General features: G+C 45.4%; 1 pseudogene; it reads left to right on the top strand.

The window, feature by feature from the left end:
- Nucleotides 1-76084: 76084 nt before the first annotated feature.
- Nucleotides 76085-224636, top strand: LOC141147321 (protein mono-ADP-ribosyltransferase PARP14-like; annotated as a pseudogene).
- Nucleotides 224637-247759: the final 23123 nt, after the last annotated feature.

Raw genomic sequence — 247759 nt, forward strand, 5'->3', positions numbered from 1 at the left:
CGGCGTTCATTGAGAGAGAGACAGACAGTGACATTTGATTTAAGTTAGAGTAGGCAGGCGAGTCAGTTAGCTGCACTTACTGTGTATTGTGTATATATATATATACACACACCCACTGTATTCTGTTTAGCTAGATCCGTTCCTGTTATTCTCTTCCTACTACTGACAGGCAGGTGTTTTTACAGCTACCTAAAGAAAATTGCTGGTGTTCTTCTGATCCTATTAGTCCTATTAGCTACAATATTTACAGTCAGTGTAGTGCGTCCTTTGCACAGTGTGCACCTAAAGCTACCTGAAGAAAATTAGTGGTGTTCTCATACTAATAATACTACAGGCAGACAGTTGATTCTGCTAGCTGCAGTATCAGTATATATATATATACAGTATATACACATCCCAGTTTTGTACAGCTACATCTCACTACAGGCCATTAGTATGTCTGGAAGGCCAACATGGAGAGGCAGACAGTCACAAGCCAATAAAAGAGGGCAAGCAGGATCTCTGTCTAGAGGCAACAGTGCTGGTCATGGAGACGGTGCATCCTCATCAGCACGTGGCCGTGGGACACGCTTGGCCTTTTTTTCGGCAGCTGGCCGTGTTGAGCCGCAACATGCGGAAGACTTGGTCGAGTGGATGACCAAGCAGTCCTCATCCTCCTCATCCTCTCTCACCCAGGCTCAGGGTACTTTGTCTGGCAAAGCAGCTGCCAACGCGGCCTCTTCCCTCGGCTCAATGTCATCAGTGACTCCTTCCCTAACCCCACCATGTCCTCCTGAGGAGTCCCCCGAACTGTTTGACCACAGTGTTGGGTACATGCTCCAGGAGGATGCCCAGCATTTTCAAGGCTCCGATGATGGTACCCAGCTAGAGGAAGGCAGTAACCTGAGCCCAGAGAGAGGGGGTGCCCAAGAAGGACAGCAATGTGGCAGTCATGTTCCCCCTGCTGCAGCATACTGCCAGGTTTGCTCCAGTGATGAGGAGGGAGGGGATGATGAGGTCACTGACTCCACATGGGTGCCTGATAGGAGAGAGGAGGAGGAGGAGGAGGCACATCACCAACGAGGCAGGATGCCCTCCAGGGGCCAGCTTAGGGGCAGCACACCGACTGCATCACACCGCAGAGCTCCGCATGTGCAGGGCGCTGCTGTCTCTGCGCGTTATTCCAAAAGTTCTTTGGTGTGGGCCTTTTTTAAGACGAGTGCATCAGATCGCACTGCTGCTATTTGCAACATATGTCTCAAGCATATCTCTCGTGTCCAAAACATCTCCCGCTTGGGCACCACATGCTTGACCAGACATATGTTGACCTGCCATGCAGTTTGTTGGCAAGCGTACCTAAAAGACCCACACCAAAGAACAAAGAGGACCTCTCCTTGCTTCTCATCAGCTGGGATCTCCAACCCCACTATACCTTCAGTCCTTTCTGAGACCTGCACTGAGAGGAATGAAGGTGTAGAATTAGGTGTGTCACAGCCAAGTACTTGTGGGCAATCTGCTATCGGTACACCGACGTCAGATTGTACCAGGCAAATTTCCCTGCCCCAGCTGCTGCACCACCGAAAGAAGTTTGCTCCCAGCCATCCACATGCCCAGCGGTTGAATGCTAGCTTGGCTAAATTGCTAGCACTTCAACTGCTGCCTTTTCAGTTTGTAGACTCTGCCCCCTTCCGTGAGTTTGTGGAATGTGCGGTTCCCCAGTGGCAGGTTCCCAAACACCACTTTTTCTCATGGAAGGTGATTCCGGCTCTCTACCGGCATGTGGAAGGCAATGTCTTGGCTTCGCTGGACAGGGCGGTCAGAGGTAGGGTGCATATTACCGCTGACTCATGGTCCAGCAGGCATGCACAGGGACGTTACCTATCTTTCACCGCGCATTGGGTGACTCTGCTGGCAGCTGGGAAGGATGCAGGACAAGGTGCAGTAGTGTTGGAGGTTGTTCTGCCACCACGCCTCCAAAATACTACTAGTGGTGATTCTCCCACACCTCTCTCACCCCCTCCTCTTCTTCTTCCTTCATGGCCTCTTCCTGTGCTGATTTGACTTCGGAACGAGCGGTGCTCCGTAGGCGTTCAGGGGGCTACGCAAGCACGCAGGCCAAAAGATGCCATGCGATGCTTGAGCTGGTGTGCTTGGGGGACAGGAGCCACACTGGGGCAGAGATTCTGTCAGCTCTGCAGGGGCAGGTTCAGAGGTGGTTGGCGCCACGCCAGCTTAAGGCAGGAATGGTGGTTTGCGACAATGGCACCAACCTCCTCTCTGCCCTCCGACAGGGACAACTGACCCATGTGCCCTGTTTGGTTCACATCCTTAACATGATGGTGCAGCGGTTCTTGGGCAGGTACCGGGCTTACAGGATGTCCTGAGGCAGGCCAGGAAAGTCTGTGTGCATTTCCGCAGGTCATATAATGCCAGTGCTCGGCTGACGGACCTCCGAAAGGAATTTAACCTGCCCAAGAACCGCCTAATCTGTGACATGCCCACCAGGTGGAACTCAATGTTGGCCATGCTGCAGCGGCTGCACATGCAGCAGAGGGCCATCAATGAGTACCTGTGCGACTATGGCACCAGGACAGGGTCAGGGGAGCTTGTTTTTTTTCCCCACGCCAGTGGTCCCCCTTGTCCACCTGTTGGAGCACACGCTGCGTGGAATAATGGACAGGGAACTTCAGGCAGAACAGAGGCAGGAAGAGGAGGACTTCCTTAGCTCTCAAGGCCCCCTTTATCCAGACAGTGTTCCTGTGTGCCTGCCGATCACACAGGAAGAGGACGAAGAGGAGGAGGAGGAGGAGGAAGAGGAGGATTGTGTCAGTATGGAGGTGGAGCCTGGCACTCAGCATCAGCAGCAATCTTTAAAGGATCATTTACAGTCCCAAGAAACCCATGTACTTGTATGTGGCTGGGAGGATGTGGCTGCGGATCATGTCGTTCTTAGTGACCCAGAGGACTCCGGACCGAATGCCTCAGCAAACCTACGCTGCATGGCCTCCCTGATCCTGCAAAGCCTGCGTAAGGATCCTCGTATTTGTGGTATCAAGGAAAGGGATCAATACTGGCTGGCAATCCTCCTTGATCCACGTTACAAGGGTAAGGTTGCGGACCTTATCTTGCCGTCGCAGAGGGAGCAGAGGATGAAACATCTTCGGGAGGCCTTGCAGAAAGGTCTGTGCAAAGTGTTCCCATAGACTGGGAGGTTACAAACTCCTGTTCCTGGACAACGTGTTGCTGAGGCTTCGGTCAGTCAAAGAAGGAACGTTGGAGAAGGTGGCCGTCTGACTGATGTGTTCAGACAATTTTTTTTTTTTGAAACAATAGATTTTTATTGAATTTCACTTTGTACATTACAGAGCATTCAATATAGACATTTCTAAGATTATACAAGGTGACTATGCATATACAACACTTACTACATAAGTAACCAAAAATATACATCATGTATTCAAGCTACCAATTGGAATGTATGCTTGACCTCTGTAAGAGGTACAGCCTGTCACCCCCTTTGGGTTCACACTGTGACCAGGCTTATTGCTGGGTACCCGCATAGTAGCTTGCCATGGATCCTATGAAGGATCCATGGGAAGATAAGCTGTGAGCAGTAAGTGCTATCCATTCAGGGTTATAAAACACAAACAAAGGTATATAGTTGTCATAAATGCAGAGTTATCCCCACACACCCAACACTCCCCCATTAGTTGCTCATTGGTAAGTATCCAACCTATGCAGGTTGAAAGATGCTGTTAGCATACCGCCACACCAGAGACATTCATCAGTAAAGGGATTTCATGAATGTGAGGAGGCGTATTTAGAGAATTTCCAAATTTCCCACTGTTTATGGAAATTTGGGGATCCTCCTTTAGTGTAGGCAAGAGCTCTTTCCATTGTATATTGGGCGTTTACTCTAGAGATAACTTCTTCTATTTTAGGGGGTGCTAGTGAAAGCCATTCTTTTGCTATTGAAATACGGGCCGCAAATAGGATATGGATTACTACTTTCCTCATTAGGGGGGATAGGCTTCAATGCCCAGGCTCAGCAGCGTTAGTGCTGGTTCAATTTTGAGATGGGTATTGGTAACATTGTAGATGAGGGATTGGACCTTCTCCCAGAACGGTTGGATGAATTTACAGCTCCAAAATATGTGGAGAAGATTGCCTGTGGATAAGCATTCTCTCCAGCAAAGTGCTGATATGGAGGGTTTCATCTTGTTCAGTCGGGAGGGTGTGAGGTACCACCTATGTAGTAATTTTTGCACATTATCCCAGTGGTCTATGCAAGAGGAAGATTTGCTATTGTATTTTATAGCCTTGTGCCATTGGTGCAGAGGATATTCCCTTTGTAGGTCCCGCTCCCACTTATGCATATTAGGTAATTTAGCCTGCAGATAGGTAGGGGAGGCGAATGTGTAAAACAAGGAGATGCCTTTGCGAGTAGGCGGGGATTTATTGAGCAGGAATTCCCATAGGATCTGCGGGATTATGATCGGACGGGTCGGGTGAATAGTGGTTTAGTAGGAACAGTTTGTATCTATCAAGTTCATTCGTTGTATCCAGGTCACTAGAGTAGAAGTGTACTCCCTGTTTCTTCCAGCTGTGGGCTGAAAAGTTCGGTATTAGGTACTCATATGCTGCTAGCGGTATTCTTAATGTGAGGGTTGGAATGTCAGTGAACTTAGAATTCACTAGAGAGGACCACGCATTAACAGTAGCTTGTATGGCTGGGTATGTGGGAACATTGGTTTTGTGATGAAGGCTAGCGGCTATAGCTAGTGCTGGTAGATCGTGACCAGGGGTCACTGTACTTTCAATATCTGCCCATCTATTGTCCGTTTGACATGAGAACCAGTAGCACATCTGGTCCAGTAGCGCTGCTTTATAGTATAGTTGAGCATTGGGGAGGCCAACTCCACCTAGATGTTTAGGTTTATAAAGCTGTGCTAGTGTGATCCTCGTTTTTTTTTCCACCCCATATGAATTTTGTAAGTAGTTTATCTATGTGTATAAAGAATTGCTGGGGGACAGGGATGGGTACGGTCCTGAAAACATAGAGAAGTTTGGGCATTTGATATGCAGCTATCCTCCCCAACCACATGAGTGGGAGTTTACTTATTTGATTTAGTTCCGCTTCCACTTTAAGCAAGAGTGGAGGGAAATTGCAAGAGTAGATGTTGGTGGAGGAGGAGGACAGCCGCACACCCAAATATGTAATTGAAGGCGGGTCCCAGTTGCAGGGAAAAATTTCCTTTAGTCTGGGCTTTGTTTTTTCAGGCATGTTGATGGTTAATGCAAAGCATTTGTTAGTGTTGACCTTGTAGTAGGAAACATTTCCAAACTTATGTAAGAGGGAGTTAATAGCAGGTAAGGATGCAAGTGGATTAGTTAATGTTAAAATAATGTCATCAGCGAAGAGCCCTATTTTATGGGATTCATGACCGGTGTCGATGCCCTCTATCGCAGCATCGCCTCTTACATATTCTGCTAGTGGCTCGATAATCAAGGAGAAGATTATCGGCGAGAGTGGGCATCCCTGCCGGGTACCATTAGATAACCTAAAGGGGTCTGAGAGCAACGTGGAAGTATAGACTTGTGCTGTGGGGTTCGTATATAAAGACATGATGGATCAGGCCCGAGATGCCAAACTTGTGCAAGGTCCTAAAAAGGTAACCCCAGTGGACCCTGTCGAAGGCCTTTTCCGCATCTGAGGCCAGAAATATGCTAGGTACCTTTTTGGTTTCAGCCATTCTCAGGAGATTCAACATACGTCTGGTTCCATCCGGCGCCTGCCTGCTTTTGACAAAACCGACCTGATCCAATCCTATAAGGGAAGGGGTGATGTCTTTTAATCTATTCGCTAGGATTTTAGCATTGATTTTGAGGTCCGAATTCAAGAGGGATATGGGCCTAAAGTTTTGGGGGTTTGATGTGTCCTTGCCATTTTTCGGTATTGTGACTATAACAGCTTGTAGCATCTCTCTAGGGAAGGTGCCTGATGTGGCCGCTATATTGAAAACTTTAACTAGTGCAGGGGTGAGAGTCTGGGTGAGTGCCTTGTAGTACTCGGCGGAAAACCCGTCCGCACCTGGCGATTTATGCATGGGTAGAGATGCGATTACTGTTTCTACTTCTTGCTGGGTAATAGGGGAGTTTAGTTTTTGGAGAGATGCTTTGTCCACCGAAGGTAGGCAAATTCCGTTAAGGAACTCGTCTATCTCTGCGTTTGTGGGCTGGTGCATTGCAGGGTCATTGTTTAGATTATACAGGGATTCGTAGTACTCTTTAAATACATTAGCTATGTTCTTGGGGTTGTGAAATACAGTGTTGTTGAGGCGATGCTTAATGTGAGCGATGTTCGAGCGTGCTTGTTTTTTCTTGAGTTGGGCGGTTATTCTGGGAGTAGTAAGTAAGTTTTCGTTTTTTAAAGTACGTTTCGTAATCTGCTCTTAGTTCCTGTCTCAGTTCCTCCCGGCAGGTTGTAAGCCGGGAGAGGACCACGTTGGTTTTGGTAATGGGATTTTTGTGTTTCAGCTCTAGGTCTGCTATAGTGTCATGGAGTTGTGACATACGTTTCATTTTTTTTTTTTTCTTTCTCTAGAAGCAATCTGAATGAGGACACCTCCAGCAAAGGCCTTATGAGCATACCATATCGTAATTGGGGAGCATTCCTCATTATCGTTAAAGTTAAAATACTCGGTCACTTTTTCTGCTATTTCATCCCTAATTTTGGGTTGCGATAGAAGAAATGTATTATTGCGCCACAGCGTTTTTTGAGTGGTCTTGCTGCCATCCACAACCTCAATTGTCACAGGAGCGTGATCCGACCAGGTGATGTTATGGATGTCAGCGGTCTGGACCTTCTGCAGCGTGTACATATCCGTAAGAAAAAAATCTATTCTAGAATAGCTGTTATGGACTGCAGAGAAGTGCGTATAATCTCTTTCGGTGGACCTAAGGCAGCGCCAGGGATCAAAAAGCCGTTCCTCATGACAGAGGGCTCCCAAAGAGGGCCTCTGCCTAAGAGCCACTGAAGAAGTGTCCCACTCCGCATTCATAACCATATTAAAATCGCCACAGATAATTAAACTACCTTTCTGCATTTTTTTCGCCATTGTGAATACTTTACGGATACATTTTAGAGTTCTCACATTAGGTGCATACAGATTTACCAGGGTATAGGTGACATGATCCATTTCAGCTACTAGGATGATGAAGCAACCGCGGGGGTCAGCATGTACCTGCAAGAGAGAAAAGGTTAACCTGTCCCTGACAGCTATTAGGACTCCATTCTTCTTATGCCGCGTACACACAATCGGACTTCCTGGCATACTTGGTCCGGCACACTTTCTGACGGACTTTGTCCGCCAGGCGCGCCGGACTTTAAAACGGACGGACTTGCCCACACACGACCGGACTTTCCGGCGGTCTAAGTCCGCCCGTCTTTCCGACGGACTTTCGCCGGAGTTACAGCGGACTTTCAGAATGAACGGACTTGCCCACACACGGACAAGTCCGTTCATTTTGAACGTGACTCAGGTGCGATGGGACTAGAAAAGGAAGTCAATCTTGCCGCTTTTATCGGCGAGATTGACACCTTGCGAGCCCCGTCGCGGGGCATACCAGGCCCTTAAGTCTGGTATGGATTTTAAAGGAAAGCCCCTACGCCGAAAAACCGGCGTGGGGTCCCCCCTAAAATCCATACCAGACCCCGATCCGAGCACGCAGCCTGGCCGGACAGGAAAGGGGGTGGGGACGAGCGAGCGCCCCCCCCCTCCTGAACCGTACCAGGCCGCATGCCCTCAACATGGGGGGTGGGTGCTTTGGGGGAGGGGGGGCGCCCTGCGGGCCCCCCCCACCCGAAAGCACCTTGTCCCCATGTTGATGAGGACAAGGGCCTCTTCCTGATAACCCTGGCCGTTGGTTGTCGGGGTCTGCGGGCGGGGGGCTTATCGGAATCCGGGAGCCCCCTATAAGAGGGCCCCCAGATCCCGGCCCCCCACCCTATGTGAATGAGTATGGGGTACATGGTACCCCTACCCATTCACCTAGGGAAAAAGTGTCAATAATAAAACACACTACACAGGTATTTAAAATAACTTATTAAACCGCTCCGGGGGGGATCTTCCTCCGGCTTCGGGGGTCTTCTTCCGGCTTCGGGGGTCCCTCCTTCTCCTCTTCTCCCGGCGTCCAGTTGGTTCTTCTCCGCTCTCTCCGGCCTCTTCTCCCGGTGTTCCAGTTCTTCGGCCGGCCCCTCCGCTGTCTTCAGGTAGCTCTCTTGCTAGCGGAGGTCCAGACTTCTTGGCTTCTTGTCTTCTCTTCTCTTCTTCAGATGTTGACAAGACGCTCTCTCCGGCTGGACTGCTCCCTGAGGGCTCCGTTGTGACTTATATAGGCGGAGACCCCACCCCCATATGATGTCACAGTCCCTGGGCATGCTGGGACTGTGACGTTTTAGGGGGCATGGTCAACATCACCCAGTGACCACGCCCCCTAAAATGTAACAGTCCCAGCATGCCCAGCACTAGCTCGCTATGTGCCAATGTGAATTCTTCCATTTTTTTCTTCACATATGTCACTCTAGTAGATACTGCTGCCACTTCACGTTTGGTAGTATGCATAAACGCTGCCATATCGCGCTGGAGGGCCCCTCTTAGTGTTTGTAACATCTCCTTCATGGTGGTGTCTAATATGGGCTGCCCTGAGGTGGGGAAGGCATCTAGCTTCTGTGTGTAAGCAGAGGATTCCTCCATATCTTCCCCCTCCATCCCTGAGCTATCCCGGGTCCCATCCTCTTCCCCAATCCTCCTTTTTTGCTTTGCAGGGCTACTAAATGGGGAAGATGGCAGCGGATGGTCACTGGCATTTGACTCACCCGAGGATGGCACTGGATGGCTGTGTGGCTGTGCTGTGGAGGCTGTTGAGCGGCTCTCCACGCCGGCACCATCTTGGAAATCCCAGGCCGTGCTGAGGGGATAGAAATCTGTCAGTTTTCTCGGTCCTTCTCTCTCCTTACATTTGGACATCGCTGCCGCTGTGTGCCCCACGTCCTAAGGAGTCGGTCGATGCGCCTTTGGGGTGTTGTAATGCGCTGTGAGTCACTTAATGTCGCCCGTTGTAGCAGAGCTTAGGTGTCACACAACCATCAGCTATGGCTGCTGGCTCCGCCCCCTCTGCGTTCAGACAATTTTTTAGTCCGCATCCCCAAGGTATGATCGGTTCAAGCAACCATCGCCAGCGTCTGTTTTACATGGTGCAAGAATACCTAGGGGCAAGATCAGACTTGGACACCTTTCCCACCGAAAATCCTCTGGGTTACTGGGTCTTGAGGATGGATCACTGGCCAGAGCTTGCACAGTATGCAATTGAGCTACTGGCCTGTCCTGCATCCAGCGTTCTTTCGGAACGCACATTCAGTGCTGCTGGAGGCGTGGTAACCGATCACAGGGTGCATCTGTCCACTGACTCGGTCGATCGACTGACCTTCATAAAAATGAATCAGTCTTGGATCACCACCAGCTACCAAGCACCTGATGCTGATGTAACTGAATAATTTTTATTTAAATGTCAGATCCCTTCAAAGACTGCTGATGCTGAGTGACTAACCCTGAGTAATTATCCTCTTCCTCCTCAATGATCATGCTGATAGCTTGTAAGAATATTTTTGGTTCTGGGCACCGCCACCAGTGGCTAAGGCCAAATTTTTTAGCCCCTGTGTAACAGGGGAGTGTAATTACAATTTTTGATGTAATACTTTGCAGCAGGGCTCATTCCTGCGTTCCAACTAGAGTATCTGTGAGGGGTTGCAGTGTTGTGGCACCAGCACCAGTGCCTAAGGCCTAATTTTTCTGCCCCTGTTCAACAGGGGCATGTAATTACAATTCTTGATCTAATATTTCACAGCAGGGCCCTGTGAGGGCTTTCAGTGTTGTGGCCACAACAACACCTAAGGCCCAAATTTCTGCTGAGTATATAGGGCAGGCCCCTACTTTCAAACATCCAACTTACAAACAACTCCTACTTGCAAACGGAGGGAGACAACAGGAAGTGAGATGAAATCTACCCCTAGGAAGGGAAATTCTCTCCTGTAAGAGCTAATATGGGAAAAACGTTTCTCCTTTCCACTGATGCTTTATCACCAATCCTTGTTTCACTAAAAACCCCAAATTGTCAAAAAACATTTGTCATTGGGACAAAAAGTGAGGTGAAATCTTCTGAAGAGGAGCACAGACAGCAAAACAAATGTCACAGGGGTGATAACCCTTCCCTGTGTTTTCCAAAAAGATTAAAAAAGATTTTTTGGCTGGAGCTACACTTTAAAAATGTACCAGTTCAAAATTACAAACAGATTCTACTTAACAACAAACTTACAGTCCCTGTCTTGCTTGCACCGCCTGTATACTGCTGTTCAGAGTATATAGGGCCTGGGGGCCCCACGCCTTTCCTTTTTTTTTAATTTGAGTGCGGGGTTCCCCTTAATATCCATACAAGACCCAAAGGGCCTGGTAATGGACTGGGGGGTACCCATGCTGTTTGTCTCACTGGATTTTTTTTTTGTTTTTTTATTTTAAAGAATTTTACATAGTTACATAGTTACATAGTAGGTGTCTCTTCTCCAGAGAGAATAAGTTCAGAGCTCACAACCTTTCCTCATAACTAAGATCCTCCAGACCCTTTAGCTTTGTTGCCCTTCTTTGTACTCGCTCCATTTCCAGTACATCCTTCCTGAGGACTGGTGCCCAGAACTGGACTGCATACTCCAGGTGCGGCTGGACCAGAGTCTTGTAGAGCGGGAGAATTATCGTTTTATCTCTGGAGTTGATCCCTTTTTAATGCCAATATTTTGTTTGCTTTGTTAGCAGCAGCTTGGCATTGCCGAGCCTATCATCTACTAGGACCCCCAGGTCCTTTTCCATCCTAGATTCCCCCAGAGGTTCTCCCCCCAGTCTATAGATTGCATTCATATTTTTGCCACCCAAATGCATTATTTTACATTTTTCTACATTGAACCTCATTTGCCATGTAGTCGCCCCTCCCCCATTCATTTGTTCAGGTCTTTTTGCAAGGTTTCCACATCCTGTGGAGAAGTTATTGCCCTGCTTAGCTTAGTATCGTCCACAAATACAGAGATTGAACTGTTTATCCCATCCCCCAGGTCGTTTATAAACAAATTAAATAGGATTGGTCCCAGCACAGAACCCTGGGGAACCCCACTACCCACCCCTGACCATTCCGAGTTCTCCCCATTTATCACCACCCTCTGAACTCGCCCTTGTAGCCAGTTTTCAATCCATGTACTCACCCTATGGTCCATGCCAACGGACCTTATCTTGTACAGTAAACGTTTATGGGGAACTGTGTCAAATGCTTTTGCAAAATCCAGATACACCACGTCTACGGGCCTTCCTTTATCTAGATGGCAACTCACCTCCTCATAGAAGGTTAATAGATTTGGCTAGATTTGGTTTGGCAAGAACGATTCTTCATGAATCCATGCTGATTACTGCTAATGATATCGTTCTTATTACTAAAATCTTGTATATAGTCCCTTATCATCCCCCCAAGATTTTACATACTATTGATGTTAGGCTAACTGGTCTGTAATTCCCAGGGATGTATTTTGGGCCCTTTTTAAATATTGGTGCTACATTGGCTTTTCTCCAATCAGCTGGTACCATTCCAGTCAATAGACTGTCTGTAAAAATTAGGAACAACGGTCTGGCAATCACTTGACTGAGTTCCCTAAGTACCCTCGGGTGCAAGCCATCTGGTCCTGGTGATTAATTAATGTTAAGTTTCTCAAGTCTAATTTTAATTCCGTCCTCTGTTAACCATGGAGGTGCTTCCTGTGTTGTGTCATGAGGATAAACACTGCAGTTTTGGTTACTGAAGCCCCCCAATTCACTCATGAAGACTGAGGAGAAGAATAAATGCAATACCTTCGCCATCTCCCCATCCTTTGTAACCAGATGTCCTTCCTCATTCTTTATGGGGCCAATATGGTCTGTCCTCCTTTTTTTACTGTTTACATACTTAAAGAATTTCTTGGGATTTTTTTTTGCTCTCCTCCGCTATGTGTCTTTCATGTTCTATCTTAGCCATCCTAATTGCACCCTTACATTTCTTATTGCATTCTTTATAAAGTCTGAATGCTGAGGATGATCCCTCAACCTTGTATTTTTTGAAGGCCTTCTCCTTTGCTTTTATATGCATTTTTACATTGGAGTGAAGATATCCAGGATTTTTGTTCGCTCTTTTAAATTTATTACCCAATGGGATACATTGGCTAATGCCCTTATTTAATATGCTCTTAAAGCAAACCCATCTCTCCTCCGTATTCTTTGTTCCTAATATTTTATCCCAATTTATGCCTTTTAGCAAGGTTTGTAGTTTAGGGAAGTTGGCTCTTTTGAAATTCAGTGTCTTTGTGTTCCCTTCATGTTTCCTATTTGTGTGATTTATACTGAAAAAAACAAGAAAAAATACTGCGCTACCACTAAATCGATAAACCCCCCAAAAAGCAGCAGTTAAACAGTGAGATGTGCACCAAAATGACAAAAGAAAAATAGATAACCGCGCTAAAATATATATGAATAAGATATGTGAAATATTCTTATATCGATGTCCCAAAAACCTCTGTTAGAAAATTCATGTATATATGTGAAACATTGCGATAATCAGAAAAATATATATAAGTCCATACATATAACTGTGAAACAAAAGGCGATGTCCATATGTGGTAGATGGAAATCTTTATATATGATAATTGACCAGAATCAGTCCCAGAGAGAGAAGCCCATGAATGGACACAACCAGACTTGGTGTTAAAGATAAAAGAGACACCACACTCAGTGATCCACCACCACACAAATATTGCGCTTACCACAAGGCAAGCAAAAACCAGCCTATGTTCCGTCCTGGAATGGGAAAATCCTGCAGGTGTGACTTGACTGCATACAGCGTGGCTAAGAGGATGTAGCAAGGACCCCAAACTCTCGTCTCACAGGCATGTGAATGAAAAGAAACTGACCATAGTGTAATATTGGCAGGACAGTTTAATAAAAAAAAGGTAGAAAACTTACATAAGTAGATTAAAAACAGCAAATAGCCGGCCGGCATAGCGAGCACCCGTCCACACTTGGATGGCGATGACGTCAGAGCGTCAACCTCCCGACGTACGTTTCACCACAAATGGCGTCGTCTGGGGAACGGGCGATGCTCTGAGTCATTGCCTTAAATAGAGTACAGATAACCAAGCCTCCTTCTGAGATCTCAGCAGTGGAAGGGAAAATAGCCACTCAAATCGTGGCTCATATTAGAGGGGGAAAAAGAATCAGAACTGAATCTTATACTTAAAACAAATTGCTTAGTATGAAAATGCAAATATGTTGGCCAAACAAATGAAAAAATGTATAGAAAAGTGTCCAATCAAGAAGTCCTTCCTCTGACAAAAGGTCAGGCTGGCTCAATATTCCTTGAAATGAATGAGCAAAAGGATTGTGAGATTCGACACACTGCCATCTTGTGGTGATAAAAGAGATGGCTATAAAAATACAAAAAAACGAGTGAATGAAATTCCTTCTGGACACATATTAACCAAGAGGCTAAGGCGTCTCATTGTATATATTATTGTTGAGAGCCTATACTCCACAAAGTAATAATAAAAACACATTTTATTGAAAATAAAAATAAAATAAAATAAAATTAGTGTGCATATCTTTGTTTAAAAAAGGCACAAAAAATATTAAATACTTTAGGAAATATTGTATTATATTATATTGTAAAAAATATCATTGAAATCAATATAATATATTTTAAGCAAATCGAGAAAAATATCGAGAAAAATATTTTTTAGAAAAAAAATTTTCTTTTTGTAAAGAAAAAAAAATTTTTTTTGTATAATATAAAAAAAAAATTTAGAAAATTTTATTGGGAAGAAAAAGGGGAATTAAAATCTTCCATTAACACTGAGATGTCACATCAAGTTAACATTAGAACCAATTTTAAGCATTATCGATGAAAGCATTCAGGTCTACTTCTACGCTCAACCCGAATGGTGTGTAACATTTAATTCTAAAAATCCATGCCATTTCTAGACGGGAAATCCCTCGCACCAAAGATCCACCTCTCCAGGGGCGTGTATATTTATCAATACCTAGGAAGACAGTTTTATCCGGATTTTTATTGTGAACTTCCAAATAATGTCTGGACACTGGGTGTTTGGGGAAACCATTGAGGATATTGGTCACATGCTCATTTAATCTAACTCTGAGGGGGCGTTTAGTCCTGCCCACATACTGAAGCCCACAAGGGCATTGGAGCAGGTAAACAACCCCCTCAGTAGAGGACGTGATAAAGGGTCTAATGGCAAACTCTTCCTGAGTGCTAGAAGACCTAAAGTTCAAAGTTCTCCTGTGTGTACAGCCATTTAGTGAACATACCCTGCAACTCCTGCATTGGTAAAATCCAAAGAGATCATTGAAAAAACTACTTTTGATGATAGGAGGGTCGATAATGTTATTGGCAATGGTGCCCCTTAAAGAGGGTACACCTCTATAAACCACTTGGGGTTTAGCAGGGAGGAAAGTGTTAAGGGTGGCATCATTGGTAAGGATATTCCAGTGTCTATTAATCATATTTCTTACTGATCTATGCTGAATAGAATAGGTCGTAATGAACGGAATGGAAGGCGTCCTACTATTGTTAGGTGGTTTATCTGTGAGCAGATCCTTCCTGTCCATAGCTAACACTTCCTTCAAAGTATTGGCAAGAGGTGTATATGAATATCCTTTCTCCAAGAATCGTTTTGTCAATATGTCTGCCTGTGAAAGGAACTCGCCAGTATCTGAGCAATTTCACCTCAGGCGCACATACTGACTTTTGGGCACCGACCTAATCCAGGATTTGTGATGGCAACTGCTGGTAGGAATATATGAATTGCGGTCGGTGCCCTTGAAGTGAGTAGCTGTAGTGAACTGGCCACCCTCTATTCTGATGGCCAGATCTAAAAAGCTAATCTCTTGTTGACTGGCCTCATAGTTGAGAAAAATACCCCTCATGTTGACATTCAACTCCTCAAGGAATGAGTCTAGATCAGCCCTCTCACCATCCCACAGGAGGAGGATGTCGTCTATATACCTAGCCCACAAGACTATCTGAGGTCTATGTTGGGCATAGACGACATCCTCCTTCCAAAGGGCCATGAAGAGGTTCGCCAAACTGGGGGCATACTTAGCCCCCATGGCGTCCCCTCTATCCTGTTTGTAAAATTGTCCTCCAAACCAAAAGTAACTGCGGTAGGGAGCAAAATGGAGCAATTCAAGAATGAAGGAGATTTGTTCATCAAGGAGGTTAGAGTCGCGCCTCAAAAAATATTCAACTGCGTGGAGACCGAGACTGTGTGGTATGACAGTATAAAGAGACGTGACGTCACCTGTCACCATCCACAGTCCTGGTCTGGGTGTAATTTCAGTCAGTAAATGAATCACATGCCGTGAATCCTTAATATAAGAAGGTACCTTCACAACTATGGGTTGCAGGAAAAAATCTATATACCTGCCCACCCGGGACGTAACGGAATCTATACCGCTCACAATCGGACGTCCCGGGGGGCAGGTAGGGTGCTTATGGATTTTTGGAAGATAATATATCACTGGTGTCCTTGGCGCCCTAGGTATGAGATAAGACTTCTCCTTTTTATTAAGGACACCTAGTTCGAAACCTCTCTGAACAAGAACTTCTAATTCTTTCTTATACTTAATTTTAGGGTCAGAGGGAAGAAGGGTATATGTATCCGTATCACCTAATATCCTATGCATTTCTGCCAGGTAGTCTTTTTTGTCTAAAATTATAATGCCACCCCCTTTGTCGGCAGGCCTGATGACTAGATCTTTATTTTCACATAAAGAATCCAGACCTGCCACAAAGTCTCTATCTATTTTCGCCTTATTGATAGGCATTTTATCTAGGTCACTACTATATCCTTCTTTTTCCCCCTCTAATATGAGCCACGATTTGAGTGGCTATTTTCCCTTCCACTGCTGAGATCTCAGAACGAGGCTTGGTTATCTGTACTCTATTTAAGGCGATGACTCAGAGCGTCGCCCGTTCACCAGACGACGCCATTTGTGGTGAAACGTACGTCGGGAGGTTGACGCTCTGACGTCATCGCCATCCTAGTGTGGACGGGTGCTCGCTATGCCGGCCGGCTATTTGCTGTTTTTAATCTACTTATGTAAGTTTTCTACCTTTTTTTATTAAACTGTCCTGCCAGTATTACACTATGGTCAGTTTCTTTTCATTCACATGCCTGTGAGACGAGAGTTTGGGGTCCTTGCTACATCCTCTTAGCCACGCTGTATGCAGTCAAGTCACACCTGCAGGATTTTCCCATTCCAGGACGGAACATAGGCTGGTTTTTGCTTGCCTTGTGGTAAGCGCAATATTTGTGTGGTGGTGGATCACTGAGTGTGGTGTCTCTTTCATCTTTAACACCAAGTCTGGTTGTGTCCATTCATGGGCTTCTCCCTCTGGGACTGATTCTGGTCAATTATCATATATAAAGATTTCCATCTACCACATATAGACATCACCTTTTGATTCACAGTTATATGTATGGACTTATATATATTTTTCTGATTATCGCAATGTTTCACATATATAAATGAATTTTCTAACAGAGGTTTTTGGGACATCGATATAAGAATATTTCACATATCTTGTTCATATATATTTTAGCAAGGTTATCTCTTTTTCTTTTTGATTTATACTGAAACTAATTGACCTGTGATCGCTGTTACCTAAATTGCCCCGTATTTTCACATTCGTGATCAGGTCTGTATTGTTGGTAATCAGTAGATCCAGTAATGTTTTATTTCTAGTTGGTGCGTCTACCATCTGACCCATAAAATTGTCCTGCAAGACATTAAGGAACTGGCGAGCCTTAAATGAATGCGCGGTTCCCTCCGCCCAGTCCATGTCTGGATAATTAAAATCCCCCATTATGATAACACTTCCCATCCTTGCTGCTAATCCAATTTGCGATAGGAAATCCGTCTCCACTTCCTCCCTCAGGTTAGGGGGCCTATAGCATACTCCCAGTATTATTTTCCCCTTAGCTTCATCCCTTTGGAGCTCTACCCATAAGGATTCCACCTCCTCTCTAGCTCCCTCAGGGATGTCATCTCTCACATTCACTTGTACATTATTCTTGATATATAGGCATACCCCTCCCCCTTTTTTACCCTCTCTATCCTTGCGGTATAGGGTATACCCTTGAATGTTTGCCAGCCAATCATGAGAGCTGTTGAACCAGGTCTCTGAAATTCCCACAAAATCCAAATCCTCCTCGTACAACAGTATCTCTAGTTCACCCATCTTGTCTGCCATGCTCCTGGCATTGGTGAACATGCCACATAGTTTAGACCGGTCGCATATTGTCCTCGTATTGGGTGTTTCGAGATCGCAACTAGGACTTGCTACTATACTTACCTTGGGTTTATGTGCTTTGGTTAACCTACCACTAATGCCCCCATTACTACCCTCTGGAATATCTTCCACGCTGGCTATCTCTGCCTCTGGACCCTCCCCCCATTGCCTAGTTTAAAAACCCCTCTAACTTTTTGGCCATCTTCATTCCCAGCAGATCTGCACCCTCCTCATTTAGGTGCAGTCCGTCCCTTCTATAGTACCGGTTACCGACTGAGAAGTCGGCCCAGTCCTCCAGGAAGCCAAACCCCTCCTTACTACACAAGGTCTTCAGCCACTTGTTTACTTCCCTAATCTCCCTCTGCCTTTCTGGTGTGGCTCGATGTACCGGTAGTATTCCTGAGAACACTACCTTGGAGGTCCTTTTCCTCAATTTAGCTCCTAAGTCCTTAAAATCATTCTTTAGGACACTCCATCTGCCTCTGACTTTGTCATTGGTGCCAATGTACACCATGACAGCCGGGTCTTCCCCAGCCCCTCCCAGTAATCTGTCCACAAGATCCGTGATGTGCCGAACCCGAGCGCCCGGTAGACAACATACTGTTCAGCGCTTCAGGTCTTGGTTACAGATTGCCCTCTCTGTCCTTCTAAGAATTGAGTCCCCTACCACCAGAATCTGTCTTTCCTTTCCCTTTGCTGCCCCCCCACTCTCACTGGAGGAGTTCTTCCCCCGGCAGCTAGGAGAGTCCCTCATCTCCAGCAGTGCTGGTCCCTGACTGGTTTCACCAATGTCACTCAATGGAGCGTACTTATTTGGATGCTCCAGTCCTGAATCGGCCTCCCTGGCACTTCCCCCTCTACCCCTCCTGACTGTCACCCATCTACACTTTGCTAGTGCCAGCACCTCTTTGTCTCCACCCGTCTCTGTGCTGGCCCCTGCCGGTGTCTTGCCGAGAAAGTTCCCTCGACGGATAAGTTCCCCCCTGTACTGAGCAGGCGCAGAGCCTGCACAGTACGAACTACTAGCAGCCGCCGGAGATAGCCGAACGACAAAATCTACAATCAGCTGTACACGGCACCTGCGCCCTAGGTCCAGGTTCCTTCCCCACCATCCAAGTGGACCTAGAGGGGGAATCTAAAAATGCCGAGCGCAGCGAGGCCATGCCCGAAGTGTGGCGAGCGAAGCGAGCCCGCAAGGGGCCCTCTTACAGGCGCCACATACAGCTGATTTTCCCCTATTTATCTTAGGCTATTGCCGCCGGATCCTACTGCGCAGGCGCAGCGCCTGCGCAGTAGAGGGGGGTCCTTATCCGCCGAGCGGAACTTTCTCGGCAGAACACCGGCACCTGCCGTGTACGTTCCTGGCTCACCTTTAGTATGGAGGGACTTCTCAGTGCTGACAGTTGCTTCCCCAGATTCAGAACCTGGGCTTCAGGGAAACAATGTGCTTACATTTTGCACAGCAGTATTCGCCCTCGATCGGATGATCAAGGAACGCATACATGCCGCAAGATGTACAAAGAGTCGCCTCTCCACACCCGCCGGGCATTGTACCTATTAAATTTAGTGAGGATTTGGGGATTTTACCCTGTCCAAATTACCTAACAGCTAGCTTCCTGGCACTAATACTCAAGACAATACACAGGTACACGACAATACACAGGTACACAATACACAAGTACTAACGATCCACACACACTACTCAGACAACACTCAGATACTCACACTACACAGGTACTATGACCCCTGTTATAACCTCCTGTTTTAAACTCTGGTTTTTAACTCACCACTTACACAGAGTTCCACAGCCTCAGACTGAGCACGCTCAGAATGAATCCTACACACAGTTATATAGGCACCTGTGAGCAATTAACCACCCCCTTAATTGATAGCCTGAAGGAACCAGAGGAAAAAAAAAAGCTATTTACTAATTTATTAAATGAATTAAAGTATTGTAACAAATGTTAACAAATTTGACACCATGAATGTCTGGGTGATTTCTAATGGCAATTGCCAAAGTCTCTATACCTATGGCAAAAAGGAGGGGGGATAGTGGACAACCTTGCCTTGTTCCTTTGGTATCGGGGAAGGGATCTGAGAGGTGTCCTTGGATTCTGATCTGGGCCTTGGGCTGGGAATAAAGGGCTGCAAGAAAATTGATGAAGTGTGAGCCAAAACCCCATCTCTCTAATGTGCTAAATAAATACGGCCATGTGACAGTGTCAAAGGCCTTTTGGAGATTGATGGATAAAAGATAGCCTTCTTGTGCTGGATTGCCATCCCAGTTTGATTTTAACAGGGAAATGATGTCCACCACCCTCCTTATCTGGTCCGGGCCCTGTCTCCCTGGTATGAAACCTACTTGGTCTTTATGTACATAGGACCCTATGAAGGATATACAAAATAAGGTGCAGCGCTCAAATAAAACAAAAAACTCAAAATAATCAAAAAATTCTTCACAAACACGTATAGAACAGTCCTGTTGTAATAATAATCGAATGTCCAAAGATAAAGTGAATCTCCTTCACACGTGACAGCATGCCAAAAAATAGTGAATAATGAATGGTGCCCAACACCGGTGAACGAAATGGCCTCTCACCTATTATACAGGTTAAAAAAGCGTTCCCAGAAGGGGTCAATCAGCAGGAGCTCCAAATTCAGATGCTAATCCATCAGGAATCATACTGAGGATATCATTCTCAAGGGCTCTCGGGTGAAGGCTGTAGGCGGGGATGGCTCACACATAGCATATATAATGCAAAGAAGAAGGAACAAGAATAGTGCTCTCTGTATACTCCAATTTATTAATAAAAGTAATTAAAAACAGACTTACAAAGGTGGCACTTCACAAGTGCAAGATGTACACAGCATAAAGTTCCGTATCGAGACGGAATGGAGCATGCGCGGTAGCAGCGGGTGACGTCACGTCGTTACGTTTCTGGACGCGTTGCGTCCCAGTGGGCGGGGACTTCTTCAGCAGATGACGTGACGACGAGACTACGTGGGCACCCGCGCTATAAGGAGGTGAGTTGCTATGGCGACAATAAACGCTTCACAACAGAGGGAATACCGGAAGTGTCCCCTGGTATTACAAACGGGGAAAACGGAAATCACTCCGTACAAGCTAACCGCTATGATTCACCTTTAAAAGTCATTAACAATGAAAATAAAATAAAACGAGGCAATCAAATGAATACCCGATAAAGTATTTTAAATAAAAAATATATGAAAGCCACAATAAAAATATTCAAATTAACCATTTACAAAATGATAATACCTAATTGAAAAAATGTCAGAACGAAAAATTCCGTCAGACCGCTGTTACCGACTGCTCCAAAATAATTAACATACAGAATATAAAATATATAAAAATTTATAAAATTTATCGATCAGAGATAAAACAATTTGTATCGAACTCTATATTTAACCCTTCGGGGCACATTACTCTTGTCTCATATATCCAATAGGATTCTCTTTTACTTAATTGTCTTATGAAATTGCCCCCTCGCCAATGTCTATTGACCCTCTCAATGCCCCAAAACTTCAGACCCCTCGGATTCTGTTCATGAAAGGCCTTGAAATGTCTAGACACGTTATGGGTCTTGAGGCCTTTTTTGATGTTGTTGACATGTTCAGCCAGTCTAACGTGTAAAGGTCTTGAGGTTCTGCCCACATACTGGAGTCCACAACTGCACTCCAGCATGTAGACAACTCCAACCGTATCGCATGTGATCAATTGTTTGATCTCATACTCTCGGTTGGTAGCCGAGGCCAGGAATTTTTTTCTCTTTTTGATATTCCCTTTAGCATGTTTGCAAGGTACACACCGACCGCAGGCATAGAAACCCCCTAAAAAGGAAAAAAGCCTGTCAGATGTGGGTATGGGCGGATTTAAAACTCCAGGGGCCAACCGGTCCCTTAGAGTGGGGGCTTTTTTGTAAATAAATTGAGGCCTGTCAGGAAGTACAGGGCCCAAAATTCTATCCTGCTTTAGTATTGCCCAGTTTTTTTGAATTATTCTCTCGAACTTACGGTATTGGACATTATAATCCAACACCATTTTAAAATTGTGTTGATCATTGGTGGGAACCTTCCCGGACCCAGCAATAAGTTCTTTCCTATCCAATGACATAACTCTGGAGACCTCTTTATCAAGGATGGATCTATTGTAACCCTTTTGTTCAAACCTAGACGTGAGGACTTGGGATTGATTTACAAAGTCATTCAGAGTGGTACAATTACGGCGCAACCTAATGTATTGTCCCCTGGGGATGTTGCACAGCCAAGAGCTGTGATGACAACTCCCCAGGGGAATATACGAATTGCGATCTGTTGGTTTAAAAATAATTAGTAAGAATGAACTGGTCATGCTTAATACTAATGGACAAATCTAGAAATACAACTTTTTCTGAACTAATGGTCCATGTTAGAGAAATATTCTTAGTGTTATTATTGAGTGATTCAATAAAATCATTCAATCTTGATCTATCACCATTCCAAACCAGGATAAGATCGTCTATGAATCTTCTATAACACACTAACTCAGGGGGGCGACGGAGGAACACTGCCTCATTTTCCCAGTGGGACATGAAAATATTAGCCACACTGGGAGCGAAGCGAGCTCCCATCGCTACACCCCTGGTTTGTAGATAGAATTCTCTATTGTACCAAAAGTAGTTCCTTGTGAGACAAAAATCTAAACAGCTTAAAAGGAACTCCTGATGCCCACCCGATAGGGAAGATCTAGTCAGAGCCCATTCCACCGAAGCCATAGCATCCTGATGGCCAATGATGGTGTACAGGGAACTCACATCCGCTGTAACTAAGAAGGTGGATGAGGAGCACTTCAAGGTGTCTAGAATTTGAATGATGTGTTTTGTGTCCTTCAAAAATGCCGGAGTTTGCATGACTAAAGGTTGTAAAAAGAAATCAATGTACTGTCCTAATCGCGCAGAGACAGAGTCGATCCCATTGACAATGGGTCTCCCTGGAGGTCTAACAGCATCTTTGTGTATTTTTGGTAAAAAATAAATAACAGGTGTTCTGCAGAATAAAGGATCTAAATACAAAGCTTCCTTTTTATTAAGGATCTTACGGTCCTTACCATCTTCAATAATATTATGCAATTCATCCTTAAAAAAGAGCATAGGATCCCTATTCAAAACTTGATAAGTATCCTGATCAGATAACAAACGACTCATTTCATTCTGATAATATTCTTTACTGAGAATGACTAACCCACCACCCTTATCCGCAGGGCGAATAACAATGTCTTTGCGGTCCGTCAGAGATTTTATACCCCGCTTAATAGACAGAGGGTCAGACACTCTTTTCACCTGTAATTTATCTAGGTCGTTGGAAACCATATTTTTAAAAACTTCCAAATGTTTGTTATCGGAAATCTGGGGATTGAAAGTAGACCTATTTCGAAGAGACGAATAATTCTGTGCCACTGGTTTAGATCCCTGAGAAGGGTGCGATAGAAAATATCTTTTCATGTTAAGAGTTCTTACAAATTTTTGAATGTTAACATAAGTATTAAACTTATTAAGATTTTTTATAGGAGCGAATTTAAGACCTCTGTCCAGAACCCTGATTTCATCTTCGTTCAAAACAACATGACTGAGGTTGTAAATTCCTTTACCTGTTACGGTCTGGGCTTTTTGTACTCGCTTCCCCCCTCTCCTTCCTCTCTTTGTTTTCGCTTTCGGGGGGGACCGGGGTTTGGAGGTGTGTATGGAACACGCTGTCTCCAATAATCCCCTTGAGCTGCCTGGTATTGCGGAGGGGGGTTCCTCTGTTCCCCCCTTTGATCTAAAAAATCATTACGGTCATATGGTGTATGTTCAGCGAGTGGAGCATATCTATTCTGTATAGGAATAGATCTATCATGAAATTGATAGGAATTCCCCCTGTCCCAATCATCTCTCCTATCATTATGAGAAGAATACCCATCCCTATGAGGAGGAGGGTGATATTGATAGGTACCTCTAGAGTGGTTCATGTCTCGGGTATGGGCTTGGGGACCTCCTCCCCTCCCTTTACCTCTCATGTTTTTCCCTCTTTTATTATTAAATTTCCTGAACCTATTCTCAATGGGAGGGGCTTGAGATTCATTCGGGCGGGGAGAATCGTATTCATATATAGGATTAACACGAGGAGTATTCAAATGTGTGGCTCCAGTATTGGATTGACCAATCTGAGTAGGTTGAACAGTGTCCTCTACTGTGGGGGTATTTTGCCATTTAAAAATAACTCCACCATTGAAATCATCAAAATCCCTAATAAATTTTTTCTTCTTTTTGTTCTGAGATTCAAGATCCCATTTCATGAGTTTATTTTTAAGCTCTCCTGACAATCGTATAAATTCTTCACTATCCTTCAAAGGTTCAATATTCCGGGTGATTTCATTGATTTGTGAGTCAAGAGCCGTCATTCTCTTTCTCTTGCGTATCAAAAGAAATTCAAGCAACTCAAAGCCTCTTTTAACAAAAAAATCACTCCATTCTGACATAGACTGTATATCTGTAAGACCATCGTTGGGGGGTAAATCCCACCTTAGACGTCTCGGAATAAGTCTAGCTGTCAAATATTGTTCAAATGATGCAATATCCCACCATGCTTTAATTTTTTTCTCATAAATATGACCTAATTTTCTAAATGTGTGAGGCAGGTCATTATGGGATTCAAGCGTAGGGTTCTTAGAGAATACTTCATTTACCTTGATTTCCCTTTTATCAAAATAACTAAAAACTTCCATACTGCAGCTAGATTAATGATAGTTGTAATCACAGAAAAAGAAGGTAGAATAAATCAGCGCATATATGCATAAAATTAAAAAGCAGCTGAACACCAGGGTCAACACACTCAAATCCCTTAGGTGAAATATACAAAATAAGGTGCAGCGCTCAAATAAAACAAAAAACTCAAAATAATCAAAAAATTCTTCACAAACACGTATAGAACAGTCCTGTTGTAATAATAATCGAATGTCCAAAGATAAAGTGAATCTCCTTCACACGTGACAGCATGCCAAAAAATAGTGAATAATGAATGGTGCCCAACACCGGTGAACGAAATGGCCTCTCACCTATTATACAGGTTAAAAAAGCGTTCCCAGAAGGGGTCAATCAGCAGGAGCTCCAAATTCAGATGCTAATCCATCAGGAATCATACTGAGGATATCATTCTCAAGGGCTCTCGGGTGAAGGCTGTAGGCGGGGATGGCTCACACATAGCATATATAATGCAAAGAAGAAGGAACAAGAATAGTGCTCTCTGTATACTCCAATTTATTAATAAAAGTAATTAAAAACAGACTTACAAAGGTGGCACTTCACAAGTGCAAGATGTACACAGCATAAAGTTCCGTATCGAGACGGAATGGAGCATGCGCGGTAGCAGCGGGTGACGTCACGTCGTTACGTTTCTGGACGCGTTGCGTCCCAGTGGGCGGGGACTTCTTCAGCAGATGACGTGACGACGAGACTACGTGGGCACCCGCGCTATAAGGAGGTGAGTTGCTATGGCGACAATAAACGCTTCACAACAGAGGGAATACCGGAAGTGTCCCCTGGTATTACAAACGGGGAAAACGGAAATCACTCCGTACAAGCTAACCGCTATGATTCACCTTTAAAAGTCATTAACAATGAAAATAAAATAAAACGAGGCAATCAAATGAATACCCGATAAAGTATTTTAAATAAAAAATATATGAAAGCCACAATAAAAATATTCAAATTAACCATTTACAAAATGATAATACCTAATTGAAAAAATGTCAGAACGAAAAATTCCGTCAGACCGCTGTTACCGACTGCTCCAAAATAATTAACATACAGAATATAAAATATATAAAAATTTATAAAATTTATCGATCAGAGATAAAACAATTTGTATCGAACTCTATATTTAACCCTTCGGGGCACATTACTCTTGTCTCATATATCCAATAGGATTCTCTTTTACTTAATTGTCTTATGAAATTGCCCCCTCGCCAATGTCTATTGACCCTCTCAATGCCCCAAAACTTCAGACCCCTCGGATTCTGTTCATGAAAGGCCTTGAAATGTCTAGACACGTTATGGGTCTTGAGGCCTTTTTTGATGTTGTTGACATGTTCAGCCAGTCTAACGTGTAAAGGTCTTGAGGTTCTGCCCACATACTGGAGTCCACAACTGCACTCCAGCATGTAGACAACTCCAACCGTATCGCATGTGATCAATTGTTTGATCTCATACTCTCGGTTGGTAGCTGAGGCCAGGAATTTTTTTCTCTTTTTGATATTCCCTTTAGCATGTTTGCAAGGTACACACCGACCGCAGGCATAGAAACCCCCTAAAAAGGAAAAAAGCCTGTCAGATGTGGGTATGGGCGGATTTAAAACTCCAGGGGCCAACCGGTCCCTTAGAGTGGGGGCTTTTTTGTAAATAAATTGAGGCCTGTCAGGAAGTACAGGGCCCAAAATTCTATCCTGCTTTAGTATTGCCCAGTTTTTTTGAATTATTCTCTCGAACTTACGGTATTGGACATTATAATCCAACACCATTTTAAAATTGTGTTGATCATTGGTGGGAACCTTCCCGGACCCAGCAATAAGTTCTTTCCTATCCAATGACATAACTCTGGAGACCTCTTTATCAAGGATGGATCTATTGTAACCCTTTTGTTCAAACCTAGACGTGAGGACTTGGGATTGATTTACAAAGTCATTCAGAGTGGTACAATTACGGCGCAACCTAATGTATTGTCCCCTGGGGATGTTGCACAGCCAAGAGCTGTGATGACAACTCCCCAGGGGAATATACGAATTGCGATCTGTTGGTTTAAAATAATTAGTCCCCCAGGGGACAATACATTAGGTTGCGCCGTAATTGTACCACTCTGAATGACTTTGTAAATCAATCCCAAGTCCTCACGTCTAGGTTTGAACAAAAGGGTTACAATAGATCCATCCTTGATAAAGAGGTCTCCAGAGTTATGTCATTGGATAGGAAAGAACTTATTGCTGGGCCCGGGAAGGTTCCCACCAATGATCAACACAATTTTAAAATGGTGTTGGATTATAATGTCCAATACCGTAAGTTCGAGAGAATAATTCAAAAAAACTGGGCAATACTAAAGCAGGATAGAATTTTGGGCCCTGTACTTCCTGACAGGCCTCAATTTATTTACAAAAAAGCCCCCACTCTAAGGGACCGGTTGGCCCCTGGAGTTTTAAATCCGCCCATACCCACATCTGACAGGCTTTTTTCCTTTTTAGGGGGTTTCTATGCCTGCGGTCGGTGTGTACCTTGCAAACATGCTAAAGGGAATATCAAAAAGAGAAAAAAATTCCTGGCCTCAGCTACCAACCGAGAGTATGAGATCAAACAATTGATCACATGCGATACGGTTGGAGTTGTCTACATGCTGGAGTGCAGTTGTGGACTCCAGTATGTGGGCAGAACCTCAAGACCTTTACACGTTAGACTGGCTGAACATGTCAACAACATCAAAAAAGGCCTCAAGACCCATAACGTGTCTAGACATTTCAAGGCCTTTCATGAACAGAATCCGAGGGGTCTGAAGTTTTGGGGCATTGAGAGGGTCAATAGACATTGGCGAGGGGGCAATTTCATAAGACAATTAAGTAAAAGAGAATCCTATTGGATATATGAGACAAGAGTAATGTGCCCCGAAGGGTTAAATATAGAGTTCGATACAAATTGTTTTATCTCTGATCGATAAATTTTATAAATTTTTATATATTTTATATTCTGTATGTTAATTATTTTGGAGCAGTCGGTAACAGCGGTCTGACGGAATTTTTCGTTCTGACATTTTTTCAATTAGGTATTATCATTTTGTAAATGGTTAATTTGAATATTTTTATTGTGGCTTTCATATATTTTTTATTTAAAATACTTTATCGGGTATTCATTTGATTGCCTCGTTTTATTTTATTTTCATTGTTAATGACTTTTAAAGGTGAATCATAGCGGTTAGCTTGTACGGAGTGATTTCCGTTTTCCCCGTTTGTAATACCAGGGGACACTTCCGGTATTCCCTCTGTTGTGAAGCGTTTATTGTCGCCATAGCAACTCACCTCCTTATAGCGCGGGTGCCCACGTAGTCTCGTCGTCACGTCATCTGCTGAAGAAGTCCCCGCCCACTGGGACGCAACGCGTCCAGAAACGTAACGACGTGACGTCACCCGCTGCTACCGCGCATGCTCCATTCCGTCTCGATACGGAACTTTATGCTGTGTACATCTTGCACTTGTGAAGTGCCACCTTTGTAAGTCTGTTTTTAATTACTTTTATTAATAAATTGGAGTATACAGAGAGCACTATTCTTGTTCCTTCTTCTTTGCATTATATATGCTATGTGTGAGCCATCCCCGCCTACAGCCTTCACCCGAGAGCCCTTGAGAATGATATCCTCAGTATGATTCCTGATGGATTAGCATCTGAATTTGGAGCTCCTGCTGATTGACCCCTTCTGGGAACGCTTTTTTAACCTGTATAATAGGTGAGAGGCCATTTCGTTCACCGGTGTTGGGCACCATTCATTATTCACTATTTTTTGGCATGCTGTCACGTGTGAAGGAGATTCACTTTATCTTTGGACATTCGATTATTATTACAACAGGACTGTTCTATACGTGTTTGTGAAGAATTTTTTGATTATTTTGAGTTTTTTGTTTTATTTGAGCGCTGCACCTTATTTTGTATATTTCACCTAAGGGATTTGAGTGTGTTGACCCTGGTGTTCAGCTGCTTTTTAATTTTATGCATATATGCGCTGATTTATTCTACCTTCTTTTTCTGTGATTACAACTATCATTAATCTAGCTGCAGTATGGAAGTTTTTAGTTATTTTGATAAAAGGGAAATCAAGGTAAATGAAGTATTCTCTAAGAACCCTACGCTTGAATCCCATAATGACCTGCCTCACACATTTAGAAAATTAGGTCATATTTATGAGAAAAAAATTAAAGCATGGTGGGATATTGCATCATTTGAACAATATTTGACAGCTAGACTTATTCCGAGACGTCTAAGGTGGGATTTACCCCCCAACGATGGTCTTACAGATATACAGTCTATGTCAGAATGGAGTGATTTTTTTGTTAAAAGAGGCTTTGAGTTGCTTGAATTTCTTTTGATACGCAAGAGAAAGAGAATGACGGCTCTTGACTCACAAATCAATGAAATCACCCGGAATATTGAACCTTTGAAGGATAGTGAAGAATTTATACGATTGTCAGGAGAGCTTAAAAATAAACTCATGAAATGGGATCTTGAATCTCAGAACAAAAAGAAGAAAAAATTTATTAGGGATTTTGATGATTTCAATGGTGGAGTTATTTTTAAATGGCAAAATACCCCCACAGTAGAGGACACTGTTCAACCTACTCAGATTGGTCAATCCAATACTGGAGCCACACATTTGAATACTCCTCGTGTTAATCCTATATATGAATACGATTCTCCCCGCCCGAATGAATCTCAAGCCCCTCCCATTGAGAATAGGTTCAGGAAATTTAATAATAAAAGAGGGAAAAACATGAGAGGTAAAGGGAGGGGAGGAGGTCCCCAAGCCCATACCCGAGACATGAACCACTCTAGAGGTACCTATCAATATCACCCTCCTCCTCATAGGGATGGGTATTCTTCTCATAATGATAGGAGAGATGATTGGGACAGGGGGAATTCCTATCAATTTCATGATAGATCTATTCCTATACAGAATAGATATGCTCCACTCGCTGAACATACACCATATGACCGTAATGATTTTTTAGATCAAAGGGGGGAACAGAGGAACCCCCCTCCGCAATACCAGGCAGCTCAAGGGGATTATTGGAGACAGCGTGTTCCATACACACCTCCAAACCCCGGTCCCCCCCGAAAGCGAAAACAAAGAGAGGAAGGAGAGGGGGGAAGCGAGTACAAAAAGCCCAGACCGTAACAGGTAAAGGAATTTACAACCTCAGTCATGTTGTTTTGAACGAAGATGAAATCAGGGTTCTGGACAGAGGTCTTAAATTCGCTCCTATAAAAAATCTTAATAAGTTTAATACTTATGTTAACATTCAAAAAAATTTGTAAGAACTCTTAACATGAAAAGATATTTTCTATCGCACCCTTCTCAGGGATCTAAACCAGTGGCACAGAATTATTCGTCTCTTCGAAATAGGTCTACTTTCAATCCCCAGATTTCCGATAACAAACATTTGGAAGTTTTTAAAAATATGGTTTCCAACGACCTAGATAAATTACAGGTGAAAAGAGTGTCTGACCCTCTGTCTATTAAGCGGGGTATAAAATCTCTGACGGACCGCAAAGACATTGTTATTCGCCCTGCGGATAAGGGTGGTGGGTTAGTCATTCTCAGTAAAGAATATTATCAGAATGAAATGAGTCGTTTGTTATCTGATCAGGATACTTATCAAGTTTTGAATAGGGATCCTATGCTCTTTTTTAAGGATGAATTGCATAATATTATTGAAGATGGTAAGGACCGTAAGATCCTTAATAAAAAGGAAGCTTTGTATTTAGATCCTTTATTCTGCAGAACACCTGTTATTTATTTTTTACCAAAAATACACAAAGATGCTGTTAGACCTCCAGGGAGACCCATTGTCAATGGGATCGACTCTGTCTCTGCGCGATTAGGACAGTACATTGATTTCTTTTTACAACCTTTAGTCATGCAAACTCCGGCATTTTTGAAGGACACAAAACACATCATTCAAATTCTAGACACCTTGAAGTGCTCCTCATCCACCTTCTTAGTTACAGCGGATGTGAGTTCCCTGTACACCATCATTGGCCATCAGGATGCTATGGCTTCGGTGGAATGGGCTCTGACTAGATCTTCCCTATCGGGTGGGCATCAGGAGTTCCTTTTAAGCTGTTTAGATTTTTGTCTCACAAGGAACTACTTTTGGTACAATAGAGAATTCTATCTACAAACCAGGGGTGTAGCGATGGGAGCTCGCTTCGCTCCCAGTGTGGCTAATATTTTCATGTCCCACTGGGAAAATGAGGCAGTGTTCCTCCGTCGCCCCCCTGAGTTAGTGTGTTATAGAAGATTCATAGACGATCTTATCCTGGTTTGGAATGGTGATAGATCAAGATTGAATGATTTTATTGAATCACTCAATAATAACACTAAGAATATTTCTCTAACATGGACCATTAGTTCAGAAAAAGTTGTATTTCTAGATTTGTCCATTAGTATTAAGCATGACCAGTTCATTCTTACTAATTATTTTAAACCAACAGATCGCAATTCGTATATTCCCCTGGGGAGTTGTCATCACAGCTCTTGGCTGTGCAACATCCCCAGGGGACAATACATTAGGTTGCGCCGTAATTGTACCACTCTGAATGACTTTGTAAATCAATCCCAAGTCCTCACGTCTAGGTTTGAACAAAAGGGTTACAATAGATCCATCCTTGATAAAGAGGTCTCCAGAGTTATGTCATTGGATAGGAAAGAACTTATTGCTGGGTCCGGGAAGGTTCCCACCAATGATCAACACAATTTTAAAATGGTGTTGGATTATAATGTCCAATACCGTAAGTTCGAGAGAATAATTCAAAAAAACTGGGCAATACTAAAGCAGGATAGAATTTTGGGCCCTGTACTTCCTGACAGGCCTCAATTTATTTACAAAAAAGCCCCCACTCTAAGGGACCGGTTGGCCCCTGGAGTTTTAAATCCGCCCATACCCACATCTGACAGGCTTTTTTCCTTTTTAGGGGGTTTCTATGCCTGCGGTCGGTGTGTACCTTGCAAACATGCTAAAGGGAATATCAAAAAGAGAAAAAAATTCCTGGCCTCAGCTACCAACCGAGAGTATGAGATCAAACAATTGATCACATGCGATACGGTTGGAGTTGTCTACATGCTGGAGTGCAGTTGTGGACTCCAGTATGTGGGCAGAACCTCAAGACCTTTACACGTTAGACTGGCTGAACATGTCAACAACATCAAAAAAGGCCTCAAGACCCATAACGTGTCTAGACATTTCAAGGCCTTTCATGAACAGAATCCGAGGGGTCTGAAGTTTTGGGGCATTGAGAGGGTCAATAGACATTGGCGAGGGGGCAATTTCATAAGACAATTAAGTAAAAGAGAATCCTATTGGATATATGAGACAAGAGTAATGTGCCCCGAAGGGTTAAATATAGAGTTCGATACAAATTGTTTTATCTCTGATCGATAAATTTTATAAATTTTTATATATTTTATATTCTGTATGTTAATTATTTTGGAGCAGTCGGTAACAGCGGTCTGACGGAATTTTTCGTTCTGACATTTTTTCAATTAGGTATTATCATTTTGTAAATGGTTAATTTGAATATTTTTATTGTGGCTTTCATATATTTTTTATTTAAAATACTTTATCGGGTATTCATTTGATTGCCTCGTTTTATTTTATTTTCATTGTTAATGACTTTTAAAGGTGAATCATAGCGGTTAGCTTGTACGGAGTGATTTCCGTTTTCCCCGTTTGTAATACCAGGGGACACTTCCGGTATTCCCTCTGTTGTGAAGCGTTTATTGTCGCCATAGCAACTCACCTCCTTATAGCGCGGGTGCCCACGTAGTCTCGTCGTCACGTCATCTGCTGAAGAAGTCCCCGCCCACTGGGACGCAACGCGTCCAGAAACGTAACGACGTGACGTCACCCGCTGCTACCGCGCATGCTCCATTCCGTCTCGATACGGAACTTTATGCTGTGTACATCTTGCACTTGTGAAGTGCCACCTTTGTAAGTCTGTTTTTAATTACTTTTATTAATAAATTGGAGTATACAGAGAGCACTATTCTTGTTCCTTCTTCTTTGCATTATATATGCTATGTGTGAGCCATCCCCGCCTACAGCCTTCACCCGAGAGCCCTTGAGAATGATATCCTCAGTATGATTCCTGATGGATTAGCATCTGAATTTGGAGCTCCTGCTGATTGACCCCTTCTGGGAACGCTTTTTTAACCTGTATAATAGGTGAGAGGCCATTTCGTTCACCGGTGTTGGGCACCATTCATTATTCACTATTTTTTGGCATGCTGTCACGTGTGAAGGAGATTCACTTTATCTTTGGACATTCGATTATTATTACAACAGGACTGTTCTATACGTGTTTGTGAAGAATTTTTTGATTATTTTGAGTTTTTTGTTTTATTTGAGCGCTGCACCTTATTTTGTATATTTCACCTAAGGGATTTGAGTGTGTTGACCCTGGTGTTCAGCTGCTTTTTAATTTTATGCATATATGCGCTGATTTATTCTACCTTCTTTTTCTGTGACCCTATGAAGGAACCTAGTCTATTGGAAAGAATTTTTGGTCATAATTTTTAAGTCATTGTTGATTAAAGATATGGGTCTATAATTGCTTACTTGGCTCTGGTCCTTGCCCGGTTTGGGGATGACCGAGATGTATGCTAAATTTGTTGCTGCGTCTAAAAGGAGAGTCCTTGTTGAGGGAATTAAAGAACCGGACCAGATAAGGAGACAACACCTCGCCAAAGGTCTTATAGTACTGTGTCGTGACCGGGGCCGAACCTCTTTTAATGTCTTTTATGACCTCTTTGACTTCATCTTCGGAAATAGGGGCTGCCATTAAGGAGCGATGTGAGTCAGAGATTTTGGGGAGGGGGACGCTATCAAGGAAAGAATTGAGTGTGTGCGTACTGCTGGGATTAGGGCTTGAGTATAGTTTTGAGTAGAACGAGTGGAATGCTTCCAGTATAAGTTTGGGGTTTTGAGTAAGGGAACCAGACATTGATTTAATTTTGGGCAGGGCTTGAATTCTATGTTTAGGTGAGAGCTTCGATGCGAGATGGGGACCAAATTTGTCAGAGTGAAGAATCTACCACTCACCCATCTTAGATGTTTTTCTGCACTTGAGGTGTGGGCCGTGTTTAGTTCAATCCTAGTAGCGTCTAATTGAGCCAGAGAGGAGGGTGAGGGGTGTTTTTTGTGTGACTTACATATGGATTGGAAGTTCTTTTGTAGGTTTTTAAGATCGATTTGTTTTTTACGTTTTAAGCGTGAAGCTAATTGTATAAGATTACCCCTTACCACTGCCTTATGGGCTCCCCATAATGAGCTTGGTGAGATATCTGGTGTATCGTTAATGCGGAAATATTCCTTTCGATCATAGTGCAGTGTACCGGGTTAATTAGGAGTGCTTCGTTAAGGCGCCACTGTGGGGGGCTCGCTTGGTTTAGGAAGCCAATAATTTTAAGTGAAACTAAGGAGTGGTCCGACCAGGGGACTTTGCTTATGGAAGCCTGAGATGCTAGTTGAATGTCTGAAGTATGTAGGAACGATGATGATCTATGCGAGCATAAGTTCTATGGGGAGCCGAGAAGTGAGTATAGTCTCTAGCATTGGGATGTAATTCCCTCCACGTGTCTATCATACCTAGTGAGTGTAAGAGCCGAGCAATACGGAGGCTCTGCTTGGGGGGTCGTCTGAGCTGGGAATTGCCTCGTGCCGATTGGTCAAGTATGTGATCAAAAGCAACATTTGAGTCACCTCCCATGATCACCTTGCCTTCCAGGTGAGGGGAAAGAAAAGCTAGCATGGAAGAGAAAAAAGAAGGCCTGGCCTTTATTTGGGGCATAATACAAAATGATGGAGAATAGTGTCCCATTTATATGTCCTTTTACTAGTATGTACCTTCCTTCACTGTCCTTGACAGTTTGGGAAAGATTAAAGGGGGTGCGTTTGGATATGAGGACGGCTACTCCTCTTTTTTTATCATCCGCGTTGGCTAGGAAGAAGGTGGGGTAATTACGGTGCATGAAGGATGGATTAAAGCTCTTCGGGAAGTGGGTCTCCTGGATAAGGATGACGTCAAGCCCCTTAGAGTGGTAGTTATGAAAGGCCTTACGCCTTTTAACTGGAGAATTTAGGCCTTGTGTGTTGTGGGATGCTATTTTGAGGGATGTCTGTGTGGGAGGTTCGTCAGCCTTAGACATGAGGGGGAGAAGATGCATGTGTAACACTGTTTCTTACCCGGACCAGGTGAATAGATCCATCTGGTTGGGGATTTCGAGTCAAGCCTTGGGACCAAGTATACCAGTAACGACCAGCTCTCCTTGAAGGCACCTGGGGGGGGGGGGGGAGAAAGAGAAGAGCAGAGGAAGTGAAGACAGACCAGGAAGAGAAAAGAGAAAAGAAGAGAATAAAAGAGACTGAGTCCAGCATAAGAAATATCCTGGACGCTAACATGAAAGTTCTTACGAGATGGTATTTGGTTCCTTCCAAACTGGCACAGATGTTTCCTTCCTCGTCTCCTTTATGTTTTAGAAACTGCCAAGCCCAGGGCTCCATGATACACATTTGGTGGGAATGCCCGAAAATCAGGGATTCTGGAACAGGATATTTTATCTGATCAGAAAAATTACGGACACTCCCATTTCTAAATCTCCCCAGATAGCTTTATTAAATGGACATATTCCCAAAATCCCCAAAACAACTGCTAAACTTATTTTTTTCATCCTGACTGGCGCCAAGCTCTCCATAGCAAAGGCTTGGAAACAACCAGGAGTCTCTCTGGCGGCTGCCAAGAGAAAGATCTTGTGGATCATGTCCCAGGAAAAATTAGTTAGTGTCTTAGCAGACTCAAATAAAGCATTTTTGGCTGTCTGGGAACCCTGGGCAAGGCATGTAGGCATCTCCCTCATATCGGGAGTTGAAGCATGATATGTTTCTATTGTTATATTGCAGTCTGTCAACCCACCCCACCCCCCATTCTTTCTCCCCCTCTGTCTTCTTTTCCACCATTATTTCTCTCTTTCCTCTTATTCCCAGGAAGTTGTTAATTACTTTTACAGAAAGCATTTGGTTCTAAACGGTTTACTCCAGTTTTCTATGCACTTGATTACGATTAGCTGGTTCCTCGACTTATCTCTCGTGGGTCGACCTCCCAGCCGGAACCTTCAGGATATTTTTATGGCACCCCTGGCTCCTCAGGCCTCTGGCCTTAGAGGACTGAGGAAGGCTTCCTCACGCAGTCTGGGTCCTTTATTCTCCCGGAAGGCGCGATGGGCCTTAACAGGTTAGTTACACACCTAATGTTTAACTACAACTGCTCTACGGTGTTCGACACAGTATGTTCCCGATAGGGGTGTCGAGCCCACCTGCAGCACTAGGTGTCTCCTTATTATGTCTGAAGGCTCTTCTCTCTGTGTATTTAAATAAGCCTAGTTATTTGGTCAACCTCTCTGTTATTGTTCAATATTTGAGTATTGTCTCAGAGGTGGGCTGCGCCCCATCAGCAATTTTGTGCTATGAAGTGTAATGTACAGCTCTTCAATAAAAATTCTTTAAAATCGAAAAAAAAAAAAGAAATATCCTGGACTCTTTGATTGCAGGACTGGGCGGCCAGAACCTGCTCCGAAACTCTATAATTTGTGGGGTTCGGTAAAAGGGCAGCCCTAAAAAGGATTGCAGTCCTGGTGTCACCAAGGGATTAAAACTCCTCTAGGTCGCAGCAGGTGGAGTGGCAATCGGCCCCGCTCCGGCCGCAGGGCACCCTGAAAAACAAATTTGGGGGAGAGCCCCATGAAGAAATTAACTAAAGTTATGCACATGGAAACAACATCTGATATAAGTGAAAATATATCTCATAAGCTGAGATAAAAACTTCAAACTAAAGTAAAACCAAACCAATAAGGGGAAAGACCAGCATTTTGATTAACTGTGCGGCCATATGATGAGGGAGAATGAGAAGGGGAGAGGGTAAGGAGGGGTAGGGAGAGGGTCAAGGGGGTAGGGGAAAGGGAGCTGGAAAGAAGGAAGGTGGGGTAGGGTATTGCATTTATGCATTTGGGATTGTCCCGAACCATATTGTCCTCATTGATCATAAAGATGAAATTCTGCGGAATGATGGGAGACGTAGAGGAATGTTCCATGTGGTAAAGCAACAGAGGTGAGTAGGGATGGTAATACAGGACATGGCTGCGGGAAGTTGGGGAGGGCAGATCCAGTGAGTCTCCAAAGAGACCAGGTGTGTGTAGGAGAAGCTTCTACACCAACAAGGATTCCGGTTAAGACGGAAAGGATGAGAACAGGACCCTAGGGGTCAGTCGGTCCAAGTGATCATCTTGGGGGCATGGAGTCACGCTACCTCTTTGGCTGCTGTTTCACCCACAAAGGGATAAAGGGGCTGTTTGGTGGAGGCTTCTTGGAGGAGTTCGATCGGTTCTCTGTTTGGTGAGTTCCTGAGAAATGAGCCCGAGTTGGAGAAGCATGTGTTCGCCAGATTGGAAATTTGAGAAACTATACAATTTTTCTCTGTATTGGAATTGCAGGCGGAAGGGGAAGGCCCATTTATATTTTATCATCTCCTTTTCTGAATCGCGGTTGGGGAGATGTCAGCAAAAATTTGGATTTTGTTGCCAAGAAAAGTAATATTGTCCCTGTAGCGAGATCTTTTCATTATTTCTTCTTTTACCCCATAAAAGTGTGGCTTAACCACTATATCTTGGGGGAGACCATCTTGGCGGGGGGTTGAAGCACTCTGTGGGCCCTGTCCAATTCTAGCTTGTGATCCAGGATATCTGGGAAGATGTCCTTGATTAAAGATTTAATGATGTCAGAAATATCAATGTTAGATTCGGGTATTCCTCTGACGCGGAAATTATATTGTCTGCTCCTGTTCTCTAAATCGTCTATTTTGGAAAGAGCAGTTTCAAGTTGTTCTTGCAAAGACTGGATGCATGTCGTGTTCTGGTTAGTGCGTGCTGCAGATTCATCCACAGCCTGTTCAATAGCATCCATTCTGACCCCCAGGCTCTGAAGGTCTGCTTTTATTGAAGAAGTAATTTGCATTGCATTTTGTGCTAGTCCAGCAGCCAGCTTGTCAAAGAAGCTGCTTAGTAGCTGAGCCATTTCTGGGGGGTAATTGTGCGGTATGTGGGAGGCCTGTGGGGAATCAGCCAGGCTGATAGCAGAATTAATCAGGGGAGAGTATGGGTTACCATTCTGCATTCTACCCAGAGTGATTCTGTGGAAGCTGGGGATGCCATAAAGCCCTGGGCACCCTGGATGTTACTCACAGTTACAGAGGCAGGCATGGCGAGGGACAGAGGATTCGCTGAGCCATGCTGGATCTCAGTGTCCCTGCATGGAGAAGCTGCGGACGCCATCTTGGGAGGCTCAAGGGTAGCCAGGCTAAAATCCAATTGCCGGTTAATGCCCCTTTTCGGATGGGCTTCTGACATTCAGGCGAGTGCCCGGGACTAACAGGATAATGGAGCCGGTCTTTCCGAAGGGATCCGCTTGAAGAGGCTGGTATACGGTGCGCTGGAGGATCGGAGCGGTGCGGAGCTCCCCGCTAGCGTAGTGATCCGGAAGTCCCGCATATGCGCACTTGTCTCACTGATTTTCATCCATATTGCCGGGATCCGACATTACATTAAAGCCGCAAGCAGTTTTAAGTGACCTTTATTCCTTTAAAAATGTAATTTTGTGCAGGGACTGTTCTAAGCACGGGAAACCGGCGCCACTTTACAGGCATACTATAGACACACCCCAGGTACGATATTTAAAGGAAAAAACTGCCGTTTTTAAAACTTTTTTTTTGCATTGATCCATGTCCCCTGGGGCAGGACCCGGGTCCCCAAACCTTTTTAGGACAATACCATGCAAATTAGCCTTTAAAATTAGCACTTTTGATTTCAAACGTTCAAATCTCAGTTCGCGCGACTTTTTGGTCCGTTCGCAGGTTCTGGTGCGAACTGAACCGGGGGGTGTTCAGGCTCATCCCTACTCCTGAGACAAGCCACAAATGTTGACATGCCAGACTGTATAAAATGGAATGATGAAATGTGTAATGCTTTTGTGTACCTTAAAACTGCAATGGTTACTGTTCCTGGACAGAACTGATTGCGCTAACAAGAGCTTTTGAGCTTTTTGCAGGACGGGTTGTGAACATATACACTGATTCCAAATATGCATTCGGTGCTGCACATGATTTAGGAGTTATCTGGCAAAGGAGGGGCAAAGGAGGGGTTACATAGCAGCCGATGGTAAATCCATCTCACATTCTACTTTGGTTACAGGTCTTTTGGAGGCAATACAACTTCCAAAATCAATAGCCATCTTGCATTGCAGAGCATACACAGGACAGCAGGATGACATTGCTTGGGGAAATGCACTGGCAGATACAATAGCTAAGGAAGTAGCTAACAGGCAGGTAGCCACAATACAGATGCCCTCCCTGCCTCCGGAGATGTCCCTTCTAGACCAAACCTTATCTGACCTCCAGGTACATGCCAACCATCAAGACATTAAACAATGGAACATATCAGGAGTGCAGAAGAGCCCTGAATCAGGATTCATCTGCCATGAGGGGAAGTCAAGCATACCTGTAGCTAGCGCACCTTCTATCTCACAATATCATGGGGGTGGGACACAGAGGCTGGAAGATGACGTGAATTACTAGATAAAGATTTTTCCATTCCAGGACTTCCTTCATTAGTGAAATCATTTGTTGCAAGATGCATTATATGCTTTAGGAATAATCCAAAGAATCCACACAAGGTGAAACATGAGCACCTCATTTACCCGTCCACACCGTTCACTCATCTTCAAATTGATTTTACACACATACCCAAACTAGGCAAGAGACAGGAATATTTACTTGTGATAGTAGACATGTTCTCAGGATGGCCGGAAGTGTTCATTACCACAAGGGAAGATGCACAGACAGTGGTCAGAATCCTTGCACAGGAGAGGATGCCCTCTGCAAATTAGGTCAGACAATGGTCCTGCCTTCATAGCCAAAGTGTGTCAAGATTTAGTGAAAACACTGAAGATTGACTGGAAGTTTCACATCCCATATCACCCACAGAGTTCAGGCATAGCAGAAAGAATGAATAGGACTCTTAAAGATAATATCAGGAAGGGCACGGGGGGAACTTTCAACGGATGGAAAAAGGTACAGCCTGCACTCCTTGCAGAGGTAAGAATGACTCTCTGAGGAGCCACAAGTTTCTATCATTTGAAGTCTTGATGGGTAGGCCTTTCCCCACCCCATGGGCCAGACAGGCCCTAATGTTAGAAAGAGGGGATCTTGATCTCATACAGGAAGAGTATGTTAGGAAATTGATTGAAACCTTGGACAGAGCTCGCACCTCTCCTTTTTCTTCACAGGAACCAACTCACCTGTTCCAGGTGGGAGACATCATGGTGGTCCAATCCTTGAATCGTATCAAGAAGCAAGAGTACCATTTTGGACCCCCAACTACAGTGATCATGGATTGGATCCATGCCAGTCATGTGAAGAATAGGGATGAGCTTCGTGTTCGAGTCGAACCCATGTTCGACTCGAACATCGGCTGTTCGATCGTTCGCCGAATTGCGAACGTTATGGGCCGTTCGCGCTAAATTCGTGTGGCGCGTCACGGCCCATAATTCACTGCGGCATCGCAGTGCATTGCTGGCTGATGATTGGCCAAGCATGCACTATGACCCGCATGCTTGGCCAATCACAGCGCTGTCAGTAGAGAGAGCTGTAATTGGCCAAAGCCAGGGTGGCTTTGGCCAATTATGGCTCAGGGGATTTAGTACACACCCCACACTATATAAGGCCGCCTGCACGGCGGCCCTGTGTAGTGTGTGTTCCGGTGTGCTGAGAGATAGAGAGAGAGAGAGACAGTGTCATTTGATTTGAGTTAGATAGATTAGGCAGAACAGTCAGTCAGTTAGCTGCACTTACAGTGTATTGTGTATATATATGCATCCCAGGTGTTGCATATATATATATACACTGTATTCAGTTTAGCTAGATCTGTTCCTGTTATCTTCTATCTAGACTATTTACATTTAATGCAGTGCGTCCTGCTCACAGTGTTCAGCTAGATCCGTTCCTGTTAAATTCCTACTGACCGGCAGGCTTGTCTGGTTACAGTATATAAAGCTACCTGAAGAAAATTACAGGTGTTCTATTTGATCCTATTAGTACCACGGTCAGGCAGCTAGACTATTTACATTTAGTACAGTGCGTCCTGCTCACAGTGTTCAGCTAGATCCGTTCCTGTTATCTTCCTACTGACAGGCAGGCTTGTCTGGTTACAGTATATAAAGCTACCTGAAGAAAATTACAGGTGTTCTATTTGATCCTATTAGTACCACGGTCAGGCAGCTAGACTATTTACATTTAGTACAGTGCGTCCTGCTCACAGTGTACAGCTAGATCCGTTCCTGTTATCTTCCTACTGACAGGCAGGCTTGTCTGGTTACAGTATATAAAGCTACCTGAAGAAAATTACAGGTGTTCTATTTGATCCTATTAGTACCACGGTCAGGCAGCTAGACTATTTACATTTAGTACAGTGCGTCCTGCTCACAGTGTACAGCTAGATCCGTTCCTGTTATCTTCCTACTGACAGGCAGGCTTGTCTGGTTACAGTATATAAAGCTACCTGAAGAAAATTACAGGTGTTCTATTTGATCCTATTAGTACCACGGTCAGGCAGCTAGACTATTTACATTTAGTACAGTGCGTCCTGCTCACAGTGTACAGCTAGATCCGTTCCTGTTATCTTCCTAATGACAGGCAGGCTTGTCTGGTTACAGTATATAAAGCTACCTGAAGAAAATTACAGGTGTTCTATTTGATCCTATTAGTACCACGGTCAGGCAGCTAGACTATTTACATTTAGTACAGTGCGTCCTGCTCACAGTGTTCAGCTAGATCCGTTCCTCTTATCTTCCTACTGACAGGCAGGCTTGTCTGGTTACAGTATATAAAGCTACTTGAAGAAAATTACAGGTGTTCTATCCCAGCTTAGTGCAGCTACAGGCCATTAGTATGTCTGGAAGGCCAAGAAGGAGAGGCAGACAGTCACAAGCCAATAAGAGAGGGCAAGCAGGCTCTGTGTCTAGTGCTGGTCGTGGAGACGGTGCATCCTCATCAGCACGTGGCCATGGGACACGCTTGGCCTTTTTTTCGGCAGCTGGCCATGTTGAGCCGCAACATGCGGAAGACTTGGTCGAGTGGATGACCAAGCCGTCCTCATCCTCCTCATCCTCTCTCACCCATGCCCAGGGTGCTTTGTCTGGCAAAGCAGCGGCCTCTTCCCTCAGCTCAATGTCATCAGTGACTCCTTCCCTAGCTCCACCATGTCCTCATGAGGATTCCCTCGAACTGTTTGACCACAGTGTTGGGTACATGCTCCAGGAGGATGCCCAGCGTTTGGAAGGCTCTGATGACGATACTGAGCTCGATGAAGGCAGTAACATGAGCGCGGACAGAGGGGGTGCCCAAGAAGGACAGCAATCTGGCAGTCATGCTCCCCCTGCTGCAGCATACTGCCAGGTTTGCTCCAGTGATGAGGAGGGAGGGGATGATGAGGTCACTGACTCAACGTGGGTGCCTGATAGGAGAGAGGAGGAGGAGGAGGAGGAGGAGGAGGAGGAGGAGGAGGAGGCGGCAGCACATCACCAACGAGGCAGGATGCCCTCCAGGGGCCAGCCTAAGGGCAGCACATTGACTGCATCACACCCCAAAGCTCCACATGTGCAGGGCGCTGCAGTCTCTGCGCGTTATTCAAAAAGTTCTTTGGTGTGGGCCTTTTTTGAGACGAGTGCATCAGATCGCACCGCTGCTATTTGCAACATATGTCTCAAGCGTATCTCGCGTGGCCAAAATATCTCCCGCTTGGGTACCACATGCTTGACCAGACATATGTTGACCTGCCATGCAGTTCGTTGGCAAGCGTATCTAAAAGACCCACACCAAAGAACAAAGAGGATCTCTCCTTGCTCCTCATCAGCTGAGATTTCCAACCCCACTAGACCTTCAGTCCTCTCTGAGACCTGCAGTGAGAGGAATGAAGGTGTAGAATTAGGTGTGTCACAGCCAAGTACTTGTGGGCAATCTGCTTTTGGTACACCGACGTCAGATTGTACCAGGCAAATTTCCCTGCCCCAGCTGCTGCACCGCCGAAAGAAGTTTGCTCCCAGCCATCCACATGCCCAGCGGTTGAATGCTAGCTTGGCAAAATTGCTAGCACTTCAACTGCTGCCTTTTCAGTTGGTAGACTCTGCCCCCTTCCGTGAGTTTGTGGAATGTGCGGTTCCTCAGTGGCAGGTACCCAAACGCCACTTTTTCTCACGGAAGGCGATTCCGGCTCTCTACCGGCATGTGGAAGGCAATGTCCATGCCTCGCTGGACAGGGCGGTCAGCGGTAAGGTGCATATTACCGCTGACTCATGGTCCAGCAGGCATGGACAGGGACGTTACCTAAGTTTCACGGCGCATTGGGTGACTCTGCTGGCAGCTGGGAAGGATGCAGGACAAGGTGCAGTAGTGTTGGAGGTTGTTCCGCCACCACGCCTCCAAAATGCTGATTGTGACACACCTCTCTCCTCCACCCCCTCCTCTTCTTCTTCCTCCATGGCCTCTTCCTCGGAACCAGCGGTGCTCCGTAGGCGTTCAAGGGGCTACGCAAGTACGCAGGCCAAAAGATGCCATGCGGTGCTTGAGCTGGTGTGCTTGGGGGACAGGAGCCACACTGGGGCAGAGGTTCTGTCAGCTCTGCAGGGGCAGGTTCAGAGGTGGTTGACGCCACGCCAACTTAAGGCAGGAATGGTGGTTTGCGACAATGGCACCAACCTCCTCTCTGCCCTCCGACAGGGACAAATGACCCATGTGCCCTGTTTGGCTCACGTCCTTAACTTGGTGGTGCAGCGGTTCTTGGGCAGGTACCCGGGCTTACAGGATGTCCTGAGGCAGGCCAGGAAAGTCTGTGTGCATTTCCGCCGGTCATATAATGCCAGTGCTCGGCTGACGGACCTCCAAAAGGAGTTTAACCTGCCCAAGAACCGCCTAATCTGTGACATGCCCACCAGGTGGAACTCAACGTTGGCCATGCTGCAGCGGCTGCACACGCAGCAGAGGGCCATAAATGAGTACCTGTGCGACTATGGCACCAGGACAGGGTCAGGGGAGCTTGGTTTTTTTTCCCCACGCCAGTGGGCCATGATCAGGGATGCATGCACTGTCCTGTCACCATTCGAGGAGGCCACGAGGATGGTGAGCAGTGACAGTGCATGCATCAGTGACACTGTCCCCCTTGTCCACCTGTTGGAGCACACGCTGCGTGGAATAATGGACAGGGCACTTGAGGCAGAACAGAGGCAGGAAGAGGAGGACTTCCTTAGCTCTCAAGGCCCCCTTTATCCAGACAGTGTTCCTGCGTGCCCGCCGATCACACAGGAAGAGGACGAGGAGGAAGAGGAGGAGGAGGAAGATTGTGTCAGTATGGAGGTGGAGCCTGGCACTCAGCATCAGCAGCAGTCTTTAAGGGATCAGTCCCAAGAAACACATGGACTTGTACGTGGCTGGGAGGAGGTGGCTGCGGACCATGTCGTTCTTAGTGACCCAGAGGACTCCGGACCGAATGCCTCAGCAAACCTACGCTGCATGGCCTCCCTGATCCTGCAAAGCCTGCGTAAGGATCCTCGTATTCGTGGTATCAAGGAGAAGGACCAATACTGGCTGGCAACCCTCCTTGATCCACGTTACAAGGGTAAGGTTGCGGACCTTATCTTGCCATCGCAGAGGGAGCAGAGGATGAAACATCTTCGGGAGGCCTTGCAGAAAGGTCTGTGCAACGCGTTCCCAGAGACTGGGAGGTTACAAACTCCTGTTTCTGGACAACGTGTTGCTGAGGCTTCGGTCAGTCAAAGAAGGAGCGGTGGAGAAGGTGGCCGTCTGACCGATGCGTTCAGACAATTTTTTGGTCCGCAGCCCCAAGGTATGATCGGTTCCAGCAACCATCGCCAGCGTCTGTTTTACATGGTGCAGGAATACCTAGGGGCAAGATCAGACTTGGACACCTTTCCCACCGAAAATCCTCTGGGTTACTGGGTCTTGAGGATGGATCACTGGCCAGAGCTTGCACAGTATGCAATTGAGCTACTGGCCTGTCCTGCATCCAGCGTTCTTTCGGAACGCACATTCAGTGCTGCTGGAGGCGTGGTAACCGATCACAGGGTGCGTCTGTCCACCGACTCGGTCGATCGGCTGACCTTCATAAAAATGAATGAGTCTTGGATCACCACCAGCTACCAAGCACCTGATGCTGATGTAACCGAATAATTTTTTTTGAAATCTCAGATCCCTTCAAAGACTGCCTATGCTGATGCTGAGTGACTATCCCTGAGTAATTATCCTCTTCCTCCTCAATCATCACGCTGATAGCTTGTTGCAGTGTTGTGGCACCAGCACCAGTGCCTAAGGCCCAATTTTTCTGCCCCTGTCTAACAGGGGCGTGTAATTACAATTTTTGATGCAATACTTTGCAGCAGGGCTCGTTCCTGCGTTCCAACTAGAGTGTCTGTGAGGGGTTGCAGTGTTGTGGCACCAGCACCAGTGCCTAAGGCCCAATTTTTCTGCCCCTGTCTAACAGGGGCGTGTAATTACAATTTTTGAAGCAATAATTTGCAGCAGGGCTCGTTCCTGCGTTCCAACTAGAGTGTCTGTGAGGGGTTGCAGTGTTGTGGCACCAGCACCAGTGCCTAAGGCCCAATTTTTCTGCCCCTGTCTAACAGGGGCGTGTAATTACAATTTTTGAAGCAATAATTTGCAGCAGGGCTCGTTCCTGCGTTCCAACTAGAGTGTCTGTGAGGGGTTGCAGTGTTGTGGCACCAGCACCAGTGCCTAAGGCCTAATTTTTCAGCTCCTGTTCAACAGGGGCATGTAATTACAATTCTTGATCTAATATTTCACAGCAGGGCCCTGTGAGGGCTTACAGTGTTGTGGCCACAGCAACACCTAAGGCCCAAATTTCTGCTGAGTATATAGGGCAGGACCCTACTTTCAAACATCTAACTTACAAACGACTCCTACTTGCAAACGGAAGGAGACAACAGGAAGTGAGATGAAATCTACCCCTAGGAAGGGAAATTCTCTCCTGTAAGAGTTAATATGGGAAAACAAGTTCTCCTTTCCACTGATGCTTTCCAATCCTTGTTCCACAAAAAAACCCAAATTTTCAAAAAACATTTTTCATTGGGACAAAAAAGTGAGGTGAAATCTTCTGAAGAGGAGGAAAGACAGCAAAACAAATGTCACAGGGGTGATAACCCTTCCCTATGTTTTCCAAAAAGCTTAGAAAAGATTTTTTGGCTGGAGCTAAACACGTTAAAAATGTTCAAAATTACAAACAGATTCTACTTAACAACAAACCTACAGTCCCTGTCTTGTTTGCACCGCCTGTATACTGCTGTTCAGAGTATATAGGGCCTGGTGGCCCCACACCTTTCCTTATTTTAATTTGGGTGCGGGGTTCCCCTTAATATCCATACAAGACCCAAAGGGACTGGTAATGGACTGGGGGGTACCCATGCCGTTTGTCTCACTGATTTTCATCCATATTGCCATGACCCGACATGACATTAAACCCGCAAGCAGTTTTAAATGAGATTTTTTCCTTTAAAAATGACATTTGGTGCAGGGACTGTTCTAAACATGGGAAACACGCGTCACTTTACAGGCATACTATAGACACCCCCCAGGTACGATATTTAAAGGAATATTTCACTTTTTTTTTTTTACTTTAAGCATCATTAAAATCACTGCTCCCGAAAAAACGGCCGTTTTTAAAAGTTTTTTTTGCATTGATACATGTCCCCTGGGGTAGGACCCGGGTCCCCAAACCCTTTTTAGGACAATACCATGCAAATTAGCCTTTAAAATGAGCACTTTTGATTTCGAACGTTCGAGTCCCATAGACGTCAATGGGGTTCTAACGTTCGTGCGAACTTTCGGTCCGTTCGCGGGTTCTGGTGCGAACCGAACCGGGGGGTGTTCGGCTCATCCCTAGTGAAGAAGGTAAACCAAACACCTAAGAAGCAAGACAAAGTACAGAGAGACGAAGCAGGTGATATAAGTCCTTAAATAGTGAGTGAAGCAGGTGATAGTGTCTCTGAAAAAGATGACCTTGCTTATTTCACCACATATTTCTGGGAAGGTCTTGGGTCTCCTACTCATACTGACTTTGATGGTGTTCCAACCAACATGGATCATAATTTACTGTATTTATCATCCTGAAGATCTGGGGGCCCTTAAGGTCATATGTGGCCCACCCAATAACACCACTAATAACACACTTGCTAGACATAGAAGGGATGTTTTTTCAGAGTCTGAGGGAACTAAAATGGATAGCCTCACAGAAAACATGTTGTTACTTAAATTTAAATATATCTATGCTCAGAAATCAGGACATGACAAATGTTGGATATGTAGTAAACTGCATCCTACTACTGCCCGTATTCCCCCTATGGCTGTACCCCTGAATATTATCCCTTTTCTAAACGGAACACCCCCCCATTACTCTCACCAGAGTGCAGATGACACTAGGGAACAGACCTGTCACCTTCCAAGAAATTGGGAAGGAGTCATTTCCCTGCTTGGTGTTTGTTTTAGATTGGGTAGCTCATCAAAAGGTGGGGAAGCATGCAGTCACAACTTCTCTATGTCCTCAGATCATTCCATAGTTTTTGACACCTCAGATTGTGCCCTAAATCACACCATATATACCCTCATAAGTACCTCTGAACCCCATACTGAGATTGCAAAACTACTCTCACAGCTTGCCCTTGCAGGATTCTCTGAAGGCACCCAACAAGTCCTTAGCAGACAGCCACTAGTCTTGCGCAACAGCACCTACATTTGTTGCAGAAAGACATGTCATCCATGGATTCCTCCTAGTGATCCCCAGGCATGATGTTACTTAGCCTCATTAGTCCCGATAATGGGAATTCTTTGAGACAATGAGGGAAATCACTTGCTCAAGGCTGGTGTTAATGCTAGATACCCCCTCGAACACCATTATGCCAGGTCATTATTTCTGGAAAAGGATATGGCCTGGGCATGGTTCAGGAACCGGATAGGGTATTGACATGATGAAAAGGCTAAATAATTACTCTGGTATTTTGGATGAGATACTAGATAACAATTCTGCTGACATTACCAACCTTAACTTAGAAACTATGGCAATGAGAAAGCAGCTAGAGCTCCATGACTTGGCCATCGAAAGCATGAAGGCAGCCCTTACAGGGTTATGCGAGGTAACAAAGGATTATGGGTGTTGCACCTGGATACACAATACCAGTATAGAGGTGCCTGATTATTTTGACAGAATTGCTCAGCACAGGAAAGAGGTTGACAAATTACAGGTTGAAGCAAGGGACCTTACTAAGACTTGGAACCCCCTGGGTAATGTGGGAGGGTTTGGTTTCGGTGGAGTTTTTTCCTGGATCAAGGATATTGCTATGTTTGTTTTGCTGATTTTGCTTATGGCATTACTTCTGTATGCCTGCTTTAGGTTTGTTATATGCATGATTTCCCGAGGTACTCGACCTCCCGACCCAGCTGCTGCTAATAAGATGTACCTCAACTCTTATTATGGTCACCAAGATGAGTATGTCACAATGAGAAGAAGTAAGTCACCTTCATGACTTAAAGAGGGGATTGTAGTAATATGACCAAACCAATGTGACTCCATCTTGCCCAGAGAGGGTCATATAGCTTTAATTCAGTCTCAGACTTTATATTCTAGCTTATTCTGTATTTCCAACTTGTAACTGCATTTTGCAAGCACACACAAGAAAATATGCTTGCCCAAGCATTCATACTCTATATATAATTGTGGTCTAGTCTGGCTTTCCTTGTTCTTTTAGGCCATGGGACAGGATGCATGACTTAGTCATGGCCAGATGGCTTATTCACCTTTTGTAACCTTATGTTGACTATGTTTTTAGGGGTTATAAACCTGTATAACCATATATTGCTGAATTGTTTAACTATACATGATATCATTAATATTCCTTTACTAACTACTCCCCCTCCCCTATTGTGATTGGTAAGCTGAACCAAATATAAGCTGTATACACACCGAATAAAGTAGGCATTTTCTTTGAACTTACTGCTTGTATCTCGTGTTCATTTGAAAGTGTCTCACGGTCTTCGGTGGTCTCCAATATTAACCTTTGGGTGGTCTGTCACATACCTGAAGTACCTTTAAAACCCCTTCAAATAATACATATATAGTCACAGTACATACGCAACTTGCTGTTCTTCCAACAAGTTCTTCAGCAGGAACAAGACATCCATCTGGAACTGGTCAGGGTGTTAGGAATAGGGCGGCCTAGTCAAAAAAAAAAAAAAAGAAGAGTACAACAGAGGTGACAATCTTCTCCTTGCTGTCCATGTTTGTTACCTGTGAGCTGAACCATTCACATCAGTCCCTTCACAGGTAGTACTGAGGGTTGGACAGTCTCTTCAGGTTGCCATCAGCTTCTCTGAGAGCGACAGAGTGGTTTTTGGTGGGCTATCCAGCTTTAGCAACCACCACCCTGTCTTTGTAGGTGGCTCTTCCCAGCCGCCATTCCTGCTGAATGTCCTGAAACCGGCTTGGTCACTATGCGGTCCATGTCATGTCATCCTCCACTCTCCCCAGGAGTCTTCGATGATGTCCATGATGTTGGGAGGGACATAGGGGTTGTCCATACCCCACTGCAGAGCTGTTCTCTGCTATACCTCGCACTGGAACCTTGAAAACCTTGGCAGTTCCCGAGGCTCTCTTTTCCCAGGGAGAACGCAGGCTTTAGGTGACCTCACTACCCACTGCCTGTAAAGAGCTGCTCTGGTCTGGGTGGTGGAGGGTCTGTTGTGGATTTTCCAACTCACACAGACAGGAGCCTGCACAGATCCTTCGGTCTCTTCAAATGAACCTGACACATCCATCACCTCAGACAGCACTTACACATTTTTCCAGGACTCTCCTTACTCCCACTCCTCCTCTGAGCTGCTAAACTGCCATTCCCCTCTGGCTCACCTAAGGAGGAGTCGCACCCCCTCCTGCACTGGTTCCTTGCAGGTAGGGTCAACAGAATGCATGGGCACAGCCGGCATTTCAGGGACAGCGTCTGGCTCCTGCTGGTCAGTACTTACAAGTGACCTGGCTGCAGGCCGAGGCAGACTTCCAGCTCTTTTCCCCAATGTTACTTGTCTTTGCAGGGGATTCACCAGCTTAAAGTGGTGTTCCGGCTGAAATTATACTTTTTAAATAAAAATACCCCTATAATACACAAGCTTAATATATTCTAGTAAAGTTAGTCTGTAAACTAAGGTCTGTTTTGTTAGTTTATGGCAGTAGTTTGTTATTTTATAAACTTACAGCAGGCCGTGGCCATCTTAAGTGTGGGCATCTGAAGCCAGACTGTATTTCTTCCTGGATCTCAACCTTGCAGATCTCGCACATGCTCAGTGCAGCACAAGCAGTGTAATGGGTTTCAGGTCAGGTTTCCATAGCAACGGCAGTGTCAGAGGAAGTTGCCGCCCCTTCCCAGAAGGCATTGCAAACAGGAAATGATGCGATGGGCCGCGGCCAGGGAGGAGGACGTGAAAAATGAATACAGCAAATATACTGTAGGTGCTGAGAATTTTTTTTTGTAAATATCCAATTCGTTTACAGTGCACAGTTTAGTGAGGGATGCTGAAGAGTTGTAAAAGTGGGTGGAACTCCACTTTAAGACTCAACCTCACCTTTAGCAGATAGTTCAAGGCCGGCTCTGGCCTTTCGGGCCTTCCACTGCTGTTCTGTGCATAGACCGGACCGCAGATCCATGCTGTAGTTGAGTGGCTCCTGCTAACTGTGTTAGCCTGGTGAGTGGCTAGGGTGACCACATTTCCAAACTGCCATTCAGGGACACCCCCCCAGCATGCAATGGTCATAGCATCACAAGGGGGCGGTGCCACCTTGTGATGTCGCCGGGTGGTCCTGCTACTTACCTATGTAGCACCCTGGTGTTTAGGCAGAGTTGCTCCTAAATTTACATGCCAGGTATAGCTGCCTTGGCTAATTGTTGAGAATCAATTGATTTCACTATGTCTGTAAATGCTGCACTTCTCTCTTTTGCCGCTAAGTGGCCGGGTACTTGGTGGCATTAGATATGAGAAGGGCAATGCAAGGTCAGATTCTGGTGAAGAATCGGGAAACTTCATCGGTATCAAGTCAGGGACCCAGCCAGCAAAAGTGACACTTGCCGAGCAGCCTTGTGTGTCAAGCCAGAGACCGAGCAGGCCAGCGGGGGTGACGCTTGAGGAAGATACCACCGTGAAGATTGGAGGAGCTCAAGGGATTCAGTGGCAGTGAATCATCTAGTCTAGTGAGTAGGGATGGGCCGAACAACCCCTCCCGGTTCAGTTCGCATCCAGAACCAGTGAACGGACCGAAAGTTCACACGAACATTCAAACACCATTAAAGTCAATGGGACTCGAACGTGAGAAATGAAAAAGTGCAAATTTTAAAGGCTAATATGCAAGTTATTGTCCTAAAAAGGGTTTGGGGACCCGGGTCCTGCCCCAGGGGACATTTATCAATGGAAAAGAAAGTTTTAAAAACAGACGTTTTTTCGGGAGCAGTGATTTTAATGATGCTTAAAGTGAAAAAATAAAAGTGAAATATTCCTTTAAATATCGTACCTGGGGGGTGTCTATAGTATGCCTGTAAAGTGGCGCGTGCTTCCCGTGCTTAGAACAGTCCCTGCACAAAATGTCATTTTTAAAGGAAAAAAAGTCATTTAAAACTGCTTGAGGCTTTAATGTCATGTCGGGTCCTGGCAATATGGATGAAAATCAGTGAGACAAACGGCATGGGTACCCCCCAGTCCATTACCAGGCCCTTTGGGTCTTGTATGGATATTAAGGGGAACCCCGCACCTAAATTAAAATAAGGAAAGGTGTGGAGCCACCAGGCCCTATATACTCTGAACAGCAGTATACAGGCGGTGCAAACAAGACAGGGACTGTAGGTTTGTTGTTAAGTAGAGTCTGATTGTAATTTGGAACAGATACATTTTGTAAGTGTAGCTCCAGCCAAAAAATATATTTTAAAGCTTTTTGGAAAACATAGGGAACATTTGTTTTGCTGTCTATGCACCTGTTGAGAAGATTTCATGTCACTTTCTGTCCCAATGACAATTGGTTTTTGAAAATTTTGGGTTTTTAAGGGAAACAAGGATTGGTGATAAATCAGTGGAGGAGACACCTTTTTCCCATATTAACTCTTACAGGATACAATTTCCCTTCCTATGGGTAGATTTCCTCTCACATCCTGTTGTCTCCCTCCGTTTGTAAGTAGGAGTCGTTTGTAAGTCGGATTTTTAAAAATAGGCGACCGCCTTTATATACTATACGGTTTTCCCTATACACTCTGCGGAAAATTGGGCCTTAGGTGTTGGTGGTACCAGAACACTGTAAGCCCTCACAGTTCTCTTGCTGGGTGCTGGAATGGGCCCTGCTGTGAAATATTATATCAAGAATTGTAATTACATGCCCCTGTTGAACAAGGGCAGAAATATTGGGCCTTTGGTGGTGTGGTGGTGGTGCCACAACACTGTAAGCCTTTACAGTTACTCTTGGTGGGCGCAGGAATGGGCCCTGCTGTGAAATAGTAGATCAAAAATTGTAATTACTTGCCCCTGTTAAACAGGGGCAGAAAAATTGGGCCTTAGGCAGTGGTGGTGGTGCCACAAAACTGCAACCCCTCACAGATACTCTTGTTGAGCGCAGGAACGAGCCCTGCTGCAAATATTACAGCAAAAATTGTAATTACACGCCCCTGTTAAACAGGCAGAAAAATTGGGCCTTATCCACTGGTGGTGGTGCCCAGAACCAAAAATGTTCTTAGAAGCTATCAACATGAACATTGAGGAGGAATAGGATAGTCACTCAGCATAACAGGATAGTCACTCAGCATCAGCATAGGCAGTCTTTAAGGGATCTCACATTCATAAAAAAATTAGTCGGTTACATCAGCATCAGGTGCTTGGTAGCTGGTGATCCAAGACTGATTGATTCATTTTTACGAAGGTGAGCCGATCAACCGAGTCGGTGGACAGGCGCACTCTGTGATTGGTTACAAAGCCTCCAGCGGCACTGAATGTGCGCTCCAAAAGAACGCTGGATGCAGGACAGGCCAGTAGCTCAATTGCATACTGTGCAAGCTCTGGCCAGTGATCCATCCTCAAGACCCAGTAACCCAGTGGATTTTCGGTTGGAATGTTCTCCAAGTCTGATCTTGCTCCTAGGTATTCCTGCATCAAGTACAACAGATGGTGGCGATGGTTGCTGGAACTGATCAGACCTTGGGGCTGCGTAATAAAAAATTGTCTGAACGCATCGGTCAGACGGCCACCCTCTCCACTGCTCCTTCTGTGACTGACCGAAGCCTCAGCAACACGTTGTCCAGGAGGACCAGGAAATTGTAACCTCCCAGGTTCTGGAAACGCATTGCACAAACCTTTCTGCAAGGCCTCCCGAAGATGTTTCCTGCTCCCTCTGAGATGGTTGGATAAGTTCCGCCACCTTACCCTTGTAACGTGGATCAAGAAGGGTTGCCAGCCAGTACTGATCCCTCTCCTTGATACCACAAATCCGAGGGTCCTTTCACAGAGTTTGCAGGATTAGGGAGGCCATGCAGTGTAGGTTTGCTGAGGTATTCGGTCCAGAGTCCTCTGGGTCACTAAGGATGACCTGATCCGCAGCCACCTCCTGCCAGCCACGTACAAGTTCATGGGTTTCTAGGGCCTGAAAACGATCCCTTGAAGACTGCTGCTGATGCTGAGTGCCAGGCTCCACCTCCATGCTGACACAATCCTCCTCCTTCTCCTCCTCCTCTTCCTGTGTGATAGACGGGCCTGCAGGAATGCTGTCTGGATAAAGGGGGCCTTGAGAGGGAAGTCCTCCTCTTCCTTCCTCTGTTCTGCCTCAAGTGCCCTGTCCATTATTCCACACAGCGTGTTCTCCAACAGGTAGACAAGAGGGACAGTATCACTGATGCATGCACTGTCACTGCTCACCATCCTCGTGGCCTCCTCAAATGGTGACAGGACAGTGCATGCATCCTTGATCATGAGCCACTGCCGTAGCGAAAAAAAGCCAAGCTCCCCAGACCCTGTCCTGGTGACATACTCGCACAGGTAGTCATTGATGGCCCTCTGCTGCATGTGCAGCCGCTGCAGTATTGCCAACGTTGAGTTCCACCTGGTGGGCATGTCACAGGTGAGGCGGTTCTTGAGCAGCATTCTATTTGGAGGTCAGCCAGCCGAGCACTGGCATTATATGACCAGCAAAAATGCCCAGACTTTTCTGGCCTGCCTCAGGAGATCCTGTAAGCCCGGGTACCTGCACAAGAACCACTGCGCCACCAAATTAAGAATGTGAGCCAAAAAGGGAACATGGGTGAAGTGTCCCTGACGGAGGGCAGAGAGGAGGTTGGTGCCATTGGCGCAAACCACCATTCCTGGCTGAAGCTGGCGTGGCGTCAACCACCTCTGAGCCTGTCCCTGCAGAGCTGACAGAATCTCTGCCCCAGTGTGGCTCCTGTCCCCTAAGCACACCAGCTCAAGCACCGCATGGCATCTTTTGGCCTGCATACTTGCGTAGACCCTAGAATGCCTATAGAGCACCGCTGGTTCAGAGGACAAATCTGCACAGGAAGAGGCCATAGAGAAAGAAGAAGAGGAGGGGGTGGAGGAGAGAGGTGTGGCAGAATCACCACTATCAGCATTTTGGAGGCGTGGTGGCGGAACAACCTCCAACACTACTGCACCTTGTCCTGCATCCTTCCCAGCTGCCAGCAGGGGTTACCCAGTGCGCCGTGAAAGAAAGGTAATGTCCCTGTCCATGCCTGCTAGACAGCTGTAATATGCACCTTACCGCTGACTACCCTGTCCAACAAGGCCAAGACATTGCCTTCCACATTTTGGTAGAGAGCCGGAATGGCCTTCTGAGAAAAAAAATTGGCTTTTGGGAACCTGCCACCAAGGTACCGCACATTCCACAAATTCTCGAAAGGGGGCAGAGTCTACCAGCTGAAAAGGCAGCAGTTGAAGTGCTAGCAATTTAGCCAAACTAGCATTCAGCCGCAGAACATGTGGATGGTGAAGTAGAATAGTAAAGTATCGAACCAGGCAGAACTTCAGCAATGCAGGTTTATTAACAGCTGATAACATACAGGTTTATGTTCAAAGTATTACAAGATACAGATCTAATTTATACAGTTTCTTACAATGCAAGCATATTAGATATAAATATTCTTATCCTCTAACCAAATTTAAACAATTGTGAATTGTTCTCACCTTGAACCAGAATGAGTCTTTTCTGCCAATTCTTGGGAACCTCTCACCTGATAGGGACCAGCCGATCTGCCTGTGGTCTGGTCCCCTCACAGAGTTCTGGGTTCCAGCTCGACCAAGTTCTTGAGGGAAATTCACCTGAGACCACATTCTGGAACAAGTTAAGAAGTCTTCTCTGACTCGTACGAGGAGACAAGTTATGGACACATACTTGCCCATTGGTTCTGACCTCTATGACCCGTGCAATAGGGCAGCATACACAGAGTTCAGCCTTATGAGCTCCTATCTGACTTGTCCGAGGGGACAAGTTAGGACAGATACTTGCCCATTGGTTCTGACCTCTATGACCCGTGCAATAGGGCAGCATACACAGAGTTCAGCCTTATGAGCTCCTATCTGACTTGTCTGTCTAACAATTGCAGAGCTTGCATTTATATACTCTTTTACAAGTCTTATCTCAACTATCTGTCTTACATATGATTGGTCACTAAGATCTACGTCAAAGTAACCAACCATAAATCTGACACCTGTTCTACAACCAGATAAACTTAATTATTCCCAAAATTCCTATATGTTCATTAAAGTGATTTATAACTGTTTTTGTCCAATTAAAAACACCTGTATAGAGACAGTCTGGCACCCAGCTGTGTTATCAAACTCTCTTTATCTTGATAAGCTTTAACTAGCTTCAAGGATGACAGATTTATGACATTTGGGAAAATGAACTTTCAATAACCCCACCAGTGTTATATGTCTCACTATATGTATGTATTTTAACAGTTTTAATGAGGGCACAAGCAGACCTTTGTTTGACCTTGTCAAACTTAATTTAATGTACTGTACATAACTTTAATTATTTCTAAACCACCTGTTTTCATATCTTTATCTGTCTGATTTATATGCATTTCAGACTTGAGACAATTCTATATTACTTGAATCTATTTTAATGAACTTTCACCCAGTAAACTATCTTAATACATTTTCGAGAACACCTGTGTACAAGTACTTGTCATAAAGCAGAGGTCATTTAAAGTTCAACACTTATAAATGAAGACTTTCTAAATCTATGGAAAACACAGTATACATTATTAAAGATTAATAATTGTTGCTTTACTTATTGAATAATAATATTGATAAAACCACTACTATATAATAATATGAATAATAATAATAATAATAATAATAATAATAAATAAAATATATGCAAATCAATATATATGAAATACATTGGCTAATATGAGATTCCACAACAATGGCTGGGACCAAATTTCTTTCGCTGGTCTAGCAACTGGGGTAGGGAAATTTGCCTGCTACAATCAGATGTTGGTGTACCACTAGCAGATTGCCCGCAAGTGCTTGGGACACCTAATTCTACACCTTCATTTCCTCTTAGTGCAGGTCTCTGAGAGGACTGAAGGTATAGTGGGGTTGGAGATCCCAGCTGATGAGGAGCAAGGAGAGGTCCGCCTTGTTCTTTGGTGTGGGTCTTTTAAGTACTGTTGCCAACGGACTGCATGGGAGCTCGACATATGTCTGGTCAAGCATGTGGTGCCCAAGCGGCTGCTGTTTTGGCCACACTTGATACGCTTCAGACATATGTTGCAAACAGCAATGGTGCGATCTGCTGCACACGTCTCAAAAAAAGGCCCACACCAAAGAACTTTTGGAAAAACTTGTGGAGTCAGCAGCGCCCTGCGCATGCGGAGCTCTGCGGTGTGATGCAGTCGGTTGCTTACCCTTAAGCTGGCCCTTGGAGGGCATCTTACCTCGTTGGAGATGTGCCTCCTCCTCTCTTCTATCTGGCACCCACGTAGAGTCAGTGACCTCATCACCCCCTCCCTCCTCGCCACTGGAGCAAACCTGGCAGTATGCTGCAGCTGAGGGAACATGACTGCCAGTTTCTTGTCCTTCTTGGGCACCCCCTCTCTCTGGGCTCATGTTACTGCCTTCATCCTCAACTTGGGTACCATCATCAGAGCCTTCAAAACGCTGCACATCCTCCAGCAGAATGTACTCTACACTGTGGTCGAACAGTTCGGGGACTCCTCAGGGCATGATGGTGGGGCTAGGGAAGAAGTGACTGACATTGAGCCGATGGAAGAGGCCGCTTTGGCAGCTGCATTGGCAGACAAAGTACCCTGAGCCTGGGTGACAGAGGATGAGGAGGATGGGGGCGGCTTGGTCATCCACTCTACCAACTCTTTTGCATATTGTGGCTCAACACGGCCAGCTGCCGAAAAAAAGGACAAGCGTGCCCCATGGCCACATGCTGAGGATGCACTGTGTCCACGACCAGCACTGTTGGCTGTAGACACAAAGCTTGCTTGCCCTCTTTTACAGGCCTGTGAGCATCTGCCTCTCCTTGGTGGCCTTCCAGGCATACTGTACAATTAGATTAGCAAAACAACGCCTGAAGATTACTAAAAAGAGTACACCAGGAATGGCCTACAGTCAGGTGTAGGCTTGGCTAGACTATATATACAAAAGCCTGTATGTATGTATATATATATATATATATATATATATATATATATATATATATATATATATTGAACTGCAGCTCAATGAGTCACCTGCCTGATAGTGTCTGAACACGTACTCCAGGAATGGCCTACTGTCAGGTATAGGCTTGGCTGGACTACAATGCAGTGAATATATTTTATGAATTGCACCTCACTGAGTCATCTGCCTGAAAGTGTCTTTGAACACGTACTCCAGGAATGGCCTACTGTCAGGTATAGGCTTGGCTATTCTTTTGAAACTTAAATTAGTTGCAGCTGCAGTTTTGACTCAACTTATTATTGCCTAAATTTAATGGTTTCTGTGCCAGATTGGCTGGACTGTGCAGATTTCCATCTAACCATGGGTGGTGCTGTCGTCATTGGTGGATTGGTAAATACAGTCTGGTCAGACACATTGACTACTCGTTGCTCAGAGGCTTTTCGGTGGGAGTGGTTCACACACCGGACATTTATGGGTAGGGTTATTTAAGGCACAGACGCCATCTTTCAGGGGCTTTTTGCTATTGGTTGGTCCGCGCTTCCTGACCCCCCAGGCTTGGGGGGTGGGTCGGCGCTCCCCACCTCATGGCCCTCCTGGCCTGGGAGACTACGAATCCTTAAAGTTCTTCCTTGAGCTTGGCAGATCTAAGGCCTAGCTACTAAAGGAAGGATCAGGGTCTTAGTGGCCTATAGGTCGGCATGATGGTCTCTTTGCTGTCAGGCCTGCGGGAAGAAGCAAGGGACTGCAGTGACCAGGGGAGGACTCTTCAGGAGAGGACCGAGCATAAGGCTGGTATCTTGAGAAGAGCCTGGGAACTCAGTCGGAGACGCATCTTGGATTAGTACCATAGTCAGTTCTTTTAAAACTGTACAGTCTGTGGCAGAGACCGTTTAGATCATCCACAATTTGTTCACCTAGAATCGTAAGGTCTGTGGCAGAGACCGTCCTCGAGCATCGCATCGGCTGCTAGGTCAGTGAGAGGGGCCTATCCGGTGATTGCTGAATCCAGCTTTGGAAGAGTTATTCGCTGGATGTAGATATTATCTTCGACCGCAACGTCCAAGGTACCTGAATCCCTTTTTCCCCCCTCTGTCTTTCTATTGCGTGTGATGTTACTGAATAAAACTTGGAAAGAGAAAAAAAGGACTAAGTGTTGGAGCCAGTGTTTCAATTGAACGAGTGATGAATACCCCCAGGATGGACACTGGAAGCAAGGTAACTGTAGGCCCGAAGAAAAAAATAATTAGCAACAGCTTTGGGGTTGATTTGGAGTTGAAGAGATTAAAGTAATAATCTGATACTAGTGACACACAATAGTGTGTGTGTGTCTCATATATATATATATATATATATATATATATATATATATATATATATACATATACATATACATATATACACACTGCAGCTAACTGACTATATATATAACTGACTATATATATATATATATACACATATACATACACACACACACAGCCGGGATGTGTATATATATACTAAATACACTGCAGCTAACTGTATCGCCTGCCTGCCTGAAGTATTTTAGCAACAGTACACCAGGAACGGTCTGCACTGAGATCTAGCTAAACTGGATCAACTGCCTGCCTGAAGTATATTAGAAACAGTACAGCATGAACGGTCTGCAGTGAGATGAAGCTAAACTGTATACAGTGTATGTATATATATATATATATATATATATATATATATATATATACACACATACATACACACACAGAGCCGGGATGTGTATATATAATATATATATATATAATACACTGCAGCGCCTGCCTGCCTGAATTTTGGCAACAGTACACCAGGAACGTTCTGCAGTGAGATCTAGCTAACTGAATAAACTGCCTGCTCAAAGTAAATGAAATGACACACTCTCTCTATCTCTCTATAACACCAGCAACACACTACACAGAGCCGACGTGCAGGTGGCCTTATATAGTGTGGGGGGTGTACTTAACCCCCTGAGCCATAATTGGCCAAAGGCACCCTACCTTTGGCCAATTATGACTCTGTTTGCTTACGGCGCTATGATTGGCCAAAGCATGCGGGTCATAGTGCATGCTTGGCCAATCATCAGCCAGCAAACCACTGTGATGACAGAAGTGAAGTGCATTATGGGCCGTGATGCGCTGCTCGAAATTTGGCACGAACGGCCCATAATGTTCAATCTTCGGCGAACGATCGAACAGGCGATGTTCGAGTCGAACTCATGTTCGACTTGAACAGTCAGCCCATCCCTACTAGTGAGAGAGACCGGGAGCTCAGTGTGCTGAAGAACTACAAGAAGTGATTGTAGTGGAAGTGAAGGAACTGTTACACTTTGTGTTAGGAACGGTTAAAGACTGTTGCCATAGGAGACAGCCTTCCTACACGTGCAGATGTGACGTCTTGCTGGATGCCTTTCCCTGCATGACTGTTCTCCTGTACAAGTCTCGGAGTCTGCCAATGAATCTTGCAACTACCTAAGGGTGTCCTGGCCCTAACCCTCTCTCCCAAAGTTCTGTTAAGAGAAATAAAATCTCTTTTGCATTCAAGAAGTGTCTGGTGCCCAATCTACCTTGCGTTACACCAACTATGCCATGCAACCCACCATATACAGAAGGATGTCAGCTATCTCTTGCCCTGGAGGTTCTCATTAGACCGAAGGAGGCCTGGGACTTTGCTACACCTATTTAGGAAATGTCACCTCGGCTTACAATACAGTCGGTGTGTGGCCACGCTTGAGAGCGGAGCTGGGTTTTTTTTTTTTCTTGGGTCAGTTGGAGATTGTGGGCATACTACAGGAGACGGTCAGAGGCTGCTGACATACTACAGGAGACGGTTAGAGGCTGCTGACATAGTACAGGAGATGATCAGACACTGCAGACATAGTACAGGAGATGATCAGACACTGCAGACATAGTACAGGAGATGATCAGAGACTGCAGATATAGTACAGGAGATGATCAGAGACTGCAGACATAGTACAGGAGAAGATCAGAGACTGCAGACATAGTACAGGAGATGATCAGAGACTTCAGACATAGTACAGGAGATGATCAGAGACTTCAGACATAGTACAGGAGATGGTCAGACACTGCAGATGTGATGGGAGTCATTTTGGGCGGGGGGCTTGTGGAACCCAGCTTACCTTAGAGAGCACTGGAAAATTTCTTGTCCAGCTCCCTCAGACCCTCCTATGTCTAAGTCATCCTGTGTCTATTAGGGGCACATGGTGACCGAGAACCCCAGTCAGGTCTGCCTAACCCGACTCACCATACAACCACACCGGACTCACAGCGCTTTATAATATAGATGGGGGACAGCACAAATTACAGTACCGTTCAATACAGAGGGGACAGGAGGGCCCGACTCGTAGAGCTTACATTCTAAAAGGGAGGGGGAGGTGGTACAAAAGGTAATAGATGCGGGGAATGATTTGATGGGGGTGGCTCGGGGACAGTTGTTAGGTGGGCGTGGGATAGGCTTCCCTGAATAAGTGAGTTTTCAGGTTTCTCCTAAAGGTGGGCAGGTTAGGGGCTGATCAGATATACCGGGGCAGGGAGTTCCAGAGGATGGGAGAGGCTCTGGAGAAGTCCTGAAGGTGAGCATGAGAGGGCATAACAAGGGAGCTAGAGAGCAGGAGGTCCTGGGAGGAGCGGAGGGGACGATTAGGGCAATATCTGCAGATGAGGTTGGTGATGTAGATGGGGGTGATGTTGTGGATGGCCTTGTATGTTGTGGTTAGTATTTTGAATTTAATACGGTGGGGGTGGGGAAGCCAGTGAAGGGATTGGCAGAGAGGGGCGGCAGTCACGGATCGATTAGTGAGGTGTATTAGTCTAGCAGCAGCATTCATAATAGACTGAAGGGGGGAGAAGCCTGCATAAGGGTCGGCCATTAAGGAGAGAATTGCAGTAGTCAAGGCAGGAAATAATCAAGGAGTGAATAAGTTGCTTTGTGGTGTCATTAGTCAGGAAGGGTCAAATTCTGGAGATGTTGCGGAGGTTAAGGCGGCAGGATTTAGCCAATGATTGGATGTGGGGGCTGAAGGAGAGGCCAGAGTCAAGGATTACACCCAGCACCCTGGCATGTGTGGAGGGACTAATGGTTGTGCTGTTGATCTTAATGGTAAAGTCATGGGGGGGGGGGGACCGGGAAGGGTGAAATATAACAAGCTCAGTTTTAGAAAGATTGAGTTTGAGAAAGTAGTCTGACATCCATACCGATATGTCATTCAGTAAGTTTGAGATCCGTGAGGAGATCGAGGGGGTGAGTTGAGGAGTGGAGAGATAGATCTGTGTGTCATCGGTGTAGAGGTGGTATTGGAAGCCATGGGAAGTCATCAACTGGCCCAGGGAAGAGGTATAGAGCAAGAATAGGAGGGGCCTAAGGACGGAGCCTTGGGGTACCCCAACAGAGAGAGGAAGAGGAGCGGAGGAGATGGTGTAAGTGACACTGAAATAGGTAGGAGGAGAACCAGGATAAAGCAGAATCACAGAGGCCAAGGGAGTGGAGTTTGCTGAGGATGAGCAGGTGGTCAACTGTGTCGAAAGCAGCAGAGAGGTCTAAGAGTATGAGTATGGAGTAATGGCCATTGGTTTTAGCAGTTAGTAGGTCATTGGGGAGTTTTAGTAGGGCAGTTTCAGTGGAATGTTGTGGAGGGAAGCCAGACTGTAGGGGGTCGAGAAGGTTGTTGTCTGTGAGGTAGCGACTCTTTCGGTCATGGACAAGGCATTCGATGAGCTTGGAGGCAAATGGGAGCAGGGAGATGGATCTTAAGTTATTCAAACAGGTGGGGTCTAGTGAGGGTTTTTTTAAGTATGGGGGTAATCAGTGCGTGTTTAAGCGGGTAAGGAAAGGTGCCAGAGGAGAGGGAGAGGTTAAAGATGTGGGTTTAGGATAGAGTGGGAAGGTGATCGCATTAATTGTGAGGGGACAGAGTCCAGGGGACAGGTGGTGAGGTGGGCCATGGAGAGGAGTTTATCAACGTCATCGGTGGTAACTGGGCAGAAGAAGGAGAGTATTAAGTGTGGTGTTGGACCTGATGTGTTGGGTAGGGGAGGAAATTGAATGCTGGATATCTCCTTGCGAATTGTGTCGATTTTGCTTTTAAAATGTTTGGCAATCTGTTGAGCGGTAAGCAAGTTGGTGGGTGGGGACAGTGGGGGGTGAAGTAGGTAATTAAGGGTAGAAAAAGAGTTGACGAGGTTTGGATGGGAGGGTTTTGATTAGAGTGTTTTAATAGGTTTGTTTAGCAGTGCGGAGGTAGGCGCTGTATTTGAGAAGGGCAGATTTGTAGAGGGTAAAGTCTTGCAGGGACTTAAATTTACGCCATGCTCGTTCAAGACAGGGTTGTGGCAGATGGGGCCTGGTTCTGCGTGTAGAAAGAGGAGCAAGTACATCTAGGGAGGATGACAGCGTGTTTTTGTAGATGGAAGTGGTTAGGCCTGGGCAGGACAGGGGTGCGATTTTGTCGTAAAGGCCATCAGTAGCAGAATGAAGAAGCAAAGGTTTCTGCGGGTAGTGGTTTGTAGGTTGGCAGCATGGGAGGTAGGAGACAAGGAGAGTGTGAAACGGATAAGGTTGTGATCAGAGAGAGGAAAAGGGGTGTTAGAGAGGGTGCAGCGAGTGCAGCTATGGGAGGTCAAGAGTATTGGCGTTGGAGTGAGTGGTGGTTTGTGTCCATTGTGTTAGGTTAAAAGAGGAGGTTAGGTTGAGCAGTTGAGAAGTGGTTGCAGTATTAACATTGATTGGAATGTTAAAGTCACCTAGGATGATGGCAGATACTTCAGAGGAGAGAAAGTAGGCTAGCCATGCAGAGAAGTCATCCAGAAAGCGTGACACTGGTCCAGGAGGCCGATAAATGACTGCGACCCTCAGACAAGCTGGAGAGAAAAGACGAATGCAGTGCACTTCAAAAGAGCAGGGGGAAAGAGAGGGAGGTGTGGGAATAACCTGGAAGGTGCATTGTGGGGAGAGGAGAAGTCCGACGCCACCTCCTTTTCCTCCACTGGGTCTGGTGGAGTAAGTCCAGAGGAGGCCACTGTGGGACAGGGCAGCTGGAGAGGTAGTGTCGAATTTCTGGAGCCAGGTTTCTGTAATGGCAAATAGATTAAGGGATTTGGAGAGGAAAAGGTCATTGACAGAAGATAGTTTGTTGAAGACTGAGCAGGTATTCCAGAGGGCACATGAAAGAGGGGGCTGACTTGTGGAATCAGGGGAATTGGGATGAGAAGGTGGGAATTACAACTACTGTTGGAGGAGGTAGACAGACAATTTTGGGGGTGGGAATTGGGTGTGTGTAAACTAGGCGATTGGGGGGGGGCGAGGGTCCAGAGGTAGAGATAGTCAGCGCGGAACATATTCCAGAGGGTAGTATTGGGGGCATTAGTGGTAGGTTGACCAAAGCACATAAACATAAACCCAAGGTAAGTATAGTAGCAAGTCCTAGTTGCAATCTTGGAACACCCAATAAAGGATAATATGCAACCGGTCTAAACTATGTGGCATGTTCACCAATGCCAGGAGCATGGCGGACAAGATAGGTGAACTAGAGATACTGTTGAACGAGGAGGATTTGGATTTTGTGGGAATTTCAGAGACCTGATTCAACAGCTCTCGTGATTGGCTGGCAAACATTCAAGGATAGAGAGGGTAAAAAGGGGGAGGGGTATGCCTATATATCTAGAATAATGTACAAGTGAATGTGAGAGATGACATCACTAAGGGAGCTAGAGAGGAGGTGGAATCCTTATGGGTAGAGCTCCAAAGGGATGAAGCTAAGGGGAAAATAATACTGGGAGTATGCTATAGGCCCCCTAACCTGAGGGAGGAAGTGGAGACAGATCTCCTATCACAAATTGGATTAGCAGCAAGGATGGGAAGTGTTATCATAATGGGGGATTTCAACTATCTAGACATAGACTGGGTGGAGGGAGCCACGCATTCATCTAAGGCTTGCTAGTTCTTAAATGTCTTGCAGGACAATTTTATGGGTCAGATGGTAGATGCACCAACTAGAAATAAAGCGTTACTGGATCATACAGACCTGATCACGGATGTGGAAATACGGGGCAATTTAGGTAACAGCGATCACAGGTCAATTGGCTTCAGTATAAATCACACAAATAGGAAACATATAGGGAATGCAAAGACACTGAATTTCAAAAGAGCCAACTTCCCTAAACTACAAACCTTGTTAGAAGGCATAAATTGGGATAAAATCTTAGGAACAAAGAATACGGAGGAGAGATGGGTTTGCTTTAAGAGCATATTAAATAAGGGCATTAGCCAATGCATCCCATTGGGTAATAAATTCAACCACTTCAATACCAGGCACTTATGCACCTTCCCGCCCAGAGCAATTTTCAGCTTTTAGCGCTCTCACAATTTGAATGACAATTACTCAGTCATGCTACACTGTATCCAAACAAAATTTTTATAATTTTCTTCTCACAAATAGAGCTTTCTTTTGGTGGTATTTAATCACCACTGGGTTTTATATTTTTTGCGATATAAGCAAAAAAAAACTGCGAAAATTTTGATAAAACAACACTTTTTAGTTTCTATTGTAAAATTTTGCAAATAAGTCATTTTTCTTCATAAATTTGTGCCAAAATGTATACTGCTACATATCTTTGGTAAAAATAACCCAAATTAAATTAATTCTTGGGAAAATTAAGATTTTTTTTACACAAACTGGTCAGATTAACAGGTTATTTCTCTTACACAGCATATGCATAATTGCAACTACACCCCAAAATACATTCTGCTACTCCTCCCGAGTACGGCGATACCACATGTGTGAGACTTTTACACAGCCTGACCACATACAGAGGCCCAACATTGAAGTAGCACCTTCAGGCATTCTACGAGGATAAATGACACATCTCATTTCTTAACTACTTATTTCACTTTTGAAGGCCCTGGAGCACCAGGACAATGGAATTGTCCACAAAATGACCCCATTTTGAAAAGCAAACACCCCAACGTATAATCTATGAGGCATGATCAGTCTTTTGAATGGTTAATTTTTTTCCAGAAGTTTGTGGGAAAAAAAATGAATATGCATTTTTTTTTTTTTTTTACACAAAGTTGTCCCTTTATAAGATATTTCTAACACATAGCATGTACATAACAAAAATGACACCCCAACATACATTCTGCTACTCCTCCTGAGTATGGCAATACCACATGTTTGAGACTTTTACACAGCCTGGCCACATACAAAGGCTCAACATCCAAGTAGCACCTCCAGGCATTCTAGCAGCGTTAATTACACATAATTTTCTGACTACCGATCACATTTTTGAAGGCCCTTCATATTTCTAACACATAGCAGGTACATACCAAATAACAAAAGATTGCCTGTGGTTTGAGAAGTGCAGTGGTCCACAGAGGAGAGCATCGGTCCAGGCAGCAGGCAGGGATGAGGTCAGCGACAGCAAAAGCAATCATCCAGGTAGGAATACTGTCCATAGTTCATACAGGCAGAGATACTGTCAGCACAGCCAAAGCACAGGTCCAGGTAGCAGGCAGAGGTGTCCCGGCAGAAATACTGTCCAAAGTCAGTAGAGGCAGCAGGCAGATATATGGTCAATAAGTAGAGCATGAATGGGAATCCCGCCTGTTCAAAATAGTAGCACTCACCGAATGGATTTCGGGAGGTGTGATCAAAAAAATTAAGCTACATCAACACAGAAAAAAAAAAAAAAAACAAATAAAAAATTGCTAGCCAGATGATAGTTATCCTTGGTATTCCAATGTACATCTGTAAATATAATATTGGCTCCCGCTCTCCTCACATTGAAAACAAACTGGGCAAGACACTGTGCAATAATCTCAGAGTATTACAAGGTATGAAACAATGTTCATAGATACATAGAAACATAATGGAACAATCCTCACAGATACATTTAATGTAACCACAAGCAGAATTCCTGCAGCCTGCAGGTAATTTCCAGTTTGTAAAGTTAGATATACACCTTATAGTGTCGGTTACTTACGGATCTGTTGATTTATATAGAGATTGCTCAGAAAGATTGGGATTGATCTGTATGTGTGTATCCAGTTGGTTGGAAGTTCAAACAAGCTGTTTCTCTTCCATTAGTTGTTTCCTTATTTTCCTTTCTGTTAGCACAGTGTATTCCAATCGAGGGAGGGCTTTTCTAGTTCTCCTGCGGGAGTTTTTGTATAGCCAGTATGTACAATGTCCTGTCTCCAATCCTCTTTTCCCAAGTCCTTTAGGGAATGATAGGGAGTCATTCAGGGGGTATTTGTAAAGGATTCATCCAGGTAGAAATTTTTCTTCAGGCTTATGCATCGTGGTTGCAGTCAATAAGGTCCTTAACATCAAAGGGGTTGAGCTACGGTAGGGAGAGAAACAGGGGTGCTCATCCCAGTGTAAAGTTTACATGTTTCGTTCCTGAGGAGCCGGAACTTCATCAGAACTTAGGGAGTAGACTAGGGAGTAAACCACAAAACACTCCTAATTGTCTAACATGAGTACCAGGTGTTATTAACCCATTTATTACTTCACCCCTAGTGTGGAATTACTATAAAGTATCAAGCTTAAAAACATAGTGATGTGTTGCCCTGCACAAAAAACAATATATGTCACCAATAGGGATGGGCCGAACACCCCCCGGTTCGGTTCACAGCAGAACATGCGAGCAGGCAAAAAATTTGCTCGAACATGCGAACACCGTTAAAGTCTATGGGGCACGAACATGAATAATCAAAAGTGCTAATTTTAAAGGTTAATATGCAAGTTATATGTCCTAATATTGTCCTAAAAAGTGTTTGGGGACCTGGGTCCTGCCCCAGGGGACATGTATCAATGCAAAAAAAAGTTTTAAAAAGGGCCGTTTTTCTGGGAGCAGTGATTTTAATAATGTTTAATGTGAAATAATAAAAGTGAAATATTCCTTTAAATTTCGTACCTGGGGGGTGTCTATAGTATGCCTGTAAAGTGGCGCATGTTTCCCGTGTTTAGAACAGTCTGAGAGCAAAATGACATTTCTAAAGAAAAAAAAAGTCATTTAAAAGTGCTAGCGCTAGTGCTGGCTTTTAATGAATTGTCGGGTCTCTGCAATACACATAAAAGTTAATTGATAAAAACGGCCTGGGATTCCCCCACAGTGCATTACCAGGCCCTTTGGGTCTGGTATGAATATTAAGGGGAATCCCAAACCAAAATTTAAAAAAAAAATGCGTGGGGCCCCCCCAATTCCATACCAGGCCCTTTAGGTCCGGTATGGATATTACCAAAAATGGCATGGGGGGTCCCCCTCAAAATCCATACCAGACCCTTCAGGGGGTCAGGGCCTGGTAGGGAATTTGGGGGGACCCCACGCATTTTTTTTTTTTTAATTTTGGTTCGGGGGTTCCCCTTAATATGAATACCAGACCCAAAGAGCCTGGTAATGCACTGTGGGGGAATCCAAGGCCATTTTTATCAATGAACTTTTATGTGTGGTGTCGGGACCGACAATTCATTAATAGCCGGCACTAGTGCTAGTACTTTTAAATGACTTTTTTTTCCTTTAGAAATGTAATTTTGCTCTCGGACTGTTATAAACACGGGAAACATGCGCCACTTTACAGGCATACTATAGACACCCCCCAGGTACGAAATTTTAAAGGAATATTTCACTTTTATTGTTTCACTTTAAGCATCGTTAAAATCACTGCTCCCAAAAAAACGTCAGTTTTTAAAACTTTTTTTTGGGTTTGATACATGTCCCCTGGGGCAGGACCCGGGTCCCCAAACACTAACTTTCATATTAACCTTTAAAATTAGCACTTTTGATTTTATCCCATAGACTTTTAAAGGGTGTTCCACAGCTTTTGAATTTGCCACGAACACCCCAAATTGTTCGCTATTCGGCGAACAGGTGAACAGCCAATGTTTGAGTCGAACAGACAGCTCATCGCTAGTCACCAAATGACAATCTTTATCTGCATCTAGAATACTGTGTGGGAGTATTAGTCTAATGTAGGATATTTTATTTTAGCTATGTTATCCTATAGGGGTTTCATGCTGTATTGTCTTCTCCTATGTGCTCAATGCTAATGGGATCCTTGGTTATAAGCCAGCATCAATCCCTAATCACTATTATTATTACTATTATTATTATACAGGATTTATATAGCGCCGACAGTTTACGCAGTGCTTTACAATATAAAAGGGAGACAATACAGTTACAATACAATAAAATACAAGAGGATTAAGAGGGCCCTGCTCAGAAGAGCTTACAATCTAATAGGGTGGGGCAAGTGGTACAAAAAGTTGTAACTGTGGGGAATGAGCTGATGTAAGTGGTAGAAGATTAGTTGGAGGTGTCATAGGCTTTCCTGAAGAAATGAGTTTTCAGGGATCGCCTGAAGGTAACAAGAGTAGGGGATAGCTGGACCAGTGGAGGTAGCGAGTTCCAGAGGATGGGAGAAGCTCTGGAGAAATCCTGGAGATGAGCATGAGAGGAGGAGACGAGAGAGCTTGAGAGTAGGAGGTCTTGAGAAGAGCAGAGAGGACTATTTGGGTGATATTTGGAGACATTATTGGTGATGTAGCTCGGGGCAGAGTTGTGAATGGCTTTGGATATTGTGGTTAGTATTTTGAATTTAATTCGCTGGGTGATTGGGAGCCAGTGTAAGGATTGGAGGAGAGGGTTGGCAGACACTGAATGGGGACCAGTGTAGGGATTGGAGGGGAGGGTAGGCAGACACTGAATGGAGACCAGTGTAGGGAATGGAGACCAGTGTAGGGATTGGAGGAGAGAGTTGGCAGACACTGAATGGAGACCAGTGTAGGGATTGGAGGAGAGGGTTGGCAGACACTGAATGGAGACCAGTGTATGGTTTGGAGGAGAGGGTTGGCAGACACTGAATGGAGACCAGTGTACGGTTTGGAGGAGAGGGTTGGCAGACACTGAATGGAGACCAGTGTAGGGATTGGAGGAGAGGGTTGGCAGACACTGAATGGAGACCAGTGTATGGTTTGGAGGAGAGGGTTGGCAGACACTGAATGGAGACCAGTGTACGGTTTGGAGGAGAGGGTTGGCAGACACTGAATGGAGACCAGTGTACGGTTTGGAGGAGAGGGTTGGCAGACACTGAATGGAGACCAGTGTAGGGATTGGAGGAGAGGGTTGGCAGACACTGAATGGAGACCAGTGTATGGTTTGGAGGAGAGGGTTGGCAGACACTGAATGGAGACCAGTGTACGGTTTGGAGGAGAGGGTTGGCAGACACTGAATGGAGACCAGTGTACGGTTTGGAGGAGAGGGTTGGCAGACACTGAATGGAGACCAGTGTACGGTTTGGAGGAGAGGGTTGGCAGACACTGAATGGAGACCAGTGTAGGGATTGGAGGAGAGGGTTGGCGGACACTGAATGGAGACCAGTGTAGGGATTGGAGGAGAGGGTTGGCGGACACTAAATGGAGACCAGTGTAGGGATTGGAGGAGAGGGTTGGCAGACACTGAATGGAGACCAGTGTAGGGATTGGAGGAGAGGGTTGGCAGACACTGAATGGAAACCAGTGTACAGTTTGGAGGAGAGGGTTGGCAGACACTAAATGGAGACCAGTGTAGGGATTGGAGGAGAGGGTTGGCAGACAATGAATGGAGACCAGTGTACGGTTTGGAGGAGAGGGTTGGCAGACGCTGAGCGGTTGGTAAGGTGGATAAGTCTGGCAGCAGCATTCATGATAGACTGAAGAGGGGAGGAGCCTATGGAGAGGTAAGCCAATGAGAACGGAGGCGAGAGATAACGAGGGAGTGAATGAGGAGCTTGGTGGTTTCATTTGTTTAAAAGGGGGTGAATTTTAGAGATGTTATGGAGGTGAATTCTACAAACTTTTGACAACGATTGGATTTGAGGCTGAAATGACAAGTCAGAGTCTAGGATTACACCGAGTACCCTGACGTGAGGGGAGGGACTGATAGTTGCATTGTTGATTTTGATGGAAAAGTCATGGAGGGGGGGAATATTAATAGCTCAGTTTTAGAGAGATTTAGTTTAAGGAAGTGGTGTGACATCCATGCTGATATGTCAGTTAGTAAGTTCTCCACACAATCCCAAGTAGACCTCTGCAATCGTCAGTTCATGCATGGGCTGTTTAAATTCTAATTGAAGCCCCAAATCCCCGATAGGATCGCCTGCACCCAAGCGATTCCGCAGACCCATTGCATAATATCTCATTGACATTCTACCCGACGTGCTTAACATCCAAATTAGCATGTCAAGCAAATCGGGTACAGATCATACACACTCAGATTACATCCGAGTCTACTGAAACATGTGCAGATCTGTTCAAAGTAGGCGGAACTGTTTCAAATACTGAGTTATCAGGTTTATCAGTTCCATCTAGTACAGGCCGCTCCCAGATTATATCTGAGTCCACCATTATATGTCCTGATCTGTTCAAAATAGATGGCAGATGCCTTTATCATTGGACTCAGCTATTAGAAGGAGACCAAGCAATGTTTATGCAAAGTCCAATGGCCAATGATAATAAGTAGTCAATCCAATATACACACCATCAACAGTTCCCCATTGTAGTCCTAGGTAGGGGATTTATATGTATTTCATTAGATGCTTGTATGCAGATAACCTGAGTCCACAAACTAATATGTACGCCAACATAATATATAAAAAGAATGTAAAAAATATATATAAAAAATATATGTAAAAAATAAATGTAGAAAAATGGGTATCTACATAGGAAGTAGATATATATATATATACAGTTATAGTATCTATAGAAAACATTGCAGGGACATGTCGCTGTTTAACCCCCTAGGGGCCATAGAGTTCAGGAGAAAAATCCATTTTGCCTCTTTCTGCAGTAAAGTCCTATCTCTGTCCCCTCTTCTATTAGACAACTCCAACTTATGGATAATCATGCGTTGCATTTTATTAATGCTTAAAGTGAAATAATAAAAGTGAAATGTTCCTTTAAATTTCGTACCTGGGGGGTGTCTATAGTATGCCTGTAAAGTAGCGCATGTTTCCCGTGCTTAGAAAAGTCCGAGAGCAAAATGACATTTCTAAAGGAAAAAAAAGTAATTTAAAAGTGCTAGTGCCGGCTATTAATGAATTGTCGGTCCCGACAATACACATAAAAGTCATTGAAAAATAAAAAATGCGTGGGGGTCCCCCAAAATTCCATTACCAGGCCCTTCAGGTCTGGTATGGATTTTAAGGGGAACTCCGCGCAAAAATTTAAAAAAAAAATGGCGTGGGGTTCCCTCAAAAATCCACATCAGACCCTTGTCCGAGCACGCAACCTGGCAGGCCGCAGGAAAAGAGGGGGGGGGGACAAGAGAGCGCCCCCCCTGAACCGTACCAGGCCACATCTTGTCCCCATGTTGATGGGGAGATGGGCCTCTTCCCCACAACTCTTGCCCGGTGGTTGTGGGGGTCTGTGGGTGGGGGGCTTATCGGAATCTGGAAGCCCCCTTTAAAAAGGGGACTCCCAGATCCCGCCCCCCCCCATGTGAAATGGTAATGGGGTGCATTGTACTCCTACCATTTCACCCAAAAAATTGACAAAAAAAAAAAACACACACAGCTTGGCACAAGTCCTTTAATAAAAAAAAAAAATTCCAGCGATGTAATCCTTCTACAATCCACGAACGATACAGCCTCCTCCAAAGGAGGGGCCTGGCAGAATGACGCATGACTCGGATGACAGTTCTTAAATAACCGAGGGCGGGGCCACCCATGACGTTGAGGGGTGACCCCGCCCCCTCTGGCGCAAGGGGAAATGCCGGAGTTACCCAGTGACATGTACGAGTGACCCCGCCTCCTCTGACGCGTCACGAGAAACCCCTGTTGCGTCAGAGGGGGCGGAGTCACCCATACATGTCACTTGGTAACCCCGCCATTTCCCCTTGCGTCAGAGGGGGGTGGGGTCACCTGTACATGTCACTGGGTAACCACGGCATTTCCCCTTGCGTCAGAGGGGGGGCAGGTATTCCCCTTGCGTCAGAGGGGGCAGGGTCACCCGTATATGTCACTGGGTAACCCGGGCATTTCCCCTTGCGTCAGAGGGGGGCGGGGTCACCCGTCCACATCACGGATGGCCCCGCCCTTGATCATTTAAGCACTGTCACCTGAGACACGCATCATTCTGCCGGGCGCCTCCTATGGAGGAGGCTGTATTGTTCGTGGATCGTAGGATTACATCACTGGAATTTTTTTTGTTATTAAAGGACTTGTGCCAAGCTGTGTGTGTGTGTATTTTTCACCTTTTTTGTCACTTTTTTGGGTGAAATGGTAGGAGTACAATGTACCCCATTACCATTTCACACGGGGGGGGCGGGATCTGGGAGTCCCCTTTGTTAAAGGGGGCTTCCAGATTCCGATAAGCCCCCCGCCAGCAGACCCCCACAACCACCAGGCAAGGGTTGTGGGGATGAGGCCCTTCTCCCCATCAACATGGGGACAAGATGCTTTGGGGGGGGCTACCTCCCAATGTTGAGGGCATGTGGCCTGGTACGGTTCAGGAGGGGGGCGCTCTCTCATCCCCCCTCTTCTCCTGCGGCCTTCCAGGTTGCGTGCTCGGATAAGGGTCTGGTGTGGACTTTTGGGGGAACCCCACGCCATTTTTTTTTTAAATTTTGGCGCAGAGTTCCCCTTAATATCCATACCAGACCTGAAGGGCCTGGTGATGCAATTTTGTGGGACCCCCACGCATTTTTTTTTTCAATGACTTTCAATGACTTTTATGTGTATTGTCGGGACCGACAATTCATTAATAGCCGGGACTAGCGCTAGCACATTTAAATGACTTTTTTTTCCTTTAGAAATGTCATTTTGCTCTCGGACTGTTCTAAACACAGGAAACATGCGCTACTTTACAGGCATACTATAGACATCCCCCAGGTACGAAATTTAAAGGAATATTTCACTTTTATTGTTTCACATTAAGCATTATTAAAATCACTGCTCCCGAAAAAACAGCCCTTTTTAAAACTTCTTTTTTGCATTGATCCATGTCCCCTGGGGCAGGACCCAGGTCCCCAAACACTTTTTATGACAATAACTTGCATATAAGCCCTTAAAATTAGCACTTTTGATTTTTCACGTTCGTGTCCCATAGACTTTAACGGTGTTCAAACAAATGTTTTGCTTGTTCGCATGTTCTGGATGCGAACCGAACCGGGGGGGTGTTCGGGTCATCCCTAGTAGTCACCAAGCCTATTTTGTCCATACTTTTTTTATTTTGTTTTTCTACATCTGGTTCTAAGCCCATGATTGTTTGCCTTCGTTTCTTCCAAGCCTTTGTCTTTGCTTGTCTAATTACTGAATTGGGGTATCCTCTTTGTTTAAATGTCTGACTTAGATCTCTGCTCTCTTTATGAAAATCCTTTGCTTTTGAACAATTTCTGCAAATCCTTAAAAATTGACCCATGGGGATCCCTCTGATTGTGGGTTTTCTAAAGGCGTTAGTCACAAGTGTTGTTTTTTCTTTGTGAATCATCAATTCCAAAAATTAAATTTTGTCTTTATCCACCTTATATATAAGAAAAATGTTTCTAGTGTTGTTATTGAGTTCATGTATAAACAACTCAAATTGAGCTGTAGTACCTCTCCACACCACCAGGACGTCGTCAATAAAGCGCACCCAAAGTGCCACATGTTCCTGGAAAGCTGGGTGATTATACACCTCCTCTTTCCCACCACCCCAAATGCAGGCAGGCGTAGGAGGGGGCACACGAGGCCCCCATAGCTACACCCCGTTTTTGGCGGTAGTATTTATTATCAAAGATGAAAAAGTTATTGTCGAGTACTAGTTCAAGCACTTCCATTAAGAACTCATTGTGGCGACCCGCAAGAGGGTGTCTGACATCCAACCAATGGGATACCGCTTGTATCCCCACTTTATGGGGGATGGATGAATAAAGTGATTCCACATCTATTCCTGCCAACAGTGAATTCTCAGATGTATCTGCAAATCATTTAATTTTCGCAGAATGTCAGCAGAATCTTGTATATAGGAAGGCAAATCCTTGTTAAGAGGTTTAATTCTTTGATCAATATATTTACCAATTCTCTCTAGGGGACCCCCCATCCCTGATATGATTGGTCTGCCTGGGTTTTTTTTTTTTAATTTTTATGGACTTTTGGTGTGATGTAAAATGTTGGTATGTTAAAATTAACAATCTTAAGAAATACAAATTCTTTTTGAGTAAGTAATCCTACTTCCTGGGCTCTAGCTAGGTGATAATTTCCTTGACTAAGTTAGGGAAAGGATTGTTGGGCCATCGTTCATGGCAGCTAAATGAATGAATGATTTGTATAGCGCTACAAATGCGAACTGAATCACCTCAAGGCGCTTGATCTGTGCTGTTAGTCCTGTTTCTTAGAAGAGATGGGTCTTGAGTTTTTTCTGAAGGCCCGATGATTTTCTTCCATGTGGATGTTGGCGGGTAGAGCGTTCCATAACCGTGGTCCTTAGACTGCGAATCTTCGTTCTCCCTTTGATTTGTAGCGGGACTTGGGAATGTGGAGGAGGTTTTGGTTCGTTGATCGTAGACTGCGCTTAGGTGTGTAGTGTTTTATTTTCTCGCATAGGAATTGTGGAGCGTTTCGTTGAGTGCATTTGTGGGTGAGGCAGAGGGTCTTGAATGTGATCCGATCCTTTATGGCTAGCCAATGTAGGGTCCTCAGGGATGGGGAGAAGGATTCCCAGGGTTTTTTTCCTGTTACCAGTCTTGCTGCAGTGTTTTGGATGACTTTTAGGCGTGCAATCTGATATTTAGGTAGTCCTATGTAGAGGGAGTTTGCGTAGTCGAGCCGGAAATTGATGATTGTAACAACTACTACTGCTTTGTCTTCTTCTGGAATGAAGGGGATGAGTCTAAGTAGTAGGCGAAGGAGATGGTGAGATCCACTGACTACAAATCCTATTTGTGCATCCATCGTCATTTCTGAGTCAAAGATGACTCCGAGACTTTTGGCTTTGGTGCTTGGGGCGATGGTCTGTCCAAAGATGGTGAGTGGTGTCCAAGGGTTCTTAGTTTTGTATTACGGTTTGCCTTTTCCATCTAGGATGGAAAAGGACCTGGGGGTCCTAGTAGATGATAGGCTCAGCAATGGCATGCAATGCCAAGCTGCTGCTAACAAAGCAAACATAATATTGGCATTAAAAAGGGGATCAACTCCAGAGATAAAACGATAATTCTCCCGCTCTACAAGACTCTGGTCCGGCCGCACCTGGAGTATGCTGTCCAGTTCTGGGCACCAGTCCCCAGGAAGGATGTACTGGAAATGGAGCGAGTACAAAGAAGGGCAACAAAGCTAATAAAGGGTCTGGAGGATATTAGTTATGAGGAAAGGTTGTGAGCACTGAACTTATTCTCTCTGGAGAAGAGACGCTTGAGAGGGGATATGATTTCAATATACAAATACCATACTGGTGACCCCACAATAGGGAGAAAACTTTTTCGCAGAAGGGAGTTTAACAAGACTTGTGACCACTGATTAAAATTAGAATAAAAGAGGTTTAACCTTAAACTACGTAGAGGGTTCTTTACTGTAAGAGCGGCAAGGATGTGGAATTCCCTTCCACAGGCGGTGGTCTCAGCGGGGAGCATTGATAGCTTCAAGAAACTATTAGATAAGCACCTGAATGACCACAACATACAGGGATATACAATGTAATACTGACACATAATCACACACATAGGTTGGACTTGATGGACTTGTGTCTTTTTTCAACCTCACTTACTATGTAACTATGACATTAGGAGTAGTAGGAGGGTGAGGGTGGTAAGGCGGGAGTGGGATTTATAGGAGGGCAGTGGAGTGGAAGTGATGATACTGTGTGGGCTTAGAATGAGCAGGAGGTGATAAGGACTTTTCCCAGAGAAATGTCAGTGAGAGGCATAAATGAAATAGAAACTCTGTAGCTCCGAGCCATTCTCTGCTCCACACCCAGAACACATAACATACTCCTCACTATATAAACCTTCACCTGGCCAGACCTCCTTCACTGCAAGAGGGATGGCGGACCCCCAGTATCCGTACCCCGTCTCCCTCCAGTGGGATGACGGCCCAGAGAGACTGAAGAAACTAAGAAATAAACTTCTGCTGTATTTCCAGAAGAGGAGCGAATCTAATGGAGGAGATTGTGAGATCCGAGACACCGACTGCAGCCGGGGATACATCCTCATACACTTCAAGGAGGAGAGAGGTAGGTACTGGGGAGGGAAGATAGGGGGTTCTTGTATACTATAAATAAGAGGACTGGGATGGAATCCTCATATACTAGAAGGAGGAGGGGGGTAAGTACTGAGGACTGGAGGAGATCCTCATACACTACAAGGAGGGGGGAGGTAAGTACTGAGGACTGGAGGGGATCCTCTTACACTACAAGGAGGAGGGAGGTAAGTACTGAGGACTGGAGGGGATCCTCTTACACTACAAGGAGGAGGGAGGTAAGTACTGAGGACTGGAGGGGGATCCTCATACACTACAAGGAGGAGGGAGGTAAGTACTGAGGACTGGAGGGAGATCCTCATACACTACAAGGAGGTGGGAGGTAAGTACTGAGGACTGGAGGAGATCCTCATACACTACAAGGAGGAGGGAGGTAAGTACTGAGGACTGGAGGGAGATCCTCATACACTACAAGGAGGAGGGAGGTAAGTACTGAGGACTGGAGGGAGATCCTCATACACTACAAGGAGGAGGGAGGTAAGTACTGAGGACTGGAGGGGATCCTCATACACTACAAGGAGGAGGGAGGTAAGTACTGAGGACTGGAGGGGATCCTCATACACTACAAGGAGGAGGGAGGTAAGTACTGAGGACTGGAGGGAGATCCTCCTACACTACAAGGAGGAGGGAGGTAAGTACTGAGGACTGGAGGGGGATCCTCATACACTACAAGGAGGAGGGAGGTAAGTACTGAGGACTGGAGGGGATCCTCATACACTACAAGGAGGAGGGAGGTAAGTACTGAGGACTGGAGGGAGATCCTCATACACTACAAGGAGGAGGGAGGTAAGTACTGAGGACTGGAGGAGATCCTCATACACTACAAGGAGGAGGGAGGTAAGTACTGAGGACTGGAGGGGATCCTCATACACTACAAGGAGGAGGGAGGTAAGTACTGAGGACTGGAGGGGATCCTCATACACTACAAGGAGGAGGGAGGTAAGTACTGAGGACTGGAGGAGATCCTCATACACTACAAGGAGGAGGGAGGTAAGTACTGAGGACTGGAGGGGATCCTCATACACTACAAGGAGGAGGGAGGTAAGTACTGAGGACTGGAGGGGATCCTCATACACTACAAGGAGGAGGGAGGTAAGTACTGAGGACTGGAGGGGATCCTCATACACTACAAGGAGGAGGGAGGTAAGTACTGAGGACTGGAGGAGATCCTCATACACTACAAGGAGGGGGGAGGTAAGTACTGAGGACTGGAGGAGATCCTCATACACTACAAGGAGGAGGGAGGTAAGTACTGAGGACTGGAGGGGATCCACATACTAGACATGTGCGCCGTCAATAAATTTGTTTAGTTTCGTATTAGCCGTTAGTTCGTATTTCGTAATTTGTGTCCGAAATTCAATTTTGATTCGTACGAAATACGAATTTTCGTTAGGTTTGTTAACTTTTCATAACAATTACGAACATTCGTTATGATGCATTTAAAGGCAAAAAATATACCTTTCTCAATATGGCAGTCGATGCCGATGGTAGTTTTGTTTTTATATGAAATTCCGTTGAAGAATTTTGGAACCGAAATACAAATTTTTGTTAGATTCGTTCACTTTTCGTTCCAAATTTAGTTACTGCGGAAACATGTGACGGTTGGTTGACCACTGAGGCCTGCATTACAGGGCAGGCCCGATCATGTGACTTCCCTTTGTGGGTTAGTTAGTGTAGTGGAGCAGATCACACGATTATTTGTCTGTGCATCTGAGCGAATATCTTTGCAATTCTTTGTTTTTCGTTGTTTATTTTAGTGTATATCTGTTGTAGTGTGCGAGTGTATCATCTGTTAGTGTTTAGTTTCTGGTTTTATTCGTTTTTTTGGGTTGGTTTTGACAGATATTTTTTTTTTTTATTTCAATTTTTTTTATTGTTTCATTTAGTTAATATTTTGTTATTTTCTGTTGTTTAATTTATTTTTTGTACATCTGGCGATTTTGGTGCGATCAAAATCATATTTTTTTTTTTGTCTACATTTTTCTAACTTTTAAAGGAAAAATGAGCAGCAAACAAGGCCAAAAAAGCAGTAAGAGTGCTGCTGGGAGAGGGAGAGCTACGGTATGAGCAGCAGGTGGGATGTTCTGTCTCTGTGCCCTCTGAGCTCAGCTCACCTCCCATAAAGCTGAGGCGAACGGGAGTGAAGACTGCTGGTGGTAAAGAGCCTGGCAAACAGCAGACATTTGCACATTGCCAGATGTTTCAGGATTTACCTCCTAGAACCAGCAGCACAGTTCATAGCAAAAGTGGCACTACCACCTCTGCCACTGCTGCTGGTAGCATGGTGCCCATTGGTACCTTTTATGGAAGATAAAGGGGTTCCCAGTGCACATACATTTAAGCAGCCAAATCTGAAGATCCTGGCCAAGCAGCAGGAAACATGTCAGGAGGCCGAGGCTCATGATGATGTCACCACCACCATTGCTGCCATCATCACCATCAGCACTACAGGGAGCTTGGCAGTGATCAGCAAGGAGACAGAGTTTACTGCTTCTAATGATCACTGTTCCCTTGGCAACATGGAAGAGGTGGAAATAGGCTTTCCTGACATTGTTGTTGACAAATTTGATTTCCAGCCCTCTACCCATCTTGGCACCACCGACAGCCCAGAAAGTATCTCCCCTCAGTCCCCACTACTTTTTTCTCCTGAAAAGTCCCCTACCCAAGTGCTTTCTAAGCCTCCAGTATCAGAATGTGACTTTCTCCTGGAGCTGTACCCCTCCTGTGCTCATTATGAGGGGCTCCCACCATCCCTGTGCTGTGCTCATTATGAGGGGCTCCCTCCATCCCTGTGCTGTGCTCATTATGAGGGGCCCCCACCATCCCTGTGCTGTGCTCATTATGAGGGGCCCCCACCATCCCTGTGCTGTGCTCATTATGAGGGGCTCCCCCCATCCCTGTGCTCAATATGAGGGGCTCCCACCATCCCTGTGCTCATTATGAGGGGCTCCCACCATCCCTGTGCTGTGCTCATTATGAGGGGCTCCCACCATCCCTGTGCTGTGCTCATTATGAGGGGCTCCCACCATCCCTGTGCTGTGCTCATTATGAGGGGCTCCCACCATCCCTGTGCTGTGCTCATTATGAGCGGCTCCCACCATCCCTGTGCTCATTATGAGGGGCTCCCCCCATCCCTGTGCTGTACTCATTATGAGGGGCCCCCACCTTCCCTGTGCTGTGCTCATTATGAGGGGCTCCCGCCATCCCTGTGCTCATTATGAGGGGCTCCCACCATCCCTGTGCTGTACTCATTATGAGCGGCTCCCACCATCCCTGTGCTCATTATGAGGGGCTCCCACCATCCCTGTGCTGTGCTCATTATGAGCGGCTCCCACCATCCCTGTGCTCATTATGAGGGGCTCCCCCCATCCCTGTGCTGTACTCATTATGAGGGGCCCCCACCTTCCCTGTGCTGTGCTCATTATGAGGGGCCCCCACCATCCCTGTGCTCATTATGAGGGGGCTCCCCCCATCCCTGTGCTGTACTCATTATGAGGGGCCCCCACCTTCCCTGTGCTGTGCTCATTATGAGGGGCTCCCGCCATCCCTGTGCTCATTATGAGGGGCCCCCACCATCCCTGTGCTCATTATGAGGGGGCTCCCCCCATCCCTGTGCTGTACTCATTATGAGGGGCCCCCACCTTCCCTGTGCTGTGCTCATTATGAGGGGCCCCCACCTTCCCTGTGCTGTGCTCATTATGAGGGGCTCCCGCCATCCCTGTGTTCATTATGAGGGGCTCCCCCCATCCCTGTGCTCATTATGAGGGGCCCCCACCATCCCTGTGCTGTGATGACTTCCTGGGTTTTTAACCTTCTTATAACGAATAATTGTAATTATTATGACAATAATAAAACGATATTAACAAACATTCTTATTTTGTCCGATTCTGAATCTCCCATCGACTACCAGGACCTCTCCCACTCCCATATTAAAAAGGTCATTTTCCCAACCCCCACTCAGCAGCAAAAGAAAACCTCTGATTGGTCAACAAAACACCAGTCACGTTTCCGTTGTAACGGAATTTTGATCCGAAATTCATCAACGAAATTTCGTATAAAATTCAGAAACATAGCAATTCGTATTTCGGATCCTCCCGAATAAACGAATGTTCGATTTGTACAAAACTAATCGCACATTCCTACCTCATACACTACAAGGAGGAGGAAAGTAAGTACTGAGGACTGGAGGGGGATTCTCATACACTACAAGGAGGAGGGAGGTAAGTACTGAGGACTGGAGGGGGATCCTCATACACTACAAGGAGGAGGGAGGTAAGTACTGAGGACTGGAGGGGGATCCTCATACACTACAAGGAGGAGGGAGGTAAGTACTGAGGACTGGAGGGAGATCCTCATACACTACAAGGAGGAGGGAGGTAAGTACTGAGGACTGGAGGGAGATCCTCATACACTACAAGGAGGAGGGGAGGTAAGTACTGAGGACTGGAGGGAGATCCTCATACACTACAAGGAGGAGGGAGGTAAGTACTGAGGACTGGAGGGGATCCTCATACACTACAAGGAGGAGGGAGGTAAGTACTGAGGACTGGAGGGTGATCCTCATACACTACAAGGAGGAGGGAGGTAAGTACTGAGGACTGGAGGGAGATCCTCATACACTACAAGGAGGAGGGAGGTAAGTACTGAGGACTGGAGGGGATCCTCATACACTACAAGGAGGAGGGAGGTAAGTACTGAGGACTGGAGGGTGATCCTCATACACTACAAGGAGGAGGGAGGTAAGTACTGAGGACTGGAGGGAGATCCTCATACACTACAAGGAGGAGGGAGGTAAGTACTGAGGACTGGAGGGGATCCTCATACACTACAAGGAGGAGGGAGGTAAGTACTGAGGACTGGAGGGGATCCTCATACACTACAAGGAGGAGGGAGGTAAGTACTGAGGACTGGAGGGGATCCTCATACACTACAAGGAGGAGGGAGGTAAGTACTGAGGACTGGAGGAGATCCTCATACACTACAAGGAGGAGGGAGGTAAGTACTGAGGACTGGAGGGAGATCCTCATACACTACAAGGAGGAGGGAGGTAAGTACTGAGGACTGGAGGAGATCCTCATACACTACAAGGAGGAGGGAGGTAAGTACTGAGGACTGGAGGGGATCCTCATACACTACAAGGAGGAGGGAGGTAAGTACTGAGGACTGGAGGTGATCCTCATACACTACAAGGAGGAGGGAGGTAAGTACTGAGGACTGGAGGGAGATCCTCATACACTACAAGGAGGAGGGAGGTAAGTACTGAGGACTGGAGGGAGATCCTCATACACTACAAGGAGGAGGGAGGTAAGTACTGAGGACTGGAGGGGGATCCTCATACACTACAAGGAGGAGGGAGGTAAGTACTGAGGACTGGAGGGAGATCCTCATACACTACAAGGAGGAGGGAGGTAAGTACTGAGGACTGGAGGAGATCCTCATACACTACAAGGAGGAGGGAGGTAAGTACTGAGGACTGGAGGGGATCCTCATACACTACAAGGAGGAGGGAGGTAAGTACTGAGGACTGGAGGGAGATCCTCATACACTACAAGGAGGAGGGAGGTAAGTAGTATCTGATATTTCTGGTATGTGTGTTGCCTATTCCTGTACAGATGATGGTGGTTGTTGTATCGGAGGTGTCAGGTGAAGATGTGGGTGTCACTTCTTGTCCTCCGTGGGAAGAATGGAAAGTTATAAATGTACTTTGTGACTCATTCTAGATATGAGTTTCAGTAAATCTCGGCTGATATTAGAGGAGATATCTAGTGAGAGGAATGTGAAGAGTCCATTGCTGAGCCCCCTCAGGGAATGCCGGTTGCCTGGTAGGGATGAGGTGGACATTCCTGCGTTGGGTTCAAAATGTTCTGGTGCCGAATCCAAAGCCAATGATATTAATGGGAGTCAAATGTTAAAAATCAGTTCTGTCCATTTTCTAGACTATTTTGCACGGGATTGTCAAACAAAAGTCATGGGTGCGGTAACGCTGAGCACCGCCCTGGGGGGACGTGTACCGAAACAAAACAGAAAAATAAGAAGAGAAATACTCAGCAATTTAAATAATGCTTAAGGTAAAATGTATAAATTGTAAAATTCCATTAACCCCTTAGGCCTCATGTACACTGCTGCTGCTAAACAGGCGTTTATTAGCAATTGGGCGTTTCTCTCCTCTGTTATCTTATCAGTCCATGTACACAGGATCCCCGATCTCTCCTCTATGTTATCTTATCAGTACATGTACACAGGATCCCCGATCTCTCCTCTATGTTATCTTATCAGTACATGTACACAGGATCCCCGATCTCTCCTCTATGTTATCTTATCAGTACATGTACACAGGATCCCCGATCTCTCCTCTATGTTATCTTATCAGTACATGTACACAGGATCCCCGATCTCTCCTCTATGTTATCTTATCAGTACATGTACACAGGATCCCCGATCTCTCCTCTATGTTATCTTATCAGTACATGTACACAGGATCCCCGATCTCTCCTCTGTTATCTTATCAGTACATGTACACAGGATCCCCGATCTCTCCTCTATGTTATCAGTACATGTACACAGGATCCCCGATCTCTCCTCTATGTTATCAGTACATGTACACAGGACCCCCGATCTCTCCTCTATGTTATCAGTACATGTACACAGGATCCCCGATCTCTCCTCTGTGTTATCTTATCAGTACATGTACACAGGATCCCCGATCTCTCCTCTATGTTATCTTATCAGTACATGTACACAGGATCCCCGATCTCTCCTCTATGTTATCTTATCAGTACATGTACACAGGATCCCCGATCTCTCCTCTATGTTATCTTATCAGTACATGTACACAGGATCCCCGATCTCTCCTCTGTTATCTTATCAGTACATGTACACAGGATCCCCGATCTCTCCTCTATGTTATCTTATCAGTACATGTACACAGGATCCCTGATCTCTCCTCTATGTTATCTTATCAGTACATGTACACAGGATCCCCGATCTCTCCTCTGTTATCTTATCAGTACATGTACACAGGATCCCCGATCTCTCCTCTATGTTATCTTATCAGTACATGTACACAGGATCCCCGATCTCTCCTCTGTTATCTTATCAGTACATGTACACAGGATCCCCGATCTCTCCTCTATGTTATCTTATCAGTACATGTACACAGGATCCCCGATCTCTCCTCTGTTATCTTATCAGTACATGTACACAGGATCCCCGATCTCTCTTCAGTTATCTTATCAGTACATGTACACAGGATCCCCGATCTCTCCTCTGTGTTATCTTATCAGTACATGTACACAGGATCCCCGATCTCTCCTCTGTGTTATCTTATCAGTACATGTACACAGGATCCCCGATCTCTCCTCTATGTTATCTTATCAGTGCATGTACTCAGGATCCCCGATCTCTCCTCTATGTTATTTTATCAGTACATGTACACAGGATCCCCGATCTCTCCTCTATGTTATCTTATCAGTGCATGTACTCAGGATCCCCGATCTCTCCTCTGTTATCTTATCAGTACATGTACACAGGATCTCCGATCTCTCCTCTATGTTATCTTATCAGTACATGTACACAGGATCCCCGATCTCTCCTCTATGTTATCTTATCAGTACATGTACACAGGATCCCCGATCTCTCCTCTATGTTATCTTATCAGTACATGTACACAGGATCCCCGATCTCTCCTCTGTTATCTTATCAGTACATGTACACAGGATCCCCAATCTCTCCTCTATGTTATCTTATCAGTACATGTACACAGGATCCCCGATCTCTCCTCTGTTATCTTATCAGTACATGTACACAGGATCCCCGATCTCTCCTGTTATCTTATCAGTACATGTACACAGGATCCCCGATCTCTCTTCAGTTATCTTATCAGTACATGTACACAGGATCCCCGATCTCTCCTCTATGTTATCAGTACATGTACACAGGATCCCCGATCTCTCCTCTATGTTATCTTATCAGTACATGTACACAGGATCCCCGATCTCTCCTCTGTTATCTTATCAGTACATGTACACAGGATCCCCGATCTCTCCTCTATGTTATCTTATCAGTACATGTACACAGGATCCCCGATCTCTCCTCTGTGTTATCTTATCAGTACATGTACACAGGATCTCCGATCTCTCCTCTATGTTATCTTATCAGTACATGTACACAGGATCCCCGATCTCTCCTCTGTTATCTTATCAGTACATGTACACAGGATCCCCGATCTCTCCTCTGTTATCTTATCAGTACATGTACACAGGATCCCCGATCTCTCCTCTGTTATCTTATCACTACATGTACACAGGATCCCCGATCTCTCCTCTGTGTTATCTTATCAGTACATGTACACGTACACAGTATCCCCGATCTCTCCTCTATGTTATCTTATCAGTACATGTACACGGGATCCCCGATCACTCCTCTATGTTATCTTATCAGTACATGTACACGGGATCCCCGATCACTCCTCTATGTTATCTTATCAGTACATGTACACGGGATCCCCGATCTCTCCTCTATGTTATCTTATCAGTACATGTACACAGGATCCCCGATCTCTCCTCTATGTTATCTTGTCAGTACATGTACACAGGATCCCCGATCTCTCCTCTATGTTATCAGTACATGTACACAGGATCCCCGATCTCTCCTCTATGTTATCAGTACATGTACACAGGATCCCCGATCTCTCCTCTGTTATCTTATCAGTACATGTACACAGGATCCCCGATCTCTCCTCTATGTTATCTTATCAGTACATGAACACAGGATCCCCGATCTCTCCTCTATGTTATCTTATCAGTACATGTACACAGGATCCCCGATCTCTCCTCTATGTTATCTTATCAGTACATGTACACAGGATCCCCGATCTCTTCTCTATGTTATCTTGTCAGTACATGTACACAGGATCCCCGATCTCTCCTCTATGTTATCTTATCAGTACATGTACACAGGATCCCCGATCTCTCCTCTGTTATCTTATCAGTACATGTACACAGGATCCCCGATCTCTCCTCTGTTATCTTATCAGTACATGTACACAGGATCCCCGATCTCTCCTCTATGTTATCTTATCAGTACATGTACACAGGACCCCCGATCTCTCCTCTATGTTATCAGTACATGTACACAGGATCCCCGATCTCTCCTCTATGTTATCAGTACATGTACACAGGATCCCCTATCTCTCCTCTATATTATCAGTACATGTACACAGGATCCCCGATCTCTCCTCTATGTTATCTTATCAGTACATGTACACAGGATCCCCGATCTCTCCTCTATGTTATCTTATCAGTACATGTACACAGGATCCCCGATCTCTCCTCTATTATCTTATCAGTACATGTACACAGGATCCCCGATCTCTCCTCTATGTTATCTTATCAGTACATGTACACAGGATCCCCGATATCTCCTCTATGTTATCTTATCAGTACATGTACACAGGATCCCCGATCTCCCCTCTATGTTATCTTATCAGTACATGTACACAGGATCCCCGATCTCTCCTCTATGTTATCTTATCAGTACATGTACACAGAATCCCCGATCTCTCCTCTGTTATCTTATCAGTACATGTACACAGGATCCCCGATCTCTCCTCTGTGTTATCTTATCAGTACATGTACACAGGATCCCCAATCTCTCCTCTATGTTATCTTATCAGTACATGTACACAGGATCCCCGATCTCTCCTCTATTATCTTATCAGTACATGTACACAGGATCCCCGATCTCTCCTCTATGTTATCTTATCAGTACATGTACACAGGATCCCCGATCTCTCCTCTATATTATCAGTACATGTACACAGGATCCCCGATCTCTCCTCTATGTTATCTTATCAGTACATGTACACGGGATCCCCGATCTCTCCTCTATGTTATCTTATCAGTATATGTACACAGGATCCCCGATCTCTCCTCTGTTATCTTATCAGTACATGTACACAGGATCCCCGATCACTCCTCTATGTTATCTTATCAGTACATGTACACGGGATCCCCGATCTCTCCTCTATGTTATCTTATCAGTACATGTACACAGGATCCCCGATCTCTTCTCTATGTTATCTTGTCAGTACATGTACACAGGATCCCCGATCTCTCCTCTGTTATCTTATCAGTACATGTACACAGGATCCCCGATCTCTCCTCTATGTTATCTTATCAGTACATGTACACAGGATCCCCGATCTCTTCTCTATGTTATCTTGTCAGTACATGTACACAGGATCCCCGATCTCTCCTCTATGTTATCTTATCAGTACATGTACACAGGATCCCCGATCTCTCCTCTGTTATCTTATCAGTACATGTACACAGGATCCCCGATCTCTCCTCTGTTATCTTATCAGTACATGTACACAGGATCCCCGATCTCTCCTCTATGTTATCTTATCAGTACATGTACACAGGATCTCCGATCTCTCCTCTATGTTATCTTATCAGTACATGTACACAGGACCCCCGATCTCTCCTCTATGTTATCAGTACATGTACACAGGATCCCCGATCTCTCCTCTATGTTATCAGTACATGTACACAGGATCCCCGATCTCTCCTCTATGTTATCAGTACATGTACACAGGATCCCCGATCTCTCCTCTATATTATCAGTACATGTACACAGGATCCCCGATCTCTCCTCTATGTTATCTTATCAGTACATGTACACAGGATCCCCGATCTCTCCTCTATGTTATCTTATCAGTACATGTACACAGGATCCCCGATCTCTCCTCTGTTATCTTATCAGTACATGTACACAGGATCCCCGATCTCTCCTCTATGTTATCTTATCAGTACATGTACACAGGATCCCCGATCTCTCCTCTATGTTATCTTATCAGTACATGTACACAGGATCCCCGATCTCTCCTCTGTTATCTTATCAGTACATGTACACAGGATCCCCGATCTCTCCTCTATGTTATCTTATCAGTACATGTACACAGGATCCCCGATCTCTCCTCTGTTATCTTATCAGTACATGTACACAGGATCCCCGATCTCTCCTCTGTTATCTTATCAGTACATGTACACAGGATCCCCGATCTCTCCTCTATGTTATCTTATCAGTACATGTACACAGGATCTCCGATCTCTCCTCTATGTTATCTTATCAGTACATGTACACAGGATCCCCGATCTCTCTTCAGTTATCTTATCAGTACATGTACACAGGACCCCCGATCTCTCCTCTATGTTATCAGTACATGTACACAGGATCCCCGATCTCTCCTCTATGTTATCAGTACATGTACACAGGATCCCCGATCTCTCCTCTATGTTATCAGTACATGTACACAGGATCCCCGATCTCTCCTCTATATTATCAGTACATGTACACAGGATCCCCGATCTCTCCTCTATGTTATCTTATCAGTACATGTACACAGGATCCCCGATCTCTCCTCTATGTTATCTTATCAGTACATGTACACAGGATCCCCGATCTCTCCTCTATTATCTTATCAGTACATGTACACAGGATCCCCGATCTCTCCTCTATGTTATCTTATCAGTACATGTACACAGGATCCCCGATATCTCCTCTATGTTATCTTATCAGTACATGTACACAGGATCCCCGATCTCTCCTCTATGTTATCTTATCAGTACATGTGCACAGGATCCCCGATCTCTCCTCTATTATCTTATCAGTACATGTACACAGGATCCCTGATCTCTCCTGTTATCTTATCAGTACATGTACACAGGATCCCCGATCTCTCCTCTATGTTATCTTATCAGTACATGTACACAGGATCCCCGATATCTCCTCTATGTTATCTTATCAGTACATGTACACAGGATCCCCGATCTCTCCTCTGTTATCTTATCAGTACATGTACACAGGATCCCCGATCTCCCCTCTATGTTATCTTATCAGTACATGTACACAGGATCCCCGATCTCTCCTCTATGTTATCTTATCAGTACATGTACACAGGATCCCCGATCTCTCCTCTGTGTTATCTTATCAGTACATGTACACAGGATCCCCAATCTCTCCTCTATGTTATCTTATCAGTACATGTACACAGGATCCCCGATCTCTCCTCTATTATCTTATCAGTACATGTACACAGGATCCCCGATCTCTCCTCTATGTTATCTTATCAGTACATGTACACAGGTTTCCCGATCTCTCCTCTATATTATCAGTACATGTACACAGGATCCCCAATCTCTCCTCTATGTTATCTTATCAGTACATGTACACAGGATCCCCGATCTCTCCTCTATTATCTTATCAGTACATGTACACAGGATCCCCGATCTCTCCTCTATGTTATCTTATCAGTACATGTACACAGGTTTCCCGATCTCTCCTCTGTATTATCAGTACATGTACACAGGATCCCCGATCTCTCCTCTATGTTATCTTATCAGTACATGTACACAGGATCCCCGATCTCTCCTCTATGTTATCTTATCAGTACATGTACACAGGATCCCCGATCTCTCCTCTGTTATCTTATCAGTACATGTACACAGGATCCCCGATCTCTCCTCTATGTTATCTTATCAGTACATGTACACAGGATCCCCGATCTCTCCTCTGTGTTATCTTATCAGTACATGTACACAGGATCCCCGATCTCTCCTTTAAGTTATCAGTACATGTACACAGGATTCCTGATCTCTATATCAGTACATGTACACGGGGTCATTTATAGTCCTTTATAGACAGTTGAGTTTAGAAGCATTTTTGGAAAGCAAAAAAAAAAAAAAAGCGTTCAAGACGGATGTTCAGAGGCATTTGAAACACCAAACGCCTGTAACAGCTTGTAAATGCGATAACTCACGTTTAGCTGTGTTTTGTATGGAGATACATTTTTGACTGTTTTTTTTTTTTGGCAAATCTTTTTATTAGGTTTCTTAACAAACAAAACAAAACATCATACACATTGAGCCAAGAATATGAATACAAACAGTTTCAGAACCCAATACAGCAATGATTAATCTATGGAAGAAGGGAGAGGAAAGAGAAAAAAAAAAGAAGGAGAAAAAAGGGCAAACATGAATTCCTTCTCTCCCCAATGGCTCCAAACCTATATTCATATAGAAGTGCAAATATTATGGATAATGGCCCCCATGGGCATTCGATGCTGTAAACGGTTTATCCAGCCACTACTGAATGTATGACGTCAGAGTTCAGATAATGCGAGGAATCCAGGTTCTGAGCTGTCAGATTGCTTCTTTTATATAGTAAATATCATAGGCATACCACAAGTTAAAGTATAACTAGAGGTAAAACCTTTTTTTTTTGTGTTGGATAGAGTGGAGAGGGATTAGACCCCCTGTCAGTTTTTATTGCTGTCTGTGCCCCCATTAGGGAGATTCCCCCTCTCTATTTGTCCATTATCATTGAAAGTGGAAGTAAGAGAAAATCCCTAATGTTGGGTTGTCCCCAGAAAAGTAATAGAGAAATCTTCCAATGAGGACACTGGTTCTGGTGACCTGGGGGTCCCTAAGGAATTTCCTTAATTTGCAGTAATTTCCTCTCACTGTTTTGCTACAGGACAGGAAGTGAAGGGATATTTCTGCAGTGGGGCACAGATGGTGAAAAAAAAAAAAAAAAATCAGACAGGGGTTATGACCCTACCTTGCTCCATCCAAAGTGAAAAAGGTTTTGCCTATAGTTTTACTTTAGGTCAGGTCTGCCAGCAGATTTCAACTGTCACTCCGGTTTCCTGACCGGTAGTCTTGTTATCCCAGTATCAGGTGGAGGGACAGTTGAGATCCTGCAGCCAGATTAGGGAACCACAATAGATTATTGCAAACAGCCTAACTATGAACCACCAAACAGCTCACGGTTAGTAGATTCCAAAGACAGGAACCAGGTGGGAGAAAGGACAATCCTAAATGATCCAAGTAGCGGACCAAGGCAGAAGTACACAGGGGTCAACCAGAAGGCATCATCGGGAACAGGCAGGGTCGGCAACAAGATCAGCGTAAATCCAAAGGGTATTCCAAGAGGCAGAATCGGGCACAAGCAACACATTAACATGCTCAAACAGGTACCTATACTGGGGCACAGACAGGAAGGGGAAGTAATGATTTATAATGTCACTGATCAGGTGACTACCAACAGCTGGTCCCAGGGTGGAGCCAACATCCAAACTCAGGTAGCAGAACATAACAAGGATTCTACCGTAAAGCAAGTTCCCTGGTGGTTCAGGCAATAGGAAACCGTCCACAGAACACCAGGTCACAAGATCAAATCCCAGACATGGTGTGACAGTACCCCCTCCCCACACAAAGTTGCCCCCCCAGGCTGGGTGCCTATCGTGGAACAACTTGACCAGCCGTGGGGCATAAACATCACAAGCAGGCACCCAAGTCCTCTCTGCAATGGAGTAGTCCTTCCAGTCCACTAGATACTGTAATTGTCTATCCCTACGATGGGAATCCAGAAGTTTGCTAACTTCTTGGTCTTGATTGTCATCCACAGAGACCGGAGAAGGACATCTAGAGGGTAGAGAGAACCTATTCTTGACAAAGGGCTTAAGCAAAGATGCATAAAATGTATTGGGAATTCGAAGGTGAGGGGGCAAGCATAGTTTATAAGCCACTGGGTTGACCTGACAAAGAATGCAAAAAGGTCCTATAAATCTAGGACCTAACTTGGGTCGAAGGTTGTCGCAGTTATATGTTCTTGGTGGACAACCATACCAGCTGATTGAGACGGTAGCAGGGTGCAGGTTTTCTGCGATAATCTGCATACCCCTTGTATCTGTGTACAGACTGAAGCAGAACCTTTCTTATGTTTCTCCAGTGCATAGTTAATCTTGATACTTATGTTGGCTGCATCAGGTACCTGTACCAAGGAAGACTGGAAGGAGAGAACTCTGGTTTTATACCCAAAGGCAGCTTGGAAGGGTAAACATCTTAGAGAAGCGTGCCATTGCGAATTGTGCGCTAATTCCACTAGAAGTAACTTCTCACTCCAATTGTCATGTTTGGGGGTGGTATCGCGAAGACAGGGAATTCTTGATCCCCAGATGCTTGCAAACAGCCCTCCAGAACGAGGATATGAATTGAGGGCCTCTGTCGCTAACAATATCGACAGGAGTGCCATGTAAACAGATGACATTTTCAATAAAGGATTGAGCTAAGCTAGGAGCAGACGGTAGTGTGGGCACAGAAATGAAGTGGGCTAATTTAGAAAATCAGTCTACTACAACCCAAATGACGGTATTCCCACTGGAGGTGGGTAAGTGCACAATAAAATCCATGCTAATATGAGTCCAGGGAGCATGAGGAACAGGTAACGGTTGTAGTAGACCTTGTGGAACAGATCGATGCATCTTGATGGCCGCACAAATGGAACAAGCTCTAACAAAGGCTATCAAATCTCTCTTTAGGGAGAGTGAGGAGCTGGCAATTAGCGGACAGCTGAGCGGCCAGCTCAGAGAAGGAAGGGCTGAGCCCAGCCCTGACAATCATGTGACACTCATAATTCCTTCTACGAGTATTGGAAGCTGTCTACAATTCGTCCCCTGCTTTGATTCTGATGAGATTGTAGGCAGAACGCAGGTCCAGTTTGGAAAAGATCTTAGATCCTTGAACATGGTCAAACAGCTCAGTAATTAAAGGGAGAGGGTACTGATTTTTTACAGTAATTCACTTAAGAGCACTGTAGGCAACGCAGTGCCTAAGTTCTTCATCTTTCTTCTCCACAAAAAAAGAACCCTGCCCCCACGGGAGAGGTGGAAGGGTGAATGAAACCCTTCCTTAGACTGTCTTCGATGAACTCTTCCAGCGCCTTAGTCTCCACGAGGCTGAGAGGATAAGTTCTCCCCTTGGGTAAGGGAGCCCCTGGTAGCAAATCTATAGAGCAGTCATAAGGGCGGTGGTGAGGGAGAACCTCTGCTTCCTTTTCAAAAAACACATCAGGAAAATCAGCATAGGCCTCAGGTAATTCAGTGGCAGTAGTCAGCATATGAATGGACACATCACCACGTACTACCTTTTGGAGACAGTTGACATGGCAAGATGTGCTCCAGGCAGAAATTTGACCAGAGGACCAATCAATAGATGGGTTGTTTTTACGTAAACAAGGAAAACCGAGAATTACAGAGTACTTAGGAGACGGAATGATGTCAAACGATAACACTTCAAGATGCAGAGCACCCAACAGGATGGAAAGAGACTTGGATTCGAGAGTGATAAGTCCATCACCAAGAGGGTCTCCGCCAAGAGTAGTTACAAAGAGCGGTGGATCTTTAGAAACAGTCAGAATTTGAAGACTCTTAACCAGTGCTGCATCGAGAAATACCCCACCAGCATTGGAATCAATAAAGGCAACTGTGGAACAGCACTTATCATTCCAAGACAAGGATATAGGGACTACTAGTCTCTCTTGAGGAGTATTCAAAACAGCACGGCTCCTCTATCACTGATTAAGCCTGGAAGTTTTCCGGCCGCACTGGACAAGAACGTAGGAGGTGACCCAGCTTTCCACAATATAGACAGAGGCCTAGGGTCCTGCGTTTGGTACATTCATTGTCAGACAAACGCACTGCACCTACATCCATGGGTTCTCCCTCAACCCCGACAGTAGAAGGGACAGAAGGGGCTAGTAATTTCCGAGGGGGAGATTTAGCATCAAATCTGTGAGGAATAAATTGTCTCTGGTGCTCTCTCTAACTAGCGTTCAGAGAAGCGAGTGTCCACCAGGATACACAAATTGATGAAATCCTGCAGGGCCACTGGGATCTAATGGTAGGTTAATTCGTCCTTTATGCGTTCCGCAAGACCTCTGCAAAAGGCGGCCTTAAGGGCGCAATTATCCCAGGTAGTCTCTGCTGCAAGCGTGTGGAATTTAAAGGCATAAGATGCTACCGTGCGTTCACCCTGATGTAAATTGAGAATATAGGACTCAGCTGCAGCTACTCTGCCAGGAACGTCAAATATTTCCTCAAAGGTTTTCATAAACGTGGGGTAGTCGGTAAGTATAGGGGAATATTTCTCAAGAAGAGGCGACACCCTGGACAAAGCTCTGCTCTTTAGCAAGGAAATAATAAATGTCACGTTGGCTTGAGCAGAGGCAAACACAGAAGGTTGATTTCTAAAATGCAACCAGAAATGGTTGATAAATCCCCTGCAATCCAAGGGGTTCCATCATACTTATCAGGGAGAGGTATCTTAGGAGCAGGAGAACCCTAGGGGTTAGACACGACAACAGGTTCCCCAGCCCCGGACTTATGGTTATTTGATGTAACAGGACTAGCACTACGTGCAGTAGACAAAGAGGATAACATAGTCGTGATAGCTAATCTAATTTCTCCTCCAATGACTGTGCACGATTGGCCTGCTCACCCAACAGCTGTCCCTGAGGAGAGACTGCCTGCACCAGCTCGCTGAGGTCCATCTGGCCCTAGTATAATGTCAGGTCTGCCAGGAGATTTCAGCCGTCACTCCGGTTTCCTGACCGGTAGTTTTGTTATCCCAGTATCAGGTGGAGGGACAGTTGAGATCCTGCAGTCAGATTAGCGAACCACAATAGACGGTGCAAACAGCCTAACTAGGAACCACCAGCAAACAACTCACGGTTAGTAGAGGCCAAAGACAGGAATCAGGTGGGAGAAAGGCCAATCCTAAACAATCCAAGTAGCAGACCAAGGCAGAAGTACACAGGGGTCAACCAGAAGGTGGCGTCGGGAACTTTTTAGCTTGAATGGAAGACAGCGCTGGACTGGTGCCGCTCAAGTCTGCCTAGCGGCAAGTTACTGTGTGGCAGGGAATTGCTTCCAATGGGTTGTGTCCCAATTGTAGGTTGTATGTGAAAGACTCTGTTGGGGTCTAGGGCTACTACCTTTCTGATGATGACAATAGAGGCATTACCGCAGTGAACATTTTGGGTCATTGGAGAGGAGCGCCTGTTATCCAAAAAGAGGAAGCTCTCACTTGCTGAATTTTATAGATATTTATTAGAGATAAAAGTAAACTAGTAGGGCCAACATGTTTCAGGGGAATAGCCTTCCGCCTTCCTCAGGGCTGTATTTCTTGGAGAGTGGTTACATTTTGAGATATATTCGATCAGCAGCTGATCAACTGGCTGTCTCTGCTTCACAAGGCTGGCTACTGCAGAGCTGCTGATCAAATATAACCCTCTAAATGTTTAACCACTCTCCAAGAAATACAGCCCTGAAGAAGGGGGAGGCAATTCCCCTGAAACGCGTTGGCTCTGCTAGTTTACTTTTATCTTCAATAAATAACTATAAAATTCATCAAGTGAGACCTTCCACTTTTTGGACATCGGGCGCTCCTCTTCAATCACCCAAAGTGTTACCAGCTGAGCCTGACCCATTCAGGTGAACAGGACCATACCGTAACTGCCCTCCAACTGTGTGTAGCACTACCCCCGGAGGAGCGGCTGGTTGTCCTCTGTTCTTTCAAAGACCTCAGCACCACTGACACCTTGGGTATGCACTTCAATAGATAAACAATGTAAAATTTTGGTTAGTACATTAGTGTCACCCTGAAATGAGACTCAAGGCCAGTGGTGGCCCATCCATTAGGGGCGCAGGGGTGCCTCCGCCCTATCCATGCATCCTGCCCCTAATCTACATTCCGGGCCGCCGGACGCATGGATTCCAATGGGGATTTTTTTTTCTTTTCTTTTAGAAGCACATGATTAGATCCTGAGGCTCTAATAGGCTTTAAAAAAGAGTGGGCTCAGGGCACAGAGAACTGCACCCTGAGCCCACCCAGTTGTGTGACAATAGCAAAATAATATTCACTATTGTCTTCCTGCTTCTCTTCCCGGCCATTCAGGAAGTGGGTCAACCCAATTGGCCGAGAGGAGGAGTATGAGAGGGTGAGAGCGATAACACCAAATTTAACACACCTGCTCCCGATTCACACCTGAGACCTTGTAACACTAACGAGTCACATGACACCAGGGAGGGAAAATGGCTAATTGGGCCCAATTTGGACATTTTCACTTAGGGGTGTACTGACCTTTGTTGCCAGCGGTTTAGACATTAATGGCTGTGTGTTGAGTTATTTTGAGGGGACAGCAAATTTACACTGTTATACAAGCTGTACACTCACTACTTTACATTGTAGACAAGTGTCATTTCTTCAGTGTTGTCACATGAAAAGATAGAAGAAAAGATTTACACAAATGCGACTGAGGGGTGTACTCTCTTTCGTGAGATACTGTGTATATAAAGAAAAAAATGACATTTAAATTGACTCGGAATTCCAAGCAACTGCTGGCAAAGTGGCAATACAAAAAAAAAAAGGCGTAGGGGTCCCCCCCCCCAGTCCATATCAGGCCCTTAGGTTTGGTATGGATTTTAAGGGGAACCCCAACGGCAAAATAAAAAAAAAAACGATGTGGGGTCCTCCCCAAAATCCATACCAGACCCTTATCTGAGCAAGTAGCCTGGTCGGGAAAGGGGGAGACAAGCGAGCGCCCCCCCCCCCCCGAACCATACCAGGCCGCATGCCCTCAACATGGGGGGGTACTTTGGGGCGAGCACCTTGTCCCCATGAGGACAGGGGCCTCTTTCCGACAACCCTGGGCAGTGGTTGTCGGGGTCTGGTTGTCGAGGGTCTGCAGTCTTATTGTAATCTGGAAGCTCACTTTAACAAGCGGGCCCCCAGATCCTGCCCCACCATGTGAATGAGTAGGGGGTACCCCTACTCATTTACCCCAAAAAAGAAAAAAGCCGTTTTTTGACAATTCCTTCATTAAAAAAAGTAAATACATTTTAACAAACAATGTCGCCCGATGTAGTTCCATTGTCAATCACGACACCCGCCGCACCCAGAAAAAGAAGAATAAAAAACGTTCCACCCACGAGGGAGGTTGACCGTCGAATTCCTGCTCCTCCATCTGACGGTTCAGTAAGGGGCGGGGCAACCCAATGACGTAACCTCGTGGCCCCGCCTCCATGTGATGTCACTGACCAGTGCATGCTGGCTCGGTGACGTCACAAGGGCCCGGGCCACCTGGTGACATCACTGGATGGCCCCACCCCTTACCTATTTAAGAACTGTCACCTGGGCGCAGCATTTCTTTTCTTTTTTTTTAGGTCTGGTGGTGCAGCAGGCGGTGTGATTGAAAATTAATTTACATCAGGAGACATTTCTTTTTTATTTTTTTTAATAAAGGAGTTGTCAAAAACTGGCTCTTGTCTTAATTTATTCTTGACATTTTGGTGGCCTGGTATGGTTCAGGAGGGGGGCACTCACTTGCCCCCCCCCCTTCATGGCCTGCCAGGCTGCATGCTCGGATAAGGGTCTGGTATGGATTTTGAGGGGCCTCAAGCCGTTATTTTTTTTACATTTTGGTATGGGGTTCCTTGGATTTTAGGGGGGACCCCACACCATTTAAAAAAAAAATAAATTTTGGTCCTCCGCCCCAATCCATATCCGTCCTTTTTCTGTGTTGAATGGACATTTTGTTAATATTTATATTATAATATTTTTTTTACTGTCGCTATTTTGTGCGGATGTATCTGTGAGAGCGCCATCAGCCTTTTTTGTGCATAGAAAACCCTCATCATGGTTCTCCTTGTCTTCCAGCTCGGGATCGAGTCCTCCAGAAAGGACGCCATCTGCTGAAACTTCCCAATGGGGAAGAAATACCTCTGAATGTCTCACTGCCGGATACTGAGAGACCGGACACAGCGGGGGATACACCAGGAACGGCCACTGTAAGTAAAACCACCAGAGATGATCTCCACATCGGGGTTATTGAATTTTATGTCTAATTATCATAAAACACATTTTCAATGAATCTGCAATTATCTCAAGTGGCCCCTGTGCACGGGGCCACAGTCACCCCATTCCAACATTTGCTACAAGTAAACCCATGTGTGTCTGCAGAAACCATCACCTCCTGCTCTTGAGAAGGGGGGATGGGGTGATTAATCAGATAGATAAATCTGTCCAATCAGTATTGATCCCCTGTGATTAGCGGCACTGGAAGCCCCCCTCTCCATTAAAGAGGAACCCTGGAAAATATTAACTCAGAATATATTTGGTTGTAAATGTGATGTATAACTTATATGTCTGCTGATTGATTTTGTGGGAAAGAAGACAGCTATAACAAACACCTCCAATGGGGTATAACAGACCAAAAGGAGCAAATAAAACATCATTTTTAGGGTTTGCATACACTTTAAATCAGTGGTGGTCAATTAATGATGTATGGGGGGCTTTAAATGTGGCCCCTGACATCTCCAAGGGGCCACCACACATAGTATTCAATATATCAATGTTACAGAGGACTACAGAAGGTCAGACTCTTTGGGGCCCTTCTGCCCCTCTGGGTCTGACCACAAACATTCCTCAAGGCCCGCCCACTGGCTGTCCCACCAAATCCACCCACTGGCCATCCCACCAAGTCCTTCAGTGCACCCACTTTTATTTGAATACTCATACAACCGAATATATCCTCCATTCCATATCCTCTTCCTCCTCCACTCCCATATTCTCCATCCCATGTGCTCCTCCTTCTCCATCCTATGCGCTCCTCTTCCAGTCCCATCTCCCCCACCCCATGTCCTCTTTCCTCTCCAGTCCCATCTCCCCATCCTATGCCCTCTTCCTTCTCCAGACCACATCCTCCACCTTCTGCAGTCCCATCTTTGCCATCCCAGGTCCTCCTCCTCCAGTTCCATCTCCTCCATTCCATGTCCTCCTCCTCCTCCAGTTCCATCTCCTCCATCCCATGTACTCCTCCTCAAGTTCCATCTCCTCCATCCCATGTCCTCTTCCTTCTGCAATCCCACCTTTGCCATCCCTTGTCCTCCATCCCATGTCCTTCTCCAATATCCCATGTCCTCCTCCTCCTCCATTACATGTCCTCCTTATCCAACCCATGTCCTCCTTCCCCTCCATCCCATATCCTCCTCCATCCCACGTCATCCTTCTCCAGTCTCATCTCCACTCTATGTCAGTCCTCTCTCGCAGTGTCCTCCCTCTGTAGTCCTTCTATCCCTTCTGCACCCTCAGTACAGCCCACATCCAGTCCAGTGTAATCCCTGCAGTATGTAGAGGAGAGGAGTGTGGAGGGTATGACAGTGGCAGAATGGGTAAGGATTTATTTTAACAAATCCTCTAACAGAAACTTTGGCAGCTTTTCATCCAAGGAGACTTTGCTCAAAAAAACTCAGCTCACCTCCTCCCTGTAGTGTGAGCAGCAGCCAGCAGTAACTGGTAATCAGAGGAAGTGGGGGCCAGAGTTGAGTCAGAGATCTTACAGTGCAGGAAACGGAGGGGGGGGGGGGAGAGCAGCTTTGGAGATTCTAAAATATATACAAACGCAGTGTATGTATTTAGAAGCAATAGCATTGCTGCTGTCCCCACAGTGGCAAATATACCCCCCCGCCTTCCACTTACCCTGGGCCCTCGGTCTGCCCCTGGTCAGAATGGAGGAGGAGCCTAGGCTCCATCAGCTAGGTGTGCTGTTGTGTAAGCAGCCGGCAGCTGTCACAGAGTGCTTCATTGTGGCGCCGGTCCTCAGAGGACATGCGGGGAAGGTGCCTAGAGAAGCGATCCCCGTCCGGTGCCCTACGGACACCTGGGCCCCCTACGTGGTGTATGGGCTGTGTATAGACCCCTAGAGATTACTGAGATTACAGTCCATTTACAAATCAATTCTTCCACTACTGACTACTGGGGTCTGAGGGGTCTGAAAGTTGGGAATCAGAGCTTTTGGCTGGGTTCACACCTAAGACAGATTCGTCGCACAGCAGGGGTCCGGTGCGTCCTGGTTCACTGTTTCAGGTCCAATTTCAGCCCAAATTGTGGGCTATAAATACGGACCTGAAATGGACCAAAAAAGGCACACGTTTTTCCTGCAAAAGGCACCGGACCTGCTGCGGAGATATGCGAACCGGCACCATAGAGAACCGGCATCCAATTTGCATAGGTGTGAGCCCGGCCTTAAAGTGGACTCTCCAAATGAAAAATTTGCTTTCTTGCTAACCCCCTGCCCTTCAACACAAATACTGTAGCTTTGCAAAGCCATTTGTAAACATACCAACCCCCCCCCCCAAATACTTACCCTGGCCCCGCCCTCTGATGTCTCCTGGAGGGACATGTGAGATGGCTGTGCTGTTTGGAAGCGCAGGAGCTTTAAATCCAGCAGGAATGGGCTCCTACAATAGGTTGGAGTGCATTCTCACAGGGCTCTGAGCTTATAGATATGCCGGGGGGTGCGATGAAGTCCCCCGTATCTCCAGAATGTGTCAGAGACCGGAGCCAAGGTAAGTTTTCTGTTTGGAGGGGAATGGTTTGTTTACAGATGACTTTCTAAAGCAATTTTGTTGGAGAAAGGGGCAGAGATTTTCTATGGTCCTCTTTAAATTATAGACTTAGTTTACTAATCTATCATACGTGTTATTTGCAGTAATTGAGGAAAATGAGAGGGTGAGGACGCAGTCGCAGTTGCTGCTACTGACGACTCCTGTCCTGACCCCCCCCAGTAATTGGAAAAAAGTGGGACTATTCCGGTACTCAAATATAGGTGTATCGTAGTTGGTATAAGGATGAGTTAAAAAATCTTATAAAATATAAATTTTAATCAAAACAGAATAAAATTACAGTTACAATCACAATTGCAATTATAAACAACATCACTCTATATCATCATAAAAGGGAAATACCACACAAGACAAAACAGGTGGATTCCGCAACATTTGGATGAAAGGTGTATGTGAAGCTTTAAGTCTCGACCGGTTTCGCGGTTAAACACCGCTTCCTCAGGAGAAGCATATCTAGAACATGACATGACATAGTTTTAACATATACAAGCAAATACAAAAAGTCATTGCAGCTGCATTATTTATAAAAATAATCAATTACATCGTACAAGTGGAGAAAAAATAAGGACAAGCTCACCCACTCAGGCGGTTTCCGTAAGTATGCAGGACCCAATAAAAGTCCCCCCGCGGCGGACACAGGGGAAGACAGACAGCCTCTAGTAGATAAGAGTATAATTAAACAAACTATAAACATCTAGGTGTCGGTGGAATCCTAGAGGGGTGTGCCAAAGCCATAAGATTACAAAGAACCTTCAGTGATGGTATAGAAGGATAAGGCCAAAATCCAAAGAGATGAGGGGAGGGGGGAAAGGGAAAGAAGGAAGGGGAAGGGGGGAGGGGGGGTTTAGGGCAAGAGAAGGGGGGGGGAGGAGGGGGGGACAGGAAATGAAAGGACATAACAGACCACCACCAAAAAAGGGGGGTACTAGGGGCTCGAAGTGATTATTAAAAGCGAAGGCTACACACTGGAGGTGACGGGCACTAACACTCACCAGCTATACATTGGATATTGTAAGACGCATGAGCTAGATTGGTTGCAGAAGTTCCACTTATAAACAACGTAAATAGGGGAGGTCATATAAGGCCATCAAAGGTACTGCTTCAGACACCCGAATTAGCAGGCTAGTGAGCATGTCACATTAAAGCCGATCCAACTAGGAATAGAATTGTAAGTGTCTAAATAAACTGCCAATATATATAGGGAAAAGATAATAATTGGAATTTAGGACAGAAAGTATTGCACAAACAAATCTAATGGCCAGCACAACTGCTGGGATATATGTAAAAAATAAAAAGTAAAGGACAGGCAGTAGACATAATAATGATAAAGCCCAACCAAGGCTACAAGGGAAAAAAGACACAGGGCAGTATCAATTTCAACCTAATGTTGAAGATAGACCAGTGTACTAGGTAAATATAATAGTAACATGGGGAAAATGAGCAAAGGTTAGGGTGTATAGAGAGCAGTATACAATAAACCAAGATGTGGCAGTCAATAGGAGGAGAATAATAAACTGACCTGTTAGGGAACGATACCGGGCACAGCTCTGCGTCAGGAGGCTGTCAGGCTCGAATAGCGGCCGGAGTGGCCGCCATTTGAGCTCCCCAACCCGAAAGTCAGGGCACGCTCACGTGAGCGGCCTCTGACGTCACTGGGTCAGTTTGCCCGCACAGCGCAGGTGCACCTTGTTGTGCTCCTGCGCATGCGCGCGCTCCAGTCAAAGGGAATCGCGTTCCCAGACGAGGAGACACAAGCAGCCAGAGAAGGGCTTCCAGGGCAAACATGTGTCCGCCGCTGGGGAAAGAACATGAATCCTGCAAGCCACTGAACAACACCTGAGGAGGGGGGAGGGGAAGGGGAAGGGGGGGAGATAAGGAAAGGCGAAAGGGACAGGGGGAAGAAGGGGGGGGGGCGAAGGGAGTGGGAGAGGAGAGATTGTCCTTGTACAGCAATTGATTAAACATAAGTGATAACAACAATTTACAAAAATAAAGCAAAATAAATGTATTGTACAATAATAATGATGATTACAATGTCACCCAGGACTGAATAATGTCCCAACAGCATCAGGGGTGGTCACAGATCAAAATTGAAATATTGAGATATACACAACATGGAGCCATCCCAAGTAAAGGTTGGGGGGGGGGAGAAAAAGGGGGGGGAGGGGGAAGGAAGGGGGGAGGGAGGGGGGGAAAAAGGGGGGGGAGGGGGAAGGTAGGAGGAAGGGGTGGGGTGGGAAGGTAAGGAAAAGGGAGGGGGGGGAAGGGATGGGGGAGGGGGAGAAGGGACCCAAACAGTTCACAAAAATGCCTTATATGATACTGCCTCATTGAGGCCGGGTGGGAGGGTGGCGTTGAGTCGCTCGATCCACAGGGACTCCTTCTGAAGAACCGAGCGATCCCAATCGCCACTCCTGGGGCTGGGCTGGACCACCTCAAGGACCAAAAATTTGACAACCATATTGTCAAATCTGTGGTACAGACCGATGTGACGGCCAATGGTAGTTAATTTCCCATTTTCCGAATCATAAAGATGGTCACCAATTCTTTGTCTAAATTCTCGGATCGTTTTTCCTACATAAAATGCTTTGCATCTACAGATCATTAAGTAGATCACCCCTTTGGTGGCACAATTAGCAAAGGTGCGAGGGACCAAGGTCTCCCCGTTGGGTAGGACACAGTGTCTACACTCATGGACCCAAGGGCACCGGGGACAATCCCCGCATTGAAAGGTGCCGTTTGGTCCAGTTCTCAGGGGTTTTTTGGAAATGTAATGACTGGAGGTCAGTTTATCCCGCAAGGACCGGGCCCGGCGGAAAACCACTTCTGGGGTGGGTCGTACATATTTGGCCAACGTATGATGCTCAGCCAAAAGGTGCCAGTTTTTGGTTAAAATGTTACGAAGCAGATTATGGTGTGTGGAGTAAGTCGTAACAAACCTCACAGTGTCCTTGGGAGGGGAAGGTTCCTTATGCTTAAAGAGGAGAGAAGTCCGAGAACGTGACGCTGCTTTGTTATAAGCTTTACGAAGATTGGTGGGGGAGTAGCCACGCAACAGTAGACGTTCACGCAGTGCCCTAGCCTGAAATCTAAAGTCAGTATCTCGTTATTATTTGCAGTAACTATTTTCTATTCTTGGTTCTCATTGGTTGTCTCGGCTTGAAATATTTGTTGTGGAAATGAATTATTATTTATAATTATTAGTCATAATGAAACTAAACAGAAATTCTAGAAATGACTCATAGCGGTTTATCTTCTATTCTCAGGGTTCACAGGCCGCCCGTGCCGAGGACAAAGGTAAGAAATCATTTATTGGATGTTCAGAGAAATATTTGTCCTATAGATCATAATGGTGGGAGTGGGGGAGGGGAGAGAGGATAAGGTGTCTGAGGCCGGTCTGCCATCTTCCCCTGACTGCCAGGGTGCTTTCATTGGGGAGGAGTTGCTGATTTTGCCATACTTCATTTTGCAACAAATTTACAGATTTCACATTTGCAAAGAATTCCTGCAAAGCAAAATTAGTTACAGTGTCAAGTCAAAAAAAGGTTTTTCAAAGTTGGATGGAGCCGGGGGAAGGGTTAGAACCCCGGTCTGATTTTAACTACAATCTAGGGTTCATTGAGAAGATTTCTCCTCATTCCCCCTCTCCATCGTCCCTAGTTTCCATGTTGTTAGGGAGATATAACCCCTCCAACGAGTTCTCTGCATTTGCCTTATGATGGAGATATATTACCTCCAGTGTGTTCAAGGTCAGTCCTGGGATGGAGATATATTACCTCCAGTGTGTTCAAGGTCAGTCCCGGGATGGAGATATATTACCTCCAGTGTGTTCAGGATCAGTCCTGGGATGGAGATATATTACCTCCAGTGTGTTCAGGGTCAGTCCTGGGATGGAGATATATTACCTCCAGTGTGTTCAGGATCAGTCCTGGGATGGAGATATATTCCCTCCAGTGTATTCAGGGTCAGTCCTGGGATGGAGATATATTCCCTCCAGTGTGTTCAGGGTCAGTCCTGGGATGGAGATATATTACCTCCAGTGTGTTCAGGGTCAGTCCCAGGATGGAGATATATTACCTCCAGTGTGTTCAGGATCAGTCCTGGGATGGAGATATATTCCCTCCAGTGTGTTCAGGGTCAGTCCTGGGATGGAGATATATTACCTCCAGTGTGTTCAGGGTCAGTCCCGGGATGGAGATATATTACCTCCAGTGTGTTCAGGGTCAGTCCCGGGATGGAGATATATTCCATCAAACAAATTTTGGATCTGTCTCAGAATCTTCCAACAATTGGATGTGCCTGAGCATCTCCGGCTCTATCCTCCCAGAAGGCCTCTATGTATATATATCATGCTTTTCTTTTCAGTTGGTCCTCCACAATTAGAAGGAACAATGGCTCAACTCTGAGATCACCAACTCTCATCCTGTCCTGGTGAATGAACTCAGCAACTCAAAAAAAGTAACACAATCTCTCCCGATAGCTCTTGGAATGTTCTTTAAGTAATTTTGTTCATCCTGATGTAGATTAAAATAATCACTCTAAAAAATTTTTCCCCGGGATTATATTTTGCTGTGTTACAGCCGCACCAGATGATGAAGTCTCCCCTTCCTCTCTGGTTCTCATTGAGAATGTCAAGGACAGTGACGCTCCTGAGACGTTAAACCTCCTGGTGAAGAATATAAGTGAGAAGGATGAGGACACGGACTTCTATGTGGAGATAATTCCAGAGATCGAATCTGCTGTTGTCACCTTCACATGTGATATCGGTGAGTTCAGTCTTTGTGATTTGTTTTTGGTTTAGATACTGAGCTTGGAGTTAGGTTCTAATATGGGCCTACAAGCTCCATCATTTACTACTAGCTAATGACCCTTCGTAACAGCATGTTGTTTGTAATATGTCCAAACGAGGAACAGTAAGAGAGCGGTGCTTGTGGGTAGGTGCAGCATGGTGCAGAGGCAGTAATGACACAAAGTCCAATTTTGGGAATCCCCAAAAGTGTATTGAAGAGAATGCTCACCTTACAGACAGCCCAGTGGGAGAATGCCACATCAGGAGTCACTCACAGTTCTATGCAGTATGGAGATTCAGTGGGTAAAGATAGACCGACAACATCTATCTCAGAGGGCAGAATGTAACCTGGCCGCTCTGGTCCCAATGGGGAGACTTCCAATGAAGGATGGCCTGTCCCTAGCCTGTCCCTACCTGTCTGGAGCCCCTCCCTGCTGCTAATTACTTTCCCTAACAGACAGGTGCTCTTTCCCTTCTCTAACCACTTTGCAATTGCACACCAAAACCTGGGGGCAGGGACTTATAAAGACTCTGCTGACACAAGAGGGCAGCCAGAGGTGACCTGAATGCAGTGTAACCAACCAGAATGCTGACTCAAGGGAACAGGAAACCATAGAGAAACCAGGTTTCCCCGGACTTCCTCTCCAACTGCAGTACCACTCTGGTCAATTGCCACCTACATTGGAAAAAACAGACTGCACCTGCCTACATGCTGGGATCAGGGAACACACTGGCTCCATGTTCACCAAGTTCACTCATAAGCCATTCAGCATGCAGGCTGTGTGTTCCCTTAGTCAGTAAGGTTTTTACACAGTTGTACTTATGCCATTAAATTGTGAAAAATGTCCTGTTATTGTTCTCCAGATATTCAGAGATTCATCAGAATGTTCTCCAGTAACCTCAGAGTGGCTCACAACAAGCTGACAGCGAAGCCCCTGGAAGAATCCCGAAGTGTCAGGGTGGAGAATATACCGGATAACACATCTGAGATGCATTTGGCAGCTTTCTTTGAGAACCCAAAACAGGGAGGAGGAAGAGTAGAAGAAATGATGATGATACCGGAGGAAAGATCTGCACTGATCACTTTTCGGGACACAGCTGGTGCGTTCATAGAGTGGGTAGAGAGCAGACCTTCATACGTTGGAAGTGCTTGTTGGTTGGTGCCTCTTAAAAACACCTTTAAATTGTTTGGCATTTTCCCAAGTGGAACATCAAAGCGGGATAGATCCAATTTTGGTCAACATCAGAGTGTTCAAACAATGCTCCAGTTTGAGCATTAGCAGCCCAATCCTGGGATTGATGGCAATGTCAATCTGTTTATTAGTCAAATCATCTATTATGTAATATTCATTGTTGACCAACAGATTCCAAAAAACGTTTTGTTTTTTTTACTTCAGAAACTCACTACTGCTGAAATGTATGTAGCACTACCCCCGTAGGGGTTGCAGATGACAGAGTTCCCCATTGCTGCACAACCAGGCACACAACAACTTCTGCTTTCATCCAGACACAGTGAACAGTCCTTGAGTTTGTTTTGTGTTGTTATTAGGGGGTAATAACTTGGATGGGAATATTGGGATGCCCATCTCAACAGTAACAAAACCAGGGACAACTTGCTCCCTGTTTACAGCTTTGATTGATCATTCTCTTTTCTCTTGTACAACTCCAATCGATTCCTCCTCATTGGTCTGCACAGCTTTGATGGATCCCTCTTTAGTAGCTAACAGTCTCTGTTAGAACAGCCCCTTCCAGGCCAGGAACTCTCAGACCCTTAGAAAGTAAAACAATATGATTTCTGGTAGATCAGCAACAACCACTTCCAGGCTAGAAACTCTCAGACCCTTAGAAAGTAGCACAATGTGTTGTGAACTGCATCCTGGAGTAACTCCAGCTCCCATGTAGACACTATTCCCAGCTATACCACCGCAGGAAATGCTAGCCCACCTGGCTGCTTTTCCACCAACCCACCTGGCTGCTTCTCCTTACCTGTCTACCTGACTGACCCTCTGGAGATCTCCCAGGGCAAGGTAGGGAAGATATAAGCACACTGCTACCTGCCAGGGAGACCCGCTACATGTGGAGGCCTCTCCACTTGTAGGTTCCTGCGCAATGCTGTAGTACCCACACTGTCCTCTCCTTGCTCCTGCTGCCTCTCAGGAAAGCTTCCTTCCAACTTCACCTGTGGTGGGATCCTACCAGACCAGCCACCCGAGCCCCAGCCTGAGGTAGAGTCCCTCCCTGGCAGGGGTCCCTTGAGGGCCACTGACAGTTTCCTCAGCACTGCATCTCCATCTTCCACCCAACTCCCTTGCTGGCATGGCTAAACCATATTTAAGTGTTGTCTTAGTCCCCTGTCGGACCCTGGGGATTGGCCAAGGTCCCTTAAAAGAGAAGCATGGGTTTTGCTTTTTTGCCCATTTATACTTACCTAGTTGGATGCTGCCTCTGTTCCCCGCTGCCTCTGCACTGAGAACCAAGCCATTGAGAACTGCCGATGGCGCGGTTCTCACAGATCCCCGAGAGGAGAGCTGCTGCATGTCATTCAGCAGCTCTCCTCTCTGTTCCTCCTCGCTCATTAGAGCGCTGAGATGTCAGCAGGAAGCGGCCGTCTCTGCCTCTCAGCGGCTCACTGAGAGGCTGAGACAGCCATCAGTCCGGGCACATGGCAGATCCAGACTTTATTGTCAGGATGACACCATTCCCGGACTGATTCCAGTGGTGTCAGCACAGAGCTGATTTCAGACCACTCTGCTAAAAACAGGTCACAGGAGTGCAAAACGAATTGCACTCCTGTGACCCTTAGGAGAAGCCCAACCAAACAAGCTCAGGCTGGACTTCTTCTTTAAACATGCAGGACATGCCCCCTAGCTTTCGCCCTCCAGCTTCCAGAATGTTCCCAAACTTTCTATAATTGGGGGGAGGCACCAGAGAGCTGCCTGTATGAGTCACCCAGACCTGAACTCTGATAACCCTGACTCAGATTAAGACTCACAGGGTTTAAGCAAGAGTCGAAATATGTTTTACCTACTCTGACACTAATAGCACACTATAGGGTGCTACATGTATTTATTGATGGAAGATATAGTCAAATAATTTTTATTTTTTATTATGAAACATGCATACAAGATATAGTCAGCAGCTCTTTATGGAGTACATAAGTCACCAAAATAGTAACTGCTGAAATAAAATGTTAAACATTGTGGAAACAATTGGGGAAGTAGGATTTTCTCTGTACTGTCATGAGACACTACAAAAAGGGATTTAAAAATCATCAGTATTCTATTATATAAAATCATTAGGAAAACCATGTACACATATAAAAACAACATATATAAACATACAAAATATAGGCTTGTTTACTAAGCTTGTTTTTATAAACCTCTAAATGGTCACTACACCCCCAAGGTAAGAATCCCTTCACCTGGGAAATCAATCCAAGAGAGATGGACAAGCGCAGGCCATAGACCTCCACATGTTTCATGGTCACCCGCTTCTTCAGAAGAAATATAGAGGGAGCAAAAAGACTGTAGGAAAATATAAAAGAACATCATAATATCAAAAATGAACACAAAACATTGTTTCTTAAAATATAGCTGGTATATCAAAAACATGATGCAGAGACTGCTTACTAGGGATGAGCCGAACACCCCCCGGTTCGGTTCGCACCAGAACTTGCGAACAAACCAAAACTTCGCACGAACATTAGAACCCCATTAAAGTCTATGGGACTCGAACGTTCAAAATCAAAAGTGCTCATTTTAAAGGCTAATTTGCATGGTATTGTCCTAAAAAGGGTTTGGGGACCTGGTTCCTGCCCCAGTTGACATGTATCAATGCAAAAAAAAGTTTTAAAAATGGCCGTTTTTTCGGGAGTAGTGATTTTAATAATGCTTAAAGTGAAACAATAAAAGTATAATATTCCTTTAAATTTCGTACCTGGGGGGTGTCTATAGTATGCCTGTAAAGGGGCGCATGTTTCCCGTGTTTAGAACAGTCTGACAGCAAAATGACATTTCAAAGGAAAACAAGTCATTTAAAACTACTCGCGGCTATTAATGAATTGCTGGTCCGACAATACACATAAAAGTTCACTGATAAAAACTGCATGGGAACCCCAAACCAAAATTTAAAAAAAAACTGGCGTGGGGGTCCCCCTAAATTCCATACCAGGCCCTTCAGGTCTGGTATGGATATTAAGGGGAACCCCGCGCTAAAATTAAAAAAAAAAATGATGTAGGGGTCCACCTCAAAATTCATACCAGACCCTTCAGGTCTGGTATGGATTTTAAGGGGAACCCGGCACCAAAATTAAAAAATAAATTGGCGTGGGGTCCCCCCAAAAATCCATACCAGACCCTTATCCGAGCATGCAACCTGGCAGGCCACAGGAAAAGAGGGGGGGACGAGAGAGCACCCCCCCTCCTGAACTGTACCAGGCCACATGCCCTCAACATTGGGAGGGTGCTTTGGGGTAGCCCCCAAAACACCTTGTCCCCATGTTGATGAGGAGAAGGGCCTCATCTCCATAACCCTTGCCCGGTGGTTGTAGGGGTCTGCCCCCCCCTGTGTGAAATGGTAAGGGGGTACAAAAGTACCCCTACCATTTCACAAGAAAACTGTCAAAAATGTTAAAAATGACAAGAGACAGTTTTTGACAATTCCTTTATTTAAAGTCTTCTTTTTTCCATCTTCTTTCTTCTATCTTCCTTCGGTTTCTTCCTCCATCTTCTTCTTCCTCCGATCCTCTGCTTCTTTCTCCGGTGTTCTCGTCTGGCATCTCCCTCTGCGGCATCTTCTTCTCTTTATCTTCTCTTCATCTTTTTCTCTTCATCTTCTTGTCTTCATCTTCTTTTCGGGCAGCTCCGCATCCATGATGGCATGGAGGGAGGCTCCCACTGTGTGACGCTTCTCCTCTTCTGACTGTTCTTATTTAACGGCATTCCCCGTGACGTCAGAGGGGAATATATATAAGAACAGTCAGAAGACGAGAAGCGTCACACAGCAGGAGCCTCCCTCCATGCCATCATGGATGCGGAGCGGCCCGAAAAGAAGATGAAGAGAAGAAGATGAAGACAAGAAGATGAAGAGAAAATGATGAAGAGAGAAGCGTCACACAGCGGGAGCCTTCCATCCAATCATGGATGCGGAGCAGCCCGAGAAGAAGATGAAGAGAAGAAGATGAAGAGAAGAAGATGAAGAGAAGAAGATGAAGAGAAGAAGATGCCGCTGAGGGAGATGCCGGACGAGAACACTGGAGAAAGAAGAAGAGGATCGGAGGAAGAAGAAGATGGAGGAAGAAACTGAAGGAAGATAGAAGAAAGAAGATAGAAGATGGAAAAAAACTGTCTCTTGTCATTTTTAACATATTTGACAGTTTTTTTGTGAAATGGTAGGGGTAAGTACCCCCTTACCATTTCACATGGGGGGGGGGGCGTGATCTGGGGGTTCCCTTGTTAAAGGGGGCTTCCAGATTCCGATAAGACCCCCTGCCCGCAGAACCCCACAACCACCGGCCAAGGGTTGTGGGGATGAGGCCCTTGTTCTCATCAACATGGGGACAAGGTGTTTTGGGGGGCTACCCCAAAGCAAGGTGTTTTGGGGGGCTACCCCAAAGCACCCTCCCAATGTTGAGGGCATGTGGCCTGGTACAGTTCAGGAGGGGGGGTGCTCTCTTGCCCCCCCTCTTTTCCTGCGGCCTGCCAGGTTGCGTGCTCAGGGTCTGGTATGGATTTTTGGGGGACCCCACGCCAATATTTTTATAAATTTTGGTGCGGGTTTCCCCTTAATATTCATACCAGACCTGAAGGGCCTGGTATGGAATTTAGGGGGACCCCCACTCCAGTTTTTTTTTAATTTTGGTTCAGGGTTCCCCTGTGGGGAATTCCCACGCCGTTTTTATCAATGAACTTTTATGTATATTGATGGACCGGCAATTCATTAATAGCCGCAAGTAGTTTTAGATTGTTCTGTCAGACTGTTCTAAACACTGGAAACATGCGCCCCTTTACAGGCATACTATAGACACCCCCCAGGTACGAAATTTAAAGGAATATTACACTTTTATTGTTTGACTTTAAGCATTATTAAAATCACTGCTCCCCAAAAAACGGCCGTTTTTAAAACTTTTCTTTGTATTGATACATGTCCCCTGGGGCAGGACCCGGGTCCCCAAACACTTTTTATGACAATACCATGCATATAAACCTTTAAAATTATCACTTTTGATTTCTCCCATAGACTTTTAAAGGGTGTTCCGCGGCTTTCGAATTTGCCACGAACACCCCAAATTGTTCGCTGTTCGGCGAACTAAAAACAGCCGATGTTCGAGTCAAACATGAGTTCGACTCGAACTCGAAGCTCATCCCTACTGCTTCCCCCTGGATCAAGCATAGATCAACGAAAACCATCATGTAGGCATCAAAAGGTATAGATCCCTGGGTGAGCAGGGGAGCACAGAAAAGGTGGCCACTGAAGCTTCTGTGTATGTATAAACGTATAAAGAATAATTTAATGTTGATAAATTATCATGTGGTGACACCCATAAAATACATACCACAATGGTTCTAGTATAAAAACAATACTAGTTAAATAGGCGGAGGGAAAGAGGGAGTATGGTGAACCTTCATATAGTTGGAATGGTAGGTTCCATATTCAGGAAAAAAAAAGTTCCAGTTCAGGCCTTCTGTAAGTTGATGAGTTAACAATGCATCTAGAATAGCCAAATATAGACCATCTAACCAATTGTATGCATACACGACAGTAAAAAATGTCTTTCATCAACACATGACACTCTATCCACAATAAATTATTCTTTATACATTACCGTTTGATGCCTACATGATGGTTGTCGTAGATCTATGCTTGATCTAGGGGTAAACAGTCTATGCATCACGTGAATACAATGTTTTGTGTTCATTTTTGATGTTATGTTGTTCTTTTATATTTTCCTACAGTCTTTTTGCTGCCTCTATATTTCGCCTGAAATAGAGGTCTATTGTCTACACTTGCCCATCCCTCTTGGATTGATTTCCCAGGTGAAGGGATTCCTACCCTGGGGGTGTAGTGACCATTTTAGAGGTTTATTAAAACAAGCTTAGTAAACAAGCCTATATTTTGTACATAGGCGTGCGCACAGGGTGTGCCGGGTGTGCCCAGGCACACCCTAATCACCCCATGCGCATTAGTGTTATCGCTCTGTGTAGCAGCAGGAACATCGGAAAGATCTCCCTCTTACTGGCTCTGCCATAAGAGAAGTGTCTATGATCTTCTCTTTCACTGTGCCGGCAGGGAGATCAATGTGTCGGGGGCATATATATGTAGGCACATACACATGCATGTGTGTTTGAGCTTAAGGGTGCACACCCTAATGCAATAAGCTGCGCACACCTATGATTTTGTATGTTTATAAATGTTGCTTTATACATTGCTTTACTAATGATTTTTGGCCAAAAACATCAAAGAACTAAATAAAGCATCACTGTGAACCAACTGTTTGTTTCTTTCTCTTCCAGATGTTAAAAGAGTTTTGAAGAAGGATCATGTGTTTTTCAACAAAATTATATCCGTATACCCTTACTACCCGTTGTTAAGTATAGCACTGTATGGGAAGGACGGACCTTGTATAGAAATACCAAAGCCTATAGAGTTTAATATCAGTCCATACATATTACAGCATATCTGTAATAATGAAGGACTAAAGAACAACATAGATGTGAAGATGAAGAATAAACACTGTGAGATCAAATGGCCAGATAAAGACTGCCAGGATCCTGTTCTTCAACTCATCTTCTCTCCCACATTGTCCACCAATCTCAGGTCTGTGGTACAGATTGTACTGAAATGGAAGGAAGAGGTTTATAATGAATTCTCACTTCTCATAGAAAAGTTCAAAGTAATAGAATATAAAATGGATGAGTCGGTCTGGGAAGCTATTAGAGAACATGTTGGCAGCTCCACCTATGATGGAGTACTTATCAAACCTGACTTTAGTTTAGAGAAAGTTTTCTTGACTGGAATGTCTGAGGATGTTACAAAGATTAACCCGACATTCAGACAACTGGTAGAGGAAACCTCCAAACAGGTAGAAAGAAAGAAACAAACCAAGACTGAGACCTTACCCATGTCTCCAGCCATCTATCAGATTATATGTAACAGCGGCCTGAAGAAGAAAATCCTGGACCAGGTTCCAGAGCTGAGGATCGACTATGATGTGCCAACAAAGAATGTCCATCTATCGGGACTGAGAGATGAAGTGCTCACCGCCAAATATGAGATAGTCATAATCACACAACAAATGAAAAACAAATCCATCCAGATGAATCCACACCTCATCAAGTTCCTGATAGCCACCGATAATGAGGAGATGTCCTCTCTGCTCTTTTTACATCACAACATTAACGTAATGCTGGAAATTGATGATGGTGATGTTAAACTGATGGCTCATTCAAAGGAAGACTTTGCTGCAGCAGAAAACCAAATTAAGGAAATACTGCTTCACAGAAAACTTTTAGTTGAAGACAAAAGTCTTCTGAAATCTCCTGAGTGGAGAAGTCTCCACTCACATCTGCTTCAGGTGTTTAATGCAGAGAAAATCACAGTCCTGATAGAGGAATCTTCTTCTGAAATGGTAGACAATTTAGTCATCGCCGGCCTGACTTCAAATGTTCTAAAGTGTTACCAACAAATCAGCGAATTTCTGGAGAAGAACACTACTATAGAGACAAGAATTCCAGTTCAACCTTCAGCAAAGATGACATTTATTTGGGAGGCAGGAAAGGAGATTTTGGAAAAAATAAAGAAAAATGTAAATGTAACAAAGAAACAGAACAGCATCTGTCTGTCGGGACCACGGGTGAAGGTTCAAGAGGCAGCAAATGTCATTAGGGACATTCTGTACTCACTTCATAGTGATACTCTGCGTATTGAAAAACCGGGAGCCAAAAAATTTTGTAAGATCCATGAACCAGTTCATGCTGCAGCCGCAAGGACAAATTACCATTGTGTGATACGCTTAGAGGAGGCTGGTATAGAAGATAATCTATTTCATAACCCCAGATTCCAAGTAACTCTTCCACAAGGAATGACCCTCTCTGTATATAAGGATGACCTGTGCCGTCACAATGTAGATGTCATTGTTAATGCAGCCAATGAAGATCTGAAACATGGTGGCGGTTTGGCAAAAGCTATTCTGGATGCAGCAGGACGTAAACTCCAAGATGACTGCGATCAGATTATCAGGAATAATGGTAGATTGTCTACTGGAGATTCAGTAATTACTGACGCAAGGAATTTGCCGTGCAAACAAATCATACATACAGTGGGTCCCCGATGGCAATCAAATTCACCCTCCAGATGAAAACAGCTTCTACGGAAGGCAATTACTACTAGTTTACAGCTGGCCTCTGAGAAGAGTCACAGTTCAATAGCAATTCCTGCTGTCAGTTCTGGTATTTTTGGTTTTCCCCTAAAATTATGTGTTGAAAACATAGTGGAAGCCATTCGGGACTACGTAGAGACGCCGGGACAACAGAGCACTTTACAGAGAATCCATCTTGTAGATGTGAATGATGAAACTGTCAACATTTTCTCTGAGGTTACAAAGGAAAAATTTGGTAACCAAACAAGCACTGTGCCATCTACAGCAATGGCACCCAATCCGGTCACAAGAGCAGCACAGAGCCCACCAGCGCCAGTGAACAGAGGTGATGACAACACTGTGATGACCAAGGAAGGACTGAAGATCAAGCTGCTTCAGAAGAACATTGAGGACTGCTTGGTATGTAGATTCTTCAGCATTTTCCTGCTAAAGTGCGACTCTACTGTGTGACATTTATAATTCAAATAGAGGTAGGAAGGGTTAGAACCTCTGTTGAGTCTTTCTTCCTGTCCAAGTTTGATGGTAGAAAGTTTGGGGAAATCTGCCCAACACGGATACAGATGGCAATAAAACATAAAAGAGGATCTCACTTCTGTCAAATCTGTTTACATGCTGTGTCTGCTTTTGGAGATTGTTTTCTCCAAACTGGATATCAAGGAGATCTCCACAGCTGGACCCAGACAGCAGAGGAAACCTGACAGGAAAGTTACCATTTCACTACCTTAGGGTAAAAAATAAACTGCTTCTATTACAAGCTGTATATTACCCTTTCTCAACCAGGATTCAGTGGATCCCTAGGGTTCTTCTGAAGGTCACCGGGGGTTCTTTGAATGATAAGCAATTACTGCCTCTCAGATAAGTAATCACTGACACCAATGATCTTTTTAACCATCTGTAAGGGGGGATTCTTCCCAATGGGCACCAATGTAAGGATCATATGTAGATATAGAAATTATTAGCTGGAGTTCCCTGAAACCTCACCCTTTTTTCAAAAGTTCCTCTATAGCAAAAAGTTGAAAAGGACTAATTTGTATATTATGAATGTGTACATTCATGCCCTTATAAGGAAACATAACAGTAGAAGGATTATAATAATCACAAATCCATAATAATAATTTTGCTTCTCTTTCTTTCCAGTTCTGGAATAATTACTTGGTAATGCTTATCTTCTCTTTCCATGGCAGACGGATGTCATTGTGAACAGTGTAGGAGCCGATCTGGATCTGAATAAGGGTGCCATATCCAAAGCCTTGCTGAATCGGGCAGGCTCTAATATGCAGCAACTCCTGAACAATGCAAGTCTTGGCACTCAGAGGGCAATAGGATCCGTGTTCAGTACTGACGGCTGCAATCTCAACTGTCAAGAGGTTTTCCATGTTGTGACACCTCAATGGGACAACCAACGTGGAACATCGGAAATGGTACCTTCAGGCCTGTAGAGTGTGGTGGGAAATTCATTGAGGCTGTGAAGCAATAAAGCTTGTTCACTTTTAAAAGGACATTTTCACTTAGCTTAGTGAAGGTGGTAAAAATGTTCTTTGCAAAGAATGCCCAATCACATAGTTACATAGTTAGGTTGAAAAAAGACACAAGTCTATCCAGTTCAACCATAAAAATAAATAAATAAATAAAATAAAAAATATCATACCACCCCATATACCCAATCCTATACCCACAGTTGATCCAAAGGAAGGCGAAAAAAACCTCAGAAAACCATGATCCAATTTGCTACAGCAAGAAAAAATTTCTTCCTGATCCCAGAGAGGCAATCGGATTTTCCCTGGATCAACTTTACCTATAAATGTCAGTACCCAGTTATATTCTGTACATTTAGGAAAGAATCCAGGCCTTTCTTATAGTAATCTACTGAGCTGGCCAGAACCACCTCTGGAGGGAGTCTATTCCACATTTTCACAGGTCTTACTGTGAAGAAACCTTTCCATATTTGGAAATGAAATCATTTTTCCTCTAGACATAAAGAGTGCCCCCGTGTCCTCAGTGTTGACCGTAAAGTGAATAGCTCAACACAAAGACACTGAATTTCAAAAGAGCCAACTTCCCTAAACTACAAACCTTGCTAAAAGGCATAAATTGGGATAAAATATTAGGAACAAAGAATACGGAGGAGAGATGGGTTTGCTTTAAGAGCATATTAAATAAGGGCATTAGCCAATGTATCCTATTGGGTAATAAATTTAAAAGAGCAAACAAAAGTCCTGGATGGCTTAACTCCAATGTAAAAATGCATATAAAAGCAAAGGAGAAGGCCTTCAAAAAATACAAGGTTGAGCGATCATCCTCAGCATTCAGACTTTATAAAGAATGCAACAGGAAATGTAATGGTGCAATTAGGACGGCTAAGATAGAACATGAAAGACACATAGCGGAGGAGAGCAAAAAAAATCCCAAGAAATTCTTTAAGTATGTAAACAGTAAAAAAGGGAGGACAGACCATATTGGCCCCATAAAGAATGAGGAAGGACATCTGGTTACAAAGGATGGGGAGATGGCGAAGGTACTGAATTTATTCTTCTCCTCAGTCTTCACGAGTGAATCGGGGGGCTTCAGTAACCAAAACTGCAGTGTTTATCCTCATGACACATCACAGGAAGCACCTCCATGGTTAACAGAGGACAGAATTAAAATTAGACCTGAGAAACTTAACATTAATAAATCACCGGGACCAGATGGCTTGCATCCGAGGGTACTTAGGGAACTCAGTCAAGTGATTGCCAGACCGTTGTTCCTAATTTTTAGAGATAGTCTACTGACTGGAATGGTACCAGCTGATTGGAGAAAGCCAATGTAGCACCAATATTTAAAAAGGGCCCAAAATACATCCCTGGGAATTACAGACCAGTTAGCCTAACATCAATAGTATGTAAACTCTTGGAGGGGATGATAAGGGACTAAATACAAGATTTTAGTAATAAGAACGGTATCATTAGCAGTAATCAGCATGCATTCATGAAGAATCGTTCTTGCCAAACCAATTTATTAACCTTCTATGAGGAGGTGAGTTGCCATCTAGATAAAGGAAGGCCCGTAGACGTGGTGTATCTGGATTTTGCAAAACCATTTGACACAGTTCCCCATAAACGTTTACTGTACAAAATAAGGTCCGTTGGCATGGACCATAGGGTGAGTACATGGATTGAAAACTGGCTACAAGGGCGAGTTCAGAGGGTGGTGATAAATGGGGAGTACTCAGAATGGTCAGGGGTGGGTAGTGGGGTTCCCCAGGGTTCTGTGCTGGGACCAATCCTATTTAATTTGTTCATAAATGACCTGGAGGATGGGATAAACAGTTCCATCTCTGTATTTGCAGATGATACTAAGCTAAGCAGGGCAATAACTTCTCCGCAGGACGTGGAAACCTTGCAAAAAGACCTGAACAAATTAATGGGGTGGGTGACTACATGACAAATGAGGTTCAATGTAGAAAAATGTAAAATAATGCATTTGGGTGGCAAAAATATGAATGCAATCTATGCACTGGGGGGAGAACCTCTGGGGGAATCTAGGATGGAAAAGGACCCGGGAGTCCTAGTAGATGATAGGCTCAGCAATGATATGCAATGCCAAGCTGCTGCTAATAAAGCAAACAGGGGCGTGGCCAAGATGGCGCTGTGAGAGGACGCTTTTCAGAGAGCTCCGCCGGGATCCGAGGCTGTTTTCCTGCTTTTAGGCAGATCAAGCGCTGTGTTACCAGCAGAAACTACCTATATGCGCCGCCGATCGGCTCGGGCGTCCAGCGGCAGGGGTAAGAAGATAAAACTCCCCCCAGAGGCAGAGATACCAGTGGCGGCCTATGCAGACCGCGTGGGGGCCGGGAGAGGGGCGCACATAAACATGGCGACTCAGACTGAGCAGCCAGGACAATCCACCTCGTCCCAGCCTGGTCTGGCAGATGTGCTGGCAGCTATAGCTACCTGCCAAGCCTCTCTCACAGCCCTTACAAGCAAGGTAGATGCAGTTCAGTCTGATGTAGGGCTGATCAGACAAGACATGGATAAAATCCGTTCCAGATTACACTCTGCTGAGCAACGCCTGGGCCATGTGGAGGACACTGCGGAGACTCATGGCGCGGACATCCGTGCCTTTCATACCAAAATCAAGGCATTAGAGTACAAATCTGAAGATGCGGAAAATCGCAATAGGAGGAACAACCTCCGTGTAGTGGGATTGGTGGAGGGAGCTGAGGGTCACCGACCTACAGAATTTATTGAAGAATTGTTCCGCAGCCTCCTTCCCGCGGCCCAATTTTCACCATTTTATGTGGTTGAACGGGCTCACCGAGTCCCTCCTAAACCAGGCCCCCCTGGAGCGCCACCGCGCACTTTCATTTTGAAATTCCTTAACTTCAGGGATAGAGATGAGGTGCTCCGGGCTGCCAGAGTAAAGGGGGAACTGCAATACCAGAATAATAAGTTACTCATTTTCCCTGACTACTCGGTTGAGACTCAGAAGCTTAGACGCTCTTTCGATCAAGTCAAGGCAGCCATGCAACTTAAGGGCATTCGTTACAGCATCCTTTTTCCTGCACGCCTCCGGGTACAAGACGGGGAGACTACAAGATGTTTTACCTCTCCCAGAGATGCCTCCCAGTGGTTGGAATCGCTCCCTCCGAATCGCTGACAGATGCCTGCTGTGATACACCAGATTCCTTTCTAACATGCTGTGAAAGGCTTCCTCACCAGCTTACAAGTGAGTTTATGTTGCACCTGTTGTGCCTTTGGAATGCTCTTTGAGGAGAAGTTTCAAGTGCTGTACCCCTGGTAAATCCAGGAGACATAGGAACTGTGACTGCCAATAGTTATAGCACAGTGCGTTTTTTTTTCCTACCCTTACCTGATGCCATCATAATGACAGAGGACTTGCCGGAACGATCGTGGAAGTGGTGCTTCTGTCCCAGGAAGTGATTTAGGGGACATATTTCTTCTTTTATTTTTTCTTTCAAATGTCCTCTCTCCCAGCCACAGTTGATGCAGTGTGAATGAGTGTCCTTTGGCGGACTCCTGTGGCAGCCCGCAGTACTGCACAATTACGTTGCCTCCTATATGTGCTCAATCTGACATGCATATCAGCAACTGTATTGCCCTTTTATATTAGTAACTCTTGGGAAAACATGATGTACATGCTGCATTATGGGGCGGCAAGTGCCTCCGATGGCCAGAAAACTCTTCATTAAGAAGAGGAAGTTGTAGTAACCCTTTTTATGGATTTTAGTTGCTTTTTCATTTTTTCCTTACTTTTTTACAAAAATTTTTTTTGCTCATACTTGGGAAACTGATGGTAACAGCCTAATATTATCTTGGTAACATTGGGGAGGTAACCCCTCTCCTCTTTTCTGTTTGCTTATGGTGGCGGAGACTCTCACCACTCTGAGTGGACGTTTCATCTCCACGAGTGACTACACCCACTGGTCCACGCTCCCTTTCATTGGGTGTTAATGTTTGGGGAACAAAGCATTCCTTGGTTGGGATGGGGGATGCGGGGTGGGGGAATGTTTTTGGAGTTTCTTTTTGTTTTCTTTTTGTTTTCCTTCTATGTGCTTTGGGGTATCAATACAGGGAAAGTTTCTAGACAATGGAGTATGCATGACAGTGTATGTAATCGAGTGTGCAGATGCTGATCCCTCGGGTTGGGTGATCCGTGTGCCCTCATCGATTTTCCCACCCAATGGCTGAACTTAAAGTAATCTCATGGAATGTGCGAGGTCTTAATACTGCAGTGAAAAGATCCCTAGTGTTCAAGTTCCTGCAAAAGCATCAACCGCAGATCTGTATCCTCCAGGAGACACAGGAGACACATCTGCAGGGTAACAAAACTATTTGCCTTAACATTACCACTCCACGTTTTCCACGTATGCCCGTGGGGTCAGCGTCTTGGTGCACAAGACATTGCCATTTAGGCTTCTGGAGGTCAAAACAGACAGGGAGGGTAGATTTGTTATTCTATATGCCAACATATATGACAATAATGTCGTATTGGTTGGTTTGTATATCCCCCCTCCGGCCAATGGTAGTATTCTTCATGAAATCATGCAAACTGTGGTACAATATGATACAGCTTTTGTTTATTTACTGGGAGATTTTAACATGGCCCCCTCGGTAGAACATGATAGGTTGCACCAGTCGGCTCGTGACACTCCGGATCTCAGACAGTGGGCTGATGTTTATGCCCTCACTGATGTCTGGAGACACATCTACCCGACGTCAAAGGTATTTACTTGCCATTCTGCTTCTCACAAAACTTTATCTAGAATTGATTTGATATATGCCTCATGCTCTGCCTTACAATTTGTACAAGACATTTCTGTGCTTCCCAGGGGAATATCTGACCACACGCCCCTCTGCCTGACGTTGACTTTGACTGCCCCCCCGGGCCCCCGACTATGGAGACTATCCAGACTCTGGGCTAATGACGAGCGATTACAGGAGCCCCTCACGGCTGCCATTTGCAACTTTTGGACAGATAATGTGGATTCTGCCACACCAACAGTGATGTGGGACACCTTTAAGGCTTGGGCTAGGGGGGAGTTCGTGACCAGCATTGCTCGCCTTAAACGTGAATCCGCTCACGCATTGGAGGAACTTGAGAGCCGGGCGGTTGATTTGGAGGCTGACTTTGTCGCTGACCCGGGAGATGACCGATATAGGGAGTGGAAACAGGCTTTATGTAGACTCTCCACAGCTAGGATGGCACAAACGGATAAGGCGCTACTCTTCTCGGCCCAAAGAGTATTTGAACATGGGGGGAAAAATGGGAAACTCCTTGCATGGTTGGCTAAGGGTAATATCCCAGCTACCCCCATTGGCTCCATTAGGGACAGCTCCGGCCAGTTAATCACATCTCCCCAAAATATTAATACTCGTTTTCGAGAATACTTCCGAGAAGTCTACTCCTCCAGGACTGAGGCGTCTGACTCAGACCTGGCTAGGTTTCTGTATTTATTATCCATCCCTAACTTAACGGCGGAAGCCAGGGAAGAATTAGAGAAAGATATCTCGCTAGAGGAGATTCAGGTCGCTATGGGACATCTCAAAGGGGGGAAGGCTCCCGGGGTGGATGGCCTACCGTCTGAAGTCTATTCCAATTTCAGTGAAATTCTAGCCCCTAAGTTAACCTCGCTATTATCTAAATTTATGGCCCTAGAATCTTTACCAGAGTCCATGAACGAGGCAGTAATTGTGTTGATTCCCAAACCGGGTAAGGATCCGCTTGAGTGTGACTCATACAGGCCGATATCGCTACTTAATGTAGACGCCAAGATCTTTGCGAAAGTCCTGGCTATTCGCTTATCCCATGTTATAGAAGATCTGATCGGTATAGATCAGACCGGATTTATGCCCGGCAAGGGAACCGATATCAATCTAATCTTACCATTCCAAATGACAATCCAGGGACTAGAGTCATAGCCTCCCTTGGCGCCGAAAAGGCGTTTGACTCTGTGGAATGGAACTATCTGTGGCATGTATTGCAGAGATTTGGGTTTGGCCCTAAGTTCATACATGGCATTCGTTTGTTGTACCAGGCCCCCAAGGCTAGGGTCCGTACAAATAATTGGGTCTCGGAGCCCTTTGATTTATTCTGCGGCACGAGACAGGGTTGCCCGCTCTCCCCCAGCCTGTTCGCCCTGGCATTGGAGCCACTGGCAATTTCAGTCAGGAGTGCTCCGGATGTCCTGGGCCTGCGGGTGGGTCTGTTGGAAGGGCGGCTGTCTCTGTACGCGGATGACGCGCTGCTATATCTGAATGATGCGGGCCCGTCTCTTCTCGCGGCCTTGAGAATCTTTGACAACTTTGGGGGGTTATCTGGTATAAGGATCAACTGGACCAAATCAGTACTGTTCCCTCTGAATGATGTGGCTGCCTCTGGGCCACCATCCTCCCCACTACAGTGGGTGAAGGAGTTCAAATATTTAGGGGTAGTAATCACAAAAAACCCATCAGACTTTATAATTAAAAATTTGAACCCTATCTTGAGTACGCTGCGTGCGAAGTGCTTGGCCTGGGCTGACTTGCCATTAAATCTATTGGGGCGCATCAACCTCCTTAAGATGATGATGCTACCTAAATTTAACTATGTTTTTAGAAATTCCCCGGTATGGGTCCCTGTTTCGTTTTTTAAGGAGGTTGATGGTCTGGTGGGAACCTTTATTTGGGGGGGTGGGAACCCCAGATTGGCGCGATCTACCCTGTGGCTGCCTGCTTGTTTTGGAGGACTGGCCCTCCCCAACTTTCAGGTTTATTATTGGGCGGCTATGTTGGTGTCGGCCTACTGGTGGTTTCAGGGATCTAAAAGGAATGCTGCAGTCTGCCTTGAGGCAAATTATCTGGGCTCCCTTACTGATCTACGTAACTTTCCCTATCGAGGACCGGGTGCGTATACGCGAGTTCCTGAACCCACTCGGGCAACGTGGAGGGTGTGGGTGGCTGCAAGACGCAGATTCCTCTCACCGGGCCAATTATCGCCAGCGAACCCATTATGGGGAAACCCAGCACTTAACCACTTCCGGACTGTGCCTGACCCACAGCTTTGGGCTAGGTTTGGCATCACAACTATAGAACAAATTATGCCCAGAGGAGAGTTACTCTCTATTACGGAAATAATGACTAAATTCCAATTGCCCAGAGGGATGAGGTTTAGATGTCTTCAACTTAGGCATGCGGCACGGGCTCAGTTTCCTCAGGCACCTTTGCTCCAGGCAGATCCCATTGAAGAACTCTTGGCGTCTGGCGATGTCTCTAAGCCCCTATCCACCTTGTATGTTGTACTTCTAGGTAAGGACTCTCCTAAAATAGCAAAATTATGGGACAGCTGGCATACCGACATTCCATCATTAGACAGAGAGGATTGGGACGAATGTCTAGATAATGGTCCTAAACTGGTAATTGCATCTAAAGATAAATTAATCCAGGTCAAATTTATACATAGGATTTACTACACCCCACAGAGACTCCATTGCATATTCCCTGACAAAGACCCTATGTGCAACAAATGTAAGTGTCAAATTGGAACCTTTTTCCACATATTCTGGGAATGCCCATTGATAGCAACATATTGGTGCGCGATATTCGCAGAGATAAATTCCAGGCTGCAAGTATCCATACCAATTACTCCAGAGTTGGCCCTTCTTGGGATTCATGACAACGAACAGAGAGCCTATCATCTAAAATTGCTTATTTCCTTTTTACTTTATTATGCCAAGAAGGAGATATTGAGGAAGTGGATAGACTCTTCTCCCCCGACCGTGTCGGCCTGGGAGGCACAGATCGAGGCAGCTATACCCATGTATAGAATCACATATATCAATCGAGGTTGTCCATGGAAATTTGAGAAAGTGTGGACTCCTTGGCTCTCATCCTAGGGAGCTACAGTGGATTTGTCTCTTGTTTGGGGGGGAGGCAGGGGAAGTCCCAGGACACGTGAGATACCTTTTTGTAATCGTATTGCCTACAATTTCAATATATACTGATGTATCACCTCTTGCACATGTATGACCCTGATATGTGATTGCTCATGCTTATCTGTCATGTAGTGTTCTGTATTATGACAAGAGGAATTCTGTAATTTTCTTCCTTATGATACAATAAAGCACATCTGTTTGTTAAAAAAAAAAATAAAGCAAACAGAATATTGGCATTAAAAGGGGGATCAACTCCAGAGATAAAACGATAATTCTCCCACTCTACAAGACTCTGGTCCGGCCGCACCTGGAGTATGCTGTCCAGTTCTGGGCACCAGTCCTCAGGAAGGATGTACTGGAAATGGAGCGACTACAAAGAAGGGCAACAAAGCTAATAAAGGGTCTGGAGGATCTTAGTTATGAGGAAAGGTTGCGAGCTCTGAACTTATTCTCTCTGGAGAAGAGACGCTTGAGAGGGGATATGATTTCAATTTACAAATACCGGACTGGTGACCCCACAATAGGGTTAAAACTTTTTCGCAGAAGGGAGTTTAACAAGACTCGCGGCCACTCATTAAAATTAGAAGAAAAGAGGTTTAACCTTAAACTATGTAGAGGGTTCTTTACTGTAAGAGCGGCAGAGATGTGGAATTCCCTTCCACAGGCGGTGGTCTCAGCGGGGAGCATTGATAGCTTCAAGAAACTATTAGATAATCACCTGAATGACCACAACATACAGGGATATACAATGCAATACTGAGACATAATCACACACATAGGTTGGACTTTATGGACTTGTGTCTTTTTTCAACCTCACCTACTATGTAACTATGTACTATAAGTTCTATGTAACTATGTACTATAAGTTCACTATATGGACCTCTTATATATTTATACATGTTGATCATATCCCCCTTAATCTCCTCTTCTCAAGAGTGAATAAATTCAGTTCCTCTAATCTTTCCTCATAGCTGAGCTCCTCCATGCCTCTTATCAGTTTGGTTGCCCTTCTCTGCACTTTCTCCAGTTCCCCCGATATCCGTTTTGAGAACTGGAGCCCAAAACTGAACCGCATATTCCAGATGAGGTCTTACTAATGATTTGTACAGATGATGTCGCTCTCTCTGGAGTCCATACCTCTCTTATACAAGAAAGGACTTTGCTCACTTTGGAAACTGCAGCTTGGCATTGCATGTTATTATTGAGCTTATGATCTACCAAAACCCCCAGATCCTTCCATTATTCCACTGCATAACTTTGTGTCATCTGCAAAGACTGAAATTTTACTTTTAATCCCAGACTCAATATCATTTATAAAGATATTAAAAAGTAAGGGTCCCAGCACTGAACTTTGGGGTACACCACTGATAACCTTAGACCATTCAGAGGAAGAATCATTAACCACAACTCTCTGAATTCTGTCTTTTAGCCAGTTTTCTATCCATTTACAAACTGATCTTTCCAGGCCTGTAGACTTTACCTTACACATGAGCCGTGTGTGGGGAACTGTGTCAAACGCTTTTGCAAAATCCAAGTATACCACGTCCACAGCCACCCCTCTGTCCAAGGTTTTACTTACCTCTTCATAAAAAGAAATCAGGTTTGTCTGACAACTTCTGTCTTTTATGAATCCATGCTGTCTGTTGCTTAAAATATTTTTTTCCAGCAAGAACTCGTCTGTTATCTTTTATTAAACTCTCCAGTATCTTCCCAACTATAGAAGTTAAACTAACAGATCTATAGTTACTCGGTAAAGACTTTGCTCCCTTTTTAAATATGGGCACCACATTGGCCCTACACAAATCCAGTGGTACTATTCCCGTCATTAATGAGTCCCTAAAAATTAGATAGAATGTCTTTGAAATGACAGAACTCAATTCTTTTAGGTTCCGTGGGTGGATGTCATCAGGTCCAGGTGCTTTATCCACCTTTATTCTGTCTAAATATTTCAGGACCTGATTAATTGTGAGCCATTGTGGACTATTTGGGGCTGTGTCACTACCACCCCATTATGGACATGAGCTCCCCCATGCTCCTTTATATACACAGAGCTGAAGAAAGTATTGAATACGTTTGCCTTCTTTTTGTTCCCAGTCAACCATTTTAGGTTATATTGTAAAGGGCTTACATGCTCGACCTGACCTTTTTACTATTAATATATTTGAAGAATTTTTTGGGGTTTTTCCTACTATCTTTTGCAATCTGTCGTTCGTTTTGAGTTTTTGCCTCCTTGATTTCCTTTTTACGTATTTTGTTATATTCTTTGTAACATTTAAACGACACTAGTGTTCCTTCATTTTTATATTTTTTAAAAGCTCTTTTCTTATTGTTTATAGCTTTTTTAACTTTGGCCGTGAGACTTTTAAACTTATTGCCCATGGGAATATACTTTGCAGTGAGTTCACAAACAGTCACTTTGAAGAATTCCCATTTCTGTTCTGTGTCCATTGATACCAATCTTCCCTCCCAGTCTAAGTCCTGGAGAGCAGCCCTCATCCTTGGAAAATTTGCTCTCTTGAAGTTAAGTGTTTTTATCTTTCCTGTATGTGTATTTTGCTTACAGCTAACATCAAATGAAATCATGTTATGGTCACTGCTACCAAGATGTTCCTTTATCTGAACATTAGTAATAAGCTATGCTGTAATAGGTTTATAAATTTTTGCCCTTTAACTGTCTCAGCAGTGCCATTACTCCAGTCAATTTCTGGGTAGTTAAAATCCCCCATTATTATCACCTTCACAGCCCTTGCAGCCCTTTCCATCTGTGCAATGAGCTGAGTGTCTACCTCCTCATTAACATTGGGTGGTCTATAACAAACTCTAATGATTAACTATTAACTATACGCAGTTCCACCCAAAATGCTTCAGACTCATCACACTCTCCATCAACCAGGTCCTCTTTCACACTCTCTTTGAGTTCACTTCTCACATAGAGACAGAACCCGCCACCTTTCCTTTTTAGCCTGTCTCTCCGGAAGAGTGCATAGCCAGGAATATTAATAGCCCAGTCATGTGAGGAATGAAGCCAAGTTTCAGCAATACTAATTACATCATAGCTCTCCTCGTGCACCAGAGCTTCCAACTCACCTGCAAAGAAAATTTTAAAAAATTGATTTTTGCTGAAACATGATTGGATGATTGAAGTCAACACAACTTCACTTCATTCTGCTAAGGGAAAATGTCCTTGGAAAATGAAAATTAATTATATTGAAGGAATTGTTTTTTTCATGTGAATCTTTAAGAGTAAGTCAAGCCACACTCCAGAGGGTCTAGCCCTTTCTTACTACAGTATATCCAGAAAATAGATGGCTGGAGTTCCTCTTTGCAGTGGCGTAGCGTGGGTTGTCAGCGCCCGGGGCGGGACAAGTAATTTGCTCCCCCCTGACTCGCGAACTTACCTATTTTCAGCTAGCTCCAGTCTGGTTACATGATCCCCTGTGTGAGCCAGCGAGGGGAGAGGAGAGCGTGCTTGACAATGACTGGTAAAGCCTGGAGTGGTGACATCATGCATAGGTTCCTATGTCCCATCTGATGTTGGCGCTCCCTCCTCTCTCCTGCATACACCACTGGCTCACACAGGGAATAACATGACCAGACAGCCTGAAAATAGGTGTTTACATCTTCTACAGAGGTTAGCCATCATAGGCATTAGGAAGGGGGATTTTATAATATTTCAGTTAATGGAAGCTACATATGTCATATTCACACTATAATACTTGTTGCAGCACTGTGCAGTTGGGATCAATACCCAGTAGGGTTTTGTATTTAACCTTTTTGAAAATGTTCTATATATATTTTGGTATATCTATATATAAACCAATATATATATATAGAGAGAGAGAGAGAGAGAGAGAAAAAATTCAAAAAGGTTAAAAAAAAAACCCTAATGGGTATTGATCCCAACTGCACAGTGCTGCAACAAGTATTATAGTGTGAATATGACATATGTAGCTTCCATTAACTGAAATATTATAAAGTAACCCTACTGTTAGTGAGTCCCAATCACCAGTGCTGACAGAAACCTCAACCTCATTGTGCAAATAAAGCAATTAAATAAAGTACAGAAAATTTCATAAAACAATTCATCAAATACAATAATTCTAAGATAGTCCTGCTGGGTAGTGAATCCAAATCACCAGTGCTGCAAGAACACACAACTGTGCAAATATATAAATAAACAAACCAATTCCATATAACAATCAATAAAAAGCATCCAAAAAACATGGCTATGAATTACCATTTTATTGATAATTATATAAAATGAGGTTGTTTATTTATATATTTGCACAGTTGTGTGTTTTTGCAACACTGGTGATTTGGATTCACTGAGAGAGACATTGGGTTTAGAGAGACAGTGTAGCTGAGGGAAAGGGGGGAGGCTGAGAGATGACGAGAGAGACTGCTAGCCCTAGCTTCCATGCCAGTGTCTCCTTTCATCCTTCCAGCGGCTCCCTGGCAGCATGCCCGTCCTCTGGGTCCCCGGTCAGCCTGTTGCCCGGGGAGGAAGTTAGTGCTATCCATGAGAGAAATCCCCCTGCTGCTCGCCCGCACCGCAAGAACGGCCACTGTTGCTGGACAACGCGGACTTGTCATACGTTTCACAGGAGCTTTTATCCTTGTGCTAGACGGTCCACACTCGTGACAGCGCCCCTCTAAATTTTGCGCCCGGGGCGGTGGCACCCCCCGCACCCCCCACGCTACGCCACTGCCTCTTTGTATTTTAAGAAGTACATTTTCAGTACTTCCCATAGAGTCAAATAAACACAAACTTGGGCCTTTTTGTGTTGAGATGTCTTGCAGAATTGGGGTCCTTTGTTTGAACCCCAACCTGGACACTATTTACATGAAGTTTCGCCTTGTGCTTGTGTGAGTTTCCTCCGGGTGCTCCGGTTTCCTTCCTCACTCCAAAGACATGCTGGTAGATCAGTTGCCTCACCTGAGTATAATCAAGATGGTTCCTTCACTTCCTAAACCCTTTTTAGTCCCCAGGGAGAAAAGCACTTTAGAATTACAAATTAAATATGTATTTTTTTATCTTGCCCAGAGTTACACTTCAATCTCGGACTCTCTGTTTCAGATTCTTTGCACAATTATTAAAAAATGTTTGGCGCTGGCAGAGCAGAACCAGCAGACGTCAATATCTTTTCCAGCTATTGGAACCGGCAATCTTGGCTTTCCAAAGGATTTGGTTGCCTTAGTGATGTTCAATGAGATTTTCCAGTTTAGCTGCAAAAACAAAATACAGAGTCTTCAAGAAGTTCATTTGGTCCTTCACCCCAGTGACATGGACACCATCAAGGTAATGGAGATCTCATGTTTATAGTGATAATCTTAGTCTAGAGGTTGTATATTACCACATGGCCATTGGGGTGGTGAGGTGTCCAGTTTCTTGTCCCCAGCTGGCACACCACCATCAATAGGTGCTTGGAGACAGAGATGGTGCTGTGTAGGAAAGAATTCCATGTCAATAATAATAAAGGAGTAAGGAATTCCACCCTTGCATCCTGCAGGAGAGTTAGATGACAAATAATAGGGGAGATGATAGTGCAGGCTTGGACAGGATACACTGATAGGACAATATGCATAGTGGCTACAAACAAAAACATGTGTAGCACCCTCTACTGTGTGCTAGAAGTAGTTGTTAGTGTAGGAAAATTCAGCTTGGCTGAGAGCCAGGATTGGGTTGAATCTGGGTCCGGGTTTAGTGATTTAGGGGTCGGGATGATTCATCCTGGAAGCTCTTCTGGTGCCTCTCCATTTTCTGGAACATTGGATAATGTTCTGGATGTAGTGGGTGGAGACTAGGAGGGCCATCATGCATATTTATGAGGACCCCGACCAATCCCCAGCAGGAAGGGGCTGGAAGGGGGCAGGCCACCTCACAAATAGGCATGAGTCATGCCAGCAAGGGCAGTCGGGTAGAAGATGGAGTGCTGAGGAGGCTGTCGGGTGCCCTTGCAGGGTACCCCCTAGTCTGGGTGGGTGACTTTAGGTCTGGGGCTTGGGTGCTGGAAGCATCCCCCAAAACACACGGAGAAAGCCCTTGATGGAGGTACGAGAGCAAGTAGGGAGGACAGCGGGAGCAGGTCAGCACATCTGGAAAATCTCCTGAGAGTCAGCTGGGTGGGCTGGTGAGTGTTTAGTCTGGGTGGACCGTGGAGAAGTTAGCCTAGAGGGCTAGAGCAAGAGACAGCTGCAGCCAGATGGGTTGTCAGTGCCTGAAGAGGTGGTGCTGGGATCAGTGACCACAGAGAGCAAGTGCTGGGAAAGTGTGAGCTGTGTCACCCTATCTACTCTTTAACCCGTTCCGGACCAGCCGCCGCAGTTATGCAACCTGCGGCAGGTTGGCCTGGCAGGGCGAAGCATCATAGCTTGTATGGCGGCTGTGACAATCGGATTCGCTTCAGAACCATTCAGTCCCCAGGCCCAGGCCAGTGATTTCTGGCCTGGACCTTTTGATCAGTACTGGCTAATGAAATCCTTCCCCTGCTTGTGTAAGTGCGAACACAGGCAGGGGAAGCGATGTCATCTCCCCTCGTAGAAACTCTTTTCCGTTCCAGAGAGAGGAGAGAAGACATCTCAGAGTAAGTTGCACCAACACTACACTGACACAGTACACATAGGCACACTTGTCACCCCCCCGATCTAGCCCCCCAGTTAACCACTTCCCTCCCTGTCAATGTGTCACCCAGTGCAGTGTTCATATTTTTTTTTGGATCACTGTACTGGTGTCATTTGTGACAATAATCAGTGTTAGGGTACTTAGGGGTAGGCCCAGATACATCTAAGGACCCCCCTAAACCCCCCAAATAAAGGTTTAACTCCTTGATCACCCCCTGTCACCAGTGATCACCGTATTGGTGTCACGGGTGATGCTGGTTAGCTAGTGATTTTTTTATAGTGTCAGGGCACCCGCCGTATATTACCTAAATAAGGTTTTAACCCCCTGATCACCCGGCGGGTGATATAAGTTAGGTTTTAGCATCAGTCAGGGGCTGTGTCGCCCCAGGCAGCATCAGATTAGTGGCAGTAGTGCTAACACCCACGCACGCACCATACACCTCCCTTTAGTGGTATAGTGTCTGAACGGATCGACATCTTTGCTCTGATCAGAACTATTTTAGCATCCCCAGTAGTTTAGGATTCCGAAAAACGCAGCATTATTGGGATCAGCCCAGATACCTGCTAGCACCTGAGTTTAGCCCCTCCGCCCAGCCCAGCCCAGCCCAGCCCAGCCCAGCCCACCCAAGTGCAGTATCAGTCGATCACTGTCACTTACAAAACACATAATTGCAGCATTCGCAGAGTCAGGCCTGATCCCTGAGAACGCTAACAGTTTTTTTGGTAGCGTTTCAAGCAGTCGGTGACAGTCAGTTGATCTTTTGCCTGTGAGTCTCACTACTGTACCAGTAAATTTAGAGCCCAAAATGGCAAATCGAAGGTACAGTAGTGAAGAGGCCTACATGTTTCTGAGCCTGACAGGTGAGAGTGACGAGGAAGTCACCCATCTTTCAGATTCAGGCTCAGAATACGAACCGGTAGACAGCAGCGACACCCTGACAGATAGCTCTGACGACAGAGTTGTGGTCCCTGCCAAGGTCAGGCGTACCAGACCCCGATCTTCTGCTGTTGTTGAGGTGCAAGAACCGCAGGGCTCTCTTATGGAGCAGAGAGCCAGTACTAGTGTCACTCATCCTTCTGGTGAACTGGCAAGCACCAGCGGCCTAGTACATCCTGGTCGTACATCCAAACTGCAGTATCACATGGTGATGTGGTGAGTCCCATAAGTGCAGTTCAAGCTGGCGAGGTGTCAAGCACAAGTAATGTCCCGCTGCCAACAAGAAGACAAAGACAGGCCCGTCGTGCCCATAATGCCCTTCCTGCAGAATTTGCCAATCCTAATTGAGAACCCACCACTTCTGCAGCACCCCTACTTCCCCCATTCACTGACCAACCCGGAATTCAGACTAGCCTGTATCCACCACAGCCCAAACTAGAATAGGTTAGTCTCACCCAGAACAGCCATGAGGCTAGTGTCTGGTCCTGATCACCTGTGCCATGTTGGGACCCCATGGCAGGAGAAAGCACCTCTAGTTAAGTACCGTATTTATCGGCGTATAACACGCACTTTTTTCCCCTTAAAATCAGGGGAAAATCGCGGGTGCGCATTATACGCCGATCCCTTGCGATCCTGAGCTGTCAGATCTAAAAAATTGCCGACCGCGATTTGAAAATGGCGCCGCCGGCGCCGAAATACACAGTGCCGGTCCTCGGCTCTTCTCGGCCACTTTCAGCTTCACTCGAGTGCCGCCCGAACCTAGCCGAGTGTACTCAGCTAGGTTCGGATAGCTCCGCTCACTGTCACGCCCATCCCGAGTGGAGCCGAAAGTGAACGAGAGCCGCCGAGAAGAGCCGAGGACTGGCTCTGAGTATTTCGGCGCCGGCGGCGCCATTTTCAAATCACGGTCGGCGATTTTGAAGCTCAGCGAGCTGCAAGGCTGCACTGGGATAAGGCTGCAATGGACACTGGGGAAGGCTGCACTGACATGGCTGCACTGACAAGGCTGCACTGACATGGCTGCACTGACATGGCTGCACTGGGGCAAGGCTGCACTGACATGGCTGCACTGGGCAAGGCTGGACTGGGGCAAGGCTGCACTGAGAAGGCTGCATTGATGGGCATTTAAATGTAAGTTTTTTTCCCTTCAACTTCCCTCCTAAAAGTTTTTTTTTCCTTAAAATTCCCTCCTAAATTGTGGTGCGTGTTATACGCCGGTGCGTGTTATATGCCGATAAATACGGTATTCTTGATATTTTTTTTAACTTTATCTGTATCTGTCATTACTTTTAATAAAAGTTGTACTTTTAAGTATTTGTGTGATCTATCGTGGCACATATGGAACACAACCCAAAAACGTGACAATACAGAAGGCCATGCCCTTGCTAGGGATAACAAGCTAAAAGGGGAATGCTATGGCAAGACAGCGGGAGTACAGTAGCGGCAGAGGAGACGGGTCTTGTGCAAAGCAAGGAGAGACATTCATTGCCTCCAACCTGAGCAATCAGTGCCCCAGCTACCGGGACGGAATCCCTAAAGAACCAGCAGTTGGTTCTGAAGTCGTGCAAGTGGGTGTTGACAGGCACACACAGAACCACAGTCTATCACTGGGAGTGAGGTGATAGAAAAGCTGGACTGGTAGAACTGGACCTTTCTATGTGGTGTCTCCTTCAAACTGTTACATTCCATGCAGGTGTAGGTATCAAGGGACAAAGTGGTTCGCAGTGCAGAGCGGTGGTGAAACAGTTACTCTGGGTGTACGGCTCACTTCTAAATTGAGGTGCCGCCCTAATGCTGAGTTCACATGAACGCGGTGCCACCTGGTCTCGGGCATTAGTGCGTGCGTACACCAAGGGAGGAGGAGTGAAGTGAGAGTAATGGCCCCCGTGTGCACCGGGTGAAAGGGGGGACCCGCCCACAACTTCACTTCCAAAGTCCCATTAGATGTATCACATATATGTTCTTCTTGCTGTATAATGGGAATTTTCTTGTTATGTATTTACAGACATTTACAAGTCAACTGGAAAACTGCACTGATACTGCCGCTAGTGGAGTCACCAACAGACAGTCGTCTGGGACGGGATCAAGTATGTTTATGTAATATGAATCCATGTCTGCTCTGAGGAGTTTATTTTTCAGAATTTTATAATATACAAAGCAAGCTTCATATCAGATTTTAACTTAATATATACTGTATGACCAAAAGTCTGTGAACCCCTGGCCATCACACCTACATAAGCTTGTTGAAAATTCTATTCCAGAATCAATACCATTAATATGGAGTTGTACACCCCCAGTTCCTCCCACATACTCCACTCTTCTGGGAAGGCTTTCCACACCAGTTTAGAGGTTGTCTGTGGGAATTTGAGCCCATTTGTGAGGTCAGATACTGACAATGGATGAGAAGAACTGGCTCACCATTGGCATTCCAATTCATCCCAAAAGTGTTTAGTAGGGTTGAGGTCAGGTGATCAGTAGGGATGAGGTGCAGGACACTTGAGTTCCTCCACACCAAACTGGTCACACCATGTCTTTATGGTGCTTTGTACACTGAGGTGGGGCACAGTCATGGGGGAACAGAAAAGGGTCTTCACCAAACTGTTATCACAAGGTTGGAAGAGCACAATAATCTGCAATGTCTTTGTATGATGGAGGATTACCAGGATGCCTTACTGGAGACACCTGAACTCCATCATTTGGAAAGGGGTCTACATAATTTTGGCCTTACTGTGTATTCTAGCAGATGTGTAAATTTGGAGTGGGTGTATTTTCTGTTAGTAATAGGTGCATTTTATTAGTGTGTCATTTTTAATGTAAGAAATATAATATGTTTTATGTTATATAATAAATCTGTCCAGGGTGCAGAGATGAGAATAATGTTGAGAGAAGAGGTATTTCATCACATATGACATGACCCATCACATTCGGCTACACGCTGGTATGCGCATGCGCGATGCCGCCATATGCGTTCCAAAACTGTGGCGATCTGCGCTTGCGCAGAATTTTGTGACCACACCCCTGAGTCCAGGTTCAAGCCCCACCATCCAAGTGGACATAGAGTTAGATTATAATTATGCCGAGCAAAGCGAGGCCGTGCCCAAAGCGTGCCAAGGGGCCCTGTGGCAAAGTGGTGTCTTACAACAGTGTTGGAACGCATATGGCGGGTGGCCAAATGTGATGGGTCGCCATATGTGACAAAACAGAGGCATTAATGGAGAAGGAGGAGGAGGATGATAGAAGGCAGGAGAGTGCTGATGGATCAGGAGGAGGATGATGACAGTGGACAATGGGGTTGGATATTGGAGAAGGATGACAATAGAAGGATGGAAATTGGATCTGGATGGAAGAGGTGATGACAGAGGAGAGGAAAGTGGGGATGAAGGATGGAAGAGGAGAAGGATGATGATAGATGGGAGGACAGCGGAGAAGGACGAATGGATGGAAAAGGAAGATAATGACAAAGAGAAGGAGAGTGGGGATGGAAGGAAGAAGGAGGATGATGACAGAGGTAGGGACAGTGGAGGTGGATGGAAGAGGTGGATAAGAATAATATACAGGATGAGCCTTTATCTCGGTGTGCCTGATTCTGGAGATTTCAACTTTCTGCAGTTGCCGGGCCATAATGGCCTCCATGAAAGAAAAAGGTGCAAAGAGAGCCTCCCCTGCAGTAATTACTAGGGACCATGCAGCTTATAGATAAGGGAACTTTATTACACAAAAATATCAAATGGTAATAAAAAAAACACCGGATAAAAATCCCATCACCAGCCCCACAGTAAAAAAATAAAAAATAAAATAGACAACATTGTCTGATCAAGATCTGGCTGCATCATAAAAATCCACACACATAGATATGTCAACATAACATCCCTGGGGTGATAGAGCACCTAACATTATGGTGAAGTGAAATCACTGTTAAAACACCATAGATAAGGAATATTCCCACAGTGTACGGGATGGTTGAGCAAAAATGGCGCTCTACGAGTGCAGCAAGGGGGGAGGGGCAAGTTTTTCCTATGACCACCGTGGATAGCAACTCCAGGCACTAACGTGCCGTATGTAGTGCAAGTATGTATCCCAAGTCCAAAGTTTTCCACAGGAGGGTGAAGCTGAGTAGTAGTGATGCAGTGAGGTCATATATAATTAACACTATAACAGTGGTTAGGATATCAGTCCAGCGTATAGCATGGGATATTGTTCTCAGTGTGACCAGTGTTCACTGAAGTACAAAAAGACACAGCATAGGAGTATGGTGCATGGACCATCAGGTCCGCTCACCCAGCCTGGAAGCAGTGTGGACTTGCGTGGATACCGGCTCTTTTTCACCCTTTTCTTTTGTATGCTTGGCTGATTATCAGGATCACACCTCATTGAGGTGAGTCAGCTATTTGAGGGACTCTGTGTTTGCTCTCATACAGAGCTTTCCCAGTCCATACACCCCAGTGAGCTACTGGCTACCCCCTGGTTTTCTTTCCCCATAATGGGCTCCATTCAGCGAATGAACTCACATGAGATATTTAAGTATTTGCCTAAATATCTCATGCAATCCTGAAACTACCAATTCACTATTTACCAAGAAATGCTAAAAATGCTCTGTAAATACCACAGAAACAGCTGTTAAAATCCATTCACGGATGAAAATAAATAACTAAATACATTAAGTAGTGTTTCAGGCATGTGTTATGATAAAGAAGCTGTAAAGTCTCCAGGTTTGCATTCTATGCATTAAGGTGAAAAACCTTCTGTGCTCAGAGCCCCCCTTTTACTTACCTGATCCCGATCGTTCCAGCAATGGGGATGAGCACACCCACTCCAGCCACTGTCTCAGGTCCTCATTGGATAGATTGATAGCATTGGCTCCCACTGCTGTCAATCAAATCCAGTGACACAGGAGCTGGGGGCGGGGCCAAGTCCTGCTGTCTGTGTCAATGGACGCAGCAGCAGGACTTGGGAGCATGACCACATGGGTACCCCCATGGAAAGTGGCTCTCCATAGGGGCATTCGCCGAAGAGGAGGAGCAAGGGGGGCCGCCAGGGGACTCCAGAAAAGGAGGATCTGGGCCGCTCTGTGCAAAACCATAGCACAGAGCAGATAATTATGACATGTTTGTTATTTAAAAAAAAACAACTAACCTTTACAATCACTTTAATGAGCGGGCAGCTTCCACGTCCTTAACAACCAACGAGTCATCAGATCTCAGTAGGGTTCCCCGCTGAATCTAAAAAATAAACATTGCCAGCAATTGTAAAGTCACAAAAAAAAGGCATGCGGTTCCCCCCCAATGCATACCAGGCCCTAGAATGGTCTAGAATGGATTTTGAGGGGAACCCCACTCCAAATTAAAAAAAAAAATGGTGTGGGACCAGACCCTTATCCGAGCATGCAGCCCAGCAGGTCAGGAAAGGGAGGGGACAAGAGAGCACCCCCCCCCCCCAAAATCATACCAGGCCACATACCCCTCAACATTGGGGAGTACCCAAATCAACATGGGGACGAGGGTCTCTTCTCAACAATTCTGGCTGGTGACCCGCTAACTGCTGATGTCTCATCGGTTGTTAAGGATGCTACAGCCACCTGTTCCTTCAAAACCACGTTGTTTACTGGTTGTTAGGGATGACGGACGGCCGCCCGCTCCTTAACAACAACTATTTATTAAAGTAAATAAATATGCAAGACCTAACCACTTGCCTACTAGGCACTTAACCCCCCTTCCTGCCCAGACCAAATTTCAGCTTTCAGTGCTCTAACACTTGAATGACAATTACTCAGTCATGTAATACTGTACCCAAATTCATTTTTTGTCATTATTTACAAATTCTCTACAAATAGAGCTTTCTTTTGGTGGTATTTGATCACCTCTGGGTTTTTAATTTTTTGCCCTATAAATGAAAAAAAAAATTAAAATAAAAAAAAAAACAAATTTTTCTTAGTTTCTGTGATAAAATTTCGCAAATTATTAATTTTTCTTCATAAATTTTGGCCGCAATTTATACTGCTACATATCTTTGGTAAAAATAACCCAAATTAGTGGATATTATTTGGTCTTTGTGAAAGTTAGAGCGTCTACAAGTTGTGGTGCAAATCATAAAAAATTGATCACACCTGATGCACTGGTGGCCTATCTCATTTCTTGCGACCCAAACAAGCCAGGAAAGTACAAATACCCCCCAAATAACCCCTTTTTTGAAAGTAAACATTCCAAGGTATTTAGTAAGATGCATGATGAGCTTTTTGATGTTGTCATTTTTTCCCACAATTCTTTGCAAAATGAAGATTTTTTTTTTTCAACAAAATTGTCATTGTAATAGGTTATTTCTCTCACATGGCATGTGTATTCCACAAATGATGCCCCAAAACACATTCTGCTACTCCTCCTGAGTATTACAATACCACATGTGAGACTTTTTCACAGCCTGGCCACATAGAGAGGCCCAACATGCAGGGAGCACCATCAGGTGTTCTAGGAGCATAAATTACACATCTAACTTGTTTTTTTTTTTTTTTACAAAATTGATTTTTATTGAAAGAAAAGTAACATAATATAATAGTATAACAGTATCATCATACAGATGTACAAGAGGTGGAGAAAAGACATAAATTCTTACAAATGAGACAAATGTAACATTGAATCGGCTATAACAGAGAATCTCTGGTTGATGCTTTGTAGTATATGTATGTTGGGGGGGTTTGGGCTAATCCATTATTACACTGAAGTGACTGTCGAGGGGTTGGTGTTGATTATGGTGACATAAAATATTTCTTCTTATTTTCCCCCTTCTTTCTCTCCCATCCCTCCTTCCAAGTTGCTGTTATAATTTTTGGGGGAGGATCCCCACTCATTGGGTGAAGGCGTAGGGGTTTGTATGACAATTCAATCCACAAATAAAGTAGGGGTATTGGTCGGGAGCTCTGCTAGGAGATCCATACCGTACAAGGGGTTTAGAAGGGTTGTATGTGGACATTGAGAAATAAATGAAAAAGGGAGAAGAAATAAAGGAGAGAAGGAAAGAAAAAGGGGGGGGGGGTGATCTAAGGGAAGTGAGGGGGGGGGAGAGGGAACTAGAAGGGGGGGAGGGGAGAGATCGAGGGAGATGGAGGGGTGTATGTCTCCTCGGTCTCCGCCATTTGTGGTGTAAATTCGGTTTGGTGTTGTTTTATGGTGAAGTAGGTCAGGTTTGTCCGATCTCTACTCTCGGAGAGTAGTACTGAGCTGATTTCGACGTGCGACCCCCCCATACTCGTCCCTTGTTTAGGGGTGGGGGGTCTACGTCATCTGGGGAAGGAGAGGAAGTATATGAGTGGTGGGGCTGAGAGGATTGAATAGTGTAGATGGCGGGTGGTGGGTGGTGGTCTCAGTTGGGCAGTATCAGGTCGGGGGTTATTTCATCAGTGTTAGGTATCTGTCGGTTGACCGAAAGTGAGTCCAGCAAGCCCACGTCTTGGAGAATCTAGCTGGGGAGTCTCGTGAGATTGAAATGAGTTCTTCCATTTCAGCTATTTTATTAATTTGTGTGAACCATTCTTGGATGGTCGGAGCATGAGACGTACCCCAGTGTCTAGGGATGCACATTTTCGCTGCATTCAGTAGGGCTAAGATCAGTGTCTTACGGTAGTATGGCGTAGACAGATCTGAGTGATGAAACAAGCATTGGGTTGGGGAATGGTCTAAGTTATAGGTCGATATTGATTCAGTGAGTTCTCGGACTTGCGTCCAGAATGGTTGAATAGCTGGGCATGACCATAAAATATGTAACAGTGTGCCCGGTTCATCCCCACATCTCCAGCATTTATTGGGGAGTGAAGGGTTAATTTTATTCAAGATAGCTGGGGTTCTGTACCATCGTGTCAGGGTCTTATAATTATTTTCCTGAATGGACACGTTTAGGGAGCCTTTATGGGCAATCGTGAATATGTGTTCCCATTGGTCTTCTTCTAGTTCTGCTTGTAATTCTCTTTCCCATGATTTGCAAGCTTTCCCTTCTTTGGGGGGATTTCCAGTAAATAGTATAGCATATATACTGGAGATTAAATGTTGTTGGGGGTTGGATTGAGAGCATAAATGCTCAAATGGAGTAAATGGTCGTGATATAGAAGAGTCGTGATTGACTTCCCTTAAAAAATGTCTAATTTGAAAGTAGGTCCAAAATGGTAAAGGGTCGCTGGTGATGGCGGGTGTTAGTGTGAGGCGATCTAGGAAAGAGCCGTCGCGGAAAAACTGATGTGCTTGCATGTTGGGTAGTTGCCACTGTTGTGCTAGAAATTGTGCGGACATGCCCGGAGGGAAGGCAGGGTTCTGTCTTATAGGAGTTAAAGGACCCGGGGAGGAAGATATGTGTAATTGTCGGCAGGCATCCTTGAAACATCCCAGGGTCGGACCAATAAGAGGGTGATCTTTGAGAATGGAGGGAATATGCGTCGACGCCAGCCAGGGTGCGGATTTCAGCGGGAATGGGGACAGTGATCCCTCCAGTCTGACCCAATCTTTGTGTTGGGTATGTAATGACCAGTCCACTATACGGGTAAGGTGACAGGCCCAGTAATATTTTTTCAGATCTGGAAGACCAATGCCCCCCTTCGTCTTAGGTTGTGTTAGGAGATCGTAGGCGATTCTCGGATGTTTTTGTTTCCACAAAAATTCTGAACAAAGCCTTCTATAGGATAAGAAAAATGACGGGGGGAGTTTAATGGGGATAGCTTGTAGAATATATAAAATGCGGGGAAGAATGTTCATTTTAATAATGGCTGCACATCCGAACCAGGAAAACTGGGGTTTGTTCCAATTTTTGAGATCAGCAGAGATCGTTTTTAGGATGGGGAGGTAGTTTTGTGCAAAGAGATCTGATAGGTTCGTTGTAAGGTGAATGCCAAGGTATTTAATTGCGTTGCGTCGCCACTGGAAGGGAAAGTTAGTTTCACACTGTGTAACCTTTCTTTTGGGATGGTGACATTGAGGGCGTGTGATTTGGTGAAGTTTATTTTGAAATTAGAGATGCGCTGGAAGAGGTGGAAGTCTTTTAGTAAGTTCGGAATAGAGGTGTGGGACTCTCTAAGGGAAAGCAGGATGTCGTCAGCAAAAGCTGCCAACTTATAAGTGTGGCCTGATATGGGTATTCCTTTGATATTTTCATTTCTCCTGAGGCAGTTCAGGAGCGGTTCAAGGGTCAATACAAAGAGGATAGGGGAAAGTGGGCAACCTTTCCTCATTCCGTTGGTTATGGAGAAGGCGTCTGACAGATGTCCGTTAATCCGAACTCTGGCCGTGGGTGTCGTGTATAAAGACATGATTGAGTTAAACATGCGATTTTGGAGGCCTAGGTGTCGCAACACTGCCCCCATGTAGTCCCATGCCAGTCTGTCAAACGCCTTCTCCGCATCCAATGATAGGAAGAAACCTTTATGTTTATTAGTTGTCATCCAATGATGGAGATTTATGGCTTTAATGGTGTTATCCCTTGCCTTCCGGCCTGGGATAAAACCAACTTGGTCTCCATCTATCAGTGATGGTAACAGAGGAAGCAAGCGATTGGCTAGGATTTTTGCAAAGAGTTTTATGTCAACATGTAGTAGGGAAATCGGCCTATAGTTGTTTACTAGGGTTGTGTCTTTTCCTTCCTTTGGTATAACTGTAATGTGGGCTTCAAGGAGTCTGTGGAAGGGAAGTGTGGAGGAGGACAGGGAGTTAAAGGCTTTGAGAAAGGGGCCAGTAAGTGTCTCTATGAAGGTTTTAAAATATACGGCTGTGAAGCCGTCTGGGCCAGGACTCTTTCCGGCTTTTAGTTGTTTGATTGCATTTTTAAGTTCTGCTTCTGAAATGGGGAGTTCTAATTGGCGAGCATCTTCTCTGTCGATCGGTTTCGGGCAATGTTCTTTTAGAAAACTTTTAATAAGGGATCGCCTATCCATGGTATTAGGTGAGCTGTCAGTTGGTGTGCCGAGATTGTATAGCGTAGAATAGTACGCTTCGAATTGGGAGGCTATGTCAAGGGCTGTGACTTTCGATCCACCTTGGGAGTCGTTGATCTATGGATATTGGAACGGGCTTTGTTCTTCTGAATGGCTCGGGCCAGATATTTTCCGCTCTTATTTCCAAATTCATAAAACAATTTCTGTTGTAGGATGAATTTACGTTTTGTTTTTTGTGATAACTCTGTGAGTAGATGTTCTCTGGTTTGTATGAGTTCTTGATATGTCTGTTGGGCCTGAGTCTGTTTGTGAGCTAGCTCTAGGGTTTTGATCTTCTGGATCAGGTTTGAAATACTGGCTTGCTGGGCTTTTTTCCGCGACGTTTTAAGGGCAATAAGTTTACCCCTCAAGACGCATTTGTGGGCCTCCCATTGTGTTAGCGGAGATGTGTCTCCGTTGTCATTGTCGATAAAGAAGTTGAGTATGGCCTGTCTAATGTCTGCGATATCACCTTCTGAGGTCAAGAGGGTAGAATCTAGGCGCCAGATTTTAGAAACATTCTGGTGCTCAGGGAAGGTCAGTGTCATTGTAATGGGGTGGTGGTCAGATAGGATCATTGGTTCAATTGTCGCATGGGAAAGAAATGGAAGGTCTGGTTGGGAAAGGAAGAGATAATCAATTCTGGAATATCTGTCGTGAGGGGCGGAGAAGAAAGTATAGTCCTTGACATTTGGATGAAGAGTGCGCCAGGTGTCATGTAAAAGTAAGTCATTCAATTGCAGTTTAATTTGGCGCAGAGTTCTGTATGGCAACGATGTGGAGCCTGAAGAGGTGTCTAAAATTGGGTATAGGGCTACATTAAAGTCTCCCCCGAGCACAGTTAGACCAACGGAGAATCCTGATAAAAGTTGAGAGATCCGTCTAAAGAAGCTAGATTGTGCAGAGTTAGGGCTGTAAATATTAGCCAAGGTTACAGGCCGGCCCTGCATCTTGCCTTTTAAAAAGATGTATCTGCCATCCTTATCAATAAGTGAATCGGTGAGTTCCCAGGATAGGTTTTTGGAGATCAGGATTGAAACTCCCTAAAGCCCCATACACACTATCAGATTTTCTGCTGATTTTTGTTTTCAGATTTACCAAAACCATATAATATGAGGTCAAACGTTAAGAGTTTAAATTTGTATGCAATCAGGCAGGCCCTTGCACTACATGGTTTTGGTAAATCTGAAGACAAAAATCTGCAGAAAATCTAATAGTGTGTATGGGGCCTTAGTCTTTGCCAGAGGGTTGGTAGAATGGTAGGAATGAGGGAACCAGCGATTTGTAAGCTTAGGAACCTTATCTGCACGGAAATGGGTTTCCTGAAGGAAAACTATGTTGGATTTTAGTTTGTGCATCATAGACAGAACTTGGCTGCGTTTTTCTGGGATATTGAGTCCTTTTTACATTTAGGGATGTCACTTTTAGCGTGTCATGTTTGGTGGTAGGTGGTATGTGCGACATATTTTAAAAGGATGTGGTCTTTTGTCAGCTTAGTCTATACACTTCTTCGAGTGTACTAGGGGTGATTCGTGGGGTTGTTGTTGGATCGGGGGGAGTAGCGGTAGTGAAGTGGAGGTGGCGGAGACCGAGGGGGCAGTGAAGGGGGGGGGTGAGGGCGATAGAGGTGGGCTCGAAAAAACTGAATGTGATAAAGGGGTAAGGAGGGAGAATCTGAAGTGGAAAGGGGTCTTTAAAGGGTAGGGGAAGGGGAGGGGAAAGGGAGAAGAGGAAGAGAAAGGGTGAGAAGGGAGAAAAGGAAAGAAGAGGAAAAAGAAAAGAAAGAAAATAGAACTCGATAGATATGTAGGGTCTAAGTGTACCGGAGGTAAAGAAGGGTTCAGGGACCCTTCTTTTGGGGTAGTACGTTGTCCGGTATAGGTCAACGGGGAAGATAGGTTCCCGTTGTGTGGGGAGGTGAAAGGAGCCGGTACTAACGGGTTGGAAATATAGTGTAATCCTCTGGTCCTCAGAGGGGTGTGGAAGGTCTGGGTAAAAGAGTGAGCCTATAAGTTATAGTATTAGTCTTGGGGATTGTGGACTAAATGAGGGAGATCTTAAGTTTAAAGTAATGTCATCGCCCGAGACAGAATATCAAGTGAGGTCTCGTGAGGCAGGAGAATGAGTCCGCCTGATTAAGGGGAGTCAGCCTTAGCTATTGTGGGGATGTGGAGTGGACGTCTAATTGTGAGTCATTCAGATGTTTAGAGAGGTAGGTAAGGAGTCAACTGTACAATCAACCTTATAACAATAACCAAACTCTATATATTTAGTATGTATCTCTTGCGATAATTTTGCTCGCCTCTCTCTCAGAGTAGGCCTCCAGCCTGTGTGTCCGAGCCCCACACGGTATAAGAACAGGTAGCCCGCAAGTTCACCATAAAGGTAGGCCGGCCCGACCTACCCGTGTGTTTATTTGTCTGGATGTCATAAAATAGAAATCGTTAACCAGGCGGGATATGGGGATCTTTCACACATGCCGGAGGTCCATCCGGGTTCTTTCGCTTGGTTACCAAAAACAAACATTGTATGTTGAGTTAAACTATCACTAAAGAAAACAAGAATACAAAGAAATAAAATGACATATCATTACATGTTAAGTACCTAGGTCTCAAGCCTGCCCCAAACGGGGATGGCTATTTAGTTAGTGAGGTGTCTATCAAGGTTCCACATATACTTTAGGTCATTGTATAACGGGTATTCAAGTGATAACAGGAATAATAATGGTACCAATACCTTCTGGCTAGATTGTTAGCTTCCTATGGGTTGTAACTCAACTGAGGATAACATGATAACTTTCTATGGCAATATACATATCTGGTGAGCGATTCCACACATATTAATGCTTTTACTGGGGTCATTGGGGTGTGCAGATTGTATCTTGTTTGCCATCTTAGTGGATGTTAGGGTTTAGATACCTGTTAACTAGTAGGGTAGTCGTTTAATCAGGTGAAAGGGGGGTCTGAGTATTTGGACATCAGCTCTTAACATTAGGGGGATATCCATAGGGGTTGGATATGTGGAGATTGGGTGAAGTTAGTGGTGTGACTGAAGTTCTGTGTGGAATCGCCCCTCCATATAAAAATTAACATCATTAACAAACAAGTGTGAGTCCTGGTCTGTTTTCAAAAGAGTGTCGGTTAGAATAAGGGGATTCTGACCCTGGGATGTGACTTGTGTCTGACACAGCGGGGACTGATGCTTGCTTAGGGAGGTTCAAAAAGGCCTACTTGAGGGTTAAGTAAGGGGGGTGATAGGGTGGGGAGGTGGAGGTGAAATACAGAAAGGGATTATTATTATTTGGGGGGGCTATATTGCGATCCCAGACTTTAGTTATCTTCGTGCATGTTAATGTTATACTTGCGTGACCAAAGTTCCATTGCTTGAAGTCTGAGTTGAATTTGTTGTGAGATCAGACGGGCCCGAGGGGGAGAGGTAATGGGGTGGGGGATGTTTTCATAGGTTAGGCCAATCTGTAGAACTGAGAGATCAGCGTCCATCATGGGCTAGGTGAGGGGGAGGCGAGGAATTGTGTTGGTCCTTTGGGTTAAATCATCTTGCTTCTGGCTTGAAGAAGATCCAATTGCAGGCATTCGGGTGGTCATATGTTGGATTGACGTCTGTCTTGCGTAGGCCTTTATAGTGTAGGGGGTGAAAGGATTTCAAGTGAGCGATGGGAGATAGTGGTGGGTTCCCCCGTTATTCGGCACCCCCGTGACGGGGTCGTCTGTGAGCAGGAGAAGCTGTGGGGCTGTTGTCTGTAGGATTCCTGGGTCCTGTGGACGAGTTGGTCCTGGGAGAATTGGATCTGCGCCTTCGTATGTGGAACTCATCGCGGACTGGGATGGCATCCATGGAGCTGGACCTTCTGAGTTGGGGAGGTCTGAGAGAGCGGTACCAGTCAGGCAGTTCAATGCAAGGGATGTTCAGAATTTCACAGAATGTAGTGAGGTCTTCGGGCACTCTAAGGTTCGCTGTTCGTCCTTGTGTTGATGCTGAGAGGCAAAAAGGGAATTTCCAACGGTATTGAATTCCATTTGTGCGTAGTAGATCAAGGAGAGGGCGTAAGTCTCTTCTATTTTGTAGTGTGATAGGCGATAAATCTTGAAAGATTTTTATTTCTGAGCCTTGGCATGAGAGATTGCGACGATCTCTGGCCCTGCGAAGGATCTCCTCCTTCAGCTTAAAGTTAACCAGGCAGCATACCACATCTCTGGGAGGGTCGGTGTCTCTACCCCGGGGTCTGAGGGCCCTGTGTAAACGTTCACATTCAATGGGGGTCTCAGAGGGTCTGCCTAAGAGATCGTTGAATACCGCTATGGTTGCCTGGGTAAGTTGGGTATGATCGATCGATTCTGGCATGCCTCTTACCCGTAGGTTGTGTCGTCTGCCACGATTGTCCAGGTCTTCCATGTATCTGTATAGATCTCTGAGCTGGACGGAATGTGATGAAGTCTGGAGCCTGTGGATGGCATTTTCACTGTGTGCTGTTGTTTCTTCAATGTTATCCATGCGGACCGTCATGGATTGAATGTCTCTCCTCAGGTCAGAGATGACCGTTGCAAAGGTGGCTTTAATATCTTCTGCCACTGTTCTTAGGTCCCCTATGTTCAGGGGATGCTCTGTCATCGTATGCTGTGAAGGCGTTTGCGTCCGGTGTCTGCCAGAGGGGCTGAGGCTGGAGGAGCGCGCTGTGGCCGAGTAGGCCTGAAATGAAGCCGGGGCCTCGCGTGGCTGCGTCCGGAAGATTTCCGGGATGCTGCGGCCCGCTTGTGAATCGGGTCTCCGCGGAGATCCGGAACGGGATGGGGATGAGTTCCCCTTAGATTTCCCCATGTTGTGGCTCTCGGATGGCTCTATTAAGCTGCTGTTAGACCCTCTGAGGACCGGAGCGCAGGGATCAGGCGTCCATTAGAGTCCGGCACCAGACCACGCCCCCCACATCTAACTTGTTGACTACCTATTACACTTTTGAAGGCCCTAGAGCACCAGAACAATGGAAACGCCCACAAAGTGACCCCATTTTGGAAAGCAAACACCCCAATGTATAATCTATGAAGCATAATGAGTCTTTTGAACGGTTCATTTTTTTCCAGAAGTTTTTGGAAAATGTGGGAAAAAAATAATACATTTTTTTTTTAACACAAAGTTGTATATTTATAAGATATTTCCAACACATAGCATGTGCATAGCAAAAATGACACCCCTAAAATACATTCTGCTACTCCTCCTGAGTATGACGATACCATATGTGTGAGACATTTACACAGCCTGGCCACATTCAGAGGCCCAATATTGAAATAGCACTTTCAGGCATTGTAGGAGCATAAATTACACATCTCATTTCTCAACCACCTATTACATTTTTGAAGGCCCTGGAGCACCAGGACAATGGAAACGCCCATAAAATGACCCCATTTTGGAAAGCTAACACCCCAACGTATAATCTATGAGGCATAATAAATCTTTTGAATGGTTCATTTTTTTTCCAGAAGTTTTTGGAAAATGTGGGTAAAAAATGAAAACGCATTTTTTTATGCAAAGTTGTCCATTTATAAGATATTTCCAACACATAGCATGTACATAGCAAAAATGACACCCCAAAACACATTCTTCTACTCCTCCTGAGTATGGCAATACCACATGTGTGAGACTTTTATATAGCCTGGCCACATACAGAGGCCCAACATGCAAGGAACACATTAGGTGTTCTAGGGACACATAGCATGCACATACCAAGAATTACACCCCAAAACACAGTCTGCTGAGCAAAGGGTAAACAAAAGATTACCTGTGGTTTTAGTAGCGCAGTTGTCCACAGGAGGATAGCACTGGTCCAGGCAGCAGGCAGAGACTTGGTCAGAAAAAGCGAACGCAATTGTCCAGGCAACAGGCAGGAATACTGTCCATAGTCAGTACAGGCAGCAGGCAGGGATACTGTCCATATACAGTCCAGGGTCAGTGCAGGCAGTGCCAAAATATTGGTCCTGGTAGTAGGCAGGAACATGATCCATGTGGTGTGATCTGTTCATGCGACAGGCAGAGGCGTGATGGCATAGGTCCTACAGGCAGCAGGCAGAAGTAGGGCCTTGTTCAGGACAGAATGGGGACAGGGGTAGAGGCTTCTCCCACCCAAATCTCTTTGAAGCCTCTGAGTCTCCAGACCCTAATCTAGGAATGAGAAAACAAAAAAAATTGTTTTCTTCATCCAGAAAAAAAATTCTGGAGCCCCTCAAATATGTGAGACCCCTGTGTTATGAATCCCACTAGTCCAGTGGCAGGGTACAAGATCAGTCCAAGAGGCAGGCAAAAAGCATGGTTAAACAGTCCAGGGTCAGTTCCAGATCAGGCAGAGGTATGTACAGAATTGGTAGGTAGAAGCGTGTTCGAATAACAAGCCAGGATCAGTTCCAGATCAGGCAGAGGTATGAACAGAATCGGTAGACAGAAACATGGTCGAATAACAAGCCGGGATCAGTTACAGAGCAAGCAGAGGCATAAGGGGTGTGAAGGTAAATGGCAGGAAGTGAAGGTTATGTTTACCATACTTCACTAATAATTAAGTGAAGTATGGTAACAGTGAAAAGAGCCAACTATGCAGTGCCTGGTTGGGAAGGACATTGGGGACAATAATAAGTGGTGTCTCTTCTAACTTCTTCTCTGGTGCACACCCGGCATTTCTTCTGACGTTTTTGACCTGTTGGTCTGGGGGGAATTTTATCGGGAAAGTGGCGTTCGGAGAGTCTGCTAATCACATCGGATCTAATGTTTTCTGGTGAGCCGTTTGGGAATATAAGGGCAGTGGTGATTTCCTCCTGGTAGCCAAGGAAAGGTTTGGGGCTTTACGTGGAGTTGCGGTAGATAATATAGCTGTTGTATATGGCCAAATTAAACAAATAAATTGATACTTTTTTTATACCACTGGTAAGTTCGTCTTGTGGCAAGGTAGGGTTTGAGCATTTGGTCGTTCAAGTCGACACCCCCCATGAACATGTTCTATTCGTGGATACGTTAACTTTTGGATTGGGCCATTCCTCCTGGTGATCTCCATGAATGTATTATTGTGGATCGAAGAAAGCATGTAGACATCTCTTCTGTCCCTCCACTTCACAGCCAGAATTTCCTCATTCCGTAAACTCGCTGTCTCCCCTCTTCTTAGCTTCTTGTTGATGAGGCTTTGAGGAAAGCCCTTCCGGTTCGTTCTGATGGTGCCACTTTCTGGAGTGTTCTTTCTGTGAAGGTTGCAGAACAGGGGCAAACTTGTATAAAAGTTATCTACGTACAAATGGTAGCCTTTCTCCAGGAGTGGGTTTATGAGTTCCCAAACGACTTTCCAGCTTGATCCCATGTAGTCTGGGCAATTAGGGGGATGTAGCTGGGTGTCCTTCAATTCGTATACCATGAAGGCATATGTATAACCTGTGGATCGGTCGCACAATTTATACAGCTTCATCCCATAGTGGGCCCTTTTGGTGGGAATAAATTGTTTTATGCCCAGCCTGCCTGAAAATTTGACAAGGGACTCATCCACGCACATGTGTTGGTCTGGGGTAAACAACTAGGGGAAGATTTCAGAAAGATAATTTATTAGTGGCCAAATTTTATAAAGCTTATTATAATTTGGGTCATTTTGGGGAGGGCACTGGGTATTATCATTATAGTGTAGGAACTTCATAATCATGAGATATCTGGTTCTGGGCAAAAAGATGGGCATGTGGTGGATGGGGTGGGTTGACCAATATGAATGTAATTCATTTGGTTATTCCTATACAGAATGTGAGGCCCAAAAAAATCTTAAACTCCTCCACTGTTAGGGCTCTCCACTCGTAGGGACGGGCATAATAGGACGTTGGGTTACTAGCTATGAATTGTTGTGCATACAGGTTGCACTGGGCCACAATTGATGCTAGCATGTCCTCAGTAAAAATTAAATGGAAAAAATCTATTGGATAAAAAATTTCTGTGTCCACCTGGACTCTTGGCTGGGCATTAAAAGGGGGAATGATAGCTTCTCCTGAATTAGGAGGAAGCCACAAGGGGTTCTGAAGGGAATAGGGAAGGCTGACATGGAACCTAACCCTTTGGGACTGAGGTGACACCCCACTGGTACGTGGCCTTTCTAGCCGAGGTACTACGGTGCTGGTGGATGGCACTACGGTGCTGGTGGATGGCACTGCCTCCTCACCAGAACGCTTTCGTCTGGCGGGCGGACTAGCATCCTCCTCTGAGGCTGTCAGTGTTCCACGGCTTAGGACAGGCTCGTAGTCAACGTCAGACTCAGAATCTGAATTTGAGGAGGAATCCGAAGCAGAGAGCTCCACGTTGCTCTCATCGGCCACAAGAATATTGTGTTGGTTTCGCCTGCCGGGATATACCCCCTCAGCTTCGGGCTTGGGCACTTCTGGCTGGCTTGGCATCCTAGGCCGCGCCGCCTCTGCGCAGACACTATTGTAAGTTCATGGCTTAAAAGTAATAATGTGAGATTCATGCTTTACATTTACCCACCTGTGTCTTCATATCATTCAATACTGCTATTTCCCTAATTCATAGGTGATCACTACGGTTATGCTCCTGATGAGTGGCTATAAGGTCCCGAAACGGCGTAGAGCTTACAACTACCCTTATGTGTACACATTATCAACTTATATGTATGAACGTTCCAATTTTAATGTATTTATTTGCTTGTATTAGAAATCCTTGATGGAATGTATTTTTTTGACTATAAATTAACATTATAGAGCTAAGTGCCAACACATGCAGAGCTATGTGCCTAAATATGTAAATATATGAATTTTTGTATCATTCCAATAATAAATTGCATTTCTTTTTCAATCTACACTTTTGCTCCCATGTGCCTTGTTTAAAGTCCCGTACTTGTTCTCCCCCTATTTCATTACTGTATTTACTGTGTTTTATGTGTTTTGCACTCACAATCTGCAGCACAGAAGCTCTCCCTCCTCACACGCGGTCTCTGTGTGAGGAGGGAGAGCCAGCAATGTTTACATATGAGATCCTCTCTCATTGGACACTCCGATCGAGAGCTAAATGGCCGCTGTGATTGGCCATTTAGCACGATCTGTGATTGGCTGTGTCCAAGGGATACGGCCAACACAGATTTTCCCTGATGCGCACCCGGTTAAGAAAGACTTCATAAAATAACTTATGCGTGTATTTTAGTAGCGTTTATTTTGTGAATAGCAAAAAACCTTTTGAAAAATGCTGAGTGATATTTTACCGCATTTTTTAAAGCAGTAGTTACCGCTTTGTTAATGGAGCCCAATATTGTTAATCTTTCCAGGCACAGTTCATCATCGGTGGTGGAAACACAACTTTTTTTATCACCTATTCTGCTTATTATCATCTCCTCTCCTTTCTGTCTTGCAGCGTTCTTTGCGGCGGTGACAAACCCGTCACTCGGGGTTCATGAAATGAAGATTGGATCTGTCACTTATCAGGTGAAGACCGGTGATATCACCAAAGAGAAGACCGATGTCATTGTAAATTCTTCCAATCAAGACTTCACTCTGTGCACAGGTAATTCATTCTGACCCCCCCCACACCCCATCTAAATATCAAATTATATACTGATCAGCCATAACCTTATGACCACCCACCTAATATTCAGTAGGTCCCCCTTTTGCCACCAAAACAGCCCTGACCCATTGAGGCATGGACACCACTAGACCTCTGAAGGCATGTTGTTGTATCTGGCACCAAACTGTCAGTAGTAGATCCTTTAAGTCCTGTAAGTTGTGAGGTGGGGCCCCCACTCCACTGTTCTCTGTGGGGTCACTCTCAGAGTCCTCATCTTCTACTGGGGATTCCAAAGCCTCAGGTGGCGGGGGTTTAACAGTGTCTGCAGCGACCCCTGCATCTTGGCTAGGGGCTCATTAGACTTCATGGAATCAGTAGGGCTGACAGCCTATTAAGGTAAGGCCCTCAGTCTGTCCGCAGGCACAGGGCTGAGGCTAGGGTCAACATAATTCACAGAGAATGGAGGTTTTAGTTTGAGGGGTGGCAGGTACCACTCAAAGGGGACGACTTGCACTGTGCTTCTCTAACCGGTAGGGGGTGCACTTGTGCTCCAGCTTGTTACCTTTTTCGTATTTTGGGTTCTTCACCAACACCAGGTCCCCTGGTTGCAGCAGCATTTTAATTAGCACAGTGTCCTCAGCCAAGTCATTATGTCTTTCCAACGCTACCTGCTTGTTTTTTTGTATCTGATCCCAATGCTCCTGCACCCATGTGCTGGGTGTGTGTACATTCTGGGGAGTCCAGCAAGAGGTCTACTGGCAAACAGCCATAACATCAAGAAACACGGGATGTAGCCAATGGCTCGATGTTGTTGTAGGCTTCCACATGCTGGTGCCAATGTGCTCTGTGACCCTGTTCCAGAGTCCATAACATGCCCAGCAGGGGGTGCAGTTCAAACATTCAGACTCCATTCCACTGGGTGTGGTAAGGCATGGTGTGGGATTTCCGGATACCACTCAAACAGCACAACTCGGACATTATCTGGGAATTAAAGTTGTGATCCAAGAGTATACGGGGGCAGCCATATGGTTAAAGTTTATGTTCGCAGAACAGTTTAGCCATGATCAGAGCTGTCTGCTCATTCATGGATACTACTACATAAAACTTGGTGAATTGGTCCACAAGGGCTAGGGAATAACAGAACCCTGCTGGTGAGCTGGGCCTGAGATGATCAGGAAGTCCATGCTGACCAGTTCAAATGGCTATGACGTGGTAATGGGAAAGTGGAAACTCCTGCACTGTCGGGGGGGGGGGGCTACGCTAAAAGGACACTGCTGCAACACGTAAGTACTGATCCAAGGCAGGACAAATGGGAAAAAAGTGGGGGAAGATGGTAGTTGCGCTGTGATGAAGGGGGGGGAAGCTACAAAGATGACTAAAGTGGCAAAGTGAACTAAAAAAGCAGAAACGGGCCAATGCATGAATGGATCCTACATGCTAAAAAGAACATGGTGGGGATGCAGTGCAGTGCAACGTAGCTGATCAACATGACTATAATGTTGCGGGCAGACAAAACCTAATATATAAAAGGTAATTGTGAAACAGTGACTGCTTGCAAAGCAAAAATGCATATACTAACACAAATAGGATGAATAATGACACAATGCAAAAAAAAAAAATATATATATATATATATATATATATAATGCAAGAAAAATAGAAAAATATATGTGGGCTAGTGCCCCATTAGCAAAAACGTGCCAAATCCTGGTGAACTACAAGTGACAAATCCCTAGGACAAACATGAATATTAGTTCTATCATCCAGTACAAAAAACAAAAACTCGTGATGAGAAACACAAAACAATTCAAATCGTGAAGGGAGGGGGGACCTTCAGTGAGGACACCTCCGTGTTTGCAAGCCGCTTACCTTACAGCTGTAAGGTGTACAGCCTGTGTTGCAAATGACCCACAGGTGTAGACGTTCCGTGTATACAGGCAGTGACAATGATGAACATGCCAAGCGAAATATAAAACGTAAAAAGTATACAGCATGTAAAATAACTCTGCAACGACCACAGTGGAGGGGGGGGGCAAGACACACACAGGGGGAGGTTGCACTCACTTTCATGAAGTGAGTGTGGGCATCAATCCACGAGCACCGAGCTCGTCTCCTGTTGTTTGTCTGTGGCAGCGTCCCGTGCTCCAATCCTAATGCATATCGTCACGTCACGTGACTTCTTCAGAGGATGAAGAAGTCACGTGACGTGACGATATGCATTAGGATTGGAGCACGGGACGCTGCCACAGACAAACAACAGGAGACGAGCTCGGCGCTCGTAGTTACTACACACTGCAGCATTGTTTTAAATGTAAGTTGATTGGACTTGTTTTATTAAATAAATATACCTTTTATATGGGATCACGCTATGCGCGTCTCTTTCCCTCTCACACTGTACATCACTACTCTACCTGACGAACACTGAGGAGAGAGGCACGGGGACATATTCCAGTTTCCAGGCACGGGGACAGATTCCAGATTGGTGACACTCCTGGAGGCATACGAGCTCTGCGCTCTTGGATTGATGCCCACACTCACTTCATGAAAGTGAGTGCAACCTCCCCCTGTGTGTGTCTTGCCCCCCCCTCCACTGTGGTCGTTGCAGAGTTATTTTACATGCTGTATACTTTTTATGTTTTATATTTCGCTTGGCATGTTCATCATTGTCACTGCCTGTATACACGGAACGTCTACACCTGCGGGTCATTTGCAACACAGGCTGTACGCCTTACAGCTGTAAGGTAAGCGGCTTGCAAACACGGAGGTGTCCTCACTGAAGGTCCCCCCTCCCTTAACGATTTGAATTGTTTTGTGTTTCTCATCACGAGTTTTTGTTTTTTGGACTGGATGATAGAACTAATATTCATGTTTGTCCTAGGGATTTGTCACTTGTAGTTCACCAGGATTTGGCACATCTTTGCTAATGGGGCACTAGCCCACATGTATTTTTCTATTTTTCTTGCAATATATATATATATAAATGTGTGTGTATATATATATTTTTTTTTTTGCATTGTGTCATTATTCACCCTATTTGTGTTAGTATATGCATTTTTGCTTTGCAAGCGGTCACTGTTTCACAATTACCTTTACATTATAGTCATGTTGATCAGCTACGTTGCACTGCACTGCATCCCCACCATGTTCTTTTAGCATGTAGGATCCATTCATGCATTGGCCCGTTTCTGCTTTTTTAGTTCACTTTGCCACTTTAGTCATCTTTGTAGCTTCCCCCCCCTTCATCACAGCGCAACTACCATCTTCCCCCACTTATGACGTGGTAATGGTCATGGGAATAGTCTTTATGGAGGGCTCTTTGTGCACAGTGCAGGCTGCATATTCCCAACAAGCCCGTTGCACCCAATTGATCAGCCGCAAATATAGTATTTCTCGACCAGGGTTTCGGTTGAGACATGCAGTACTTGGCAAACTTGAAGAATGTATGACTGGGGGACCACAATGTGTAGTATGTCCGTCTGCTCAGATGGTATGCGTGCCTGGCGATAAAGGGTATAGCCCTGGGACTTGAGTCAATCCCGTTGCCTCTGGACTGCTCTCGCTGTGTCAGAAAGTCTTTGCCCTTCCTGTGAGGATGACTTTAACATTCAGGAAACATGACAGGAAACATTTGAGACAGGAAACATTGCACTTGGATGAGGTCAGCTTGCTCAGCTTCTTGCTGTTCCATCAGGGCCCACTCCTCCAGAGTTTGAATTTCGGCAGGCCCCACCTGGGGCGCTGCTGGATGGTTCTTGAGGACGTAGGCAGCTGTGGGTAAGAAAGGAGCCACCTTCACATCTTCCTGGCTCCACATCCTTTCCTGGGTGCCAGAGGGGGTGTCTGCATGTCCATTACATTTTCCTGGCTTGTATATACTGTATCTTCTAATTAAAATGGGTCAATGGGGCAAGCCACCTCTGCTCTAATGCCCCTAGTTTGGCAGTTTCTAGGAAGGCAATGAACCTTCGATAGTACCACACTAGACGTAGGGAGGAGCGTAGCTCAGTGAGAGTCTTTGGGCGGGCCAGTCCTGCACCACCTGGACCTTAACCAGAATGGAGGAGACCTACCAGTTTCCACAATGTGCCACAGGTACTGGATTTTCTAGAGCACTAAATGGCACTTACTAGGCTTTAGCCTGTATTGGGTCAAGCGGGTGAACATCTGGTGAGGATGTTTGATATGTTCCTCAAATGACTTGGAAAAAATTATGATGTCATCAAGATAGACTAACACGGTCTCAAAGTTGAACTCTCCCAAGCACCTCTCCATTAGCCACTGAAACATACTGGGGGTGTTACTCAGCCTGAAGGACATAGAGTTGAATTCAAATAGGCCCAGGGGTGTGACAAACGCAGTATTTTCACTGTCTTGTTCCCTTACCGGTACTTGCCAGTAACTGCTCACCAGCTTGAACATCAGGAAACATTTTTCTTAGCCCGGGGCCATGAGGAATTCCTCCACCCTGTGTAATAGGTAGGCATTCCGGTGGCTGCAGGCATTTAACTTGCGATAGTTCACACAGAACCGCAAGCTCCTATCTTTTTTTTTTGCACCAGGACAACTTTGCGGCTCACAGGCTGCAGCTCTCTTGGATGACCCCATTCTGCAGCTTGGTATGGATCAGATCCTTAACCACTTGTAAAGGGGTGGGGGGGAATGTGGTGGTACTGCTCCTAGATGAGTGGAGCATCCCTTGTATTATATATACATAGTTACATAGTAGGTGAGGTTGAAAAGAGACACAAGTCCATCAAGTCCAACCTATGTGTGTGATTATGTGTCAGTATTACATTGTATATCCCTGTATGTTGCGGTCGTTCAGGTGATTATCTAATAGTTTCTTGAAGCTATCAATGCTCCCCGCTGAGACCACCGCCTGTGGAAGGGAATTCCACATCCTTGCCGCTCTTACAGTAAAGAACCCTCTACGTAGTTTAAGGTTAAACCTCTTTTCTTCTAATTGTAATGAGTGGCCACGAGTCTTATTAAACTCCCTTCCGCAAAAGTTTTATCCCTATTGTGGGGTCACCAGTCCGGCATTTGTAAATTGAAATCATATCCCCTCTCAAGTGTCTCTTCTCCAGAGAGAATAAGTTCAGAGCTCACAACCTTTCCTCATAACTAAGATCCTCCAGACCCTTTATTAGCTTTGTTGCCCTTCTTTGTACTCGCTCCATTTCCAGTACATCCTTCCTGAGGACTGGTGCCCAGAACTGGACAGCATACTCCAGGTGCGGCTGGACCAGAGTCTTATAGAGCGGGAGAATTATCGTTTTATCTCTGGAGTTGATCCCCTTTTTAATGCCAATATTCTGTTTGCTTTGTTAGCAGCAGCTTGGCATTGCATGTACCAGATAAGACCAGAACTGTGTGGACTGCAACAGAGGAAACCCAGACGTGTATAAGTGAAAATATAAAATGGTTTATTTAAGATAAATGAATATAACACAACCACCTCCAATATCACTCAGTGCACAACAACCAATACAAAACAGAACCCCACAAATAATAACAACAGAACAAATATATACAAGTAAGGGAAATACCAAGATCGTAAACAGAGCCAGGCCAGGGTCCTCAACAGGAGGTCAGCAGCTGGGGAAGGGAAACAAACAGGACAAGAGAGGATAGATGGATCACAGGAGGGATGGGTCAGATACAAGGCTCAGGGTCCAGGGTTCTAGCCTCCCTGGCGGTATGATTATTTCAGATTTTAGGTGCTGAAAGCGGTACAATTATTTTGCACAGAAATTTGGCGTTTTATATTGTAGGCCTGTAATTCTTAGGAATAGTTCACTTAAATCTGTCCAAACAAGAGTCTAGTAGACATCCCGGGTATGATAAAGTTTGAAAAACGAAATAAAAAATTATAGTATAATAAATAACTATAAATAATTAAAACACATAATAATATAATAATAATAAAAATTATATAATAATGTAATCAAATCAAAAACACTGAAATTTGCACAGTTGCAGAATTTTAGCTTTTATTACTTTTAGTGTTTGATGACGGATCTCCCCACAAATCACTATCGCTCAATTCTGCAAGTGATTATAATTTATTATCACTTTTTTCTAGCTGGTCTAAAACCACTTTTGATGTAAAGAGACAGTTTTGGTTGCTATGGACAATCTCCAGTTTCCAGGCAGAAAGAACAGTTTTATATATATAAAACTGCATGCAGGACACTGGGCAGACCACTAGGGACAAAGGGGATGTGTAGTTATTTGATACAATACTGTAATCTGTAAGATTACAGTATGCTGTATCTATACTATGTGTTTCACTTTTGAATTTACCGCCGAACTCCGTCCCCGTGCGTCGCAACGCTCGCAGGGAACGGAGCTCGGCACTGTGAATCGAGCGAGACACAGCGGCTCGCCGATCACAGCGGGGAGACATCGCAGGAACCAGGGGACAAGGTAAGTAATCTCTTCCTGGATCCTGCGATGCAAGCCCGAGTCTGGCTCGGGGATACCGCTTTTGGTATGTAAAATCCACCCCGAGCCAGACTCGGGAATACCGCCAGGGAGGCTAGTAACAGACAGGGAACAGGATCAACAGTTTCTAGGAATCAGGTTTCAGGAATCAGGTAAACGGGATGCAGGCTGCAGGTCAGGGCTCAAGGAATACCAGGGCAAGATATGTGTGCACCTGCCGGTATTTATACTGCAGCTGCTAATTAAAGTCAGGTGACACCTGTCTGCAGAGGGGAATACCTGCTCCATACTGCCAGGATCCCTCCGCTGGTGGACGCCAGTACTGCGGCCCAAAGGAGACAAACTACCAGCAGGGAAAAGCTCTTCTGACAGCTTCAAACTGCCAGGAGACACCTGCTGGTGGACCTCAGTACTGCTAGCCAAATGATCGATATTATCAGCAGAGGGGACCTTTCCTGACAGCCTATCATCTACTAGGACCCCCAGGTCCTTTTCCATCCTAGATTCCCCCAGAGGTTCTCCCCCCCAGTGTATAGATTGCATTCATATTTTTGCCACCCAAATGCATTATTTTACATTTTTCTACATTGAACCTCATTTGTCATGTAGTTGCCCACCCCCCCATTAATTTGTTCAGATCTTTTTGCAAGGTTTCCACGTCCTGCGGAGAAGTTATTGCCCTGCTTAGCTTAGTATCGTCTGCAAATGCAGAGATTGAACTGTTTATCCCATCCTCCAGGTCGTTTATGAACAAATTAAATAGGATTGGTCCCAGCACAGAACCCTGGGGAACCCCACTACCCACCCCTGACCATTCTGAGTACTCCCCATTTATCACCACCCTCTGAACTCGCCCTTGTAGCCGGTTTTCAATCGATGTACTCACCCTATGGTCCATGCCAACGCACCTTATTTTGTACAGTAAACGTTTATGGGGAACTGTGTCAAATGCTTTTGCAAAATCCAGATACACCACGTCTACGGGCCTTCCTTTATCTAGATGGCAACTCACCTCCTCATAGAAGGTTAGTAGATTGGTTTGGCAAGAACGATTCTTCATGAATCCATGCTGATTACTGCTAATGATACCGTTCTTATTACTAAAATCTTGTATATAGTCCCTTATCATCCCCTCCAAGAGTTTACATACTATTGATGTTAGGCTGACTGGTCTGTAAATACCAGGGATGTATTTTGGGCCCTTTTTAAATATTGGTGCTACATTGGCTTTTCTCCAATCAGCTGGTACCATTCCAGTCAGTAGACTGTCAGTAAAAATTAGGAACAATGGTCTGGCAATTACTTGACTTCTCTAAGTACCCTCGGGTGCAAGCCATCTGGTCCCGGTGACTTATTAATGTTAAGTTTCCCAAGTCTAATTTTAATTCTCTCCTCTGTTAATCATGGAGGTGCTTCCTGTGTTGTGTCATGAGGATAAACACTGCAGTTTTGGTTACTGAAGCCCCCCGATTCCCTCGTGAAGACTGAGGAGAAGAATAAATTCAATACCTTCGCCATCTCCCCATCCTTTGTAACCAGATGTCCTTCCTCATTCTTTATGGGGCCAATATGGTCTGTCCTCCCTTTTTTACTGTTTACATACTTAAAGAATTTCTTGGGATTTTTTTGCTCTCCTCCGCTATGTGTCTTTCATGTTCTATCTTAGACGTCCTTATAGCACCCTTACATTTCTTATTGCATTCTTTATAAAGTATGAATGCTGATGATGATCTCTCAACCTTGTATGTTTTGAAGGCCTTCTCCTTCGTTTTTATATGCATTTTTACATTGGAGTTAAGCCATCCAGGACTTTTGTTCGCTCTTTTAAATTTATTTCCCATTTGGGATGCATTGGCTAATGTACTGTATGAATGGGATGCTCTATGGCTATGGCTACTGACAAAGACATTGACTACTGGACCTAGTGCGACCATAGCTTCTGGTATGATGGAACCTTGGGTTGTTGGTCCCGGGTAGGGATGAGCTTCGTGTTCGAGTCGAACCCATGTTCGACTCGAACATCGGCTGTTCGATCGTTCGCCGAATTGCGAACGTTATGGGCCGTTCGCGCTAAATTCGTGTGGCGCGTCACGGCCCATAATTCACTGCGGCATCGCAGTGCATTGCTGGCTGATGATTGGCCAAGCATGCACTATGACCCGCATGCTTGGCCAATCACAGCGCCGTCAGTAGAGAGAGCTGTAATTGGCCAAAGCCAGGGTGGCTTTGGCCAATTATGGCTCAGGGGATTTAGTACACACCCCACACTATATAAGGCCGCCTGCACGGCGGCCCTGTGTAGTGTGTGTTCCGGTGTGCTGAGAGATAGAGAGAGAGAGAGACAGTGTCATTTGATTTGAGTTAGATAGATTAGGCAGAACAGTCAGTCAGTTAGCTGCACTTACAGTGTATTGTGTATATATATGCATCCCAGGTGTTGCATATATATATATATACACTGTATTCAGTTTAGCTAGATCCGTTCCTGTTATCTTCTATCTAGACTATTTACATTTAATGCAGTGCGTCCTGCTCACAGTGTTCAGCTAGATCCGTTCCTGCTATTTACATTTAGTGCAGTGCGTCCTGCTCACAGTGTTCAGCTAGATCCGTTCCTGTTATCTTCTAGACTATTTACATTTAGTGCAGTGCGTCCTGCTCACAGTGTTCAGCTAGATCCGTTCCTGCAATTTACATTTAGTGCAGTGCGTCCTGCTCACAGTGTTCAGCTAGATCCGTTCCTGCTATTTACATTTAGTGCAGTGCGTCCTGCTCACAGTGTTCAGCTAGATCCGTTCCTGCTATTTACATTTAGTGCAGTGCGTCCTGCTCACAGTGTTCAGCTAGATCCGTTCCTGTTATTTACATTTAGTGCAGTGCGTCCTGCTCACAGTGTTCAGCTAGATCCGTTCCTGCTATTTACATTTAGTGCAGTGCGTCCTGCTCACAGTGTTCAGCTAGATCCGTTCCTGCTATTTACATTTAGTGCAGTGCGTCCTGCTCACAGTGTTCAGCTAGATCCGTTCCTGCTATTTACATTTAGTGCAGTGCGTCCTGCTCACAGTGTTCAGCTAGATCCGTTCCTGTTATCTTCTAGACTATTTACATTTAGTGCAGTGCGTCCTGCTCACAGTGTTCAGCTAGATCCGTTCCTGCAATTTACATTTAGTGCAGTGCGTCCTGCTCACAGTGTTCAGCTAGATCCGTTCCTGCTATTTACATTTAGTGCAGTGCGTCCTGCTCACAGTGTTCAGCTAGATCCGTTCCTGCTATTTACATTTAGTGCAGTGCGTCCTGCTCACAGTGTTCAGCTAGATCCGTTCCTGCTATTTACATTTAGTGCAGTGCGTCCTGCTCACAGTGTTCAGCTAGATCCGTTCCTGTTATCTTCTAGACTATTTACATTTAGTGCAGTGCGTCCTGCTCACAGTGTTCAGCTAGATCCGTTCCTGCAATTTACATTTAGTGCAGTGCGTCCTGCTCACAGTGTTCAGCTAGATCCGTTCCTGCTATTTACATTTAGTGCAGTGCGTCCTGCTCACAGTGTTCAGCTAGATCCGTTCCTGCTATTTACATTTAGTGCAGTGCGTCCTGCTCACAGTGTTCAGCTAGATCCGTTCCTGTTATTTACATTTAGTGCAGTGCGTCCTGCTCACAGTGTTCAGCTAGATCCGTTCCTGCTATTTACATTTAGTGCAGTGCGTCCTGCTCACAGTGTTCAGCTAGATCCGTTCCTGCTATTTACATTTAGTGCAGTGCGTCCTGCTCACAGTGTTCAGCTAGATCCGTTCCTGCTATTTACATTTAGTGCAGTGCGTCCTGCTCACAGTGTTCAGCTAGATCCGTTCCTGTTATCTTCCTACTGACAGGCAGGCTTGTCTGGTTACAGTATATAAAGCTACCTGAAGAAAATTACAGGTGTTCTATTTGATCCTATTAGTACCACGGTCAGGCAGCTAGACTATTTACATTTAGTACAGTGCGTCCTGCTCACAGTGTTCAGCTAGATCCGTTCCTGTTATCTTCCTACTGACAGGCAGGCTTGTCTGGTTACAGTATATAAAGCTACCTGAAGAAAATTACAGGTGTTCTATTTGATCCTATTAGTACCACGGTCAGGCAGCTAGACTATTTACATTTAGTACAGTGCGTCCTGCTCACAGTGTACAGCTAGATCCGTTCCTGTTATCTTCCTACTGACAGGCAGGCTTGTCTGGTTACAGTATATAAAGCTACCTGAAGAAAATTACAGGTGTTCTATTTGATCCTATTAGTACCACGGTCAGGCAGCTAGACTATTTACATTTAGTACAGTGCGTCCTGCTCACAGTGTTCAGCTAGATCCGTTCCTGTTATCTTCCTACTGACAGGCAGGCTTGTCTGGTTACAGTATATAAAGCTACTTGAAGAAAATTACAGGTGTTCTATCCCAGCTTAGTGCAGCTACAGGCCATTAGTATGTCTGGAAGGCCAAGAAGGAGAGGCAGACAGTCACAAGCCAATAAGAGAGGGCAAGCAGGCTCTGTGTCTAGTGCTGGTCGTGGAGACGGTGCATCCTCATCAGCACGTGGCCATGGGACACGCTTGGCCTTTTTTTCGGCAGCTGGCCGTGTTGAGCCGCAACATGCGGAAGACTTGGTCGAGTGGATGACCAAGCCGTCCTCATCCTCCTCATCCTCTCTCACCCATGCCCAGGGTGCTTTGTCTGGCAAAGCAGCGGCCTCTTCCCTCAGCTCAATGTCATCAGTGACTCCTTCCCTAGCTCCACCATGTCCTCATGAGGATTCCCTCGAACTGTTTGACCACAGTGTTGGGTACATGCTCCAGGAGGATGCCCAGCGTTTGGAAGGCTCTGATGACGATACTGAGCTCGATGAAGGCAGTAACATGAGCACGGACAGAGGGGGTGCCCAAGAAGGACAGCAATCTGGCAGTCATGCTCCCCCTGCTGCAGCATACTGCCAGGTTTGCTCCAGTGATGAGGAGGGAGGGGATGATGAGGTCACTGACTCAACGTGGGTGCCTGATAGGAGAGAGGAGGAGGAGGAGGAGGAGGAGGAGGAGGAGGAGGAGGAGGAGGAGGCGGCGGCACATCACCAACGAGGCAGGATGCCCTCCAGGGGCCAGCCTAAGGGCAGCACATTGACTGCATCACACCCCAAAGCTCCACATGTGCAGGGCGCTGCAGTCTCTGCGCGTTATTCAAAAAGTTCTTTGGTGTGGGCCTTTTTTGAGACGAGTGCATCAGATTGCACCGCTGCTATTTGCAACATATGTCTCAAGCGTATCTCGCGTGGCCAAAACATCTCCCGCTTGGGTACCACATGCTTGACCAGACATATGTTGACCTGCCATGCAGTTCGTTGGCAAGCGTATCTAAAAGACCCACACCAAAGAACAAAGAGGATCTCTCCTTGCTCCTCATCAGCTGAGATTTCCAACCCCACTAGACCTTCAGTCCTCTCTGAGACCTGCAGTGAGAGGAATGAAGGTGTAGAATTAGGTGTGTCACAGCCAAGTACTTGTGGGCAATCTGCTTTTGGTACACCGACGTCAGATTGTACCAGGCAAATTTCCCTGCCCCAGCTGCTGCACCGCCGAAAGAAGTTTGCTCCCAGCCATCCACATGCCCAGCGGTTGAATGCTAGCTTGGCAAAATTGCTAGCACTTCAACTGCTGCCTTTTCAGTTGGTAGACTCTGCCCCCTTCCGTGAGTTTGTGGAATGTGCGGTTCCTCAGTGGCAGGTACCCAAATGCCACTTTTTCTCACGGAAGGCGATTCCGGCTCTCTACCGGCATGTGGAAGGCAATGTCCATGCCTCGCTGGACAGGGCGGTCAGCGGTAAGGTGCATATTACCGCTGACTCATGGTCCAGCAGGCATGGACAGGGACGTTACCTAAGTTTCACGGCGCATTGGGTGACTCTGCTGGCAGCTGGGAAGGATGCAGGACAAGGTGCAGTAGTGTTGGAGGTTGTTCCGCCACCACGCCTCCAAAATGCTGATTGTGACACACCTCTCTCCTCCACCCCCTCCTCTTCTTCTTCCTCTATGGCCTCTTCCTCGGAACCAGCGGTGCTCCGTAGGCGTTCAAGGGGCTACGCAAGTACGCAGGCCAAAAGATGCCATGCGGTGCTTGAGCTGGTGTGCTTGGGGGACAGGAGCCACACTGGGGCAGAGGTTTTGTCAGCTCTGCAGGGGCAGGTTCAGAGGTGGTTGACGCCACGCCAACTTAAGGCAGGAATGGTGGTTTGCGACAATGGCACCAACCTCCTCTCTGCCCTCCGACAGGGACAAATGACCCATGTGCCCTGTTTGGCTCACGTCCTTAACTTGGTGGTGCAGCGGTTCTTGGGCAGGTACCCGGGCTTACAGGATGTCCTGAGGCAGGCCAGGAAAGTCTGTGTGCATTTCCGCCGGTCATATAATGCCAGTGCTCGGCTGACGGACCTCCAAAAGGAGTTTAACCTGCCCAAGAACCGCCTAATCTGTGACATGCCCACCAGGTGGAACTCAACGTTGGCCATGCTGCAGCGGCTGCACACGCAGCAGAGGGCCATCAATGAGTACCTGTGCGACTATGGCACCAGGACAGGGTCAGGGGAGCTTGGTTTTTTTTCCCCACGCCAGTGGGCCATGATCAGGGATGCATGCACTGTCCTGTCACCATTCGAGGAGGCCACGAGGATGGTGAGCAGTGACAGTGCATGCATCAGTGACACTGTCCCCCTTGTCCACCTGTTGGAGCACACGCTGCGTGGAATAATGGACAGGGCACTTGAGGCAGAACAGAGGCAGGAAGAGGAGGACTTCCTTAGCTCTCAAGGCCCCCTTTATCCAGACAGTGTTCCTGCGTGCCCGCCGATCACACAGGAAGAGGACGAGGAGGAAGAGGAGGAGGAGGAAGATTGTGTCAGTATGGAGGTGGAGCCTGGCACTCAGCATCAGCAGCAGTCTTTAAGGGATCAGTCCCAAGAAACACATGGACTTGTACGTGGCTGGGAGGAGGTGGCTGCGGACCATGTCGTTCTTAGTGACCCAGAGGACTCCGGACCGAATGCCTCAGCAAACCTACGCTGCATGGCCTCCCTGATCCTGCAAAGCCTGCGTAAGGATCCTCGTATTCGTGGTATCAAGGAGAAGGACCAATACTGGCTGGCAACCCTCCTTGATCCACGTTACAAGGGTAAGGTTGCGGACCTTATCTTGCCATCGCAGAGGGAGCAGAGGATGAAACATCTTCGGGAGGCCTTGCAGAAAGGTCTGTGCAACGCGTTCCCAGAGACTGGGAGGTTACAAACTCCTGTTTCTGGACAACGTGTTGCTGAGGCTTCGGTCAGTCAAAGAAGGAGCGGTGGAGAAGGTGGCCGTCTGACCGATGCGTTCAGACAATTTTTTGGTCCGCAGCCCCAAGGTATGATCGGTTCCAGCAACCATCGCCAGCGTCTGTTTTATATGGTGCAGGAATACCTAGGGGCAAGATCAGACTTGGACACCTTTCCCTCCGAAAATCCTCTGGGTTACTGGGTCTTGAGGATGGATCACTGGCCAGAGCTTGCACAGTATGCAATTGAGCTACTGGCCTGTCCTGCATCCAGCGTTCTTTCGGAACGCACATTCAGTGCTGCTGGAGGCGTGGTAACCGATCACAGGGTGCGTCTGTCCACCGACTCGGTCGATCGGCTGACCTTCATAAAAATGAATGAGTCTTGGATCACCACCAGCTACCAAGCACCTGATGCTGATGTAACCGAATAATTTTTTTTGAAATCTCAGATCCCTTCAAAGACTGCCTATGCTGATGCTGAGTGACTATCCCTGAGTAATTATCCTCTTCCTCCTCAATCATCACGCTGATAGCTTGTAAGAACATTTTTGGTTCTGGGCGCCACCACCAGTGCCTAAGGCCCAATTTTTCAGCCCCTGTTTAACAGGGGCGTGTAATTACAATTTTTGATGTAATACTTTGCAGCAGGGCTCGTTCCTGCATTCCAACTAGAGTGTCTGTGAGGGGTTGCAGTGTTGTGGCACCAGCACCAGTGCTTAAGGCCCAATTTTTCTGCCCCTGTCTAACAGGGGCGTGTAATTACAATTTTTGATGCAATACTTTGCAGCAGGGCTCGTTCCTGCGTTCCAACTAGAGTGTCTGTGAGGGGTTGCAGTGTTGTGGCACCAGCACCAGTGCCTAAGGCCCAATTTTTCTGCCCCTGTCTAACAGGGGCGTGTAATTACAATTTTTGAAGCAATACTTTGCAGCAGGGCTCGTTCCTGCGTTCCAACTAGAGTGTCTGTGAGGGGTTGCAGTGTTGTGGCACCAGCACCAGTGCCTAAGGCCCAATTTTTCTGCCCCTGTCTAACAGGGGCGTGTAATTACAATTTTTGAAGCAATACTTTGCAGCAGGGCTCATTCCTGCGTTCCAACTAGAGTGTCTGTGAGGGGTTGCAGTGTTGTGGCACCAGCACCAGTGCCTAAGGCCTAATTTTTCAGCTCCTGTTCAACAGGGGCATGTAATTACAATTCTTGATCTAATATTTCACAGCAGGGCCCTGTGAGGGCTTACAGTGTTGTGGCCACAGCAATACCTAAGGCCCAAATTTCTGCTGAGTATATAGGGCAGGACCCTACTTTCAAACATCTAACTTACAAATGACTCCTACTTGCAAACGGAAGGAGACAACAGGAAGTGAGATGAAATCTACCCCTAGGAAGGGAAATTCTCTCCTGTAAGAGTTAATATGGGAAAACAATTTCTCCTTTCCACTGATGCTTTCCAATCCTTGTTCCACAAAAAAACCCAAATTTTCAAAAAACATTTTTCATTGGGACAAAAAAGTGAGGTGAAATCTTCTGAAGAGGAGGAAAGACAGCAAAACAAATGTCACAGGGGTGATAACCCTTCCCTATGTTTTCCAAAAAGCTTAGAAAAGATTTTTTGGCTGGAGCTAAACACGTTAAAAATGTTCAAAATTACAAACAGATTCTACTTAACAACAAACCTACAGTCCCTGTCTTGTTTGCACTGCTGTTCAGAGTATATAGGGCCTGGTGGCCCCACACCTTTCCTTATTTTAATTTGGGTGCAGGGTTCCCCTTAATATCCATACAAGACCCAAAGGGCCTGGTAATGGACTGGGGGGTACCCATGCCGTTTGTCTCACTGATTTTCATCCATATTGCCATGACCCGACATGACATTAAACCCGCAAGCAGTTTTAAATGAGATTTTTTCCTTTAAAAATGACATTTGGTGCAGGGACTGTTCTAAACATGGGAAACACGCGTCACTTTACAGGCATACTATAGACACCCCCCAGGTACGATATTTAAAGGAATATTTCACTTTTTTTTTTTACTTTAAGCATCATTAAAATCACTGCTCCCGAAAAAACGGCCGTTTTTAAAAGTTTTTTTTTGCATTGATACATGTCCCCTGGGGTAGGACCCGGGTCCCCAAACCCTTTTTAGGACAATACCATGCAAATTAGCCTTTAAAATGAGCACTTTTGATTTCGAACGTTCGAGTCCCATAGACGTCAATGGGGTTCTAACGTTCGTGCGAACTTTCGGTCCGTTCGCGGGTTCTGGTGCGAACCGAACCGGGGGGTGTTCGGCTCATCCCTAGTCCCGGGGGATCCCGGGGGATCATCCCTCAGCCCTTAGTTTAATAGCTTTCTGCTTTCAGGCCTGCTGCGATTTCTGGCTAAGGGGGAAACACCACTAGCACTTCCAGTCTTCATCTGGGTCCCTCCGTAGCAGATTGTCACCTTTGGAGAGGTGCGCCAGCTCTTGCTTGAATGTGGACACCTCCTGCTTCATGGAAGCAAGGTTCTTTCCAGCTAAAAGGGAAGATGGGGCCAAGGCTTCCTCCTTTGAAGGCAGTGGTTCACACCTCTTGGTTACCACTACCGTTGCTTCCACGTCCTTCTGTTTCCACCCCACTGCCTCCACTATGGTATCACTGAAAGAGAGGGTGGGTTGCACTTTAATTAACTCCTGCAGGGCTCGCCTAACAGAGCTGGCCTTCACTCCCACCACAAACTGGTCCCTCAGTAGTCTGAGGAGGTGATGTCGGCACAGCCGTGCACATCATTCTTTTCTAGGAGCTTCCTCAGATTCTGGAGGGCTACCACAAAGTGTGTGAGGCTTTCGTCTTCTTGTTGCCTGCAAATGAAGAACCTCTACCTCAGCCCTGGAACTGTCACGTTTTTCCCCAAACAGACCCTTGAGGCGCACCATGATCTGTTCCAGGCTAGACCGTGTGTCCTCCGGCAGAACCATCACCGCTCTGCAGGCATCATCCTTCAGTGAGTTGATGGCTAGCTCTGCGATGTGGGTGGGAATGCTCACAGCACTCTCCAGTCTCTCCTACCACTCTGATACAGAGATGTTGGTAGTATTAAACATGGGCACCAGGGCCAAGGCTGCTCCCAACGGTGCCATAATGGTCTCTGCTCTTCCTTCCATACCTGCTGCGAACAGGGGCATATCCTGTCTACTGCTGCCAGGTGTTGGGTAATGGCAGCATGTTGTGGCAGCAGAAAGCACACAAAGTCCTGTATTGTCAAAAACAATGTATTGCAGAACTTGTAAAATGGTACAAACAAGGCTGGCAGAGCAGAGTCAGTGGTATGAGGATCCAAGCTATCGACAGTGTCTTTCAGTGTCTTCCAAGGGGAGTGGTAAAAGGGCCTGAGCTATCGACAGTGTCTTTCAAGGGGAGCGGAGTGCGGCCTGGGTGGTCCAACCCAAAGGGGAGCTTCCTAAAGAGACAGATGTAAGCCCTACTCATTCCCTATTCCTCCGGAGCCTCTTCTTACCGCTAGTGCTGTTAATGACAGCTGGGTAACCGGTCCCTACACTAACCACTTGTATAAAGCGCACAAAATTGCGGGGACAAGGACATAAATAAACTGCGCGACGTGAGATGGCCACTAGAATCATTTGGATCTAGTGCGTCCAACCAGATTATTTTCTCCCAACCTCCTCCTTCAGTTGCATTACTGCTATGGACAAGTGCCACCTGCACTGTAGACTGCACCTGCCTACTCCCCAGGTAAGTGATGCACACACACCAAGGCATCCACATGATCAGGGCAGCCATCAGAAATTGTGGGGCCCCTTAGATAGCTTTAGGCCTGCCCCCCCCCGAGCCTGACCACCAATATTCCCCAGGGTCACGCCTTCTGGCAGTCCCAACAAATCTGCCCACTAGCCATCCCACCGAGTCCTTCAGTGCCTCAGCCCCCCTCACACCTGTATGCTCCCAGCACCACTCACATGTGTATAAAGGACATGCACGCACACACACACACACAGGCATGTATACACACACAAGACATGTACACACAGAGAAATGTGCCCCGTCTCCCCCTGCACAACCAGCTCTTGTTTGCACAAGCAGAGGGGTGCACATGCAGGAAATGACCAGAGGTGGCAGCAAAGAGCCAGACATCAGCTCAATGACAGAGCAGGGGCCTGCCGACTCACACATACAGGAGCTCCTCTGCACCCGCCTTCTCTCAACCGGGCCCATCCAGACACTGGGGCCCCTTACAAGTGTATGGGCTGTACCCCCCTGATGGCGGCCCTGCACATGATGTAAAAAGAAAATGTGATTCCTCAGACCAGGACACCTTCTTCCATTGCTCTGTGGTCCAGTTCTGATGCTCACGTGCAAATTTTAGGTATTTATGGTTCTAGCCATTACAATCTGGCCCTTGTTAAAGTCCCTAAAATCCTTACTTCTGACTATTTTTTCTTTCAACACATCAGCTTCTGGAACAACATGTTCACTTGCTGCCTAATATATCCCACCCACCTTCAGATGCCATTGTAGTCAGATAATCAATGTTATATTACTGCCGTTTTACCTGCCAGTGGTCATAAAATTATGGCTGATCAGTGTAGACTGGATATCATTTATGCAGAAATCCAGAAACATTCTAAAGGATCACAAACTTTTTCTTGCATTCTGAGTCATATACAATGCCTTGAAAAAGTATTCACACCCTTAAAAATGTAAAATAATGCATTTGGGTGGCAAAAATCTGAATGCAATCTATAGACTGGGGGGAGAACCTCTGGGGGAATCTAGGATGGAAAAGGACCTGGGGGTCCTAGTAGATGATAGGCTCAGCAATGACATGCAATGCCAAGCTGCTGCTAATAAGGCAAACAGAATATTGGCATTAAAAAGGGGATCAACTCCAGAGATAAAACGATAATTCTCCCGCTCTACAAGACTCTGGTCCGGCCGCACCTGGAGTATGCTGTCCAGTTCTGGGCACCAGTCCTCAGGAAGGATGTACTGGAAATGGAGCGAGTACAAAGAAGGGCAACAAAGCTAATAAAGGGTCTGGAGGATATTAGTTATGAGGAAAGGTTGTGAGCTCTGAACTTATTCTCTCTGGAGAAGAGACGCTTGAGAGGGGATATGATTTCAATATACAAATACTGTACTGGTGACCCCACAATATACAAATACCGGACTGGTGACCCCACAATATACAAATACTGTACTGGTGACCTCACAATATATAAATACCGTACTGGTGACCCCACAATAGGGATAAAACTTTTTTGCAGAAGAGAGTTTAATAAGACTCGTGGCCACTCATTACAATTAGAAGAAAAGAGGTTTAACCTTAAACTACGTAGAGGGTTCTTTACTGTAAGAGCGGCAAGGATGTGGAATTCCCTTCCACAGGCGGTGGTCTCAGCGGGGAGCATTGATAGCTTCAAGAAACTATTAGATAATCACCTGAATGACCGCAACATACAGGGATATGTAATGTAATACTGACACATAATCACACACATAGGTTGGACTTGATGGACTTGTGTCTTTTTTCAACCTCACCTACTATGTAACTATGTAACCCTTTGAAATTTCCCACATTTTGTCATGTAACAACCAGAAACATAAATGCATTTGCTCTGACATGCACTGTGAGCTGTAAGGTCTTATATAGACAGGTGTGTGGCTTTCCTAATCAAGTCCAATCAGTATAATCAAACACAGCTGGACTCAAATGAAGGTGTAGAACCATCTCAAGGATGATCAGAAGAAATGGACAGCACCTGAGTTATATATATGAGTGTCACAGCAAAGGGTCTGAATACTTAGGACCATGTGATATTTCAGGTTTTATTTCTTAATAAATCTGCAAAAATGTCAACAATTCTGTGTTTTTCTGTCAATATGAGGTGCTGTGTGTACAATATGGGGTGCTGTGTGTACAATATGAGGTGCTGTGTGTACAATATGGGGTGCTGTGTGTACAATATGAGGTGCTGTGTGTACAATATGGGGTGCTGTGTGTACAATATGGGGGGCTGTGTGTACAATATGGAGTGCTGTGTGTACAATATGGAGTGCTGTGTGTACAATATGGAGTGCTGTGTGTACAATATGGGGTTCTGTGTGTACAATATGGGGTGCTGTGTGTACAATATGGGGTGCTGTGTGTACAATATGGGGTTCTGTGTGTACAATATGGGGTGCTGTGTATACAATATGGGGTGCTGTGTGTACAATATGAGGTGCTGTGTGTACAATATGGGGTGCTGTGTGTACAATATGGGGGGCTGTGTGTACAATATGGGGTGCTGTGTGTACAATATGAGGTGCTGTGTGTATAATATGGGGTGCTGTGTGTACAATATGGGGTGCTGTGTGTACAATATGAGGTGCTGTGTGTACAATATGGGGTGCTGTGTGTACAATATGGGGTGCTGTGTGTATAATATGGGGTGATGTGTGTACAATATGGGGTGCTGTGTATACAATATGGGGTGCTGTGTGTACAATATGGGGGGCTGTGTGTACAATATGGGGTGCTGTGTGTACAATATGGGGGCTGTGTGTACAATATGGGGTGCTGTGTGTACAATATGGGGTGCCGTGTGTACAATATGGGGGGCCGTGTGTACAATATGGGGGGCCGTGTGTACAATATGGGGGCTGTGTGTACAATATGGGGTGCTGTGTGTACAATATGGGGGCTGTGTGTACAATATGGGGTGCTGTGTGTACAATATGGGGTGCCGTGTGTACAATATGGGGGGCCGTGTGTACAATATGGGGGGCTGTGTGTACAATATGGGGTGCTGTGTGTACAATATGAGGTGCTGTGTGTACAATATGGGGTGCTGTGTGTACAATATGGGGTGCCGTGTGTACAATATGGGGGGCCGCGTGTACAATATGGGGGGCCGTGTGTACAATATGGGGTGCTGTGTGTACAATATGAGGTGCTGTGTGTACAATATGGGGGGCTGTGTGTACAATATGGGGTGCTGTGTGTACAATATGAGGTGCTGTGTGTACAATATGGAGTGCTGTGTGTACAATATGGGGGGCTGTGTGTACAATATGGGGTGCTGTGTGTACAATATGAGGTGCTGTGTGTACAATATGGGGGGTTGTGTGTACAATATGGGGTGCTGTGTGTACAATATGAGGTGCTGTGTGTACAATATGGGGGGTTGTGTGTACAATATGGGGGGCCGTGTGTACAATATGGGGGGCCGTGTGTACAATATGGGGTGCTGTGTGTACAATATGAGGTGCTGTGTGTACAATATGGGGGGCTGTGTGTACAATATGGGGTGCTGTGTGTACAATATGAGGTGCTGTGTGTACAATATGGAGTGCTGTGTGTACAATATGGGGGGCTGTGTGTACAATATGGGGTGCTGTGTGTACAATATGAGGTGCTGTGTGTACAATATGGGGGGTTGTGTGTACAATATGGAGTGCTGTGTGTACAATATGGAGTGCTGTGTGTACAATATGGAGTGCTGTGTGTATAATATGGGGTGCTGTGTGTACAATATGGGGTGCTGTGTGTACAATATGGGGTGCTGTGTGTACAATATGGGGGGCTGTGTGTACAATATGGGGGGTTGTGTGTACAATGTGGGGTGCTGTGTGTACAATATGGGGAGCTGTGTGTACAATATGGGGAGCTGTGTGTACAATATGAGGTGCTGTGTGTACAATATGGGGGGCTGTGTGTAAAAAATGAACTTAAATGATTTTAGCAAATGGCTGCAATATAACAAAAAGTGAAAAATTTAAGGGGGTCTGAATACTTTCGTCCCCACTGTATATATATATCTATAGCTATAGATATATATATAGGTATATATAATTTTTTAGATGTTCATATCTCTGGCTGGGTTCACACTTGTGCGATGCGTGAACCAGCGTGATTCCTGTGCAGGTTTCCACATCGCACCTGCACTGACATCTGTGCACCACTGCGGGTGTCAATGTAAAGTTAATGACGCCCCCAGATCATTTCACAGATTGCAGTGCGAACTATGTAATGGTGCAGGAATCGGATCGTATGGGTGTTCACACCCATGCGATCCGATTCCAGTGCGGACCAAATAAAGGGTCCTGTACCATTTTGGTGCAAATGCAATATGATTTAAATTTGCATTGCACAAACATTGCATGTGATATGCACAGCAATGCGTCACATGCAATATCTGTGATTGCACAATTGTGATGCTAGCCTCTTTCTCTCTCTATCTATTCACAGTATCTCACAAAAGTAAGTACACCCCTCACATTTTTGTAAATCTTTTCTTCTATCTTTTCATGTGACAACACTGAAGAAATGACACTTGTCTACAATGTAAAGTAGTGAGTGTACAGCTTGTATAACAGTGTAAATTTACTGTCCCCTCAAAATAACTCAACACACAGCCATTAATGTCTAAACCGCTGGCAACAAAAGTCAGTACACCCCCTAAGTGAAAATGTCCAAATTGGGCCCAATTAGCCCCCCCCCCCCCGGTGTCATGTGACTCGTTAGTGTTACAAGCTCTCAGGTGTGAATGGGGAGCAGGTGTGTTAAATTTGGTGTTATCGCTCTCACTCTCTCATACTGGTCACTGGAAGTACAACATGGCACCTCATGGCAAAGAACTCTCTGAGGATGTGAAAAAAAGAATTGTTGCTCTACATAAAGATGGCCTAGGCTATAAGAAGATTGCCAAGACCCTGAAATTGATCTGCAGCACGGTGGCCAAGACCATACAGCGGTATAACAGGACAGGTTCCACTCAGAACAGGCCTCGCCATGGTCCACCAAAGAAGTTGAGGTCACGTGCTCAGCATCATATCCAGAGGTTGTCTTTGGGAAATAGACGTATGAGTGCTGCCGGCATTGCTGCAGAGGTTGTAGGGGTGGGGGGGTCAGCCTGTCAGTGCTCAGACCATACGCCGCACACTGCATCAAATTGGTCTGCATGGCTGTCATCCCAGAAGGAATCCTCTTCTAAAGATGATGCACAAGAAAGTCCACAAACAGTTTGCTGCAGACAAGCAGACTAAGGACATGGATTACTGGAACCATGTCCTGCGGTCTGATGAGACCAAGATAAACGTATTTGGTTCAGATGGTGACAAGCGTGTGTGGGGGCAACCAGGTGAGGAGGACAAAGACAAGTGTGTCTTGTCTACAGTCAAGCATGGTGGTGGGAGTGTCATGGTCTGGGGATGCATGAGTGCTGCCGGCACTGGGGGGCTACAGATCATTGAGGGAACCATGAATGCCAACATGTACTGTGACATACTGAAGCAGAGCATGATCCCCTCCCTTCAGAGACTGGACCGCAGGGCAGTATTCCAACATGATAACCACCCCAAACACACCTCCAAGACCACCACTGCCTTGCTAAAGAAGCTGAGGAAAAAGGTGATGGACTGGCCAAGCATGTCTCCAGACCTAAACCCTATTGATCATCTGTGGGACATCCTCAAATGGAAGGTGGAGGAGCGCAAGATCTCTAACATCCACCAGCTCTGTGATGTCATCATGGAGGAGGGGAAGAGGACTCCAGTGACAACCTGTGAAGCTCTGGTGACCTCCATGCCCAAGAGGGTTAAGGCAGTGCTGGAAAATAATGGTGGCCACACAAAATATTGACACTTTGGGCCCAATTTGGAGATTTTCACTTAGGGGTGTACTGACTTTTGTTGCCAGCGGTTTAGACATTAATGGCTGTGTGTTGAGTTATTTTGAGGGGACAGCAAATTTACACTGTTATACAAGCTGTACACTCACTACTTTACATTGTAGACAAGTGTCATTTCTTCAGTGTTGTCACATGAAAAGATATGATAAAATATTTTCAAAAATGTGAGATATAGGGGGGTTTATTTACAATAAATATATATGTTATGTCAAACAACTGTTAACTATTCTTTATATATATATATATATTATTCTACCTGCATTTAAATGCTATTATTAATGTCATTTTTTATATAATTTTTACTTTATTAGTAAATAAAATTTTGTAAACCCTGAAATATGGTTTTACCCATGGCATGTTCTATTACAGTTTTATGGGTGTTTATCAATTATGAAATATATTTTATTTTCATTTATTAATACATATTTATACTTGTATACTTTATTAAAATTATTTTTTAATGATTATCAATGTATTTTGCATTTATATGAATGGTGTATAGCTGCATTACATATGTGCATTACATTCATTTACTATACACCATTCACATTTAAATAGGGACATGTATGATCTTTAAATATTGATAAAAAGAATGTTTTTTAATAATTAGGTTAATGTATATTATGTAGGGGGAATTTAACTTTATTATTTTATTATTATGTTGGGGAATAATGTGTGCTGATTCGTGTTCAACCTTTGTATTTTACACTTTCTCATACTGTAATCCCGCTATATCACGCAAGATCACAGTGAGAGGAGCCGTTCTCAGGAGTTCCCAGCGTTTGTAGATCGCTTCTCAACTCATCATGAGAAGCGATCTACACACCTTCATAAACAGGCACTCAGAGGAGAGCAATCTCCTCTGAGAATGCCTGAGAACTGAATAGCGGTATTTTACCGCAGTTTCATAAAAGGACACTTTAAATCCCATAGAGATGGTTGAGTTCTGGGTGGAGGAGAGTGAGGATGTGACTGGAGGAGGAGGGGGGGGTCATGTGTGGTTGTATCTGGAAACTGGTGAGAGAATGTATAGAGACATCAGATTGTGAAGGGCTTTGTAGGAGTTTTGGATGGAAAGACTTGTAGATGAAGGAATATTAATTTTGGAGGACTCAGCTCTCTATTGAGCTGCCATAGGGCACAATTCATGAAGCTAACACACCAGGATAAAGGATACGTATTTTCAGTTGAGTCCAATAAGATGTGAAAATGACAGTCACATGGATAAATAAGGATACTAAACCATGTGTTGAAGCTCTGTGAATTCAGCCTTATTGTGTTTTATATTTTTATTTGTAGGAGTTTCAAAAGCGATTCTGGAAGCTGCTGGACCGTCTGTTGTATCATCTGCTGCGGCTCTGGGTAAAGCTCTGCACTGGACCCGTCCTTGTTTGAATTTTTTGCTTTTGCGTGTTTACAAAAATAGATATGGGGGGATTTACTAAAACTGGAGCACTCAGAATCGGATGCAGCTGTGCATGGGAGCCAATCAGCTTCTAACATCAGCTTGTTCAATTAAGCTTTGTCAATACAACCTGGAAGCTAATTGGTTTCTATGCAGAGCTGCACCAGATTATGCACTCTCTAGTTTTAGTAAATAACCCCCAATGCACCAACAGAATGTGGCAAATGTAGGGAAGATATAGAGGCAAATGGTCTTCATGTATTGGGGTTATTACAGCTGATGGACGCTCACCAGGTGCCAGTAAAGGCCATGCCGCGTACATTTTTATGTCTGTGAAGGTTCTCATTTATCCCAGTCATGGTATAGATAGTAATAATTGGCCACATTTACATACTGTAGTTACAGTAGGTGAGGTTCAAAAAAGACACAAGTCCATCAGGTCCAACCTATGTGTGTGATTATATGTCAGTATTACATTGTATATCCCTGTATGTTGTGGTCATTCAGGTGATTATCTAATAGTTTTTTGAAACTATCGATGCTCCCCGCTGAGACCACCGCCTGTGGAAGGGAATTCCACATCCTTGCCGCTCTGACAGTAAAGAACCCTCTACGTAGTTTAAGGTTAAACCTCTTTTCTTCTAATTTTAGTGATTGGCCACGAGTCTTGTTAAACTCTCTTACGCGAAAAAGTTTTCTCCCTGTTGTGGGGTCACCAGTCCGGTATTTGTATATTGAAATCATATCCCCTCTCAAGCGTCTCTTCTCCAGAGAGAATAAGTTCAGTGCTCGCAACCTTTCCTCATAACTAAGATCCTCCAGACCCTTTATTAGCTTTGTTGCCCTTCTTTGTACTCGCTCCATTTCCAGTACATCCTTCCTGAGGACTGGTGCCCAGAACTGGACAGCATACTCCAGGTGCGGCCGGACCAGAGTCTTGTAGAGCGGGAGAATTATCGTTTTATCTCTGGAGTTGATCCCCCTTTTAATGCCAATATTCTGTTTGCTTTGTTAGCAGCAGATTGGCATTGCATGCCATTGCTGAGCCTATCATCCACTAGGACCCTCAGGTCCTTTTCCATCCTGGATTCCCCCAGAGGTTCTCCCCCCAGTCTATAAATTGCATTCATATTTTTGCCCCCCGAATGCATTATTTTACATTTTTCTACATTGAACCTCATTTGCCATGTAGTCGCCCACCCCATTAATTTGTTCAGATCTTTTTGCAAGGTTTCCACATCCTGCGGAGAAGTTATTGCCCTGCTTAGCTTAGTATCGTCTGCAAATACAGAGATTGAACTGTTTATCCCATCCTCCAGATCGTTTATGAACAAATTAAATAGGATTGGTCCCAGCACAGAACCCTGGGGGACCCCACTACCCACCCCTGACCATTCTGAGTACTCCCCATTTATCACCACCCTCTGAACTCGCCCTTGTAGCCAGTTTTCAATCCATGTACTCACCCTATGGTCCAAGCCAACGGACCTTATTTTGTACAGTAAACGTTTATGTCACATGCTTTTGTAAAATCCAGATACACCACGTCTACGGGCCTTCCTTTATCTAGATGGCACTCACCTCCTCATAGAAGGTTAGTAGATTGGTTTGGCAAGAACGATTCTTCATGAATCCATGCTGATTACTGCTAATGATACCGTTCTCATTGCTAAAATCGTGTATATAGTTTGCATACTATTGATGTTAGGCTAATTGGTCTTTAATTCCCAGGGATGTACAGTATATTGGCCCTTTTATAAATATTGGTGCAACATTGGCTTTTCTCCAATCAGCTGGTACCAGGGGCGTCGGGAGGGGGTGGCTAGACGTGGCTGAAGCCCCGAATGTGACCCCGAAAAGCCCAGAGTCTCAGCCATTTATTTTAAAATTATTAGCCCCGAGTCCCCCATGAAAGTGCGGCGCCGCACTGCGCATGAGCGAGCACAAAGTCCGGTCACGTGGGCTGCGGCGCCTAACTCCGAGTGACCGAGACTATTGGACGTCACACGGTCCCGCCCGCGATCCTGGCATTGGACCAGTGATGTCCACCATAGGCGCCGCGCTGCCATGTCCTATAATGGACATCACACTGGTCCAATGAATGCCAGGATTGCGGGACGCGTGACGCCATTAATGGCATGCACGGCCAGCCCGGAGAGACACACTGCGTCTGCGCACGGCCACGGCGGGACGAAAATCGCACGCTTGCACTTCAGTCTTGAGGACCGATCTGACCCCGAGCGGCGAGCATGGCCGAGTGACATAGCAGGTCCTGCCCTCTGGAGTCTGCAGTGCTTATGATGGACATCCCACTAGGCCAATGCCGGTGTTCTGCCGAGAAAGTTCCGCTCAGCGGATAATGACCCCCTCTAATGCGCAGGCGCTGAGCCTGCGCAGTAGGATCCGGCGGAAATAGCCGAAGGTGAATAGCTGAAAATCAGCTGTACACGGCGCCTGTAAGAGGACCCCTTGCAGGCTCGCTTCGCTCGCCACGCTTCGGGCATGGCCTCGCTTTGCTCGGCTCTTTTTTATTCCCCCTCTAGGTCCACTTGGATGGTGGGGAAGGAACCTGGACCTAGGGCGCAGGTGCCGTGTACAGCTGATTAAAGATTTTGAGCTTCGGCTATCTCTGGCGGCTCATAGTAGTTCGTACTGCACAGGCGCACAGGGGGGGTCCTTATCCGCCGAGGGAACTTTCTCGGCAAGACACCGGGACCGCGGGACATGTGACGTCCATCATAGGCGCTGTAGGCTCCAGAAGACACCGGGACCGCGGGACGTGTGACGTCCATCATAGGCGCTGTAGGCTCCAGAAGGCGGTAATTACAATGCGGCCCACCACTCCGTGTCACTATGAGATCCCCGCTCGGCTCTCCTCTCCTGTCATGGCTCTGGCTGCCTGGAGTCACCAGTGGAGTGCCTGCTGCAGTGCTATCTAGTTTACTCTACTCTGATGGGCGTGCCGCATAGTATTGCTGAGCTGCAGGATTCACGTCACCTGAAGTCTAGTCAGGTAGGTCACTCAGTTTGTGTCAGGTAGGTCAGTATATGTCAGGTCAATGTGTGTCAGGTAGATCAGTGTGTGTCAGGTAGATCAGTGTGCGTCAGGTAGGTCAGTGTGGGTCAGGTAGGTCAGTGTGTGTCAGGTAGATCAGTGTGGGTCAGGTAGGTCAGTGTGGGTCAGGTAGATCAGTGTGTGTCAGGTAGGTCAGTGTGGGTCAGGTAGATCAGTGTGTGTCAGGTAGGTCAGTGTGGGTCAGGTAGGTCAGTGTGTGTCAGGTAGGTCAGTGTGTGTCAGGTAGATCAGTGTGTGTCAGGTAGGTCAGTGTGGGTCAGGTAGGTCAGTATGGGTCAGGTAGGTCAGTGTGGGTCAGGTAGATCATTGTGGGTCAGGTAGATCAGTGTGTGTCAGTGTGGGTCAGGTAAGTCAGTGTGGGTCAGGTAGATAAGTGTGGGTCAGGTAGATCAGTGTGGGTCAGGTAGTTCAGTGTGGGTAAGGTAGATCAGTGTGGGTCAGGTAGGTCAGTGTGTGTCAGGTAGATCAGTGTGGGTCAGGTAGGTCAGTGTGGGTCAGGTAGGTCAGTGTGGGTCAGGTAGGTCAGTGTGGGTTAGGTAGGTCAGTTTGTGTCAGGTAGGTCAGTGTGGGTCAGGTAGATCAGTGTGGGTCAGGTAGATCAGTGTGGGTCAGGTAGGTCAGTGTGTGTCAGGAAGGTCAGTGTGTGTCAGGAAGGTCAGGTAGGTCAGTGTGGGTCAGGTAAATCAGTGTGTGTCAGGTAGGTCAGTATATGTCAGGTAGGTCAGTGTGGGTCAGGTAGGTCAGTGTGGGTCAGGTAGATCAGTGTGGGTCAGGTAGATCAGTGTGGGTCAGGTAGATTGGTGTGGGTCAGGTAGATCGGTGTGTGTCAGGTAGGTCAGTATATGTCAGGTAGGTCAGTGTGGGTCAGGTAGGTCAGTGTGGGTCAGGTAGATCAGTGTGGGTCAGGTAGATCAGTGTGGGTCAGGTAGATCGGTGTGGGTCAGCTAGATCGGTGTGTGTCAGGTAGGTCAGTGTGGGTCAGGTAGGTCAGTGTGGGTCAGGTAGATCAGTGTGGGTCAGGTAGGTCAGTGTGGGTCAGGTAGGTCAGTGTGGGTCAGGTAAATTAGTGTGGGTCAGGTAGGTCAGTGTGGGTCAAGTAGGTCAGTATATGTCAGGTAGATCAGTGTGTGTCAGGTAGATCAGTGTGGGTCAGGTAGGTCAGTGTGGGTCAGGTAGATCAGTGTGGGTCAGATAGATCAGTGTGGGTCAAGTAGGTCAGTATATGTCAGGTAGATCAGTGTGTGTCAGGTAGATCAGTGTGGGTCAGGTAGGTCAGTGTGGGTCAGGTAGATCAGTGTGGGTCAGATAGATCAGTGTGGGTCAGGTAGGTCAGTGTGGGTCAGGTAGATCAGTGTGGGTCAGTGTGGGTCAGGTAAGTCAGTGTGGGTCAGGTAGATAAGTGTGGGTCAGGTAGATAAGTGTGGGTCAGGTAAGTCAGTGTGGGTCAGGTAAGTCAGTGTGGGTCAGGTAGATCAGTGTGGGTCAGGTAGGTCAGTGTGGGTCAGGTAGATCAGTGTGGGTCAGGTAGGTCAGTGTGGTCAGGTAGGTCAGTGTGGGTCAGGCAGGTCAGTGTGGGTCAGGTAGGTCAGTGTGGGTCAGGTAGGTCAGTGTGGGTCAGGTAGATCAGTGTGGGTCAGGTAGGTCAGTGTGGGTCAGGTAGGTCAGTATATGTCAGGTCAGTGTGTGTCAGGTAGGTCTGTGTGCGTCAGCGATGAGTGTCCCCCCCCCATGGTGCCAGGCGCGGACTTTGGGCTGAAGCCCCAGGTCTTTTTGCCCACCTAGCAACGCCCCTGGCTGGTACCATTCCAGTCAGTAGACTGTCTGTAAAAATTTGGGACAATGGTCTGGTAATTACTTGACTGAGTTCCCTAAGTACCCTCGGGTGCAAGCCATCTGGTCCCGGTCACTTATTAATGTTAAGTTTCCCAAGTCTATTTCTAATTCTGTCCTCTATTAACCATCTGATTTTAACCACATCGACTTCAGAGACAGCGTGCTGCCTAATATTTCCCACCCACTTCCAGGTGCCATTGTAAGGTATTGTTATTCACTTTACCTGTCAGTGACCAGAATTTTATGGCTGATCGGTATGTAGGCAGGTGCGGTCTGCTTTCTCCCCCGTAGGTGGCGCAGCTGGAGAGAAAGTCAGGAGAAACCTGGTTTCTCTATGATTACCTGGTCCCCTGAGACAGCATTCTGGTTGGCTACACTGTATTTAGGTGACCCCTGGCATCCATTCTGGGGTCAGCAGAGTTTTTTTAAGTACCTGCCCCCAAGTTTTGGCACACAATTGCAAAATGGCTAGAGTGGAGAAAGAGCGCCCGTCTGTTAGGGAGTGATTAGCGCCTGGGAAAGGTTCCGGACAAGTAGGGACAGGCTGGCAACATGCCATCCTTCTTTGGAAATCCTCCCCATTGGATCCAGGTGGGCCAGGCCACATTCCGCCCTCTGAGACAGACGCTGTTGGTGCATCTTTACCCAATGCATTACACAGAATTGTGAGTGTTACCCGGTGCGGCGCCCTCCCACTGGGTTGTTTGTAGTTGAACATTCTCTGCAATACACGATTTTAGTTATCTGCAACCGGAGTCATTATTGCCACCGCACCACACTTCACCTACCTACTGGTGTGTATTTTTGTTGAGAACATATTCGATTTTTTATTATGTTTTTCTTTTTTTACTTTTCCAAGGTAGTCTCCGAAAGTGTGTCTTTTTTTTATTTATTTTTTTTTGGTGATTATTCATTTTCAGCCTGCTCCGGTCTGGTCATGTGATCCGGCTCCTTTATGTCAGTCAATGGCGGCTTCAGGGGAGAGGAGGGAGCACCAACAATGGATGCACCACAGGAGTCTATAGATGATGTCACCACTCCTCGAATCTCCAACTGTTGTCAAGCGCTCCCTCCTCTTCCCTGCAGCTGTTGCTGGCTGACACGGGATCACATGACCAGATAGGAACGGGCCAAACATAGGTAAGTATACACATTTATTTTAGATAGCTTAGTCAGCAGCAGGGGAGACGGTACATTTTAAGCCTAGTTTAATGCTAAGCAGGAATAGATACATTGCCAGCTAAAGTTTCCATCTCTGACAGGTGCCCAACGTCATAATGGATACGTCATCACCGATTCTGGAAACATCACACAGTGTAAATGGATTATCCATGTGGTAGTGACAAAAGATCCAACATCTATCAAGAAAATTGTCCTGGATGTCCTACAGGAGTGTGAGAAGCGTCAGGCCTCTTCTGTCACCTTCCCCGCTCTGGGAACAGGTATGATCAATTCATCACAGACAGTTTGGCTTGCATGTGCAAGAAGAAAATAAGTCTTTCTCTCAGCTGCAACTGATAACTGCCCGACTCAGTCCGGGAGCTTTACTGCACAGGAAGGTGTTCTACACATCTCACATGCTTCATAGGATCATCGGCAGCATGTTGTACAATAATACCTCTTTGTGCAATTTTCTTACCACAACCACAAAGAAAAGTAGAGGACATTCAGTGATGATGGGTGTCTCCATGAAAGCAGCAAATAAAATTACACATTTACAAGATTGATAAAATGTACAGAGAAAATACTTACCTGCTTGTATTCCTCTCTTATCCAACCAGCATGAGACCTACACATCCAAGCATATAAGTGTTTGTCCTCCTCTCTGTGTCCTTCATAGAAAACTCCATAGCAGTGTGACAGCTTGAAGCCGCGTACACACACGGGCAGACTTTTCGACCAGACTGGTCCGACGGACTTTCAACGGACTTTTGACGGACTTCTGACGGACTTTTTAACTAACGGACTTGCCTACACACGATCACACCAAAGTCCGACGGATTTGTACGTGATGACATACACCGGACTAAAATAAGGAAGTTGATAGCCAGAAGCCAATAGCTGCCCTAGCGTGGGTTTTTGTCCGTCGGAGTTAAGTAAAGATTTGAAGCATGTTCCAAATCTAAAGTCCGTCAGACTTTCAAAAGAAAAAGTCAGCTGAAGGTCCGATGAAGCCCACACACGATCAGATTATCCGCCAGACTCGGTCCGTCGGACCAGTCCGATAGAAAAGTCCACTCGTGTGTACGCTGCATAAGAGATGAGTGATGGGATCAGTCCAGTCTGAAACTTTATTTCAGTGTTTGGTAGATGATTGATATCTATGCCCATTATGAGGGGTTCCCACCATCCCTGTGCTGAGTTCCCGGGTCTGTACACCCGCTGTGTCCATTATGAGGGGTTCTCACCATCCCTGTGCTGAGTTCCCGGGTCTGTACACCTGCTGTGCCCATTATGAGGGGTTCCCACCATCCCTGTGCTGAGTTCCCGGGTCTGTATACCCGCTGTGCCCATTATGAGGGGTTCCCACCATCCTTGTGCTGAGTTCCCGGGTCTGTATACCCACTGTGCCCATTATGAGGGGTTCCCACCATCCCTGTGCTGAGTTCCCGGGTCTGTACCCCCCGCTGTGCCCATTATAAGGGGTTCTCACCATCCCTGTGCTGAGTTCCCGGGTCTGTACACCCACTGTGCCCATTATGAGGGGTTCCCACCATCCCTGTGCTGAGTTCCCGGGTCTGTACCCCCCGCTGTGCCTATTATGAGGGGTTCCCACCATCCCTGTGCTGAGTTCCCGGGTCTGTACACCCGCTGTGCCCATTATGAGGGGTTCCCACCATCCCTGTGCTGAGTTCCCGGGTCTGTACACCCGCTGTGCCCATTATGAGGGGTTCCCACAATCCCAACACTAAGTAGTGGGAAGGGCCTCATCTAATGCCAGCTTTCTATAGTAGAGACTCTGGAGGTCAGATGCAGGGCAGCTGATAAGGCAGTACAACTGGCCCTCCTGTACGAGGCCTGGGCCCCATCGGTTCAACAGGAGGCCAAAAGCACCTGCCAGGCAGAAGGGCTGGTTATTCTGCCTTATCACTGAAAACAGTCCTCCTGTGGCTTCCACTGCAGCACAGCCAGCTTCTTCTCCTCTCCATCCTGCAGTAGCGCTGAGTACTGTCTGTGCTCGGGATCATACACCTACACCCACAAACCTGTCAAATTAGGGACCCGCGGCTGTGTTCATACAGCTGCTGCATCCCCATAGAGTAACATTGGTTGTCTGCACACAGTACACTATACTGTACAGGCCACAGCGCCCATGTGAATGAGCCCCAACACCTCATTTACACACAGAACTTTAATTATTAACTCCGTACAGTTTTATCTTTTAGATTTAGCAAGAATTTTGTAAATTATGATGAGTTTGTGTTTGCTTATAATTATTTTGTTATTATTATTTTGATATTTTCTGGTTGCTGTCAGGTAGGCTGTACGGGGCCCCATGATTTCTAACAGCAGCTCTGGTCAGGTTCCTCTTAGTAATGTTTTCTACTTTTTGCATTTAATGAAGTAAAAGTTACATTTTGTGGTCAGTAGATATCTATGGTAAACATTTTGTCTGGTTGATACAGGTGCAGGGGGATTATCCGCCTCCACAGTGGCCGACTCAATCCTCGATGGTTTGGTGGACTTCATCAAATCTAAATCGGTCCGTTCTCTTCAGACGGTGAAAGTGGTTCTATTCCAGCAACCTATGCTGAATGATTTCTACATGAGCATGAAGAAGAGAGAGGGGACCGACCTACCTGAAGCCAAATCCTTCTTCACTAGAATCTTCAGTGGATTCTCTAGTGAGTTGGGGGTGTGGGAGTTCAGGAGGCCGACTGAACAAGAAAGAGGAAGAAATATTTCTGTATGTAGATGTAGCTCAGTGTCTTGGAAGAGCGACCAACGGAAATGACAAAGCCTGATATTTATGTCTGAAAACAAATGAATTACAATGATTGATTTTTTGCAAAGTCAGTGCAGTTTGGGGAGCTGTAACTCCACCCCTTTCACCAGGGCTTAAGGAAGAAGTCTCATGAACAATTAAAGGGGTTGTAAAGTCTCAAGATTTTTCACCTTAATGCATATGCATTATGGTGAAAAACCTTCTGTGCTTCAGCTGCCCCCCAATCCCCCCCCCCCTTTTTTTTTCTTACCTAAACTCGATCGTTCCAGTGATCAGCATGAGCCCAGCCACTGTCTCGGGTTCTCATTGGAAATATTGATAGCAGCAGGAGCCAACTCTAGTGACGCGGTTGCCGGTGCCGAGTCCTGCTGTCTGTGTCAATGGACGCAGCAGCGGGACTCGTGAGCGCATGCGCACAGGTGTCCCCAGGGAAAGCGGCTTCCCGTGGGGGCACCCGATGATGTGGAGGAGCCAGGAGTGCCGCCAGGACACCCCAGAAGAGGAGGATCAGGGATGCTCTGTGCAAAACACTTGCATAGAGCAGATAAGTATGACATGTTTGTTTAAAAAAAAAAAAAAACCCTTTACAATCACTTTACTGCTGGTCTGATGATTAATGTAGAAATACTTATCTCTTAATAATAAACGATTGTGCAGTAAATCTCTTCTTTATCTCTGCCTGTCAGCTCCTTCCCTGCCAGAAGCCCGATTTGTGTTCCTAATTGGTAGATCAAGCAGAGCTCTGTTGCTCCCGCCCCCTCTGCTGTGACTTCAGATCTCAGGCACACATGTTGAACACATTGATGTCATTGACACGGATCCTGTCTGCTCTTTTGCTCCCGCCCCCCTCTGCTGTCACCATACATCTTGGGTGTACCTGTCAGGCATGCTAAAGTCATCAGTACTGATCTACAGTGCTCTGTTGCTCCCGCCTCATATGCTGTCACCATGTTGGTCATGCTGATTTCATCATCACCAGTCTAGTGTTCTCTGGTGCTTCTGCCCCCCCCCTGTCCCCGCTGTGAGCTAGTGTAGAATTTAGAGGTTTTCTAGGCATATGCTGCTTTAACATGCACTGGTCTCAGGTAAGTGCTGCCTGGTGGCAAAGACACGTGCTGTCAATCAATGGTAAATAATTATTCATCTCCTACAGATCAGTGTGCTAGAACAGCGGTAGGGGAGGAGGGGCATGATGTCAACCATGCTAGATCATGGTTGACATCATGATTGACATCTGATGAAGGAGTTACAGCCCCTGAAACGTATTGGCTTTGCAAACAACCTATTATTGGAATAAACTAGGAATTGGAATTGAATATCACGGTGTGTCGCTGCAATTCAAAAGTCGCTCGTTCCTATCACAACTCAAGGTGATCATTGAAGCCCTTCAATGTGCAGAACATGCCAGCCCAGTATTCAGATTTCTTATATTTACACCATTGTCATACTATTGAATACCAACAATAGAAAACAAACACAGGGGCACACTCGTGTTTCTCAGTGATTGGGATTAAATTTACTTTAATCAGTGAAGCATTAAATATCAAATGGACTTTATACAGAACATCCTCAGAGTTCCTCAGCTGAAATACATGTTACCCAAGCCTGGTCTACATCCCATTCATAAACTATTAGTTCACAATTCATATTTCCACTTTCAGAGCAGTTTGTGACTCCATTGTCTCTTTTCTTCCTCTGTAGATTTGTTTAGTTTACCAAAAGCACCAAAGCCAGTTCAGAAGCTCCCCGCCTTTCAGTTTATGGAGGGCATTGAGCCTGTGGTGTTCAGCTTGTGTGCTGAAGATAAAGGGAGCGTGGACAGGACGAAGGCTTGGCTACAGCAGATGATCGACAGTGAGCAGGCAGAGAAGGTGATCACAGAGGAATGTATCTCCGAATTAGAAGAAGCCGAGGTGCAGAAGATCTCCGACCTCCAGAAAAAGTTTCAGGTCTTTGTCATTTACAAACCACCCGACCCCTCCATCCGGATTGTGGGCCTCACCCGGGATGTCCTATTTGTGTCCGGGGAGATCGAAAAAATTATAAACTGGGTAAAAGATAGAAAGAACAGGGAGGGGGCAGCAGAGCTCACTGGGAAACTGGTAGAATGGAGATATGACAATGGAGGAACTATGGTTCCCTTCGACAAAATTACAAACCTGGAGCTGGAAGAGGCAAAAAATAACCAGAGGGCCCAGATCAAAATCCAGATCCAAGGACACCAATATACTGTCAGTGTACAAGGAGAAAAGGCCACAGACGAGCATGGAAGCCAAATTCAGATCCAACGTGTTGTGAAACATGGTAATATGATTTTTTTTGGTAATTCATCCATTGTATTATATGAACTGAACTAAAAACACCTGCTGACATTGCAGGGAAGAGTCACCTCAGCTGTAGCATTACTTCCACAGGAGATACTGGATTGTCCTGGATTCTCCTACCCTTCCTATAGCAACACCTGACAACACACCATGGGTGATCATTAGGTTTCAGTCATTTTAGTGTAGTGCTACCCCTTAGGATCCATTGAGTTTTTGGGTCCCCCTATTCTTGCACAGACAGGCAACACGCATTTTCCAACTTTCTTACAGAGACAATGATTAGTCCATGGGCTTGTTTTTATTCTTTTATTGAGGGGAAACAACTTGATTTGGGAATAGGGATTCCCAACTTGACAGAACAACTTGAGGTCAAACTGTGCACAATAATGGATCCTGGGCGGTACTCCTCCAGAGTGGTATCAGCCCCCTGTGGATCAGTAGCAATCTTACTTTTTCAGTAGCACTATGTCTCCTGGATAAAACACTCAAAGCCCAAACGCTTGCTGGATATTGCATCTAGCAGCCCTCTCCCTTGTAGGCTCTGGGGGTGTAGAGGTATTTACACTCACTGTCCCTTGTATCCTGCTGCTTTGGATGAGATTGCTTTCAGGCCTTTCCCTATGCTAGTCTTTCTAAACTAGGCAGGCTGTGCTTTGAATAACAATATTTATGCGCTGACCCAACCACCCTGCCTGTAGATGGGTCAGATTCCTATAAATATTCAGATCCCTGCCTCTGTACTTCTGCCTACTAGCTTCTGGAAGTTTCCATGGACCTCCATAACCAGGGGAGGTGATAGGCCTGATCTGCAGAGCCCTCCAGCCTGAACTCGAGTTTGGCAATGTCCAGAATCAATTAGCTACTGTGAGTCAAACATAAATTTACCTACCCAAACTGTACACTACAGGGTGCTATATTAGTCTTTCTGAAGTGTATTTGCTCAACAACTTGAGGAGAGAAGGTTGGTGGTACAGAATACCCCAAACCAGTGAAATAGCCCAGGCTATTTTATTTCAACAACAAAATTGTATGGTGTATTGGACGGTAGCTATAATTTCTTAAGGCCTCCCAGTAATATCAAAATTAATGGTGACCCTAATGTTTCAGCCTCCTAGTAACAAATGGATTCTTTAAGAGAAACTATTGGTGATCCTAAGTAGCACCCTCCCAATGACACTAGACTCTTTAGGAGGGGCTATTGGTGGTCCTAATATTTTAGCAGCAGACTCTCAATAGGAAACAATCTTTTGACCCTATGCAAGCAGTTACAGGTACCTTGAGAGGTTGAGTAATGAGGTCTCCATGTAAAGACCATCCAGCAGCAGCTTAACCCAAGCTCTGTTGGATTTCTTTCTGCATAGCAGACTCCTCTGAAGACTCTCCAACAAGCAGCTATCTTCCTGATCTTCCAGACCCTAATACAGGCCAGCTTGGATTTCTTGGAACTTGGTTCAGACCCCAGGAAGATGAGCTTAATAAATTCAATGGCAGCCAGATGCCTCATTAATTATCCATCATTTCTGGTGAGAAATCTGCCTGCCTATGTCTGGTTACCAATTCCTACATTGCAGGGTAGTGATGGTCTCGATGTTCGAGTCAAACAATTTGGGGTGTTCGTGGCAAATTTGAAAGCCGCGGAACACCCTTTAAAAGTCTATGGGAGAAATAAAAAGTGCTCATTTTAAAGGCTTATTTGCATGGTATTGTCATAAAAAGTGTTTGGGGACCCGGGTCCTGCCCCAGGGGACATGTATCAATGCAAAAAAAGTTTTAAAAACGGCCGTTTTTTCGGGAGCAGTGATTTTAATAATGCTTAAAGTGAAACAATAAAAGTGTAATATTCCTTTAAATTTCGTAGCTGTTGGGTGTCTATAGTATAGTAAAGGGGCGCATGTTTCCTTGTTTACAACAGTCTGACAGCAAAATGGCATTTCTAAAGGAAAAGTACTCGCGGCTATAATGAATTGTCGGTCCGGTAATACACATAAAAGTTAATTGATAAAAACGGCATGAGATTCCCCCACAGGGGAACCCCGAACCAAGATTCTAAAAAAAAAAAATGCGTGGGGGTCCCCCCAAATTCCATACCAGGCCCTTCAGGTCTGGTATGGATTTGAAGGGGAACCCCGCGCCAAAATTTTTTAAAAAAATGGCATGGGGTCCCCCCAAAAATCCATACCAGACCCTTATCTGAGCATGCAACCTGGCAGGCCGCAGGAAAAGAGGGGGGGACAAGAGAGCACCCCCCCTCCTGAACTGTACCAGGCCACATGCCCTCAACATTGGGAGGGTGCTTTGGAGTATCCCCCCAAAGCACCTTGTCCCCATGTTGATGGGGAGAAGGGCCTCATCCCCACAACCCTTGCTCGGTGGTTGTGGGGGTCTGCGGGTGGGGGGCTTATCGGAATCTGGAAACCCCCTTTAACAAGGGGATCCCCATATCCCGGCCCCCCCTTTGTGAAATGGTAACGGGTACAAATGTACCCCTACCATTTCACAACAAATGTGTGAAAATGGTAAAAAAACACAATACACGCCTTGGGACAAGTCCTTTATTAAAAAAATAAAACTGTCCCACGGAGTCGTCTTCTTCTCGCGCTCCGACGGACCGAAAAAAAAAAAAAAAAAGCCGCATGTCGCCTACAATCTGCCTCCATGGGAGGCACCCGCCGTAATGACCGGCCGCTCTCAGATGACAGCTCTTTTATAACTGAGGGCGGAGCCACACGATGACATCGCCGGGTGGTCCCGCCCCCTCAGACGCTACGGGGATGCCATAGGGATGTCCCGTGCATCAGAGGGGGATGGACCGCGTGGCCCCGCCCCCTCTGATGCTACGGTAAAGCCATAGGGATGTCCCCATGCGTCAGAAGGGGCGGGGTCACCCGGCGACATCATCATGTGGCCCCGCCCTCAGTTATAAAAGAGCTGTCACCTGAGAGCTGCCGGTTATTTTTAAGTCCGTCAGAGCGCGAGAAGAAGAAGAAGACTCCGTGGGACAGTTTTTAAAAAAAATTTTTTTAATAAAGGACTTGTCCCAAGGCGTGTATTGTGTTTTTTTTTACCATTTTCACACTTTTTTTGAAATGGTAGGGGTACATTTGTACCCCGTTACCATTTCACACAGGGGGGGCCGGGATCTGGGGGTCCCCTTGTTAAAGGGGGCTTCCAGATTCCGATAAGCCCCCCGCCCGCAGACCCCCACAACCACCGGGCAAGGGTTGTGGGGATGAGGCCCTTGTCCCCATCAACATGGGGACATCCTCCCCATGTTGAGGGCATGTGGCCTGGTACAGTTCAGGAGGGGGGCGCTCTCTCGCCCCCCCTCTTTTCCTGCGGCCTGCCAGGTTGCGTACTCGGATAAGGGTCTGGTATGGATTTTGAGGGGGACCCCCATGCCATTTTTTTTTTCATTTTGGCGCAAGGTTCCCCTTAATATCCATACCAGACCTGAATGGCCTGGTATGGAATTTGAGGGGACACCCACGCTTTTTTGGCAAGGGTTGTGGGGATGAGGCCCTTCTCTCCATCAACATGGGGACAAGGTGCTTTGGGGGGCTACCCCAAAGCACCCTCCCAATGTTGAGGGCATGTGGCCTGGTACAGTTCAGGAGGGGGGGGCGCTCTCTCGTCCCCCCTCTTTTCTGTGGCCTGCCAGGTTGTGTGCTCGGATAAGGGTCTGGTATGGATTTTTGGGGGACCCCACGCCATTTTTTAAAAAAATTTTGGCATGAGGTTCCCCTTAAAACCCATACCAGACCTGAAGGGTCTGGTATAGATTTTGAGGGGGATCCCCACGCCATTTTTTAAAATTTTGGCGCAGGGTTCCCCTTAATATCCATACCAGACCTGAAGGGCCTGGTATGGAATTTGGGGGGACCCCCACACTTTTTTTTTTCAAATTTTGGTTTGGGGTTCCCCTGTGGGGGAGTCCCATGACGTTTTTATCATATGTGCATTGTCGGGAGCTACAATTCATTATAGCCGCGAGTAGTTTTAAATGACTTTTTTTCCTTTAGAAATGTCATTTTGCTCTCGGACTTTTCTAAACACAGGAAACATGCGCCCCTTTACAGGCATACTATAGACACCCCCCAGGTACAAAATTTAAAGGAATATTACACTTTTATTGTTTCACTTTTAAGCATTATTAAAATCACTGCTCCCGAAAAAACGGACGTTTTTAAAACTTTTTTTTGCATTGATCCATGTCCCCTGGGGCAGGACCCGGGTCCCAAAACACTTTTTATGACAATAACTTGCATATAAGCCTTTAAAATTAGCACTTTTGATTTTTCATGTTCGTGTCCCATAGACTTTAACGGTGTTCGAACAAATTTTTTGCCTGTTCACATGTTTTGGTGCGAACCGAAACAGGGGGTGTTTGACCCATTCTGTCAGGTACTTACCAAGGCCGAGTTGCTGAGAGAGGCTCCCCTTGCAGCTGGGCGCACGATACCCTCTGGGAATGGCACAGCGGGTATTGGGCACGAAGAAGCACGGGTCGCCAGCAGGTAGCAGAGGAGCTGGGCGATTCTTCAGGTAGAGAAGAGATCCGTGCAGGGTGGCTGAGCCGGATACTGAGGGTCAACCACAAGGCAGAAGACAAACCAGCAACAAACACAGGACATAGCTGTCTTTATATAGGCCCGCCAGGGGAACGTCCCAATGTGCATGCACGCGTTCGGATTGATGCGCTGCGTCGTGCACCCACGTGAGCTGATCCGTTCGGGACACGCTCGGACCCGCTGACTGTGAAACGGTACGCGCCGATGTGCAATTCTACCACGCAGGCGCATGGGGAAATGCCTATACTGACAGGCCCTGATTCTGGCATTACCCTGACAGTGCCCCCCCCCCCAAGGGGCAACCTCCGGGTGCCCAACCTAGCTCGGATCCCAGGATGTCTTCTGTGAAACTCTCGTACTTAACGAGGGGCATGGATATTGCTAGCGGGCTCCCAAGAACTGTCCTCCGGGGGGTACCCTTTCCATTTAACTAGATACTGTTCCTGCCCCCCCCCCTCCATTTGTAATCTACTATTGCCTCCACTTCGAATTCTTCCTCCCCTTCAATCCGGATTGGTGGAGGAGGTAGTTCTTCCCTTCCTGGAAAAGAGTTAGGAGTGACCGGTTTTAGTAAAGAGGCATGGAACACCGGATGTATCCGATAGGAATTAGGTAAGGTCAGTTCAAAAGCCACAGGGTTTACAACCCTCTTAATCTCAAAAGGACCAATGAATTTTGGGCCTAGTTTGCGTGATGGGCAAGGTAATTTGAGGTTGATGGCTGATAGCCATACTTTATCTCCAACCTTGAAACTTGGGTTACTTCTTCTTCCCCTGTTATAGAACTCTTCATAACATTCTTGAGCTTTCTTCATTGTTTCCTGAATTTGCAAAAAGTTTGTTTGGATAACATGTATACGGTCTTGTACTGCGGGAGTTGTGACTTCGGGTATAGAATCCGGGAGAAAGGAAGGGTGGAAACCATAGTTTGCCCAGAAAGGTGTTTGGTTGATGGCGGAATGTACAGAATTGTTGTAGGCGAACTCTGCGCACGGTAAGAGGGAAGACCAGTTGTCCTGGGACCAGGAGCAGAAACATCGAAGGTATTGCTCTAAAGATTGATTTGTTCTTTCTGTCTGGCCATTACTTTGTGGGTGATAGGCGGAAGAGAGGGATGTCTTGATTTCTATGGACTTGCACGTATCCTTCCAGAATCTTGACGTGAACTGAATCCCCCTATCGGATACAATGTTGTGGGGGACGCCATGGAGTCTTACTACTTCTTTTATAAAGACTTCTGCAGTTGTGGAAGCAGAAGGGGTGCCTACCAATGGCAGGAAGTGGGCCATCTTTGAAAGGCGGTCAACAACCACTAGGATGGTAGTAAACTTCTCGGAAGGAGGCAGATCGACAATAAAGTCCATAGAGACCTCTGTCCAGGGACGTTCTGGTATAGATAAAGATTTTAAGAGTCCCCACGACTTGGCATTAGATCCCTTATTGCATTGGCAAGTAATGCAAGATTGTATATATCTTCTGCAGTCTTGTCTCCACCCCGGCCACCAGAACGAGCGATTAATTAGTTCAGAGGTTTTTTGTATACCAAAATGTCCTGCCAACTTGTGATCGTGGAAGGTTTGAGGAATCTGAAGTCTTACTGGGAGTGGCACGAATACCTTGTCCTGGGCCCATAGCAGACCATCTTTCTTTTCTAGGGAGGATACTTCAGGTTCTGTACATTGACTGGAGGCTTGTATAATACTTGACCTAAGATTGGGCTGAACGAGGCTAAGAAAGTTGTGAGGAGCTAGGATGGTTCCAGGTTCTTCCGGTCCACTGGTTTCTGGGAACATACGGGAAAGCGCGTCCACCTTCCCGTTCTTAGAGCCAGGTCGATAGGTAATATGGAAGTTAAACCTGGAGAAGAACAAGGCCCAATGGGCCTGACGAGGTCGGAGGCGTTTAGCTGTTCGAAGATATTCTAGGTTACGGTGGTCGGTGAAGATCATGATGGGTTGGAATGCCCCTTCCAGCAGATATCTCCACTCTTCTAAGGCAAATTTTATAGCAAGTAACTCTCGATCCCCCACATCATAATTCTTCTCCGGAGGGTTGAGCTTACGAGAGGCAAAGGCCACCGGATGGAGCAAGGCCTTTTGGCCACTTCTCTGAGACAGGATTGCCCCTATTGCTGATTCCGAAGCATCCACTTCAAGCACGTAGGGTAGGACTGGATTGGGATGCTGGAGGATAGGAGCCGATATAAACAGTCTTTTTAGTTCATCGAAGGCTTCTTGAGCATCCGGGGACCATTGGAATCTAGTCTGCTGACGAGTTAGTTGAGTAATAGGGGAGATGATAGCGGAGAAACCTTTAATAAATCTGCGATAGAAATTGGCGAAGCCAACGAATCGCTGAATTCCCTTTTTATCTATGGGAGCTGGCCATTCCTGGATGGCCCTAACTTTCTGCGGATCCATTGCGACCCCTCCTACTGAGATAATGAATCTGAGGAACTGGATAGTGGCTTTCTCGAAGTCACATTTTTCCCCTTTTAAGTATAGCCCATGTCTTCTGAGGACCGAGAGTACTTTCTTCACATGGGTACGATGTGCTTCTAAAGTGGTGGAAAAGATCAGGATGTCATCGAGATAAACAATTACAAAGTTATTTAGATACTCACGGAAGATGTCGTTGACTAGATTTTGAAACGTAGCCGGGGCATTGCAAAGGCCAAAGGGCATCACCAAATATTCGAAATGCCCGAATCTGGACCGGAAAGCTGTCTTCCATTCATCTCCTTCTCGTATCCGAACCAAATTGTACGCCACACGGAGATCTAATTTAGTAAAGATCTGAGCGACTCGGAGACGCTGGAAAAGTTCAGAAATAAGAGGGAGCGGGTACCTGTTCTTGATGGTAACTTTGTTAAGCTCCCTATAGTCCACACAAGGCCTCAAGGATCCATCCTTTTTCTCGACAAAAAAGATTCCCGCTCCAGCTGGAAAAGAAGAAGCCCGGATGAATCCCTTTTCAAGATTTTCGTCGATGTAGGAGCGAAGGGCTTCTAGCTCGATCTCTGATAGAGGAAAAATGCGGCCGAAGGGGATTTCGGAACCAGGTAGGTCGATGGGGCAATCATAGGGTCGGTGCGGTGGTAGACTGTCAGCTTTCTTCTTATCAAAGATGTCCAGGAATTCATGGTATGCTGCTGGGACATGTTGGAGATTATCCGGTACTGGTTGTAGAGTTAGACATGGAACCGTTCTGTTGCATTTTGGTGAAAAGCAATGCTGAGAGCAGTATATGGAAGAGAAGAGGACTTCTTTCTTGTTCCAATTTATCTGAGGATCATGGGCCTGCAACCATGGAAACCCCAGAATAATGGGAAACATAGGTGAGCTTATAATGTCAAAGCAAAGAAATTCGGAATGATCAGAGTCTATGTGGGTGAGGATAGGCTCAGTTTCCTGTGTGGCAGGCCCAGAACAGGGTAGGGATCCATCTGCCAGATGGATTTGTAGCTGTTGCTCCTTAACTCGTAGAGAGATGTGCAGGTTTTGGGCCAAAGATGCATCCAAGAAGCAACTGCAGGCTCCTGAGTCAACGATGGCTGGCAACCAGACCTTCTCTTCCGCCACCTGTAATGAGATCATGAGGACAAGATGAGACTGGCTTGAACTAGCGACTTGAAAGTTTGTGGCAGACTGTGGGCGGTACTTACTGGGTCTAACAGGGCAGTTGTTTAAGAAGTGACTGGCCCCTCCACAATATAGACAAAGGTTAGCCTGGCGCCGGCGGAGCTTTTCATCAGGAGAGAGTGGGGGTCGAACTAGACCCAGTTGCATGGGCTCACCATGAGAGGATGACGAAGAAGTTGTGGGGGGTGTAGGAACAGGTGGTACCCGCGGCATAATCCAAGTGGGTCTTGGAGACTGGAAACGCTCACTGCGACGTTCCCAGAGACGTCTGTCCAGTTTAATAGCGAGCTGGATCAGGTCTTCTAGGGAGGCCGGGGTATCTACTCGAGCCAATTCATCCTTTAGGATCTCTGAGAGTCCCTGGCGATACTGATATTTTAATGCGGCCTCGTTCCAGTTGGTGTCCCCTGACCATTTTCGAAATTCCACAGTGTAATCTTCCACTGGTCTTTTTGCCTGGGTCAGGGTATGCAGGATGGACTCAGCTGTAGCAGTACGCTGAGGGTCGTCATATAGCTGGGCCATGGAATCGAAAAATGTATCTGCAGAGTCAAGGAGGGGACTCTTTTGCTCCAGAAGGTTGTGAGCCCAGGATTGCGGTTCGTCAGAAAGCAAGGAGATAATGAACCCCACTTTCACAGTCTCAGAATAAAAAGTCCTGGGTTGAAGGGCAAAGTATAGTAAGCAAGCATTTCTAAATGCCCTGTACTTCTTTCGGTTCCCGGAGAATCGTTCCGGAATGGGAACCCTGGGTTCAGGTAAGACCATTACTGCTGCAGGGGCTGGGTTAGCTTGATCCCGAGAGGAAGATGTTCCACTGGCAGATGCTGATGCGGCGTCCGAGGGGTTAGGAAATGCGGTTAGATCTTGCAGACGACCCTCAATCTGGAAGTAGCCGTCTTGGAGTCTCTGGACAGCCTGGGTGAGGGCTGTAACATGCTGGCAGAGTGCCTCAAGGGGAGAGCCAGCTCTGTTGGTCTCGCTCATGGCTGGTTTGTACTGTCAGGTACTTACCAAGGCCGAGTTGCTGAGAGAGGCTCCCCTTGCAGCTGGGCGCACGATACCCTCTGGGAATGGCACAGCGGGTATTGGGCACGAAGAAGCACGGGTCGCCAGCAGGTAGCAGAGGAGCTGGGCGATTCTTCAGGTAGAGAAGAGATCCGTGCAGGGTGGCTGAGCTGGATACTGAGGGTCAACCACAAGGCAGAAGTCCGGAAGCAGGCCGGGGGTCAAACACCGGTATTCAAGTAGGCAAATAGTCCAACACTGGGTAAGCAGAGACAAAGTCCAAGAACAGGCCGGGGGTCAAACACAGGTGGTCAGGCAGGCAGATAATCCACAGTAGGGTGAGGCAGAGGCAAGTCCAGGAGCAGGCCGAGGGTCAAACACAGGTAATCAGGCAGGCAGGTAATCCACAATAGGGTGAGGCAGAGGCAAGTCCAGGAGCAGGCCGAGGGTCAAACACAGGTAGTCAGGCAGGTAGCGAAGTCCAGAAGGCAGCCGAGGGTCAAGCACAAGAGAGGTTCAAGCAGAGTCGGGGTCGGTCCGGGTCACAACGGGTAGGCACAGGTACACATATTCAGGAACAGGTTACAGGAGCTGAAAAGACAAACCAGCAACAAACACAGGACATAGCTGTCTTTATATAGGCCCGCCAGGGGAACGTCCCAATGTGCGTGCACGCGTTCGGATTGATGCGCTGCGTCGTGCACCCACGTGAGCTGATCCGTTTGGGACACGCGCTCGTACCCGCTGACTGTGAAACGGTACGCGCCGATGTGCAATTCTACCACGCAGGTGCATGGGGAAATGCCTATACTGACAGGGCCTGATTCTGGCATTCCCCTAACACATTCCTACATTGCAGGCTCATGGAGGGAATGCGACAGCTAAAGATAGACCATCTGGGATAAGGTGGACAATCTTCTTCTCTGGTACAATTTGGTGCCTTTATCACCAGAGAACAGAGACCTGTATGAGGGGACCCCAGAATGATCTTCTCTACATTGAACTATTCTTATTGGCTGCCATGTCAATGCTTTCAGTGAGGTTGTACACCAAGGTTTCCCTTCGGGTCCTGACTGCACATCTTATCTTTCAGAGGGGGACACTCACAAATTACCCTCACACTGGAAGCCGATGGATGAGACTCTTGTGATGGAAGTGGATCTTGCTCCAGGAACTCCTGAATACTCCGCAGTAGAGCAGAATTTCCAGAAAAGCTGTGGAAACACAATACTGAAGGTAACGTCTCTAATACATTGTGATGAATGATATCAGATGTCAGTGATAGAATTCTGGGTGATGTTGTTCTGCTTATATAATGTAGAGTCTCGACATACCAGCATTGCACTGGAGATTGGTGATAAATATGTGTCATGAAGTAAATGAATCCTCCATGTCAGGGGGAGATGTTTGACTTACCTGGAGAAGCAGGGACATTGGGTGACACAATTCTTGGATGACGTAAGATAAATCCCCTGGTAGAGGCTCCTCTTGTGACTTCTGATACAGGCTGGACAGATATAAAGTGCTGATCTGGTAGAAGCTTGCCAAAAGTCCAGAAAGACAGCAACAAACAGGACCTTTCTGTCATCTCACATGGCAACAGTAGAAACATTACAACAGAATGTCAGGATGTACGGTTGGATAGCCAAATAATCAACGTTCAGATTTGGATTCCAAAGCTTAGTCAGAGAGTATCTATGATCAGGAAGTAAATCTATGACTCCGTAGCCAGGTGACTGCCAGTAGTCTAGTGTATGTAATATGTAGATTCTCCAGCAGGTGACAAAACAGCATAAAGGGCAAACAGACGGACTGCTCTAGGATGAAGTGTCTACAAGAGGGCGTATAATCAGGGCTTACATTTAGGTTTGGTTATGATGGTGCAAATAACTGGGCACTCCAATTACAGAAAAACAACTGGCATTATGGAATAGGCAGGCAGGAACCCTCAACTGTATATTCCACCTATAACATCATGTTAGAGTTGTTCGATACGTGACCTCAATGTGTGTGTGGACCAGCTTTCAGTAACCCCTGTAAATGAGCTGGAAAGTGTTGTCCTTAAAGGAGGTATGTAGCCGATGAAGGCAAGATGTGGGTGAGCCTCGTTAGGGTCTCAGCTGCTGCCTCTCTTGTAGTGATGGAATAAATTCAGATAGGTGTAGAGGAAGGTCATTACACTTGAGGCTATTATTAAAGATGTTTATTGAAATTAACAGTCCACAGGTTATAAATAGAGCCAAAGCATTGGTTGTGATGGTTGGTGGTCAGGACTGACCAGGAACTGGAGTTCAAAAAGGGTAAAAGCCCTTTAACTGCTGTAAAATGATGGAGAACTGACATGCTGGTTCTCTGTCATTTTACGGCACCTAAAAGGCTATTATCATATTCAACCAGTGACTTTAGTCCTAGATTATGAACACCGCTCAAGCTGGGGAACCCAAGCTCCTTCAATCACCAGGGAGAAAGGTGCAGGCTGTCAGAGACGCTCATCCGAAACAATGCATGTATAAAACCAAAGAAGATGGCTGAGAAACAAAAGAAAGAGAGGGCGCACCGACCTAGTGCATTACCACTGATGGCGTTTATTAAAAGAGTAAAATAACAAATAAATACTCACAAACAAGCATGAATAAAGGCATGGACATAAACTGCAGGTGCGCAGTGACAAGCATCAGAATGAAACCGGGACCGGACATCAAATGGATGCGAAAAGGCTGACGCGTTTCAGGGGAGAACCCCCTTCCTCAGACCCTAAGCGGGTGGTGAGGCCATTTGCAAGTCTACACTAGGCTGGCTGGACAGAAGTGCAGTGCTTCTTTTAATTTCATATTCAACCAGGTCAGTCCCGACCACACCAACCATCGCAGCCCTGATGAAGGGGAAGGCATTTCACCTGAAACGCAATGGCTCTACACTTCACCTGTGAACTGTGTGTAGCGCCACCCCCTTGATGGCCGCTCACCCCCTGTGAGGACCCCAAGGATTGACCTGACCTTGCAAATCTCCTGACACTTCCGACACCCTGGGTTCAGACATTCCTGAATGACAATGCAATTCTACAGACACCAGACTGCAAGTGTTGATTTACTTAAAACAGGCAGTGCAGGAATGACATTGCCAGATAACCTACCTAACCTTACAGCCTAAATTCTAAACACAGTTGAACAGGTACGCTATATAAGAAAAACCAAAGTAAAACTAACAGCATCAGTATAGGTCTCTTATAAAATGAGAGTCAAAACCAGAGGAAATTCCCAGCTCAACTCACCAACCAGTCTGCTTACCAACCGAATGAACCTGTCCAACACTCTGCATTAAAAACAGGGGTTTAGTTAGCACACATTTGCAAACGCATGCGTAAGCTGCAAGGCCTCTTCACGGCACCCTGTGTATTGCTTGCAGCCCTAACCCTTCTAAAGTTATAAGGGTCTTCCACTGTGGAGACTCTCATACATTTAGTAGTGTTAGGACTGCAAGCAATGCACAGGGTGCCGTGAAGAGGCCTTGCAGCTTACGCATGCGTTTGCAAATGTGTGCTAACTAAACCCCTGTTTTTAATGCAGTGTGTTGGACGGGTTAATTTGGTTGGTAAGCAGACTGGTTGGTGAGTTGAGCTATGGAATGTTCTGTTTTTGTCTTTCATGTGTTTAACCTTCCATGTGCTCCTTGCTGTGAAAGCCAGTTATAGGTGAGGGGGAGGGGCCATCTCTTTGTTATAGGTCTCTTATATGGCCTATGACCCCAGGCATAAAAGGGAGAGGAATAACCTTTTTATCTGTCTGACAGCTCCCTCAAACTCCTGGTGTCACGGGTCTAGAACCCTTGTCAACAGATATTAACGCTATAATATCAGAACAGTAATGCCCCGTACACACGATTGGATTTTTTCCGACGGATGTTGGCTCAAACTTGTCTTGCATACACACGGTCGCACAAAGTTGGTCCGGAATTCCAAACGCCAAGAACGCGGTGACGTACAACACGTACGATGAGCCGAGAAAAATGAAGTTCAATAGCCAGTGCTGCTCTTCTGCTTGATTCCGAGCATGCGTGGCACTTTGTGTGTCGGAATTGTGTACACACGATCGGAATTTACGCAATCGGATTTTGTTGTCGGAAAATTTTATAGCCTGCTCTCAAACTTTGTGTGTTGAAAATTCCGATGGAAACTGTCCTATGGAGCCCACACACTGTCGGAATTTACGACAACAAGCTCCGATCGCACATTTTCCGTCTGAAAGTCCGACCGTGTGTACAGGGCATTACACTTCATTTCCAAGAAGGAAGAGTTCCCCTTAAATGTGTGAGGAATGATGAAGAAGTCCTCAAGTCCTAAATATTTTTACTAGCCTCAAGTGTGCTGACCTTCCATATGGAACTTGCCTCTACCCCCATTCGAATTATTCTTGACCTGTCCCTGTATTCTTCATAGACTATGTCCTGTATAGTGGGGGGGGGGGACACTCTGGAGTTTAGCTGGTAGAACATTGTATACATCTGAACCTTTGTATGTCCTCCCAGATTCTGCGTGTACAGAACAGTAATCTCTGGCTCCTATACCAGATAAAGAAGCAGAGCATCGACTCCAAGAACGGTTCCACCACCAATGAGAAAGAGCTTTTCCATGGGACTGACTTGGACTCCATCCACAAGGTCAATCATAATGGATTCAACCGGAGCTACGCAGGGAAAAATGGTGAGAGATTCCAGAGATAAAATAACATTGTTACATTATTGAAGCCATTGATATCTGTAGGATATAAGACTGTAGATTGATCATCCAGGGAGTGGATGATTGCCTTAGAGCAGGGGTCTCCAAACTTTCTAAAGAAAGGGCCAATTTACTGTCCTTCAGACTTCAGGGGGGCCGAACTGTGCCCAGTGGGAGTAAACAATGTCCAATCTGGTGCTGTTGGGAGGAATAGTGCCCCTTTTTTAATGTCAGTGGGAGGAATAGTGTCCTATCATTGGTGTCAGTGGAAGGAATAGTGCCCCATCATTGGTGTCAGTGGGAGGAATAGTGCCCCATCATTGTTATTAGTGGGAGGAATAGTGTCCCATCATTGGTGTCAGTGGGAGGAATAGTGTCCCATCATTGGTGTCAGTGGGAAGAATAGTGCCCCATCATTGGTGTCAGTGGGAGGAATAGTGCCCCATCATTGGTGTCAGTGGGAGGAATAGTATCCCATCATTGGTGTCAGTGGGAGGAATAGTATTCCATCATTGGTATCAGTGGGAGGAATAGTGCCCCATCATTGGTGTCAGTGGGAGGAATAGTGCCCCATCATTGGTGTCAGTGGGAGGAATGGTGCCCCATCATTGGTATCAGTGGGAGGAATGGTGCCCCCATCATTGGTGTCAGTGGGGGGAATAGTGCCCCATCATTGGTGTCAGTGGGAGGAATAGTGCCCCCATCATTGGTGTCAGTGGGAGGAATAGTGCTCCATCATTGGTGTCAGTGGGAGGAATAGTGCTCCACCCATCATTGGAGCACAGGTGTGTCAGGAGGAGGCTGTCTCTGGAGCTGCTGCAGATCCGTGTGAGAGGGGACTGGTGAGGAAATCTCTCCCAGCTCTCCTGGCCCCTTTCTGGGGAAGCCATGGAGGCCAGCAGGGCCTCTCCTGCTGGAAGCTCCCAGCCATCTCCTGGGCCATCAGGTGACATGCCTGCCCCTCTGCAAACCATGGCTTGTGATCTCTCTGCCCCTGGTAAGGATGAAGGCACAGAGGCAATTCAGGAGCGAGTGGTGGCCGGGATTAAGGTCCTGAATAGGGAAAGAGACAAGCTCTATAAACTGAGAGCGGAGGTGAAGCGCCTGAGAAGACAGCGGGAGGGCTTGCATAGCCAGAGACGTGGGTCCATGGATCCGGAGATCCAACTGGCCAAGGTCCGGGTTAAACATCAGGAGACCATTGTGTCCATCATGGAAGGAAGAGATGGGCCATTTAAGGAAAAGTTTTACAATGATAAAAGGTTTGCGAGGATGACAAAGATGGAGGTGGAGGAGGAGACCCCCAGTTCTGACCCCCTGCCCCCTCAGGTAGAGGTAAGCAGCCCCATGCCTTCCCAGGACCCAGGAGGCATGCTCAGGGCCATCCAGGTAATGGAGTCTCCTGTGCGGGGGGATCAGCTGGCGTTTGGTGATAAGGACATAACTGATAATGTGCCTGATAATGTCAAGCCCCAAGCAGGGGATGAATCTGTTTTTGTGTCATCTAACACCATGAGCAATGTAGAAAGTGTGCCCAGTGACAATCAAGTTTCTAGTCCTATGTGTAGCAATGTTGTACCTTCTGATGTTGCAGCGCAGCAAGAGCTGCATTTAAAAAATGACATTTCTGAAAAGGAACTACAGGTGTCAGCAGAGCCCATTAACTCTCATTTGGCTGAGTCTAAAGCTGTTTGCCCCACAGCTGCTGGAGACTCTACAGTGCAGCATCAGGAGACAGCTGGTATTGCAGCAACTGTGACTATTCCTGATGGGAAATTGAACGTGTGTGTGACTGATAGCAATTGTACAAGTGTGATGGACAATCGTCCCAGCTCAGTCCAAGCAAATAATAATAATGAACAGACTACTGTGACTTCAGTGTGGGGACTTGGCCCTGATAAACCCACGTTTGCTCAGGTTGTACGCTCTGCTCCTGGTGGCTCCGCCCCCAAGCGGGGTTTCCCCCTGCAGCCTACCACTTTGGGCACCCCGGGATCTGGTCTTGGGTCTCTAGCTTCTGCTGGGGGTCCGAGAAGAAATGTGGTAATTCTCAAATGGGAAGGTGGTGCAATCCCTCCAGCACGGCGTGCAGTGGTGGATTTGATTTTGGAGATGGGTTTTGGGGCAAATGACCTGTATGCTCTAATACATGTTGCTGGGACACGGGATTATACCATTAGTTTCACCAGGCCAGAGGGTCTTGACCTGTTCTGGGAGCGATATGAGGCTCGGTGCAGGTCAAGACCTGAATGGGAAGGTCTGGCCCCAGTTGCGGTTTCGCAAAGGTCAACGGTGAAAAAGATAACCATCATACTCACCAATGAGAGTGTTCCTGCTCGGGACCTAGAGGTCTGGTTAAGGAACTATGGTGAGGTTTTGACTAAGCCCAGCAAAATCCTTGATGAACGTAACATCTGGACTGGGGGTTGGTCGGTTACAGTCAGGTTGGCCAGGGATGGGAATGTTGTCCGTCACCTGCCCTCCTCAGCTTTTATAGGGAGGGATAGGATGACTATTTTCTACCCTGGTCAGCCGAAGCTGTGTCACCGCTGTGGAGAAAAGGGGCATTTGAGCTCTTCCTGTTCAGCCTTGATATGTTCAGTGTGTCGGGGTCAGGGTCATATGGCTAAGGACTGCACCGAGATGATCAGGTGCAACCTGTGCCTGCGCCTTGGCCACCCCTACAGCAGATGTCCTGAAGCCTGGCACAATATGGAGAAGGAGGTAATTGATGACATGTCGAGGCTGGACAGGATGGAGGGTGAGGCCCCTGGTGTACTATCCTCCTCTGCGGTGACCGACTCCCCTGGTCCTGCTCAGGGTCCCTCCCCAGTTCCTGTGGCCACCCCTCCTGTGTCTGTAAGTATTCCTTCTGTATCTGTCTCTGTGTCCCCCCAGCCTACTGTACCCTCTCCTCATGTGTCAGAACCTTCCAAGTCTGTGCCCCCCGAGTCAGTTCCCCCCCAGGAGTCTACCCCTCCTAAGTCTGATTCAAAGGGAGCACCCCCCCCACCAGGAGTGGTAGTGGGTACTAAAAAGGTCGCTTCTGCCTCTCTAAAGGAGTCTTCTGTAAAGACTTCAAAGAAAAAAACAGGAGATAAGGGCATCTCTGAAGCTGACCTGCAGTACCTGGAGGAGAGAAGGAAGGTTGGGAAGCGGAAGAAGCAGGTGGTGAGGACGGAACAGGCTCCAGTGCCTGTCTCCAACCGTTATAGGTCCTCTAATTGGGAAATTTCTTCATCTGGAGCTTCTTCGGAGCGAAGTTCTGATTCTGAGATGGAGTTTGAGGCGGCCTCAAGAAAGAGAGAGGCTTCTGGTGATGAGCAGCAGAGGGGAGCTAAGAAGCAATCCACCCAATAACCCAAATGGCGGTTCCCCCTCCGTTAAAGGTGGTGACAATAAATGTCGCCAGCATTAAGTCAGTAAGAGCTCGTTCTATGGCCTTCTTTTTGTTCAGCCAATTAGATGCTGAAATTTCATTTTTGCAAGAGACTAGGCTCACCTCCTTGGCAGATATTCATATGGCCAAGAGAGAGTGGAGGTATGGTCCATCTTACTGGTCTCTTGCGGCCGAGCCTTACGGCGGTGTGGCGGTGTTGTTTAAAACCGGCATGGTAACTGTCCGGCGGGTTATTGAGGTGGAGATTGGGAGATGTATGGTCTTAGACGTCCTTGTGGGAGGGCAGGACCTGCGCCTAATTAATGTTTATGGGCCGCACACAAAGTGGGACAGGAAATGCCTTTTTACAAGGATCAAGCCATTTCTTTTTACATCCCGGCAAGTGGTCTTTGGAGGTGACTTTAATACAGTAACTAGGCCCAAGGACAGGAAGGACTTCAAGGACAGGCTGGGATATGATAGCGTTTTTTTAAATAGTATGGTTAGGGATGCTGGTCTTGTGGATGTGCACATTAAGCACCTCCCGGATGACACCGGGTTCACCTTTCATCGAGGTAATAGTCAGAGTAGAATAGATAGGTTTTTTTTGAAGGAGACCTCTGCTTTCTCACCCCCAGTGGTGCAGGCAGTGGAGTTCTCTGATCAATGTATATGAGTAGGTGGTGCTGCGCTGATCCTTAGTGTAAAAACAGGTGAACATAAGATAATAAATAATAATAATCAATGCGCTAGGTAGGAAAGTGGTGAAATGGCGTAAACGTGGGGGATAATGTGTATTAAAAAATGTTCATTTAAATGTTCAATATCTTCAATAGTGCATAAAGAATGACATAAATATACTCAAATAAAATATCACTTCAATTGCCTAAAAATAAAATCCACATAATTACAATATAATAACGTGATACTATCAAAGCGCCAGTGACTAGCTCTAAATTTAAAAAAGAATAGGGTGCATAATAAACGTACATTTATACTTGGACCAGCGAAATGTACAGTGCGGACAAAAGGTGCTATGTGCAACTCAAAATTGGAGGAATAGTGACTGGCTGTTTCTATATAAAGTGCATATTGTGCATGTTGCTGGAAGGTGCTGATTGGCTCCATCAGTCAGCTGACCTTTCTGTATAGACAGACCATCAAGCGGAACTAGCGGCAAAATATCTCTTGGAAAATGGCCGCCGCATATAACCCAATCAGACTCCGGGAAAATGGCCGCCCTATAATAATCCATGTTAGACTATTTAAGGACGAGATTCTAGCCTGTATCTATCCCCTGATGAAGTCACGTGGTGTGACGTCACGCGTAGGGACGAGACAGGCTGCAAACACAGACAGAGGCATACGAGCTCGCTGCTCGTTGGATTGTTATTATTGCTTCTCAATCTTTATGTGGGTACCTGCATTTTTACAATAAAGAGTATTACGTTTTAAACTGGATTACACTATTGGGCTTCTCTTCTGTCGATTACCCCCTATGAATACAACCCCCCTGCATTACACCTGAGGGAACTCCAACCCAGGATCCAGGATAGAGAGGGACGCGCTGGAACCCATAGGCGGACGCCCTTAACAGCCCTTTTGTTACCTGCTTTTGCCCCATTACCTGAAGGTAAGGGGCTATTACCCACCAAAGTGTCTAGCACACGAAGAAAAAATTAGATGTGATTCACCCCAGCACTCTAACTGCAACGTGTGCATGCCAGGACGTTGCTGTCACAACCATACACAAGGATTGTTCTTGAGCATCATATGAATGCGTTTTTTAGCACTTTAATTGCAACGTGTGCATGTTAGCACGTTGCTGTCACATTATATTTAAAAGTTTTTTTTTTTTTTTTGTTTTTTTTTGAATACCTTTCACCTTCATTCATGATTTGATGTCAACATGCACAATATGCACTTTATATAGAAACAGCCAGTCACTATTCCTCCAATTTTGAGTTGCACATAGCACCTTTTGTCCGCACTGTACATTTCGCTGGTCCAAGTATAAATGTACGTTTATTATGCACCCTATTCTTTTTTAAATTTAGAGCTAGTCACTGGCGCTTTGATAGTATCACGTTATTATATTGTAATTATGTGGATTTTATTTTTAGGCAATTGAAGTGATATTTTATTTGAGTATATTTATGTCATTCTTTATGCACTATTGAAGATATTGAACATTTAAATGAACATTTTTTAATACACATTATCCCCCACGTTTACGCCATTTCACCACTTTCCTACCTAGCGCATTGATTATTATTATTTATTATCTTATGTTCACCTGTTTTTACACTAAGGATCAGCGCAGCACCACCTACTCATATACATTTATCTAAAAGGTCAGGTGTTCACCTTATCGGTGTATGCGGCTTTTCCACCCTTAGCCTCTTCCATAACAGATAGCGCGGGAATAATTTCTCTTATTTACGGAGTTCTCTGATCACTGTATGCTATCTGTGGTCCTGAATGCTTCAGACGCCCCTCAGAAGGGTAAGGGCATCTGGAGATTGAATTCGACTCTACTCAAGGAAGAACATGTTAGACAATCCTTTGAGGAATTCTTTCAGGCACAGGTGACCATCCTGGACTTTTGTAGCAGCAAGGCTGAGTGGTGGGAGCTGACCAAAAAGAGGATCGCTGGATTCTTCAGGGGCCTAGCCAATAGAAAACAGTTTAATAAATACATGACCTACCAACGTTTACGGAGGAAGCTGGATATTCTTGTCTCGAGAGGAGGAGATCCTGGGGCAATCTCCGAAGTGAAACTCCTTCTCAGGAAGTGTCAATATGACCGGCATGCCTCTTTGGTTCTGGAGAGGGACTATGGGAAGTACCACTCGCCTGACCCTTACCAGAACTGCAAACAAGGTGTAGCTGTTAAAACGGTCGTTGGCCTGGGGGAGGGAGGAGCCTGGTAATGGCTCTGTGCACGGCGTGAGGATCCTGAGAACCCTCTCCCTGCAGCTGAGAGGAATGATCGGCCTGATGAGAAGGTGTAGGTAGCTTCCCTCCCCGCCCCCCCTGCTCATCACTCACTGAGCTGTCTTGTGGTGTAAGCCAGAGGAAGTTTGTACCTGCATCTGACTGCATCCGCCCCCCCCACCCCTCCGTAGTCGGATGGGCTAGAAGGCTCATCGAGGACGGGGGGTTAGGAGAACTGGAAAACCGCGGAGATTGGAGCGCTTCGGAAGTGACGGCAGCAGGGAAAACGGTGTGCTGCTGGGGGCTGTTTCAAGTCCCCAGCGGTGTTGCCGGCCGCGGAGAGCGGAGGAAACAGCTGAAGTGCACCGGGGAAATTTCGGAGGAGAGAGCCAGGAAGGTGGGTGAGTGGAGCAAGGAGCAGCGGCAGCGAACACTGAAGAGCTGAGAGCAGAGAACAGCTGAGACTTCAGCGGGTCAGACAGACCTGGGCAGATTGATAACATCAGAGACAGCACCTGAGCGTTCGCAGCATCAGAGAGCAGCAACAAGCAGTAGTCAGCGTCCCTTTTTGTCCCAACTTCAACAACAACTAAAAGATAAGTACCGTATTTTTTTTTTTTTTTTTTTTGGATTTTTTCTATTGCAATTGTCTTGAAGTGAACAGGCAAAGGAAAAGTAATAGAACAAAAGAAAGGGAAAGGGAAAGAACATATTGAAATAAAACGAAATAAAATGGAATAAAAAGCGAAAGTAAATGAAAGTAAATGAAGGCGAAAGAGCTGAAAAAGTAGAATCAACTGAGCTAAGAAAAACAATAAAAACAGGGGGGGAACAGGGGAGAAGAGAAGGTGAAAGAGAGACAAGCCAACGGAAGAGTTGTCTCCCAGCCCCCACCTGCTTGCTGCTGCTGCTGCAGTATCTCCCTTTCTTGTGATCTTTTTTTTTTTTTTGGTCTTTTTTTGTTTTTGTTTTTTGCAAATGGTATTAACTATAGGCTTGATAGTACAAACTATAGAATAAGAAGAAATTTCATAGTAACAAAATGTGGAACATATAAGCTCATACTGGAACTATACTGCTGAATATATAAATCATCTTGCTGAATACTTGAATTAGATTGCATTATACCGCTAAAACATTTGAATTATTTTTCTGAGCACCTGGGCCCTCATGCACATGGGCTGTTGGGAGAACGTTGTGAAAACGGCAGTGTCTTTGCAGTGACTTTTTTTTTTTTTTTTTTTCCTCCTCTTTTGGCTCTTTTCTATTGCAATTGTCTTGAAGTGAACAAGCAAAGGAAAAGGCGAAAGAGCTGAAAAAGTAGAATCAAGTGAGCTAAGAAAAACAATAAAAACAGGGGGGGGGAACAGGGGAGAAGAGAAGGAGAAGGTGAAAGAAAGACAAGCCAACGGAAGAGTTGTCTCCCAGCCCCCACCTGCTTGCTGCTGCTGCTGCTGCTGCAGTATCTCCCTTTCTTGTGAATTTTTTTTTTTTTTTTTTTTGTTTTGTTTTTGTTTTTGTTTTTTGCAAATGGTACTAACTATAGGCTTGATGTACAAACTATAGAATAAGAAGAAATTTCATAGTAACAAAAATGTGGAACATATAAGCTCATACTGGAACTATACTGCTGAATATATAAATCATCTTGCGGAATACTTGAATTAGATTGCATTATATCGCTAAAACATTCAAATTATTCTGCTGAGCACCTGGGCCCTCATGCACATGGGCTGTTGGAAAAGCGCTGTGAAGACGCCGGTGTCTTTGCAGTGACTTTTTCTTAACTTTTTTCAGCTTTTTTCAGCATTTTTGCAATAGCGTTTTTGAGCGTTTTTTTTTTTTTTTTTTTTCAGCTTAAGAACGCCTATGCCACTTGCAGCTCAGAGATGCCTAGGTGGGCATGAAGCCATAGACTAACATAGACAGGCCTTTTTGAGCTGCGGAAGGGGCTCGGAAGGGCGGCTGTGGAGACGTCCGTGTGCATGGGGACTTAATACTATGGTTTAAACAACTGAACAGCACCAAGGAATGCTTAATGTACTTAAGGTAGTAACATAACTTCTGGAAAACGGGGACCACTCATATCTCATTAATTATTTCTATTATTGGATTGTGGGGAGGATGCCGGGTATGAGAACGGAACAAAAGAAATATTAGTAAAAATAAGTCAATTTAAAGAGGCTGGGAGATTTTTTTCATCATTAAGAGACCCCAATCAAGGGGTATTCTGGAAGGCAGCTTCGAAGATCTTATAAATCCAGCCATAGAAACAAACATGAAGGGGAAAACAACAAGAAGTGCGGGAGCAATACCGAAATCACCTAGGACCAGCCTAGGCCCAAGTCCAGGCCCTATGAACAGGTATATACAGCAAGGAATCGGAGAAGGAGAGAAACAAGTGGGTTCAAAGGGCAGACAAATAGATACAAAAGAGAAGGACAACAAGGATAAAAAAAGGCCAGTATAAAGTACAAACAGAAACCAGCCACCTCTCAGAACCCAGAATGGAGCCAGAAATGGGAGAGGAAGACAGAGGAAAGGAGGAAGGACAACAAGGGCCACAGTTGCCAACAAAACAGGATATGGAAAAAATGTTCGCGGCACTAGAGAATTCCCTAAAAGCAGAGATGTCAACACTCCATAAAGATATGGGATATATGTTAAACAGAGTGGAAGAAGTAGAGATCAAAGTAGACCTACATCAAAAAAACATAAAGGAACTAGAAGACGAAATAAAGAAATTAAAACGGGAACAACAGGAACAATCATATAAAATAGAAGAGCAAGAAAATAGAGATAAAAAGAAAAACTTGAGAATACGTGGGTTACCGGAAACAGAACAAGCAGAAAATCTAATAGAAAAAATGAACAATCTCTTCAACCAAATCTTGGGAAAGGAAACAACTAACACAATAGGAATAGAAAGTGTCTTCCGAGTAAAAAAACCTCAAAGGTTCGCAAGGGAAACACCTAGAGATGTAATCGTACGCTTTGAAAAATGGGAAGAAAAAAAACAGATCTGGATAAACCTAAAGAGGAAAACACAAATAGAGTTTGCGGGAGGTAAATTACAAATATTTCAAGATTTATCTCAAGAAACGTTGAAAAGACGACGGATACTAAAGCCATTATTAGAAATCCTCCGGGAGCAAGAAATTCAATACAACTGGGGTTTTCCAGCATGTCTAATAGCAAGGAAAAATGGAATAAGTGCGAGGCTAAGACATGTGGAGGAGATTCCGGACTTTTGCAACAAACTAGAAATCCCCTCCCCAGAACTGGAAAAATATGCAAATAGTCAGGAGCGAATAACGGCAAGAGATGACCTGCAGTGGCAAGTAAATTCAAGGATCAGACATCAAGATGTGGACTCTCGAGGAAATTAATATCTGAGAAAATACCACACAACGGTGCAAGGGGCCTTAGAGTGGAAAGGGGGGGGGGGGCTGGGGTTGATGGGATGGGAAAAAAGGAAAGTGAAAGGATTGGTAAAACACAACAAAAATGCAGGGAGAGGGAGACAGGGACTCACGGAGTGGACAGGGGGTCGCCCTATTAGTGCTTAGGCAGGGGGGGAATAGGGTGTCTTACAGAGCTCCGCCTCACAATAAATAGAGCAGAGGGGGCAGAGCGTGCCCCACAAAACAAAGTAAAACGCTCTCAGCTCTAGAGAATATGGGGGTAAAAAACCCATATCAGAAAAAAGGGAGGGGGAGGGTGGGAGGAGGGAAAAGAGAGGGAAGGAGGGTGGGGAGGGAAAGGTCTGAGTCACATGAGTGGTTACATAGGCACACCTATTTTGAGACAAGAGATGAGGAGACCCCGTGCGTCCGCTGGGTGTCCCCTCCATCCGGTCTCCTAGGGGGACCGCGTGGGGGGGAGGGCCGGAGGACGGGCGGGGAAGAAAAGGCACAAGAATGGAAAACGTAAACAGCATAAAAATAATCTCTTACAATGTCCGAGGACTAAATTCCCCAGGGAAGAGAAACATCATTCTCCGAGAACTAGAAAAAAGTAAAGCAGAAATAATTTTCCTACAGGAGACGCATATAACCCAAAACTCAAATGCCAAAATTTATTCAAGAAACATACCAACATGGTATCAAGGAGACTCGCCAATAAGAAGGGCCAAAGGAGTAGCCACCGGTATAGGGAAAAATGTACGTTTTCTAATAGATCAAAGGAAAATAGACCCGGAGGGTCGATATCTTTTTATTACAGGAACTATACACGGGGTAAAATATACATTGGCCAATGTCTACTGTCCTAATAAGAACCCTAAAAAATATTTGATAGATATAATTAAAATACTAATGGAATTCAAGCAAGGAAAATTAATACTAGCTGGAGACTTCAACTTCAGCATGGATAATAAAATGGACAGTACCTCAAGAGTAAGGGACAAAGAGGTAAATCAACTAAAGAAATTAAAAAGAACATTATATGAACAGCAACTAATAGACCCTTGGAGAATTCAGCACCCCAGCACAAAGGACTACACATTCTACTCAACAGTACACAAAATTTACTCCAGATTGGATTACATCATGGTCGAACATAGAAACTTGGAAGAAATAGAAGAAACAAAAATAGGCATAATAACCGCCTCAGATCACAGCCCAGTAATCTTGAGAATGAAAATAAAAGGAGAAGTCCTTGAAAGGGGTCCATGGAGAATCAACGAAACTTTATTAGAAGACCGTGAGACCGAAAAAAGCATCATAGAAGAAATTAAAAGATATTTTGAGGAAAACGATACACCAGAGGTATCGAAAGCAACAATATGGGAGGCGCATAAATCTGTTATTAGGGGCAAGTTAATAGCCATAGGGGCAAGAAAAAAACAGGAAAGGAAAACAAACATGCAACAAATATTTAAAGAAATTTATGAATTGGAACGAAAACACAAAAATCAAGTAAACAACAAAATCTTCGGCCTACTATCTCAAAAGAGAGAGCAATTAAAAGACTGGATGGAACAAGAAGAAAGGAAGGACTACAACAGAGTAGTACAAGAAAAATATAAATGGGGTAATAAACCAGGAAAATACCTAGCAAATCTGGTAAAAAAAAAGAAGTCTGTGAATTACATTGAGAAGATCAAAAATGAAAAAGGAGAAGTGGTAAATAAAACTACAGATATAGCGATAACATTTCAAAAATACTTCAGCTCCCTATATGCAATAAAAGGACAGGAAAGTTGGAAAGAAGCGAATACAAGAACAAAGAAGATACAAGAATATTTAAAAAAAGCAAACTTACCAAAACTAAAAACAGACCAACTAGAAGAATTGGAAAAAAATATTACGCATGAAGAGGTAAAACTGGCATTAAAGGAAACTCCCGTAGGAAAAAGCCCAGGACCAGACGGGTTTACGGTCAAATACTATAAAAAATTTGAAGAACAGCTGACTCCAAAACTATTAGAATATATGAATTCCTTAGGGGAAGATGAAGAAATAAGAAGTGAATCGTTATTAGCTCATATTACAATACTACCAAAATAAGGGAAAGACAAAGTTAACTGCTCAAGCAACAGGCCAATAGCCCTATTGAACGCCGATACGAAGCTGTACTCCAAGATCCTGGCCACTAGGATAAAAAAACTAATCCCACTGTGGATCAACCCGGACCAAACTGGTTTTGTCCCGGGGAGAGAGGGGCGGGACAACAGCCTAAAATCATTATTGATGTTGCACAAGAAGGTGCAGAATGAGACCCCAGTTCTATTCCTGTCATTGGATGCAGAAAAAGCATTCGACAGGGTAGACTGGGGTTTCATGATGGATACATTGCAGCACTTGGGTATCGGGACAAAAATGATGAAGTGGATAACAAATTTGTATAATGGCCCGACAGCAGTCGTAAAAGTAAACGGTAGACTCTCTCCAAAAATTAAGATGCAGAATGGAACACGGCAAGGCTGTCCACTGTCTCCACTATTATATGTATTGGCTTTAGAACCACTATTAGCAACACTCCGCAATAACAAAGAGGTAGAAGGAGCGAAACTAGGAGGAAAAGAGCATAAGATCGCTGCCTACGCGGACGACATCTTGATGTACGTATCCAACCCAAGAGTGTCACTCCCAAACATACTGAAAGAAATTAAAAAATACGGAGAACTGTCAAACTTCAAAATTAATCCAATAAAAACAGAAATATTAAACATAGGTCTAGAGAAAAAGGAAGTTCAGTTTTTACAAAAAGAATTCCCATTCACTTGGGTAAAAGAACTAAATTACCTTGGAATTAAAATAACTCCTAGAGTTGAAAAAATTTATCAGGCAAACTTTATTCCACTGATCAATGAGGTCAAAGAAGAAATGAAAAAGTTAAGAATACAGCCACTTTCATGGATTGGAAGAATAAATATGTTTAAGATGACGATATTACCTAAAATAAACTACAGATTACAGATGTTACCAGTAAAAATCCCGCAGAGCTTTTTTAAAATAATTAAAACAATCCTGCTAAAATACATATGGCTTAATAAAAAAACAAGAATTAAATACACGCTGATCACAAGGAAAAAGGAGCATGGGGGTCTTGCCGTCCCAGATATAAGTAGGTACTATAAAGCCATAGTTTTAACACGAATGTTAGAGTGGACAAATGAGAAAAATGAAAAAAAATGGGTGGAAATGGAAAACACAATAAGTGGAGCCACACTACATAAGAATATTTGGATTCCACGGAAATATAGAACATTGGACACCGACACGCACGAAATAACAAAAAATGTATTTAAAATTTGGGACACCATTCACTTAAAGAATGAATGGAAATATAATTCACCACTATTAGCACTCACAGGATCGAATCTCTTCACCCCTGGGAGGGAAATATTTGAAATCCAAGGAATAGGTAACCCACAACTGAAAGATATCACTAGAAATGGCAAAATAAGAACACGAGTAGAAATAGAGGAAAGGAATGGATGGAAGATGAATGAATGGAATTATACTCAACTAAGGCACCTAGTAAGCACAATACCACACCCACTGAGAGATGAAACAAAATTAACTGCACTGGAAAAGCTATGTAGCAATGAAACACCATTAAAAAACGGAACATCAAAAATTTATAGTATACTGACAGATTTGGAAGCACAAGAAAGACCAGAATATATAAATCAATGGGAAAAAGAAATGAATTTAAAAATAGATAACCAAAAAGTGGAAAAAATGATAGAAATGGGATATAATAAGGCTTGGGACATGAAGACCATAGAAATGAATTATAAACTAGTATCAAGATGGTATATGACCCCAGTAAGAATACACAGATTCCATCAAGATAGAACCTCCTTGTGTTGGAGAAAATGTGGCCAAATAGCAACGATCACACACATATGGTGGGAATGCCCAATAATAATGGAGTACTGGAAGGAAGTGTTAAATAACATAAAAGAAATAACTGGAGAAGAAATAGAACAAAATATTTGGACTTGCCTCTTCCATATCTACAATAAACCTAAGAAACAATATAGAAAATCAATAATACCTAACCTCCTGAATGCGGCCAAGGCCTTAATTCCCAAGAATTGGCTAAAAAGTGGAAAACCAGACATTAGAAACTGGCTAAAGGAAATAGACTATCACTACAAAATGGAAGGAGGAGAGAAAGGGGATAATAGTAGATGGGAAAGTTGGAAAAACTACAAAGTCTCGGATATTTATTTAGATAGGATAAAAGAAAGAACAGGTGCAGAGCCAAGTGGATAAATAAACAACATAAAGGAACGGACCAGACACAGGGGAGGGGGAGGGGGGGGGGGGCGGGGGGAAATAAGAGGGACTGAGAGAGACTAAGATAATAATAGGGTTTATAATTATAGAAGGCGTTTTGTCGTCGGTTTTTAAAATTATTTAAGAATATCCTAGAAGGGAAAAATAATAAAGATGTGACGGAAACAATCCACAATGATGTGAAAAAGGAGAAGAGATAAAGTTTGACACATAAAGTTGAAATAATGTCTCTCGGAAAACTTTCGCTGAAGTGGATAAAAAAAAGAAAAAAAAAAAAAAAAAAAAAAAACGGTCGTTGGCCTTAAGGACAGTACAGGTTCCTTGACAAAGTCCAGGTCAGGGATTCTGGAGGTCGTGAGGTCCTTTTATGCTGACCTTCTTGGGAGGAAAGAGCTTGACCGTGACAAGATGGAAAGCTTTTTGGACTCTACTCCAGGTCTAAATGATGAAGATGTCCCATTGATGAATTTGACAGAGGAGATCACAGTTGAAGAGGTGATGAGGGCAATTGAACAACTTGCCATCAAAAAGTCACCTGGACCGGATGGCTTGACGGCTGAGTTTTACAAAGCCTTTAAGTCTATTCTGGCCCCACATTTGGTAGAGGTTTTTAACAGTTGCCTTGCTGAGGGGGTACTTCCCCCTTCCATGAGGCACTCAGCTGTGATTCTTCTTTCAAAGGGTAAAGATCCTTCGATGATTGAGAATTGGCGCCCCATCAGCCTTCTTAATGTCGATAGAAAGATACTGGCAAAGATATTTTTCTGGCGCCTATCGTCAGTAGCAGAGTCTTTGCTTTCTCGCCATCAGCACTGTTCGGTCCAGGGTAGGTGCACCTTCACAGCGGTTTTAGCTGTCCGGGAGGCCTTGGAGCGGTGCAGGGCTGCAGGCTGGGGAAAGTATTTGCTGACATTGGATCAGGCAAAGGCTTTTGATCGTGTCAACCATGAGTACCTGTGGTTGATCCTTAGTAAGTACGGTCTGCCGGGTGGTTTTGTCGATTGGTTAAAAGTCTTGTATAAGGGGGCAGAAAGCTTTCCTCTTGTTAATGGTTGGGTTGGGCAGTCCTTTGAGGTTGGCTCCGGGGTGCGCCAGGGTTGTCCCCTGAGTCCCCTGCTCTATGTGTTTGCAATCGACCCTTTCATCAGGAGGCTAGAGAGCGGCATGTTGTGTGGGGTACCAGTGGGTCTCCCGGGTGAGCCGCCTTTGAGGGTTGTTGCCTATGCGGACGATGTGTCGGTGATTGTCACCGGGGCGGATGAAGCAGAGGAGGTGGTCTCTCTGACATTACGGTATTCTGAAGCATCAGGCTTCAAGATCAATCAGGAAAAGAGTGAAGTCTTCTGGATGGGAAAGGAAGGTGAGGGTTTTGATCTCCCGGACACCTTTCCAGTGCCCCAGGAAAGAATTAAGATTCTAGGCATTGAATTTGGACCCGGCGATTATGGCCTCAAAAACTGGGAAGGCAGACTGGAAATTGCCCATACTAAGGTGGTCAGCTGGAAGAAATGGAAGTTATCTATGAGGGAAAGGGTTGATCTGATTAAGACTTACCTGATTCCGATCTTTTTGTATGTCAGCTTTGTCTGCATCTTGCCAGTGTCTCTCTATGCTAGGGTCAGTAGTGTGTTCTTCCAGATGTTGTGGGGGAACAGACTGAACCCCATCAAGAGGAATGTCACCTATCTATCCAGGAGGGAGGGTGGCTTAGGTATGGTCAACCCAGTTCTTTTCTTTTCACTGCTTTTTCTCAAGTTTAATATTGGTAATATGCTTGCAGTGGAACCTCCTGGATGGGCAGGCATTTTTAGATCTTGGTTTAGGCCTTTTCTGCGACTTTGGGAAGAAGGTGGCCAAGTGAAGAATCTCAGGGGTCATCGTGGTCAGCTACCAGCCTATGTCGCTCCGTGCCTGAAGTTATTACGGCAGTGGCGATTGTCGGCTGAAGATCTCAGATCGGTTCCGAGGAAAGTCCTTATGAGTCGAGTCTTGAGCGAAGTCTTTCATGACCCACTGGCCTTAAGGGATTGCCCAGGCCCAGTTTTGAGGGCAGGGTTAAGACTTATTAATTTGGACAGAGTACCTCCTAAATTCAGGGATCTGGCCTGGATGTGCTTCCATGGGAGGCTCTATGTTAGGGGCAATTTGAAATTCCGCAGTGGGGTGGATCGTAGCTGTCCTCGGGAGGAGTGTGCAGGTGAGGAGGAGACTATGGACCATTTTCTGCTTCATTGCCCTTTTAACATAGAGGTGTACAAACAGGTGGGGCGGGCGCTCGGGGTTCCTTTCCTCTCCAGGCTGGGTTATGCTGAGTGGGTGTACGGAGCATTCAATACTGGTGGGGTTTTTATTTAGATACACTTTTTCTAGTTAGCCTAGTAGTCCGTTATTTCACTTGGAACGCACGGTGTCAGGTCAGCATTCGGCGTAAAATCCTTCCTGTTCAGGTGGTGGTGTATGACATTCTGCATGAGGTGGAGAAGATTCGGGTACTTGAGAGAGACAAGCGGAGTCAGGGGGCTTGGTTGAAGGCGTGGAGGGGTTTCAAGCCTCCCTGACTGCCAGGAGTCTCTTTCCCGGGTGTGGCTGTCTGTCTCTTATCACCCTAGATTATTTTTTGGATTAATTTTTGATAAATGGCTGCGTACATAGGTGATGGGTTGTGCCTCTTAGGCCCTCTCTGCTGCTTTATGTAAATAGTTTTGGTAACGGATTATGTATATATTGTATATATTCTGAACATGGATGTGTATTCCTTGGATTTCTGTTGAAGTTTTGTACTATGGTTTTGTTTTTTACTTTTGTATAAAATTGGTTGCTTGATTCTTTTCAATAAAAGATCAATAAAAGATCAATAGTGTCCCATCATTGGTGTCAGTGGGAAGAATAGTGCCCCATCATTGGTGTCAGTGGGAGGAATAGTGCCCCATCATTGGTGTCAGTGGGAGGAATAGTATTCCATCATTGGTGTCAGTGGGAGGAATAGTGCCCCATCATTGGTGTCAATGAAAGGAATAGTACCCCATTGTTGGTGTGATTGGCAGGAATATTGGCTGAGGGGCCAGATAAAGGCAAGCAAAGGGCCAAATCCGGCCCCAGGGCCGCAGTTTGGAGACCACTGCCTTAGAGGATCATAGGGGTCAAAAAAAATTTTGTTTATTGTTGTACCAAATTGGATCACATGGTGTAAAGGTTTTTTGCCTTTCTCTGGATCAACTGCAGACTTCATGTTGGACACCAGAGCTGATTTAGATTTGGGAGGGTTAAAAATAAAAGAACAAATAAAGTAATGGCCCGGAGCCATGTGCAACTTGGGGTAGGGCCAGCATGACTGGGGTGGGGACAGTGAGGCGGAGGCAGAGGTTTAGGAGATAGGACAGTGGGGGGAGTTTAGTTAATCTTGGGGGGTGGAGTTTTTGGTGAGGTACGCAGTAGGGAGAGAAAGTCCTGGGGATAGGTAATTTCCCGCCCTCCCTCCCCTTTTTATTTAAGGTTTGTGGTATTTGATGGATGATTGGTTGGGGTATTTTATTTGGTATTTGGTGCTTTCTGGGGTTTTTGTAAGCTTAAGGAGGGTTTCTCTTTTGATGTCGTAGCAGCAGGAGGTCTATGGGGTCTTTGAAGGTGGTGCTGAAAATAATGGAGGTTTGGGAGGGAGTTGGGCGACCTTTCCCTCACAATGGTGTTTAATGGTTGTATCTGGAAGGAAGTAGCTGGTTGTCCCTGAGCTTGCGTAATGCACGGCGTGGGGCCTTTCATGGGTGTACCGATACAACTAGTTGGTGGAATTTATACTTGGCCTTCAAAGACCTCTAGATCAAAAAGTTGATAAAGATGTGTATTTGGTTAATGTCATTGAAAATGTTTTATATGCATTAAGTTATATGTTTGGAAAATGTTGGTAAATTTTATTTTGTTGTAATAAAAGGCTGCTATGGCCATTCGACTCCAAAAAGAAAGTATTCTTTCTGGTCATTTGCGAGTAAAGGTTGGTAGGTAGGGTAATGTTAATTAAGGGAGCCTCACGATATGGCACATCTCTCAGTCAAGAGAAAAAGGGGAGAAAAATAGTCTCAGACAAAGAAAGGGGAGGACCGTACCCGACCACATGCCAAAACGAATGTAGCACTAACTCTCGGTGGAGCTGCTGGTTTAAGCGTTACCTTCACTCTCCTTCCCTCTGTTTTACTGACACTGGGTCTAGGGTTCCGTTGAGTTTACCTGTGGACGATACACGCAGCAACACTTGAATACGTTTTCAATGCTTTATTGAACAATTCACTAAGGAAGTAGCAGGAAAGAGGCAGAAGGAAAACTGCAGAAGAAACTCAAATATCTTCTTGTAAGGTTCTTGACAGAATGCGCTCCCCTCGTGGGACACACTCCTTGCTCGCCTGGATAGGCCTCTCTCACTTGCCTAGCAGCCAGTACGTAGCACGAACAAAAGTCTCTGCCGCAGACTTGTTTGGGGCAAACCTGTACGATCCTCTGCCACAGGATGTATTGGTTTTCTGTAATGAACGTCAGTCACAGTGCCTGAACCTTTAAGCAACACCATGCTGTATAGTTACTTTTAGGTTTTTATATAGTTACTTTTCGGATACGTCCTCCAACCGAGTCACCAGGCCCCTCTATAGACCAGCATGCCGCATGATCCTTCCATGACGGGTCCTCCCCTGGGATCTCCTCGGTTGTCCAGCTTCTTCACTCGGGATAGACAGCTCAGGACCATTCCTCGGCTGCTGTGGTAGGCCCCAGACAATCTTCTGGGCCCACCCCTGCGCCACAGCGGCGTGGGCCTCCGGAACGGAGGACCACGAGATTGCTCTCTAATGCATACCTGTCAGCCAGGAGGGCCAGCAGGTGGCTGTAAAATGAACCCCTCAATATGGCGTCTGTCCCATAAATACCCTCGCCCAGAATGCAACTCGGAGGACCACCTCCACCGAGTCGTCTCCGGGACAGAAGAGCACTCATACACTTCGACACATTGCCTTTCCAACCCTGACCAGTGGTAACAGCGACACCCACCGGTCAGTATGGAAACACACACAATGTCAGCCAAGCTGGAACAGAGGCAAACTTAACCTATTTAATGAACAAGTTACTAAATTTGCCTAACATATGGTAGATCGCAAATCCACCAGCGCTACACGAAGATGTCACAATCAATATCACGTCACATGGGAATAGCAACACGTAGGAAAAAAGAAAAGCAGAGGTTAAATAAACTAAGTGTCTACAACTCGTATTCACATTATCCAATTCAGAATAAAAGATCCATTCCGTCCACAGAGAGAAACTTTGAGGAATTGTCCATATCAAAGACCAAAAGCTCTTCTATCCTCATATTGTTTACTATTGCAACCCATTTCACCAGAAGTGAGGAGTCTGTGGTCTTCCCATATTGGGAGATTGGCTGTCTGCATTTTGCTGGATTTTAAACAGTATAGGCACTTATTTCTAATGTTTAAGATGGCTATACCTGCAAAAGGGGTCAGCTAGCAGGACTTTCTGATCAACATTCCTATAGGAGAGTCTACAGCAGTCTTTCTCAACCCTTTTATCACAAAGGCTTGGTTCACACTTGTGCAATGCAGGAACCAGTGCGATGCAGGAACCAGTGCTATGCAGGAACCAGTGCTATGCAGGAACCAGTGCGATGCAGGAACCAGTGCGATGCAGGAAAGAGTGTGATTCCTGTTTGGGTTCCCACATTGCACTTGAATTGCCATCGGTTCACACTGACATCTTCAAACCGCTTCAGGTGTCATTGTAAAGTCAATGACACCCCTAGATCGGTTCGGAGATCGCAGTGTGAACTGTGAAACGGTGCAGGAATCGGATGGCAAGGGTGTGAACACCCATGTGATCTGATCCCAGTGCGGGACAAAAAAAGGGTCCTGCACCATTTTGGTGTGAATGCGATGCAAGTTCAGCCATACAGTTTGGTTGAATGCGCATCGCACAGACAATTCAGTGCGAATCACATAAGATGTCTGTCATCGCACAAGTGGGATCCCAGCCTGAAGAATCCTTGAAATAACTTTCTAGTCTCAGGGAACCCCCTGCTAATAATAACTACAGTATATCTGGTTCTCCCAGTACATTAGAATGACGATCATTGGGAAGAATGTCCCCCTTACAGATCGCTAAAAAGATCATCAGTGTCAGTGGGAACTTATCTGAGAGGCAGAAATTTCTCAATGCTCAAGGAGCCCCTAGCAACCTCTGGAGGAACCCTTGAGAAAGGCTGGTCTAGAGTCTCACAACTTTCCCCCATTCCATTCAGAACCAAGCTGGACTTTAATACCAATAGTTGGTATCATGTACAGTACAGCTGGGCTCTTCCTCATCACATCCGGTGTGTTGTGTCTTTATGTCATCTTCTCTCTCATGCTTCACTCTCACCTCCAGACTTCTCTCCTGCTGCACCTCTTCTCTGGAACTCTCCAATATTAATGTGTGATGTGTCTTTCTTTTCAAACAGCGACTTATTATGGAAAAGGAACTTATTTTGCAGTAAATGCAAATTATTCTGCTCATGGCACATACTCCCAACCTGATGGAAATGGAGAGAAACACATGTACCTGGCCCGGGTTCTCACCGGACTCTACTGTGCAGGAGATAAAGGGATGAAAACACCTCCAGCCAAAAATACAGCCGACCCCACTGACCTTTATGACAGCGTGACGGATGACGTCCAGAATCCTACAATGTTTGTGATATTTAATGATATCCAGGCCTACCCCGAATATCACATCATCTTCCAGGGATGATCTACGACTGTGTCCGGGGATCACACAAATCTCTGGAGACATCCTGAAAATCCCCTGTTTTGGTGTCACTTGGTCAGATCAGGATATCATATTGTCAGAGCGTGGCTCCATCACTTGTCTACAGCAGCCATAAAACACTGATAAATAATTCCAGAGGAAACAAGCACACAGGGACTCATCAGTGAAGGATCAGAGAGTGAGGAGGAGGGGGATGGCCTAGCCTCCCATTGTCTATATTCTCTGGGATCTCCATGGCTCATTGCTCCACAACTTCTCATGTGCTGCACTCATTCTCTGCGACTCTGATCTTCACTCATTGGGCCTCAGACAGGAGAGAGCCGACTGCTTCTGGCTGGGGAGGGGGAGGGGGGGTAGAACAATCAAAGTTGGAGCCCATGGCATCACCAGATATACGTTTCCAATAACAGCGTGTAGACTATTAAAATATGGATGTCAAACAACAACAAAGAAAAATTCCCAACTCACTTACCAGCCTGCCTGCAGCAAGCCGAATTGTCCCATCCAATAATTCACGTTAAAAACCAGGGTTTAGTTTGTACACGTTTTCAAATAAATGCGTAAGCTGCAGAGGCCACGCCATGGCACCCTACTACCACGCCATGGCACCCCACTATTATCTGCATCATTATCTGTCCTATCTCTATAAATTTTGAGAGCCTCCATAGTAGGAGCACCTATATAATAATGGATAGATTGAGGGCAGGTATGCCGGGAGGGAGCCCACCCCTCCTTAACCACTTCCATGCCATAGGCCAGGGGTCTCCAAATTATGGCCCTCCAGTTGTCCCCTGTGAATGTCAGAGCTTTACAATGCCTCATGGGACTTGTAGTTCTGCAACAGCTGGGGGACCACAGTTTGGAGATCCCTGCCGTAGGCCATCATATGACGTCCTGGACCAGATGGTGCCCGGCCTTCTCTATGATCCTTGGAGGCCGGAAACAACGTCATGACGTCACTTCCGGTGCCAGAAGATGTAAACACGGCCATTTTTTTTGCTGGGAAGCCTGAGATCTTTTTTTTATTTTGATCTCAGGCTTTTTTTTTCAAACATAGAGGAGAGATTTGAGGACTTCAGGACCTCAGATCTCTCTGTAAAGAAGACCTGTCATGCACTATTCCTATTACAAGGGATGTTTACATTACTTGTACTAGGAATAAAAGTGATCCAAAAAAAATGAAAAATTAAAGGGAAAGTCTAAAAATAAAAAAATTAAAATAAAATAAACAAAAAAAAAAACATTTAAAGTGCCCCGCCCCTCATGCTTGCACTCAGAAGCAAACGCATACGTAGGTCGCGAACGCATATGTAAACGATGCTCAAACCACACATGTGAGGTATCCCCGCGAATGTTAGAGCGAGAGCAATAATTCTAGAACCAGACCTCCTCTGTAACTCTAAACTGGTAACTTGTAAAAAAAATTTAAAGTGTCACATATGGAGATTTTTATGTACCAAAGTTTGTCGCCATTCCACAGGCGTGTGCAATTTTAAAGTGTTACATGTTAGGTATCTATTTACTCGGCATAACATCATCTTTCACATTATACAAAAAAATTTGGCTAATTTTAGTGTTATGTTTTTATTTTAATTCAAGAAAGTGTTTATTTTTTTTTTTAATTGCTGCTAAATATCGTGTGACAAAAAAAATTGCCATTTTATTCCCTAGGGTGTCTGCTAAAAATATATATATAATGTTTGGAGGTTCTGACTAATTTTCAAGCAAAAAAATTTATGATTTTTACATGTAGGAGAGGAATGCCTTACAACAGTAAAATCAGTCTATATATACAGTAAAGCATGCTTGTTATACTCACTGTGGGGCCTAAGGGGTTAATCCTGCACATTGGGTAAAAAGACTCCTTGATCCTGTCTTTTCTGATCCTCCCCTTCTTCCACTGTCCCTTATCCATCTCCTGATAATATAGAGCCTTGGGGGCACTCTGCACATGCTCAGTTTGGTGTGTATTGCTAGAAGGTTTTTTTTCTTGGGAGGGTGCATGTGATCAGCACAGGGCCAATCAGCACTGCCCAGACAGAGGGTCAGGGGTCTTGTATCCTCCCCAGGACATTCAAAGAAGAATGAAAACAAACCTCTCCTACAAGCTTTAACCAGACACTGATAGAAGTCACAAGACTGCTGTAAACTGCGGATGAGAAAAGGTATTTAGCAGTTTATATTTACTAACATTTCCATGTTCCTTGTACTGTGGGAGAGCAGATATAGTGACTGCAAAGTCCTCGGTAGGGATAAGCTGAACACCCCCCAGTTCGGTTTGCACCAGAACATGCAAACAGGCAAGAAATTGGTGCGAACACCGTTAAAGTCTATAGGACATGAATATGAAAAATCAAAAGTGCTCATTTTAAAGGCTAATATGCAAGTTATTGTCATAAAAAGTGTTTGGGGACCCAGGTCCTGCCCCAGGGGACATGGATCAATGCAAAAAAAAATTTTAAAACAGGTGAAAAGGCTGATTTGAACCTATAACTGCAGTGAATGCAGGCTCCTGGGGAGATCAGATATAGTGACTGCAGGCTCCAGGGGAGACCAGATATAGTGATTTGCTATTGTCACAAAGCTCGGGAACCCACCCTTTTTGAAGCCAATTAGAGTCTCGGGCTCTAATCATGAGCTTCACAAAAAAAAGCCCCATTGAAATCCATTCGTCCGGCATGTAGATTAAGGGTCGGGCGCATGGATTAGGGGGGCGGCACCCCTGCACCCTTAATGGAGTGGCCGTCATTGCTCCTAGGGGTTTATTGATAGGGTGGTAAATGTGACATCTGCTGCCACCCATAAACTATCATTGGCCACAAAAACCCAGGAAAAAGGGTTTGACCTCTAACGCATTGGTACAGGTCTCCCTCGGTCCGTCATAGTTACATAGTCATCTCTTCACTCACCTGGTTAATGATATTTGCTGGTGGTGTCAAGCCTTGAAATGCACCATGTCTCATATCTGGTGGCCCCCATGTGGACATTCTGGCAACAAATCTTTGATCTATATTGTAAGCTCATGGTAACTTCTGTCCAAGTGACCCCCATGGTGGCTCTCCTATCCATGATCCCTGGTCCCTTTTAAATCTGCGAAAAAGAATGTCCTCCAACATTTTCTAGCTGCAGCCTGAACGGTTATCCCCTGATACTTCAAATCCACCACTGTACCTTCCCTGGATGAATGGGCGACTGAATTAGACTCCATTAGGGACTTGGAACGTCTGTTGGCCCAGAACAATTTTCACACACCTGGACTGCTCCATGTTCCGTTACTCATCCTAATATCTGGGCCAAAAAAGGATCCTCCCTTCATCTCTTCTTAGCTATGATGTAGAGCCCCCTTCCCTTATCCCCCCCCCCCCCCCACACACTCCTTTTGGTTTTCTAATTGTTCATTACTATGTTTTCTCCTCAGCTCATCGGTGACTTCCCCTCTTTCAGCACACACGGTACATGTACTTGTTCCCAGTATACCCACTGACCATACTACTATCCCACACCTATATTCTCCACACAGTATATTCTTCATGATATGCTCTCTACTTATGTTCCACTCCCAGGTTGTTATAAACATCTTTATTTTATGTTGTTTTGTTTTTTTCTTCTCTTTGTCACGCCGATTGATAAACTGTGCTTCAATATTTATGTGATTACTCTACTCTCAGGTTCCTTTACTTATGTATTGTAAACCATTCAATAAAACCAGATTGAACATACACCCGCTGCCGCTGAAACTTACTGGTTAATGTGTAAATACAGTGATTGAATTACCTGCAGTGAATGGTATTGTCAGGGCGATAAGGATGTGGAACTCTCTTCCACAATTGGTGGAGGCAGCGGGAAGTATTGATAGTTTCTAAAGACTCTTGGATGTGCATCTTGAAGAACACAATATACAGGGATATGGGAAATGATTATCAACATTGACACATGTACACCCACACAGGATGGACTATTGTCTTTATTAAACCTTACCTTACATTCATAGCTTCATGAATATGCCCCCCAGAATATTTATCTCCTTAAAGTACAAGTATATCTAATCAGTGAAACAATAGATCTTTATTCATGAATTGCCTACAGATTAAAATGGTTCTAAAGAAATCTGTCAGAAAGCAGGGGGCAGAGAGCTGAAATAATACTCAGGAGAGTGAGGAGTGAGTGAGGAGAGTTCTGAGAGCTGATTGGAAGAGACACACCCCCTCGATACAGCGCACAGGAACAGAGCTGAGGCTGTCAATCACAGGCTGTGTGCTGAAGTCCTCCCCTGTCACCATTTTTCACCTTGGTGTCAGGAAAACTTGTCAGAAGGTACTGATGCCGATAGCAGAGGAATGACAGAAATTGCACTTAGTGCTCTGGACTGAGACAAGCACATTACTATAGCGGGATATGCTTTGTTCATATTTCAAGTCTGAGGTTTACAACTACCTCAAAGTAAAAATACATCTGGGTACAGCCCCCCTCCCCCCCACCCAGCTCCCCCTTATACTTACCTGAGCCCCATCTCCATCCAGCAATGTGCATGAGAGCGGCAGCTCTCCCAGGTCTCTCTCTCCTCATTGACTCACAGTGGGAGCCATTGGCTCCTGCCGCTTTCAATCACAGCCAATGAGGCCGAGCCGCACTCTGTGTGTGAATGGACAATGTCAATTCTCAGGAGTCTGCTCAAGGACTTCCATAGCAAGAGGCAGGGGGGAGGAGCCAGGGCCACCATCTGGGGGCCCTAAAAAGAAGAGGACTGGGGCTTCTCTGTGCAAAACCATTACAGAGCAGGGAAGTATAACATGTTATTATAAAAAAAAACCTTTAAAATGACTTTAACCACTTCCCACCCGGCCTCTAACAAAATGACGGCTGGGCGGGCCTCTAGTCGATCCCGGTGGATGTCATGTGACGTTCTCCCAGATCACGCGGAACGATCCGTCACTGGCTGCCTCCACCGGACACATTCAATGACTGATCAGTGTATCGGCTTTCTGCAGGTACCATGTGACCGCTGTGACCAATCACAGCAGGTCACATGATAGTTGTAAACAATAGGTGGCTTCCTTTCAAGCCATCTGAAGAGTTAAATAATTGTTTTACCACTTAAGGACCGGAAGGATTTACCCCCTAATGACCAGGCCATTTTTTCGCGATATGGCACTGCGTCGCTTTAACTGACTCTTGCACGGTCGTGTGATGTTGTATCCAAACAAAATTGACGTCCTTTTTTCCCCACAAATGGAGCTTTATTTTGGTGGTATTTGATTATCTCTGTGGTCTTTATTTTTTGCGCTATAAACAAACAAAGAGCAAAAGTTTGAAAAAAAATTATATTTTTTACTTTTTGCTATAATACACATCCCAAAAAAAAAAAAAAAGTAAATAAAAAATTCTTCATCAGTTTAGGCCGATATATATTCTTCTACATATGTCTGGTAAAAAAAAAAAAAAAAAATCGCAATAAGCGTATATTGATTGGTTTGCGCAAAAGTTATAGTGTCTACAAAATAGGGGATAGATATATGGCATTTTTATTATTTTTATTTTTTTTTTACAAGTAATGGCGATTCGCGATTTTTAGTGGGACTGCGACATTATGGCGGACACATCGGATACTTTTGACACTTTTTTGGGACCATTGACATTTATACAGCGATCAGAGCTAAAAATAGCCACTGATTACTGTATAAATGTCACTTGCAGGGAAGGGGTTAACACTAGAGGGCGATCAAGGGGTTAACTGTGTTCTCTAGGCGTGTTCTAACTGTAGGGGGTAGGGATGAGCTTCGAGTTCGAGTCCAACTCATGTTCGCCTGTTCGCCGACCAGCGAACAATTTGGGGTGTTTGCGGCAAATTCGAAAGCCGCGGAACACCCTTTAAAAGTCTATGGGAGAAATCAAAAGTGCTAATTTGAAAGGCTTATATGCAAGTTATTGTCATAAAGAGTGTTTGGGGACCCGGGTCCTACCCCAGGGGACATGGATCAATGCAAAAAAAAGTTTTAAAACCGGCCATTTTTTTGGAAGCGTGATATTGACCCGAAGGGCCTGGTATTGAATTTAGGGGGACCTCCCACATCATTTTTTTTTTTTAATGTTGGTTCGGGGTTCCCCTGTGGGGGAATTCCCATGCAGTTTTTATCAATGAACTTTTATGTGTATTGTCGGACCGACAATTCATTAATAGCCGCGAGTAGTTTTAAATGACTTTTTTTCCTTCAAAATGTCATTTTGCTGTCAGACTGTTCTAAACACGGGAAACATGCGCCCCTTTACAGGCATACTATAGACACCCCCCAGGTACGAAATTTAAAGGGATATTACACTTTTATTGTTTCACTTTAAGCATTATTAAAATCACTGCTCCCGAAAAAACTTTTTTTTGCATTGATCCATGTCCCCTGGGGCAGGACCTGGGTCCCCAAACACTTTTTATGACAATAACTTGCATATAAGCCTTTAAAATTAGCACTTTTGATTATTCATGTTCGTGTCCCATAGACTTTAACGGTGTTCGCGTGTTCGAACAAATTTTTTGCCTGTTCGCAACTTCTGGTGCGAACCGAACAGGGGGGTGTTTGGCTCATCCCTAGTAGGGGGGATGGGCTGCCAGGGACATGACAGAGATCGCTGTTCCGGGTCACTGGGAACAGAAGATCTCTGACATGTCCCCTGTCAGAATGGGGAATCGCCTTGTTTACAAAGGCAGTTCCCTGTCCTGCCACTGTAATAGGCGATCATGGGTCGCTGGCGGATATCAAGTCCACCTGACCCACGGGCACGCTTGTGCAGGTACAGCGTTTCGCGCAGGAGAGCCAACCTGCCGTCATAGAATCTCTGAAAAACGAAAATTCGTCCGAATTTTAATTTGGAACGAAACGAACAGCACATGTCTATTTGTATCTGATTGGTGGGCAGAGATGGTCCAACCCACCTGCTTTTTGTATACTTAACATATTGAGCCACGCCCAATAAACAAGTCTCTGCTCTACACTCCACTGTGTGTATCTTAATAAGCAGGACTTCCAGGACCCTGAAGCCAAGGTAAGGTGAGGGGGAGGCCGATGGTAGAATTTAACCCCTACAGTGCAGTGGTGTCAGTTACGTGGGATGAGTTAGAGACCACCTTTTTGGTTGCCCTCCTATAACGGACTCGAAGTGGCTTAAGAGTTAAAAAGAGGACCGTATGGAAGGCTGCCTAAGTGCATATTGTCCATGTTGGTTGCTTTAGGCGCTCCGTCCAATAGGCAGAAGAGTCAGGATATCCAGAGCTGTGGAGCTTGTGGAGAATTTATAGCCTAGGCAAAGAAAGGTAAAAGGAGGTTTGTATAATAGGGAAATGTATATTAGGAAAAAGAAAGAACTTCAATGTGTTCATAGACTTACAGTATGCTTTTATTACATATTTTTTTTGGTTGTTGAGAGACTTCCAACCACTATTGGTAAGTTTATGGAATGTGCTGGGCACATATTATTAAGCCAATGCCAAATGCACTGTTTATTTGGAATCATATATGGAAAAGGTGACGTCACTACTAAACTACATGTATTTAATGGTACCAAAATTTCCTCTCCTGGGGAATCTGATCAGATAGTCAGGTAGATTTAAAGGGTTAAAGAAAATTGCAATTACAAATTTTAAGCGTAAAATTATAAATGTTAGAAAATAATGTTTTAATGTAGAGGTGTAGAGTTCCGCCTTAGGATATAAGGTTTTTATTTATTTAAAATATTTTGTAGAAATTAGGAAGTTAATTTGCTTCAGCCATTCTCAAACCACAAGTGACATTTTGAGATATATATATAAAAGTAGTTTCCTGATTAGAGGGTACAATGTGAAGAGCTCAATTTTCTGCAAATATGTTTGAAAGACTGAAAAGAGGATTATAGGGATACTGTAGTGAACTAATACAGTTTTAACTTTTTGTGTGAATTTTCAGTGCTCATATTGTTGCAAGTCTTGAGGAATAGTACTTGTATTTTAGAGGGATCTAAGGTGGTGCATAGCTAGGATTTGAGCAATACATTGTACTTATTTCACACATAAATAGCACTTAATTCCAGCACATATAATATTAGAAGTTAAATTAGCCCATAGTATGTATTGAGTATATTTATGTGTGAAGTTCTACATGAAGTTTTGTAGTTGTCTAGTCCTATAAAGTTAATAGTTTGTCTCCATATTCTACCCCTGACATCGCACTTCACAAGCGGGCAAAAAAACCCTAAAAAAGTTTTAGTTTACAGTAACACTCACATTGACATGCACATTTTTAATAGGTTCTGGAAAAAAGGAGACTCAGTCGTAGTTAAACATTAAAGAAAATGTAGTTTCAATTGTGTTACAAGGAAAAAGAAGAAATCTGAATGGTAAAGAAATTATGGTGGAAAAAGAAGAAGTCAATTTTAACTAAATATATTTTTCATTTCTTTGACTCAACATATTTTTCTAAACAATGTGTATTAATTTTTCTGGTGTTATGTTATTCTATTCTAATGATAGGGATTTGTTATATAAAAAGATATAGAGGGAAAAGTATTCACACCCCTTGAAATTTCCAAAATTTTGTCATGTTACAACCAAAAACGTAAATGTATTTCATTGGGATTTTATGTGATAGACCAACACAAAGTGGCACATAATTGTGAAGTGGAAGGAAAATGATAAATGATACAAATAAATATGTGAAAAGGTTTCCACTAGATTTTAGTTAGGGGTATCAGAGTAAAGGGGGCTGAATATAAATGCCCCCCCCAACACACTTTTCACATATTTATTTGTAACAAAAACGTCACAATTATGTGCCACTTTGTGTTGGTCTATCACTTAAAATCCAATAAGATACATTTATGTTTTTGGTTGTAACATGAAAAATGTGGAAAATTTCAAGGGGTATGAATACTTTTTCAAGGCACTGTATATGAGAATGGTTTCTGAATGTAATGAATGAAAGAATGAGAAGGTGTTTTATTGTGTCGAGAATCAAGACAGAATAATAATGCAGTGGTGTTGGGTTATGTTTAATGAATGCACACGATTTACCATTTAATCATTGAAATACATAAGGCAAGGTTATTCTGTGTATGACTTAGGAGGTGTACAAAATTAGGTGTTTAAAAAAAAATGGGGGGTCTTTCTATGGTATTCATGAAATAAAGTGGGATATTAACCTAATATCCCTTCCTTTAGGGTTTGGAGCTGAATTAAAATTTGGTAATGGGATTTTTGGTTAAAAAAAAAAAAAAAAAAGGTGAAATTAGAGTTGTTGAGATTAAGCAACCATTGCCAATATAAAGTTGCAAGTGTTTCATATATTGAATCTGTGAAGAAGTGCTAATGTTTTTGGTAGGAAAAAGTCTTCAAGTGACTACCTTTTTGGATACATTACTTTTTGAAATTACAGAATTTCAGCTGTAAAGTGCTAATGATGTAATATTGCTTATATTCATTACTGTTTTATTTTTTTTATGATAGTCATATATTACAAAGTTAGGAAATTTACTTCTGAGACCCCCTGGCTCCAATCCTGCTGCAATATTGGGTTTGAGAAAGATGCTCAGTTGAAAATATATATTCGATCTATATATATGTCTAGCAATGAAAACTGTTGCTAGGAAACATTTTATTTCTGCATGCTTAAATGAAATTATGTTTGAATTAATGAAAGAATATTATTTTTAACACCTCCAATGGTTGAGGAAAGCTTTATCAAGTAGTTTAGGTGACCCTGTGGTTATTCATGTCTGTAGAGTATCCACCCTCCCCCCCCATTCACGTGAAGAAATTACCTCCCCCCCCCCTCCCATTCATGCCTCTTACTAAGTATGTATGTAACTTTTGTGTTTGCCCCCATTTATCATGAGCTGAACTCAAAGATCTACGACTTTTTCTATATGCACAAAAAGGCCTATTTCTCTCAAATATTGTTCACAAATCTGTCTAAATCCGTGTTATGCCACGTGCACACGATTGGAAATTCAGCCAGCAAAAGACCGATGAGAGCTTTTGGTTGGAAAATGCGACCATCGGACTTTTGCTGGCGGAATTCCCGCCAGCAAAAGATTGAGAGCATGGGATGGGCTCCAATCTGGAGTGGGTGGTAGATGCTGTGCAGTAGAGGTCCTGTTTGATATATGAGAGGGGGCAGGAACAGGCAGGTCAGGTGGTTGCCCAATGTGGCATAACCGACAACCCGGCAAGGTGAGGCCCGGTGTCATGGGGGTCAGATGCTGCGGATGTGAGTAGGGAGATTATCCAAGGGTACCATGGGGCGGGTGCCTGGCCGAGAATCCCAAAACAGGAAGGGTTAGAGTTTTAAGGTATACAGCCTGAGGCAGGTCCTGGGAACGAAGTAGTGTACACTGCTGGCATGCAGATATGGAGGGGGAGCCAGGCCTCACCTTGCCGGGTTGTCGGTTTATGCCACATTGGGCAACCACCTGACCTACCTGTGCCTGCCCCCCTCTCATACATCAAACAGGACCTCTACTGCACAGCATCTACCACCCACTCTAGATTGGAGCCCACCCCCAGGACCACCATACCCATTGGTGTTTTTTTGATGCCCTCTGTTGGGGGAACAGCCCCCCAGGTGACTCCACTGGGAAAAGGTACACACGGCCTGCCCGACCTGGACCAGGAGCGAGCACATACCTCTGTGTGTCTGTGGCGACATGTCCCCCCCCCACCCCCCTCTCTGCCTGAATGCTTTTAAATGGATGCATTAATATACACACTCCCTTAAGCAATACCACATGACATACCTCTGTTTATGCTGATTACAATCAGATACCCCTGAAGAAGAGTGTATCTCGAAACGCGTCGGACTCCCCGTATGTGTGCTCTATATGTACCGGAGTTCAATGATTGTGTATCTCTGTATATTGTATTGCAATTTCCTTGTCTGTATTACACATCCTGTACCTCCCTTTTTTGTATTCCTGTTACACTTACCCTGTGTACTACTGATCCCCTTTTCTAGGTCTATACCCTTAATAAACACCTAATTTCATTTCAAACATGCACTCCTTATAGGTTTTCCCCTTTAAAGTCCCGCAAGAGGAACAATTTTCCATTTACCTAGACACATTGGGGATGTGGGTTTACCCTACTCTCTAGACCAACTTAGTTCACCTCTATCTTGTTAAGCACATTTGATAAAGTTATATAGTAAAAAGTTAAACTTAATATAAGGAACTTGTAAGTGAAGACATGTACCAGACCAATGTCTCGTCTGTTAGACAGGAAACCCCTTTCCTTTCTATAAGCTCTTCTAACTACGGTAACTTTATAGTTTGCCTAGACACTAATACATAAAGAATTCTAAATATGTGTATCTCTATGATTGGTTAAATGACTAAAGAGGTCTTCTCCTTATAATAAAGGAAAATCTGTCATCTAATGCACTTATCATAATATGCATTATACTTGTATCTGATTGGTAGGCAGAGATGTTCCCTCCCAGATGTCTTTTGTATATTTAACATGATGAACCACGCCCAATAAACAAGTCTCTGTTTTGTAATGATCGATTGATGGCGGTAGAATGGCACTCCTGCGCGAATCGCTGTAGTTGTATGGCAGGCGCTTTAAGGAGTATAGGGGTCGCACGCGTCGCTGCCGCGTCCCTGAGGAGCCGATGCGCATGCCCACGATCGCTTCTGACAGAGCGAGAACGGGGATTTGTGTGTATAAGCACACAAATCCCTGTTCTGTCAGGGGTGAGGAGACTGATCTGTTGTTCCTAGTATATAGAAACAACGATCGGTCTCCTCCCCCCAGTCAATCCCATCCCCCCCATAGTTAAAATCCCTAAGTAGGAAACACATTTAACCCCTTGATCGCCCCCTAGTGTTAACCCTGGCACTGCCAGTGACATTTACACAGTAATCAGTGCATATTTATAGCTCTGATCGCTGTATAAATGTCAATGATCCCAAAAATGTGTCAAAAGTGTCCGATGTGTCTGCCGCAATGTCGCAGTCCTGATAAAAAATGCAGATCGCCGCCATTACTAGTAAAAAAAAAATGCCATAAATCCATCCCCTATTTTGTAGACGCTATAACTTTTGCGCAAACCAATCAATATACGCTTATTGTGATTTTTTTTTTTACCAAAAATATGTAGAAGAATACATATCGGCCTGAACTGATGAAGAAATGTATTTTTATTTTTTCATTTTGGGATATTTATTATAGCAAATAGTAAATAATATTGTGGGGTTTTTTTTCAAAATTGTTGCTCTTCTTTTGTTTATAGCGCAGAAAATAAAAACCGCAGAGGTGATCAAATACCACCAAAAGAAAGTTCTATTTGTGGGTGAAAAGAAGGACATCAGTTTTGTTTGGGTACAACGTCGCATGACCGCATAACCGTCAGTTAAAGTGACGTAGTGTCTCTTTGCAAAAAATGGCTTGGTCAGGTAGGGGGTAAATCCTTCCAGGGCTGAAGTGGACCTCAAGGCCCTGAAGTCAAGGTAGGTGACGGGGAGACGGATGGTAGAATCTAACCCTACAGAACACTATGGCACATGGAAGGCAGGAAGGATCACTAACGCACATGGAAGGCAGGAACACTGTGGCACATGGAAGGCAGGGACGCTGTGGCACATGGAAGGCAGGGACGCTGTGGCACATGGAAGGCAGGGACGCTGTGGCACATGGAAGGCAGGGACGCTGTGGCACATGGAAGGCAGGGATGCTGTGCACATGGAAGGCAGGAACGCTGTGCACATGGAAGGCAGGAACGCTGTGCACATGGAAGGCAGAGACACTGTGCACATGGAAGGCAGGAACGCTGTGCACATGGAAGGCAGAGACACTGTGCACATGGAAGGCAGGAACGCTGTGGCACATGGAAGGCAGGGACGCTGTGGCACATGGAAGGCAGGGACGCTGTGCACATGGAAGGCAGGAACGCTGTGCACATGGAAGGCAGGAATGCTGTGCACATGGAAGGCAGGAATGCTGTGCACATGGAAGGCAGGGACGCTGTGGCCTATTGAAGCCAGGAACACTATGGGACATGGAAGGAAGAGAGAGGGGAGAGCCTACTCATTCCAGGCTCAGGCAGACATCAGGATAACTTGCTGCTTTAAAATCTCCCGCCCACACAACCCCTTCCCAGCACAGATTGGCTTCACACTCGGGGTTGTGGGTCGGCACAAAGGGACATGGGGAGGAGGTGAAGCTGACCTAGTCCACCTCCTACTCCCTCCTCGTACATCCCGTACAGCGGGTGGGGGTAAACGGGCGGGGGGACTGTGCTGATGAGCACCGAGAGTCTCAGCCTGAGCATGGCCCTGCCGCTCGGTGCGCACCAGACAGGGGGATTAGTGGAACTTGTTAGGTAAGCTGGGGAGGAGTTGTTTGGGTGGAAGAACTGGAGATGGAGTGTTAGGCTGTCAGGGCCTTGGAGGGAGCCCCCCAGTTTTGGGGGGGGGGGTGACCATTGGCCGAGGCTCCTAGCTGGACAGGAACCCCATATAACCCAGGGGGTGTCCTGAACAGGAGCAGAAGAGGACAGTGGGAAACACTGCAGGGCAAGTCTCCAGGAGGGATCCATCAGGTGTCGGTGAGTGACAGGCACAGTCAGGAGATCTGGGAGAGGCATGCCAGGATCTGCATGTAGAGACAGAGGGAGAGACTGTGATGGTACTGGCGTTGAAGTCTGGCCTGCACAGGACTGACTGGGACCAGTAGTCCACCTTGATACAGCTAGAACTAAAGACTTTTTTTACTGCTACCAGTGGCTACACCAAAGTTGCCCGTGGTCCCTGCCAGCAAATGGCAAATCCCTAAAGTTGGGCTTAATTCAGAGTTGGGCCTAACCATGTGCTAGCTGTGCCAGGAACCAGGTATTGCACAGGAGAGAAAGTAACAGTCTACAAATAAGCTGGAGGAGTCTGGAGCTTTAAAGAATGTGAATAGAGGTTCCCATCAATCATCTTATCGATTAATACTATTGATCCTGGGCATCCCATAATCCCTTTACCCCATCCAAGTTTAATCCCTCAATAAGATAAAAAAAACCAAAGCTGATGGACTGTTCATTGTCTGGAAAGTGACTGGTAGTGAATGCCAGGCTGGGCAGGGTGACAGGTGGAACTACTACACTCAGCGGCCCCACGGGGGGTACCGCAACCACTGATCAGTATGAGGATAGGAGTTGCCTTTCTAGTTGCAATGTGGATAGGGGGTATTACTGCGCTAACTCAAGGAACTAGCCACTACCACGTTTGAGAGAAGTGAAGAATGTGAACTTTTTGATGGCCCAACAATGTGATCATGGATTCCCTGGATCGTTTTGGAAATCTGCTGATCGGGCTATCCTTGCTGGATTGACTCGTTGTCGCTGACATTCGAGTCCACTATTTCCAGTAAGAGTGTGTACCCCTTATCACAGGTGGAGGACACATTATCCCTGATGCTCTACATGCCTGCTGAGGCCTTTGTACCCCACTTCTGCGCAACAACCTTTCGTGGTGGACTCCATATATGTTTACCATACGATCGTTTCACCTTTGGGACATTCTCACCTGTGTTTCTACTTATTATATACATGTTCTTTTTTATATTCATTATATTTGAGATTGATTTTTATCACAAAGTTTTTATTATTTACACACAATACTCGCTGCTTTGTTCAATGTTTATTGTTTTATATTTTTAGCGCTTCATTTTTCACTGAACTTTCTAGTTGAACTGCAGTAAATTGAAAAGGCTTTGTGTGTGCGCGATGTCTCTCCATAAATCGCGGGGTCTGCAGTGTGGAGGATGGATACATCTCAGTAGATGAAATAAGCTGGGAGAGGCCAGAGGGTGGAGTCACTGGTTTTCCAAACAGTGGGTGGAGCTGAGAGGGTGCAAGAACCTCCATCGGAGCCTCATCTATTGGGCCCATAGAGCGATGTGTGGTCCCGGCACAAAGCAACTAAACAGCACTTTATCTGCTGTCACTGTCCCTTGGTGAACCATCTAATCACTGATAAGGCGTGGATTTTTGAAGAGAAGACACAACCCCAACCATGACTATTCCATGGAAGACTGATGAACCATAATGGCTCCTCCATGCTGAGTTTTTTTGTGTAACCAGGTGCAGACTGTTCCACCCCCCCCCACCCCTTTCACAGTGACAGAGGGAATTTAGTCAGTTTTTCTGCTGGCTGTGTTGTGGCTGTGTGTGCTGTCTGTCCGCTCATCCATCCCGGAAATACAGTGTGGATCCAGAGGGAGGAAGAGAAGGAGCCAATGGAAGCCTTAGAGAGAACTTCCTGGCTAGAAGCTATGGATGATGGGAATTGTAGTTCTTAAAGGGGGCACTGCACCAAACTTGCTATTGGAGACTAATGGTTATGGACTTCAGTTCCCAAAAGTGGCCTCACTTAGAGGAGGAGAAGCTTCACAGCTTTCCGGGGCAAACTGATTCAGATCTCGACAGTCCTGGGAAGACAGTGATAGGGACAGACCTGCAGTCAGGGTCTGTGCTTCACAGCCAAGGGACCGGAGCCATTGGAGAGAAGCTAAAAGGACCTGTTGCTGTGATTAGCAGCCTGCCAGGAAGCAGTGAGCAAACTCCCTGCCCTAAACACCCATCACACTCTGTTAGCCCAAACAGAGACTGCTTCTACTTAGCAGCTTAGGACTTTGTTATCTACTAACATTCTTAAAGGGACAGTGCAACACCTAAAGAAGGGCCCCACCGAAAGCCAGCCAATGTTAGCTACAAAGCGCCAGGTCCTTTCTACCACCTCCAGTCAGTGGTACCCCACATACTAGAAATGCATACAACTGCCGGCTGTTGGGGTTGTATGCACAAGATGTACACTGAGACCCTTTTGATTTTTCTGAACTGGTTGAGGTTGTTTAGAGACTCTAGTTAATTGGTTGTAGTTTAATTTAGTCTTGCTAAAGCCTTTGAGTGCCAGTTAATGGATGTTTGGCCATCAAGTATGGTATAACCGTCTGTTTACTGATTTATACCATGTTGTTTTGAGTTACTACAACATTTTCAATTGATGTATCGCTAAGCTGTTTATGGCCTTTTTCCTGTATAGTCTAAAAGAGTGGTAGACTGCTAACCCTTAAATCCACGGGTGTAAACGTTTTTTTTTTAATTGGGAAATCCGACTTTATTAAGCATTAATAGACAGATACATAACATGCATTAGCCGTGTACATATATTAGAAAGTTGGTATACACCTTGCACAATGAAATTATTACAGTCTGTTTTCTTAATAGTTATACAGTTTGAGAAAGAACCATTGATAAGCTTGGTACCACAATCTTAAACCGCACTTATTTATATTTCTTTTATTTCACTGCCCATACCTCTCCCTCCCCCACCACCAAGTATATGCACTGTTTTATATAACTGTGTAGCGTTGAGCCTTTAAGTACAGGTCTCTCCGTCTTCCAGCCATCTGTCCCATACCTTTGAATATTTTTGTTTGCATCCTCTATGTATGTATATCAGCTTTTTATATGGTAGTATATTGTTTACATCTCTTTTCCAGGACGACAGTGTAGGAGGCAGAAACTGCATCCAGGTTTTAGCTATGGCTTTCCTAGCTGTAAATAGGGTTTCATATATAAAGGTAGCATGAAACTTATCTATATCTGTATCAGGTAGCAGCCCCAGTACACACAGTTTTGGGTCCGATACCACTGGGGAACCCATTTTATCATGTAGGAATTTTATCACTTGTTCCCAATAATCCTGTAGACATGGGCATTCCCATATCAAATGGTAGAAGGTTCCCGGTCCATATGTACACATAAGGCATGCCGAACTCTGTGATGATTGGAATTTGGCTATCCTTTTAGGTGTCAAGTATGCTTGGTGGACAATGTAGAGCTGAGTCAATCTGTCTGAGAGTTTTGGCGATGACTGTTTAACGTTCTCTAAAATTTCGTCCCAGTCCGAGTCACTGATGTCCCCCACGTCCTTTTCCCAACCTGATTTGGCCTTTTGGATTACTGCTGCTATTCTGGGGAGTCTGATAGTGTAATACAAATTTGAAATGAGTTTTTGAGGTTCAGTACCCATGATTATCTCTAGGACCTGAGGGTGAGCAATAATATTAGCTGTGTCCCTAAGTTGAAAGCGCAGAGCATGGCGAAGTTGCAAGTATTTGAATAACAAGTGGTGCGGTATTGAGTATTCGTCTTTAAGGGATTGAAAGGTCTTGAGCCGTGAGTCAGTCATGACCTGGTGAAGATATATTATTCCATACCTAGCCCATATATGCGGATCTGGGAGATTTTTAAGTTCTGGCATGTGATTGTTGAGCCAAAGGGGGGTGTGGGAATGAATATGCCCTACTTTAAGCCTCTTTAAGGTTATTCCCCATATTTTCCGGTGGTGTGTTAGCATGCCCTCATTATATCGGGTGGGTCTTTTGCTCGTTAGCCCCCCTCGAAAAATAGTTTGCAGCGGGGATGACAGTGGACTTCTTGGGTCATTGCATATCAACATTTGGTATCGCTGCATTTCTTCCTTGTTAAAGTAATACATGTGTGATAGTTGGGCGGCTATGTAATATTCCTGTAAATCTGGTAGTGCCATCCCCCCCATGGAGGTGGGGTTTTTAAGGATGTGCCAGGCTAATTTATGCCTTCCGTGTCCCCATACAAACGAGTTAAGAATAGCCTCCATCTTTTTAAAGAATTGGGGGGAATGTATAGTGGTGCGTGCCAGACCATGTATAGAATTTTAGGGAGTAGAATAATTTTGATAATGTTTATTCGGCCTGTTACCCCTAGGGGCAGTCTGGATCAGGCCTGCGTTTTGGTTTTTATCAGTTGAAACAGTGGCTCTATGTTATTGGTAATGTAGTCTCCCAATTCCCGAGTAACTATTACCCCCAAATATTTGATGGTGTTTACTCTGGCTAAGGGTAATTCTGGGTATGTGACCGGCGGAGGGAAATGGTCTATAGGGAGAATTTGGGATTTATCCCAATTTATGCGCAGTCCTGAGAAACTTCCCATTTGTTCTATAATCCTTAACGCTGCCTGCAGCGATGGACCTTGGTCTGCCAAGTATAAAATAGTGTCATCCGCGTATAATCCTATTTTTTCCGTGTAATTGTCGACGCGCAGGCCTACTATTTCAGTTTCCGCTCGAATAGCAATTGCCAATGGCTCAGCCGCCAGGGCATACAGCAGAGGGGAGAGGGGGCACCCCTGCCGGGTACCCCTCTCTAGGGGGAATTGTTCCGATAGACAACCGTTTACGAATACTCTCGCTTTTGGTGTTTGGTACAAAATCTGTACCCATTTAATAAAGTTTTGTCCAAAACCGAATTCCCTCAAACATGCCCATAAAAAGCTCCACTCTACTGAGTCGAAGGCTTTGGCTGTATCTAAGGCTACCACCACTCTGGTTCCGTAATTATCATGTTTTGCTTGGATATTCATGAATAGCCTCCTAACATTCATGGCCGTATTTTTCCCTGGCATGAAGCCAGTTTGGTCAGGGTGTATTAACGATAAAATAGCCTTGTTAAGGCGCGATGCGAGTATTTTGGCTAATATTTTAATATCCACTTGCAGTAGGGATATGGGTCGGTACGATTCTGGGTATCGGGGGTCTTTTCCTGCTTTGGGTAGTACTATTATTTGTGCTTCTTGCATAGAGGAGGGGAGTGTGCCTTTGTCAAAGATATTTTGATATAGCTGTTTAAGTTTTGGGATAATTACCTCCGAGAATGTGTCGTAGAATTCTAGGGGCAGACCATCTAGTCCTGGTGCCTTTGATTTAGACATTTGGGATATAGCTTCTGCGATGTCGTCTTGTGTTATAGGGGCTTCGAGCATCTCAATTTGTTCTAAATTAAGTTTGGGGAACTGTATTGTATATAAAAAGTCTTTTATTTCTTGTTGGGAGTATGTGCTCTGCGATTTATACAGTTCACTATAGAATGCCTGAAATCTGGCCGCTACCTGTGGGGGGTCAGTAACTATGTCTCCCTGAGGTGTAGTCAGGGAGACCACCACCGGTGGTTTGTCATTCAAATGTGCTAAATACGCTAGCATTTTCCCTGCCTGCTCACCATGCTCAAACACTCGCTGTTTGCAGAAGAATACTTGCTGTCTGGCTTTCTCTATGTGTATCTGGTTTACCACCCTGGCTTGTAGGTTTACTTTTTGAAGATTATCAGGATTGGGGTCTGAGGCATATACATTTTCTAGTTCTGTAAGTGTGTCAGTCGTCATCTGTAGTAAGGTTTTGGACGATAGTTTAAATCTGTTTATGTTGGATGTTAGCACCCTGCGTGCCTGAACTTTAAATGCGTCCCATTCCATACCCGGTGTATCTACTTTGCACGTGTTGTGCAGTATGTACTGCAGTTCTCTTGTTAAGGTCTCAAGGTCCGGCATAACCGTGAGCCAGAATGGATTAAGTCGCCATATAGGAGTAGGAGCTGCCTTTAACAAGGAAACTGTTATCCAGCATGGCGAGTGATCCGATAGGGCTCTGGGTGCCATGCCCGATCCAGTAACTCTAGGGAGTAGGGTATTTGTCACCAATACATAGTCTATCCTCGACATTGTATGGTGGCTAGCAGAGTGACATGTGTATGCTCTCGTGGACGGATTTTGCCGCCTCCATACATCCGTTAGGGCAAGCTCCGTCAACAAGCGACTCAGTCTGGTGTGTTGTGTTGAGCCACTGGGGGCTCCACCCTGGTCTGGTTTATCAAGTGCCGGGTTCATGGTCATGTTGAAGTCCCCCATCCAGACAGCCGGTATCGTTGGGTACTTGGCTAAATATGCCAATCCCTTCATGATCACCTCTGTTGTGAATGGGGGAGGAACATAGCTTGCCACGACCAGGACCGGATTTCCCCCTATCAGGGCGTTCAGAAATAGAAATCTTCCCCGCTGGTCCGACTCCAGCTCTATTAACTCAAATGGGACATTTTTAGCTATAATAAGGGATACTCCCCTGGATTGGTTTGTGTGCGTACTATGATAAATCCATCCCACCCATGGTTTTTTTAAAGCCGCCTGCAGGTGGCCGGTTACATGCGTCTCCTGTAAAGCTATAATGTCAGCTTTCTGTGATTTTAGGAACGTGAGTGCTGCGGTACGCTTAACCTTTTCCCTCAGGCCCCTCACGTTCCATGTTAGGAATTTAATGTTTGTCATCTTTGTCCAATGAGTTTTTCGCCTTTGTCGGACCAGCAGAACAAGACCAAGCTATCATAATTACTGACACAATTCCTGATCTTGTTTCTGTGCAGTGTGACCCATTTATCTTCGATTACAATATGCATATCTGTACTTTTATGTGCTACGACAATGCCATTTTTCCCGAAACTTTGCAACCAGTGGTTAACCCATCCCTTCTCTCCCAGCTGCACACCTCCCCAACATGGTGTGAGCATGTAAACACGAACAATCAACATGAGAATAAACATCCAGCTTGTCTGGCTAGCTGGAGGTACTAAACTTAGTATGAATGCTAGCTGTATAACATGTTGAGTAAGCATTTCTTTGGGGGCGGAAATTTCACTGTCAATCGTGGAGCAAAACGTGAAGAATAGGAACGATACCATCACAGATCTCCCTGAATGGGAGCTCCCTTTAAGGTCATACTTGAGTTTGTGACAGGATATGTTCAAGACTCAAAACTGTGTTTTCTTGTGTGAGCCACTCTATGTCGGTGATTATAAAACTGTTATAGTTACCAGTCAGGATGCAGCTTAGGGACAACTCATAAAGTACTGTGCTTAACCCTTAGTGGTACTCACGACAATAGTCACGTAGCTTATCTGCATTCCAACAGTGAGGGGCGAGGGGAGCCAAAATTCCAACTATGCAACAGAACCAAGGGAAGTAACTAGGCTACCTCTCTCTGACCCCCATCCGGTGGCAGATTATATGATTTAAGTCAAAGCATCTTGGGTCAGGCTGAGTCTCTGGCATCCCTAAGTAAAACAGGTGAATTTGTGTCACTGCGAGACATAGAGTGTACTCACTGAATTAGGCTTTTCCACAGGGTTGCTACGCTGGACGTCCTCTTTGATCCAGCCATGCTGCAGCTGCCGACGGATCCTCAAAGAAATGAGCACGGCCATCCTCCTCCACCCGCAGCCTGGCGGGGAATAACATGGCATATTTTAGATGCTGTGCTCTCAGTCGACGCTTTACCTCCTGGAAGTGAGCTCTCTTCTTCTGTACCTCGTTGGAGAAATCTGGAAGCACCGCTATGTGCCCGTTCCCCCGCTGTATGTTGCCTTTCTCTCTGGTGAGGCGCAGCACTTTATCACGGTCACGAAAATTTAGAAATTTTGCGATGAAGGTACGTGGGGGTGCTCCAGGCGGGGGGGGTCTCCCTGGGATGCGGTGCGCCCTCTCCACCGCAAACATCACTGAGAATGCTTCTCTACCGTAGCTCTGGATAAGAAGATTTTCTAGGAATGTTGCTGGATCTGCGCCCTCTTCCTTCTCAGGAATACCTATAAATCTGAGGTTGCACCTCCTCAAGCGGTTTTCCATCTCATCCTGATGGGAGTGCAGCTGTTGAATCTGCCTCTGCATCTCTTCCGAAGCATGTCTCAGGGGGTAGAGGGTGTCTTCCACCTCCCCTATTCCGTTTTCTGCCTCTGTGACTCTATCTCTCACCTTAGAGAGGTCCTGTCTCAGCAGGGAGATGTCCGTTTTAACTTCATCAATTTTAGTGGTCAGAGTGCCTTGCAGAGCCGCTATAGCGTCCAGTACCTTTGCCGTTCCAGTCTCCTGGGGATCCGACTCCGGACACGTGTCGGCGCCATCTTGAGGCTGCGCGTCCTTCTCATGCTGGCGGTATTGTGCCAGCTTATCCGCTGTCCCTGTCGTTTTTTTGTTGGCGGAGACATGTTCTTTTGGAGCCTGGTATGCTGTAGACCAGACCTGGAACTTCTGTTCATCGGATTCCCGGACAGGATGCCTTGCAGGAGTGTTGAGACCGGGAGCTCGTTCTACTCACGTCCTACTCCATGGCTTGCCAGGCCACGCCCCCGGGTGTAAACGGTTTTAGTGTATGACCAAGCGTGTCAGTGGGGACTGAGCATTAAAGAGAGCCGTGGCAGAAGAGAGGACCCATCATCACCAGCGGTTCCTGCGGGGGGGGTAAGCTCTATATTAGAAACATGGAGTTGAGGCTGTGTAGTCACATGGTGTCCAATAGACTATGAAGTTCTGCTGATCCACCATGTCACCTATAATACAACCGATTGGAAATTGGAAATGGATGACTGGTGATGCCATAGGAGCCAACTTTGATGGTCTTCCATTCCACCTCCTCCCCAGCCAGAAGTAGCCGGCTCTCTCCTATGTCAGTGAGTGAAGATCAGAGTCCCAGAGAATGAGTGAAGCACATGAGAAGTTGTGGAGCAATGAGCCATGGAGATCCCAGAGAATATAGACAATGGGAGGTGATAGGGTTGAAATAATGACTTAGAGTTCCACTGTAATTGTGTACGTATCAATTGTTCTATTTAAATTGTTTGTGCTCCTTTCTTACCTATGTACGTATCAATTGTTCTATTTAAATTGTTTGTGCTTTTCTCTTCTGTGTACGTATCAATCTGTATCTAGATGGAATTTGGAACTGCTGAATAATCATTACATGTTCGCTGATGAGAAACTCTTTGTACCTTAACCTCATTTGGTAATGCCGATAAGATTACTGCTTGTATAATTGCCTATAAAAGGCCTTTGAAAGAGTAAAGGCAGCAGTCCTTTAAGCTGAGAACTGTGATACAGACATACCTGACTTCGTGTCATCTTTCTTATAGAAGCAATAATTTGGCAAAGCAATATAAACTAAGCAACTTATTTAAGAGTTGCCCCTAACATTTTGGCGCCCGAACAACAGGGACCCACCAAGTTGCTACAAGAGGTGGCTGAGCTACGCTGACGGAACGAAAGGACAGGCATTCCGGGAACCACAGATCAAAAAAACCTGGCCAGGTAAGAAAAAGCTTTATTTTTCTTATATTCTGTGCTCCCCTGATTTGTGCCTATCTGTTCTGTCAGTTACGGTTCTCCTGGTTTTAAAACACCAGCCTCTGTAGTGGTGAGTCTAGAATTACTGCATATTTTAGTTTATATTGCTGGAATTATTTGTTTGTTTTGTTGTCTGTGTCTGTCTTGTCTGTCTTGTTGAGAAAGTGAATGAGCCTTGTCAAGGATGGTATGAGTTAGAAGGGGATTTACCTTTACCTCACCAGTGGTCGACCACGCCCCCTAAAACGTCACAGTCCCAGCATGCCCAGGGACTGTGACATCATATGCGGGCGGGGTCTCCGCCTATATAAGTCACAACGCAGCCCTCAGAGACCAGTCCAGCCGGAGAGAGCGTCGTGTCAACATCTGGGGGAAGAGAAGAGAAGAGAAGCCAAGAAGCCAAGAAGTCCGGACCTCCGCTGGCAATAGAGCTACATGAAGACAGTGGAGGGGCCGGCCGAAGACCTGCGACACCGGGAGAAGAGGCCGGAGAGCGGAGAAGAACCAACCGGACGCCGGGAGAAGATGAAGCGGAGGGACCCCCGAAGCCGGAAGAAGACCCCCGAAGCCGGAGGAAGATCCCCCCCCCCCGGAGCTGTTTAATAAAATATTTTAAAAACCTGTGTAGTGTGTTTTATTACTTACACTTTTTTCCTAGGTAAATGGGTAGGGGTACCATGTACCCCATACTCATTTACATAGGGTGGGGGGCCGGGATCTGGGGGCCCCCTTATTAAAGGGGGCTCCCAGATTCCGATAAGCCCCCGCCCGCAGACCCCGACAACCAACGGCCAGGGTTGTCGGGAAGAGGCCCTTGTCCTCATCAACAAAGCACCCACCCCCCATGTTGAGGGCATGCGGCCTGGTACGGTTCAGGAGGGGGGGGGGGCGCTCGCTCGTCCCCACCCCCTTTCCTGACCGGCCAGGCTGCGTGCTCGGATCGGGGTCTGGTATGGATTTTAGGGGGACCCCACGCCGTTTTTTCGGCGTAGCGGGGTTCCCCTTTATAATCCATACCAGACCTAAGGGCCTGGTATGCCCCGCGACGGGGCTAGCAAGGTGTCAATCTCGCCGATAAAAGCGGCAAGATTGACATCCTTTTCTAGTCCCGTCGCACCTGAGTCACGTTCAAAATGAACGGACTTGTCCGTGTGTGGGCAAGTCCGTTCATTCTGAAAGTCCGCCGGAACTCCGGCGAAAGTCCGTCGGAAAGACGGGCGGACTTAGCCTGCCGGAAAGTCCCGGCGTGTGTGGGCAAGTCCGTCCGTTTTAAAGTCCGGCGCACCTGGCGGACAAAGTCCGTCGGAAAGTGTGCCGGACCAAGTAGGATAGAAAGTCCGACCGTGTGTACGCGGCATAACCTCCAAATGTTACTTTTCAGCGCTGTACAACCTTAAATTTGGCCACCTTTTTGCCTCTTCAGTCACCAGATTTGGCAAGGGGGAATGATAGTGCTAATAGTACTAGTGAGAAAGGAAATGAGGAAACTGACACTCTTTTGTTTAAGGAAGTAAATGAGCACGATTGTTTTCAGCTCATGGAACAGGAGACAATGGGATTCCCACATGTTACAGATACACCGATTTTAAACGCTGAGTACACCTTGTATATAGATGGCAGCAGGTTTGCTGATGACAAAGGTACATATCACACAGGGTATGCTGTAGTGACTGATACCCGGGTGATTGAAGCACAGCCCTTACCAGCCCACATGTCAGCACAGGAAGCAGAATTAAAAGCTTTAGAACAAGCCCTAGAATACTTAAAAGAACGAGAAGGGAATATTTACACTGACTCCGCCTACGCTTATGGTGTAGCGCACGATTATGGCCATATATGGAAGGCTAGAGGTTATCTGACAGCAGCAGGTACACCTGTAAAACATGGAGAAGGGATTAAGAGAGTCCTGAACAATCTTCAAAAGGTTAAAGGAGTGGCCATCATGAAGATAGCGGCACACACGAGCGCAAAAACAATTGAGGCAAAAGGAAATGCATTTGCAGATTTGACTGCAAAACAGGCAGCTCTAGGGGAAGGAAGCCCTGAGACCTTAGCAGCGGTAGAGGTGAGTATCCCAGAACCAACATGGCAGCAGCAGAGTAAATTACAGGAGCAAGCAGGGGAGAGCGAGAAAGATAAGTGGGTCAGAATGGGAGCAGCACCAGACCTTGACAATGTATGGAGGGAAGGGGGCAAAATATGCCTACCTGCCTCTCTGTACCCAGCAATGGCAGCGGCAGTTCACCTACCCACACACGTCAGTTCCAATTCCATGTATAGGATTGTGAACCAAGGATGGCTCGCCCCTGGATTCAGTAGCACTGCAAGAAACTACTGTGCAGCCTGCCAAATCTGTCTCCTGAATAACCCAGGACAGAGAGTAAAAACCCCACGAAAACACCAGGTCCGGGCCCAATACCCCTTCCAGAGACTGCAAATTGATTACATACAAATGCCTAAGAGCGGCCCCTTTGAATTTGTCCTCGTGTGTATCGATTTATTTTCAGGTTGGCCCGAAAGTTATCCAGTAAAATCGGCTACAGCTAAAGCCACAGCTAAGAAACTGATCACTGAGTTAATACCTAAGTTTGGTCTTCCTGAAACCATAGAATCAGATAGGGGGACACACTTTACAGGAGAAATCATGCAGAATGTGATGACCATGTTAGGGGTTCAACAAAGTTTTCACACCCCTCACACCCCTTACCAACCACAGAGTTCAGGATCAGTGGAGAGAGAATGCCTGCCTCTGGCTTTATTCTCTATAAGGTACACTCCAACAAGAAAAACAGGATTATCCCCATACGAAATACTTTTTGGGAATGCACCTAGATTAGGTCTATACTTTCCACAGAGTATGCAATTGCAATGTGATAGTTTGACTGCATATGTGATACAATTACAACAACGTCTAACTAAGATCCACAAAAGTGTGTATTCTTCTCTTCCAGACCCTAATTCAATAACAGGTACACATACACTGCTACCAGGGGATTATGTATATGTAAAGAAACACACCAGAAAGACATTGGAACCCAGGTTTGAAGGTCCTTACCAAGTACTCTTGACCACAGCCACCTCAGTAAAGCTGGAAGGAAAACCTACCTGGATACACGCATCACACTGCAAGAAACAACCCGAGAAAACAACATGATGAAATATCTACTTACATATTTTTTGTTGAAGATTGTTGTTTTACAAATATATGCATGGACTCCTGGTATTAATGTACTTGATGTAGAAGAAACAATGACTTTTGAATGGAGTATAGATGATCCTAAAGTAGCAAATGATTATTGACAAAGGTAGACTAGTACATCTTTCCTCACAGATACAACAGGATACTGCACCACATTGGTGGGATATATTTAGTGGAATGTCTTCTACAGCAACCAATACCTTTCACTGGTTGTTAAGTCCAATGGTAATTATTATTCTAATATTAATATCACTTACAATCACAAATATATGTGTATACAGGAAAATAAATAGGAAAATTAGGAGAATAGACAGGGCATACCGATAAATGTGTATTGACATCACCCTACTCCTATAAAACTCCTCTTCTTGAATTTTAAGATGTTGGTAATACCTAGGGGGATGGGTTCTACCCCTCTGACAACTCGCGGTCAGGGAAAGGACTCTGGGGAAAAACTGACTAGAACTTATTCATGAGGACCCAGGGGGAGGGAGAGGATGATGTCAAAGGGGGAAATTGA

This window comes from Aquarana catesbeiana, linkage group LG06 (genome assembly GCF_042186555.1).
Source record: "Aquarana catesbeiana isolate 2022-GZ linkage group LG06, ASM4218655v1, whole genome shotgun sequence".
Taxonomy (NCBI): domain Eukaryota; kingdom Metazoa; phylum Chordata; class Amphibia; order Anura; family Ranidae; genus Aquarana; species Aquarana catesbeiana.